Source organism: Vitis vinifera, chromosome 2 (genome assembly GCF_030704535.1).
Source record: "Vitis vinifera cultivar Pinot Noir 40024 chromosome 2, ASM3070453v1".
Classification (NCBI taxonomy): domain Eukaryota; kingdom Viridiplantae; phylum Streptophyta; class Magnoliopsida; order Vitales; family Vitaceae; genus Vitis; species Vitis vinifera.
Window position 1 is genome coordinate 19,341,336 of NC_081806.1, and position 288,358 is coordinate 19,629,693.

Genomic DNA, 288,358 nt, shown 5'->3' on the forward strand with positions numbered 1-288,358 from the left:
ACGGAAAAATAATTTTTTTTAATATATTTTTTATTTCGTAATTTTTGAGAACTTTGAGAAGCTCGAAAAGTCAGATTGGGATGAACTTGGGTCAGACTTTTAGCATCAACCAATGACCCTGCTTGCAGCATCAGCCCAGTTAGAGCCCAATAGTTAAAACATTGGGCCGGCCCAGTTTAGGCCCAATATGACCTTCAATTGCTAGACTTACGTTGGACACTCGACAGTTGAGGCTTGCGTCCCAGATCTCCATTTACACCAAACTCATTCAATCATTTCTTCCTCCAGACGCTGCGTTTCGATCGGATATCTGGACTCTGAGATCAAGGTACTGCTCCAATCTCTAGTCCCAATTGAATCAAGGTTAGATACAATTGGATGCTGAGAACATGAAGGAAAATTTTGAACAGTAAATATGGACTCTTTGGCTGAGTCGATCAGAGATTTTTTTTTCTTTTTTTTTTTTGGATTTTGGATTCTTGTTAGCAAAGAAGCTGAGAGAGATAACACTGGAAACAAAATATGGATTTTCTTTTATTTTTCTTCATTTTCTTGGTAACCAAAGGGAGGGCTCGGGTTTTAGTCTTGAGTGCTTAATAACTTGGGAATGCTATTGCTGTAGGTTCTAAATTGTAGTGTTTCTCTTTGAACAGCTGTGGAACTATTGCAGGTTTGGATTAGAGCTCAGAATGAAATTTTTGTTAGATTGATGGTCTTTGCTATTTGGGATTTTCTGGTATGAAAAGACTTTTGGTTTAGAATCTCTAGGTGCGAAATTTTCACCACTGAGGATTCTGGAATATAGAAAAGTGCCACTTTGCTCACTGATTATTTGGCTCATGGTTGGAAGCAAAATTTGAGAGATCACATAGGCACGACAATGTTTTTTCTTTTATTTCTCAATTCTCGGTAAGCAAAGAGAGGGCTGGGGTTTCTCTTTGAATGCTTCTAAATTTCCAATGATATTGCTAAAAACTTTGAACTCTATTTTTCTGGAAGCATAAAATAGAGATGATTTAGAAATGAAAATGCACTTATCAAAAAAAAATTTAGGAATGAAAATGTTAGTTTCTTGTTTTGCTCTATTTTCTTAGTAACCAGATAGATCACTAGGAAGAGGGTAATTTAAGGCAAATTTGGAGAAATAGATTGGGGATGACGAATGGTGCGTGCATGAGGTGAGAGAGGCTTTTGGAATGGGTTTGTGGAAAGACATCAAAAAGGGAGTGATGATTCAGTGTTAGAACCTTCATCTAAGTCGGAAATGGTTTGAGGACTAAGTTTGTTTAGATAGGTGGGTAGGGGAGTGCTCTTTCAAAGTAGATTTTTCCTACTCTTTTTTGGAATTGCCTTTGCCAAAGATATGGCAGTCAGTGATTTTTGGGAGACTGGAGTTAGAGGTGGTAAGTGGTGTTTTAGCTTGCAGTGGCATATGCATGATTGGGAGTTAGAGGCCTGCATTCATGAGGTGAGTTTATATGGTGAAGGGGAGGACAAACTTTGGTGGAAGGTAAGGAACAGGGACAGGTTACAGGTGAAGTCTAAATAGAGACCCTTCTTTGAGAAAGAGGTTTGGGGCACTTGTGAGAGTGGTTTTCTTTGCCTAGGATGTGGTATCAGTTAAGATTTTAACCCTTGACAACCTGATGAGGGAAGGATCACTTTCGGTGAATATATGTATTCTTTGTAAATCTAGCAATGAACCAGTAAATTATCCTTCAATGTGGTAAAACTTGGTTGCTATGGATTTTTTATTGGCTATTTTCAGGATGCAATGGGTATTTCCAGAGTCAGTTAAGAAGCTTTTTATGGGAAAGCTGCAGGCATAGGTAGACAGCGGAGAAATGTCTGGTGGATAGCCCTCTCTGTTTGTTCTAGTGTATTTGGAAAGAACGCACTGGTAGAGCCTTCAAGAAGGAGGAGCTTTCAGATCAAAATCTGAAGTTCTTTATCAAGTCCTTCATGGAGTGGTCAAGGGCACCTTTGGGAATCCCAAATGGCACATTACTATATTTCATTGATAGTATAAACTGGGGCTAGTTGGCTTTGTGCAGCTGTTTGCTCTGTGTCTCTGTGTGTGTTTTTCCTTTTTTCTTTTTTCTTTTTTCTTTTTTCTTTTTTACATCTTCTATACTCCTTATCTACATAAGTTGACCTTTTGTTATGTGCTTTCTATCTCTATCTTGGCTTGCCTATTAAAAAGGAATAAAAAATTCTTATAGAAGATTGGCAAAACTGTGCTAGTTATCAAGATAGAAGAAACAAAAATAGCTTTTGAATCCTTGAGTGCACACCAAATAGGCCAATAATAAGGCCAACAACGAATGTGCACCCAATTGGCCAATACTAAGGCAGACAGCAAACTTTTTAGGCATTAACACTCTGACCAGAAGGAACATTGTGAAGGCAATAAAGGCAAAGAAAACCCCATCAACAGGGAGCAATGAAAAGTACATGAGAGATTTTCAAGAGCAGCACTGCTAGTTGCAAAAAATAATAAAAATTATAACAATCAAAGTTACATAATATAGAAAAAAACGTTTACAAACACTTCATAGTTTTATATATAGTATAGATATCCGTATAGTATTGATATATAGATATGAATTATTTATATATGGGATGATTCTTAGGGCTATCGTTAGCATACTTTTGTTTGAGAGTTTTAACTTGTTGACTATGATGTTTATACCTTGTTCAAGGACTTTTATTCTGGTCTTTTTATGTTAAAGTCATTGGAAGTAAGTATTCATGCTAACCACATTTTTGATATTGGTCTTTTTTGTATTAGGTCTTGGGCAATGACTATGATTCCATTGGACCCAATTTATCAAGTTAATGACATCATATATGCACCAATGCAGTGTTTTAACCTTTAATCACATTTTTCACAGTTGTCTTTTATTTATTGAAAAATCGCAAAAAGGAACTTCCCTATCCCATCCTGATAACTCTTTAAGACCTACCTGGATTGGCTTTTGATAAACCAAAACCTTTATTTCAAGCAGAACTGTGTTTATTTTTTTGATAATTTTAATAAAAGATTTCTTGACTTAAAAAGAAAAACTTAAGCTTTGTTTGGGTTCCTTTTTTGTTTTTTGGCTTTAGCAGGGAGTTAAAGCTGAAGTTGAAGTCATAATCTTAAGGGGACAATAATGGTATTATGAAAGTTTCATTGAAAATAAAATAGTTTCCTGAATAAGCCTTAAAGGGCTTTTTATGAGAAGTAATATTTTCCTGCCTTCCATATTACGTTATTTTTATGCCAATGGCTCTTTAAATAAAATTACGTTGGGTAGGTATATAAACCTTTATTGAGCCTAAAGAAGAGTTTATGATGTCTAAGAAGCCTATTCAAACAGGGTCTTAATATAAAAGTAAGAACAATGTCATTTTTTTTTAACGCAAATCAATTTTCTGCTTATGTGAAATTTTTTTCATGTTTAATGAAAGTTGCATGGTATCAATGTGAAGAAAATGCTGCTTTCTAGTGCAAAGTAATTTTAACCTTGGCTTATATTTAACATCTAAATAAAGGCAGAAATAAAAAGTTACCCATAAAGACCAGGACTTTTCTTAATTTCAAAATTTGGGAGTCTCATGAACCCTTCATAGAAGGTTGTTGTGTAGACTTTTTATTATCTATTCTACAATCATGTAATGAAAGGATAAAAAACTAAAACGTCCAAGAAATTGCACTATTAAAATACAAGATAGAGGAAAATAAAAAATTCATTATAACAATTAGAATTGCTTTCTTAAAATTGTTAATCAAAGCACAACCAAAATTGCTTTTGATATCTTTACTTAATTTGTTTCCAAAAGTGTTTCCATCATTTAATCCATCTTGTAATCCATCTTAATTTGAATGCCATAGAATCACATCACAAGGATAATCTTTAATAATCCTAGATTAAATAGTGGAATGCATCCATTAATAAAAACAGCAACAAAATCTTCTTTGTTGTGTAATTCTTTTGAAGAATGATCATTAAAAGACCAAATAGGATGGCTAGGGGGCAAGTAAGAAATATGAAAAGTAAAAGTATTTTCATGTAATAAAATAGATTTGATTAAATCTAAGAAAGTGGGTTGTTTCACTGTTGTCAAAGCAAAGCAAAGAATTGTTGGTGTGCCTCTCTGCTAGATAGCCCTAATCCTAATTCTTCTTCTTCTTCTTGTTTTAGGACCCTAATTGATACATAACATGAATCACAAAGAAAAGAAAATAAAAGAAAATTTTCATTTTGATTCTTGTAGATCACATGATCAAGCACGGTACATAATGAAAGTTAAGGTAGTAGGAAGGAGGTTGAATGAGCTAGAGTGTCGGTCATTGGAGTTTTAGCTGATTGAGACTCACTGAACTCAAGTAGTCATCTTTTTTTTTTTTTTTCATATTCGTATTTTGGAAATCTGATAGCATTGTACTTTGTGTAAATTGGTGACAATTTTGATAGGAAAGTATGTGCTTTTGTGCTTTCAGATGGTTTTGGGGCTAAAATCATGGGAATTATGGTTAGAGATGTTCAAAGTATTTGATGGGTTGATTTGGGTTTAGTTTTGGATCCAAATTTGGATGGAATTTGTAAGGGGCATTTGGAGAATTTTTAGGTATTTTAAAAATATTTTATTGGAGTGTTGAAGGATGAAAGAGAAGACTAGTAGGGTGACATTGACGAAAGGATTTGGGAAATTTTAAGATTTAGAAGGGGTTTTGGGAGAGAGAACCTAAGGATGGGAATATCTTACTTATATTAGACCTAGTGCCTAGGTGGTTTGTCCAATAATGGGTGGGATGGGGATTGCAATTCTTTCTAATTTTTGAGGTATTATGTATATCAGAGGCTCAACTAGAAAGCATAAGAATAGGAATAGGAATTTTGTGTTATATAGGGCAATCCTTGATACCTTCTGATTTTCAAATTGAAATCAATCCTTGGTAAAAAGAATTGAACCTTTTATTTGCTTTCAATAGAAATTAAAAGAATTGTATGAAATGTTTTGCATTGGTGTTCTAGCCAAGCATGAGTAGAAAAATGATGTGGTTTTGGCTTCTATTTTATATTACATAGTGGATGCCTCTCAGTATTTTTTTTTTTTTTATAGGAAACGACAAAGAGATATATTGATAGAAAAAAGAAGTACAAGAGAAGGATAAGAAATCCTCCCACCAAAGAAAACTAAACTACAAGAATACAAAAACAAGAAAGTACACAGTAAAACAAGCTAACACTCTAAATTAGACCAATCCTTAGGAATTACACACCGCTAACCAATCAAGTTGTAACACATTAAGGGGAGTCCCCTTAAAAACCTTGGAACAGAAAGCCCAAAGAGAAGCAAGGAAAAAAATAGAATCCCAAAGATACTTTGAATTCCTTGCTTTATCCTAAAAAATCATCGCGTTTCTTTCCCGCCACACAACCCAAATTAAAGCGATGCTCGCAGCTTGCCACAAAACTATCCCCCTCTTAGATGAACCAAAACCATTAAATTTGATGGACATCATGTCAAAAATGCTCCTCGGGGGGACCCAATCCATCTTGGCTAACTGAAATAATCTGTGCCACAACCCCATCGTCAAAGAGCAATGTAGGAAAAGATGATCTGTTGATTCCTCATGCTTCATGCACAAAATACAAATATTAGGACTAAGAGCTTTGTAGGGTCTTCTCAATTGTAGCATGTCATTAGTATTTACCTTCTTGTGTGCCACTAACCAGACAAAAGACTTCACTTTGAAAGGGACTTGAGAATTTCAAACGAACTTAGAAGGAAAAACCGGAGGAGAACCAGAAAATTGGGATAAGGCTAGAAAAAAAGATTTGACTGAAAAAAGCCCTGAAGAAGATAAAGGTCAGGATCTGGCATCTGAAATTGAAGGTGATAGATGCAAACCATCAAGTGTCCGCATGAGGCCTTCTAAATCTTCTATCTGAGAATCTGAAAAGTTACGACGAAAATTAAAGTTCCAAGAGAAAGGACGAGTAGAACCGAGAATTGAAGAAATAGAAATATTTTTATCCAAGACTACTCTAAATAGTCTTGGATATTGGGATCCCAAAGATTGGTCCCCCCACCACAAATCTTCCCAGAATCGAATTCTTTCCTCATTTCCTACCACAAACTGAGTAAACATGGAAAACTCCTGAAAGACTTGTGCAATAGCCTTCCAAGGACAACGATGTGACCATTTGACTAAAGTGTTAGCATCCCAACCATTAGAGTGTGATCCATAAATGCTTAAGATGACTTGATGCCATAGAGCTGAACCCTCTCTAGGGTACTTCCACAACCATTTCCCTAAGAGAGTGAGATTCCTTAGAGAAATCTTCCCAAATCCCAATCCTCCTTTTGCCTTCGGATTACACATTACATCCCAACTAACTAAATGATCTCTTTTACCTTCCCCAATCTCTAACCATAAAAAATCCCTTTGCAACCTCTCAATTTTTGCAGCCACTGAAGCGGGTATCTTAAAAAAGGAGAGGAAGTAATAGGGCATGTGGGTGAGGCAAGATTGGATAAGAGTTATCCTTCCTCCAAAAGATAAATAAGCCTTTTGCCACCCATCTTATCTTCTTGAGATTCTCTCAATCACTGGATTCCAAAAGCCACAAGCCTTGGGATTCCCTCCCAAAGGAAGACCTAGATAGAGTATAGGTCAACTAAAAGCCTTGCAATCAAGCAACTCAGCCAAACAAGAAAGATGATTTTGATCAAGATTGATGCCATAAATATTACTCTTGTCAAGGTTAACATTGAGCCCAGAAATATGCCTAAACACTAGCAAAAGACTCTTGAGAGTCTGCAGTTCTTCCTCCCTAGTGTTAGAAAAGAAAATGGTATCATTTGCGAATTGCAAATGGGACACCCTAATTCTGTTTCTACCCACCCTGAAACCCTTCAACAAATTTCTTTCCTCTGCTCTCAATAACATCCTGCTCTGTACATCTGCGACTAAATTAAACAAAAAAGAGGATAAAGGGTCGCCTTGTCTTAAGCCTCTAGATGCCTTAACCACCCTTTAGCGTTTCCATTTACCAAGACTGCATAAGATACCGAGGACAAACAACCACTCATCCATTTCCTCCAACTAGGACTGAGGGTTCTTCTCCAACATGTGATCCAAAAAATCCCAACTCACAAGATCGTAAGCCTTTTCAAAGTCAATTTTGAAGACGATTCCTTCCTGCCCTGATCGTCTTTTCTCATCCACTATCTCATTGGCTATGAGAATCGCATCCAATATTTGTCTTCCTTGAACAAAAGCGCCTTGAGTAGAATGGATGGTTTCATGTAGTACCCCTCTTAGACGCCCTAAAAGCACTTTGGCTATTATCTTGTAGAGGCTAGTGATCAAACTAATGGGTCTAAAGTTTGAGATTTTCTTTGTTAAACTTTTTTTGGGTAACAAAACTATGAAGGAGGCATTAGTGCTTTGATTGATAATCCCGCTTCTGTGAAAACACTCTCACTAAATCCTCCTTGATCACATCCCAAAAATCTTAAAATGCTGCAATGGTAAAGCCATCAGGCCCCGGTGCCTTATCCCTATCCAACTGAAAAATGGCCTTAGAAATCTCTTCTTCAGTGAAAAGGGAGTCCTACCTAGACGCACTTTCTTTCGATATAGGGAACCAATCTAAACCTTCAACACTCCAGGACTCTCCAGTAGGACTCGCGTAGAGCTTTTCAAAGTAAAGTAAAATCTCCTCTGTGATACTCTTAGCATTATTCAACACTAAGCCACTTTCATTCTCCAACACCTTGATAAATTTCCTATTTCGTCTGCCATTAGCCACTTTATGAAAAATTTTTTGAGTTACAATCCTCTTCCTTAACCCATTTCACCTTGGCTTTTTGTCTCCAATGAATTTCTTTCCTCAAAATTAATTCTTCTAGCTCCCATTTTCTTAAGGCTCTTTGAACTAAAAGATCAGAAGTGAGACCCCCTACTTGCTCAATGGCATCAAAGTTGGCTAAATCGTTGAGGATGCTTTTTTTCCTTTCATTTAGCTCTCCAAAAGAAACCTTTTCCACTCTTTCAAATTGGCTTTAACAAATTGTAGTCTCCTCATGAACTTGTGACCTTCCCACCCATTTCCTTGAAAACCTCTCCACCAATTTCTAAAGTTCTCCTTGAAACTAGGATGTTGCAACCACATATTCTCAAACCTAAAAGGTGTTGGGCCCCACTTGAACGGGTTGGTATCCAAAACAATCGGCCAATGATCCGATGTCCTTCTAGGAAGAGCTTCTTGAAGGCCTTGGGGAAAGAGATGCCCCCGCTCATTTGAGTAAAGAAAATGATCCAAAAATGTCCAAAAGCTCCACCCAAAAATCCTTCCTAAATGATGGGTTGTTTGGGCCATAAACTGCAGATATCCAAAGAGGTCCGCATCCGTCCAAAGCAAACTTGACTGAGACCGAGAAGGATCCTATTACTTCCTCACTACGCGGTTTTTTAGAGTCCCAAATAATCAAAATCCCACCTGAAGCCCCGCTCGCCAGAAAAGCAGCTCATTCCTTATTTCTGACTGTCCAGACACTACCCACAAACCTTCTGTCATACTTCACCTTTTTTGTTTCCTGAATCATCACAACATCCGGATTCTTTGACCTCATAAAATCTTTAACCACCCTTCTCTTATTCCTTGATCCCAAGCCCCTGACATTCCAATTGATAATTTTCATGGAGAAACTCACAGACCCTAAACCACCAAACTAGTTCCAACAGGTCTCAAATACCTGTGGACCATCTGTTCTTCCTCCTAGAATAAACCTTAATATCTAGAGAACTTAAAACCTCACACTTTAGCCATTTTCCTGGGGGACATGCCATCTATTTGAAACTCACCCGATGGAGAGACCACAATATCACCCTGGCTATCTGTAACCAGGTTGGAAACCTCCTTGGGCAAGCTGGGTTTAGACTTACTAGGGTTAAACCTCTTGGACATCTAGTTTGATAAAGCAAACTGGGTCTCTTCCTCATCACGGACAGGAATGCCAACATATTTTTGATAAAAAGTGCCAACAACGTCTTTTTTAGAAAAAATTTCAGAAATTACTCGATTTTCCATGGGAGACTGAGAAAGAGAGACTAAACTAGGAAGATTTGGACCAGAGGGACTTAACAAAGGAAGTGCAAACCACAAGAAGGGAAAGAAGAAGACTCGGGTGGTTGAGAAGGTGAATACATGCATACCTCCAAGTTTTCCACTCCCGGCATTTCACAAATCCCCTCAAAGCTGAGCCTTTTACCTCTGATTTCTGGACTAGAAGGTGAATCCGTGACTGATGAACCACGAAGATCGGACCTCACTCGGCCCAAAAAACCTTCTTTGTCTTCTTCGAAATGGGGATTGCGCAAAGCCGCTTCGCCTCTTGACGACGAGGCCCCTTCCCCCGAACACCGCTTTTGATTCCTTGATGATTGACAGTGAAAGAGAGGACTAGCTTTGAATCCTCATTCCAACTGAGATCCTGTCCCGAAATTCTCTTCCAATAGACAAACTTCGCTAACTGATGATGTCTTCCCGAGGAAAAAAGGCTCGCTGCAACTCCGAAGTCCTTGTCGGTGATCGAAACTTGGAGGAAAAAGGGTAGTCCATAGCTTCTTTGAAACGACCTTCTCTTCCTTCTGCTTAGAGCCTCTCATCTGAACCTCAGAAGCTTTCTCCTTTCTCACTGCAGCATCTTCTTCCCTTCGAAACAAACCCGTCTTAACAGAGGTCTTCGTTTCTCCTATTCTTTGGCCCAACCACGACGGCCTTTTAAATTACAGCCCACGATTGCGGCTGAAGGTGGGCTAGGGTTGGGAAGAGATTGGGCCTTTCTCTCGAAGGCCCGACCATCCTCTTCAGAGAAAGCCTCGTCCCTGCCGGCCCTAACTTCGATTAGACCTTGAGAGTGTGCAAACAGCGGGACCACCTTTGCTGAAGATCTTGCGCGCTGGAACGTTGAAGACGACAGTGCTACAGTCTCGTGGGCTTGAATAACAACTAGACCAGCAGGAAGCCCACAATTTTTCGTCCCAATTTGGGCCCTAACAGGTTGGGCTTTAAACAAGGTCTTAGGCATAGTGGGCCCACTAATGTTTCCTTCCGCTGGGCCCAGAAGACTCCCTTCCCAGCCATTCTCCCTTTTGGACGCCAAGTTTGAACTTGAAAAACGATAACGTGACCGGGGAAGAAGCCTCCTATTCTTTGACCATTGAGAGACGCAACCTCCCACTTTCAACAACTCGTCCCTGCTACAGGTTGACTCAGACCTGAAAATGTCGTCTTCTTCATCTTCTCCGGTGATTGTAACTGTGATTGTGAATGTCCAGGCCCCATCTTCCACCTCTAGCAACGCTGGTAGCACGACATTTGGAAGCATCTCCACCCATAGCTTCACCTTTGACAAGTCTACAAGCTTTAAAGATTCCTATGCCACCTTCGTTACCCTCCCCCACTTCTTCATAATGAATTTCAACTGATCTTCATCCCACAAGTGAAAAGGAAGACCTTTTAGTTCTAACCAGCCCTTTTTGAATTTTCCAACAACAACCATATTTTCTCTTGGCGACCATCTCCTCAGGAGAATAGACCTTCCTCTCACTAATAATCTTCCTTGCTCTTGGAACCATTCAGCACTCCTTACAGAATCCACAAAGAAACACCCCTTGAAAGCGGAAATAGGGGTTACAGACACCATTCCTTTCGTACCCATCATCCTCGCAATAGCTTTTCCTACGTGAGCCCATCAATATAAATATGACAAACTATATTCAGCTCAGCATTATTGTTTGTCTTTTATTTTCTGAACCAACTTTCTTTTGAGGAATCTGTATTTTAGTTGTGCTTTAATTATTAGTCACTTCTTTGATTTCTTTCTTTGGTTGTAAAATTTGTATTTTGATGGTTGTGGTTTTCTCTATTGCATATGACAAACATCTAGTTGTAAATGATCCTTCACAGTCTCTAGTTCATTGGGCTGGGGGTTATTCTTGTTAGTCCTATTAGTTATAAGTTATGGAAGATTTTACTTCTATGAATTTCTGTACTGACTGTTTTTATTTTGATATTTTAATGGCAATGGTGCATGTTCACGCATCAGTTAACTTCATCTTTTTTATCATAATTTTACATATCCAACATCTCAATTATAAGACATCTTTTATAATTTTGCAGACATTACTTTTGGTGTGAAAATGAATTTTTTGATGCGACCTTCCCATACTGCACATGTAGACAAGCGACCTGTTCATGAAATTTCGAAGGGTGCACAACATGTGACAGAACCTGCATCAACTTTGGAGGGTCTTATTGCTGAAGAATCATTTTCAAATAATTATATGGATGAGGTTAAAGATGAAGTTGGAGGTGAAAATGGCAGTTTTGCCGGTCTAAGTTCAAAAAGAGACTCTCCTGTCCAGGACAACATCTCAGATGTTACTGAAGAAGAAGGATGGATATCTATTCCATACAGTATTCCCTCACTATTTCAGTTTTCTAATTTACATTGACTTAACTAGCACTATGATTGTCCACCTGCACAAACACATTTATGCATGGGTATACAGTATACTCACATATATGTATCTGCATTGGAGCATGTTTTTCATAAGCTTTAATTTGGCTTATTAGTAGGCTAAGATTTATTTGTTACACTAAATGCTTGAACCTACTAGTTCTGCCTTCTTGTTCTTGTGAGAATTGAGCTTCAAATATGAACAGAACCGTTCCTTGCTATTTGTATTTTATGTTACTATGTACTATACTATAACATCTGTTGTTTTGAAATCGATGGGACGTCTTAAGCTTGAGTCTCGTTGTCATGCTGGCATTCCTGTCTCTCCATTGAGTCAAAGACATGCAAATATACTAATAATGTCTTGTCATTGTCATAATATATCGATTAGACTAGAAAAGATTCAAAGGGACTTACTTTAGGGAGGGGGGCTTTGGTTAATAAGCCTCATCTGGTGAATTGGTTTGTTGTTTGCTTGGAAAAACAGAAAGGGGGCTTGGGTTTTAGAAACCTTTCAATTTTTAATAAGGCTCTTTTGGGAAAATGGTCTAGGAGATTTGTGAGTGAAAGGATTCCTCTTTAGGAATGGGTAATTGCGGGAAAGTACAAGCAAGACGATGGGGGGTGGTACACCAAAGAAGTGAGAGAGAGGTATGGAAGACAACCATAAATGGATGGGAAGCTCAAGATTTTAAGGTTGGCTCTAGGAATAGGTTAAAGTTTTGGAAGGATAAGTGGTGTGGGGATACACCTTTGAGGGATTCTTTCTCGGATCTTTATTCTATAGCCTGTTCAAAAGATGCTTGGATGGTGGATGTTTAGGATGGTGGTAGTTGGGGCCCTAGGTTTATTAGACAATTGAATGATTGGGAGTTGGAGGAGATAAAGGTCTTGTTGAGGAGGTTGCATGATCACTCTATCTCTTTGGGTATTGATAATATTATGGTATGGTTGGAGACAAAGAACGACAGCTTTTTAGTTAAATCTTTCTACTCCCCCTTGGCAAGCAGGAGAGCGGAGCCATTCCCTTATGGCACAGTTTGGAACTCTTGGGTTCCTGTAAGAGGTAGTGTCTTTGCTTGAGAAGCATCTTTGCCCAAGATATTGACTCAGGGTCAGCTTAGAAGGAGGAGTTGGACGATGCCTAATAGATGCTATATATGCAAAGTAGAAGAAGAAATGGGTGATCATATTCTTCTTCATTGTACGAAAGCTTGCATTTTGTGGTAGTTGATTTTTGCTCTATTTGATGTACAGTTGGTGATGCACTCTTTAGTGGGAGGGATGCTCTTGAGTTGGTGCAGCTCCTTTATTGGCAAAATAAGAAAAAAGCTTAGAAGGTTGCTCCTTTATCCCTATTTTGGATCATTTAGAGGGAGAGGAATAGGAGAGCCTTTGTGAATTGTGAAAGCTTAGACCAAACACTTCAAAGTTCTTTTTTGGGATTGGGTTAGAATGTACATTGGGAATGGTTCTTTGCAATTGTTAGATTTTGTGGACTGGTTAGGCTCTTCGTAGGGTGCGGTTGCTGGTTTTTTGGTATTTGTGCCTTTTTGCCCTTTGGTTGCATTGTATACATTGTCTATACTTTTTTATATTAATACAATCTTCATTTACCTATCAAAAATGGGAAAAAAAAAACACCAACCCAGTTTGAGGCTTAAGAAAGCAAGGTTTTGTCAAGGGAACTAGAAGAAATGACATTGTAGATGGAGATGTGTATATTGATTGTTTCTTACTCAAAATTATCAAAAGGATTTTGTGGCATTCCTGCTGATCTTTTGTGGCCTTTGAGCATAGTTATTATTTTTCTTATGATAAAAAAACTAATTTATTGATATTGATTCAATAAATTCAACAAAGATGAGAAATCCTTCCAAAACACACAAAAGTTGATCAAGGGAATGTAAAAGGAAATGTAAAAGAAATCCTTCCAAAACACTTTTTTTTTTGGTTAAGAGACTTTTGTCCTCCAAGTGTATAGGGCTTTGTAGTGTATGTACATTACTTTGTCTGTTTACAGTCTGTATAGATAATTATAGGTTTTGTGGAGAAGTATATGTTTCTGCTTCTTGATCAGCAATTGTACATCTTGGAAGGATTGCTTGTCTTTCTTTGTGTTTACCATTCAATGAAATGAAAATTTTTGTTTTTGATAAAAAAGGACACTTGGCTTGGCCTTCCTGGACATGAGAGCAGCTATGGCAATGGAAGAATTGAGAGGCCAATTTTTTACCTTTTTCTGCAGTTCCTTTGTCTTGGGTTTGGGTTTGAGATAGCTCTTTTTTCTTTTTGCTTTCTGCTCAGTTTTCTTTTACTTCTTATTTTTTGAATTTCTTCTCTCTAAAGGACTCCTTGTCCTTGTTATAAAAATCAATTTCTTGGGGAAAATTGGGGAAGCCTTAAATGGATTGTCTTTTATGCATTTCCTCCGATCATCCATTTCCTTGATTTGCTTCTTTGCAATCAACTCGAACATAAATCACTCCAAAGCTTGATGCTTGTATCGTTTGTGCGGATTACCTATTTAGTACTTAATTATCTATATAGCTAATTCAGATGGACTCAGTGGAATGGGGTGGAGAAAAGGGGAAGTAAATATAAGAGTAATTAAGTGAATGACCAACAAATTATTTTGTTTTCATTATTTTCATAATTCAAAATGTTAACAAACTAGCTGTAGTTCACTCTATCTGAGTGTGTGGAGTTTGGGGAAAATTTAGGTCTTCATTCCATGGGGAATACTCGTACTAGGGACCCAGAAAAAGTCATGTTAAAATTCCGTTATTTTGTTTAATACATTATGGCATTCTTACCAAATATAAGGATATCTAGACATAAGTTTATGATCTGAATATGACCATGTGTTTTTCTGGCTGGAGAAGTTCACATGAATATTAAAGAATACATACATATATATATATATATATATATATATATATATATATATATATATATATATATATATATATATATATATATATATATATATATATATATATATTAAATATATTTGTTCTTCTGCATCCTTCTTACCAGTATCATGTTGTTTTCTGAATTATTGTGCTATACTTCTTTAGTTTGATTTTCATATTTAATTAATGGTTTGCCTTTATATTTCTAAATTTTGCACTCTTTCATTTACTTAATCAATTTTACTTTATTTTATTTTGTGATTTGTACTTAAAACATAATTTTACTACATTTGTTTCTTAGCTTGTGTATTGTATTTAATGTGCTAAGGGAGAAAGTTTATATAATCAATGGGATATTCTCTTTGGTTTATATGTTCTTGTAGAGGGGCTTCCTGATAATTGGAGAGATGCACCAGACATATGTTCCTTTCGCTCTCTAGATCGCCCCTTTGTTTTTCCTGGTAGCTGTATCTTCCTTGAAACTCTTGTTTCTTTCAGTTTTGACTTGCATCGATGGTTTCCGATTTGAAGGGTGCTGTACTTGTTCTGTGGGACCTGAACTCTATTTATACTCCAGGTGAACAAGTTCATATACTGGCATGCCTGTCATCCTCTAAGCAGGAGACAGAAATTATAACTCCATTTAAGGTTGCTGCCATGATGAGTAAAAATGGAATAGGGCAAAGCACAAAGAACCATAGTGGAGAGATTGGAGATGCAAGCAATTCGATATTAGGAAAACTGGAAGTGAATCCTGTTGGTGAAGCTACTTATCGGAATGGTGAAAACCTGTTAAAAGAGAAGCTTGATTCTCAAAAGGATATTTCTGCTAGTGAATCTCTTCTTAGAATGGAAGATCACAAAAGACAAACTGAAATACTCTTGCAAAAATTTAAGTCGTCTCATTTTTTTGTTCGGATTGCTGAGTCAGGTGAGCCTCTCTGGTCAAAGAAAGGTGCTTCAGAAACATCTCTACAATTTTCTGGAGTGGCTGCTCCGAAGTCTACTGTGACAAAAACCAGAAAGACTGCAAAAGGCATGACTCCTCTCTCAGCTGTTATTGATAGAGGAAATTTTAATGCCAGTGTCTCTGGTGGAGTGGCAAGAAATATTGTTGATTGTTGCTCTCTTTCTAATGGAGATGTAGTGGTATGTTTTATAAAACATCTTGGTTCATGCAACTGGTTTTTTATGCTCTGATGAAAAAAAGAATTTCCATGAATATAATGTGTTATTGATCTTTTATCTGCTAAACAAATGAAGGCATGGTATTTGATGGTTTTTGTTTCAGTTCTCTTTTATATCAATTCAAATTGTTATTCTTGACTAAATAAATGAAAACATGCTGTGGGGATCATGCCTCTATTCTTCCTTGTTGAATATTTGTTGGGCCTTTTTGTCAGCACAACAGGATGGGGGTCTGTTGTTCTGGTGCTTGGTGGATATGGTCTTGGGTAGATGCTTGGCACTAAGTAGGCTTATTTGAAAATTCATGAAAGTAATTTTATTTGGTTTTTTTCCTTTTACCTTTTATTTGCTCTTTTTTTCTTCTGCTTCTCTCTCTCTCTCTCTCTCTCTCTCTCTCTCTCTCTCTCTCTTGGTTCAAGTTCTTATTCCTAACTGAGGACTATTGAATCCATATTTTAGATATATGAGGCAGCACTATGGCTTTCTGTTAGCTTTAGCTAAAGGAGATAAGTTGGGTAAGTTTGTTAAGATTAGGGAGAACTATTGGAAAACGTCCTTATTTTTTTATAAGGAAATAGCATACAACTGTATTGGGTTAGAAGTATATTTAGGAGATTTGGGTAGCTTGTATATTCCTGATTTATAGGAATTTGGTTTAGGGTAGTTACTTATTTTTTTGGCTTCCTTATTTTGTAATTAGCCATATATGTTTTTTAGCCCTGTACTCTTGTTATATTCAAAATTAGTAATATATTAGAAAAAGGGCTCTCCTAGTTGACATGGTATCAGAGCTTGGTTAGAAAGTTATGGATCGAAGTGCACTTCCAAGCAGATCTTTTACCAGCTTCGAGCAACATTGAGCCCAATTGAAGCCTGTGATTTATCAACAGGTTCTGATTGGAACTACAAGCCCAAGAATTGAGAAGCTTCTCAAAGGAGAGGTGGAGAGAGAGTGCAGAAGAATTGGAAAGTTTGAGAAATGCCTCCCATAGACACTCTCGGTTTAGAAACCCTAGGGTTTATGCAATAGTGTGAGTGGAGAAGAACAGTGAGAAGCTTCCTGTTGTCGTTTTTCTGCTTGAACCTTGTTTTTTGTTTTGTTATTTGATTGGCCTGTGTTGCCCTAGAAATCGATCTGTGTTCTTTGATTCCACTTCTTCTTCCTCGGTTTCATTCCCTTCATTGAAAATATGTCAGAAACCACCGAAGTCACCAGTGTCTCTGAGACGTATCTAACAGAACAAACATCCAACCATTCTACGGGAGATCTACCAAACATCCAGGTTGCCTATCAATTGAATGGTAAGAATTATCTAAAGTAGTCTCAATTGATCCGTACGTTCTTAAAAGGAGGAGGCAAGTTGAGCCATCTAAATGGTACTGGACCAAGTTGAAAAGATCCTAAATTCGAGGCATGGGATGAAGAAGATTCAATAGTGATGTCTTGGTTGTGGAACAACATGGGGTTGGAGATCAGTGACATCTGTATGTTTCTTGACACGGCTAAGGAAGTCTGGGATTTTGTTCAAGAGACATATTCGAAAGTAAACGATGTCGTGCAAATTTATGAGATCAAAATGAAGATGTTAGGCATAAAATAGGGTACTCATGTTGTCACAGAATACTCGAATTATTTGAAGGGACTCTGGCAGGAGATGAATCTCTATCAAAACATACAAATGAAATGCAGTGATGATGCGTCTCTCTTAAAGAGATTTTCCAAGAAGGATAGAATCTATGATTTTCTTGTTGGGCTGTATATGGAATTTGCTGTTCTAGTACAGATATTGTGAAAAGGAGACCTTTCATTAGATGAGACTGTTGCTCTAATAAGGGCAGAAGAAGGTAGACGTGGAGTAATGATTAAGACTCCAGGGACTGAGAGCTCGACCTTTATGACAAAGAATGCAAACTTGAAGATAATGACACCCGATCAATAGCCTGGCGGAGAAAATGGTCAATTAGACCTGTCCAAAGCCATTAATAAGGACTTCCTATGGCGCAAGTACTGCAAAAAGCCTTGACATACTAGAGAAAAGTGTTGGAAGCTTCATGGAAGGCCACAACAGTATCAGAGTAATAGAAATTGGTCCATGAGGGGTGGATCATCAAAGAGACAGGCTCATGTGTCTCAAACACAACTCGATAGTGAAGGCAATCCTCACGAATGAACTGAGTTGCACAGGGAGGGAGTAAGAAAGCTGAGGAACTTCTTAGGGACATTGGAGAATCTTGGAGCTACAGGTACTTGTTCTTTGGCACTCTCAGGTAAGACTTTATCTTTTGCACTAAGTGTCTTAGATAAAATCCACCTGGTTCCTGAGTCATTGATTCAGGGGCTACCAACCACATGACCTGCAACTCCCAAAAGTTTCTCTCCTACACCCCAAGTCCTGGTAACCTAAAAATCATCATAGTCAATGGAACTTCAACAACCGTAGCTGGCCAAAGTGATATTCATGTTAATCAATATCTCGCCCTCAAAAATGTCCTCCACATGCCTAAGTTGTATACAAATCTTGTGTTAGTACAGAAACTTACAAAGAATTTGAATTGCTTTGTGGTACTCTACCCTTTATATTGTGTATTGCAGGACCAGGATATGGGGAAGAGGATTGGATGTGCTAGGGAGAAAGATGTATTTTACTATCTTGAAGAGTCGAGTGGACAATTTGAGAAAGAGAATAGTTTATCTTTGTCCTTACTTTTTGAGTCTTCCATGCCATATAAAGAAAAGATTTGGCTTTATCACCATCGTCTTGGTCATCCTTCGTTTAGTGTTCTTAAAGTCATGTTTCCTATATCGTTCAAAGAAATAAGTGTCGAACATTTTCATTGTGCTGTTTGTGAATTGGCAAAACACAAACATGCTTCTCTTAAATAAGCAATAAAAAAACCATTGTTCCTTTCTCTTTAATTCATAGTGACATTTGGGGTTCTTCAACAATTCCAAATATTTCTGGGGTTTGTTGGTTTGTTTCTTTTATTGATGATTGTATTTGTGTGACATGGATTTATCCTTAAAAAAAAAAAACAGATTTATGTTCAGTCTTTCCTATCTTTTTCAATATGGTTAAAAATCATTTTGGGGTTGAAATCAAAAGGTTTCAGTTGGATAATGCAAGTGATTACTTTAATTAATTTGTCTTCATTCTTCCAAAAGGAAGGCATAATCCATGAATCTTGTGTTAGAACACCCCAACAAAATGGGGTTGCAGAGACGAAAAATGGTCATCTTTTAGCAACCACGAGAGCCTTTCTTTTTTAAAAAAATGTTCCTAAAAATTATTGGGGAGAGGCTGCTTTAAATGTTGCCCATATTATAAACAGATTGCCTTCTCGAGTGCTTGACTTTAAAAGTCCCATGCAAGTCTTGTCTACATTCTTTCCAGATTTCAACACTTAAAATAATCTTGTCCCTAGAATCTTTGGTTGTGTTGCCTTTGGCCACATTCATTCTCAAAATAGGGGTAAATTAGACCTAAGAGCTCTTAGGTGTGTCTTTGTGGGGTATTCTTCTACTAAAAAAGTGTACAAGTGTTATCATCCTTCCACAGGAAAATTCTATATCTGTAGATGCCACTTTTGCTGAGAAAGATAACTATTCTTTGAGCCTTATTTTCAGGGGCAAAAATCATTTGGGGAGGATTAGGACAGGGACTCATTCTTACTCGATCTCATTATGTGTGCTAGACATCATTCTTCGCTTGTTTGTGAGTCAAGTATTGTGACAAATCTGCCCCCGAGTCAAGTTCTGGTTTGTGAGTCAAGGACCTTGACAAATCTGCCCTTGAGTCAAATTTTGGTCACCGAACTGGTTTTTCTGAACCTCCTGGCCTTGTTCTAAATGAGTCTGAACCGTGTACACCTCCTAATTTAAGAGTAATGGCAAAGGAAAAACTAGTTCAAGGTTCTACTCGTCCACTTCAGGTTTACTCAAGAAGGAAAGTTCCCATCTTTCAACCTATTTGCGTTCAAGAGTTTGAACCGGTTTCTGTTAATGAAGTGCCGTTTCTCCCCTTGCTGTTTCTAACTCTGAATTACCACACAAAGGCGTACCTGACACAAATGACCATGATTTAGTCATAGCTTTCCAAAAAGGAACTAGGACACACACCCAACACCCCATATCCCTATTTATGTCCTATAGTAAAGTGTCTACTGCCCATAAAGCCTTCCTCACTCACCTGAACACAATGTCTATTACCAAATCATTATCTAAGGCACTTGGTCATGAGAAATGGAGGGAAGCTATGAGAGTTGACATGGATGCTCTTGAGAAGAATGCAACATGGGATATGGTGGAATTGCCAAGAGGCAAGACTCCAGTGGGTTGTAGATGGGTCTACACAGTCAAATACAAGGAGGATGAATCACTTGAAAGGTACAAGGCGAGATTAGTAGCAAAGGTTTGTACTTAGATTTATAGGCTTGAGTCGCTTGACTACCTTTAGACATTTGCTCCTGTTATGAAAATGAATACAGTCCGGATGTTGTTGTCATTGGTGGTTAATCTTGATTGGAGTTTACAATAATTTGATGTTAAAAATGCCTTCTTGCACGGTGATCTTGAAGAGGAGATATATATGAAATTCCTCCTGGTTTCGACTTACAACTGGGAAATGGAAAAGCGTGTAAATTGAAGAAGACTTTATATGGTTTGAAACAGTGACCACGGTTACCAAGGTTATGCTCTCTATGGGATACAAGCAAAGCCAAGGTGACCATACCTTAGTTATCAAACACTTGGGTTCAAGGAAAGTGACAACATTGCTTGTGTATGTGGACAACATAATTGTGACTGGAAACAATATAGAAGGGAGAGAAGCCTTGAAGAAGTGCCTTGTGAAAGAATTTGAAATTAAGGATCCTGGCAGATTGAAGTATTTCCTCGGCATTGAATTTTTATCTTTCAACAAAAATATGTGTTGGACTTGTTAAAGGAGATGGGCAAACTGGGATGCAAGCTAGTTGAGACACTGATAGAGCAGAATCATAGACTTGAAGAGGCATTGGAAGACACACCAATAGACAGAGGTACTTATAAGAGGCTTGTAGGAAGGCTCATTTACTTGCTCCACACTAGACTTGACATAGCCTATGTGCTTACCATGGTGAGCCATTTTATGCATGATCCTAAGGAAATTCATCTCTAGGTCGTGTACTGGTTCCTACAGTAGTTGAAAGGAACTCCAAGAAAGGGAATTTTATTTGAGAAGGGAGAGAAGTTGGCCCTTGAAGCTTATACCGGCGCAGACCATGTCAGGTTTGTGGTGGATAGGAGATCAACATTAGGCTATTGCATGTACTTCGGTGGTAATCTAGTGACATGGAGAAGTAAAAAACAAAATGTTGTGGCTAGATCAAGTGTGGAAGTTGAGTTTATGTCCATGGCGCTTGGAATTTGTGAATTATTGTGGCTGAGACAATTGTAGAAGACTTGAAGATCACGTGAGAGACACCTATGAGGCTTTATTGCGATAACAAGTCTGCTATCAATATTTCACATAACTTCATACATCATGATTGTACCAAACACATTGAGATTGATAGACACTTCATAAAAGAAAAGTTGGACAGTGGACTATTTGCACTTCATTTGTGCCTACTGGAGGATAGTCGGCTGATGTTCTAACAAAGGGACTGTCTACTACAACATTTAAGACGATAGTTGGCAAGTTGGGAATGGAAAACATCCATTTGTCAGCTTGAGGGAAGTGTTGGAAAACACCCTTATTTTTTATAAGGGAACAGTGTATATTGGGTTAGAAGTATATTTAGGAGATTTGGGTAGCTTGTATTTTTCTGATCTATGGGAATTTGATTTAGGGTGGTTACCTCCTTTTTTGGCTTCCTTATTTTATAATTAGCCATTTATATTTTTTAGCATTGTACTCTTGTTACATTTGGAATTAATAATGTATTAGAAAAAGGGCTCTCCTAGTTGATAGGGAACCATGTGAGCCAACTTGATCTTGGCATTTCAGTTGGCATGTGATATCATAGGTTCTATATTGGGTTGGCAATTTTGGCTTGGGCTTGGCTTGCTAGACTAAATTGAGGGTTCTTAAGGAGACTGGTTAGCATTGGTTTAGTTATTAGTTCCTTAAAATTTCATGTAACCATGCATATGTGCAATGCAATTTTCATGAAAGCAATATGCATTCCTATTTGTTTGCCTATTTTTTTTATTACACTAAATGGAGCCTAATTGTTTTTCCTTCTTTGAATGTTTAGAGGTCCATGAAGAATACCTTATAGAAGTGGAATTTCTAAATAGAAATTCAGAATCTTGATGCTGCATATGTGGAATTTGAAAAAAAATAAAATCATGAACTTGAAACAGATGGGATTTGAAAACCTGTGACTAAAATCTGTAGAATATTCATTTTATTGTTTGAATGAATATTTTGAGGTTTTTTTTTTTTTTTTTTGATAAGTAAAAGCAATTGTATTAGAAAGCCTGAAGTACACCTGATAGTATACACGGAGTATACAAGGCAACTAGGCCAAAGGGAGAGAAAAAACAAAAAAACCCTTACTTACAACCCAACCAATCAATGAAATCGAAAATGGACCATGAAGCACAAATTACATGCACCCTGACCCAATCTGAGAACATGTACAAAAAAGACCGTAAAATAGGTTGATCCGGTAATTCAGAATCTTCAAAGATTCTTCTTTGAGTTTTAATTGATTGGTGTGGTGTGAAAGTGATGACCGGACAATATTAGAAGCAAAACTGCAACCTCAGGGTTGGAGCTGGTGGTAGTATCAATACTAGTAGAGGCAATGGTGGTGGAATGTTTAGTTGCTGCGGGGAAGTGTGGTTGCCATAGCGGGGGTGGGATGTAGGTGGTGGTGGTCGGATGGCTATGTTGGAATAGAGTTCTTGAAATGTAACCAATCTGAAGAAAGGATTTAACCTTTTCACAGCCTCGTTCGGCTAGCCAGATGGATGTCCATAGTGGGGGTGGGATGTAGGTGGTGGTGGTCGGAAGGCTATGCTTGAATAGAGTTCTTGAAATGTAACCAATCTGAAGAAAGAATTTAACCTTTTCAAATCCTCTCTAGATTTTGGAAATTTCCTCTCCTGATGTTCCAAACAATACCATTTGCTTCGAGAGGATTTGAAATCCTTTTGGGAAGTCAAATACTATGTGAAATCTTTTATTCAAATGCACTGTAATGATATATTGACACATCATACTTATCAAAAAAAATATATTGACACATCATGCTTGCTATATTTCATACTTAAAGAGTGGAAGTTCTACATACTCGTGTAACTATTTGCAACATTGAAAAGCTTCATAGTTGATGAAATTATAAATTTTTGTCTGCAATGTTGATCAATTTAATGAAGTATGATATTTTGAGGTTGTCTTATCTAAACCTTTCAAGGCTATATACATCAAGAACTAAATATTTGATCCTAAATTATTAGAAACCTAGTTGGGATATCTACATATCTGTAGAACCTATTAAAGGAAAAATATATTTAACGCATCTGTAGAATAAGAAGCTCACTAAAGTTCAGGATATCATTTATGGATTGCTTGTGAGATAATCTAAGCCACATTCCCCACATCCCAAGTCAAGATACCCAGATAAAATTACTTTCCGCTTATTGCAAATGAATCTATTCAATGTTACCAGAGACAATAGTGACCAAGAACTGGAGTAGGATCTCCTGGTCTCTTGTGCTGCCAACAAAACTCATCAAGTCTATAATAATGCATGATGAAAGTTCAATCATCAAAATACGATGCTTTCATTTATGAATATTACTAAAACCATTTGATATAGTCATTTAGAACTCTGACATGACAGTTTGGTTATGAAGCCAATGGATGGCAGTAGTGGAAGAATATGGACAACACTTTTGGTAGAAAGAAGAAAACTATGATATTAGGGTTTGGATATGAGTACGATCCCCTTATTTTCTGTTGTTTATTATGCATTTTAACTCTTAAAAACTTTTTAGTCCTGGTTGCTACATTCAATACATCTTATGCTGCCTAATAAAAAAAAGGGTATTTACATATATGGCTGAGTAAATCAGTTCTTCCTACTGCTACCTAATGCTGATTCTCATTCCATTTTCTTGTTTGGAAGGATGCAGGTACTTTTACAAGTGAATGTTGCTGTTGATTTTTTGAAAGATCCTGTCCTTGAGATTCTTCAATTTGAGAAATTTAATAATAGAAAATTTTCTTCTGAGAACCAAGACAGCTTAGTCCATGCAAACCAGGATCCATGTGGAGACCTATTAAAATGGTTGCTTCCTTTGGATAATACTCTTCCCCCTCCCACCTGTGCATTATCTCCTCCTTTGAGTTCCGGTTCTGGCATTGGTAACACATCTCAAAGATCCACTCCTGCATCATCTGGCTCTCAACTCTTCTCTTTTGGCCACTTTAGAAGTTACTCCATGTCAGCACTTCCTCAAAATACTACATCAGCACCTCCACCCATTGCAAATCCAAGCACTAAACCAAACTTTGAACTTGAGGATTGGGATCGGTTCTCACCTCAGAAGTTTGTGAAGAGCGAAAAAACTGGAAGTGAAGAGCTTCTTTCTTTTCGAGGTGTATCACTGGAGCCAGAAAGGTTTTCTGTTTGTTGTGGGTTGGAAGGCATCTATATACCGGGAAGAAGGTGGAGGAGGAAACTTGAAATTATTCAACCTGTAGAGATCCATTCTTTTGCTGCAGACTGCAACACAGATGACCTTCTATGTGTTCAGATAAAGGTGTGAGTCATAAATTTTACTGAATTGTATTTATGTCATCCTTTTTCTTTTCTTTTTTCTGTTTGGAGGACAATGGCAAAAGATTATTCATGTAGCCAAGCCAATTAGTTGGGTCAATGCTTTGTTAAGTTAAACTTTTGTTTTGTTTGTTTGTTTGTTTTTTTTTTTTTTTTTTTTTTTTTTTTTGTGGAATTTCTTGATGAAATAGTTAATCTGGATATGTAGAAATCACATAGCTATCAGGTTTATTTGTGCAAATGATATTATTAAGTTGTAATTTTTATTTTATTTTATTCTTTTTGCAGAATGTTTCTCCAGCACATATTCCTGATATTGTGGTATACTTAGATGCCATAACAGTTGTTTTTGAGGAGGCTTCAGTAGGTGGATCACCTCGTTCATTACCGATGGCATGTATAGAAGCTGGAAATGACCACTGTTTGCCAAATCTAGCCCTCAGGTCTTTGTCCACCCTAATTATCTTAATTTTTGTTATTCAGTAGTTAAATGCTGACTGGCAATTTTAATATTGATAATTGTCATTATTTCTATGAAAAGCAATGACTGGAAAGGAAAAGCCAAGGTTTGAAAGAGGTTTCTCTACCTTTTTTTCCTCTCATCCAAGGGGTGCATTAGAAGTATTACATTTTATTTTGTAGGCATATCTTAGTTGTTGAATTAAGGCTATGCTGAAAACTAGTTCCTGCACAATTCATGTTTACTTGGGGGCAATTCTTAGTTAAATGCATGAGATTATGACCCAATTTACTCTTCAATGTTTCATGTAATGTAGTGAAGCTTTACTGTGCAATACAAATCAATATCAGTTTCCATATTTATACATGCAATAGTCCCACTTAGCAATGGACTAAACTTTGTTCTTGATCCATGGGTGGGCACTTTGACAGTGGATTTACTGCCAGTCTCAGGTTAATATTTTTAGATTGAGTCCTGTAAAAAAGTCACTTTTAGTCTGTGGGCTTAATATATATTAAACATGGTTTTCATCTTTATAACCTCTATAGACAACAAGAAGTAGAGATTTGTCAGTGTTAGCTCCATGTAAAGCATAGATATTAGACAGAGAAAAGGAAAGATACGTCCCTATACTGTTTCATTATCTTCCCATGAAATTTTATTCTTTCATATTTTTTTATCAAAACTAGAAACAGTAGTGAAGTAAAAATTTTCTTCCTTTCTTTTTTCTTTCCTATCGACCTATTTCTTTCCAGCCAAACTGATCCTGAGATCCAAAGACTCCCCATAAGTGTAGCTTTTGCATGTCTAGTGGCTCACAAGAAAGTGAATGCCAATGATAAGCTTCAAACCTAGAGATGTTTTGGAGCTGTCAGTCCTTGTATATGTGTTCTATGCAAGAGCATAGGGTGACTATTAATTATTTGCTTTTCCAAAGTCCTCTTGGTTGTGATCTTTGACATTTCCTCTTCACTATGACAGGCATCTAGTGGTTGGCATTGGAAGAGATGCTGGTTATAATTGTTTTAGTTTTCAATGTTTCAACATGAGTGCTATAAGTTAAGTTTTATGGTGCCCTGCACTGCTAATCATTCTTTAGATAATGAGAAAAATTAGACCCTATTTGTATTGATTTTTGAGAAACCAAAAGCTCTTTTAAAGCTCAATAAGAGCATCTATGCTTATTTGGTTAATTTTGTCCAAAGAGCTTATGACTTGAAGAAGAGCTTAATATAAAAGTCAGGAAAATGTTGCTTCTTGTAGAAGCTCTAGTTTGGTTTATGCAAGAAGTTTTCATGTTTAATAAAAAATTTATAATACCAATATTGTCCTTTAAAAATTTTGACTTTGGCTGGAGCTTCCAACCAAATCCAAAAATAGGAAGCTATTCTAAACAGATTAGTATCTTTGGCGAAAGACTAAGTTTTGTGTTGGAATAGTTGACTTATTATTCTTTCTATAAAGAGGTTTAATAGGTATGATCGTAATCTAGATCTTATATTTTAGCTCTTAATTTACAGGAGTTAGCATGTTTCCTAGCTTAGCCTAACGGAGGTCAACTCTTGTATTTTTATATAGCTATGTAAATATTTTAGATCAACAAGAATCAATTTTTCATTCTTCACAAACTTACATTTTGATATGCCAACAACATGCTAACACAAGGCGTAGTGCTTCTCAATTCACACTGGTGTGTGGTAATCACCCAACAACACATGGCAACTGAAAACTAACTAGGAGCTTGTTCCAGATGTCATATTTGAACTACCCTTGACATGTTCCAGATGCTTATTGTTGGTTGGCTTGATCATCTGTAGTTTAAAGGAACCTTGTGGGGATATTCTCTCTTTATTTTCTGTATAAATAGGTCTCCCTTTAAAGAGGAAAGAGTTTTTGGTAAAACAGGTTTGAGAGCTTTAGAAAATTTCCTTTGAGAGACTTGAAAAACATTATAGCACAAGTCAGGGATACTAGGATATAGAATTTCCTTGAAGAGCTTCACAAGGATCATTTGAGGGAACTCATAAAATAGCCACAAGGATATCCTCAGTTAATAAACTTGAAAGACATTCTAGCACTAGTCAACCTATTCTCAGTCAGCACTTTGAATGGTGGTTCTTAACTATCCTCAAGCCTCAAATCCAGATAGGTAGAGACTTGAGAGAGAGTCCAAAGCTCTCCTCATAATCCTTAATCCTTCCTTGATTTATGCTCCCCTTAATTGCTTTGTTATCTCCTTAAGCTTAGCATCCTCATCCATCCTCACTACTGAAGGGCTGTTTCAATATTGCAAAGCCAAGTCATCAACTAAACAAAGCACCTCAATGTTGACTGTGAAAGCCTCCCCAGTCCCCAATAAAAGAACCAAAAACACAAAATTCTCCTATGACCAAGCAATTTGCTGGCACTTCCTGTTAGTTTGTTTTGTTGACCAAGAGCTGGTTGCCAGGCTTTTCTATGATGCTTCTCTCAGGATATGATTTTTATTTATTTTCTAGTGTATGACACATCTGGGTTTCTGTTGTTCTTGTGGAGAGGATCAGGCCCTTCTTTGTTTATACTTCTTTTTTCTTTTGATAATTTAAAGTTTACTATGAAATCACTCCAAGCTTGTATTGTGTACTAGTGGAAGGAAAGTATGAGGACTATTATCCATATTCAAGATGGTTTGTTGGTCATGCGTTACAGTACACTTAGAAAAGGGGAAACCAAATTCTTTTAATGAGTAAATTAGCAATGTTGGCTAACTTAGTTTTAAATTATGTCTATATACTTTTATTTTTGAGTTCTGATTGAAAAATATATTTTCACTTTTGAGTTGCTATAATATATGCATGCACTTATGTGTGTGACTTTGGTGGCTTTTTGCCTCTGAGAGCATTGTATGAATCTCCTATCCCTTCTCTCTAGTCATTTGTGCTTAACTTTGCATTTATTTAGTTTATACTGAAAGAAATTGTGTACTTAAGCTATATAAGCTATATTCTGGCTGGGAACTTTGTGGCAAAATTGATAAAACATGGTTGCCAAAGTGCTCAGTTCCCTCAAGCTGTTGGTGCGTACAGGCCTGAGAACATAGCAGTTTGTAATATAGCTACATCAAATTCTGTGCTTTTTTTCTTTGCTTTATTTTACCTTCTCCTAGTAGTGTGGAAGCCATTACCATCATGTTAATTTCCATGTTTCCAGTATGATGTTTAAAATTCTGCTCAATTTACTCAACTTTCATATACTTGTCCCTTCAAGGTCATTTTTTAACCTATTTCCCTCTCTCTAGTCATATGAACAAGAATTATCATTCTTTGTTGGATGTATGAAGTCTCTGTTAATTTCTCTGTAGAAGAATAAGTTTATGTGGTACAGCATGTTGATGTTGACGTAATTGTAACTCAAGAGTGGAACTGATTGAATGCCTCTAGATTCTTGCCCCATATTAAGAGGTTTTTTTGTTTCTCATTTATTCAATACTTTCAATGAGCTTTCAAGGCTCTGCAAATGTAGCTTTGGATTTATGGATGACATGAATGCTTTTCTTGAACTTTTTCATAAAATCGAGGGCTTCAGAACTAGGTAAAAAAGGGATTTAGTAGATTTTTCTTGTTTCCCTGGGCTTATTTTGAATACTCTAATGGCAGGAGAGGTGAAGAACACTCTTTTATTCTCAAACCAGCAACTTCAACATGGAAGCTTCTTATGGCTCCGGGCCAGAGTTCTCAATCAGCACATTTACCTGCTGGAAATGCAGCCATTGAAGGGAAAAGGAGCACACTAACTTCTGATCAGTATGCCGTTTTGGTCTCATGTCGGTGCAACTACACTGGTATATATACTTGCTCTTAGTTAGCTGTATTATCTCAATACCTTCAGGAGTTTGTGGTTTATGCTTGCCACATTTTTATCCTAAGATTTATGTATCAAATGTAGAATCGAGATTATTTTTCAAGCAGCCAACAAGCTGGCGACCACGCATCTCAAGGGATCTTATGATTTCTGTTGCATCTGAAATGTCAAGACAACCTCTTGGATCCAATGGAAGAGTCTCTGAATTTCCTGTTCAGGTTTTTGTTTTTATCTATGTTTATATATCTGTGTGTGTGTGTGAGAGAGAGAGAATCTGATTAGCTAGTTGTTTTCTACTTCTGATAAAATAATAAATTTTTATCTAACTAGTTCAAATCATCAGGTGTTAACACTTCAGGCTTCAAATTTAACACCCGAGGATCTAACCTTAACAGTTCTTGCTCCAGCATCATTTACTTCACCTCCTTCATTGATGACCTTGAATTCTGCACCATCTTCTCCAATGAGCCCATGTCTTGGGTTTTCTGAGTTTTGTGGAAAAATAGGTGGTGAGAGACAAGCTACTGCACTGCCAAGGCTGAGTTCGGCACCTGTGCCATTGGAGAATCAGAAAGCGAATGGTGATACTGGAGCTCTTTCTGTTTCTTCTAATGAGAAAGCTGTTCCTATATCCGATGTCATTCCAAATACTGGTTTGGGTTGTACGCATCTATGGCTGCAGAGTAGAGTTCCATTAGGGTAATAACACTATTCACCACTCTCCTTTTGTTCCTCTTCAATTTGAAAATTTAGGCACAGAGACTATAACCCATTATGGTCAAATCAGATCTGTTCCTTCTCAATCTACTGCTACCATCAAACTCGAGCTGCTTCCATTAACGGATGGCATAATCACACTTGATACTTTGCAGATTGATGTTAAGGAGAAAGGTATTCTTCTGCTCATTGCCTTATTTGATTTCTTATCACCCATATGGTTTAAGTACTTTCAAATTGACTATTATTCATGCCCTAGACTATAATTTGTTGATTGGTTGAAAGTTCCAAGTTTTTACAATTTGCACCAACCAGTGATTCCTTGCTTAGGAAATTCTATGCTTCTTATCTAGGAAGCTTCTGGAATGTTTAGAATTGTGTTAAATATGATGAATGTCTTCCTCAAAAGTGCTTACGCTTAAATCTCTTAAAATGTCTTTGTTACATTGACTTCATAGCTTGGGGAAGGGGTGAGGTTCATAGAAAAGCCAAAATTTCTTATTGAAAATATTTTTGGCATTAACAGGTCATACTTATATCCCTGAGCACTCTCTGAAGATCAATGCAACTTCCAGCATTTCGACTGGGATTGTTTAGAATGGATTGGTTCCAATTCATGTTTCTTACCAAACTTTCTCTTCAAATTGGGAAACATTCCAACCGTTGACTCATCCTGTTGCAAGCACCGGCTGTTCCATCGCTCCGTTCAGGTGAGTAGCACCACCAAGGTATTTGTTCTTTCTTCAATGGTGTGGGAATTTTCATGTCATTTTGTTTATAAAATACAGTCTTAGGTTTCATACTGTAAACCAATATTTGAAAATATCATTTGTTATAGAACCTTCAATGGAATGAATGAAAATTTATACTTATCTCTAGATGAATTGGAATCCCAACTCAACTTGGGTTGGATTTGCATTGAGTTTTCATTGAAGTTGTATGTCACACACCAACAACCTTAAGTGGTTTGAGTTGTCTAAATGCGAGTTGTTTAAGCCCATGAAAGGACTATGCTATCATTTTAATTATTTAATATTTTATGTTTTCTGGTGTTGTTTTCAAAATTCAATGTAATATTTGACATTTTAACAAAGGAGACTTCCATCACATCTATCTATTACATAATAAAAAAGGAGCAAATAATGGTGCATTATTTTTAAAATACTTAAATATTAACTAGAAGTTGGAAAAATTTTGGGATTAGAATGGCTTGTTGAAGTTATTGTATTTTTCATTTCCTTCCTTTCCACTTCAGAAAATGACTGGTGTCAGAGATTGTTGATTAATATGTAATTTTTTTTTAACCCTTTTAAATATTACATTTTTAATGTGTTTGAATACAGACTTACCAACATTGTCAAGCACTTAATGGTTAGGGCAAGATTATTAGTGATTTGACCATGTGTATATAGAACTTGTAATGCTAGATAACAACTCTGAATTGATGAGTCTCTTTTTGATTTGTTTAATAATTTTTTAATACAAATAATGGAATTTAAAATAATTAAATTAATTAAAACTTAAAAGAAGAGAAAATGCAAACAAATGATTTTAATCCATGGCGACTCTCAACAACTTCTTCGGAAGCTTTGAGATTTTTCATTAATTCAACAACTTTTGTGTTTTTCTTTATATTAAGACCATGTTTGGTTGATCGGATATAGCAAGAAATAGAATAAAAAAGATGATATTATATTTTATCCCATATTTGGTTGGTGATGAGATATAATAGGTTATTTCATTACTTATCATATTTTATACTTAATCATGGTTTAAAATAAATGGTAAGATATATTATCTTATCCCGGTGATGAGATAGAATAAGTTATTTCATCATTTATTATATTTTATGTTCAATCAAGTATGAGATAAAATAAATTGTAAGACATATTATCCATTTTTATTTATTTATCCTTTTTACATGAATATGCTAATTCCTTATTAAAATATGGGATATGTATGTCCCATGTTTCATCAATTTATTTTTTTTGTTAATTTTTTAGATGTTCATTTTACAAAATAAAATAAAATAAATTTATGATTAAAAAAGAAAAACTAAAAAAATATTTATGAACTAAGATTAATATATGATATATATATATATATATATATATATATTAAATGGTATAATATAAAAAATCTTTGTTTGTGAAGTTAAATATTTTAATCATGAATAATGTTAACTTAGCTAGCTAAACTAAGTATGCACACAACTTGGAAGCTATAAGGTACAAGTAGGCAACACTTAAAGAATGAAAGTTTTATTGCTCTCAAAGGATGTTTTACAAAGCTTTGGAAGCTTAGGGCCTGTTTGGTTGCTGTTTTTGAAAACTATTCTGGAAAACAATTTTTGAGAACAGTTTTTAAGAACAGTTTTTGGTGTTTTTTTAAAAAAAATTGTGTTTGGGAACTGAATTTTGAAAAACAGTTTTTGTTCTCAAAAACAAAAAAACATGTTTGGTTGAGTTAATAAAAAAAAAATTAGAGCAAATAAAACAAAAAACATGTTTGAAAGATTTTTTTTTTCTTTTCTAATTAATAAAATATTTTTTTCAAGTAATTTTATATTATAAATTTATAAATAATTTTTAGATATATAGTTCATTTAAATTAAAAAAATTATTTATTTTATTAATTTAAAAATAAAAATATTTTTTATATTTTTTTAAAATAAATCAAACATAATAAAATTATTTTTATTAATATTTTTTTATTTAATCTTTAACTTTATTAAAAATTATAGCATATTTTATTAAGTTGAGATAAAATTGTTCTCATGATGTTAATTTTTTTTTATCTCTACTAAATCTAAAATTCAAAATGCCACCCACTTCTCCACCCACTTCTCTCATCGGGCATCAAAAAGCCCTTTTCTAAGTTGCCCTCCAGCCGAGAGAATCCGTAAAAGGCCCTATTTTCCTCTGCCACTCTCAATCCTCACAGGTACTAATCTAATCATGTTATTATTATTATTATTTTTTTTGCAACCCCCGTTTGATTCCCAAGAAAATCCATCCCCCATTCGATTTCCGGGAAAATTCATCCTCGTTTGATTTTCGAGAAAATCCAAGCAAAAACCCTGCAACCCCTGTTTGATTCCCAAGAAAATCCATCCCCCATTCGATTTCCGGGAAAATTCATCCTCGTTTGATTTCCGAGAAAATCCAAGCAAAAACCCTGCAACCCCCGTTTGATTCCCAAGAAAACCCATCCCCCATTCGATTTCCGGGAAAATTCATCCTCGTTTGATTTCCGAGAAAATCCAAGCAAAAACCCCAAGGAAAACCAAAAAAATGGATTTTCTTTTGCTCCCTGCGTTTTCTGGATCCGTTTTAGGGGTCTCTTTGCTATTGTGCGATTGGATTTAAATTTCACGAACCTTGAATCAAAACTGAGAAACGGGAAAAATCAAGAAGAGGCGAGCCACTGTGCTGGAGAAGAGATGAAAACGGGAAGAAAAAAAAAACACGGAAACAGATTGTTTTTTTTGTTTAATTTTGTTCTGTGAACAGTAAAAAAAATGGGGAAAACAAGATTTTGTTGTTCTCTAAACAGTGTCATTTTGAGAACACGGGAAACAACAAAAACAAAAATCACTCTCTCAACCAAACGAGTTTTTGGTGTTTTTTGTTTTCAAGAACAGAAAACAGTTCTTGAAAACACTAAACAAACAGGCCCTTACTTGCTTTGTACTTTAGCCAAATGAGATCCTCATCTATTTATGGGCACCTTATGAACTCTCTAGAACCTTGGATAGTTCCTTACAAATTAAGAACTCTTTAGAAGTTCCTACACAAATCTATGTACAAGGTTATATGCAAGCATTTACAAGAGACCTTTGGAACTCAGTATTCAATTTTTTAAATAGAAAATATTGGAATATGATATAATTTTTATTTTAAACATTGAAAATAATATATATTTCATATTTTTTTTATTCATTTAACAAATTAAATATAAACATAATATAATATAATATATTTCAGTAGATATACTGTTTTAAAATATCATGTTCATGAGACATATATTTAAGAATATCATATTTCATTAGAAATCATATTTTAGGATATGTGTTTTTTGTCCGATGGGATATGATAGGTAAGGATATACATATCATATCATATCTCGTCAACCAAAAGTAACCTAAATTTATTAGGCCCAATATTAGTTTTGTAGCTAATTCTGCTAGTGTAATGGACATTTAAGTAAGACTTATTACTTATCAGGATTCTCACAAGCTTACATGGAGAAAAAAATGAAAGAAAATATTTACAAACTCAACATTGAAGGTCCTTTAAAGTACTTTTAGGGGATTCAAATAGACTTTTAATGAAATATAATTAGCTTGTAGGTATTAGGTGAAGGGTAAATGACCTTTAAAGTCATGCATTTATACCTTTTGCAATCAAATTTGTTGATAGATATAACTTGTACCAATAGCTATTGATCATTAATAACCTTTTTAAGTGTGCATTTTCTACTCTTTGAGGGTCAAACTCACCATTCAAGACAACTTCCTCTTGCAGTAAAATCTTAATAAATAAATGTTCCAAAAATTAATAACCTTTTTTTTATGATTTTTTAATGTTAGCCAAAACAGTGGACGTGATCAAGTTATACATTTTGTTCTTTTATGCCTTGGGCGTCTAATGCTCTTTTTGATAATCTTAATCATTCTAAAAACTCTCCATGATATATAACCACCTTTCAATAATTTTAACATTTTTTTTCTTTTATAATGATTTCCAATAATATATTTTCATATAAAATTTAGCACTAAAAGCATTTTGTAAGAGCGTGTTTAACAGTATTTATACTTAAAGTGTATTTATGTAGAAGTGTTTTAAAGAGAATTACAAATCAAGTGTTTCTCCAAAAATGGCATAAGCGATTTTTCAAAATTTTACGGCTAAACATGCTTATATTTTTCTTTTATTTTTTAAAATTAGTGGAAACAATTGATGAAAATAATTTTTACTTATTTTCTAAAAATTATTTTTTATTTCATTTTATAATAGAAAACTGTTTTTAAATCACACGGGTCATCTAGTCAAAATCGCCACTCTCAACAACTTCTTCACAAGCTTTGAAAATTTTCAATAATTCATGAACTTTTGTGTTTTTCTTTATATTAAGGTTATATTTGATTGGTTAGAAATAATATGAGATAAGATAAGAGAGATGATATTATATATCTTATCCCATGTTTGGTTGATGATGAGATAAGATAAGTTATTACATTACCTATCATATATTCAACCAACTATAAGATAGGATAAGTGGTGATATATATATATATATCCCTTCTATATGGGACATGTTTGTTGGGATTGAACTCCAAAAAGCAAAACATGATATAATAAAGTTAGACTCAACTATCTCCTTATTATCCCTTTGGTATATTGACATTGGTTTGAGCATTCAACTCATGTCTCTTACATTATACATGACTTATGTGCATTAGGAGTTATATAAAAAATATAAGTCATGGGTTCTTTGTGAATAGATAAGTTGTCCACAGTTGGTTCATAAATTTGGACAATTTAGTAGAGACTCTAGTGCACCACCTTCTAATTGGAAGGATGACTTGTCTTGGCAGTCAGGATGAGTTTCCCATGATAAGTGCACTAGTGTATGTGATGCACATTGGACAAGACTCATAGTGAATCATGATACAAGACTATCAATTGTCATGATTCACCAAGTTACTATACTACATGGACTTTCAACCTTAAGAGAATATTTAATCCATGTCAAAATCAACATGAGACTTTGATCTATGGGTGAGACCCTAAAATGATCATATATCCCTATAGATTGGGTTACTATTGATGGAGGTTAGTGGCAACATGTATTCTCAATAGAGGCATCATGATATCTCATGGGATTGGGATAGTGTGTCTCATTGGGTGATCCAAAGGACATGTGATTATGAAATTTGTGGTTATAGTAATTCCTTTAGTGGAATTTGACATATGCTTCTTGGAGTTAGAGTATGTCATTTGATCACATAATAAGTGAGATATGTAACTCAAGGATTTGAGAGGTAATTTTAATAGGTGATAACACTACCTTGTTAGATGATGAACTAGTTCATGGAGAGCTTGTATGCATGGATAGTAGGTCACAGACCTAAACACTTGGTGTCTCGTTGTAATATACATAGGGTATTGGAGTGCAATTGACTCTCTATAGTGAGATGTTGAGTCAATTTTAAAATTTGATGTTGAGGGAATCGGTACTCCTATGGGTCTTAGTGGTCCTCACTTTAAGCTCATATTCCTTGTTGGCACAACTTATGAGGGTTAGATGGATTTTTAGTTCACTTTTGTGCACAAGGGTGTTTTCGTAATTACGTAATATTGCACAAGGATAAGTGAGTGGTATGTCTGTACTAGGCTAATTGATTATTAATTAGGGACTTATATTATTAATTAATCAATTAACAATTTTTTTTTTAGTTAGATTAAGTGACTCAAGCCCATGGTGGGCTTAGGTCACTTAAGCCTATAAACACCTTGTTAGGGGTTAGGGTTTCTAAGTCTTGTCATTTTTCCTTTTTAGTCCAAAAAGAAAACCCTATTCTCCACCCTTGAGATTTCCACCATCTCAATGCCCAAGATACAAGGAAGAGTCATAGGGCAAAAGATCTTGGATGTACGAGAAGTGCATTAGAATCACACAGGCCGCGTGCACAAGAATCGCATGCGATGTGCACAGGCCATGTGCACAGTAATCACATGGGATGTGCATGTGGGTAGCAACATAAAGAGAGATCCTCCAATTTTTTCTAGGCATGTTCTTCACCATAAGGAGAACATCCAGATCCAGGTATAAAGACTTTATTCTCTAGATCTATATTTTATATGGTATCCATATTGTTTTTTAATGTCTGCTTATCTATTGTGATAGATTTAGAGAGCTTAGGATAGATTTGCACGCATCCTACACAATCCAAGGCATAAGAACAGAGTAATCCACATTCCTAACAATTTTTATTTTTTTTATATACTCATTTTACAAAATAATTTTTTATTATAAATTAATTTTATGATTAAAAAAGAAAAACTAAAAAAATATTTATAAAATAAGATTAATATATGATATATAAATTATTTTTATATATTAAATAACAAAACATATAAAAAAATTATTTGTAAAATTTAGATATTTTAATTATGAATATTATTAAACATAAGAGAAATTTCATTTTTTAAATAAAAAATATTAGAATGTGATATATTTTTATTTTAAACATTGAAAATAATGTGTATTTCATATTATTTTTTTATTATTATTTCACAAATTAAATATAAACATAATATAATATGTATTATAACATGTCCCATTGAATATATATATATATATATATATATATACTATCATATCCTAATGTTAGTTTTGCAGTCTACTCGTATAATGGACATTTAAGTAAGGCTTAATACAATTCTCACGGGTTTACATTGAATAAAGCCCAGTGTTAGAGGATTCAAACAGACTTTTAATGAAATATAATTAGTTTGTTGGTATTAGGTGAAGGGTAAATGATCTTTAAAGTCATGCATTTATACCATTGGAATCAAATTAGTTGATAGACACAACTTGTTACAAAAGCTATTCAGCATTAATAACCTTTAAGCTAATGCATTTTCTACTCTTTTAGGTGTACAGAGCATGATATATATACTGAATTCATTTCCTATAAGTTTAATTTTCTTGGAAAATTAATAGTTTAACATGATATCAAATTTGGGTTTGGCATATAAAGAAAAGTGTTAAGAAGCATGATATGCATAATAAACCCAAATCTTGCGAGCTTAGAAAAATTTCCTCGTAAAATAAAATTTTGATAAATGAATATTTGATAAATTAATTATCTTAATTAAATAATAAAAAAATTTTAACCTAAATGAGATAATAAAATTAATAACATCATTAAATGTATAAGATAATGTTTTTTCTTTTTCTAGCTTTTAATGGGCCAACAAAATATAAATTAATAATTAATAAAGTACATAAAACATGACAAACCACCGTATACATCAAATCTCTTTATTTTTTAGACCACTAAGTTTTGATAGTACATATCCTCATTTTAGGAATCTTTATATTTTCTACAATTAATAATCATTTCATCTTTATTAAACTCTTTTAGACTTCTATGTAATAACTTTAAACCATATCTATTATTATTTTTATTTATAATTCAATATAAATATTACATAATCGAAATATAATATGCTTTGTAAAATATAAATATTTATTTATCGATAAATCAATAATTCCTCATAGACAAACCAAAAGGATTATCTTATATGTGTTTTACTTAGTCATTCATCTAGTTTATTAATTATCATCAATTATTTGACCATTAACTATATAGTAAGTAGGCATTATGATCCAAAATCGACTAATCTATCATCCACTTAGACAAGAGGTGGATAACTTTGTGCGCAATAACCTTTTGGGAGAATTATCTTTTGAGGGTAAATGGACCCTCAAATTAACAAAAGGCCCATATAAGTCTTCAAATTGAGTTGAAGGATATGAAATAGTAACGGACAAATATACCCTTTAAGAACACATATAAAATATTTTATAAAATTAAGTTAAATAATTTGTTTTCAATAATTTTTTTTCAAAAATATTAAATTAAATTAAAGTATTTTAAAAATATTAAATTAAATTTTTTTTAAATATTAAATTAAATAAATTTATTTTAAAAAAATATTAAATTAAATAAAAGTATTTTAAAAAATATTAAATTACATAAAAGTATTTTTTAAAAAAATATTAAATTAAATAAAAAATATTAAATTAAATAAAAGTATTTTTCAAAAATATTAATTTTTTTCTCAAAATCAACAAAGGGCATTTTTGGAAATACTGAAGGGTGATATCCTTCAACTCAATTTCCATACTTTCATTGGGTCTTAGGCTCAATTTGAAGAGTTACATGACCCTTTTGTTAATTTGGAGGCCCATCTACCCCCAAAACATAATTCTCCCTAACCTTTTTCTATGATTTTTTAATGTTAGCCAAAAAGAGGATGTGATCAAGCTATACATTTTGTTCTTTTATGCCTTAGGCATCTAATGCTCTTTTTTATAATCTTAATCATTCTAAAAACTCTCCGTGATATATGAACACCTTGAAATGATTTTAACATTTTTTTTCTTTTATAATGATTTTTTATTATGGATTTTCATATAAAATTTGACATTAGAAATATTTTTTTAAGAGTGTGTTTAATAGTATTTCTACTCGAAGTTTGTTTATCTAAAAATATTTTTAAGAGAATTACATAGAGTATTTCTCAAAAAAATATATATATTATAAATGATTTTTCAAAATTTTAAAAAAAATGTTTTTTAAAAAGGTCATAAGAATCTAACTTAGGTAGGCGCATGTAATGTGCTTTATATCAGTGTGAATACAAGAAAAAGACTAAATGGTAGTGGCGAGGATTGAATATGGGATAGTGACATTTTTGCTATTTTATTTGTATTTTTTATGTATGAAAATTTGATAAAATGAATAGTTTTTTTTTATTTGAAAATGTAAAATATAAGAATCTATTTTGAAATTTCATCACTTGTTGCATTGCTTTACAGTTTTCTTATGAAGAAAAAAAAATGGTTGGTTTATTCATGTATTTTAAAATTTGTTTTTAAAAGTTTTTTTTTATTATTTAACCTAAAAACAATTTTTAAAAATGAGTAACATAGTCAAACGGGTCTATATTTTCTTTTTATTTTTAAAAATCAGTGAAAACAACTTTTACTTATTATCTAAAAATTGTTTTCTATTTTATTTTATTTTTAAAAATTATTTGTATAGAATAACGGTAAAATAATATTAAAAAAATTTAAAAAGAGTTTTCTGTATTTAAAAATAAAAAGCTGTTTTTAAATCACACTCTCAAACATGAACCTATCATTTTTATATTATGAGGGCCCATCTAGTCAAATTTCATAAATAAGATTAAATTATTTTCTTGAGTTTTTTCTTCTTTATTTGGAGAATAAAGCAAGCATGCATTGTTAAAAAAAATGCTTTTAAGAATTGTAAGAGTGTGATTGAGAGTATATCTACTTGAAGTGTTTTACCTAATAATATTTTCCATATATATATATATATATATATATATATATATATAAAATAAGTGATTCTTCAACATTTAAGTGATTTTCAAAACTTTAAAAAAATATTTTTTAAATTTTGTTAAATATCTTAGGATATGTTTGGAACCGTTTTTTAGAACAGTTTTCTATTCTTTAAAACAAAAAAATACAGAAAATACGTTCAATAACCAAAAACTATTTTTTATTTCTTATTCTCAAGAATAGAAATCGAGGTGTTTTCAGATAACACCTTTTGGTTGTTTTCATTTATTTTATAAGAATTGTTTTAAAAAATAATTATATAAACGTACAGAATGATTGAAAGTAAAACACTAAATATAAAAAAAAAAATTTAAATGCATTTAAAAAATATTAAAAATAAGTTAAAAAGATTTTAGGTTTTCAAATAGATTTTTGTTTTATAAAAATTAGAGAACACTTTTTAAAAATTATTCTTAAAATCTATTTTTCAAAATTATTTTTGAAAATCCCTTTTTTTTTTTTTTTTAAACACATTTTAGGCTATAAAATGTTTTTAAAAAAATATCGGCGCAATCAAAGTTAGGTAGACCCTATCTATCGTCATCGTGTAATGTGCTTTATTACAGCAGTGTGAACAGAAGAAAAAGACTAAATGGGAGTAGTGAGGATTGAAAATGGGATAGTGACATTTTTGCTATTTTATTTGTATTTTTTATATTTGAAAATTTAATAAAATCAATATTTTTTTTATCTGAAATTTGAAAATATAAGAATTTATTTTGAAATTTCATCCCTCGTTGCATTGCTTTACAGTTGTCTTATAAATTGAAGAAAAAAAAATGGCTCAAATTTATGCCTCTTTAAAATTTGTTTTTATTTTTTAATTTAAAAATAATTTTTAAAAATAAATTTCAAAAAATATGATGGATTTTCCTATTTGGTTTTAAAAATGAGTGAAAACAACTTTTATTTATTCTTCAAAAATTATTTTTTATTTTATTTTATTTTTAATAAATAATGTTAAAAAAATTTAAAAAGTAGTTTTATATATATTTAAAAATAAAAAACTATTTTTAAATCACATGACCTAATAAACGCTATAATTTTGACATTATGATGACCCATCTAATTAAATATCAAATATCAAATATCAAATATCAAATATCATAAATAAGAATAAATTATTTTCATGCTTTTTATTTTTTTATTTTTTTTGGAGAATCATGCAATCATATACTATTAAAAAAAAACAAAAATTCTAGGATTTGCTTTTCATAACAAACACGTTGAGATGAAGTAATCACTCTAACATGCATCCTAATGGTAATCTCCCTACAATTCCTGGATTGCCCATGAAGTCAACCCTACAAATGTGAAATGACCATTACCTTAGGAAAAAAAATAAAATATTGGGTTTTTCATTTTTTTTAATTAAAGTAATATTCTAAAAATATTATTATTATTATTAATAAATAAATCAAAATCTCTTTTAAATTTATTCGAAAAATGTTTTTTTAAATCTCCTTGGATCTTTATGAAAAAATATAAATTATTCTACAATATTTATAATTTTATTAAATGCTTAGAAATAAATTTTAGCTATAATAAAAGATAAAATGCTATTTTTATCACTTTTTTTTGTTATTTTCTCATCATGTGATTAATTGATAATTGAAAAACAAAAGGCGAATATGAAAATTATAAATTTAAAATAAAAATAAAGGGGAGAATCTTTTATTTATAGTAAAATAATGTTATATAAATTATAAATTTATATAACATTTTTTTTTTTGGAAACTATGTATGCTTGCATGATTCTCCCTTTTCTTTCTTACAATTTTGGTCAAATGATGGTAAAAAAATAAATGAAAATTTTTATTTAAAATAAATTATTTTTTGAACATATTTGAGATGTTTTAATATATATTTTTAGATTTATTATTAAAAACATGAAGAATGTTTTGAAACTTAGAGTATGACTGTTATTCTAAGAAATATTTTTAATATAAAAAGCTTTTTTGAAAAAGAAAAAAAAAAGTGTTTGATAAATTTTAGGTAATATATACTTAACAAAATATGAAAAATCACTTGTAATGTTTTTTTGGAAAAACACTCGATAAGCGATTATCTTAAAAATGTTTTTAGAGAAACATTTTTGTTAGAAACACTACCAAAGGCATCTTAGAGCTCATTTGCTAGTAATTTTAGGAAACATTTTTAACTTTTTTAACATTTGAAAATTTTTAACGTTAAAAAGTTTAGAAATATTTTCTAAAATAAGTAGTATTAGAAGTTTAGAAATGTTTCATAAAATCAGTACCAATTGACAATCTTTCTACTTGAAATGTTTTTAAGAGAATTATTTATTAAGAGTGCATTTGAAAGTAATTTTAGAAAATGTTTTTAACATTTCTAACACTTGAATGATAAAAAATTTCAAGTATTAAAAATATGAAAAACGACTCTAAATGTTTTTCTAAAAAGCACTATAAGTGATTTTTCAAAATTTTAAAAGTGTTTTCTAAAATTTTTTAAACACCTAATTTTTTTTCAAAAATATCTTTTAAATTAAAACTGCTTCTTAAAATCACTACCAACGGACTTTTACTATTTTTGTAAATAATAAATGAATAAAATATGGTTTTTTTATATATAGTTGAGTTGAATATGTTGTTGGAACAATTTAAAAAAAATATCACCTTACCTAAAAGAAAAAGAAAGGTAAAAGAAAAGTGAAAAGTGAAATACGCATACAATTAAGTCAAAATTTAGCATCCCATTAGTCAAAAAGATGATCATAAATAAAACCATAAAAGCGAATAAAAAAATGAAAAAGGGAAAAAATAATAATAAAAGTGAAGAGAAATAGTCCACATATATGACTTTCTCTAAGCATGAAAAGCACTTATGGAGATGGCCAAAGTCAGAAAGGCTGAACTGAATCGTACTCAAGAAGCCATAACCCTAATTCTCTGAAAATCCATGCTCGGAGAACAACAAGGAGAAGGAGAGGAGGTGGAAACAACCCTAGGCGGTGGTGGCGGCGGTAGTGGTGGTGGTTTTGCTGCAAATATGAACATCAACATGAATATAGGGAATTTGAAGATGAAGGAGGAGAGAGTGCCGCAGTGGAGTCACCAGGAAACCAAAGACTTCATCGCCATCCGGGCGGAGCTGGAGAGAGACTTCGCGCTCACCAAGCGGAACAAGACTCTGTGGGAAGCTGTGGCGTCCAAGATGAAGGAGATGGGGTATAAGAGAACTCCTGATCAGTGCAAATGCAAGTGGAAGAATCTTGTTAACCGCTATAAGGTTTGCATTATCCCTCTTTGAATGCCAATTTCTCGGTTCAAAATTTAAAATAATTGTAATTTCACCGGCCTTGTTGACAACATTCGCTGAGATTCAGTACTTTGTCATTCCTGATGGAAGAAAAATTGTAGATTTAAATTTTTTTTTTTTTTCTGATTTCTATTTTTCACTGAAATTCTAATATATTTGCCCGAGTTTCATCGGTCTTGTTGCCTCGATTCATTGAGATTTAGTGCTAGGTCAGTGATAGGAGAAAATTTTTAGACCTAAAGTGTCATTTGTTTATTGTTTTTTTTTTTTTTTAACTGATTTCTAAACTGAAATTCTGCTGTCTGAAACTTTTGTTTTGAGGAATCTTGGGTGGAGAAATGATTTCGGAGTTTGTTATAGCTTTACTCTTTGTTTGGCACAAAGGAATTTGGAAAAAGAAAGGAAATGAATCTATGGAAGGGTGTTTCTCCTGTTGGCAAGGGAAAAAACTAAAATTTGAGGGGTTCGGTTCTTGTAAAGAATTAAAATTGTAAAAGAAGAATTGGTAATTGACAATTCTTTTTAAGAATTATGATGATGGAGGGTTTTGGGAAAGGAAAAGAATTGAATTGAAGGTTACAAATATGGGAGTTTTTTTTTTTATTGAAATCGACTGGGTTTAACCGATAAAAAATCTTGCTCTATTTTTAGATTTTCATTTCCATGTCTCTGGTATTGTAAGTGGCATAATGGTGTTGTGGTGGATTCATTCCTGTTAAGCTATAAATGTTGAAGGCTGATAAAAGAAATAGTGAGTTTTGTGTATTTTCTAGGAAACCAAACAGGAGATAAAGTTGCTTGATGTGGGATTTTTTGGTTATAGCTTTGGAAAAGAAACCAGAAGGAATCAGGCGAAGTGACCTTTCTACTGTTTGGATTTTTGAAGAATTGAAATTGGTTCCAGTGTAATAACAGACACCGATTTGGCTTAGGGGGTTGTGATTTACTAGCAATGGGTGGTAAATTAGCTTTGTTTCCTTTTCCATTAGGAATTGCAGGCATTTTGGTTCATCACATTCATTCCTTTATGATCCAGGTGATGGTACATAATACCCCTGAAAGGTGTTTATTTGCTTGCAGCTCTCGTTTGATACTGGATAAAGCAAGCCTTGGTTTTCATTTCCCTTGTGGAAATGGGGTTACCTGTCAACTATTAGCTTGGGATTGGATCTTCTTAGGGCTGGTTTGGATGTACAATTCAATTTCAATATGAGAATAGGATTGACTTTGACATTTTTGGAATTTAATAGGAATTTAAAAGAATATGAGAATTGGTAGTGAGAAGCAATTGGAGGAGGGTTTGAATGCATATTCCTTTATTTTTTATGCTGTTAAAAGAAATTTGGGACAAACTAGAAAGGTAAGGAATCTTGGGTTTAAATGCATTGTTTTTCTTCAAATTCTCTGAATTTTTAGCTAAACTAGAATTGTTGGGATTTCATTTCAATTTGGGCTTTGCCTAATCTATGGCTTCAAAGATTATAGAGTTGGTGTTCTTTTTGTTTTCTCTTCCATATGACTCAAAGAAATAGTTTAGGGCATTTTTCTTGTGCAATGTTTTGGTGAAAACCTACCAAATTTGGCACTTAAGGTTTCATGATTTAGTGGATTGACAACTTGACCCTTTGGTACAGGGAAAGGAGACATCTGATCCAGAGAATGGTCGACAATGCCCATTCTTTGAGGAGCTCCATGCAATATTTGAAGAGCGAGCAAAGAACATGCAGCGACGACTGCTTGAGTCCGAGGCAGGTTCCATGCAGTCAAGGAAGAGGGCAAGGAGAATCAGTGCAGGAGATCATTCCTCAGATGAGTTCTCAGAAGATGAAGACGATGATGAAGATGACAGTGAAGAGGAGAGACTCCCAAGAAGCAGCAATCCCCGGAAAAGGAAGGCTGAGAGGGAAAGGCCGTTGAGGGCAACGGCATCAGATGTAAAGTCAGTAAGACCACCCAATGCTGCAAATATCAGTAGTGCTAGTAGTATCCCGGAAATGCTTAAGGAATTTTTCCAGCAGCAGCAGAGGATGGAGATGCAGTGGAGGGAGGCCATGGAGAGGCGTGCTCAAGAGAGGCAGATGTTTGAGCAGGAATGGCGACAGTCCATGGAGAAGCTTGAGCGGGAGAGGCTGATGGTTGAACAGGCGTGGAGGGAGAGGGAAGAGCAGAGGAGAGCGAGGGAAGAGAGCCGGGCTGAGAAGCGAGATGTCCTCCTCACCACCCTTCTCAACAAGCTCATCCATGAGAATCATCTTTGACATAGCTGGGTTTGTATCCTAACTCTCACTCTCTTATATATATATATAACATCTATACAAGAAGCAGTCGTATACTTGATTGTACGAACAGATAAGACAGTGAATGCGCATACCCAAAAAAGGAAAAAAAAAAGGAAGAAGAAAGGGTAGAGGCATGAAGGTATACAAGTAATTAGGGTTTACAAAATGTAGGAAGAAATCTTCAAATTCTTTGAATTGGAATCCCTAGAAGAAGGATATAAGTTTGGAGTTGATGTTGGTAGTGGTTGTAATTTTTTACTTTGGCTTGAAAACAAACATTGTTTCAATTCATGTGAAGTTTGTGATGTATTCTTTTATCAATGTATTGAAAGCAAAAATTGATACTGAATTATGGTTATTATTTCCTATATTTGCATGATTTTGATGTCTCATTTTTAACCTAGTTGCTTGAATCAATTAATTTTCTTCTTCTTCTTGTTTAAAAAAATAAAAATAAAATTATTGTAAGTTGAATAAAGTTATTAGTTGAAATATGTAAACAAAGAAAATAATGGTCCTTTTGGAAATGTTTTTTTAAACAATTTTCAAAAAATAATTTTTGAGAATAGTTTTCAAGAACAGTTCTTTAGGTCTTGTTTGGTAACTATTTTTTAAAACAATTCTAAAAAAATAGTTTTTAAGAACAATTTTTGAAAACTGTCATATGATGTTTTATAAAATAAAAGTTTGTTTATGAACCTAAATTATTTTTAATATTTTTAAATATATTTTAAAAATAATTTTTATAATCCTAACTTTATTTTTAATCATTATATATATTTGTATAATTATTCTTTAAAACAACTCTCAAAAAATAACTGAAAACAACTAAAAAAAGTTCTTTAAAAACACCTTATTTTTTGTTTTCTGATAATAAAAAAAAATTAGAAAACTGTTTTTATTGTCAAACGTATTTTTCAGTTTTTTTAAAAAAAATACAGAAAATTGTTCTTATAAGCAGTTGCCAAACAGGACTTTAATATTTTCTAAAATAAAAACTTGTTTTGAGAACTTGCATGTTCTCAATCTCCTTTTTATGTTTCCACATATTTTTAAAAATAATTTTTATATGTAATATTTTATTTTCAATCATTCTTCATATCTATATAATTATTTTTTAAACCAACGTTATAAAACAAGTGAAGATAATTTAAAATAATTGAAATATGTGCTTAAAAAATAAGATAGTATTTTTAAAACAATTCTCAAAAACCTCTTTGGGAAATAATAGACTTAAGAAGACTCTTTCCAATTCATATGGGTTATATTATGGTTCAAAATATACATTTAAAACATTTTCTAGTTATGGTGTCTCATTTGTCAAGATATGGGTCCCATTGAAGGACAAGCCTTGTCTACTTTATTTTTCTTTTTAAAACATTTTTATTTTTGAAAATTTTAAATATATATTGAAATTTATATAATACATTATTTTTTTGTTAAATGCTTCTTTTCGAGTATTTGAAATCTTAAATTTTTTATTGATTAGTACAGATTTTGGATCGTATTTTATAAAATTGATATGCATCCTAAATCACATTTTGTAAAAGACTCAAGACTCTTATGCTTCAATCTCTCTTGTGCCATTTAAACCATGAATTATACACATCGACTCTTTTTGTCTAAAAGACATCTTATAGACTTCTTACTTCCTAAATAAATTCTTAGAATAGATCATCTATCTATGATGATATGTAAATATTGGTTTATTGAGAATGAGTAAGAAAAACACTTCAAATTATTTTTTAAACAAATTTGTCAAGTGATTGGTTGTGAGTTAACATTTACTTCCATATCATGTGATTATATTTTTTAATGAAGTATTTAGTAAAAGTCTATATGCTAAGCCAAGCCTCCTCGTTTTGGGTCAAACTTGATTTCCAAACCATTCTTTAACAATTTTATTTTCTAGAATTTATTGCATCATTTGAATTTTGAGAATAAATTCAAATATAAAATTTTAATTAATTTTAATTATATTTATTTTTTGAAAATTTTCATTATAAATCAAATATAAAAATAATATTTTTTTTAAAAAAAAAATTTCCTCAGATAAATAGCATTTTTACTAGAAGTGTTCTTAGTCAAAGTGTTTTCTTTAAAAATATTTTTATAATAATTACTTTTATAAAATTTTTCTCTAGAAACTCTTAACACTACGGCTTTTCAAATTTTTAAAAGTTTTTACTAAATTTTATTAAACACCTATTTTTTTTAAAAAAGAAAAACATTTTCACACTAAAAACTCTTCCTAAAATCATTGTTAAATAGATTTGAATTAAATGGTTGGATCAATCTTAAATGAAATTAAGATGGAATAAAAGAGTTCAAAAGGTAGAATCAAAGACAAATGCGAAATACAAATATTTTAATAATTTATATTACCGATTTCTTATGAAATTAAAGCCTTGTTTGGATTGATTTTTGGGAGCAAAAAAGTTTTTTTTTTTCAAAATTAATAACACTTGAGTATGGATAGTTTTTTATTTTTAACTTAAACTAAAATTCAAAGTTTAAGTAATGTTTTTTTTTGTTAAATAAAAAAAATTAAAATACTTGATTTTTTCTATTTAACTAAAAGTAACCTACTGATATCAACCGGTTACATTTAACTTAATAAAAAAGACAATATTTTAACTTTTTTATTCATATAAAAAAATAATAATAATAATAATAAAAAACACAAACACCTCTGGTTTTAACTAACCATATCTTTAAAAGGATGAGCCCAATATCATGAAATTTTCAAATAAATATAAAATGAAAATTTCTATATATCAAGGAAAAAAGGCAAGGCTGATGTGATAAGTAATTTGCTTTTGTGTGAAGCGACATCTTGTTGGCTTCCTTGTTAAGCTTAATAACAAATAAAATAAAATAAAAAATCATTCAGAAAAGGACATCAAGTTTTGATTGAGCTTCTAAAACAGATTTTGCAAAGCCGATTCAAATGGTGCCTAAGAATTTCTGGTAAGTTACAAAATTTACCAAAAGAGCTTATGGCATAAAAGAAGCCTTCCCCTTTAAAGAAGTTGACTTTTAAAATTATGCTTTTCATTTCAACTTCATTTTCCACTTGGAGTCAAAGTAAAAACCATCATTTTGAAAATTGGGACTGGCCAGTCCAACCGGTCGAACTGCCGACCAACGGCCTCTCCGATTCAGTCCGGGGAATTGGACTGTTCAAGGTCAGACCGGCTTTGAACCGCTTGAGCCGATGATCCAGAACGAACCAATCAACTGTTGGTTGACCAAAATTCTGGTGGGCTTTGGCCCAACACCCTTCCTTGCAAGCCCACCACATTATCCTAGCAAACCCACTACGTTTTTCAGAATATGGCAAAAAAGTCTTGGGTATTTATACTACATTTGAAACTGTTAGCTTCTGATATGGGGAGCTGTGGCTATCAAAATGACTAAGAGACCACTCAGCTACTTACCTACTTTGCTACATGTATATATATATATATATATATATATATATATATATATATATATATATATATATATATATATATATTATATCCTTGTTCTAATTTTTTATCATATAAACCATTTAAACAAATATAAATATTTATATTTACATTTATTTTATAATAATTATTAATAATTGAGAAAATAAAAGGCTAATCTAAAATGATAAAAACACCCAAGAGAGGGGGGTGGTGAATTGGAGTTAAATGTTTTTTTAAAACACAATAAAATTAAGCACAAGAAGCACAAATATAAAGAGATAAGGATATAGAAAGCACACTCAGATTTATAGTGATTCGACATTTCCTTGCCTACATCCACTCTTCTCAAGCTCCTAACCGAGTGAGGGTTCCACTTATACTTGAAGCTTCAATCAAGTTTCTAATCACTTTTTACACTTGGATTCCGGCTTCAATGGGCTCTTACACAATCTCTTTAAGTCTCTACTCTCTTAAAGGCTTTAACACTCAATTAACAAATATGAATATCTCAACCTAGCTTAACAATAGCTCAAATACAACTCAAAGACTAGGATGAATCACAAAGGTGCACTAAAGAACATGCAAATGATGATTTGATGCACCAAGAAAAGAATGAGCTTTTATGACAAGAACAAGTAGATAAACAAATAAATACATGTGTTCTCTTACTCATAAATGAAGTAAAGCTCGATATTTATAGGTTTCTAACATCGAGAGCCAAAAAACCAAAAAGCAGCCTCGACTGGTCGAGTTGGGGGTTGACTGGTTCACTAGCCGTTGGAGCATTTAATGCTTAGCATTTGACCGTTACCCTCAATCGAGAAAGAAGGAAGAGAGAATTTTTTTTGTATCTCTTGACCGGACCTCGATCGACTAGTCCCCTAGTCAGTTGAGCCGATTTGGCTAGTGTCTTGACCGGTTCACCATTTTTGGTCTGAAAACCTATCTTTTTCTGGTCTTTTTGCTTCAACCACTTAGGCAAGGTCTTTAAGTAAAATAATATACCAATTTTGAAATGTTTTGCCTAAGATTCATTTAATAGATCTCGAATTTTGATGGAAATGTAGTTTTAAAACATAAACCGAGTTTTTGAAAGATGCATGAAATGATATGTAAATCCTAAGTGCACCCATGCATTCATCTTACATATGTTTCATATGATTATAAGGTCTTTCAAAAGTCTTGATTTTGCATCAATTAGGTCCTTTAATGAATTTCCAAACTAATACCTAAAATTATTTATAATTCAAACCAATTAGTAACTTAACCATGGTTTGTTATCGTCAAAACATGATTAGGAGAACCCTTGGGCTAACAATAATAAATATGAAATTAATATTATAATTTTTAAAATTTTAAAATAACAAAATATATAGATATGTAATTAAATTAAATATTATAATTTTCTTTTCATTTTCATACTTAAATATTATGCCTATTCCGTTTAATAAAATTTAGTATATTAATACATTTATATTTATCTTTATCATTTAATTTGATATATCAAATATAAAAAAAAAATTATTAAAAATTTTAATTATATATATATATATATATATATTAATTTCTTATAATAATTTTTAATTCTAATAAAATATAAAATATATATTTATGATATCATCGGTTTGACCATGGTTCAACCAATGACTTGTAAATTGGTAACTTTTTCAGTTCAATATCTAGTTTAATTCTAAAAACATTGGTAAAAACTAAAAATTAGTCAAAACGAGGGGAATAAACAACCTCAAGTATATGACAAGGACAAGGAAAAGGCAAAACTATAATTAAGAAAATATTTCTGAGACCAGTTTTGTGTTCTCCCAAAAAAAAAAAACCATTAGAAATTGTTTTTTGTTTTCTCATGGCAAGAACAAAAAAAGGTATGTTAAGAAAATATCATGTTGTTTCTAAGGACTGTTTTAGAAAATAATTGTGCAATGATTAAAAATAAAGTATTGGATATAAAAATTATTTTTAGAACATATTTAAAAATATCTCAAGTTCCAAACATATTTTTATTCTATAATTTCAGAGCTATTTTCTAAAATATTTACCAAATAGTGAAATATTAGGTTATGTTTAGATACTGTTTTTGAAATCATTTGTAAGAAATAGTTTTTGGAAACTGTTTTTCAATATTTTATAGAACAAAAATTTATTTAAAAACTAGAAATATCTTTAACCTGTTTTTTTATGTTTTCTAATATATTTTAAAAATAACTTTTTTTTAATCTATAGTGCTTTATTTTTAATCATTTTTTGTATTTATATGGTTATTTTTTAAAATAATATTAAAAAAATAGTTGAAAAAAAACCAAAAACATTATAAATACTATATTTTCTACTTTTAAGAATCAAAAACTGTTTTCTATTTTCAATAATAAAATTTATTTTCAATTTTTTAGTTATCAAATATGTTTTTTATTTTAGAGAAAAGAAAATTTGTTTTAAAAAACAATTGTTATATATTGTCTTAATACTATAAATTTTTAAAAATAATATGAATATATACAAATTTTATCAAACATGAAATAAATAACTTTCTCCATAAGACATTGTAGAATTTTTTCATAAAAAGTTACAACCTGTTTGATAGTTTTCTTTGAAAACAGTTCTGAAAAATAATTTTTAAAAACAATTTTTGAAAGTCGTTCTTATGTTTTGTAGAATAAAAGTCTGTTTGAGAATTTGAAATGTTTTTAATATTTTTAAATATGCTTTAAAAATAATTTTTATATTTAAAGCTTTATTTTTAATCATTATACATATTTGTATAATATTTTTTTAAAACAACTATCACAAAACAAGTAAAAAATTTTGAAAACAATTAAAAGACATTTTCATTTTTGAAAGTCGTTCTTATATTTTGTAGAATAAAAGTCTGTTTGAGAATTTGAAATGTTTTTAATATTTTTAAATATGTTTTAAAAATAATTTTTATATTTAAAGCTTTATTTTTAATCATTATACATATTTGTATAATATTTTTTTAAAACAAGTAAAAAAATTTGAAAACAATTAAAAGACATTTTCCAAAAAAAAATTTCATTTCTATTATTGAAAACAAAAAAATAGAATTTTAATTGTCAAACGTGTTTTTCGGTTATTTTGTTTTCAATAATAGAAAGCTATTTTTGAAAACAGTTGATAAACACACCATAATAGTCAAGTGGTTCTTGGTAAGTGAAACCTCAAGTATATAGTTTTGCCCTGCTAATTTTAAAATAAAAATAAATATTCACACATATTGTGTTGGCAATCGAAAATTACTGTGTGTTTCTCTAGTGGTTCAATCTGAATTATATTCACACATATTGGTTGGTTGGAGGATTCAATTTTCCAAGAAATATTGTTGGGGCAACTATAGAGACGCTTGGCAAGAGTTCCGTCTCAAGGAGATTGAGCACATAGCTTCCATACATTATTGTAACCTGTGAACATTCAATACCAATTTCTGCAGTTTTCATGTGGTAATCGTAAATGAAATCATACCAAGAAAGTACAGACAGAAGCAAGTCAAGAGGCTTTTGATTCAGATATGTAGCAGTTGACATATGAATTTCTATAAGTTCAGAAAACACACATGGATAGCTCGTTATTTTGATAAGTGAAAAAATCAACCCGAATCAGAAGGCGGCTTTTCCTTTGGATGTTTGGACGAGTAGTGATCACCAAGCTGGTTCTGATTTGCTAGCTGCACCTGAAATCCAGATCAGGTCAACAAATACTGAGTTAGGAACTAAAGGCAAAATATTAAATTCAACATAAGTATCATCATCATATCTTCACAACTCACAGAACTTGCAAAAATGTTGCTAAAGAATTGTATTAATCTGTTCTTTTTTCCTGGGCAATTGATCATTTCATGGTATAAAAGAATCTTTATAATTGGTTGATTAGCAAACCACATTGTGGGGTATCACTATAACAGCACAGAATTTTCAAGGAATATGCTTTATGGAATGTTCCACATTGGATTGGCTGAACGCTGACAGTTAAGCCAAATGTCTGAAAAAAGAAAAATAGGGAAAAAAAAAACCACCAATAAGTACATCAAAAAGTGAACCACAACTCTAATAGGCATGATTTACGGTAACCAAATGGTGTCAAATAATGCATTTAGTGAGTTCTATCCAAACTTTATGGTGAATCTCCCCTTTCTTTCTCTCCCTCCCCCACAAACCCATCTTTCTCTCTCTCTCCCACAAACCCATCCTTCTTGTAACCAATCCCCACAACCCACTCTTTACATTAAGGCATTCCAATCATAGAATTGATGAAGCAAAGACAACAACACTTCTATACGAGGTAGACATAGATTGTTTACTCTCTCATCATTTTCGTCTCTGGTATGTCCACACCATGAAATGATTCTGCTGATCAGGAGTTGCTTTTCTGCTTACTGATATCAAATTTCAGGCATTCCTTTTTCTGAATCCTTCACCAAATTTGTTTTGTAACTAGGACCTCCAACCAAACACCAGGTCCGCCTCACCGTAATAAATTCAATAAGAGTCATGGCTCTAAATATTGGATACTACTAATATATAATAACCAATGCATTTAACTATCAGAAGGGCCAATCTCATAACGAACAATTACACTAAGCAAAATTTGGCAGATATGTTTGAAAGGGTGATTGGTGAGAGTTTTGTCATCATAATGACCTAAATTTGTCTTCTCCATTAGTTCTACGGATAACATACTATTTAATCAGCCACATCACATGATAAGTAAGCTAACCAATTCTCATTATCTTGTCCAACATAACAACAGAACATGTTCTGGACTTGCATGGATGCGTTCAAACCAAATCACATGGATAATGTCCATTACTCTCAAAGTGGCCTTCCCTTTTGAGAGAGAAAAAAGGACAACAAAGAAGGAAAGTACCAGTTGTTGGCTGATAACCAACCTTTTTTTTTTTTTTTGTTTGATAGGCAATTATTCATCGCAGCTGGTAACCAGCTATAAGACACCATAACAGGCACCCAGATTTCTCCCTTCTTTTTTTGTCGGCCGAACATCGTCCTTTCCGAGTGAAATTTTGAGGAAGTGTTCTACTCGACGCGAGGAATATTTCTACGGTGACTGATTTTATTTTCAACGGTCCGATTTGTAGATCTGTGGTAGAGAAACCTAACCCTAAAACTTTAATTAAATGCTTTTTTTTCTTGAAAAAAATTATAGATCTTGTTATTAAGAGTTAAATAGGTAATATTTGTAGTATAGGAAATTTGATCGGATGATTTGGGAATATTTTTGGAATTTTGGTGATTACGGGAAATTTTTTTGGTTGATAAATGATTGTTGTTAAAATTATTGGAATTGTTGGAAAATTATGAAATTGTGATATAAATTATAAATTTATGATATGTGGATTTTTGAGAATTTATTGGAATATTTTTGGTAATTTTATTGTGGAAAAATAATTATATTTTATTATTGAAAATTATTGGAGTTGTTGGAAAATTATGAAATTGTGGTATAAATTATAATTTATTAAAATGTGGATTTTTGAGAATTTATTGGAATATTTTTGGTAATTTTATTGTGGAAAAATAATTATATTTGGTTATTGGAATTGTTGGGAAATTATGGAATTGTGGTATGATTGTAATTTCAATGATATTTAGACTAGTTGGAAATTTATGTGATATTATTGGTGATACTTGTGAATGAGGGTAATTAACCTCATGACATTTTATTTGCATCATGGTTGTGTGAAGGAAGGATAAAAACTGTGGAAAGTGCATGAAATGGAAAAAGAAAGAAAAAAATAAAATAGTAATAAAAAGTAAAGGCCCGTGTGAGGCGAATTAAGAAGGAAGAAAGATCCCTACGGTAAAAGACCCAAAAATCTACCCCGAAAAGACTCCGAATGGGGAGTGTATTTGGATGTGGACGCGTATCCTTCGGTGAAAGCCCGAGAACGACAATGCATTGTATGATTGTGTGTCACATGTTCATATGCATTTTATTTAATTATTGAAAATTGTGGAATTGTTATAATTATAGAGATTAAAAATGTGGGTGATCAATGTTGATAATATGATTCTTTTATGTTCATTTGAAACTTGGTAATCCCCATTAACCCCTTGGGTGTTAGGCACCCTACTGAACAATGTGGAATGCTCACCCCTTCCTTTTCACATCTTTTTAGATGCAGATCATTCTTGAGGATCCACAGGTGGGGCAGGGAGGACTTTAGGATGCCCCGGGAGGTTTTGAAGCGGCCTAGTGGAGTGTGGTGTATTTGTTATGTTGGTTGTATTGGAACTTGTATTAGCAAACTGTGAATTTTTATTTCTAGACTTTAATGATAATTGTGATATCTTGTTGCTCTTGAGTAGTAATTGGTATATTGATTGGATTGTTGTTGGTGGGAACTCTAGTGTGATTTATGCATAGAAAAAAAAAAATCAGAGCGTTTTGGTTGACTGTCAGTGTGGATTAGGAGGAACCCTTAGGGTCAAACCTTTGACCTGGGGTCATGGGCCAAATTTTAGGTCGCCCGGAATTTGGGTCGTGACAAAAGTTCTCCCCAAGGCTACTTCCCAAGCAAAGAATCCTACTTTCATTGGCACCTAAGGGTTCTATAGCACTTTTACTGGAAAGGTTGCTTCTCTTTCTAGCTCCAAGCAAGAGTAAAAGGTTTTGACCGAGAAGTATCCACCCTTTGTTCCCTTCCATACTGCTCTGTCTTTCGTACCTTTCTTGACTAAATTCTTTTAAGAAACATGGACTCCATTGCCCTCCCTCCTCTATCTCCTCTCAAATATCCGCTACCCATACATCCTTTGAGCTAGCAAAGGAGAACAATGATGGAGAATAGATGCTCAGTGTTGTGTCACCAAGTATCCTTCCAAAACTTCACTCTCTTTCCATTTCCCATCTAAAAAAATGTTCTACTTTCAATGTCCCCCCACCCTCTCCTTATTGCTTTCCATAATCCAACTCCATAACCATCCATTACCTCATGGGTGTACCATTCTCCCTTTGCTTCCCCATATTTCCCACTAGTGACCCACTTCTAAAGGAGTTCCCTTTCTAGAGTGTATCTCCAATCCCACTTCCCAAGTAATGCCTTGTTTAGATTGCCTAAATCATTGATGCAAAAACTACTTTTTTTCTTATTCATACACGCAATCAACCATTTTATCAAATAAAGTTTTTTTCTCTAAAGGAAGTCTCTTTCAATCATCTCAAGACACAAGCACAAGCAATATCCTAGCAAACTAAACAAGGTACTTTTAAATCAATGTTAGTTTTCCACCCTTTGATAGATATTTTCTCTTCTACATAGCAAGCCCCTTAATGAATCTTTCTTCCATTACCTCCTAACTGTTTGCAACTTAAAAAAGAAGCACCTAGCAGAGAACTCAAATATGAAGTAGGAAGCTCCCCCTTTTATGCCCCAATAAAGAAGCTAAATCCTCCCCATCAAGAACCTCTCCTACTCGAGTGAGCTCACTTTTTGATTGATCAAGTTTTAATCTCGAAACTGTCTCAAACCACATAAGGGTCCTACTTAAATACAACATTTGGCCTTCACAAGCATCATAGAAAATGATTGTATCATTTGCAAACACATGACTGTCATAGAAAATCTCTAGCCATTACTTTTATATCATCTTCCTCTTATCCCACCAACAAGTTTAAGGCTTGTTAGGGAATGTTTTGAAAAAAATTGGAAATGTTTTCAAAAAACAATTCTCAAAAAAAAAAAAAACAAATTGAGAACAGTAAAAACCGTTCTCAATTGTTTTCAAGAACAAAATTTTATTTGGAAACCGAAATATGAAAAACAGTTTTTTTGACTTATACTCCATGAAGATTGTATACCTGGGCGCTTATATACAATACAAAAGTTTTCAAAGTATTTTCCATCTTTTTAGTTGTTGCTTAAAACACTTTAAAAAAAAAAAACTGAAAACATCTCAAATTTGTTCTCTAAAATAATCTGTTTTTAGAACAAATTCTGAAAAAGCTCTTTTCTTTCAAATATTTGCCAAAACATGTTTTCTAAGTTAGAAATTTATTTTATGATCTAAAAATAGAAAATTATTTTTAGGAACAATTACCTAATATGTCCTTAGGCATTGTTTAGGAAGTGTTTTTGCAAAAAATTATGAAAAATACTTTTTGAGAACTATTTTTGAAAACTATGTTTTGATATTTTCTAGAACAAACTATTTGAGAACTTGAAATGTTCTTAACCCATTTTCTATATTTCTAAATATATTTTAAAAATAATTTCTATCTATAATACTTTATTTTTAATCATTCTCTATATTTGTATAATTATTTTTTAAAATAACACTAAGAAAACAAGTAAAAACAATTTAAAACAATTAAAGGAGGTTTTCAAAAACACCCTATTTTCTGTTTTCTAGTTGGCAAACATGTTTCCTTATTTTTTTGTTCTAAAAAATAATTCTGTTTTTGAGAACAGTTAACAAACAAACCCTTAACCTTTTGTTTTCTTATACTATACCATTCTTTAAGTCAAACCGATGGCATTAGTAGAATTATGACGTACTTGTGACAAAGTTATACTTTTATACGTTGCATGATTATTAGATCTATTTATTTGTTTTTCAGCAGCCTAATACCATGATTGATGCTAAACTTATCAAAAAGTAAAAATATGAAGCCTGATGTTAGAAATTGTTTAAGGTTACCACTTTGCCTATTAAAAAAAATGTTTAAGGTTACTACTTTGCCTACTAAAAGAAGTGTTAAGGTTACTACAACAAGAATGAGGATAGGCCTTCCTATAAAGAAAAGGATGATGCTAGGCCTTTTAATGTTTTGCTACAAAAAGGACTGAACAGTATAAGTTGCATATTGGGGTTGGATAGTCTATCAAACATGGCAGTTCTACAACCATGGGAGCCTTGGAGGAAAAGTTTTCAAAAGAGGCTAGGCCTATTAAATTCTCTAAATCATCTCGACCATGAGATATGCTAAGGATTTAATGTTCCTAAAAGTCAAATTGATTTGGGCTTGGCTTGGTTTGCTAATGGTACGAAAAATTCAACTTAATTTGGAGGATAAGTCCTTTAGGGCATAGTATATGAAATTTTGCTGAATGACAAGTGGGATGCAAAGGATGAGGTTCTCCTTATACTTGAGCTCTTTCAACCTGATTCATTTTATCTCTAAACATTTAAATTTCAGTTTGTTCATTTACCTAGTTTCCTCAACCTAACTTACTCAAAATACAGATTTTCTCAATGCTCTTAGGAAAATCCTTTTTAATATATAAGGTTCAAGAGTTAAAGAGTAATTTCAATATTATCCTATAGCAAACTCATAAAAAAGCCACCAGAAATCCTTATTGGATTCATATATGTATTAGCAGAACTTCAATCCAATAGAGTGAAGACATGAACTAATAATGATAGTAATTTTAAGAAACTTTCTACAAGCGGGGAGACAACTCTCTTGTTGATTTCTTGGGTGAAAAATAATTTGGGCAACACACAGGCCATAACTCATTGCAAGCCATGTTTGAAGATTCTGCCCCTTTTGGGAGGGTTGAACTACTAACACACCAAACTTTCAGCACTTCTAAATGAAGTCACAACAAGCAGGTATGAACCTGCATTATCATGCTTGGCAACCTGAGAAGTTACCATCGTGCCACAATAGACATAACCATTAAATAACCTTCCATATAATAAGAAAAATGCCACATGGTAGACTATGCATTACCTAAGTATCAAGAAAAGAAAGTAGAAATAAACTTTCTTAGTTGATATAAAAGAGACCCAACACAGCTTTTATTTTTCCGAAACAGGGCAATCAGGAAGCTTTTGTTAGAGATGGTAAATCGTTTCTTCATTTGACAATCCCAAGAGACAACACAATTATGACCAACATCCTCCAACAATAAAGTTGGTTTTTGAAGATAAATTTCTCAAAATGACCCAGAAATTGTGAAGAGGACATCTTTTGGATATTCACTTGAAATCTAAAGAAGTTGCTTAAAGGAGTCAAATTTGAGGCAAAGTCATTGATTTTCTCCTAATTTTTCCAGGACTGGAGTTGATATTTTGCTTCCAATATATAGTTGAGATACTTGTCACAATTAAAATATCACTCTAATCTTCAATTTTTTTTCTTATCAACAAGATTGTTTTTTAGGTGTCCAACAATCTCAATCAATTTTTGTGTCTAGATAAAAGATAACCAAGTCTTTTTCTGTTTTTTTTTAATAAATTAAGGTGCCATATAGCAGTAACCTTCTTAGTCTTCTGGACCCTTTCAGGTCTATGAAATCTAAATGTTGCTTTTCTCAGTAGCTCTTTATACCTGGGTGCCTCTATCTGTTTTTGTACAGAGGTCAAATTTGATCTTCTCAGTCAATAATTGCATCAGGGTGCCTTGGTATGTACCTTGATCTTCTTGGTCAACCTTTACACTGAGGTACCGTCACAGTTATATTCGTACTAAGAACTTTTATCTCGTTTGTTTCTAGGCTTACAAAAATGCTTTTTCATTCATTTCTCACCAATAGTGACAATTCTAGGTGCAAAAAACTCTTTGGCTAGCTTTAGCTAAACTAGTAAACCATCTTTTTGTTTAAAAAAACTATATTTGGACTGGCAATAAAAATGATACTGATGAGCAGCTAGCACTGGTTCTCCAACAATAGGATACCTTCAGAGGATAAAATTTTGTGGAACAACTCTCTCATGGAACAGAGGAAACCTCCCTTTTTTGGTATTAGTCTAACTTCTTCATAGGTTGGTAGGTAAGGTCATTTGAGGTCAAGTCATTATTTTTCCTTCTAATTTTTGGAACTAACAATGATCTCTGTCCTTTTTGCTGTCAATTTATAATAATAAAAAAAATTGTCTTAAATAGGGGATAAATTCTTCCAATTTCAAATTTACATCTACATAACAAACAAAACTTTTGGATGGTTGATAGGTCATAATCCATCCAAGAAGCTTGTTTTATATCCATCTTTGTTTAAATTAAAAATTGAAAGAAGTATATCTTCTAGATCAAAATAACTAATATTGACTACAAATTGAAAGCAAAAAAGAAAGAGATCACTTTCTTCCCTTAAAGAGAAAGGAACCCAAAAATCAAAAGAAAACCAATGATCTGGACCCGTATACAACTTCATAAAGCAACTACTGAAGAAGACAAAGTAACACCAAAAAAGGGACCTTCCATGCTCTCTTTTAGGCTGGTTCTCATAAATTTCTTTTCAAAAACTAACTTGACAGTCAGAGGACCAGTGCTTGGCCCCACTCAAGTGTCTCTCTATTGTAGACCTAAAAGCAAGATTGCTTCAACAGAAACAAAACTCATCAGCTTGGATAAAGGTAGCCCCAAATCTTTTTTGCACCTACAAATGGCGTTATCTATGAGAAATCAATCAAGTGTCTTGCAGCTACCACCCTAAGAGCAAAACTGATAAACATGAAGACCTCAATACAAAAATTACCAAAGAACTCTTTACAACAAGTCGTCAGTTTTATATATATATATATATATATACACATATCAAAATTGCTAATACAAGCTGAATAGATCAAAATTGCTAATACAATCTGAACAGATCAAAATTGCTAATTCGGAGTAAAATTAGATCAGAAAAAACTTTTGATCAGGAATCCTCAATAAATTGCAAGTAAGAAAATACAAAAAAAAATCAAAATTTCAAGCACTAAAAAAAGAAATCATCTAGAACAATTGGTTGAGACATCATTTTTCTTCTTTTACGAAACTACTAATATACAAAATTTTCAATATTTCACCAACATTTATATCCGCTTATCATCAAGATTTCAATCCAAGGTTATACTGTTACATCACTTCACAACCAAAAACATCGTAAAATAATAATTTCAAATAATTCAAACTGTCCCGATCTCATCAATGAAAACAAGAACCTAAAAATAGCAACGAATAAGCAGAAACATCAGAATCTAAGTCACAGATCTAACAGAATTGAATGAAAAAAAAAAAAAAACTATTGATAATGAAATATAGAATGAGATTGAATAAAAAGGAAGAAGAAAATTGAGAAAAAATGAAAATTTGAAAATGAAGAGATTAGAGGGCGAAGGAGAGGATACTTTGCAGATAGGACAAGTGATTTTGAGGGCAACAGCACGAGCCTCAAACTGAGATCCCTTGGGCTTCTGGTTCCTCTCTGCGTTCCGCCTCTGCGCTTCGATCTTCTGCTTCCCTCGCGTCATCCCTCTCAATCTCTCTCTCTTCTTCCCCTTTCTCTGTCTCACCGAGAAGCTGTGAGGAGAGCCAGGATGATTAAGAGAGAGAGGGGGGAAGGGGGGGAGTCCGTTCGTTTGTACGTGAGGTGGAGATTGTGGGCCCTTTCGACGTCACTCATCCTCCCCCGAGTTTAAGTCCAAAATAATACGAAAAAAATGGTAAGAACATTATTCATCTCAAAATATTTTTCAAAGTAATCTTTTATATACAGGTAAGCATCCATATAAATTTTATTTTTTTTTAGCGTAGAAAATCACCGTGATAACCGTAGTTTTAAAAATTTTAAGAAAATATCTTTAAAATCACAGTCACAGACTGATTTTACAATTTTCCCTAGAACCACAGTTAGTAATTATGGTTTCAAAATTATTTTTAATATACCCCATTTTAATGGTAATATGATTTTAATATTATTTTTAAAATATTCTTTATCATTATAAATATAAAACCACAATTAATAAGGAATAGCCTAAAATCATAATCATTGACATATTCATTTTTAAATAAGATTGAATATATCTCTAAAGGAAGATTTTTAAGAAAATTTATTATTATATCATAATTTGAGTTTGTTATTCCTAAGGAAATTTACTATAATATTATAATTTGAGTTGAAAAGGGTAAAATTGTTTCTAAAATATTATTTTGCTAGATAAAATAAATATTAAAATAATATATAAAATTTGCATTTTTTAATCTAGTAAAAAAAAAATGGGAAACATTATTACTTACAATAATAGATTGTACAATATAATTTATTGTGGAATTGAAAATGAAATAATAAATATGATTAAAGAATTTCCTAAAAATTTGTTCTATGATTTGATGTACTTTTCTAAAAACATAATTAGGAATATGTTAGTTCTAACTAGTTAGATTTCTGTTTATTTTTTTGTTATTCCCCCTTGATTAGGTTAATATTTCACATTATTTTTCAATGTTATATATGCAATAGAGTCGTAAGTCATCGTATCTTTTTCATAAACGAGTTGATTGTATCTATAAATATGATTTATGCAATCTTGACACACCTAGAGAAATTTTCTCGTTCACACAATCATGTGACAAATTTTTTGAACATTGATTGTATACAAGTTATAGAAATTTGGTGGTACTACATACTTTGTGATAATGTCTATAAGTGGTCCTACTAATGCTCTTCTTGAACTTGTAGAAAATTATAGTCTCGTTATATTGTTGGAAAAGTAGAACACATGCTTATATGTGAAAAATTGACATAAATATATAAAATAAGGAAAATAATTGTTCTATTAATGAATAATAATCTCAACGGGAATGGCAAGCAAGCTAGATTCAAAATCAACGAAGAAGATAGATTAATTCTTTGAGTAAGTTACCTTCGGAGGTATTTTTTTGTTACAGTTTGAATTTGATTCTTATTTTAAGTAATACCAATAATACCAAGTTTATCTGATCTAAATTTTATTTCTTTTAACATTATTTTTGTTGGTGTAACAAGTTGTATATTTGATTTTGTAGCGTTCATAGGAATAATAAAAGATTGATCTAAAGACTTAGCATAATATGATGATGATGATAAAGTTGAAGAAAAAGTTGATTTTGATTAAGAAAAAGTTGATTTTGATGTTTCTCTTATCTTCTCTCCCGGGACAAAATAAAACAAAAATTAAGAAATTTTTGTTGCTTATTGATTTAAATGTTGGAGATAATGATTTATATAATTTAATTGTTGTTGAACTTATCTAACATTTTTGTAAATTATGATACTTTGTTTATCTTCGGTTCTTGGAATTTTGAAAGGTGAAGCATAAATTGAATTATTATCAAAATTAATAGATGATTATTTAGGGGTGGTTGAGAACTGAATTATGAAGTTATTGTTGAAATTCTTTTTTGGACAATTTAGGCGTGTTTTATTGCTAATTGATGTTCTTTTTCACATTTTAAAGTTATACTTGTTTTCTTTGTTTTCTAAGTTTGAAAAATCAATGGAAAAAAAGGAATGACCATTTTCTTTTGATTTATGTAATTTTCATATTATTTTCTTAATGCATTTCTAGCTTGAGAAGGAAGTGTTTGAAAATAAGCTCTTTTAGGACTATTGTAAGGGGAAAAATAATCTAATTTTATTCATTCTACATTATGAGTAAAATAAGTCTTTTTATAATTTTTCTTATGAATAATATTAACTTGATTAAGATACATGTCATAATGAGTATGTGACACAGGAGGAGATTCTTGTTGTTAATAGACAAGAAAATAAATTTTTGGAGTAAAATCAACACTATTTAAATTTGTATTTGAAGTAGAAGGTCTCGCATAAATAAAATCTTGAGTAAATAAATATTTTGAAGTTAGACTAAATTCTATTTGAACATCACCATCTGTATGTTATATAATTTTTGAAGGAATTGTTAAAAGTTTAATTGGTTTTAGATTTGTTAAATCTTTTAATTCCCATTGACCTCCTTGAGTAATTTCATTCCATTTTAGTTTTTTAGGAACAAAGGCTTGAGTATTGTTAGGATTATATTGTAATAATAATGTTTCATCTTTAATAGATTGACACACAACTTTAAGATTTAATTGAGTAATTATGACTTTATAATATATCCTATAAATTATTGCTATAGTTTGAATTTCTTCTACAAAATTCATATTTTTGTTTTTAATGTTTAAAGTTAAACTTGAGATAATGCTTGAATCATTTATGTTCATGGAGAAGTTGGGGAAACAGTTAAAATAAACATGACCATTTGCAAGCTTCGAATCAATCATGCTAAGGACATAATCAATAAATTTTGTTGACCTAGTGTCTCTTAGGCAAACAAACATAGAAATATCTAAACCTAAGCGAAACAATGGTTTTATTGTAACTTGAACTAATCTTATATGAATATAATTAATTTTCTTTCTATAATGATTAATAGTGTTTTGACTTAATAATTGAAGACTTTTTAAATTTTGATTAAGAGAAATAGTTTTTTCTTCAGTTTTAATTGAACAATTTTGACTAAATTCAAAATTTTCTTGTTGATATATTGAATTAATTTTTATGTGTGGAATTGACCAATTATGTAATTAATTTTCTATTTGTACTATATTTATTTATTGACTATTAACAATGTTTCGAGTAAGTGATGTGTGTGCAGAATTATCAGATGAAGATGTAGAATTATCATAGGACCTAAGAAATCTCAAATAATTAAATCTACTTAATCTTTTTATAATATTACTCATTGTCACATAAAATAATCATAATTGTATTCTTAATCAATTCAAATAATTTCATGAACAGGATCACCATAAGCGGATCAACAGGGGACTTACACTCTCCTTCTATCCTTAAACACCGCTATCTAGGCTCACCAAACCCTTCACAGTAGATGAATACAAAAGAAGAGATTTTTGAAAGGAGATAATACAAAAGTTAAGAAGAGAATTTTGGAGAACACTCTCTGACTACTTGGTTGCTCGCTCTTGTGCCTTTGTCTTGAATTGATCTTGAAGTATCTATTTATAGGAGAAATTGACGGGCTTGAATTTGGTTGAAATTCGTGGACGTGAAGTGAGATTGAATCCAAAAATAATTGCAGAAGACTATTGGCCTCTTTCTTCCCATCTTCAGATGAAAACATTAGATCTTTGTAGGGATGTTACAGGTAAGAAGGCCACATATCCGCACGTTTTCTTTTGAGATCAAAGTTGCCGGTTTAAAAGACAACTTTTGCTATTTGAATATTATTTAAGTACTATTCAACACTATTTACCACAAATTATACAATTCTCAAGTCTCCTTATAAAAGTATCTTCCTCTATTGGAGCAGGAAAAAAGAACATTTTTTATTTTATTGTTTTATTCTTTTCTTTCAACAATTTAGATAATTTAATTAGCATTTTTTACGAACGTAATCATACTGTTGTGAGCCATTGAAGATAACTATTGACAATTTGCACTTGTTCGTAGGAAAATGATAACAACTTTAGAACAACATGTTTACATGTGCCTTTAAAAAATGGGTCAACTTTTCTTAAACAATATGTTAATGATATAAAACAAGTCTTACTCTAAGCTAGTGTTTAGTAAAATTTAATATTTATTATTTAATGATTTAAATTTAATTTAAGTTAAAATTATATTAAAGTTATTGACTTAAAACTTGTTCTTACTTTAATTTTTAAGGTTATTTTATAAATTAACTTAAAATTTATTTTAAATCATCAAATTAATATATTTATTATCATAAATTATAACTAGGGCAAAAAAATCTATTAACGATGGAGATCGTGGAGTAGTAAAAAAAATTATGAAGGCAACTAGAGGTAAAAAGATAAAATGAAGATGTGATTTAAGAATAAGTTAATTATTTTTAATTATTATTTTCAGTTGTTTTTCATTTAAATCATTCTATTAAATTGTTTTAACAAATATACTGAATAACTTAAATTAAGTTATTTAATCACTTTAAATTATTAAATTAATTTACTAAACACGACTGATTAATAATGTTTATTTAGCTTAAAGTGTTGAACATTGATAATTTTATTTTTAATTAGAGTATTAATTATCTAAATTTTTTTTATAATAACTTATTTTAATATCGGGGAAAAATATAAAATTATTATTTTTCTTTAATAGATTGTAGCTCCGAGTCTTCAAAAATATAGGACTCCAGGACGGGAATAAGAATTTTAACATCACTCTTTTTAGTAGGGTCTACCATAATGAGGTGAGTAGGCTTGTAGAGGAATGTCTCCAATTAAATTATTAGAAGAAAACAACAAAAAATAAAAATAAAAAGGAATAAAGTACATGCGCGTGAGCTGGCAATGAATGGAGACCAGTCAGTGGCACCCAAAAATATCAACCCGGTCTCCGTTCTCAAGTGCTGTCATGCACAACGTAACAACAGTATACCTACCTCCTCCATCACCGTCTAAAACCCATTGGTCCCACGAGACACCAACTCACGTCCCTCGATCATCCTTGCCACACCCATTCTTGGTGTAAGTAAAATGAAACCGACGCAGGGAATTCTGGTGGGGTCCACCAGTTTGATTGGTATTCATCTATTTGATTTTAATACCCATAGGTGCCGTTGAGATTACTAAGACGGATTTGTCCTTATCTTATATGATGAGATAGACAATTTCAATATTGAGGAGATGTCCAGCTGGAGGGTATTATGGTCTTTTTAATGATTTGTGTCCAAAAAGTCAAATAAAAAACTTTTATTTAATAATCAGTGGCATGGGGCCCACATGGAATGGGCATGAGAGAAGGATTTTGTCATTCCTGAAAAAATACATACATAATGAAGATTGTGGAAATTTATTTTTTAAGAATAAAAATATAATAAATCTTAAATACATGTTTTATTCAAAAATTTTGACTGATTAATTTTATTTTAAAATAAATATAATGGTAAGGGCGTCGGTCCGCACGTGTGGAGGGTCGCGGTCCCACGTGCGAATGCCAGCATTCCCATTGCCTCAGCTGATGGCTCTTTAATTCGAGCATCTATTCCACTCACCACTCTCTCTCTCTCTCTCCTCAGTCCTTAAAATCAAATCTAACCCAAAACCCAAATCGAAAAAATAAATAAAAATAAATAAACAAATTTGGGAATTTTACGACCACATCTCTCTTCCTTTTCCGTTCCATTTCTCTCCAGCTGCGTCATAGATCCAGTCCAGGTTGGTGCATTTCTTCTTTTCGTCTTTTGTTTCACAAATTTTGGAGTAATTTTACTTCTAAATTTGTACCTTTTTTCCCTTTTTTATTGAGGTTTTCTGTTTGGGGTTCACATTGGCCTTTTCAATGTTGAATTTCAGTGATTCTGGAACTATGCTGAAGTTCTATGTTTTATTATTTATTTTTGAATTTTTGTTTGGTGTAGAAAGGTAAATAGTTGGATTATTGGGGGCTGTTTATTTATTTATTCAATTACTTTTTTGGTGAATTTAGGCTTTGATTGGGAGGCTTCTTGCAGTAGGATTTTGATAATTTTGGAGTAATTTAAGTTCAATAAATCATCATAATTGCAGTATGAAGGATTTTTTTTCTTCTTCTTTCTGGGGAGCACATTATTTATTTTTTGTTTTTATTTATATTTATTTTTTCTGAATGCTGAATTTTAGTGATTCTTTAGCTGTTCAGTGGCTGAAGTTCGGGTTATTTTATTTTATTTTTATTTTATTTTCTATTATTGTTATTTTTATTTATTTTATTTGGTGTGAAAATGTAAATAATTGGATCTTTGGGGGATAATCATCATCATTTTATGGGTTTTTTTTTTGGTGGTCGGTTGAGGTTTGATTTGGAAGCTACTTCTAGTAGGGTTTTAGAATTCTAGAGCAATTTTAATTTAATAAATCACTAAACTTCCAATTATCAGTATTTTTATTCTCTTTTGTTTGGTAATGACATTATTGTTGTTGTTGTTTTATTTTTTATTTTTTAAAATATTTTTAATGTTTCTGAATGTTGAATTTCATCTTTATGGGGATGTACAGTGACTGCTTTTTTTTTTTTTTTAAATTTGGTGTAGAAATGTAATTAATTGAACTTCTGAAGGCTAATTACTATTATTTTAAAGGATTTGATAGGGAAGCAACTTCTAGTATGGATCGCTTCTGCATAAGAATGTTTGGGATTCTTTAAAATCTTACCTTTTTTTTTTTGGGTGTGATTTTAGCGCAATAAATAGTCAGAATTATGTTATGAGGATCTGTTTTTCTTTTGGTTGGGAATCACATTTTCTGTATTTGTTTTGAGAGTTGAATTTTAGTATTTCTGCTAGTGCATTGAAGCTCTAATTATTATTTGGTCGAGACATGTAAAGAATTGCGCCTATGAGTGCGAATTGTTTATTTTGGTTTGTTTTACTTGATTGAGGTCCGATCATGAAGCTACCTCTGCTAGGTTTTTTCAAAATCCCAAAGTAATTTTAGCTCTATTAATCACCATCATTACTATATCAGGATTTTCATTTATCTTGTTTGGGGATCACATTGCTTGTTTTTTTCTTCTTGTTGCTAACTCTTCTTGAAAACCTCTTTCTTCTTTATAACAGAAACCGATTTTCTAACTTAGAAAATACATTTAGCAAACTTTTGATCAAAAATTTTCAAAATTTATGCTGAAAATAGTTATTTTGAGAACAAATTTGAGATGTTTTTTGGTTGTTTTGAGTAATAATTGAAAAGAGGGAATATAAGCGTACAGTATCTTCATGGAAAATAAGCCAAGAAAACTGTTTTTGATATTTGAATTCCTAAACAGAATTTAGTTTCTAAAACAATTGAGAAATGTTTTTAAAAATTGTCATTAAAAACTGGTTTTTTGGAAACCGTTTTTGAAAACATTTCCAAACAGACCCCTAGTGTTTCTGGAGCTCTACAGTTTTGTTAAAATTTGTTTGTTTTTGTTCTTTTAGTTGGTTGGGCTTTTCAGAGATTTTAATTTTTTTTTTTTGAAATTTGGGAATCAGATTGCCTTTTTTGTTTTTAGTTTTTTTTGGTTGAATTTAGTGTTGTGGAGCTTTACATTGCCCAAGTTCTGTTTTTATTTTTTATATTTGGTATGAAAATATAAATAAATTGACTGTCAGAGTTAATTGTTTATTATTATTATTATTTTGCATTTTTAGTCTATTGAGGCTTGATTGTGTACCTACTTCCAGCAGGAATGACCCTGCGAAGGAATATTTGGGAATTATTTTGCATAATATTTTTTTTTCCCTTCTTTCTATTCTTTTTTGGTGTAGAAATACAAGGAGTTGGATTTTTGAGGGAAAAATTATTTTTAGCTTCATTTCGTTTGGTTGAGCTTTTGATGGGAAATTACTTCTAGAAGGGAAAGGCTTCTGCATAGGCATGCTTTGGGCATTATGTGGCTTGAATTTGTTATCTAATACTGGGCTTTTTAGTTAATGTTTTAATTGTGAAGTTATACTGGATGCTTTCTTCTTTCAATTTTTTTTTTTTCCATTTGGGGATCACTATGCTTGTTTTTTCCCCTGCTTTCTTTAATACCTTGAATGTCGAATTTAGGGTTTGTTGAGCTCTATGGTGGCTCAAGGTTCTAACCTTTTATTTTATGTTATTTTCTTTAGAAATGCAAATAATTGAACAATTCACTCTGTTTTAATTGGTTGAGCATTTTGGTGGTTGATCATTGGACTTTTATGGAAAACTACTTTTATCACTTGCTTTGTTTTAGTTGACTGAGCTTTGTATTGAGAAGCTGTGGGTTTTCTTAGGCTGTGTCTGGAAGTTATGTCTTGTAAGAATAGCTTATACATGCATAACTTTCTTAGTAAACTAGTGGGGTAGTTTAATTGATGTTGAGTTTTGAAATCTATTGGATTTGATCTAATCATGAGTTTTTTTCCCCTTGAACTTTCATTCCAAACAGACCCTAAGAAGATTCGAGAGTGTAGTTTTGGTTTGAGGGAAAGGTTGCTCTGAAGAAGCATGGTTCTTTGAAATAAAAAATAAACAAAACCATAGAGCTTCCAATTCAGTTGATGCACTGACATTATCTTATCTATCAAAGGAGTAGACAATATTTAACTTCCACAGCTGTCCTTTTCTTATCTGCTTTCACTTTACGCCCTCAATGCCCTCAGTGTGAGTGTTAGCAGTAACAGTTTCCAGATTTATCATTCATGCATGCACATTTCACTCTTTTTTCAATGCCCTCTCCTAGATGTGCTGTTGGGTATGAAGTGGTGGCAGTGTTGTATAAAAGGCCTGTTTGATTGTGAAAATAAATATTTTATTTTTTATTTTTATAATTTTTAGAAATAATTTCATTTTTGAAAATGCAAACAAAAAAAATGTTAGTCTATAGATGATTTTAATTATTAAAGGGCTCCTATTTTAAAAATATAAAACAACATTTTGGCATTTCTTCACTCTTTTTTCAGGAAATGTTAACAGTTTTGAAAATGTGTTAAGAAACATGTTTTTTTTTTTTAATGTCATTTTCATTTCCTTTGTTTTCCAAAGATAGAAGCAGTTCTCACTTCCACTACCAAACAAGTCCTTAGTTCCTATGTGGACATAACCTCCTTCCTTTACCATCTCTGTATATATTTTTTTTGCCCCTTTACCATTTCTGTATAGCCATTGAAGATGTAAAAAATTTCAATTTTTTCTTTAAATTGGAATAACTAGATTTGTCATTGAATCAGAAGACCTAGGAGCGAATCTAGAAATTTTTGGGTAATAGAGTGTTCTTAGCATAAGAACTGGATCTTAGAGTTCCTTGTTTGAAGAGGAAACTAGTGACTACTTGATCCTATTTTGTAAGAAGGCTACAATGCTATGGAGCTTGCTTTTTTCTCTTTTTGATGTGCAGTGGGTCCTGCACTCTTCAATCAAAAGGAATTTGATTGGTTGGCATGGTGCTTTTGTGAGTAAGAGAAAGGAAAAGGCTTGGAGGGCTGGCCCCCTTTGTTTAATGTGGACCTTATAGAAGGAAAGAAATGAAAGAGTGTTCAATGACTCTGAACGATCCGACCAAGCTTTAAAACTTTCTTTTTTGTACACTTTTGTGAATTGGGGTAGGGTGTATTTAGAGGATCATTCTTTGTCCATGATTGATTTTATAGAGTAGCTTTTGTCTAAATAGGAGAAAGGTTTTCTTCTTTCTTTTTGCCTAGCTTCTTGGGCGTTGCTTGTATACTTCGTGTGTACTCTTTTCGCCGCTTCTAAGCTTTTCTAATACAATCTCTTATTTACCTATCAAAAAAAAAAAAAAAAAAACTGGATCTCAGAGTTCCAATCGTTCTTTGAATCTGATGTTACAAGATGTTTCCCTTGTAAGCTGAAGGCCATGTATACTGTAATATGCATCTATCTATGATCATAGCAAATTGTACTGGATGACAGATGATTAAAACTGATCAAAAACCATGAATACACATGAGGTTGATAATATTGCATGTCAAGTTCCTTGAATCATGGTTGTTATTGTTGATACTATTATTTTGACCATGTTTTATTTATTTATTTATTTTTTTTCTCCAGTTCCAGGCAAGGAAGTTTCTTTCTTTTTTGGTTGCTGCATGACATGGTCACCCATATAACATATATTCAAGGGAGCATTCTCGAATTTGGTGTATCTGATGATTCATAATAGTGCTATTGTGCTTGGCCTGCACCATAATGAGCACCTTTCTGATCAGATGTCTGGTGCCGTTGCCCTTTTACCTTCTACTGCTGTACATTCTAATGAATCAAAGCAAAGCTCTAAGTCCTGATGGTATGGTGGCATCTTTTGTTTGTCTTAATTTCTCATTTTTGTTTTCCTGGTCATTAATAGATTGAAGTATTGAAAAAGATTATGAACCCATGTCTTATCCTGATATTTCAAGATGAGGCCTGGTTCTTCCAAGTTTGAAACCTTATGTCAAGTTTGGTTGGAAGTCACTATTCTACTAATCCAAAGTTTCCATTGCAAGGATTTGATTTTTTCAAACTTGGTTAGAAGTCATCTTTCAACTAATCTTTCTTAAAAGATCTTATATTTTGGTGCTCAACCTTATGATATACGTCTACTTGTCTTATGGTTTCCTTCTATTTTGAACCATTCTTCATTTTCTTGTTGTTTAAAAATAAGTAGCTCCAGATGGCATTGCTTGCTTAGCCTGATGGAAATCAAGCAAGAGGATTTGACATGACTATTATTTGGATATTGTGTGTTTGTGTGTGTGCTATTTTAAGAAATGATGATATGTAAAATTTTGCTTAATGGCATGCAGGTGAGGCGCTTTTAAGCTTTAGGAATTCAATTGTTAGTTCAGATGGCGTCCTTCGTCAATGGAGACCAGAGGATCCTGACCCATGTGGTTGGAAAGGAGTGACATGTGATTTAGAAACCAAGAGAGTAATATACTTGTGAGTTTTTTAAGCAACCTCAAGATTTGTTTTGGAATGCTTGTGGCAGGAGCCTAGTAATTCCTTACTTTCATAATTGCTTCTATTGTTAGCCTATGGTTTTTGTGCTGAAAAGAGATTCTTACCATTATTATTACATGGCATATGAACATAATCATATGGATTACCTCATTATTGAATGAGATGGGCTATTTGTTAAGAGTTTTTTGATGTATTGCTGGTTTACTCTCCTCTTCTTAGGTTAGGAGCTTTAGTAACATATAGCATGTTTCTTAGTAGTGAGAGAGGAGTTTTGATGCTTGAGGACTTCAGAGGTCATTTTACCCTTTTAATGTCCATGTTGCATACTTCTGTTTTCTTTATTAGATGCTTTTGTTTATTTATAAGGATCCTTGCTCATCCTTGTACTATTCTTTTCTTTTTATTTTTTCTAATTTCTTAGTTTCTTATTGAAAAAGAAAAAAATTGTTGTACATTTGCTACTATCATATGCTTCTGATCATTATTACTTTTTCATGTTTAAGAAACTTTTTTTTTTTTTTTTTTCTTTTGATCAGATAAAAAACTTTTTTTTTTTGGTTAGACACTTGGTAGCATTATTGTTCAACTACCAATTTTTTTAAAAGATTAAGCTTATAGAATTTAGGCTCACAATGTATATCATACCCTCTAATACCCTCCTTGTCGTGTAACCTCTTTTTTCTGGGCTTACACGTGGAGGTACTAAATTGGGAAATAAATGTATGGTGGTTAGCTCGAACACAAGACTTCCCACAAAACTAGACTTTGATACCATGTTGAACTACCAACTTTCCTAAAAGTTTAGATGGTATGATAGAGCCCAAATCTTATAAGCTTAAACTTTTAGAAAAATTGATAGTTTAACAATTATATATAAGAGAAGTCAACTAAAGGACTAAGAAACTAAGGTCAAGAAGAAAGTGCTTCTTTTTTATCCTATTTTTTTCTTATCAGAAACAAAAGATGTATTAATTATTGTAAAGAGGTCATGAAAAGGATGAGGAATCCTCCCCATAAAATGCAAACCTGATCAAAACACCAGAAAACCTTTGCTTTACAAGGAGATTTGTACAAAAAGAATAGAAAAGACTATACAAATATTACATCTCCTCAAGCTCATTTAGGCTCCTCACGATGTAGGTCCAACCCTAAGGTGTACGTATCAAAAGCTAACTTAGCTGAATGTCATTCAAGGGAATGACTTTAAAAACATTGGTACAAGAGGCCTAAAAAGAAACAAAGAAATATAGCAAGTCCCATATCATCTTAGACATCTCCCAATTATCGTAAAAAATCCTAGTATTCCTCTCTCTCCATACAATTCAAATCAAAGTGAGACAAACGATCTTTCAAAGAGTCTTGCCTTTAGTGGGGTTCCCAAAACACAAAAGAAATAATCATCATATCACAAAAACTCCTTGGCTAAACCTGCACCATCCTGACTTGTGTGAATAGCTTGTGCCATAATTCCAAAGTGATTGGATAATGTTAGAAGAGACGATCAATTGTCTTTCCACTCCCCTTACATAGAATGCACCAATTAGGACTAAGGGCTTTGAAAGTCTTTTCAATTATAGCATGTCATTGCTATTTACTTTCTTATGTGCCACTAACCAAGCAAAGGCCTTGATCTTAGATGGAACTCTTCATTTCCACAAAAATTTGGTTGGATGGAAAGAAACTGAATTTGATAAATTGTACAAAAATATCAAAGAGTTTTGTGATGACCATCAATTATAAGGGTTTTGGAAAATCCAAGAGAGACATAGTTTTGTGGCAAACTGCGTGTATTGCTTTAATTTGGGTTGTGTGGCGGGAAAGAAATGCTAGGATATTTGAGGATAAAGCTAGGAATTCAGAGAATCTATGGGATACCATTCACTTCCTTGCTTCTTTTTAGGCTTTTTGCTCCATGGTTTTTAAGGGCATTCCCCTTAATGTGATGCAACTAGATTGGCTAGCAGTGTGTAGCTCCAATGGGGTGGTCTAGCAAAGAGAGTTTGCTTTTTGCAATTACCAATTAGCTTATTGTTTTTGTATTCTTGTTGTTTAGTTTTCTTTTGTGGGAGGATTCCTCATCCTTCTTTTGTACTTCTTATTTCTATCAATATATTTCTTTGTTGTTTCCTATCAAAAAAATAAAATAAAATTATACAAGGTTAGAAAAACGATTTTACAGAGAATACACTTGAAGAAGAAAGTACCCAAGCTTTCGCATTTGGAACATATGGAGATAATTGTACGTGGGTAAGAGAAGTCATTAGTCTTTTGAGATCCTCGATCTCCAAATCAATTAGGTTACGATGGAAAATAAGATTCCAAAAAAAGGAGGTGATGTTACCAATATAGCTGAAATAGAGAGGTTTCTAACCGTGATGACTTTGAAAAGTCTTGAAAATTGTAAACACAAAGGTTTAATCCCCTCACCACATATCTTCCAAACACAAGTTCTCTCACAAAATGGCACATGGTTGGAGAAGAAGGTATTTTTTGGGCTCAACTAAAGTGAAGGGGAGAAGACTTTCTGATGAAGCAAAGATAAAGGAAGGAGTGCTTAGTGCTTTTCATAGTATTTTGATCGAGTTAGGGGATTTGAGATTGAGCATTAGTGGGTTGTCTTTCTCTTCTTTAGGTAGTGAAGATTCGAGATCCCTTGAGGATCCTTCTTTGAGCAAGAGGTTCTCTTAGCTCTTTCCACCCCTGAGTGGGGATAAAACTCAATCCAAATGACTTTTCCCTGACATTTTGGTAGTTTTGTTGTGACTTTGTTAAGAATGAGGTAATGAGATTTTTTTTTTTTGTGAAGTTTAGGTTTGTTGATTTTAGTGTAGTAGATATGGTTATGGTAAGGATAAAGCTTGAACAACATCATATGGATAAATATAAGAAACTTTACTCAAAGAATGTTGGTCCATATAAATTGCTGAAGAAAATTAGCTTCGGTCCATATGTTCTTGATTTGCTAGAAAGTAAAGGCATTAGTAAGATCTTCAACATTGAGGATCTCAGCATATGTTCTAATCCTAAAGATTTTACAATTGATGGTGGCCCAAATGCTCACTTACCACCAACTCCTCAATTAAAGGATGAAGTTGAAGATATTATTGATCACCAAATTGCTTCAACTAGAGGAGGGGGTTATCAAAAGTATCTTGTAAAATAGAGAGGGAGGGCACTTTCAAATTACACATGGATCACAAATAGAGAATTCCAACACTTGAATCGATGCCTTTATGAGAGGTTTCATGCCTTTAACTCGTCAAGGTTGAGTTTTCTTAAGTCAGGGGGAGTTGATGGAGACAAGTGGTAGCCACCTATAAAAGTTTACTAAAGGCACAAAGGAGTGGGCTTCAAGGACCAGACTTTAATTTGACACTCTTTGGACGATAATGGGCTTAGTTGGGATCTTATATAATTCAATATGGGTTCAGCCTAAAAAGTACTTTTCAGAAATCAAATTATGGGTCTAGTCAATGGTCATAAGTTACTATTTTTAGTTATTAATATTGTCATTTTCCAAGAGTCTTTAATATGGTTTAGTAGTTTGTCCAAGCTTTTGTAATTTTCAAGTTGCATTAATACTATGTGACTAGTTCCAAGGAGTTACAAGTCCCTAGAAAAGTTCTATATAGTAGTTGATTTGTTTTTTGAAAATAATCAATGAATGAATAATAGAATTTCCAGCAAGGTTTGGGGAAGAAGAGGTTTAGGATAGCCTTGTGGGAAGTATCAAGAAGAAGAGGGTGGGTGGAGTTCAAGTGAAGTGAGAGAAAGGTTTGAGGTAGGCTTGTGGAAAGCCATCAAGGGAGAATGGGATGTGATGGGCAGCAACATGGCTTCTACTGTGGGGAATGGGAGGAGGGTTAGATTTTGGAATGACATGTGGTGTGACGATGCTCCTTTATGCATCTTTTTTCCCTCCTTATTTGCTATATCCTTGTTTAAGGAGGCTTGGTTGGAGGATGTTTGGAACCATTTTGGAGGGGGGGTTTAGGATCCCCGTTTCTCTAGGTGGCTCGATGATTAGGAGGTTGATATGGGGCGTTTTTTCCAGAGTTTGCAAGGAAGAAGGGTGTGTAGGGATGTGGAAGATTAGGTGGGATGGACAAAGTCAAAGGATGGTAAATTTACTATCAAATCTCTCTATAAGGCTTTGGAGCCAGAAAGACTAGGGGATTTTCCTGCAAGTGTAATTTGGAACTCATGGGTGTTGCCGAGGGTGGGCTTCTTTGCTTGTGAGGCTACTTGAAACCAAGGATGAAAATATCGGTAATCACGGATATATTAGTATTTCGATTTTATGGATATATCAAATATATCAGAGATATATTGATGAATGTTTTAACATAAAATATCGGTGGGCCTAAAATTGATTACAACTCTTAAAAATGTTGAGAAAAACCCCAAAAATGATATAATGAGCAATAATAGACATTTGAAAGTCATTTTATAAAAAAAATGAAATATGTATATGATATAATTTATCATATTTGATAATAATATCGTATGTGTCAATAAAAAATATGAATTTTATAAGTATACATTATTATTAAATATTATTCAACAATAATATTGTGATATTTGATAATAATATATTTAATATTAAAATTATAATCCATTTAATTCAATTGTATTAAATGATATAAAATAAATGATGATATATGTATAATTTTTTTTTATCTAATTTGGATATATTAAAAAACATAAAAAAAAGGAAGTGATGATACATGTATAAGTATTTTTAATTTTAAAATATTGATAATTTCATTAATTTTATATTTAATCATTATAAAAAATACGTAACAATTAAAATTAATTTACTTACTATAATCGATATTTTAATTAAATATTAATATATATATAAAATATATATTAATTTATGTATATATAATATATTCATATATATAGATAATATTTATAATATAAATACATAAATGATATTTATTTTATGAATATTATAGATAATGTTTGTTTATAACTTAAATATATATAATGCGTATTAAATATTTTATAAGCAGTAGTGTCAGCCTGGTGGCAAAGTGGGCTTATTTTGAACCTAAGATCATCGGTTCAATCCCACGCCTCTACACCAACACCCAATTATTTTTCATTGCATCTTGAGATGTAGTCCCACATCAGTCAGGAACAAAATCTAAAACCGGTATTTAAAGCAAAGGCAGTGCAATAGCGAAGGAGTGGAGTGGGCTAGGCTGCTCTTCTAAGGGCTCGAAATATGAGTCAGGATTTGGAATTCAAAATTTTGAAAGTCAAAATATCGGTGATGTGGCATTAAAATCGCCGAAAAATTGGCAATATCTCGAAATATCGGCGATAAATATGAAAATAAGAGGAAATGTCGGTTGTCGATATTTCGAAGGGTATTATCGTATCGGTACCCTCCGATACATGATATGTTAATCCCTGCTTGGAATAAGGTTTTAACCTTGGATCAAATTTAGAGGAGAGGGTGGCCTTTGGCTAACAAATGTTACTTGTGTCATTCATAGGAACAGTCTCTTGATCACATCCTCTTACATTGTGATGTGGCAAGGAGTCTTTGGCCCTTGTTGTATTCTCTGTTTGGGGTGTCGTGGGTGCTTCCTTTATCAGTGAGAGAGAAGTTGTTAGGTTGGCATGGTTCTTTTGTGGGTATGTAGAGGAAAAAAGTGTGGCGGGCTACTCCCTAATGCCTTTTCTGGATAGTTTGGAAGGAAAGAAACAACAAGGTATTTGAAGATGAGGGTCATTTGGTATAAGGGTGTGAATTTTATTTTCTTTGTAACCTTTGGCCTGGTCTAATGGGTTTTTAGTTTTCAAACCTTATTCCCTTGTTGATTTTGTAGATTGGATGGGCTCTGTTTGCGGGGGTGCTACTTTTGTTGTTATCTTGCTTTTTTTTTGAGGCACTTTTACGCATCCTCTGTATACTTCTTATGTACTTTGGGGTGCTTTTTTAGTATGCCTTGTTTTAATAAATTGCTTTTTATCCATAAAAAAAAAAAATTCAAGTAACCATTATTTTTTGTGTGATACGAAGAGCACTTGGGTGTGGTCTAAAGGTTTTTAGCACTTGGGTGTGGTCTAAAGGTTTTTAGGAGTGATTCCTAGAGTTCTTTCAATTACTCCACTACTCTTGTTGCATTTTAGTTCCTGTCCTGCATCACTTAGTGATGATGGAATCTCACCCTAAAGTTGTGCAAGGATGGGGTATCTTGTCTGGAAGCTGGAATGATGAACTGGGAAATATGGAAAGTTCAAATGGAATCAGATTGCATGAAGGTTTGTAAATTGATTTCAAATTGATTTGGTACCAAGAAGTCAATTTGGTTGTTGGTGAAATTAGGTTCAAACTTGATTTCATGAAGCAATGCAATTTCAAGCCAACTTGGGCTTTTGGATTGCAAGGATGACCAAACTGATTTTTGTGAAGATGAAATTGAAAATTTTGCTTTAGGTGAAGTGAAATAAATCAATTTGACCAAATGGAGCAAGATTGCTTTAGAAAAAACCTTTCAATTCAATAATTACAAACAGCCTAAAAGGAGCCATTTTTTTTTAATCATGTCTATTGTTTCCATTTCCAAACAATTACAAACAACCGAAACATCCTTTCAAATCCCAACACCCTGAGTAATTTTTCTTGCATCTTCTCGACAACCAACCATATTCGATGATGCATTTTCATGGAGATCTGCCTCACAATGTTTAACTCAGAAACCATTTCCTTGGTGGGAAAGGAAAAAAAAGGCTTTTCCAATAAATATACCTGAAGATGGCGAGCCTAGATCTGAGCTTCACCCACAGTATGCCGAAGCAAAGGGTGTTTATTTTTTTTTTTTTTTGGTGTTGTTTTTTTCTTTTTTCTTTTTAGATCATAATGATACCAAAAAACATGGGAAAACAACTTAAAGGAGTTTTGGGAACAATTTCAGAAAAACTGTTTCACACTCTTCTGGCATCCAAATTTGTCTTCCACTTAAAAAATTTGTTTTCTATTCTCAAAAATAGAAATCTGTTTTTGAGAGCAATTAACAAACAAGGCCTTAATTTTACTCAACCATTCTCCTATTAGTAAGAAGCTTCCTGCTAGCTGACATACCCCCAACACCCTTCTGCCCCTGGTGCAAATAACCCATTTTCTTGTAGTATAATGGCTGATGCCTATGCTGCAGAGAGGCTTCCTACTGCTGCCTCCTTTGCTTCAGACTTTCTCACCTTCCAAGGGATATGACCAATCTCCTTTCCTTAATTCTGGCACTATGCTTACTCTCTGTGAATGACCTATTTGCTTCTAGTATTGTGGTCAAAGTCTATGCTGCTTCTTAGGGGTCCTGTTGGCCACCAACCTATGCTTACACAATCCTGTAAGTTGCCTCCTTGCCTACTTCTTGGACAGATGTCCTAGAAAAAAAGGTTATCCTGAACAAGATTCAAAGGGTCAGGTTTTTTTTTTTTTTGGCTACTACGAGTATAAGACCTGAAAGCCCTAGGAGGTGGTACCTATATCTAGCTAAGGAATTGAATGATCTAAGTCTAGGTTAAAATTGCATTATAGGAGGTTCAAAAGCTCCAGACTTTAAAGAATGTGCAATGTGGTGAGAGTTTAGGTGTGTCTCATCCTTCCCTTGAACTTTACTTGTTTTTTGGGTTTTTAAGTTTTCTGAAGATAATGAGTTGGAATATAAGTTTTCCTAGCCAAGTACATAATGTTGTTACCTCACCATTAACAGATGGTTTAATACTATTCTATAGCCAAGTGTAACTATACTTGTCTACATCTATTTTTGACTCATTTTTCTTTATTTTTTCTTTTTGGTCAATTTTAATCTTGTAATTTATGTGCATAAAGAACTTATATTTTTAAAATTATGGTTTTAAATTTGTTGTATTTCTTAACTTCCAGGAATCTTCCTCATCACAAGTTGAGTGGATCAATTTCACCTGATATTGGGAAGCTAGAGCTCTTGAAGCTTTTGTATGTATTTTTATGACTTTCTTTTTTCTTTGATGCATGTTTGCCTTTTTTCTGAATGTTGTGCTGCTGTGACTGATGGCATGTATACTAATGTGTCATTTGTTGTAGGGCTCTTCAAAACAACAACTTTTATGGAACGATTCCTTCAGAATTGGGAAATTGCACAGAGTTGCAAGCATTGTAAGTACAACTATGTGTCATTTAGTAACGCCTACATGCTAGTATTAATCTGAATATATTTTTCTTATTTCCTGAAAATGAAGATAATGTTAAATTTGTGGAAATTTTCATTACTATTTTCTAAATATTTCCTAATTTTGTGTCAATTCAAGTGCTGTATAGCTGAACATATGATATAATATACAGATAACAGAGATACATTTTGGTTTTTTGCCAATAAAAAAAATGATGTATGTAGAACTAAGCACACATCTGTGTGAGAAATTTTTTTTTCAACTCTTAAATTTGCTGTTTTATACTAAACAAATGGAATAAAAGTTGTTTCAATGACTAATATAGGATTCTGTATTCTTTCCAAGATAGATTATGCTGGTGCTTAAACATGCATTTTGGTTTGTGCAGTCTAAATATAAAAAAAAAAGTCTACAAAAGGTACCTCATTAGAGGACAGTTCTTAAATTTCATAATTAGGAACTCCAAATGGAGTCCTATCTCATCAGATATCATGTATATGTTGTTCTGTGGAAAAGGTCTATTCTAGAAGGAGGAACAAAATCTCTTCTGCTGTCCCTAGGCCTCTTAAGATTCTGGTTTCTTTGGTGCGTATTGGGCTTTCTTGTAATTATGAAAATCATCAGTTGGAATATTAGAGGTCTTGGTTCCAGAAAGAAAAGAAGGGTGGTGAAGGATTTTTTGTTTCATGAAAATCTGGATGTTGTTTTGTTGCAGGAAATAAAAAGGGAGTCATGTGATAGGAGGTTTGTGGGTACTGCATGGAAGGTTAGAAACAAAAGAATGGGCTGTTCTCCTAGCTATCGGGGCTTTGGGAATGGTAGCAATCTTTTGGGATGCTTTGAAGTTTAAGTGCTTAGAGGTTGTCCTAGGGTTTTTCTCAGTGACAGTCAAGTTGGAATCAGAGGAAGAAGGTTTTTTCTAGCTCACTTTGGTTTATAGTCCTAGTACTTCCCACCTTAGAAAGGATTTTTGGGCAAAGCTTCAAGATCTTTCTGGTTTAACTTTTCTGAAATGGTGTGTTGGTGGGGATTTTAATGTTCTAAGATAAGAAGATTTTCAGAAAAGTTAGGAGGTTCCAGGTTAATCCTAAGCATGAGAGATTTTGATGATTTTATAAGAGAAAATGAGTTAATTGATCCTCTTAGAAATGCTTCTTTCACTTGGTCAAATTTGCAAAAAAACCCCGTTTGCAAGAGGTTGGATAGATTTTTGTATTCAAGTGAGTGGGTGCAAGGATTCCCTCAAAGTATCCAAGAAGCACTCCCTAGATTGACATCAGATCATTGTCCGATTGTTTTAGACACCAATCCTTTTAATTGGGGCCCAACCTTTTAGATATGAAAACGCATGGTTGCTTTATTCAGATTTCAAGGAAAATTTCAATTGTTGGTGAAATGAGTGTCGGTTTGAAGGATGGGAAGGTCACAAGTTCATAAAAAAGCTATAGTTTGTCAAGTCAAAATTAAAAGAGTGGAATAGGGTGTCTTTTGGTGACTTAAAGGAGAAAAAGAAAACTATTCTCACAGACATTGTTGGTTTGGATGCGAAGGTATAGGAAGGGATTCTGACTCTTGAACTTGCTGCAAGAAGGACCTTAAGGAAAGGGTAATTAGAACAGGTATTGTTAAAGGAAGTGGTGTTTTGGAGACAAAAAACAAGGGTCAAATAGATAAAAGAAGGGATTGTAATTCTAAATTTTTTCACAAGGTGATCAATGGTAGGTGGAATAGGAAGTTCATTAAGTCCTTGGTGTTAGAAGATGGGATAGTTTTAGATAACATTGAAAGCATTGAAAGCATTTAAGAGGAGATCAAACTCATTCCGGGAAGTTATTCTCAAAGCCTTAAAGTGACTCATGGAGGATAGAAGGCATGGATTGGTTTTCCTTTTCAACAGAGAATGCTCTTTGGTTGGATCATCCTTTTTCGGAAGAGGAGATTCACAATGTTGTGTTGCATTTAAACAAGGCAAAGGGCCCCGACCAAAGGTTTAAAATATCCGGATATATTCTCGATATATCTCTAATATATCCAATATCTGTGGATCCCAATACAAAATTTGGGAAGATATATCCATCAACCAATATTTTTGAATATTTTATCGATATTTTTTCAATTTTTTGATTTTTCAATTATTAAATAAATTAATTCTAATTATTTTATTTTTCCATTTGATTTAATTTATTATATAAAAACGTAATTTTCTTAATAGGTCTTTTTTATATAATCTATATATTTATTGTCTATAAAAAAAAATGATCTATATATTTATTAAATATAAAAATATAAATATTTAAAAAATTATGCATATATTATTATTTATTTGATATCATTGAATGCATTTAAATTAAATTGGATCATAATTTTAATATTTAAAATATTTTAAAATTAGACATGTTATTATATTATTGTAAAATAATATGTAATGCAACTTAATAATAAATATACACTTATAAAATTTATATTTTTTTATCAATGTAGAGGATATTATTATTAAATATGATAAATTATATATATCAAGTTTTTTAAATAACTTTAAAATGTCTATTTTTACTTCTTATATAATGTTTTAGAGTTTTTCTTAATATTTTTAGAATTTTCATTAATTTTTATGTCATCAATATTTTGTATTAAAATATCTGTCGATATATCTCCGATATAATTAATATATCTGTAAAATCAAAGTACCAATATATCCGTTATTATTGATATTTTCATTCTTGCTATGGCCCAGATGACTTTACCATTGCGCTATACCAGGAGTGTTGGGAGATGATTAAGGGCGGTCTTTTAAGGGTGTTCCCAAAGTTTCATAAAAATGAGATAATTAATCAAAACACTAATGTGACCTTCGTTGCTCTGGTGCCAAAAACGAGTCAAACTAGCAAAATCTCATATTTTAGACCTATCAATTTGGTTACCGATTTGTACAAGATCATAGCTAAGGTACTTTTAGGGTGGTTGCGTAAGGTTTTGCTGGATACCATTTTCATGTCTCAAGGTGTTTTTGTTGAGGAGAGGCAAATTTTGGATGTTGTTTTGATTACTAATGCGTTGGTGGATGAGAAAAGGAGGTCAAGAGAGGTATGGGTAGTCTTTAAAATTGATTTGGAAAAGATCTATGATCATGTTGATTGGGGTTTTTTGGACCATGTACTTGAAAGAACAGGGTTTGGTTCAAGATGGAGGTCCTGGATGAGGGGATTTACAATTTTGTAGTCTTAGTGAATGGAATTGCCACAGGTTGGATTAAGGCACATAGAGGCTTAAGACAAGGAGATCGTCTTTCCCCTTTTCTTTTCACCATTGTGGCTGATATTTTAAGTAGGTTGATGGTGAGAGTGGAGGAGAGAGGCCTTTTTGAGGGGTTTCTAGCGGGTAGAAATAGGATTAGAGTGTCTCATTTACAATTTGTTGATGACACTATCTTTTTTTCTAGAGCCTCCTTAGAAGAGCTGCATTCTCTCAAGCTATTTTTTTTGGTTTTTGGGCGACTTTCGGGGCTAAGGATCAATCTAAATAAGAGCATTCTTTTTGGAATCAACATTAGTTGAGAGAAAACTACCAGGATCACTTCAATGCTTGATCGTGTAGTCTCTGATTGACCTTTAACTTATTTCTTCCTTTAGGGGGGAATCCAAAATCAATCTCATTTTGGGATCTAGTGATTGAATAGAGTCTCTAGGAGGTTGGATGGGAGCTTTTTGGTCCCTGGGAGGTAGAATTACGCTAATCCAATCTTGTTTAATGCACATCCTGATTTTTTTCTTATCCCTTTTCAAAATTCCTGCATCAATAGCTTCAAGGATTGAAAAGATGAAAAAAGATTTTTTATGGTTGGGTTTTGGGGTGGATAAAAAGGATCATCTGGTCAGTTGAGATCTAGTGTGTAGGCCTAAGGAGTTTGTTGGGTTAGGGTTTGGGAAAATTGCTTTGAGGAATCAAGGTTAAGTAGGGAAGTGACTAAAGAGGTATCTTAAGGAGAGTTCCTACTCTTTGGCATCAAGTCATCTTAAGTATCTATGGGACACCAATAATATAGTTAGATGGTCAGACCGTTGCTCCTAGAAGACCATTGCACTTATTCTCTAGGTTTTTTTTACACACACTCGCTTTGTGGTGGGTGATGGGACCATAATTCAATTTTAGGAAGGTTTTGTGGTGAAGGGATCAACCTTTGCATTCACAATTTCCTAGGCTTTTCAGAGTTACCACGTCTAGAAACCCATCCATCTCAACTATCTTGGGTAATGACACCTCTTTGTCTTGGGATCTTTATTTCTGTCGGAACCTAATTGATGTGGAGATTGAAGATATCGAAAGACTAATGACCTTATTCTCTCGTGTACATTTGTCTCCTTTTATTTTAGATGCGAAAACTTGGGTAATTTTTTCTTCTGAAGTATTTTTAGTAAAATCTTTTTTCTTAACTTTGTCAAAATTTTCAGATTCAGTTCCTTTTTACCTAACAATTTTATTTTTATTTATTTTATTTATTTTTATTTTTATTTTCTGTGAAAATTAAGAGTCCCTTCTAAGATCAGGACCTTTGCTTGGTTAGTGACACATAAGAAGGTAAATACCAATGATATGTTATAGTGTAAAAGGCCATCCAAAGCCCGTAGTCTTGATTGGTGCACCCTTTGTAGGAGTGGAGAGACGGTTGGTTATCTCTTTCTACATTGTTTGATTACGTTTGGGTTATAGCACAGGATATTCTCATAGGCTAGGATGGTGTGGGTTCACCCATACAATATTCGTGATATGATGATTATTTCTTTCAAGTGTTTTGGTAACTCTACCAGAGGCAAAACTCTTCGGAAGATTGTTTGTCTCACTTTGTTGTGGATTGTGTGAAGAGAGAGGAATGTTAAGATTTTTAAGGATACTTGGAAGATGCCTGAGATGATGTGAGACTTGCTTCATTTACATGTTTCTTTTTGGGTCTATTGTACTAACATTTTTAAACAATTTCCTTTGAGTGTGATTTAGCTTATCCTTTGAGTGTAATTCAACTTAATTGGCTTTCAGTATGTCCACCCTAAGGGTGGGTTTACTAGGTGAGGTCCTTAGTTGAGCTTCAGGAGTTGTTATACTTGTATAGTCTTTTTTGGTTCCTTTTGTATAGTCCTCCTTGTATAGTGGAGGTTTCTTTGGGCCTTTTGATCAAGTTTGTATTTCATGGGGAGGATTTTTCATCCTTCTCCTGTTTTTATTCACTTTAATTAATACATATTTTCTTTCTGATGAAAAAAAAAAAAATGTTGTCCTCATCTGATCATTACAAAAAATGCAAATTAATTTAAAACATTTTTGATGGAAAATTAAGATAAGTCTCAAGGGCTTGATGCTTTTGATGGCGTTTTAATATTTCCACTGAAATATTGACAAATTAGTTGAGTGCTGAATGTATCATTGCTTTTTTGTCACCTTTGTATACTTTCTATGTCTTTTGGTGTGCCTCTTTTTGATTAGGTACTGTTAATAATATTCTTATTTGCCTATCAAAAAGAAAACAGAAAGTGCTGAATGTGGTTTTTGGCTCTTAATAAGAAAAATGACGAGACGCTTAAGGAGTCCACTAAGTTGTCTTTGCCTTCTCGAGGGAGAAATTGTGGTGGTTCTAGAAAAGAGGGGAGTGCCAATTATATAGATCAAGGTAAAACCAGTTGAAAGAAATGCTCTATCTACTTGGTCAAATTTGCAGGATTTACCTGTTTGCAAGAGATTATATAGATTTCTATTTTCACATGCGTGGGAGCACATCTTCCCCATTGTCTCCAAGAAGCCTTACCTAGGTTCACATCTGACTATTGATTGATTGTCTTTGATAACAACCTATTCAAGTGAGGTTCAACTCCTTGTAGATTTGAAAACATGTGGTTGTTGCACCTAGATTTCAAGGCTAGCCTTTAGTTCATGGTGGAAAGAGTTTCGAGTGGGATGGTTAGAGATTCATGAAAAGGCTACAATATGTCAAATCAAAATTGAAGGAATGGAACAATGTATCATTTGGTGTCTTAAAGGAAAAGAAAAAGAATATTCTTAAAGACCTAAAAAGCATTGATGCTTGTGAGTAGAAAGGGAGTATGACTCCAAAGCTTTTAGCTCTAAGGACCTTAAGGAAAGGGGGGATGGAGAAATTATTGTTAAGGCAAGAAGTGCTTTGGAGGCAAAAGGCTAGGGTTAGATGGGTTAAAGAAGGGGACTGCAATTCAAAGTTCTTCCATAGGATGGCTAACAAGAAGCTCACCAGTCTTTAGAGAATGAAGAAGGGGAAACTTTATATAACATGGAAAACATCTTAGAGGAGATAAAGAATTTTTTTGAGAAATTATATGCTAAGCCCCTTGGAATTTCGTGGAGATTAGTGAGGTTAGACTGGTCTCTAATTTTAGAAGTGAGTGCAAATTGGTTGGAACGTCCTTTTCTGAAGAGGAAATCCATAAAGTTGTCTTTCTATTAGGCAAGGAAAAGGCTCTTGGTCAGATGGATTCTCCTTAACCGTGTTTCAGGAATGTTGGGAAGTGATAACTGAGGGTTTATTAAACTTTCTTACATAGTTCCATAACAACGGGGTAATCAACCAAAGTACTAATGCTTACTTTATCACACTTGTGCCAAAAACCAATTAGGCCTTTAAGATATTAGACTTTGGATCAATCAATTTGGTCACAAGTCTGTATAAGATCATAGCCAAAGTGCTACCATGTCGTCTTTAGGGAGTCCTTCATGAAACCATCCATATTTCCTAGGGAGCTTTTGTTAAGGGGAGATAAATTTTGGACACGGTATTGATAGCCAATGAAATGGTGGATGGGAAAAGAAGTTCAGAGAAGGAAGTTGTGGTCTTCAAAATTGATTTTGAAAAGACCTATGGTCATATAGATTTGGCATGTCTTGACCATGCATTGGAAGGAAGGGGTTTATTACTAGATGGAGATTATAGATTACAGGATTTTTATATTCAATGAATTTTGATGTATTAGTGAATGGAAATGCCAAAGGGTGATTTAAAGCAACTAGAAGTCTAAGGCAAGAAGATCCTCTTTTCCCCTTCCTTTTCATCATTGTAATAGATGTCTTAAGTAGGATGCCTAGAAGAGCAAAGTGGTATTCTTGAAGGGATTCAAGTAGGGAGGAGTAGGAGTAAGGTGTCACATTTGGTATTTACTGATGACACTATCTTCTTCTCTAGTGTCAGTGAGGTGAAGTTGCAAAATCTAAAGCTAATCTTGTTGATTTTTGGGCACATTTCAGGGCTCAAGATCAATTTAGACAAAAACACTCTATTAGGAATCAATACTAGTCAAAGATAAGATCTCTAAACTGGCTTCATTGCTAGAATGTAAAAACTTATGAGTGGTCCTTATCCTATCATAGTCTCTTTCTTAGGGGAAACCCTAAGACTAACGTCTATTGGGACTCGGTTATTGACAAAATCTCAAGGAGATTGGATGGATTGAAGAACCCATTTTTGTCCTTAGGTGAAAGAATAAACTTAATCCAATCTTGTTTCTCTCATATCCCTAGTTACTTCCTTTCTTTGTACAAAATCCCTTCATTAGTGGTGAATAGGATTAACAAAATACAAAGGGATTTTCTTTGGCCAAGTTTTGGGGAGGGATCACCCTATAAGTTGGAACCAAGTTTGAAAGTCTAAGGAGGAAGGAGAGTTGGGGTTAAGGAGAATTTCTTTGAGGGCCCCCCCCATTAGGGAAGTGGCTTTGGAGGTTTCTTAGGAAAAGTTTAGCCCTTTAGCATAAGGTTATATTGAGCATCTATGGGATACTTCCCAAAGGTTGGATGCTAACATTTCATTCAGGTGATCATATTGTTGCCCTTGAAGGCCATTGCTTAGGTCTTTTAGGATATCTCCATTCATATCCAGTTTTTGGTCGGCAATGGGCAAAGATTTGCTTATAGGAAGATTTGTGGTGGGGGAACGTCCTTTGATTTATCAATTTCTTAATCTATATAAAATTGTGTTGGAGATAAGTTTAAAAATCTGTTAAATGCACATGTTTTCAAGATAATTATTTTGAATGTAATATTTATAAATAGTTATGCTTAAATTACTTTCATTAATTTTCGTAGTCTTTGATATATAGCATAGATAAATAATCTTTTAAAAAATTATTAGCACACATGAGTTTTCTCTACTATTGAAGATTAGTTTGAAAAGTTATTAAATACATGTATTTTAAATTACTTGCAATAATTTTCATAGTTTTTGATATGTAGCATAGATAAATAATAGTTTTATGTTTTACCATGCTATAGCCTAACAATGAAAAATGATGTAAGATAAAATAAAATTATTTATAAGAGTAATTTATTTTTGGTTTGAGTCAGATTTTTCATAATTTACTTTTAATTTAGTTTTCTAATATGGTTAATTAAATAAATAAATTATTTGTAACATTAGAGCTATTTTATAAATGTAATTTATTATGTTTTTTAACTATTGAACTGTAGTCTATTGTGTTTTCAAGTATTCAAATTCAATAAAATAAAATTTTTATTTTCAAAGTCATATTCCTTATCAATGCATGTTGTATTATTGACTAATGTCACAAATTTTATCATGCATATGGTATTTTCTTAAAAAAAACCTAATTTAATTTGTGCATCACTTTTACTTTTATTACATTCCTCATTTTTTTTTTCAAAATTTTCTTATTTTTGGTCAACTTTCATTTTTTTTTTCAATCCTTTAGCAGTATTTTAATTGATTTCGTTATTGTTGTAAAATTGAACCATCGATATTTTGTTGATATTGACATTTTCATCATTGATTAGTCATGATAGATGCATTATTAGTGGGAAGTGTGTGAACCACTTGTTTCATCATTCTCTTGGCTCATAAGACTTATGACAACTATTTTCTCTTTCATGAGCATTCTCTAGGTGGTCTTAAAAAGACTCTAGACACATTAACTATTTTGTTTCAAGGGTTCATCGAAGGTGATAGGAGTGGAGTCCTTTAGGAATGTTGGATGTTTGGGGATTGTCAAAGACATTTAACTAAGTTGACAGATAAGATTTTATCTTGGAGTTCTCTTTATGTCTCAGTGGTTCTATTCAACCAGGGTTTGATTGTTTATCCTAATTTAGGGGCAACCTTTCTAGTGCTAGTTACTTTTAGTCAACTTCATGGAATGTTTTGATTGAAAAATGGACCTTCCAAAAACCTTTCATATCAATAAATAGTTTATTTCTGATTAAAAAAAGTGGATGTTGCTTTTGCCTTTGATTGTGTCCTTTTTTTGTTTTCTCCTATGTGTACGTGAATGTGTGATAAGATTCATGTTTTGTCAAATCATTTATTCCTAAATTTTAATGCATTTTATATGTTAAAATGTATTTGTAGTGTATTGCAATAATTTGTTTAACTTATTTTCTTTTATGTAAGGAGTATTTCATTTATCAGTCTTCTTTTGCAGATATTTGCAGGCCAATATTTGTAGTGTATTGAAATAATTTGTTTATCTTATTTTCTTTTATGTTAAGAGTATTTCATTTATCAATCTTCTTTTGCAGATATTTGCAGGGCAACTACTTAAGTGGATTAATTCCTAGTGAGTTGGGTAGCCTTTTAGAGCTTAAAGATCTGTGAGTTGTTTCTCTTATGCTAGCTATTGTTTGTTTGTTAAAATGGTTTAATTTTTACAGATTGGACAACAAATTATAAAGTAAAGGTTCTATAGAAACTTGAACTCCCTATCTTAATGAGAGTTTATGATATGTAGGTTTCAAACACCTATCAACTTGACATCTGTGTCCACTTGTTTACTAACTTTTTTGGGCACCTATAAAAGACTAAAATTGTAAGCCTTTGGTTACAAAAGGGAGATAACAGTTAATTGATCATGATAATTAAGGCTTTTTTATGGTGGTTTTAGAGAAGATGGGATTCATGCAGAGATAGATCAAATGGATTAGATGGTGTATCTCCACTGCAAAATTCTTAGTGCTTGTAAATGGGACTCTGACTGACTTCTTCCAAAGTTCTCGGGGTTGAGGCAATTGTTCATTTTGGCCATGGAGGCACTTGGTCGGATTTTGTTGAGTATGGGGTTTGAAGTTGGGTGGTAGAGGTGGCAAAGGGCAAGAAATGACCCACTTGTTGTGTTGATGACCCTCTTGTTTTCTATGATGCTAGGTAAGATCATGTGGAATATCTAAGTTGGTCATTCATGTGGTTTGAGGCAATTTTGGGTTTTACAATTAATATGAAGAAGAGCAAGCTGATTTTGGTTGGAGGTGATGACTATGTGGAGATGTTAATTGCTTTCCTGTGTTGGAGGGTGGGGCAACTCCCTTCTACTTACCTAGGCTCTTTGTTGGGTGTTTCGTTTAAATCAGCTAGGACATGGAACTTGGTGGAGGAGAGGTTTTAAAAGAGGCTTGCTTTGTAGAAGGGGCAATATTTGTCTAAAGGAGGGAGACTCACTTTGATTTTCTAGTTTTCCAATTTACTTTATGTCTATGTTCGTTATCCTAAAAAAGGTGGACCGAAGGTTAGAGCAGGTCAAAAGAAACTTCCTTTAAGGTGGGGTAGAGCTTGCAAAAAAAACCACACTTTGTTAGGTGGCCTATTGTTTGCTTGGACAAAAGAGCAGAGGTGTAGATATTAGAAACCTCTATGTTTGGAAGGAGGCTCTTCTCAGTAAGTGGTGTTGGAGATTTGCGATTGAGAGGAATTCTCTTTGGAAGCGAGTTATTTCTTAAAAATTTGGGGAAGACAAAGAGGGATGGTGCTCAGGGACAGTGAGAAATGGTTATGTGGTGGGTGTGTGGAAAGTGATCAGAAAAGAATGAGATTTTGTGAAGGGTAGAGTTCGCTTGTCTATTGGCAATTGAAGAAGGGCCAAGTTTTAGAAAGGTAGATGGAATGGTGATTTATCTTTGGAAGAATCTTTTCTGTTGTTGTTCTCTTTTGCCACAAACAAAGATGCATGGGTTGTGGATGTATGGGAGCAATATGAGGAAAGTGGCTGGTGGAGCCCTCAATTTTCTAGGCAATTTCATGATTGGGAACTTAAAGTAGCGATTGACTTTTTTCAGAAACTCCAAGCTTTCTCAGTTAGGAGAGAGGAGGATGATAGTTTGGAGTAGAAGGAATCCAAGGATGGCAAATTCTCCATTAAATCCTTCTATCTCTCTTTAGTCCAAGGAAGAAGTCAGCCTTTCTCTGCAAGTTGATTGTGGAATTCCTAGGCTTCGACGAAGGTGAGTTTTTTTTGCTTGGGAAGCATCATGGAGCAAAATTTTGATGATCGAGCCACTCAAAAGGAGGGGATGGAGTATTCTGACTTGGTGTTACATTTGTAAAAAGGATGAGGAGTTGACTAATCATTGCTCCTCTATTGCTATATGACTAGTATTTTGTGGCAGTTGATTTTTCTATGTTTGGTGTAGTTTAGGTGATGCATTCCTTGGTAAGGGGAACTTTGTTAAGCTGACATGACTCCTTCATGGGCAAGACATAGAAGGGCCTTTGAAAATTCAGAAAAATTAGAACAAGTAATTAAACTACTGTTTATGAATACTCTTGCAGAATGGGTTAAATTGTATGGTGATGTTAATCCCATGTCCGTCATAGACTTTGTAGATTAGATTGGTTCTAAGGAGTGGGGTAGAGGGGATATTGTTTTTTGTTCCTTCCTTTATCTTCTTCTTGCCCGTCCTTCTGTGCCATTTCTATACTTTACATGTACTTTGCTACACCTATAGTGCAGGCATTGTACTTATTTCTTTATATATATTTGTAGTCTTTCTTGTTACTGTTGAAATAATGCCAAAGTTAGGACTTTAATTTAGGAATAAAAAAGGAGAGATCATTTAGGATATTTCCTTATGATTTAGTTTCCTAATTTTAGGAGAGAATTAAGCTAGATTGATTTTTTCTTATTCAGTCATTTGTGTATATATATGTGTATGGTGTGTACCGATTAACATCAATAAAGGAGTTCAGAAATTCTTCATGGTATCAGAGCCAGTTTTCTGAAACCCTAATCCCTTCTGGTCACCTCTTATTCAGGCCATCACTCATTCCGGCCAAATCTCTCTGGCCATATCTCAATCCGATCATCTCTCTCTCTCTCTCTCTGTCTCTCATTCCGGTCATCAGTCCCTGTTCTCAGAGCCAAGGGAGAAAACGCTTTCCGGTCAATCGAATCGTCGTCAGAAAACACTCACCGCCAGAAACTTTTCCGGCGAACTTTTCCGGCGAACTTTCCGGCGACGGTTTTTTCTACACCGCAAGGAGCGCCTGGAGGAGATCTCCAATTTGTCCCAAAGCACCGGAACCAGAAACCCATCCACGCGCCGCCCACGCGCGTTTTTCCGGCCGGCGACTGCATCTCACGCGCCGGCGCGTGAGGGCGCGTGAGCCACTTTCCGGCGACGCGCTTCCTCCTCCAGGCTCGCCTGACGCCGACCAGCCACCCTTCCTACCTGCTTGTGCAATCCGAGCCCTGCACGTGCCTCTTTTGGGGTTCTTTTGCTTCCGCGGGCCCTCTAATCAGATTTTCCGGCGTCCTCCGGCTATTTTTTCTCAACTCCAGTCCCTGCACGTGCCTTGAAAAGTGTTCTTCTACCTTTCCGGTCCATGACAAAATACGGAATGGCATCATCACAAGTATCCAGCGTCACGTCACCAGAATCAGGGGGCAGATCTGAAATTCCAAACCTTGGTGGCAATGATTCCTCTCCTATTCTCATCACAGGACACAAATTAAATGGCCATAACTATTTACAGTGGTCACAATCTGTGTTGCTGTTCATTTGCGGTAAAGGAAAGGATGAGTACCTCACTGGAGAAGCAGTCATGCCGGAAACTACAGAACCGGGTTTCAGGAAGTGGAAGATTGAAAACAGCATGATCATGTCATGGCTTATCAATTCCATGAACAATGACATAGGCGAAAATTTCTTGTTGTTTGGGACTGCAAAGGACATATGGGATGCAGCCAAAGAAACTTACTCAAGTTCTGAAAATACTTCAGAACTGTTTCAGGTTGAATCAGCTCTACATGACTTCCGTCAAGGAGAGCAGTCAGTTACTCAGTATTACAACACACTCACAAGGTATTGGCAGCAACTTGACTTATTTGAGACTCACTCATGGAAATGTTCGGATGATGCAGCAACATACAGGCAAATTGTGGAACAAAAGAGACTGTTCAAGTTCTTCCTAGGACTAAACAGGGAATTGGATGATGTTAGAGGCCGAATCATGGGCATTAAACCCCTGCCAAGTCTCAGGGAGGCTTTTTCAGAGGTTAGGCGTGAAGAAAGTAGAAAGAAAGTGATGATGGGATCAAAAGAGCAACCTGCCCCAACATTGGATGCCTCTGCCCTTGCTGCTCGGTCATTTAATAGTAGTGGTGGAGATCGTCAGAAACGGGATAGGCCTTGGTGTGATTATTGTAAGAAACCAGGTCATTATAAGGAGACTTGCTGGAAGCTTCATGGCAAACCTGCTGATTGGAAACCAAAGCCACGGTTTGACAGAGATGGCAGAGCACACGTGGCTGCCAACTCTGAGAGCACATCTGTTCCCGAGCCGAGTCCATTCAACAAAGAGCAGATGGAGATGCTACAGAAATTATTAAGCCAAGTTGGCAGTGGCAGTACTACCGGTGTAGCCTTCACTGCTAATCGAGGAGGAATGAGGCCGTGGATAGTAGACACAGGTGCTTCTGATCACATGACAGGAGATGCTGCCATTCTTCAAAATTACAAGCCAAGTAATGGTCATTCATCCGTCCATATTGCTGATGGTTCAAAGTCAAAAATTGCCGGGACAGGTTCTATAAAACTTACTAAAGACTTATATCTTGACTCTGTCCTCCATGTTCCAAACTTGGATTGTAATCTTTTGTCCATTAGCAAATTGGCTCATGATCTCCAATGTGTTACTAAATTCTATCCAAACTTGTGTGTTTTTCAGGACTTGAAATCGGGGAAGATGATTGGCAGTGCTGAACTGTGTTCCGGGCTCTACCTCCTTTCATGTGGCCAATTCTCAAACCAAGTCTCTCAAGCAAGTTGCGTACAGTCTCAGAGTATGTCAGAGTCTTTCAATTCTGTGTCAAATTCTAAGGTCAATAAAGATAGTGAGATTATAATGTTACACTATCGCCTTGGTCATCCTAGCTTTGTTTACCTTGCAAAATTGTTTCCCAGATTATTTATCAATAAAAATCCAGCATCTTATCACTGTGAAATTTGTCAGTTTGCAAAGCATACTCGAACAGTATATCCTCAAATCCCATACAAACCTTCGACTGTTTTCTCTCTAGTACATAGTGATGTGTGGGGTCCCTCCCGGATAAAAAATATTTCTGGCACTCGATGGTTTGTGACATTCGTTGATGATCATACTCGGGTAACATGGGTTTTCCTTATGAAAGAAAAGTCAGAGGTCGGGCACATTTTTCAAACCTTCAATCTTATGGTTCAAAATCAATTCAATTCCAAAATACAAGTCCTCAAGTCAGATAATGCAAAGGAATACTTTACTAGTAGTCTCAGTACTTATCTTCAAAATCATGGCATTATCCACATAAGTTCTTGCGTTGACACCCCACAACAAAATGGGGTGGCCGAACGCAAGAATAGACATCTCTTGGAAGTTGCCCGGTGCCTTATGTTTTCCTCTAATGTTCCAAACTATTTCTGGGGGGAAGCTATTCTCACAGCTACCTATTTGATTAACCGTATGCCATCCAGAGTGCTTACCTTTCAATCCCCACGTCAACTTTTCTTAAAACAGTTTCCTCACACCCATGCCGCCTCTTCTGATTTACCACTCAAAGTATTTGGTTGTACGGCATTCGTTCATGTGTATCCTCAAAATCGTAGCAAATTTGCTCCTCGAGCAAATAAGTGCATTTTTCTAGGGTATTCTCCAACCCAAAAAGGGTACAAATGCTATTCTCCAACCAACAAAAGATTTTACACCACCATGGACGTCTCTTTCTTTGAACATGTCTTCTTCTATCCCAAATCTCATGTTCAGGGGGAGAGCATGAATGAACATCAAGTTTGGGAGTCTTTTCTTGAGGGTGTACCTTCTTTTCACTCAGAGTCACCAAATCCTTCCCAATTCGCGCCCACTGAGTTGTCCACACCCATGCCGCCATCAGTTCAGCCAGCCCAGCACACAAATGTTCCTTCTCCCGTGACCATCCAGTCTCCCATGCCTATTCAACCTATAGCCCCACAACTTGCTAATGAGAACTTACAAGTTTACATCAGGAGGAGGAAAAGACAGGAATTAGAGCACGGATCACAGTCAACATATGACCAATATATTGACTCCAATTCAAGTCTTCCTGAAGAGAACATAGGTGAGGATAGGGCTGGAGAGGTGTTAATTCCCAGCATTGATGATTCTACTTTGCCAATTGCATTGAGGAAGGGTGTTAGGAGATGTACAGATCATCCAATTGGGAATTATGTTACGTATGAAGGGTTATCACCATCTTACAGAGCATTTGCTACTTCTCTTGATGATACTCAGGTTCCCAACACAATACAAGAGGCATTAAAAATTTCAGAATGGAAGAAGGCAGTACAAGATGAGATTGATGCACTTGAGAAGAATGGGACGTGGACTATCACAGATTTGCCGGTTGGGAAGAGGCCTGTGGGGTGCAAGTGGATTTTCACCATAAAATACAAAGCAGATGGATCAGTCGAAAGATTCAAGGCTCGTTTGGTAGCTAGAGGGTTTACACAATCCTATGGGATAGACTATCAGGAGACTTTTGCTCCTGTTGCAAAACTAAACACTATCAGGATCCTTCTCTCATTGGCTGTCAATCAAGATTGGTGCTTGCAACAACTGGACATAAAAAATGCGTTTCTAAATGGGGACCTAGAAGAGGAAGTCTACATGGAAATACCACCTGGTTTCGAAGAAAGTATGGCAAAGAATCAGGTTTGCAAACTCCAAAAATCATTGTACGGCCTTAAACAATCTCCTCGAGCCTGGTTTGATAGATTCACAAAAGCAGTCCTAAAGCTGGGCTACAAACAAGGTCAGGCTGATCATACTCTATTTGTCAAGAAGTCTCATGCCGGGAAATTGGCCATATTGATAGTCTATGTCGATGATATTATTCTATCTGGAAATGATATGGGGGAGTTACAGAATTTGAAGAAGTATTTGTCAGAAGAGTTTGAAGTTAAAGACCTTGGAAATTTGAAATATTTCCTTGGTATGGAAGTGGCTAGATCAAGGAAGGGAATCGTAGTCTCTCAAAGAAAATACATACTCGATCTTCTTAAGGAGACCGGTATGCTTGGATGCAAACCAATTGATACTCCTATGGATAGTCAGAAGAAACTTGGTATCGAGAAAGAAAGTACACCGGTAGACAGGGGGAGATATCAGCGGCTTGTCGGGCGCTTGATTTATCTCTCACACACTCGGCCAGATATTGGCTTTGCAGTGAGTGCTGTAAGTCAATTCATGCACAGCCCCACTGAGGAACACATGGAAGCAGTCTACAGGATTCTTAGATATTTAAAAATGACACCAGGGAAAGGCCTATTCTTCAGAAAGACAGAGAACCGTGACACTGAAGTATACTCAGATGCGGATTGGGCAGGAAACATCATTGACAGGCGGTCCACTTCCGGATATTGTTCTTTTGTCTGGGGAAATCTTGTTACCTGGAGGAGTAAGAAGCAATCAGTTGTAGCCAGAAGTAGTGCAGAAGCTGAGTACAGAGCTCTTGCACAGGGAATCTGTGAAGGGATTTGGATAAAAAGGGTTCTTAGTGAACTGGGACAAACGAGTTCATCTCCAATTCTGATGATGTGTGATAATCAGGCAGCTATAAGCATAGCAAAGAACCCCGTGCATCATGACAGGACCAAGCATGTTGAGATTGACAGACACTTTATCACAGAGAAGGTGACTAGTGAGACGGTCAAATTAAACTATGTTCCTACCAAGCACCAAACCGCAGACATCCTCACCAAAGCTTTACCTAGGCCTAACTTCGAAGACTTAACTTGCAAGCTGGGATTATATGATATATATTCTCCAGCTTGAGGGGGAGTGTTGAAATAATGCCAAAGTTAGGACTTTAATTTAGGAATAAAAAAGGAGAGATCATTTAGGATATTTCCTTATGATTTAGTTTCCTAATTTTAGGAGAGAATTAAGCTAGATTGATTTTTTCTTATTCAGTCATTTGTGTATATATATGTGTATGGTGTGTACCGATTAACATCAATAAAGGAGTTCAGAAATTCTTCAGTTACCTATAAAAAAAAAGACCACTGTGGATCCTATATTTGTTGCCTCAAGCATAACAGGCCTATTAACTTCTCTAGGAATTTTTTTTTCACTGATAAGTAAAATATGTTGAAAACATAAGAGCGCAGGTTCAACAATTGCAATGTAGAAAGGAAAAAGATACATGAGCCTTGTTTGGGAGAGCTTCCTGAACATTAAAAGCAGTATTTGAAAGTCAAACATAATTTTGAAGAGTGTTTTGATAAAACTCTCAACTAGGGTACCCACACTTTTCAATATGATTTATTCATGTATTGAACAATAGCAACTAGGGTCTTCAAGCATAACAAGCCTATTAACTTCTCTTGGAAATATTTTTTTCACTGATAAGAAAAATATATTGAAAACATAAGAGCACAGGTTCAACAATAGCAATGTAGAAAGGAAAAAGATATATAAGCCTTGTTTGGGAGAGCTTCTCGAACACTAAAAGCAGTACTTGAAAGTCAAACATAATTTTGAGGAGTGTTTGGATAAAACTCTCAACTAGGGTCTCCACGCTTTTCAATATGATTTATTAATGTTTTGAAGAAGTAGTGAGATCCATTCTTTTCCTCAACCATGATGCTGGGAGCAATTTTCACTTAATTAAAAATTTTAAAATGTTATAATTATCCTTATATCTAATAAAAACATTAGGTTGTTTGGTTCAGTTTATTATGGCAAGAAAAAATATGATTTGGTGTTATATGTCACAAACTCATTCACTTAAGTGTTTCCTGATCTCACAGGGATATTTCAAGCAACTCTCTCAGTGGATATATTCCTCCATCACTTGGGAAGTTAGACAAGCTCTCAACTTTGTAAGTGTGCTTGCTTTCTTCCAGTTAATCTAATGCTAGACAATATTTCTGAGTTTATAATATTTCATTGAAGTCAATATTCATTATTATATTCCTATGTTTTGAAGCAATGTGTCAACCAATTTTCTGGTTGGACCAATACCATCTGATGGTGTACTCACCAATTTTTCTGGGAACTCGTAAGTACAATCTTTCTTAACCTAATTTCATTCTAACATGTTTCAATAAGTATCAAGCAATATAGTTCCTTGAATTTCTTTTTACGTTTTTGAGGATTGCTTCATCTGGCTTGCAAGAATTGGGTTCAGGCTCTTTATGTAACTGCTTATGAAATTGTACTTTTATATGTTTTCTGTCCTGGTTAACTATTAGAACTTGTGAAGTAGCTAATATCATGTGGAGAAACATTCTTATTGTGAATCGTCTTTGTAATCCTGAAGTTAATACCTAGTTTTTGTGTTATATTTTTGAATTTGACATATTGTGAGATTCTATGTTTCTGAAGGGGATTCTGGCAAGCTGAAAAATGAAACTAATGGGACTGAATATTAGCTTCAGTGCTTTCTTTCTTTCTTTTTAATTATTTTTTTGTTGGTATCAATTCCATACAGAATACTAATTTAAGGATGAGCCATCCTTCAAGAATAAAAAGAAGGATACACGCACTAGAAAAGGAGGCACAGCAGTAGTTAGAATTGCTTGCAGTTCTCCCAGTAGACACTGAAGGTAAAAACACCTTAAGGAGGCATGAAATCCCCACAAAGCTGTCTATTGAAGATCTGTTTGGCTAATTAGTTAGCTACTTGACTGTAGGATCCATTTGAAATATCATCCTAAAAGCCTCACTGTATTGATGATCTTGCTTGGATGTGTTTTCACGCCCATATGATTGATAATAAGGTTTTATTGTCACTTGTGGTAGTCTATGAGAGTTGAAGTTTGGAATGAGTAATTGACACATTCTACATCTATATATATATATATATATATATTGTATGTGTGTATGTATAAAGACAATATAAAAAAAGATTTCTTATCTTTCCAACAGAAAATACAATAAGCAAAACTAGGAAGAATAAAACTCAATCTCAGATCAAGTGGAAAAATGCTAGGACACCTGAGAATTCCTAGTAATACATACCTAAAGAGTTGTAAAATTGTATATCTATCCTAGCATCTTACATCAATATCCACCTAGCCTAAAAATTCTGGTATAGCAAAGATAGCTCCTCTCAATAAGGCTACCTTGTAAAGAGGTCTTTGGTAAGGTTGAAACTCAGAAGCAGCATGCTTTGATTTTGGTGGATTTTTGGGACAAGGAAGAGAGTGCTCGTTCATTGTCTATGGAAGAGGAGGAAGCTAGGAAGGAGGCAAGAGAGACTTATAAAAAGTGGGTCCTTTTAGAAAAGGCGTTGTGGAGGCAGAAGTCTAGAGAAATTTGGCTGAAGGAGGGGGATAGAAATACAAGGTTCTTTCATCAGATGGCTAATGCTTGTAGAAGGAGGAATCAACTAACTAGAGTAAAAGTCAATGGGAGGTGGTTCACTGAGGAAAATGAAATTAAAGAGGAAGTGAGCAGAGCTTTCCAGGGTCTGTTGTCAGATCCTGGAGGATGGAAGCCCAATATAGATGGGTTGATTTTTGAGAGGTTGGAAGGATTAGATGTGGAAGGGTTGGAGAAGCCTTTTTTGGGGGAGGAGGTCTTTGGTGTGTTGTCAGGTTTCTGCGGGGAGAAAGCGCCAGGCCCTAAGGGTTTCCCAATGGCTTTCTAGTAGTATTCTTGGGACTTTGTAAAGGTGGAGGTGATGAACTTCTTCAGACAGTTCCATGATTTCGGGAGCTTTGTACGGAGTCTGAATGCAACCTATCTAGTGCTGATTCCTAAGAAAGGGGGGGTTGAGGACTTGAAGGATTTTAGGCTAATTAACTTGGTGGGAGGGTTGTACAAGTGGTTAACCAAGGTGCTGACTAATAGGTTGAAGGGGGTGTTAGCTATGGTGATCTCAACGTCTCAAAATGCGTTTGTGGAGGGGCGGCAGATTATGGATGCAGTGCTTATTTCTAATGAAGCAATAGACTCGATTTTGAAAAGCAATAGAGGGGTGATTCTATGCAAATTGGACATTGAGAAAGCCTATGATCATGTGGAGTGGTCTTTTCTTTTGGCGGTGTTGGAGAAGATGGGGTTTGGGGAAAAGTGGTGTAGATGGATAAAGTGGTGTTTATCCATTGCTAGATTCTCTGTTTTGGTGAATGGAACCCTTATTAGATTTTTTTAGAGCTCAAGGGGTTTAAGGCAAGGAGATCCCCTTTCGCCTTATTTGTTCGTAATTGTGATGGAGGCTTTCAGCTGTCTGCTGAAGAGAGCAGTTTCTGGAGGCTTTTTATCTCCTTGCTCGGTTCAAGGAAGAAGGGGTGAAGGGGTCCAGGTCTCTCACTTGCTGTTTGCTGACGATACTTTGATTTTTTGTGAGGTGAGGGAGGAATAGTTGACGTGTTTGTGCTGGCTGTTAATGTGGTTTGAGACAATTTTGGGGTTAAGAGTGAATCTGGACAAAAGTGAGCTGATTCTGGTTGGTAGGGTAGAGAATGTGGAAGAGCCGACCGAAGAGTTCGGTTATAAGGTGGGAAGATTGCCTTCCACTTACTTAGGAATGCCGTTGGGTGCTCCTTTTAAATCTACAGCCGCTTGGTATGGAATTGAAGAAAGATTCCGCAAGAGATTGACTATGTGGAAACGTCAATACATTTCTAAGGGAGGGAGGACCACCTTAATTTGCAGTACTTTGTCTAATCTGCTGATCTATTTCATGTCTATTTTTCAGTTGCCTAGGGCGGTTAGAATGAGATTGGAGCATATTCAAAGGGATTTTTTGTGGGGTGGTGGGCTCTTGAGCAAAAACCTTACTTAGTAAGGTGGCCAATTGTTTGTTTAGATAAAAGAAAAGGAGGGCTGGGGGTTAAGAGTCTTGGGACATTCAATAGGGCTCTCTTTGGCAAGTGGAGTTGGCGCTTTGCAAATGAAAGAAAGGCCCTTTGGAACCAAGTGATTAGAAGGAAATATGAGGAGGAAAGAGGGTGGAGCTCTTGTGAGGCTAGGGAGGCTTATGGAGTTGGGTTGTGGAAAGCAATTAGAAAGTTAGGACACTTAGTGACCCCTTCTTTTGACTTTGTGGTGGGTGATGGAAGGAAGGTGAGATTTTGGAAAGACAAGTGGTGTGGAACCACCCCTTTGTGCGAGTCTTTCCCTTGTTTATTTGCTCTAGCAACTTCCAAAGAGGCTTGGGTAAATGAAGTTTGGATAGCTGCGGGGGAAAGGGGGGGAAGTTGGAGCCCTTGTTTCCCTAGATGTTTCAATGATTGGGAGATGGAAGAGGTGGAAAGGTTGTTTTGTTGCTTGGATGGGAAGAAGGTTAATGTGGGTGAGGAGGATAGGGTGAGGTGGATGGACTCAAAGGATGGCTTGTTTTCGGTAAAGTCTTTGTATAGAGCCTTGCAGCCAGTTTCTCTTGTTTCTTTCCCTTTGAAGATTATATGGAACTCTTGTGTGCAACCTAAATTAAGTTTCTTTGCTTGGGAGGCTTCGTGGGGAAAAGCTCTAACCTTGGATCGTTTGCAAAAGAGGGGTTGGGCTTTGGCTAATAGATGCTTTCTGTGCTAAATGTTTGAGGATTGACTGATCACCTCCTTCTTCATTGTGAAAAAACAAGGGAAGTGTGGATGTTGCTCCTTTCTTTGTTTGGAGTGTCTTGGGTGTTTCTCTTTTCGGTAAAAGGAAACCCTCTTATGGTGGAGGGGTTCTTTTGTGGGTAAAAAGAGGAAGACAATGTGGCAAGCAGGACCGTTATGCTTGTTTTGGGCCATTTGGAAGGCAAGGAATAAAATTGCCTTTGAAGATAGTGTGTTGTCCATCCAAAGGCTAAAAGCTTCTTTTGTGTATTTATTGTGGTTGGAGACCAAATTGTGGATAAAAGGTGGTCCTTCGACTTTAATAAATTTTATAGATTGGGTGGGTTCGTGGTGAGGGAGAAGGTTTTTTGTTTTCCTTGTTGTTTTTGGGTCCAGCTGTAAGGGGGTGAGTGTCTCTATGCTGTACTTCTGTGGGTCGCTATTTTAGCGCCTCTTCGTAATACAATTCTTTTGCTTATTGATAAAAAAAAGAAAAAAAAGAAAAGGCTACCCTGTAAGGATCTTTTTTCTGTTTGATTTGCAATGCCTCTCAGGAACCAAAACTGCTATGCAAAGTGTTGCCAATAAAGGAGGAGATGGTCAGATGACTCACCACATGTTATACATAGAATGTGACAATCAGGGCTATTGCAGAAGCAAAATCATTATTTTGACCTTTTATTAACCACTAACCGTACAAAAACCCTGATTTGCATGAGTGTTTTTTGACTTCAGATTAACTTCACTAGGGCGATAGAACTGGGGTTCAGACTTCAAAAGAGCAGAGAAGAAGGATTTAATTCAGAAGAATACCAGGAACCAGGGTCCAACATATCTAGTCTGTGGTTAACATAGAAAGAAAAACATTTTACAAAGATAGGGGAGAGAAGGGACAGTGGTCATTAATTAGTAGGTCCCTTGAGTTTGTACAAAAATCAAAATTTCAGGCTGAGGAATTATAAGATATAGAGAAGATAGATATGGAAAAACTCTGAATCGGGATAGGAGATGAAGGTGGGGTTGGTGGCAAAAGAGCTGAACCCCACTTCACTGCTCTTCCCAAAACCAGTGAACAAGCTATTTCCACTGCTTGAAAAATGTACAACAAATGGAGTCCTGAGAGCCATGTCCTATTGCTTTCTAAGAATACTGAAGTTACCACAAAATTGGCATCTGATCAATTAACTATATAAACCATGAATACTTTTAATCCTGATGCTATAAAGCAAGCTCCCAAGTAACCACCATAACCACTTTACCAATAAAGACTATTCCTTGCAGAAATACCCCAGGCCTACCCCTCCATAAGGATGCTGTATGACAACAAATCTGAGCAAATAGAACTTTATGAATATTGTGGATACATTTGCAAATAATATGCCCATACAGTTTATTTCAGTTCAAGAATGGATATAAACGACCTTTAGATCCATTGTAAGATGTGTGCACTCACAACCCAAATTAGGGTTAACCTTATCTCTTGTGGGACACACAACCCCAAGGGTAGGGATCAACTCCGTGTCTTTATGGACTAAACCTGGTGGCAAAACCAATCCCACACACTTGCATCAAAGTGTCTTCCTGAACGATTTTTAGGATATTCACCCAAGGACCCATGGTCCTATATATATATATATATATATTCAACCATTTCTCAAGGTTTTTTTTTTTTTTAATAGGTAATCAAAATCAATTTATAAAAAGTAACACCGGAGAAAGTGTTACAAAGTATACAAGAAGTATACAAAGAAACTCCTCAAAGCAACACAAAAACAAGGAGAAACATCAACAACCCCCTTAGCCCAAACCCAAGCACTCCACAAAAACTAAGGAATGAGGCCTAGGAACTAGGTGCATCTTGCACCAAGCCCAAAGATTACAAGCAAGGAAGGATTTCAACCCTTGAATTGATCGTCCCTCATTATCAAATGCCCTACTATTTCTTTCCTTCCAAACAGTACAAAAAAGGCATGAAGCTCGATGAATACATGCTTCAAGATAACTCTACCTTATATCATGTTTTTCCCTCCTAATCAAGATTATACATATATATATATATATATATGTGTGTGTGTGTGTATGTATGTATGTATATGGAAGCATACATCATGCTTCAGTACAATAAACAACATGATACCATAAGACAATGGTTCATATTCAATCCATCTTATCCCACATGGGCACTTCATGTGAACTTCCATAGTATTCCGTACCATGCAGTGCTATAAGCATATGCATATCCTTTTTTTATTCCTTTCTCAACTATAAATGTGAGCTTTTCTTGGTTATTGCATCCCAATAATAATGAGCAATTGTTAGTTTTGCAGTTTAGTAAATCCAACCTATCTTAATGCCTATTTAAAGATTAAATTCTGGACAATAAGATCTTCCAAGTTTGAAGTTATAATCTCTAGTCAAATGTCTAAAAATTGAGGTGGCTTTTTTTCATGCAATGCTAGTCTCAAGAAAGAAGATTGGAAACCAAAATGTTTGAATTATATACTTAATATTACTCAATAGTTATCAATATTATACTGTTGTTTCATGCCAAAACTTGTTGAATCCATACAATTGTACTTTGGATGTGATCTATGACTTTAAGCCTCAAGGAACCCATTTTACAATGAAGCAAAACAATTCTCATTTGATTGGGAGTTTTTACAGGGAGTTACTGTTTATTAACTAGGATGTGTTCAAATTAACCATATATGTTTCTTAGCAGCACCATAACTTTTTTCCACATTCCATATGCGTTTCTTTTTTCCTTTTCTTTTTTCTTTTTCTTTTTCCCCATAACTTTAGAAGTCATAAGTTGTAGCAATACCCTACAGATTCTATGTCATATAACTTAATGTACAAACTCAAGCTCTAAAATCAAACCCCACAGGTAAGGTTCATAAATAAAATTTGGAGTAATATTCACACATTTTTTTGATGGAGTAATATTCACACATCATAGCCATATGTCAAGAACTTCAATTTGATTATCTAACCATCAATGAAATCAGATTACAACTTAAACAAATCATAAGAATGACCTACCTCACACCATAAATTCAACTCCCAACATCAAAGGACTCCTTTCTTTTTCTCTCTTCTCTTTCTTTCTTCCTTTGTGCATGACTTCAATTGGCCACTTTAAAGGATATGACCTAATTAATCAAGCTAAATTCAATTAAACAATACCCAAACTTAATCACTTTAAATTAGTTTTGGAAGAAAATTGTTCGTTTATTTGCTTCAAATGAAAGCTTGAAACACAATATTAGCAAAAGCTCCAACTTCTTCCTTTTTTCCTCATGCTTCATTTACCATTTCTATCTTTCTAACTCAGCCATTTCTGGCAGATTTTTTTAGAGCTGAAAATGAGGCCGAACACCCCTTACGTTTAGGTGCAGAGAAAGTCTGAGGTGGCATGTGCTAGTTTGCCACCCATTACCTCTTTTTCTATTTGCACCTAAGCCCTTTTGCTTTTAACTCTTCCCAGTTTCAATTTCAATTTCCTCTTTTGATGGATTGCAATTTCAATCTCCTTATAGTAGTAATTTTTAGTAGGTGCTAATCCATGAATGTTTGGCCTCATTAAATGCATTTAGCATTAAACTGGGTTTAATATATAATTAAAATGATTAGTTTTAATGATGTTTAACTCATAACTAAACCTGGTTAGCCTTAAAAATAATTTTAACCTGTAATTAATAACAATTAATCTTTATGCAAAGATGTAGGGTTTTAACAATACTTCCAGGTATTACAGTTGTTTTAGGGAAGTTGGTGAAAGGCTAGTGGTGGTGTTTTTAAGAGGGTGGGGTGTTTTTCCGACTTGGTGTTTGAATAGCCATTAAAAGAGGTTAGATCACGTTAGTTTATGAAATAACATCTTTGTAGGGAATGACAATAGAACGAAGTTGGTCTGGCAGTTGTTGTGGGGATTTTGCTTTGAAGGATCATTCCTGGACTTGTTTAATGTTGCTGCAACAGGGAAGCTGCAGTAGCCTATTATTGGTTGTGGAGGGTGGTCAGGGTCACTTGTGTCCTGGTCTGATCCCAGACCAAGGGTACATATGTCCTTTGCTGACAGTATTTTCTGTGATGCTTTTATCATGTTATGTTGAGGGTTGCTCTTGACTTCATTCTGGACATATGCAAAACTCAGCTTAGAGAAGAATATGACTCTTCGGTTCCCTTTATTGGTACTTTATCTCTATTTGTGTTTGTTTTTAATTTTTAGGGACTGTTATTCTCTTTTTTCATATCAGAACAAACCATTTAATTTCATTTAAATAGTAAATATAAAGTAGGATAAAAAATCCTCCCAAGGTTTACAAAAAACTGATCAAGAATGGAAAAATATGCCTATATTACTCCCAGGTAAAGAAAAACAATTAGCACATCTTATAAAAAGGAATCCAAAATCAAGCACAATCCAAAAATGAGCCTTTTGCTAAAGGATCTGCTGAGTGATTGGTTAGCGTGGTTCCTGAGTTAAGGAACACCTCAGGTTTCTAGCAACATCAATAAGCTGGAGGGTCTATCCATCATACTTCCATGGATCTTTCTCATTTTGGAATGACATTGACAGAGTTACCCTCAACCTACAAATCTAAAAGACTCAAAGCTTTGGCCTGCAACAGACTTGCCAAACCAAAAGAGCTTGTATCACTCACTATAACACAATGATCTGCATGCACTCCAATCCCCAGTTGTTTTATGTTACCGAAGGAACATCATCGAAGTTTAATTTTGTTGATTATAGTTCAGTTAGTAGTCTTTTTAAGGTTTTCTTCTCAAGTTTGCTAGAAGGATGGCTAATCCTCTTATACTATATTCTCTTTATATGATAAACCTCATTCTCTTATACTATATTCTCTTTATCTGATAAACCTTATTATCTTATACTATATTATATTGTTGTTTCTCATGAGAAAAAAAAAAAATTCTCTTTATCTAATAAACCATTCTTTTCTCCTACACAAGAAGACTTCGTTAGTGTTTAACTATTGCTCCTCTTCCACTTCTAGGGTGCCAAATATGCTCTCCATCCTTAAGGTAGATTCAAGCTTAACTTTGATGGATTCTCAAAAGAGAGCCTCAAAACAATTGGCATTGGAAGCATTTTTATGGATGATTTGGGGAAGATCAAGAATGTGCCTCCTATGCTAAATGAGAGGGGTAGTTGTATAGAGCCACCCATTTTCTCTAAGATTCTCCATATGACATTGAAGTCCCCTCATACACACCAAATTGGGAAAGTTAGACCAAAAAGGTCTTAAAGCTCCAACTAGAAATCCTTCCTCAAGTTAGAATTATTGGGACCATAAACTGATGTGAACTAAAAGGTCCCCTCTTCATTAGAACTCAACTTAATAGTTACTAAAAAAGACCTAAAACCATCTCTAAACAATTGAACTTGTTTGAGTCCCATATTAGTATGATTCCTCTGATGCCCCACAAGCCGGAAGAACCTAATCCTTATTTCTACCTTTCCAGACATTGCCCACAAGCATTCTATCACAAGTCTCATTCTTTTTTTCCTAAAGCATCACAATGTCTAGGTTTTCAAAGCTAAGAAAATCCTTTACAATCCTTCTTTTCTCTCTGGAACCCAACCCTCTAATATTCCAATTAATGATCTTCATGTGGACACTTAAGAGCCCTTCAAACTACCAAATCAAACCTAAGAATCCCTAAGAACTCCAGATAAAGTCCTATACTTTCTTCTAAAATAAACCTTAACCAATGGTTGTGCGTTGCTATTGTCCACTGGGAAGACAGTCTCACTGCCTTTGACTAGCTTGATGTTCATAGTTTCCAAAACCTACTCTACATTGGCCATTTTATTGGGTGTGGGACCCTGTATGTGAAATCCTCCTAGTGAGGAAGAGACTGGTTCTAGGGATTGATCACTGACTATGAAAAGGTGCTCAGTAGGGCTGCTAAATTGTGCCCTGAGAAAAGAAAAGCCTTACAGTCAAACATGGTTCCAAAATTGTCTTTTTTCTCCATGTTGTATGGGCAACCTTGTATAGTGGAGGAGTTTAGTCTTTTTGTTAAGGGTTTTGTATTCGTGGGAAGGATTTCGCATCCTTCTTTTATACTTTTTATTAACAATTAATACATCTTTGGTTTTTTAATCAAATTGCAAAAAATGTTTTTTTTTTTTTAGTGATTGGAAGCAATAAAATTCTGTAATTACTGTGTTCTCATTGAGACATAATGAGATTTTTTTTTTCTTTTTTTTTTCTCATTTTCTCAATTATTTTGTTGAACTCCTAGGGGGAATACGGCTAGAATGAACTTTTTTCATGTATTTGGTTATCCCTATTTCTCAATATGCTTTAACTTTATTATTTATTTATGATGATTCCCACCCGAGTAAAATTTTGACTTCATGCATTTCTTTCTCTCTTGGGATATGGGTTCACTTTGTGTATATAACATGTGATGGATGTATTTCACTTTTAGCTGTTGAAATAAATGGGCAATATAAAATCTTTGCTACAAGGAGAAAACTTAGTTGCAGTCAAAACAAGTGAGAGTGGTAAGAAATGCAACTGTAGAAATAAATTAATAATATAAGTGTGTATAATAAGAAGGGAAAATTAGCTTCCCATCAAATAAAGCACAATGACAAAGAAATTGCATACTGATGAAAAATAGTAAGCCACTCCAATAAAAAGGAAAAAAAAAAAGTGAAAAATAGCAGGCAGCAAGTGCTTGTGGGTATCAGAGGGAAACCTCCTTCATTTCTGTTCAGTACCATTGTCCTACTATTTGAAATGTAACTAAGTATTAATATTTAACTATTGAATGATTCATGTTGTCTTAAAGTGATTTCTTGGCATATACACTTCATTGAGGAGGATGTAGTGCATGCTGTTTTAATATATCATACTTCCTGGTCCAGCAAATTTTCCCAAATTATTGGCAACTAAATTGTTGTTACATTAGAGTATTGTAAAAGGAGTATGTTAGAAAGCCAAACAATATTGTTATGTCCTGCAATGTTGATTTAATGCATTATTTTGCAGCTTTGTCGGAAATCGCGGTTTGTGTGGGAAGCAGATTAATATCACCTGCAAAGACGACAGTGGAGGGGCTGGAACAAAATCACAACCTCCCATTTTAGGTAGATCTGCTTGATCTAGGGTTATTCATTGGTTGTAAAATGTTACATTGCTCTAGCATTTTTTAAATTGAATGCTTGCATTTCTTGTCTGCAAAGGGTTTAGTTTCCATGACAAAGGAACTGAATCTTTTGCTGTTTATGTCTACAATATGGGTCCAGAAGATTGATATACTCCTTGTTTATCTCAATAATTTTCCTCAGGCAATTCTGTTATTTTGTTGAGTATTATTACATTCACTACTTGATCAATAGTGCTTATTTACGGTGATATCTTACTTTGTTGGTGTTTTGTACTTTTAGACCAAAACCAAGTTGGGAAGAAGAAATACTCTGGCCGACTACTTATAAGTGCATCAGCAACAGTGGGTGCACTGCTTTTGGTGGCACTTATGTGCTTTTGGGGCTGCTTTCTTTATAAAAAATGTGGTAAAAATGATGGCAGGAGTCTTGCAATGGATGTTAGTGGAGGTGCTGTTCTCATAACTATTCTATAACCTACTGTCTGAATGTTTATTGGGCTAATATTTATTATATCCTTGTCCTTTTGGGATCCTAGAATTCAATCATATCTATTGACAAGTTATATAACTTCAGGTGCATCAATTGTTATGTTTCATGGAGACCTGCCATACTCTTCAAAAGATATCATCAAAAAGCTGGAGACATTGAATGAGGAACACATAATTGGTTCAGGCGGCTTTGGAACAGTGTACAAGCTTGCCATGGATGATGGCAATGTGTTTGCTTTGAAAAGAATTGTAAAGATGAATGAGTGCTTTGATCGTTTTTTTGAGAGGGAGCTTGAAATTCTTGGAAGCATAAAACACAGATACCTGGTGAATTTGCGAGGATATTGCAATTCTCCCACCTCCAAATTGTTAATTTATGATTACTTACCTGGCGGTAGCCTGGATGAGGCTCTTCATGGTGAGATCCCTTTCTCTCTTCTATTTATATGCTTTGAATGTGTTTTATGTGTATGATAAACATGCATGATGTTGAAAAATGTTGCATAAGCATGATGCCGCAGGGGGGACATGTGGCACTTACAACCGGATGTTTGTTCAAATGTTAGCCTTCTACTTGACCACCCCCAGCACAACATCAACCTTAAACTTATGATAGTGATGGTTACCTATATTCATTGGCATGGTCACCTGCTCCTTCATCACCCCTGATGCAATATCATCCTTGAAACATATCATGTCATTGATCTGAATCTTGTGCCTAGATTACTCACAATATGTAGTGATGTCATTATGTTATGAGGATACCAAAAGAAAGAAAAAAGATTGTTACAAGTTTTTGTGGTTTATTTATACCCTGTTTCACATAAGCTCCTAGTGGAAATGAGTTACTGTTAGCTTAGGGTTAGCTGGTAAAATTTGGCAATATAATAAGGACTAAAAGATTACAGTAGATTGAGAAGCCAAAACTGCTCTTGGTTTTATATGGGTGGACAAAAATCCTGTTTTCTATGCTTCTTGAATTGGAGCAACAATTCACCATGCGCAACTCATGGATGACCTCTGACACCAAGCTATAAATAGGTTCTTTTGTAAGAACATGAACCAATCTTTAAGAGATACAACTTTAACCTGTTATATGTTGCTGATGCATGGCCTGCTTACAATATGGTTGTATAGTCAGGTTGTATGAAGTTGTGAGCAACACTGATGGGCCTTTTTTTTTTTTTATCATAAGATATGCCCATTGAGCTCTTCCTCTGATTAAACAGAGTTGACATTTTCAGTAGATTTTCACAGGCCTTCAACTGTAATCTGTCTGCATGTTCCACACAAGGCTGATGGCTAAGAGAGGCAAAATATATGATGAATGAAAGAAATAGTTATAAAATTCTTAGGATTTTCCTGCAGCTCAATTATGACACCAATGGGGTTGATCCTTTCAAATCAAAGCAGAAGTAAGACAATTGAAAGATAATGCATCCAGATCACAGTTTGCACCCATCTTGATCAGACAACAAGGTGTTCTTGAAGATTTTTAAGACATGTTCATCACATGATTTCCTACATTGAATTTGAACACATAGTTCTTTATATTTTTGTTAATGGAGTTCAAGAAGTCAGTTCTAAAGATAGATGATTGTTTCATTCATTTATTAATGATCACAAAAAATTCATTTTATAAAGAATCTGGGATGGCAAAAAGACATCTTACAGTTTACTGATGTAGTCCAATTCGACTTTCTTCTGGTGAGAAGCACCATATAGTTTTTGTTTTTTGGAGCATTAACTTCTTGTGCAATATGTTTTCCCTTTATAATTTTGGAATGACGTAATCTATAAGTTTTTTGTTTTAGAATAGATCCTATATTCTTTGTATAATAATGACTTCTTATGTGTGACACAGAGAGATCAGAGCAACTAGACTGGGATGCACGCTTGAATATTATCATGGGAGCTGCAAAAGGACTAGCCTACCTGCATCATGATTGTTCCCCTCGGATTATACACCGTGACATAAAGTCGAGCAACATCTTGCTTGATGGCAATTTGGAGGCTCGAGTATCTGACTTTGGACTTGCTAAATTGTTGGAGGATGAGGAATCTCATATTACAACCATTGTAGCAGGAACTTTTGGTTATTTGGCTCCAGGTGAGTAATGTAGTAAACTGTTCATCTCACATATTATATTTAAGAATGTTCCAATTGGCACTTGGCTTTTGATAGACTTGATGGAATGGTAGAAAATGATTCTCTTTCACTTGTTGAAGACTTTTGTCAGGCTTTCATCTTCTCCTGAAAATTTCTTAAACATGCAAAATGGTATATTATGGCCCTGCCTAGGTTCTCCTAGGCAGAATTTCATGCAATAAGATGAGTGTATCGATCCCTTTTGTTGCATTCTTTTAGAGGATCAAGACGATACGATGAATGTTTTGAGGAAGAAAATAAAAGGACTAGTCCTTGCGGCCCAGCTCAAGTAGCAAGGGGTTTGGGTGGGGGATATGGGAGGTTTCAGGAACAAGTCCCAATAGGGATGAGGAAAATAGAAAAAATTCACATACAAAAATTAAATAAACCAACAGGCAAGAAAAGTAAACTGAAGTGAAAATTTCAGAGTTTGTCATGGTAAGGCATTGGTTGAGGCATCCCTCTTGGGAAAGTGTAAAGCATTATTAAGTTGAATTTACCTTTATTATACAAGACAAAATTCCAGCAGCTAATACTTTTGATTTATAATGCCTTGTATAAAAAGTATCTTCCAAGTATGGTGTCTGAATCAGCTGCTTAGAATACTTGGACAGTGTTGATATTTAGCTTATAATCCAAGTATCATATTAAAGCAGAGGACAGGAATCTGGATATACTTGCAGAATTGGACCCTATTGTTTTTCTTTTGATAAAACTGTAGCATAGAAATTGTGTTGATTTGAATCTTTGATCCTGAGTTCCTCTGTCACTCCATCTGCAGAGTATATGCAAAGCGGTAGAGCAACAGAGAAAACCGACATTTATAGTTTTGGGGTTCTGATGCTTGAAGTATTGGCTGGGAAGCGACCCACTGATGCTTCGTTCATTGAAAAGGGCCTCAACATTGTTGGCTGGGTATGTCTCCTTGCTATGCTTGTTAAGATTGTTTTAAGCTTATTTACCTTATATCTTCTTTCATCAGGATCATTTCCGGTAACCAATTATCATAATTCACTTTTCTCTGAAGGTATTTGAGATTAAACTATCACACTAGAAAAGTACAAAACTAGCTAATAGCATGGTGCATTTGCTATTGTACCTAATTCAGCAAGGAATGAAAAACTATCCTTTGTTCTTCATGATGTCAAATCAGTTTTTGTTCATATGACAATTGCATATTTAGTTTCTTTTTTTCTTTTTTCCCTGCTGTTCATTTTCTTCTGTCCTGCAATATCTTTCCATGCCATCTATCTAAGGGTTCTGTATTTTTGAATGCCATGAGGAACTAGCCTGCACAAAATGCATGGATTTAGAGTCAGGTGACAAAGAGAATAAGAGAGGATATTATATTCTAAATGCTATGTGAATTGGGAAATGAACTTCCAGAAAAATTTTAGTTAAGGTAATGCTTCCAAAACATTGGACTCTGTCCGTCCACACAGATATCAATGAACTTTTATGAATTGGTTTCAAAGGATTCAGCCAATTGTCTTCATTGTGGGATATTGTTGAGATAGGAATCCATGTTGCCATAGTCTGCATACTTGGAATTCATGTCTGTTCCAATTACGGTGGGAGACAAACTGTCCATTAATCTGGCTCATCTTTCTTCCTGCTATTTTATTTTTTATTTTTTATTTTTTTTGATAGATTAAATTTTCTTTGGTCCCCATTGAGACTCTAATCCATAACAAGAGCAAATCTATTGTTATCCCCAATAATAGAATCTTCAACATGTTGACATAGAATAGAATAGAAAAGAAAAATACACCACAGTGTCTGTTTCAGATATGCCCTGTGAGTTAATAGAATAGAGCACCATCACAATGCCATGCAGTCCTAGAATCCAAAAATTACAAATGGATGTTGGTTTGAGTTCACTTACCAAAATCAAACCTACTTCATGGATTATATAAGCGATTAAGTGAGTAGAAGCTGACTGTTTCTCCGAACTATCTTAAAAGCCAAGTAGTCTATAAATAAGGAAGAAATGAAGATCTCAAGAGACAGAAAGATGTCATTATGGGGTATGCTGTTCAAAACTCCTTTTAGTCAAAGGATTGTCCTCAGGGTTACAATTTCCAGGAACCATTGTCCTTTGAAAGTTTAGTTAGTAAAAGATTGACAAGATGTTGATGATGATCGATTATGAAACAATGTTTCCATATATGTGCCTGATGCAAGAAGCATAATATAATCATTGGTTATGGTGGTTGCACTAACATGTCAAAAATGTGGTGAAGGAATGAGGTCAGGAAATTGAGCCACATCAAGGGGTATACAAATAATACAACTCTCTAGGCTGATTAAGGATTCTTGTTTTCTGTGTAGCTGAATTTTGATGGCTTATGTGATGTGCTTCCTCTAATGTAATGTCATAATTAACTAGAAAGCTCATGTTAGATGAATAATTATACATATTGACCTGGAATAATGAAGATTACTGGATCTTTCTGCTGTCATATTGAGGAGTGTTGGTTTTTAAAAGTTTGTAGATTTTAGTTATGGAATATCTAGAGGGGGATAAATAGTTATTAATTCCCTTTTAGCCCAAATTTTTGTTTTATAATTTCTCTTTAAGGATCATAGAAGAAGTAGAGAAATCAATTGCATAGGACACAACAATTTTTACGTGGAAAATCACCCATAAAGTATCAAAGACTTCATGGATGTAAAACGATGGGGTTTAGAGAAATTAATTGCACGATATACAACAATTTTTACGTGGAAAACCATCCATAAAGTCTACTGGAGACTTTATGGATGTAAAAACCATGGGGTTTAGAGACCATAAAGCTAATTCACTATTGAAAGAAAAGTACATAGATTTACTTGGTGGATGCTATCCATAAGTCTTACTCCACAATATACATACTAGTCTTTATATCCATGATGCAATATCATATGTGCACCCAGTGAACTACCTTAACACTTGAGAGGATGCAGATCTCTCTCATGAAACCAAGAACGAGAATAATGAACAGTTTGAGAGTTTTCGGATGCGGGAAAAACTAATAATTGGCTTCTCTAAAACTTGCATCATGACTAAAAGACATTTATGGCATGACATTTATAGGGGTGGTTCCCAGTGGATGAATTCCAGAATTTTCCAAAGAGAATCTATTAAAAAATGGAAAGAATTAACTCTGAAATTCTAGAGAATTTTGCCTTGAGCGCTTAAACATTTATAAGGAATGCTTGAGCGCCAAGTTTGTGCACTTGAGCACTCAACTAACTTCTTAATTCAATAATTAAAAACATTTTTTGCTCAATCCAAAAACCTAAAATCCATTATTTTTTATTTATTTATTTATTTATTTAATCGAGGAACTCTCCATGGCCAAGTCCTTAGAACTCTCCTTGGGGACCCAAACCTCGGGTGTTGATTGCCCTGCAACAATCAGCATCGGCTAAAATCCACTTTATGCCATAATTTAACCAAATTAGCATTTTCTGAACCTTTCTATACTTGTGTCATCCCGGGTCAATCATGCAGCAACCTTGAGTCTTCAAAGAAGAGAGAGGCACAGTAGACTAGAAAAGTCTTAAGCCAAGATGAATGGTATAAAATTGCTAACTTAAACTAAGCAACCTAATGCACCAACAGTTTTTATCTTAATTGTGTATCTTCAGGGAAGGGAGCCTTCTTGACCACCCTCAAGCTCTACGGGGTTAAGTTTTTCACAACTAGAGAGAATTTAGCATAATGAGAAACTAGATATTGCAGTTCAAGATATGAGGCTCTATGCTTCAATGGCGGAGAAAGGGAAATGAAGAAAATGAATATGCACAGAAAATTTGTGGTAAATAATTACAATCAAATGATGTCAAGAAGATGGCAGTCTTTTCTATCTCTTAGTGTCTCTGTTTAAGAGATTTTGAATAAGAATGGGGCTCTGGTATCAAACTGTGCAAGACTAAAGGAGATATGCTTCTGTTGCCACTGGATGGATGGGAATTTGTGTAATGTATGTTCAGTTCACGAGTTTCATCAGGAGTTATGAATAAAAGTAAATCAATTCAACTTAGAAAATGACTGAACTAGCAATTGAAAGTACCTAGTGTTCGTTAATTGATTACACTCACTAGTAGGAGTTTAATGGTAAGCCTTTGACGAAGTTGAACTGAGTGTCTCTAGCATGTAATGCCACACTCCTCATGGCAACTCTCTATCCAACTGCTATCACTAAAAAATGGTTTGAAGGTGAGCCCTTGAAGCACTTGAAATTGGCTTCTCAAGCGGGTAACAACCACCCTCCTAGTTGTCCCTCCCTGTCTGACAAATTTTGATAAATGTGTTGCTTGAGATTGAGATTTGATGCTGGATTCCTCTGAGATCCCCTGCAGAGAGGGGAGCTGTGTATGACTCCTTCCATGCAGAGATGAACCAGGGTGTCTATAAATTAGCTTCTCTGCTTGTACAGCTGTTGATGCCACCATGCATATGGGAAGTTCCACTGGAGTAGCATCTTGTAGGCCTTGAGCATTGCAACCTGAAGTAAACTTCCTGGCTTCTGATGCCAAGTTGTGGTCTAGGGGAAAGGTTCTAATATTAAGAGGAGCTGAAGAAGATTACACTTATTGTCTATCTCCCGCATTACATACAATTATCAATGAGGCAAAATGGGAAAAATGTCCCTATACAACAGATATTTCTCCAACTGCTTACAGTCTGTTACCTTCTTCCTCCAGACAATCATGCTCATGCTTCATATCTAGACATGTGCACATGTATTCATATAAAAGTGGGACATTTTGGTTAATACTAGATGTTCTTGTCTATCCAATTGGTTGATCCATCTCTTTTGTTTTGCCTTGCAGTTGAATTTTCTGGTTACAGAAAATAGGCAACGGGAGATTGTTGATCCACAATGTGAAGGGGTCCAGTCAGAAAGTCTTGATGCCCTGCTCTCGGTTGCCATCCAGTGTGTATCTCCAGGACCTGAGGATCGCCCAACGATGCACAGGGTGGTCCAGATACTTGAATCTGAAGTCATGACTCCATGCCCTAGTGACTTTTATGATTCCAACTCAGACTGAGAGCCCTCTGGGAGACAAAGAAGACATGCTTTTGTTCATATTCCATGTTATTACAGCTTCTCCCAACAAACTAGGAAGGTTATGCATGCCGTGAGGGACTCAAAATCTGCAAGGTTTCATCCTCCACTTCATTTATTCATTTCTTTTGCAGATGTATGACAACTAGAAGATGCCTTATTCCATCCATCCATTCATTTATATGCCTTGTTCCATCCATCCATTCATTTATCACCAAAATCCAAGCACCTGATCAGCCACCAATGGGATTCAAGGTAAAACGGCCTACTTTTGTTATCCTCATTTTGCATGGATTGCATGCAGACTTTCCTTTATCAACCTGAATGAATTTTCCACTTGTGGTATGCTTTATCCGTTTCTCCTTATATTTATTTTCCCCTCTTTGGTAATCTTCTCTAGCAATTGTTCTCTCAAATTAAATGTATAAAAACATGTACAAATTGAAACCTCCATTTTAGACCAATCCTTGTTTATGCCATTTTTGTAAAATATGTTTCCTTTGCTATAGTCAATTCCTTGAATCACTCTACGAGGCTCAAAACTCCTATATGATTATTTGACTTGGGGTTGTAACTATTACATTTGCCTTCAATTCTGTCTAGTTTTCCACAGGGATTTTGCGAGATATTGTTCCATTTGATCCATCTACATCCATGTCTTTTCTGTTCTATCAACTGTGTAAATCTTTAATGTGGATAGGTTTGATTTATATCATCTTCATAGCATGTGGGTATGTTGAGGGCAGAGCAGAGCAATGTACTATTTTCTATTCCTGAGAACTGAAAATATGCCCAGAAAACATGTTTGGTACCGCATTTTTTCATGCTTTTATTTTCAGTCTCTTTAAGAAAATTTAAGTTCTGGAATCTTCGTAATGTTTTGAGGATTGGGAATCAGGTGATGGTATCTATTTTCGCAGGATGACTGAATTGATTTGTTGTCATAGCAGGTAGGGTTTTTTCTCTGTTCAGTCTAGTTGAAGATGACTTTTGATGGTGGGGGGTAACGGGAATTATAGGGCCTCTTTGGTAACAGTTTTTGAGAACGGTTCTCAAAGAACAATTATTAGAAGCAGTTTTCAACTGTTTTCAAGAACAAAATTTGTTTAAAAGCTCAAATTGTTTTTTCTTTGTACTAAAGAACATGCAACTGTTTTCAAGATCACTTACCAAACAGACCCCAAGACTTTGTCTTTGAGGTTGAAACAAAATGTGATGACAGTAAAGGGTGAGAGTATTGTAACGTTGTACTCGGTGATACGTGTAAATGGGTGGATTTGATTGTATAATAAGGGTGTGTTTGGGAGGCTTTTTATTTGAAGCATTTTCTTTAGAAACGTTTTTAGTCTTGTCGAGAGCTATAAATGATTTTTAATTTTTAAAAATACCTAATTTTTTTTCTTTCAAAAACCTTTTTGTACGTTAGAAATATTTTAAAAAATAATTATGTTAATATTTTCTAGGAATTTGTCCCTTGTTACTATTATCATGGATTCGATGGGGAAAAAGTTGATGTGTGAAGGAAAACGATTTGGATGAGAGTGCTCTTGATAAACACGTTCATTTGAGAGTGATTTTAAGATGGAGCAAAAGCATTTCATAATGTTTAGAAACGCTTTCTTAGGTGTTTGATAAATTTTTAAAAATTCAAAGAATGATTTGAAATGATATTCATAAACAACGATTTAGATCATTTTTACAAAAATCACCTTTGATTATATACAAAGTATTAAAAAATATATTATCCTAACATTGATTCCTCAACTGTTTTTAATGGAAGCATTGATAACAAAAATACATTAGATCACTAAATCTTTCGACTGGACTGTAGAGTAAAAATGTTTTTATCCTTTCTACTATTTGAAAATTTTTATGTAATAGAAAATTTTTATTTTAGAAATATTAAAAATACTTTTTAAAATCAACGGCAAACATGCTCTTCTGTTTGGTAATTTAAAAAACACTTTTTAGTACAAAAGTGTCTTTGAAGAAAAATAAGCATTTCGCAATTTAAAAAAGGTTAAAAAAGATAGTGTTTTTTTAAGAACATTGGATAAATAATTCTTTTAAAAATATCTATAAAAAATGTTTTCACTATTCAAATATAAATACTCTTAAGGCACGTTTATTTTCTCTAGAAACATTTTTTTCAAAAGAATTGCTTACCAAATACTACTACAAAAAGCACTCTATAAATGATTTTTTTAACTTTTTAGAAGTGTTTAATAAATTTTATTGATTTTTTTTCCAAAAAAAACCTTTTTATACTGAGGGTGTTCTCTAAAAGCATCGTTAAACAAACTCTTATAAGGTTGCAGAAAGCTTCTAATCAAAATTCAAAGTTTCAACCATTTAAAGAAGCATTCAACAAAAAAATCAATCGCAAGTTTCGATCCAACAAGGCGACCCGCAAAAGCGAAAACGACTATGTTGTTGCTTTTCTGGATTTGCATTAGGTTTTTGAAGTTAATTGTTCAAGGGTTAACATAAATGCGATTCTAATAAACAAAGACCTATTCCATATTTCAGTGATAAGCTTAATCATACAAATAAGAGCTCAATAATCAGCCTACCGCCATGAGTTCCAAGTAGTATTATTTCATTTGTAATATCACAAGAATGCAGCAAGAATCTATTTGTATAAGGAGTTTTAGGTTACCTCTTCAAGTAGCTTTGCTGAAAGAATTCTTTCAATGACAAGATGTAGCGATGTAGTCCATGGATCAGACCATGACTTGGTTTCTGAATACCAGCTATCAGCCCCCGATAATCTGACAATGTGGCATCAGACAATGGCTCCAAGAACTCGCAGTGAGCCAAAATTTCAGGTGGGGGCATTCCAGCAATGAGGTTGGTTTCCAGTTTTGGTTTCCCCTTGGTGAGCTCTCTAGGGGCTTCAACTGAGGCACATTCAATTGCAGAGGGGGATGCACCGGGGATTACTTCCTCTGTGAAAGGAAAAGCTCTTGCAGCTTGCAAGCAGAACTCTATCCATTGATGGATTACTGGAGATGGCCCTCTGACTCGGCCCCCGATTTGGCGGCTTCTTTCAAGTTTTGAAGTAGATGGGATTGCCTGCAGAAAGGATACAGCAGAATATCCTAGTAAATACACTAGTACACCATGGAACATAGACCAGCATAGGATATCCAAATCAGCTGAAATATCAAAACAGATTCCAATTCTCATTATATTTATCATTAACCTGGTTCTTTCCTCAATTTTTTTTTTCTTTTTCTTTTTAGAGCATTATTGATATATTAGGGTTTTTGTTTTTCTTTTTTATAGGCGAAGATCAACACACTGTGAAGAAAGAAAGTAAATGCATAGTATTATGAGATGAAATCAGGACATACCCAAAGATCTGCCCATAAGCTAGCTCCAGACTTAGGAACAATTACTGCAACATTAGACATGCGTTTGGCTGCAGGAAGGACATCACTACTCCACCCAACAGCCACCCATACATCTCCCACACTAAGTGCTTTTATATAGTGTGTGCTGTCAAAGCATCGTACCTATATAAAGCCATTTGAATGCGTAAGTCCCATTATTGATATAAAAAATAACAACCATTGTACCACTCCAAATGCAAAATAGCTTTTATGGAATTCAATTTCTTTTTGTTTTTCCTTTTTGACAGCACAAAAATGGTAAGTTACCCTTACATAAGCCATAACTCACAAGTTGTATCAGACTGATTACCGTAGTTTACAAAATCCGGTAGAATTGACTCAGAGACTCAAAGTTAATACATAACATATCAAGTCCCAGAGCAATACCATCCAGTTATTTTTGGTTAATCACATGATATTTATTTCTTCTATTTTATGTTTTTTTTCCTTTTTCCTTTCTTTTCTCCATTTCTTTGATGAACTCACGGCTCTCATCCTGGATGTAAGAAATATCTAGCCAATGAACAATACTTATTATTGCATGAGCGTCAGATAAAACAACCGACATAATCTCAATACCTGTTTCGCAAGCAACATAAGATTCTGCTGTACAGCATTCCTCCCACCATTAACTTGCAATTCAATGTTGTCTGTGTTGTAGGATGCTCCCATGTACTTTAAAACAGCACCAACAACCTCTCGTGGAGAATCAATCATTGAAATCCTCCCTGCAAGTTCAGGTCGCCATAAATCTGCCCAGTCCTGCAACCATCAACTACTTAGTCCCAGAATAATTTTTTATAGAAAACAAAGTTTTTGAAAAATCCATAGCAATAGCTAGAAGTTTTTATAATGAGATGAGTTGAAGCCATGGCAATGACAAGCAATTATACGAATTCATGCCTTCCCAAATAATCGGACGAACAAATGCAGTGGTTGTGGGGGTTCTATAGGAGACACAATTTGCTGTGGCATTATTGAAAATATTTATTTATTTATTTTTTGATACTTAATATTGTTGCTACTCTTATTCCTTTGACTTGAAGAAATTCAAACCTGGAATTTCCCAAATCCCAGTCCAACCAATTGCCCCTTGAGCCAGGCATTATTGGAAGCATTTATGGACTGAAACAACAATCACTTAGCTAACTTTGTGGGTACGTGATCACATGTTGTCCTAAGAATTGTCCTAAGAAAGACATCTCTTAATGTCACCAAAATTGTGCTTCCTATGTTCAACTCATTATTGATGTTGGATTGAAAATTGGTTTCTTGGAGAATTGACATTGGGAGGATCTACCCCTTTGCCTTCTTTTGATCCTTGTCAATTTCCTTCCTCAGAACAGAGATTTCCCAATACCCACAATTCTCCATTCTGAAACTCAAACTTTCAGCTTCACCAAACTAATCAAGAAGTTAATGGCCTGTATATTCTAATCCTTTCCTTAAACCACATTTATCTATCTTCATCCTTTCCAAATGAAAGAATAGGATCCATGGCCTTCAGTTTTTTCTAAGCTAAGCCCTACTTTTCTAGCCTTTCTAAAAGTGGCAACCCAACACTCCTTTGTCATCACCAACTTTATTTGAAGTCCATGGCTATTCCAAAAATTGGGCCTTGGCATAGTTTATCTGAGATTGAAGCTCAAGAATGTAAATTGTATTTTCCAGAAATAGATTCCAAAAGAGGAACAGATAAGAGATTCTTGTTCAAATGTTTAGTTATCATTAGGAATTTGAGATTCCCCTCTATCTTAATATTTTAGTTGTAGGTTTTCTCAATATTATGAGAGAAATAGAATTGATAGAAAAATTATGAACACCCCTTCAAAACATATTTATTAATAACAAAAAGATTTATTTATAGGGGAATAAAAATGGGGTTGTCTCTTTGATTTTTTCCATTTTCTAAAATCAAGAATAAAATATCATGGGTGGAGTGGGTAGGAGATCCAACCTTGTTTGGGATGAACTCATACCTAAGGGAATTGAATTAAAATTTTCCAAGCAATGTGTATCCCAAATAGGATAAATTTTATATTCGGCAATACACATCCATTTTCCAGTTAAAATGCCTATGAAGCAAACCAGTTATCAAGGTCTTTAATGTGTTAATGGCCCTCTAGGGGGTTGGTTGTATTTGGATAGCAACAACTTTTTGTTACCGTTTTGACTGCCCAAAGGATTTCTGATCTCATCCCTCTTTATATCACATCCTTTCATGATAAATAATATGGGTCTCCTATCAAAGAAAAAAAATCAAATTATTAAACAAAGTTTCCTCTAGCCATAGATCATTATGAAGTGAAATCAATTCTTTTTTTAATAGGTAACGTTCTTTTCTTTTGTTGCCAATGGAACCTGGAACTTAGAACCTCCCACATCTCCGCTTCAACCCTTTGCCCCTTTGAGCCATGCCTCAAAGGTCATAATTTATCAATTATGAATTGAAGTGAGAATACAGATCATTTCATAATCTGTTACATTAACAGAACATCTTATGTTTTGATATTAAATTTTGGTTACTTTTTTATTCTAGAATTAGATTTTCTTTTATAGAAGGGGATTGGTCCATACATTGAGGTGGATTTTTTTATTTTTCATTTGAATTAAAAAGATAAAGCATTTTCTTTTTAAAATTTTCTGCAATTGAATATATACTTTATACATTAAATATTCAATTTAGGCCACAACTGAAATCAGTCTCCTTTTGTACTACATATAAATTTTTATAATAGCATCCTTTGTTCTTGTTAGCTGTTACTTGAAAGTAGAACTCACAAAAGCATTGGAAGGAAAGGCAAGGCTAAATCTAGACTGTACTAAATTATGAGGACAAACGAAAAAATGAAGGAAGAAATAATTGCAGAAGAGAAAACTGTGTTTATTGCAATTGCAATTGCAAAAGAGAAAATTGTTTTGATTTCAAAAATAGATATTTCAATTAGGTTCAGGTGAAATAACCAGAACACTCATCCAGATTAAAACAAAGTAAAAAAAGAGTAGAATACTTTTACAATATAACAATTACAAAATTATGAAATAACTTTGTATAGATTATATACATATCCAACAAATAGGACAGACAACCATCTTGATATTGATTTCAAGACAATAAAGATACGATAAAACTATCAAAATTCTAAAAATAATTTACCTCTATAGGAGCCAATTTATGCTTTTCAAATTTGCTTTTCTTGTATGCTATCACCATGCTTCCCCATCGATATGGAGCAGCCCATATTTTACCTTCAGCATCTAATTCTCCTTTGCTGTTCCTGCGTAAATATACCTGAGACTATCTTAGTAGAAGTTAAATTGCAAAATAGAACTGAAAAATATTAGTAACTTGCTAAGGTACTTGCAGTTTTTCTCAATATTATCATTTAATTTTATATCCTTCAATATAACCAAACTAAAATATATTATAATTTTAATAATATTATGCTTTTAAATTCTATATATTATCACAAAATGTCATAAAATATTACATATATTATTTCTTCAAAGAATTCTTATTTTATCATTTCTTGAAGTTTTTCTCAATATTTCTATAAGTTTTTATCAAATTTCCTCTCACCAATATTTTTTTTCAAAATTTCCACTAATATTTCCTGATATGTACCAATATATTCGTAAAATCCAACTACCGATAAATCTATGAAAACCAATATTTTTATCCTTGAATATAAAGAGGTTTGATGAAAGCTAATTTGGTTAAAATATGACATAAAGTAGACTTTAAGTTTTTAATTGAGCTAAAATATTTTTATTTAATTAAATTAAAAACTAGTCAAGCTCTTAAGCACTTAGACTTGGCGCTGGAGCAATCAATCTCTTCTTAAGAGCATCGAGCGCTTGTGCATTGGAGGCAGAATTCTCTTGATTTAAAGTTTCAATTTCTCCATTTTTAAAACAAGTTTTTTTGGAGAATTCTAGATCTTGTTCACTAAGGATCTCCCCTTCTGAATACCATGCCATAAAGGTTTTTTAGTTAGATGCAAATTTTGGAAACATCAACTATTAGCCTTCCCTCATCCCAAAACTCTCTAATGGTATGTGATTCTCATTCTTGGGTTCATGAGAGAGATTCATATCCTCTCAGGAGTTGAGATAGTCCACTGGATGCATGTGTGGTGTTGCGTCGTGAACATGAAGACTAGTATAGATATTGGGAGTAAGATTTAGGAAGAGCATCTATCAAGTAAATCTATGTGCTTTTCTTTCAATTGTGGATTTGTGCTCTATGGCCTCTAAACACTGTGGTTTTTACATCCACAAAGTCTCTAATAGACTTTGTGGGTAGTTTTCCATGCAAAAATCATTGTTTCTTATGCGATTGATTTACCTTCTTCTTCCTTTTAAAGAGAAATTAAAATTAAACATTTAGAGTAAAAAAGTGCTAAATAATTATTCACCCTCCTCTTAGTATTTCATAATCAATCTCTACAAACTTTCAAATGGCTCTCTTGGACTAGCCTATAGATAATTGAAATTTAAAAAAAAAAAGCATCATATAGATATTAACAATTCATATTCAAGTGATTCCTTTTTTATATCTTGGGGGGTTATATCAACTGTCATTGATCTTTCTCCCTATCCGTTGGATATTTGAAAACCGGTAGAAATATACCTTTTAAAGATAACATAGAAGCTTCTAAACCAATCTGTGTCAAATTTGAAGTAACCCTAAGTTTGTAAGAAGGCAACTCAGCCAAATGATGACTATGATGAGGGAATGATGAATGGTGACTATGATGAAGGAATTATTATTATTATTATTTTGAAGTAGCCCTAAGATTTTAGGAAGGCAACTCGACTAAATGATGACTATGATGAGGGAATTATTATTATTATTATTATTATTATAAAAAACAACACTTTCATTGCATTGAAATATTAAGTACAAAGGAGGATGGAAAATCCTTCTAAGAAGTACACAATCCTCTATACAAAGAAGGATTAAAGAGGCAGGTAAGTGTATATTAGTTCAAAAGTTCAAATCTAACTATAATTCACATAGGTATAAAATCTCCTACAAAAGAAATCATATGTCTAGCTCCACATTTTGCTAATGCATCTACCATATGATTGCCTAAGCAAGAAGCCCGAGAGAAGGAATTTTTATTAAGCTATATATGATGAGGTAACTATTTGTCAAGCTACTTAAGTATATTGAACATGAGTAAGACATATGACCTGCAATGCACACACAGATTATGGGGCAAGCACATACATAGAAGACCCCAATGAAAGGTACCTGATCTTTTAATATTTAAATTTAAAGGTTAGAGCATTCTTTTAAACAAAAGTACAAAACTCAAACTACAGTCATTACAACATCATGTCCTCTGATATCTCTATTCAACTCAAACTTTCCTAGTCCCTTTGGTACACCTCATGAAAAGACTAATATCACAGACGTGCATTACATACTATTTAAGAAACATATGCATATAAATTATGAACTTATCGGCTAACCAGAGAGACCAATAGAGGAACCTATACTCCCATTAAGTTTGTATTTTTCTCCTTCCAGTGACTATTCAGTCTTGTAGAGGAAGTTTCTTTTGTGGAATTTGATTTCTTTTGAAGGGTTTCTTATTTTCCTTTTTCTATGTATGCGTCTAATGAAGTATCTCTTATTCTACTTCGCATGTCACCTCGTCTTTTAATAAATATTTGCACCCTAAAAAATAGCTATACATATATTAAGAATTTTTGAAGGGTTTCTTACTTTCTTTATCAAATTAAAGGAAAACTATAATTGATTGGGCAGTGTAGATATAAACAATAATACTTAAATTATACCATGAGCATAGTTAAAATGATGGTGCCAAGATAAGAAAGCATTAGTGAACAAGAGCATTCATAGGCTGTGAGAGGTAGCTCTAAATGTAAAAAAGATGATAAAAATTGAGACGGTTGTTTGATAAAAGAAGTTGGGATGGTTCCTTTATTTATACAAAGACAAGAAACTAGTTCAGTAAGGAGCAATATGTTTCTGTATTCTTACCTTCCATTTATAGCTTAACCCTCTAAACCAATCTTGGTCTTCCACCCCTTGTATGGGCTCAATTATACCCTTATTAATGGCTAAGTCAAGCCAGGAGTCACCAACAGTGACAATATCAGCTGCTAGGGCAGATTTAGGCTCAATTTTGCCTTTGCTCAAGGGCCGACATAGTTCAGAGAATATGTCCTGAAGACTTCCACGGAAATTTGACAGTAACCTTAATCTCCTTCCTTGTGATTGCATAAAATCCTACATGTAAGAAAGCAAATTAAATAACAAATCTACAAGGGATTGGCATAAATTTGACCCAAATAATAATATCAATAGTAACAAAAAATATCATATATGACACAATTTATGATGGGAAAATCCTTCTTTGATTCTGTAGCAAGATATTTGTGCAATAAAATACTTTATCAACTGAAGAAATAGTGTTCACAGGCAAGCCTAAATGAGCCCAATACAAGGCCAATCATACAATTCCTTGAAAAAAAAAAAGAAAGAAAAAAGGGATGAATAGAGATCAAATTCCAAAATTTTTTTATAATTTCTTTAGCAACCTAGACATATAGATATGGATTATGCTGCAAACCTTAACCCATGAAGGAGGTAAAGAGCCACGTAGAGTGACAATTCTCAGAGGGACTGTCAAAGCATATGGTTTAGACTTCCATCTTTTGAAAGCTTCTTTCAACTCCTTATCTTCCAAGTTTTCTGTATCCTCACTTTTTCCAACACCATCACTATCTATGTTCAGAAAAATACATTGCACAATTAGAAGCAACCAGGAGCTTAAATTCAGTTTTTTCCATGGGAATAAAAATACATATCAGTGCAATTGTTTTTTTTTTTTTGATAGACCATATCAATGCAATTGTAATTCAAACAAACCATCCAGACCAATAGTAAAATCACAATCATGTTCCAACTGGTATTGTCTCCTCCCAAACCACAAAAAACTAATTCAAACACAATAAGCCAATTTAGCTTACCATATAATATGGTCACACAGTCCATGAATAACACCATGCTTGGCTCCAGTTTGCTAAAATCAGGTCCAGGAAGTTCAAGAACTTGCTTTGACCCACCACTTAGTGTCCCAAAAGGGGCCAGATCTTACCATCTGATGAATCCCAATTACACTAAAACCCTTATAAAATAATGCTCCTGGGACCAAGAGAAATTATTATGAATTTTTGTTTGCTATAGCCATGTACTTCATCAATTATTAATTTATATTTTTTTGTACCTTTCAAAGGATTTCTAAAAATATTATTATCTTATGCATTTAGTGACATTATTAATTTAGTACTCTGGGTCGAGTTGGGACTGGAAGATTTTATTATTTAAACAAAGTTATTAATTTATCAAACTTTCATTTATTGAGCTTTAATTGTAAATGAGTAAGTAAATCACATGCATTTGATTTTCAAATTTCGCAAGCATATATGCTTTTACATTGTACACAATGAAGCACGGATACTCTTGTAGAGTTGCCAAGACATATTTGAAATGTCCCAACATAGGTATGCCTTAGACCTCCCAAATACTCTTAAGTTTATTTGACTTCATTATAATGGGATACAATGAATACAACTAGGATATGGTAGGATATCTTATATTTTTCAACATTTTTACACTATGAAGCATAGATACTTTTGTAGAGTTGCCAAAGAATATGTGATATGTTCCAAGATAGATATGCCTCAAACCTGCCAAATACTTTTAAGTTCATTGGCTTCAATTTTTTTATTAGAAAAAACAGTTTATTACCATGAGGTAGATATGAAGAAGGATGAGAAATTCTTCCCCCAAACAAAACCACTACATAACTCTGATAAAATCCATGAAGAACTATCTATTCTAGATATCAATGAAAATTGATACAACCAGGATCTGACAGGATATCCTGTACAATGCAATAATGGCCCAAAATTCTAAAAGGGGAAGATGATGCCCAACAAAAATAAAGTATGCTATACCTTGCAGCCAATGGTCATACATTCATGGTCCTTTCCTACTCTAAGGCACCCAAGAACGAGCTGTTGCTACATTTGCTCAACCAACAGGCTTGAGATGCCTAAATATTTGGCCTCCATCATTAGTGCTAGAATTGATGCATTGATAGCCACTCTAAGCCCATACTTGTGATCCCCAATTAGGTTACTCAGTGTTTGCCCAGCATTACTCTCTTGAATGTATTCAAGTGATGACGAAATTGAAAGAAAACAAACGAAAGTATAAGGGGGTTTCCTTCAGTTTTCATTTTTTGGGATAGTTTTTATAGATTTCTGAAGGCCCTAAAGTCGTACTTACAAGACTGCTATTCAAAAACAGAAATGAAATTACAATGAAAGATTCTTATAATTATTTCACATTTAACATAGTGTCTATGAGCACACACAAGGCATCCACCTAGATCTATAACTTCATAGAAAATGACCTGTCAAAAAAAAAAATCACTTCATAGAAAATGATTCATGTTATTAACATACTGGAGCATGAAACATAATTTTGTGCAAGATCAAGAACATTTGTGTAAAATCAAGTACATTTGTGCACTATATCCGTTCAAACAAGCACAATGAAGATCTCATTCCAAGCAAAAGACACCACTCAATTTTAAATTGTAATAGCGAGAAAGCTGCAATTCCTCTGAATTGCTGCTTCCGAACAGACACGTGATACAAATGATCGATATTTTGAGATCACATACCATCGAAAGCAAATCGAAATCGGTAAGCCCACTCTGTAGACGAAGCATTTTTTTGTTTTTCCTGGTAAAAATGCTGGTATACAACAAATTTTGAATATCTTTTCTGATTTGCTTCTCGAAGCAGACAAGGTAAACACATATCCTTCATTTCTAAGCAACATTTTACAGGACATGCCCATTAAATTTAGAAACTTTCAAACAAAATTGTTTTTCGCACTACCTTGAATCCTCTGCTCCTGAACAGTTCGACACTCGGCGGCTACAACCGCCGGAAAACGTCCTGAAGTGGCAGAGCAGGCGCGGACACTGAACCCGAGGAAGAGAATAGCAGAGACGGACGCAATCTGAAGCAAGTCGGGAGGCAGTCTGGAGGGCTGCTCCGGTGGTGGCGGAGACACACCGGAGGTGGGCAACGCCGGCAAACATGGAGGCCGGTACCGTGGACCGGAAACGCAGGAGAAGTTGAGGGAGAATCTGAGACTACGATGCTGTAGGAATGGAAGGTTAGGGTTTGGTTTAAGGTCTTGGGAACGGTGAAGTGGGTGTGAGAGAAAGGAGGAGGAGGAAGAAGAAGCCATTAAGCGAGGAGAATGGAGACCGGATAACACTTCATAGTTAAGAGGATATATTTGTCTTTTCATATTTATGTCAATGGCCTTTTAGTAATTATGATATTTCAACGTCCAACTAAAAAAAATATTTTAAAGCTTATATATTATTTTAATTTTGTTTAAAATTAAAATTTAAAATTAAAGCTTATTTAATATGAAATTTTTTTTATTGAATTTAAACATACAAACCATAACTACAAATCATCTTTGTTTGAGACTATTTGATATTAGAAGACTATTGTATGTATATTCATAGCTTATGAATATCTTTTAAGGCTTATTCATATATAATTTTTTTAAAAAAAAAAAACATTTGTAAAAATAATTGAAAAACAATTAGGAAAAATTTTAAAAGTGAAAAATCGTGAAAGGGTGCAATGTAAGATGTACATTTTCGAACATAATTGAAATGTTCTTTCTGGTGATTTAAAAAAGTTCATCCTTGGAATTTCGAACAATAATCGTCAAACCTCCAAACTAGCACATAACTCATTTAAGTTTCTCCAAAATCTTGTTGGACCAAACAAGACAGACATATAAAAAAACCCGATCCATTACCATCCCAACAAACATAGATATGTTGCTAATCTCTCTTTTTTTGAAAATAATAATATATTTCATTGAATAATCAAAGCAATCATGTTATTACACTACTTACAAAGCGTGTCATATTATGACATTACACACAAATTTGATCCGGATAATTGAGAAGGAAAATACAAATAGTAAAGAGAAAAATTACATACAAAAATTACACAATAAAATAGGAGAAAGTGCATTTACATTAAGTATTATACAAACTTCCACAAGGATGATTTCAGTTTGGAATCATGGCGAGACTTGCTTCTTCATTTATCACGCTGGCCGGAGCTTTGTCACGCCTTTCTACATAAGCAGAGGGAAACCATCCGGCCGTGCCCTTGCATTCACCCTCCGACCATCCGTTGGGAGCCACCTGATGATATTATGGCCAGAAATGAGATTTTGAAAATTCAATGAACTTTGATAAACTTGGTAACTTTTTTTATAGGTAAATAAGAGTATAAATTAAGAAAAAGGCCTCAAAAGGCACAACAAATTACATTCGATGTATATAATCGCCTTCTAGGCTAAACAAGGAAAGAATAAACCGAAAAGATTCTCTCCTTACTTGAAGCTCAGGTTGACTCTACATGAATATTCGGCTTTGAATGCCAAGAACACTATGAATGGTTCAAAGTATAGTACGTATTGGTCGAGTCATATCTGTCTTTGATCATGATTGTGATGAGTTTGATACCGGAGTTAGTATTGTGTGATTCGATAATAAACTATTTTCAACTTAAGTATAGATCATTTGACCAACTCATGGTAAACCTCGAAGTTGCAACACAAAAAATTCAACCTGATTTATTTTTTATCAATCACTTTTTATCATTCTTATTTTTTATTTTCAAGATAAACCATTATTAAGAATTGGCACTTGTTTTTTTTTTTTGTAGGCATTTAAATTTTTTTAATTCTTAACATGGAAATACAAAACATTGAAAGTTCCAATAAGCTGTTAAAAGGTCTCAAACATTCCTCTTATTGCTAGATGGATTTGCAATAGAGGCAGGTGGTACCTGGCGAACGACAACATAATCATCAACAGAAAGACCGAGCTCTCCATCTGCTTGAGCATCAAATGGGTGTATAACCTGCACGATGAAAGAACAAGAAGATAATACTTAAAAATGAGAAGTCCACTAAGAAAATATTAAATGACGTTGACACAAACTTCTCATGATAGTTCAGCTACCACAGACAAAAACAAGGGTTGCAGACAGAAGATACATAGTGAAGCCAATTATTCATTGTTAGGAACCCCAAGGTATACACAAAGGTCATCAGTTTGTTTAGAAAGTTATATTTTTCTATTTCCTTGAACAATCCTATTCTGCAGATTTAATTCAAAATTACACAGCCATCTAGGTTTTTATAAACATATTTATGAAAATTTTCATTTTTTTTTTTTTTTTTGGCATTAGAAATAAAACAAGGAAAGAATAAATTTTGTCCTTTAACATTCTAGAACCAACTGAAGCTCTGAAATGCGCTCCACCAAAACTTACTCTAGACCCCAAGAAAAGTTCCCCTAGATCTTAACCAAAAACTCTTTTAAACTGTGAATTTGTGGTTCTCCCATTATCAAACACTTCCTAGAACAAGCCCAAGAGTAAACTTGTAACGAAGGATGAAATAATTCCTCGGATGTGGATAAAAAGGTTATTTGACCTCTACACAACATTATGGTCATTGCCTACAGAAATTGAATAATATATTCCCATTCATTTAAGAATAGTGTACAAAAGATACTTTATTCTGTGACACAACACCTAGCATGAGAGGATGATGAGCTGCAAAATATAATTTGATGTGGTGAAATAGTCGCCAATAGTGCAATGAAACAGATTACGAAAGAAAAAAAGAATGGAGTAAGTGAAGCAAGAACTGGGAAATTTAATAAAACAGGGAGTAATCCATAGGCAGTAATTAATGGATGGTCTAGGCGATCAAAGACTTTACTTTTGCAATAAAGTATGAACCATTTTGATTTGCATGTCCATGATTGTCAAAGCCATTTGAATTTGCATCCTTGGATGTGGTAGGAACGCAAACATCTTTCTCCATAGTTATTGGCTGAGATGAAGACTCGTTTTGTTTCTTCTCCATAATCATCTAATTCCAATAATAAACATGTGGAGAAAGTATTCCAGTCATAATCTTTGTTATACTGAAAAGAAATATGTAAAAAGTAATGAGAATAGTATCAGCTCCTGATGAAGGTATTTGATACTCATGAAGAACAGTACATAATTTGTCTCAGTATGAAAACAAAGCAGGATGTATAATTACAAACCTCATCGTATAGTTTCTCTAAAGTAGCAAGTACAGTTTGATGATAAGATCTCTCAGCTTCCACCTGTAAGTTGAGTTCACTTGAGTTCCCACAACCAAACAACATCTATTAAAAGTCAATAATGCCTAACATGAATTTGTTTAGCAAAAATGGAAATAAAGAGGCTTGTCTGAGTCAAATGTGCAAAACAAGTTCACCATCATAAGTTTCACACATATACCAGGACCTTTATAATGAAAAGTAGAATGAGAATGTGCTGAAGCATTCTAGGTTTTATTTTTTCTTATGAGTGATGTACATTTTTTCCCCTACTGGGACTTGAACTTGAAGCCTCCCACATCCCCATCCCAGTCCCTGCCATAAGCCTTGCAACAACCAACACTGGGCAACGCGGCAGGATTCAAACCTAGGACCTCAAACATCCCAACATTCGCCCTAACCAAATGGGTCACCCCGACAAGCTTTTCTAGAACTCGTAACAACTCTTTTGATAAAAAATTTCAAGTGCTGGAAAGGTTAAAAGTGCTTCCTAGAATAACTACCAAACAGATTCTAAAAGTAATATCTTTGCTTATATAAATTTTTTTTTTTTTAAAAAGAAGACTCGAGATGGTTTTTGGATTGCTAGGAAAAGCAAACATTTTTTAGGAACCAAAATGTATTATCACTACAAACAAAAAATGTGTTACTGAACTTGAAAGTGGGGAATCCTCTTTTTGGGTACAATCTTACTTTCAAGGACATATGTCCTCATAAAAAGGCAAAATGGTTCAGTTCCCTTCATATCTCTTATTCCATCTGCTCCTGATCAAACAGAAAGGTTAACCCCAAATCATAAAAGAATCCAGGACACTGGGAAAACATGAAGTTCATCTTTTCTCTTAGAAAAGGGTGATTAAAATATGAAAGAGAAGTGCTCCTGTTGCATTCTTCTTCTTCCTCTTCTTCCTTTTCTTCTTTTTCCTTTTCAGTGATTCATTTATGTAACCCCATGGACCATGTCCATTTTATTTTATTTTATTTTTGGACACATAATTCATTAAAGGGATAGCTAAACCTGACATACTTGCAAAGTATATACAGATAAGCAAGTGCAAAAAGGCTCTAATGCAAAATAAATGGCCATGGAAATCAAGAACACCCTGTCTACCACCCATCCATAAACAAGCGTTAAAAAAATTGAAACAATAATTGAAAAGGTATTTGTGTATGTTGGTGGGTCCCCAAATTTTCTGCATTGATATTTCTTTGTCATTCTATCATAGAAAAATAGTACAAATACTTTGGCATATCAAAATTTCAACATCATCTCCCTTGGAAGCCATTTTCATGGGGAGATACTGGGTATCAATGATATTGTTGTAGTCATTCATGCTCAACGACATTGAAGAGAGAGATATAGAAGAAAAAAAAAAAGATGTGACAAAGCATGAACAAGAATTGTAGAGAAAAGATTGGAAATTAAGTCGTAATATATGGGAAATTGAATGTGTATGGAGGCCCATACCACCCCCTTGAGCCATGAACAAGTCAATTTGATTCAAGCACTTAGCTAATTAGCCAAGGATTTTGAACTTAAGATGTGTGCACTTGTTTGGTATTCCACTCTAAGAAGCAATAATCTTCAAGTTGAATTTATGTAGCAATACAAGTTCATGAACCCTCGATTAAATATGCTCAAGTAAAAGGAGGGTAATAAAGAGCACCCTTCTTGGTTAATCTTGTTTGTCTATGAGCAGATTTCAGATCTTAAGATCAAATTAGACAACATGAATTGGGATTAAATCTCTAGTCTGGCTTTGATGCTTAAATGCAAAGTCTCTTATTAGCCCTTATCCTACCTGTGTTTTCCATTAGGGGGGAATCTAAAGGCAAACACTTTTTGGGATCTTGTGATTGACAGAATTTCACTGAGATTGGGTAGGATGGAAAAGAGCTTTTTTGTCATTGGGCAGTAGAATTACTATAGCGCAGTCCTGTTTGTCTCACATTCCTCACTATTTCCTCTCTTTTCAAGATCCCAACTCTAGTGGCTTTTAAGATTGAGAAATTGTAAAGAGATTTTCTTTGGTCAAGGGTGGGGGAGAGTAAGAGGGATCACAATGTTAGTTGGGATCTAGTATACAAGTCAAAGGTGGGAGGGGGTTTAAGCTTTGGGAGGATTTTTATGAGGAATGGAGCCCTTCTAGGGAAGTGACTTTGGAGGTTTCCTAAGGAAAGTTTCCCTCTTTGGCATCAAGTTATTTTGAGCATCTATAGAACACACCCCAATGGGTGAGGCACTAACATTATAGTTAGGTGGTCACACCATTCCCCTTGGAAGGCCATTGCATAAGTTTTTCAGAACTTTTTTTAGATATGCTTGTTTTTTGCAGGTGATGGGACAAGAATGCATTTTTAAGAAGATTTGTGGTGGGTCAACCATTGTGTTCTAAATTTCCACACCTCTTCAAAATTGTTACAAATAAAAATCTTTCTATCCCAACTACTTTAAACATTTCTCCTCTTTTTTCTTGGAACTTTAATTGTAGTTGTAACCTTAATGATTTGGAGATAGAGGTCCTTGAAACACTCATGTCTCTCACACTAGGGTGCACTTGACTCCATCCGTTCTAGATATAAGAGCTTGGTCCTTATCTTTTTGGGGCTTAGTTTTGAGAAAGTCTTTTTTCTTAGCCTTATCTAATTCGATAGACACAACTCCTTTCACTACAACTAAATTTCTATAGAAACCTAAAGTCTCATCTAAGGTAAAAGCTTTTGCTTGGTTACTGGCTCACAAGAGGGTAAACACCAACACCATGCTACAGTTGAAAAGACCTTACAAAACCCTTAACCCTAATTGGTTACATTACCTGTTGACTTTAGGCCTCTGGCACAGGCCATTCAAATTAGTTAGCTTGGATTTAGTTCCTCCTAAGAGCATATGTGATATGATGTCCATCTCATATAAAAGTTTGGGGAGCTCCATCAAAGGCAAAGTCCTGAGGCAAATCGCTTATCTCACCTTGATATGGATTGTGTGGAGGGGAAGAAATGGTGGGATTTTTTAGGACAAGTAGAGGACTATGGGATCTAATTTATTTCTATTCATTCTTCTAGGCCTCTTGTTTCATGATGTTTAAGGGAATTCCTCTTAGTGTTGTTCAACTTGATTAACACTCATTGTATAAGTCATAAGGGTGGTTAGTTTAGAGAGGATTCCTCATCCTTCTCATGTACTTGCTTTACCCAATTCTAATACACTTTGTTTCCAATCAAAAAATGAAAAAAAGAAAAAAGGAAGGTGATAAAATATACAAGATTCTTCCACAGGTTAGCTAATGTGCATAGAGGACTTAACCATATTGGGAAGTTAAATATTGAAGGTGTTCTCATATCCAATGGGGAGGTGATCAGTTCAGAGATCATCTCAGCATTTTTATAGGCTCTTTAAAGAAAAGTATGGTTGGAGAGTGAGGTTTGATGGGTTGAACTTTACTTCTATTGACAAACAGGACAGGGTTTCATTAGAGATAAGGTCCTTATTAAGTTGAAGGGAGATAAGGCCCTTGGTCCACATAGTTGCTGCTATGGCTTTTTGTCAGTGTAACTAAGAAGATATGAAGAAGCCTTGCCGGATTTGATGGCAATATTCTATTAATTTTTTTAACATTTGTAGTGTTGATACTGAAGAAAAGGGGTGTAAAGGAGCTTAAGGATTTTAGACCTATTAGTGCAGTGGGAATGTGTATAAAGTAATTGCAGAAGGCCTAACCCTAAGAATGAGAAAGGCAACTAGCAAAGTGATTTTGACTATCAGAAAGCTTATGTAGAAGGCCGACAGATCTTACACGTGGCAACTGGCCATGGTAGGTGATGAGGCTACGATTCACAGTATGATATTTTAGGGGTTGTTTGCAAACTAGATATTGAAAATCCTATGACCGTGGAACTCCCTTTTTTTTTTCTTTTTCTGTCTCGTTTTTTTTTTTTTTTTTTTTGGTATCTGCTCTATCTTGTGGGATTTCATGGAAAAGTGGATTAGATGGATAGGAGCTTGCACTTCAATCCACTTTTCTGTTCTCATCAATGGAACCATCCGGCTTATTTGATAGCTCTAGGAGGTTATGCCAAGGGACTCTCTCCTTTCTTATTCATTGGAGTTATGGAAACTCCCAAGCCATTGATCAAAAGGGCTGTGGAAGGTCACTATTTTTGAACTGCTTGTTGCTGATAGCTCCCTTCTTGTGTGGAATAACTTAGGACAGCTGGAATACCTTAGACATGTATTGCTTTCTTTTAATGTTATTTTTGGCTGAAGGTAAATTAGATATTAGATAAAGAGTCAGCTCAATCCTGTGGGTCATGTGGGAGATAATACTCTGGTGGCTGCCGATGCAGGGTCTATAAGCTACCTAGTTCCTTGGACTTTCTCTATAAGGCTAAGTTAGTGTAGGATTCAGTAGTGGAGAGGTTTGAGCAGGGATATTAACCACTTGAAAGCATTGGCACCTCTTTAAATGAGGTCACCTACTATGATCAAGTGGTTACTGGTGTATCCTTCTCCACTTTTGTCATGTCAATCTTGGTTTTTACAATTTGAAGAAACTACAACAAAATTATTTTATGTTGGGTGGCTTAGAGGGAGGGAGGAAGATGCACCTTGTTTATTGGAATGTGGTGTGCCCCCCCAAACAAAAAGAGGGCTTAGGAATTATAAAGTTGGACAAAGTAAGTTGAAGCACTTACCATCAAAATGGATAGCCTTTGGAGAAGTATGAGATTGAGATTGAGATATAAGGATGCCTAACATGGTGAGGGATTTGAATGGGAAAGGTTTCTTAAAGGCTGTGGGGGGTTATGGATGTGTTCACCAAGTTCACATGCCCTTTTTATGGGAAATGGGCAAAGAAAGAGGTTTTGGCATAGTGCTTGGTAATGCAACTTCTGCTCAAACTGAGGTTTCCAGAGTTTTTATTAAGGCTAGATATGAAGAAACATCAATATCTAATTTCTTCAGTTATTAGTGCTGATGCTTCTTAGCATCCAAGATTTGTGAGAGATTTTTCAAGATTGGGAAGTAGAGATGGTAAGAGAATTCTTGGATATGATTACCAAAAAGGTTGGATAAGGGAGGATGGGTTGAAGGGATGATTCAATAGCCAATGTGTTTCACTGAAAGTTTTTTACTTATTGATTTTTGGGGGGCTGTTTCCTGGCTAAAAACATTTGGAACTTGGTCACACTGTAAAAAATAGAGTTATTTTGCTTACATATTTATTTACATATACAGTTTAGGAGGGAATCCTGACCTTGGATCATTGTAAGGTGAGAGGTTGGAGCATGACAATCATTGTTGCTTATGTAAAAGGAAAGAAGAATCAGTACACTATCTTCTGAGTCATTGCACACTTGCCTGGGAGCCTCAGACTATGGTGTTTATGTTATTTCAGATTACTTTGATGCTACACTGATACTGGAAAGAGGTTCTCAGTAGTTGAAGTGAATACTTTAGTGCATTTGGAAAGAAGAGAATAAAAAGATTTTTGAGGGAATGAATCCACAATGCACAAAGTTAAAGAAATCTTCTTTACAGTCTTGGACTGCAGGTGATTCTGGTAGCATGAGACAATCACAGATAATTTCACTGGTAGCTTGGATAGCATTACTGGATAAGGAGATTGGTCACTTTCTCTTAGCATTCTTTGTAATAACACAACAGCCACAATCTGAGTATACTTCCTGTGTAAATTGATTAGGGGCCCTTTGATGCTCTTTCAATCTAATTCTGTTATCTATCAAAAAGAAATAATAGAATAAATATGGTTTAATCTGCCCAAAACATCTTGCGATGCTACTACAGTCTGCTATGAGAAGCAAAAAAATAATGAGAATCTCACGGAAAATAAGGATCAACTAATGAATAAATACACTACCATAGTAAGAAGCCGTTGGAATGTTATTCGCTGCTGCTGAGCCTCAACTGACAGCATAGCAGCAGTTGCTTCTCTGCCAAGTGCCATCATAGCAGATTTAAGCTCACTCAATTTTGCTTCTGCACTTTGAAGCTTTATGGAACTCTCTGCAGAAGTAGCAGGGTCCCTGAACTTTGCTTGGCGCCTTAACACATCAGCTGCCTATGAGAAAATATTAACCACATATTTACTATGTCTCCTGTACCACATGAACCATACACAACTAGATGGTATATTAAAAAGTACCTGGGACTCCACCTCTTGGCGAAGTCTTTCATAGCGGTGAGTCAAGTGGCGAGCATCCTCCAAAGGAGCTCCTGTTATTAATACTCGTAGTGGCTCAGAAACCTACAGATGCATAACCAAGCTATAACACAAATATAATATATAAAAAAGGGCATATTCGAAGACCAAATTCAAAAAATGGAGCATTAGATTATGGTAACATATCCCAAAATAAGCATTGTGATTACTAGGTAATACAAAGAACTGGTAAGCTATAATATCATCTGATATTTTTCTTGTTGGAACCAAAAAGAAAAAGCACAACACGCATGGGGTATGCTTGTATACCTTTTCTTCTGTTGCTTTTTGTTGTTTACCTTCTTTCTCTCAATGAAACATCCCACATCTGACACCTATTCATTTATGTTAGTAAAAGGTTCAGGAAAGTACGTTCATTTGCTAACATGGTTCTAGAATGATATGAAACTTGTGACATGATTTTATGCATGAATATTGATATCTGTGCAGATATATACGTATCTGTTAATGTATCAAAACTCAACTATTATCTAAGGTAGACAAATTTATTTCTTTTCAAACCTCATAGGAGCCTATAAGGCCATAACAACCAACCTTACTTCTCTTGGGTTCTAGTCGTCTAACCTGGCAGCTGGACAAGCAAGGAGCCTTAGAGTCAGTCAGAGACACTTGATCGTGATTTTATGCCTCCTTTGGCTATACCAATAATTGGATCCAATGATAGATGCATCTTAGGTCTTGGTTCTTATAGTCCTTTTTTCCCAGGTTATACTTGTATTTGTAGTTTTGGCTTACTAGCCCATTCTTCCTTGCATTTTTAATTTATTATTAAATGAATTGTTTTTTTCTAATAAAAAAACACAATAAGATTAAAGAAACAACATGTCAATATTTTATAAGGTTCTAACAAAATGCCCTCAATATTTGAAATTTGTAATGCTACATCTCTGCATGTTATTTTAGGTAACACTTAGCATTGCACATGTTTTTCATGCTATTGAGTGCAACAAGCACTTCAAAATGCTACTGAACTATCAAAATGTTGGCATATACCTGATCACAGAAGACCCCAAGCAAAGTCTCCCTCTCTTTTTCCATTGAACTATGTGAGTTGCCAAAGTAAAGAGCAGCTCTTGCAAGAGGAGAACCAGTGCTTTGATTCTCAGTTCCATATTTGCAACAATCTTCAGCCATCCTTCTTACTAGAAATTTTGGGATGAAAAATTTTGCACATTAGCCTTGTAATGGAAGCAACATGCTACAAAGAAGCAAACCATAGTACCTATCTCCATTTGCTTTGAGCTTGTAGAAACAAAACCTTCAATACCACGAACAATGTCCTTCTGAAAATGCTGTTCAAAATAATGAAATTTAAAACTTTGATCAATTAAAAGCTTTGTCTACGAGCTAGCGGAAGTTGCATGAGAGGATCATTCATCAGACAAATAAGCCAGCTTGTTAATTCCAAGAGTACTAGATAAAGGTTCGATGATTGTACCTTAGCCGTCCTTGTAGAATTGTACAAGTTCTGTAATTGCCTCTGTTCAGCTTCATCAACCACAACAGTTTCAATACCAAAATGTCCCAATTGTTTCAGAACTGCCTGAAAAATAACAAACAGTTAAACATTACAACATGACAAAAGACACAAATTATAAAAATAAATAAATAAATAAGCATACAAGAAAAAAATGTCATTTCTATACTTAATAAATTTGAGAATAATGCAATTTGGTTTCTTTTTCCATTGAATTGCTAGTGGCAAACATAACAGTAGTAGTAATTACCAAAAATATCAGATATGACTGTAGATAATCCAAAGGATATTAAATTAATGACAAGAATCTCTGGATTTTGAATGTATGATACCAATCTCCAGAGATCAACACGCTGGGCAGATGGTCATCATGTCCAGTTTGATGACTTATTTTTTGTCATCTAGCTCTACCTAAAACCATATCCTCATCCTTGGTCATATATTGTTTCTTGGGTTTTTAGTTTTATTTAAAAACAAAATACATTTGATAGGCCTTTTTTTAAATTTAAATATGGATATAAATAGAATATTGCATTAATTATTACATATATGCATTGCATGTGACATTATTTCTAGTAGTTTTGAATGAGAAAATATATTCTTAGTTAACATTATATAGCATGAGAAGAATAAGGTTCAATCGAGTGGAGTTCTTTGTTCAGCATCTAAAAATTTTGACTCAAACAAGAAAAATATAAAATATCTCATTAAAATTATTTAAATTTTTCCACTCCTCTCCACATCTTCTTACTCCACTTCTGAACTTTTCTTTTCCTTTTTTAGGTAGTTTCATTCATTTTCTTCCCTTCCTCTACATCTTCACATCACAAAATTTTATCAATCAAATTGATTCAACAAATAAAACCATTAAATGAAATTAATATAAAATATCTCATGATTTTCTTGTACCAGCTTAAAAATTGTTTTTAACAATTAAAGACATTAAAACATAAGCATCTCATCATTTCATTTTTGCAATTTTTTCATCCATCTTCTGCCTCTACATATTCTTCATCTGTTCCCCCTATATTTTCTCACCATAAAATTCTAACGAATTCTCATCAGTTTTTTCCTGTTTAAAAATTGAGTTTCATAGCACATAAAATATTGAACTGCTTTAAATACTTATGATTCTAATATAGTTTTTAAACCACATGTATCCCATGCAATTTTACTAGTACTTATAGAAACTAGATACATTTCATATAGAGGTTGCCAAAAATGATTTGTCATATAAAATCACCATCACCATACTATTATAAAATTTAACAATTAATATCCAAAATTCATATATATATATTTTTTTAAAAAGTGCTATAACATCAATAGTCTGAAAACCCACATCTTATTTGCTATAAGATTTTGTTAGGTAGCCAAGAAAATAGAAGGAAAGAGAGAAATGAAAAGAAAATACAAACTGAAAAACAAAAAATCAATATTCTTTCTGTTTCTTTTCTTTTTTCAGCAGCCAGAGGGAGCAAAAGTAGTTTTAAGATCAAAATTACAAAGTTCATTCTCATTTCTTTCCTTTTCTCAGTAGTCAAATGGAGCATAAAAATTAAGATAAAAAAAAAAAAGGTACCATGGGAAAAATAAGGGCCAATTAACCAAAGCTATTAGTTATAAGATTGAAATTATCAATTTTCTTTCTTTTCTTTTCTTTTCTTGACAGCCAAATGGAGCATTAGAAAAAATAAAAATAAAAAATCAGTAAAATAATGCTATAACATCGAAAGTCCCAAAATAGAACCCATGCCTTGATTACAAGAAGTTGAAAAATTTTCTGTTTCGGTTGCAGAGAAGACAGAAGGGAAAAGAGAAGAAAAGAATAGAAACAGAGACTAAAAATAATATCATATAAAGGAACATCAATCTTGTTTTGCGTGAGAACTTGTATCACTGTTGTCACAATTGTACCATGAGGAGAACAAGCCCCAATTGGAAAAAATCATTCTGAAAATTTTAATTTAATTTTTAATTCACATGCATCATATGGGCAATTTTACTAGTAATTACACAAGCTATATATGCTTCAGTCATAAACAATAACTACTGATACTCAAAGAAAGTTATCCAAGCTGTCTAAAGATTCTTATACAATACAACAATTAATACCCAATTTCAGGGGGTTGGGAAATCTTATTCAATGTAACTATAAAGACTCTGTTTGCTAGCTGAGAAACCTGAAGGAGAAAGAGAAAAGGATAAAAACGAGAGACTGAAAACAGAAAGCAAAACAACTATATGTTATGGTTTCAAATCAGACAGTATAGCATTATCGTCAGAATTGCAAAAAGCTTCAATCCATCAGAGCTATTAGTTTTAAGATCGAGATTATCAATTTTATTTCCCTTGCTTTTCTTTCTTAATAGCAAAGCAGTACATAAAAGAAAAAAAGAAAGAGATCATTTAAGACTGAATTTATCACTTCTACTTTTATTTCTTTTTCTTTCTCAGCAGCCAAACTGAGCATAGAAGGAAAATTGAGGATAAATTATCAATTTTCTTCTAGTCTCTCATCCTTTCATATTACCAAATAGGAGCATAAAAAAAAAAAGAAAAAAAAGAAGGGGGAGAAAAACAAATGGTACCATGAGAAGAAGAACACCCAATCGAGCATCTATTAGCTTAAAGATTGAGATTATCAAATTTTCCTCTCATTTCCTTCCTTTTCCTTAACAGCCAAAAAAAAAAATGGAGTACAAGAACAACGTCCAATCGAGTTAATATTTTAGGTTTAAGATTGGAAACATCAATTCTCTTGTCTCCTTTATTTTCTCAGCAGTCAAACGGAGTATATAAGAGAGAAAAAAAACACTAATTTTTAAAGTGAGGGATTATCAATTTTCTTCTCCTTTCTTCTCTGTTCTCGGCAGTCAAACGGTGCATTAAAACAAAAAAAAATCATAATTTTAAGGAAGAGCTAATCAATTTTCTTCTCGTCCCATGGGAGCATAAAAAAAAATGGTGACATGAAATGAACAAAGTCCATCCAGGCAGAGCAACAAGTCTTAAAGATCAAAATTATCAAGTTCCTTTTCGTTTCATTCTTCTCTCTTTCTCAGCAGCCAAACCAAAACACCACAACATCAGCCGTCCCACAATAGAGCCCACACCTTATTCGCCACAATTCAACTTGGTTGCCGACCATCGAACAGAGCTATTACTTTCAACATTGAAGTTAACATTTTTTTTTCCTTTCCGTTTCCATTCTTCTTCTCACCATCCAAACAACAAAAACAACAAAAAACTCAGAATACCTGTTGCTGCCTGGCTACTTGCTCCCTCAGCTTGCTTGCCTGCTTGCGAATGGCCTCCATATTCAAAGTGAAGAAACCAGTTGTATCTTGCAAGAAACGAGAGAAAATGATCGAGAAAAACCCTAGATCTGCTAACAAAATATGATGGAGACAGAGAGATACTGACAGAGAGGGCGGTGGGGTGAGGACAAGGGTCACTCCCCAGTGTGGAAAACGCTGGAAAGTACCTAACCCACCACTGGGATAACTGTTAGGAAAGTCGAAAGCGATGGGATTTTGGGGGATAGCGCGTTGCGCCTTGGCATCTGGTGATAACACCTGGCCAGACCATGGAGGGTCGGAGTATTGGACCAAGATAATATTTTTTTATATTAAAAATAAAGCATATCCTACAAATCCAGTGCCTCTTAATACACGTGGATAGCATATGTATAAAATTTTATTATTATTATTAGGGTTAAATAAATTTTATTCCTTGACCTTTGACTTGTTTCATATTTTGTTCCCTCCTATTTAAACCTTAACACTTTGCTCCCCAAAATGATTAAAATGCAATACTTTATCGCCTAAGCTTATTAAAAAGTTAATAAATGGTTTCTTAAGTTTAAAAAAAAAAAAAAACCCAATGCTAAAATAAATAAAAAAGTTGAAATAAAGAAGAACTTTTGTTACCCAAATTCTACATTGACATACTTTATAGTTACATATGAGAATCACAAATAGTCATCGAACATCTCTTGAAAATAAAAAATAAAAATTGGTAGCTATTATATTTTGAAATCATTCGAGAAATTTTATTTTAAAGTTGTTAGTTCAAAGTTGGTTATTATTATTATTATTATTATTCCTTTAGAATTTGAAAGAAAAAAAATTCTCATCTTTTTCTTCTACTTCATTCTCATCTTCTTCTACTTCATTTTCTTCTTTTCAGGTGCATTGGACGAAAAACTCATATTTCCTTCACAAACCCTACAAAATTTCTCATCTATCATTCCCAAACTCTAGAAAATTTCAACTCTCATCCTCTGTTTCATTTTCAATTCCTAAAAAAATTCTTATTATATTTTTGTCAAGTTATCTCATATTATATCTTCAAGCATGAAAGAAAAAAAAAATGAGTTCATCGAATAGTGATAAGAGAAAGAGCTTTAAAATGATGGTGAAAAAGCAAAAATCCTAATTACAAATGGACAAAGAGAGTGAAGCTATTTAGCAAAAATCCCTATTACCAACAAAAGAGAAAAGTGAATATGCTAAACTAGTGAGTGTAGTCTTTACATTTTATAAATTTTTGGAATTTTTAAAGATGTTATACAAAAATTTAGGAACTTTGAAGTGCATTCAAAATATAAAATTGTATATATATAGTTCTCCATTGTTATCAATTTTGTATTTGGAGTGCATAAATTTAGATTTGTTGGTTGATGTTTAAAAATATTTGGAAACAATTAAAGTGTGTTGAAAAATAATAGCTTGCATATTAATATTATTTTAGTTTTCTGTATTATTATCAATCATGTGTTTAGAGTGAATTAGATATATTCAATGTAAAAGCATCTAATTAGGGATAAGTTTATAAAGAATTTATGAAATTTTAGGGATTTTTAGAAAATTTAGGGGTATTTTATAAGAGTGTTTGAGTAGGTTTGTGTTTGTTTCTTGATGCTTTTAAAATTTTGGGAACTATTGAAATGTATTTAAAATAATAAATTGTATATTTATAATTTTTGTAGTTCTATATTATTGTCAATTATGTATGTAGAGTGAATAAAAAATATAAAATGATTTCATGCAATGACATGTGATTAAGGATAAGTTTTTAGAGGATTAATGAAATTTTAGGGATTTTTGAACTTTTTAGTGATGTTATGCTATGGTGTTTGACTAGGGTTAGATTTCTTAGTTAATGTCTTTAAAATTTTGGGAACTATTGGAGTGCTATTAGGTTAATAAGTAATTGTATAATATTTATAATTTTGTATTAAATCTTTACTAACTTTATTTTATTTAATTTACAAACTTCTACTCCCTCAACATGTCTTATAGTTAAAATACTTATAGAAGAACATTTTCCATCATAGGTTGCATGTCTATCACACTTGATTGTTATAATGAATATTAAAAAGAAGCTCAATAAGGAACAATTAGAGATGTTCAAGAATTCTTGCTTTGGACATTTTTTGTTTATGCCAAAACTTAAATTTTCAGCTCAAATTGTGCATCACATGTTATTACATCAATGTCTTATAAAAATGGATGATGAAACGTGGATTTTAGTATGCTCAAAGGGATTAAGATTTGATCAAGATGAGTTTGGATTGATCATTGGTTTAAGTTACGGCCCCATCCCTCAACATAATCAAATATCACAGAAAATAAGATATTTACTTTATTGGTGAAAACAAAGTGCATAATGATCATTTGGAGAAAGTTTTTTTTTCTTTTGGTGAAGTGAAAAGCAAAAAAGAAAAAGAAAAAAGCAAAAGATAAAGTTCGATAATCTTAAAGATGAAGACATGGTGAAGTTAGCCTTACTGTACTTTCTTGAGCATGTTTTACTTGGGCAAGAAGAGAAAAATTTAAAAGATATGCAATGGGTTAGTCTTGTTGATTGTTTTGAAGTTTTTAATAAGTATCCATGGAGTAAGATTTGTTATGAAATAACACTTTTTGGGTTGTGTTAGAACATTGAGTCTTGTTTATATGTTGACAATTTTATTCTAATCAATGTTTGGCCATAAAAGTCATTTTAGATAGTGATTTACTCTTTATTAAAGATTAAGTGTTGTTGTTCATCAAACCAGGAAGTCACAAGTACGTTTAAAAAAGTTTGGTTTATGGCATATAAGGCTTATTTGAGGTATAAAAATGTTAAATATCATTTTTGGACTTAAAATGTTTTAAAATGATTTTTTTAAAAAAGCAAGGTTGTTCAAGCGGTTAATCCTGCTCAAGCGGAGCGCTCAAGCTATCTAAGTTTGTTCAACTAGTCATAACAGTCCCGTCATGTTTAGAAACAGATTTTGGATGAATTTTACTTAAACTCTAATTTGAAAACTAAAAATACCGAAACTCTTCAGACTTTTGCCTATAAATACCTCCTTAATAACCCCTTGAGGGTTAAAGATCGGAGATCGTAGAGATCTTAGAGTTTAAAGACCTCTCATTCTTAAGAGAGTGACTCATTGAGAGAAAGCCTAATTGTCACACCCTTCTCAATCTCTCATTCAAGGATTTGAATATTTGAATTATGGGTTGAAGAACTTAATCCTTTCGAAGTGGTCGAAGAATCTACTAGGGAGTAATAGGGAGTTACTACGTCGCAGATATGGATCAAGTTATAGGTGCTAGAGAGTAAGTTTTTAGGGTAAAACGATTAGATAAATATGTGTAACTTAATTTCTAATAGTGGATTTAGATTGGTAAGTTTTAGACCTCATGATTTTTTATCTTTACAGTTTGTGGGGGTTCTCCACATAAAAATCTTATGCCTTATTGCATATATTTTTTTATTACTGCTTATTTTCTGGTTGATGATATTGATAAACATCTTGATCAATTGGTTAGTTTGTTATTGAGGTTATTGAGTTGGTTATCTTGAAAGCTGTGGTTGTTATTATTTTCCCTAACATTTTAGGTATAATTTAGATAATAATAATTGTGAAACTAAGGTTTGGTTAATCTCGATTTTGATGATAACAAAACAAAGTTTAGAACTAATTATTATATTTCAAGTGTGATTAGGTAAGACGATTTCCAAAGTGGCAATCACAAAGACAAATTAAGCCAAAGAGAAATCATGAAGAATAAGAAGACCTCAAAGAGAAGTGTTTTTCAAGACCCAAACTTCATAAAATCTTTTTGTAAGGTTGTTGGTGCACTAGGATTTTCATGCATTACATTATTACTTATGCACCAAAATCATTCAAGAGTTATTTTGTTTAAAATTTTTAAAATCAGATGATTTCATGTTTTAAACGAAAACCTTGTGTCAAATGTTTTCCAACTTGTTTAAAAGGTTTTAAGTTGAAAAAGTAGGTTGTTGAGCCAAAAACGACTAAACCAGTTGAACCGGATGAGGAACCAGTCGAGGGGTGCAAAAAACCTTCTCTCTCTTCCAAAATGGTTGTTCAACCGGTCAAGGTGTGAACAGTAATTGGTTAGTTTGATGATATTGGGGTTCTTTTTATTATTGCTTATTTTCTGGTTGATGATATTGATAAGATTCTTGATTAATTGGTTAGTTTGTTATTGAGGTTGTTGAGTTGGTTATCTTGAAGGTTGTAGTTGTTATACTTATAACTAATTATTATTTTCCCTAACATTTTGGGTATGATTTAGATAATAATAATTGTGAAACTAAGGTTTGGCTAATCTCGATTTTAATGGTAACAAAACAAGGTTTAGAACTAATTATTATATTTCAAGTGTGATTAGGTAAGACGATTTCCAAAGTGGCAATCACAAAGACAAATTAAGCCAAAGAGAAATCATGAAGATAAGAAGACCTCAAAGAGAAGTATTTTTTAAGACCCAAACTTCATAAGATCTCTTTATAAGGTTGTTGGTGCACTAGGATTTTCATGTATTACATTTTTTACTTATGCACCAAAATCATCCAAGAGTTATTTTGTTTAAAATTTTTAAAATAGGATGATTTCATGTTTTAAACTAAAACCTTATGTCAAATGTTTTCCAACTTGTTTAAAAGGTTTTAAGTTGAAAAAGTTGGTTGTTGAGCAAAAAACGACTAAACCGATTGAACCGGATGAGGAACTGGTCGAGCCCTCAACTCAACCGATTAAGGGGTGCAAAAAACCTTCTCTTCTTTTCAAAACGGTTGTTCAATCGATCAAGGTGTGAACAGTAACCAATTGACCTCAACTGATCAAGGTATAAATAGTAACTGGTCAAGGTCCAATGGTCACCTACCAAGCATTTAATGCTAACTGCTAGACTAGTCAATTGGTCGACCCCCAACTCGACCGGTCGTACCCCTAACAACTAGTTTAACCTTTTTTCCTCTATAAAAAGACTGCAAATCTTCATTGTTTATGAGCTTAACCTTTCCAAACCTTTCTTGAATATATTTGAGCCTTAGAAGAGTGTTTTGAGTGCACCATTGTTCTAAAACTTGCATATTATTGGTGCACTATTCAATCATAGTTTACTTGTATCATTTGAGCCTAAAGTTTTGTACTAGGATTTTATGAAACTATTTGTATATCTTTGAGAGGAAGAATCTAACTGTAAGGTATCACTTAGGGATTCTCAAGTGTGGGGTATCACTTGAGAGGTTGTTCAAGAGTAGGGTATTTCTTGAGAAGTGTAAAAGGTGCTTGGAGCCAAAAGTCCAAGAGGGTGGATTGGAACCATAATCTAATTGTATTACTTGAAGACTTGGTTTGGAAGTCTTGAAGTAGTGGAACCTCAAGCTTGGGATTGAAATTAGAGAAAAGTGGATATAGGCCGGGTTGTGCCGAACCATTATAAAATATTGTGTTTGCAGTTTCTCTTCCCTACTCTTTTACTTTATATACAATTGTCTTTATATTGTTTTATTATATATTTGCATATAATTATCTCTTACATTCACATATTTTAAATTTACAAAAAGAGACCATCACCCTATTCACCCCCTTTCTAGGATGATTACCATAGGTTGAATTAGCCTAATTTTTCTAACAATAATTATATTATTTTTTATTCCTCACCAATTGTAGGGTATCTCTAAAAGTTTTTTTAAAAAAAATCATGTTTTTATATATAGCTAAAGATTCTAGGTATAACCATTTATTTATTTATTTATTTATTTGAGACATCCCTGATTTCTCTTGAGATAAAGTTTTGATATGACATATAAATTTTTATTAAAATTTTTTAAATCACCTAGTCACCCCTCCTCTGGGTGTTCCTTATTGGACTTTCGGTAGTTTTTTAAGTGGTTCAAGTGCAATACCATTTTTCAGGTTGCAATGGGCCTTGGAGAACCGAGTGTTAAAATATTAAGGTAAGAAGCAACAAAAAGGGCAATATAGCAAAAGAGGCATATAGTCTAGTTGGATTTCCATGTCTTTCAAGTTTGAGTGTACGAGGTTATTTCGATTATTGGAATTAAATATACTAATCATGTTGGTAAGGGTTGCATATGGATATTAAATTGGAGTGCTACTTCCATATCGAGGTTCAGTGAGCTCCAACAAAGTTTTTTGGACTCTAATGTGAGTAATTTTTTTACCTTATATTTTGATAGTGTTGTCACTTACATACTTGTATATGTTTATGTTTGTTGATTAAATTATTTAACTTGAATTCGATAGTTATCCTTGTGTTCGTTGCTTAAACTTTCTTCGGAGGAATGTCAACAAAATTATTACAAGTATTTGAATAAGTTAGAGTCAGTGGATGGTATTCCTCCAAAAGTTTTAAGTCACCCAAGAACCCCAAAACATGATTCTATGGGTAGCCTAAAAGATGACAATGACTCGACCGAAGCCAATGCATATGTTGTTGCTGCTGTTGCAATGGAAAACAAGAAGAAAAAGGATTAATATATATATATATATATATATATATATATATATATATATATATATATATATATATATATATATATATATATATATATATATATATACATAAAATAAAATTATTATAAATTAATTAATTTTAATTTTTATGTATTTTGTATAATAATTAAATATAAAATAAATATAAATTTATAAATAAAATTATCAACATTTTAAAATAAAAAATATTTATACATTTATTATCATTTTTTTATGTTATTGAATACATTGAGATTAGATAAATCTCTATAAAATGTGTTTTAAAATTTTAAATATTATTATTGAATGTCTCAAATTATATTATATATATACCAATTTCTTTAATAAAACAATCTCAAATTTTTTATGATTACTTTTTATATCATTTATTTAGAATTTTTCTTGACACTTTTATAAATTTTCACTGGCTAACTCATATTTATCATACAATTATGGTGAAAAGATTTCACATTCATAAGACAACAATTACTTTTGGAATAAATTATGTGGTATTATTATCCATTATAATAACACTTTTAGTGAGTGGTAATTTCAATAGAAAAAATTGCTTATGAACGTTAACTTTTTTTCTACAGGTAAAATGCTTTTTTGACTAAGTATATTAGTTGAACATTTACAATGGTTTAAATCCATTGTAATAATATTTTTGCCAATAAGTATTTGTTGTTGCAATTATTGTTGGTAAATAGTTATATATAAGCAACAGACAATTCAATTTACGACGAAATAAGTGTGTTTGGAATTTATAATAGTTTAAATTCATCACAAAAGTAAATATAAGTGGATCGACAATACTTAGATTTTTGGTAGTGAGAATTGACTAAGCGAGTTATTTAGTTTATGTGGAATTCATCCCCAAGTTACTGAATGTCCCTTGGCATGTTACTACCTGAAAGAGGTAAAAAAACTACATATAAAAACGAACTTTACTGTATAATAGAAGTAATTTAACTATATATTTGGAATAAATATGATAATCAACATTGCAATCTAACATCAAAATATGGGCGGTATCACGTGACATTAATATGTACATTTTTTTTGTATAGCTGGCAATGGAGCAAGTGAGGTTGTTTTTAATTTAATTGCATTCGTGATGATAAATAGACAATTTGTCTTACACCCCTTTGTCAGATGAATTTGACAAGCAAATCAAGCTAACCCAATTTGGAATGAGTTATCTACTTTCATACATTTTTGATATCTATTATTAAATACATAAAAAATTGTTTAAAATAAATTGTAGAATCCATAAGTTATTTGGCCTGCAACATAACTTATCAATAAAAATCTTTTCAAACTTACCCTATAAAAAACATAATAACATTTCACCAACATAACTAGATTGTTTGGGCGAGCTTCACAACAAATTCTAGAAATTATATTTTTCAAAATTTGTATTGTATAGAACTTTCATATTGTAGGTTATCCGTAGCTATATATATATATATATATATATATATATATATATTCATCTACTTTGTTGATTTTTCATTTGTAATTTTTTAGTTCTATAATTTTAAATTACATTAAAAATAAATATATTTATGAATATATAAATATTTATAATTTTATATTTATGAAAAGATATTTTATTTTATATATGTTAAAAAATTAAAAAAATGAAAAGAAATCAATAAAATAAATTATTATTTAATATTATATATAATTGGGGTGGGGTTGGAGAAAGTTAAAGGCTACCTAGGCTTAAAAAAAATTTACAAACTTATTCGATATTTGTTTATCTTCATCCCAAACTAGTATTATCAGGGATGGGACAGGGTGGGTAACAAAAAAGGCACCGGATTGCCATACCTGGCATCTCATTTCCATTTTTATTATTATAAACTTTTGTTTTTTATTTCCATTTTCACCACAATTATGAACTTGCAGCCTTCCTCCCTTTGTCTTCGGAAGGAATTAATCCTTATTCTCTTGGTAACAGATCTGTACTTTTGAGCTATAATTTTGAGGGGGAGTAGGAGGGAGAGGTTTAGGAATTATTAAATCTTGTAGCCAAAACTACATATGGACAATACCAGAGAGGAAAGTTGGAAGAATGAATATGCATTTGATGGTAAAAACCAACACATGCACGTACATTATTTCATCATACAACTCCAACTTGCATCAGATCAAATCCAAACGATACTAGAGACAGAGTCCAACTACTACTCAGTGCAATCAGTCTGTTTGAAGGAAACCTTATTGTTCTTGAGATCATACCCTACCAGGAAGTTGATCTGAGCCAGGTTGCCAAAGATGGCCAAATTGGAAGACGGAATCATGGAGAAGCAAACCAAATCTTCCTGCACTTGGACAAATGTGTTCAATGGCGGCAACTGCACGTCTGCGCCGGTGAAATGAGCGGTAATGGTGGGGATTTCTAAGTTGTTTACGCTACTGTAACAAAGACTGAAAATCCCGTTCGGGTCAGTAGTAGTTTGGCCGCCGATGGCGTTTGTTAGGGCTGATTCGACATCAGTGTAGAAGTCTTGGGGGAGAAGGGTTAGGGTCGTCCCTGAATCAATGATAATGTTGCCCTCCTCTACAGCTGCAGGCGAAGACTTGTTCTCTGAAAAACCTTTGAATGCCACCGTTTCGCTTCCCACACTCAAGCCTTCCAATGTAAGGTAGTAGAAGGTATCAGGGGTTCCTTTAATCAAAGGAGTCGAGACCGTCCCAGAGCCCGAAACAACTCCACTTTTACCGAAATTTATCTTGCTTGACACAGTTGAATCGCTTGATAGTGGCACCAAGCAGTAGGAGAACTGTCCCCCCACTTCGGAACTCAATTGCATAACTAGTGAAAGAGGGCCACCCCCAAGGCCTATTAAGCCACCGTCCTTTTCATTGAAGGTTCCTCCATTGTCGTGTCCGCACCCAAACGCAATGCCTGGAAACGAAGCCGGATCACCTTCGGTAGACCCGATTGTGAGGGTATCAGAAGAGAGATCTCCCCTGGTGTATGATCGATCTCCATAGGAGTAACTATAGGTGCAGGTGTTGTCATCATCGCAAGAGCCTTGTTGTCCCAAATCTTGACAGAACTCATTGTCACAGTCTAAAGTTTTGTAGGTTTCCGACTCTTTGGGATCGAAGAGAGGTTCTACTTGCTCGTAACAATTAGGACATGGGAGACACTGCCTCCATATGAGATCACTTCCAGTATCAGCAATGCCAAGCATTGGAACCGGTGGGGTTCCGAGTGATATATTCATGAGATAGGCTCCACCCCCGGAGATTACATCGGATTGGATATCATTTGGAGACGCCCTCATAGCCCTGAAATGGTTGCCACGCAAAATGGAGCGACGGAAGGCTTTTTGCAAGCGCTGGTACTTGGTTTCAGATGGATTATAAAAGGGGGAGTGAGGCGAATCACGGGAGATGAAATCAGTGGTGAAGCCATCTATTTTGGCTTCTGCATGAGAATGCTCAGAGAAATGAATAAGGATGATGATTGCTAAGGTGCAGAAGACAAACTTCAGGTTGAAACCTTCCATTTCTCATAGGGAAATTAAGCAGAAGATGTGATGAAATAAGGCTTGGAATTGGAGAATTTATAGTGTGAGAAAAAGAGATGTATCAGGTAAAAATTCAGTCAAGTTATTCCTGGATTCTCCTGATGTGTTTCACTGCATACACTTGATTCTCTTATATTAGAAAGATGTAATATGGTAAAATTCTCTACCAAAAAGGAAAATTTGTTTCATATATTCATCTAAAAGAAGTATCTAGTGTCATGTCTACGCATGATTTTTATTAAAAGAAAAAATAAATAAATTCTCTTTCAATGACTTCAAAGGCAATCAATTTTTGTTTTTAATTGTTTTAGGTTATATTTAGTTTTATTATAAAAATATAAAAGGAAATAAAAATCTATTTAAAGTTAGTTAAAAATTTATGTATTTTCAAATTATTTAATCTTTATATTAAAATAATAAAAATAAGTCAAATTTGTTTGAAATAGTATATAAAAATAATTTATTAACTTAAAAACTATTTTTTTTCTATTATCTTCATTTATCATTTCCTTTCATTTTATTTTCCTTGTATTTTCCTTCATATTTTTTAAAACCAAACATAGCCGTAGTGATTTTTTGGTATGTGTCTCCTTTGATATTATCATTCTGAATTACCGTATATCTAAGTGATTAAATCAATGTCTTATGTTGAGTGTACTTTCCTTTCCTTCTTAGTACATGGGTTTCTTGATCTTTTGACCAATGATTGCTATATCTTAATTCTTATTTTAGATTATGGAATACTTATATAGACATTTTTGGTGCTTGAGGATTTGTCTCTAAACCAATGTCTTATGTTGAGTGTACTTAATTTCCTTCTTAGTACATTGGTTTCTTGATCTCTTGACCAATATTCCCTATATCTTAATTCTTATTTTAGATTATGGAATCTTATAGACACTTTTGGTGCTTGAGGTTTTGTCTCTAAACCAATGTCTTATGTTGAGTGTACTTTTGTTTCCTTCTTAATGCATTTGTTTCTTGATCTCTTGACCAATGGTTCGATATATCTTAATTCTTATTTTAAATTATGGAATACTTATTGATACTTTTGGTGCTTGAGGTTTTGTCTTGTAACTTATATTTTTCATGATTTGATCATAAATTTAGAATAAGAGTTAAAGGATTGTAAACATTGTGTATGTTTGTGAGAGTTAATACCAAGTAATTTCAAAGCTAAATCTTCTAAGTTGAATTGCTTCTTTTGTAATATCTTTGTTCCTGTGAATCAATCTATGCCTTATGCTTGGGGTAAAAGAGATCAATAGTGGTAGAGCTATAAATTTTTGCCAGGGCCCAAAGTAGAATATTGGTTGATTATAATAAATATAATTAAATTTTCATATTTTTGAAATGGGTCTTCAACATTATTCCATTCAATAAAATAAGTACTATCATTCAATAAAATAAGAAATTATTAACATTAGTTATAGAAGAAAAGAAGAATTTATAATCTATCAAATTAAATCACAAAATATTTAAGAGTTTTAAATTTTAATAAAAGTTTATTAAAAAGCTCAAATAATATTTTCGAAAGAATCTTAAAATATGGCAAGAAATATGATTAAAACATTTTAAAAAAAATTTTACAAATATTTTGCTATAGAACTTTTTAGAAAAATTCAATAATTTCACTAATAATTTTTCTTTGATTTTTTAAAATAATTAAATATAAATTACTTGATAGTAATAAGATTTTTATTTAAATGTTATTTATAATATAAATATAATGTTATCATTAAAATCATAAACACTTAGATAATTAGTTGCAAATCAATAAATGTGTGGTTAAACCTACAAAGTTAAACAATTACAAGAATCTCAAAATTAAACAAAAAATGACCTACTAAAAGATATTTGATAAAATATCAGATATTTAAATAAAATTAAATTTATCAACCATTAAATAACATATAATTTAAATAATTTTATAGTTATTCATAAATTGGCAAGTATTTGACTAAACCTAAAAGTCCAAAACTTTTAATTAAAAATCTCAAAATCAAATAAAGATAACTCACCACTAAAAAATGTTTAATAAAATATTAAATACAAAATTATAAATTAAAAAAAAGTTTTTATTATATTGTATTATATATATTAGGTTTATAATAAATTTAGTTTTATAATTATTAACTAAAGTTAAAAATGATTTTTCTTTTATTTTTATAAATCTATTTACTATCCATACACCCTATTTATCAAGTTTTTTTTCACAACAAAATTAATTTCTTATGGGGGGCAAACTTGCATTTCTATGTTTTTAACTTTCCAAAATTCTTAAATAAGTAAATCAAAATTTTTATTTTTAAAATTTGAGGGGGCATCTGCCCCCCCCATAAGCCAATGCTGGCTCCGCCCCTGAAAGAGATTATCATTTGAATATGTTAAGGCACAAGTGTAGGGAGAGCTAAATATGGCTTGATTGTTTTCTTTTCTCTTTATTTTTTTAGTGGGAGTTGCAATGCATTCCATTTATCTTTTGACCCATGTATCAAGTATTAAGGTTCGTAACTCTCACCTAATGACACCATAGTTTAAAAACCATCGTACAGACTCTTACTAGAGTACATTCCAACTAAACACTAGTTTTTCTTGAGGAAAATCATGCTTTCATACATCAATAAAAAAAAAAAAAAACCTTTTAAAATCTCCAACTTTTATCTCTCATACCCATTACAAAATGGGAAAAATTATTTTTTCAACATGCACTTAAATAATAACCAAAATAAGAGTTTCATAATTGCCTTTCTTTAAAGTTTTGATGCAATAAAACACTAAAGAAGGTATACCATCTTTTTAATTAAAAATCAAAGAAATTAGAACTACTTTGACATACCCCTTTTTTTTTTAATTATTATTTTATTATTTTTATTTTTTTAATATCTTGAAGCAACTACAATTTCCTTTTAAAACCTTTTTAATTTCAAAATTTTAATATTTTATTTTTTCATATATGAAAAGGCCTCAAATTCATTTTAACCCTTCCATAAATGAATATTTAGGCCCAAATAAGGCCTAGTAAGGCACCGTCTACCTAAAACAATGTACATATTTTTCTTAAGAATGCATTTATCTTAAGAATGTGTGCATTTTTAAGAAATTGACCATGGAGGTAGCGACAAGGCCTAAAAAAATGACACCTCCTTGGTCGATTTTTAAGTCCATGTAAAATCTTTAAAAAAATACTTACATTCTTAAGAAAAATGCGTACATTCTTAAAAAAATACATGCATTTTTAAGGCCCAAGGAGGCCCATTCAACCTTATTAGGATCTAATTATTCATTTGTTGAACCCCAAGAATGGATTTGTTGCCTTCCTCCACCTCCATGGTCAATTTCTAAGCCCACATACATTATTAAGAAAAATACGTATATTTTTTTAAGACTGACCAAGATTCCACTTGTTCATATTGGAGTCTAAGAATTCATTTTTGGAACCTCAGAATGGATTTGAGGTCTTCCCTCAACCTCCATAGTCGATTTCTAAGTCATGTACATTCTTAAGAAAATCATGTATATATTTATTAAGGCCAATTGAGACACCATTCGAACCTTATTGGGTTGTAACCATTCATTTGTTGAACTTTAGGAGGTTTGAGACCTTCCTCCACCCCCATGGTTGATTTTTAAGTCCACGTACATTTCTAAGAAAAATACGTACACTTTTTTAAGGTTGACTAGGACCCTACTTGGCCTTATTAGGGTCTAAGTATACATCTATGGAGCCTAAAGAATGGGTTTGAAGCCTTTTCCACTTCCATGGTTGATTTCTAAGCCCATGTACGTCCTTAAGAAAATATGTACATTGTTAATAAGAATAAGTACATTTTTTTAAGGTCGACCGGGACCCCACTTGACCTTAATTGGTTTAAGTATACATTTATGAAGCCTTGGAAATGAGTTTGAGGCATTCCCATACTGCCATGGTTGATTTTTGAGCCTACGTATATCCTTAAGAAGAATATAGGCATTCTTCACAAAAATATGTACATTTTTCTTAAGGCTAATCGAGACCTTGTTAGGCCTTATTATGTTTTAAATATTCATTTAGGGAACCTTGGGAAGTGATTTGAGGTATTCTCTCACCTTGAATTCTAATTTGGGACCCCACATACATCCTTAAAAAAATATGTACATTTTTCACAAAAATACGTACATTTTATAAGGCTAACCTGGACCCTCATTAAGCCCTATTATGGTCTAAATATTCATTTGGAGAACATTGGGAATGCATTTGAGGCTTCCCCCGAATTCCAATTTGGAACCTATGTACATTGATCCTTAAGAAACATACATCATTTTTCACAAAAATATGAACCTTTTTTTTAATACAACTGGGGACCATATTAGGTCCTATTAGGTTATAAATATTCATTTGATCAGGAATGCTTTTGAGGCCTCCCTCCACCCTGAATTAAAATTTGGAACCTCATTTACATCCTTAAGAAAAATAAGTACATTCTTAAGAAAAGTACGAACATTTGAGGCCTTCTCCCACCCAAAACTCCAATTTGGAACCACATGTATATCTTTTAAAAAAAATATGTACATTCTTCACAAAATACATACATTTTCACAAAAATATGTACATTTTTTCTAAGGCTAACTAAGACCCTATTAGGCCTTATTATGTCTTAATTAGGGAACCATTTCAATTTGGAACCCCTCATACATCCTTGAGGAAAATATGTACATTCTTAAGAAAAATACGTATATTCTTCATAAAAATACATACATTATTTTAAAGGCCAACCAGGTGCCCATTTTACGCTAATAGGGTCTAAATATTCATTTGAGGAACATCAAGAATGAATTTCAGGCCTTCCCCTATCTTGAATTCCAATTTGGAATGTCATGTATATTTTTAAGAAAAATAAGTACATTCTTTACAAAAATACGCATATTTTTTAAAAAGCCAATCGAGACCCCATTAGGCCTTATTATGTACTAAATTTTCATTTAGGGAACTTTGAGAAGTGATTTAAGGCCTTCTCCAACCCTAAAGTCCAATTATACATCCTTAAGAAAAATATGTATATTCTTCACAAAAACAAATACATTTTTAAAGCTAATTGAGACCCCATTAAGCCCTATTAAGGTCTAAATATTCATTTGGGGAATATCGAGAATGGATTTGAGACCTTCCCCTACCTCCATGATCGATTTCTTAGCCCATGTACATCCTTAAAAAAATACATACATTCTTAAGAAAAACACATACATTTTTTGGGCTATCAAAGACATGATTTAGCCTTAAGAAAAAAACAAAATTAAAATATATGAAAGATAAAAAATGTATACATTATTTTTAAGAATGTATGTAGTTTTCTAAAGGATGTACATGGGCTTAGAAATCAACCATGGAGGTGGGGGAAGTTTAAAACCCATTTTCGAGGTTCCACAAATAAATACTGAGACCCTAATAAGTCTGAATAGGGTCCCGATTGGCCATATAAAAAATGTACATATTTTTGCGAAGAATATATGTATTTTTTTTAAAGATGTATGTGGGATTTATAATTGGAATTCAAGGTGGGGGAAGGCCTCAAATCCATTCTTGATGATCCCTAAATGAATATTTAAGACATAATAAGGCCTAATGGGGTCCTTAACAATTATAAGTTTCTAAATTAGAATTCAGTTGTGAGAAGACCCCAAATCACTTCTTGAGGTTTCTCAAATGAATATTTTAGAAATAATAAGGCCTAATGGGGTCCTTGTTGGCCTTTAAAAATGTGTATATATTTTTGTGAAAGAATGTACTTATTTTTCTTAAGGATATACATGAGGTTCAAAATTGGAATTCGGGATGGGAGAAGGCCTCAAATCACTTCCTAAGGTTCTCTAAATGAATATTTAAAACATAATAAGGCCTAATGGTGTCCTAATTGGCTTATATATATATATATATATATTTATGTGAAGAATGTACATATTTTTCTCAAGGGTGTAGGTGGGGTCCCAAATTAGAAATCAAGGTGGAGGAAGGCCACAAGTCACTTCTTGAGGTTTCCCAAATGAATATCTAAGACATGATAAGGCCTAATGGGGTCTTGGTTGACCTTTAAGAAAATATAGGTATTTTCTTAAGAATGTACGTATTTTTCTTAGATGTGTAAATATTTAGACCCTAATAGGGTGTAATGGGGTCATGATTAGCCTTTAAATAAATGTAAATATTTTTATGAGGAATGCATGTTTTTTCTTAAAAATGAATTTTTTTTAAAGGATGTACAAAGATTCAAATTGGACTTTGGGGTATGGAAAAACCTCCAATCAATTCCCAAGGTTCCCTAAATGAATATTTAACACATAGTAAGGTCTAATGGGGTAACGATTGACCTTTAAAAATATGAATGTATTTTTCTGAAGACTGTATGTATTTTTCTTAGGAATGTTCATGCATTTCCAAATTGGAATTTAGGGTAAGAGAAGGCCTCAAATCACTTCTTGAAGATCCCCAAATTAATATTTAAGACATAATAAGGCTTAATAGGATCTTGGTTGGGTTTTAAAAGTATATATATATATAGTAAGAATGTATGTACTTTTCTTAAGGATATACATGGGATTCCAAATTGAAATTCAGGGTGGGGGAAGATCTCAAATCACTTGTTGAAGTTCCTTAAATGAATATCTAAGACATAATAAGGCTTAATGGGGTCTTGGTGGACGTTAAAAAAAATGTATGTATTTTTCTTAGGAATGTACATATTTTTCTTAAAGATGTATGTGGACTTAGAATTGACCATGACGTTGAGGTAAGGCCTTAAACCCATTCTTGATATTCACGAAATCAATATTTAGATCTTAACAAGGTCAAATGGGTCTGGGTTGGCCTTTAAAAATTGTATATATTTTTGCAAAGAATGTATGTATTTTTCTTAAGGATGTATGTGGTGTTTCAAATATGAATTCAAGGTGGAAGAGACATCAAATCACTTCCCAAGGTTCCCAAAATGAATACTGAAGGCATAATAAAACCTAATAGGGTCCTAGTTGGCTTTTAAAAAATGCATTTGTTTTTGTGATGAATGTATGTATGTTATATGTTTTAAAGATTGTACGTGGGGTTTCAAATTGGAATTCAAGGAGTGGGAAGGCCTAAAATCACTTCCTGAGGTTCCCCAAATGAATATTTAAGATATAATAAGGCTTAATGGGGTCTCAATTGTCCTCTAAAAATATGTATGTATTTTTCTTAAGGATGTACATGGGGTTCCAAATTGAAATTTAGGGTGGAAGAAGACCTCAAATCATTTCCTAAGTTTTATTAAATGAACTTTTAAGACATAGAAATTAAACAAATTTACGTATTTTTGTGATAAATGTACAATGCATTTTTCATTTATGGATATATATTGGGTTCCAAATTGGAATTTGAGATGGAGAAAGGCCTAAAATCACTTCTCGAGGTTCCCCAAATGAGTATTTAAGACATAATAAGGCCTAACAGGGTTTTGGTTGGTCTTTAAAAAAAAAATATACATATTTTTCTCAAGAATGTATGTATTTTTCTTAAGAATGTATATGAGCTTAGAAATTGACCATGGAGCTAAGGGAAGGCCTCAAAACCATTCTTGATATTCTCCGAATGAATATATAGACCTTAAGGGTTTAGTGGCCTTTTAAAAAATGTATGTTTTTTTGTGAAGAATGTACATATTTTTCTTAAGAATATACGTATTTTTCTTAAGGGTATACATGGTGTTCCAAATTGGAAATCAGGATGGGAGAGGCTCAAATCACTTCTCGAGGTTCCCAAACTGAATATTTAAGACATAATAAAGTCTAATGGGTGCTTAGTTGGCCTTTAAACAAAAGTGTGTAGTTTTGTGATAAATGTAAGTATTTTTGTTAAGAATATATGTAATTTGTTTAAGGATATACATGGGATCCAAATTGGAATTCATGCGGAGGAAGGGCCTAAAATCACTTCCCAAGGTTCCCAAAATGGGTATTTAAGACATAATAAGACCTAATGGGGTCCTAGTCAGCCTTTAAAAAATTATACGCATTATTCTTAAGAATATAACTATTTTTTTTAAGAATGTATGTGAGCTTAAAAATTGACCATGGAGTTGGGGGAAGGCCTCAAACCCATTCTTGATATTCCCCAAAAATGAATATTTAGACCCTAATAGGGTCCCAGTTGGCCTTTAGGAAAATGTACATATTTCTTTTAGAATGTACGTTTTTTTTTTTTTAAAGAATGTGCGTATTTTTCTTAAAGATATATGTGGGGTTCCAAATTGGACTTTTAGGCTATGAGAAGACCTCAAATCACTTCCTGAAGTTCCCTAAAGGAATATTTAAGACATAATAAGACCGAATGGTCCCGGTTGGCCTTTAAAAACATGTACATATTTTTCTTAAGAACATATGTATTTTTCTTAAGAATCTATATGGGGTTCCAAATTGAAATTCAAGGTGGGAGAAAGTCACAAATCACTTCCTAAGGTTCCTCAAATTAATATTTAAGACATAGTAAGGTCTAATGGAAGGTCCCACTTGGTGTTTTTAAAAAAAATACATATTTTTGTGATGAATGTATGTATTTTTCTTAAGGATGTACGTGAGGTTCCAAATTGGAATTTTGGATGGGGCAAGGGCTCAAATCACTTCCTGATGTTTCCCAAATGAATATTGAAGATATAATATAGTCTAATGGGGTCTTGATTGACTTTTAAAAAACTGTATGTATTTTTCTTAAGAATGTATGTATGTATGTTTCTTAAGGATGTTTGTGAGCTTAAAAATCAACCACGATGATGGGGGAAGTCTTGAAACCCATTTTTGATATCCCCCAAATGAATATTTAAGCCCTCATAAGGTCCTATCGTGTCCCGGTTGGACTTTGAAAAAATGTACACATTTTAGAGTAGAATGTACATTTTTCTTATAAATGTACTTATTTTTGTTAAGGATTTACATGGGGTTCCAAATTGGAATTTGAGGTTGGAAAAGGCTTCAAATCACTTTCCAAGGTTCCCTAAATGATTATTTATGACATAATAAGGTCTGATGGAGTCTCAGTTAACTTTTAAAAAATTATACAATTATATATTTTTTTAAAGAATGTAGGCATTTTTCTTTAGGATGTATATAGGGTTCCAAATTGGAATTTGGGGTGGGGAAAGACCTCAAATCACTTCCCCAGGTTCCCCAAATGAATATTTAAGATATAATAAGTCCCACTAGGGTCCTGGGTTTCCTTTTAAAAATATGTACCTATTTTTTTCTTAAGAATATAAGTATTTTTCCTAAGGATGTACACAGGGCTCCAAATTGGAATTAAGGGTGGGGAAGGCCTCAAATCACTTCCCGAGGTTCCCAAAATGAATATTTAAGACATAATAAGGTCTAATGGAGTCCCAATTGGGCTTTAAAAAAATGTACAAATTTTTGTGAAGAATGTAGGTATTTTTCTTTGGAATGAACATATTTTTCTTACAGATGTACAAGAGGTTCCAAATTTGAGTTCAAGGTGGGAGATACCTCAAATCATTTCCTAGGAACCCCTCAAATCATTTCCAAATTAAGCGTTCCCAAACATCACCCTTCTCACCTTTGTTCCTTTTCTTTACATTTGATCATATTTAACATACCTCATATATGTGTCCATACTATTAGATTATTAATTACCCCGTTTTCTCCTTGCTTGAGGTATCTCTCGACTCTTGACGAGATAGAAAATTCCCCCTCCTTTTCTTTGGCTATTGAAAAAAAAAAAAAAAAAACCCTATTTAGAGGTTTTGTTTTTTAACATGCTACCATAAAATAGAGTTTTAATAATAAAATATTTTAATAAAATAATCTTAGGTGTCTTTTATTATTTTTATCATTATTTATATGAAACAATACAAATAAAATATTAGAATATAAATATTAATTACTAAAATAATATATTATATTATTTTATAGTAATACTACCATGATATAAAAATTAAGAACATATAATCAATAATTAAATAAATCATCTAGCTATTTATCAATATTGCATACCACTATTATAGTTTAAAAATATTATTTAGCTCAAAATTACTCAATTCATTTGGAAATAATACAATCATGGATGAAAAAACTTTGTTAGCAAATATAAACAAAAAGGTTTTTATTCCAAAAAAAAAATTATATTAGTGATACAAGAATTTGTTTTGGCATATTGTCTATTTTCATGACAAAAGTGTTTGTGCAAAAGAAAAAAAATGCAATAATAATAATAATAATAATAAAAGAAAAGAAAATGTCGGGTTTCTTACTATGAACACTTTTGAAAAAAAGATAAGACACTATTAGAGTTTAAATAAACCTAATAAAAGGAAATAATATAGAGACTTATTATTACTCCTAAAAAGAAAACAAATAATTATAATATAGTAATTGAATAAGAAAGAGAAATAGTAACTAAATAAGTAACTAACTATGACATCCCCACAAACTCACAATATGGTTATAAGAAGTATCGAGAGTTTTCCAACTAAAAACTGAAAAAAAGAAAGTTGTGACTTGGTAAACAAATCTACAATCTATAAGGAAGGATAAAAAAACAAAGTGAAAGCGTCATATTGAAGGTGATGACGAGGAAAGTGACAATTAATCTCAATATGTTTGGTCCTTTCATGAAGACGAAGTTGTAATAAATTTGAATAGCACTCTTATTGTCACAATACATCGGAGTGAGATAAGAAAGAGAAAACACCCACATAAACAAGTAACTAACTTAACCAAACTATCTCATCGGTGGTAGCCGCCATAGCATGATACTCAGCTTTTGTGGAAAATCAAGAAATAATAGTATGTTTCTTGCTCTTCCAAGAAATAAGAGAATCTCCCAAAAATAATATAAAATCCAATGGTAGACTTGTGATCTTTGGGACCACTTGCATGGTCAACAATAGAATAAGCTCGCAACTCTAAAGAGGAAGCGGATGAAAATAACAGACCTTGAAATATAGTACCTTGAAGATACCGTAGAATATGAAGAACAACATAGCCCAATGAAATCCAATAAGAGAAGTAACAAACTAACTAATAATGTGAACAACATAAGACAAATAGTGGCTTTGTATGAGTTGGTGATGGCTTATACCAAGGTTTTTTGATGCTATTTAGTATTACCATGCATTGGAAAACATTTAAGCTATGTTTGGTTCTTGAAAATTTTGAAGAAAAATGCATGGGGGAGAAAATAGAGAGGAAAAGTAGAAGGGAAAAAAAAAGTGAAGAAAAACTAAAAAATATATTTAAATTGAATAAATTACTTTTATACATTACTTCAACTTATTTTTAAATATGTTAACTCTTCTGGATAAAGATTAACTAATTTTAAAATATATAAGTTTCTTTTTAATTTAATTACATTTAATTTTCTTTCTTATTATTCAAAGTAAACCCAAATAGAAGAAAATAAGAGCATGTTTGAAAAGTAGAAGGGAAAGAAAAAGTGAAGAAAAAATAAAAATATATATTTAAATTGAATAAATTACTTTTATGCATTACTTCAACTCATTTTTACTTATTTTAACTCTTCTTGATAAAGATTAACTAATTTTAAAATATATAATTTTATTTTTAATTTAATTATATTAAATTTTCTTTCTTATTATTCAAAGTAAACCCAAATAGGAGAAAATAAGAGCATGTTTGACTTTGTGGTTATTATTATTATATATTTCAAGTTTTTAAAAACAAAGTGAAATAGAGAATACTTTTTAGAGAAAAATCAAAAGTTGTTTTCATCGATTTTTAAAAATAATATATATATATATATATATATATATATATATATATATATAAATTAAAAAAACAAATAAAACTAAATATGATATTATTATTCTTCTCTCAATAATCCAATACCAATACCAAAAATCTTTAAATATGATATTTATTCAAATTACATGTGTGTTTTTTAAAATTTCTTCTAAGTTTTCTAAAAAAATTTATTAAAAAAATAAATTTCAAATCAAACTATACTTAATATATAAAATTTATTAATTTCTAAAGTAATATGAAACTCAAAAATCAATTTAATTAGTATTAAAAAATCATGGAACTCAATAACATCCGAAAGTCCTAGACCAAAATTTATTTAAATGAGTTGGTTAGTTTCTTTTTTACATATATCATCTTTTTATAAATTTTTTTATTAGGCAAATAAACTCCAAGTTAAGCAAAACTTAATGTGTTATATTCATTAACAAGTTTAATAATTTTTAAAAATAACTTAAAACTCAAATAATGATTCAATCAATAGCATAAGTTTATAGATAAAAATTGATTTGGATCAACTCTATTGTTTCTCCTTTACATAAAATCATATATATATATATTAGAAATTTAATATCAATACTAGAAATTTATAGATAAAAATTAGTTTACAATGACTTTATTATTTTAAAGTTGTTTAAAAAATTATAAGTATTAACAAATTTTACCATATCAAAATTTAAAAATTTTAATATCAATATTTAAGAATATTATTCAATGAGTGTGTGCTTTATGTGTATGAGTTCTTACATTTTATAAGGAGTTATTAACATTTTTCTCTTTCACAAGTTAAAAACAAAAATTAAGTATATCCACAATGCCAACTTTGTATCTCATCCCCCTTCCCTTTCTTTTCTCAATTTTTTTTCTCTCTTGAGTGTATTGCATATTCCTTTCCTTTACATTTGATCATATTTAACATATCTTAAATCTTTGTCCAATATTCTATTAGATTATGAATTATCCCATTTTCTTCCTATGTGAGGTATCTCTTAAGTCTTGACAAGACAGAAAATTCCCCTTCGTTTTCTTTGGCAATTGAAAAAACCCTATTAAGATATTTTAATTCACTCCCCCTAAATTTTTGTTAGGAAAAGTATTTTTTTCTTCCGGTAACATTATAAATATCAAGATATGAGTTTACATAATTCTATGAGATAAGCTTGAAATTACCTTTAGGTAAGTCTAACTTAAAGATGGCCGGCCACGGGTTGGGTTTAGGATAGTCACTCTCATTCTAACCTTGTACTATTTATTTATATTTATATAATTGAGATGAGTTAACCTATTTAGGTTTAAAAAGATTCTTAAATTTATTTCAAACTTGTGTATCCATATTTGAAACTAATCTTATTAGGGGTAAGATAGGATGGATATCTGAAAAAACTCATCTTATTATCATCCATAGTCTCGTTAATTTCCAATTTAGTCTCATTAATTTCCAATTTAATCTTTTTAATACACAAAGACCCATCTCAAATACTTGACAAGGAGTTAATCCTTATTCTCTTGGTTACAGATTTGTACTTTTGAGCTATAATTTGGAGTGTGAGAGAGAGGATTAGCGTTTAAGTCATATACCCAGAACTATATATGGACACGAGAAAAGAAAGTAGTGGGAAGAATAAATATGCATATAATAAAAACCATATAACACATGCACGTACATTATTTCATCGATCGCCATACAACTTCCTACTTGCAACAGAAATCCAAGCAATACGAGGAACTAGCTAGAGTCCAACTACACTACTGCTTAGTGCAATCAGTAGGCTTGAAGGAAACCTTATTGTTCTTGAGATCATACCCTACCAAGAAGTTCATTTGAGACAGGTTGCCAAAGATGGCCAAATTGGAAGACGGAATCATGGAGAAGCAAACCAAATCTTCCTGCGCTTGGACAAATGTGTTCAATGGCGGCAACTGCACGTCTGCCCCGATGAAATGAGCAGTAATGGTGGGGATTTCTAATTTTTTTACGCCACTGTAACAAAGGCTGAAAGTCCCTCTCGGGTCAGTAGTAGTTTGGCCGCCGATGACCTTTGTTAGGGCTGATTCCATATCAGTGTAGAAGTCTCGGGGGAGAAGGGTTAGGGTCGTCCCTGAATCAATGATAATGTTGCTCTCCTCCGCAGCTGCAGGCGAAGACTTGTTCTTTGAAAAACCTTTGAATGCCACCTTTTCGCTTCCCAAACTCATGCCTTCCAATGTAAGGTAGTAGAAGGTATCAGGGGTTCCTTTAATCAAAGGAGTCGAGACCGTCCCAGAACCCGAAACAACTGCGCTTTTACCGAAATTTATCTTGCTTGAAGCAGTTGAATCGCTTGATAGTGGCACCAGGCAGTAGGAGAACTGTCCGCCCACTTTGGAACTCAATTGCATAACTAGTGAAAGAGGGCCACCCCCAAGGCCTATTAAGCCACTATCCTTTTCATTGAAGGTTCCTCCATTGCTGTGCCCGCACCCAAACGCAAGGCCTGGAAACGAAGCTGGATCACCTTCAGTAGACCCAATTGTGAAGGTTTCAGAGGAGAGATCTCTCCTGGTGTATGATTGATCTCCATAGGAGTAACTAGAGGTGCAGGTGTTGTCATCACCGCAAGAGCCTTGTTGTCCCAAATCTTGACAGAAGTCATTGTTACAGCCTAAAGTTTTGTAGGTTTTCGACTTTTTGGGATCGAAGAGAGGTTCTACTTGCTTGTAACAATCATCACAAGGCAGACACTGCCTCCATATGAGATCACTTCCAGTATCAGCAATGCCAAGCATTGAAACTGGTGGGGTTCCGAGTGATATATTCATGAGATAGGATCCACCCCCGGAGATTACATTGGATTGAATATCATTTGGAGACGCCCTTATAGCCCTAAAATGGTTGCCACGCAGAATGGAGCGGCGAAAGGCTTTCTGCAAGCGTTGGTACTTGGTTTCAGATGGATTATAAAAGGGGGAGCGAGGCGAATCACGGGAGATGAAATCAGTGGTGAAGCCATCTACTTTGGCTTCCGCTTGAGAATGCTTAGCGAAATAAATGAGGAAGATGATTGCTAAGAGGCAGAAGACAAACTTGAGGTTGAAACCTTCCATTTCTCATAAGGAAAGAAGAAGATGTGATTTAAAATAAGGCTTGGAATTGGAGAATTTATAGTGTGAGATAAACAGTGCAGATTCTAATAAATGTTTTTAGTTTTTTTAAATTTAAAAACTTTTATTTTTCACGTATTAAAAATATTGTAAACACTTCTCAAAATCACTACCAAATTACCAACGTATTCAAAGAGATGTATGATAAAAATTCAGTTAAGGTACTCCTAAATTATCCTAATTTGTTTCACTAGGTACAATTGATTCTCTTCTATAAGAAAGACAACCATGCAGGACATAAAATGGGAAAATTTCTCTACCAAATAAGAAATTCCGTTTCATATATTCATCTAAAAAAAAGTATGAAGTGTCATGTCTATGCATGTTTTTTTATTAAAAGAAAACATTTAAAAAAAAATTATTTCAATGATTTCAAAGTCTAAATTTTTATTTAAAAAAAAACTTTATAAGAAAATAAAAGCCATAAAATAAAATTCTTTAATCCATAAAAGCTAGCTCATTTGTCCCTTTATTTTTTTCTCTTTTAGTGTCTTCGGTTATATTTGATTCTCTGAAAGTATTAAGGAAAGAAAAGCAATGTTAAAAAAAAAAAAAAAAATCATATGTTGTTGTACTATGAAAAATATAAAAGAAAATCAAAATTAATTAGAACTTTATGTTTTTTCAAATTATTTAATCTTTATATATGTGAGAATTATAATAAATTAAATAAGTTTGATGTAGCATATAGTATAGATTTAACTTGAAATATATGTTTTTTTCTTTTACTTATTCTTTACTTTTAGTTTTTTCTTTGTATTCTCTCTCAATTTTTTTGGAACTAAACACCAGTGTTGTTAGTTTGAATTACCATATGCCTAAGTAATTAAACCAATGTCATATGTTGAGTGTATTTTCCTTTTATCTTACCTACATTGGCTTTTGAAAGATGTGAGGGAAAGGGAAAGAAAAAGGTAAAAAAGAAAAAACACTTCTTCTTGTTTTGATCACAAGGAAAGGAAAGTATTAAGAAAAATGTTAAAATAGTTTTCCCCACATTTTCCTGAAAATGACTTGAAGGGAGTTTGAAATAAGGTGTTGCTTTTGTATTTTAATTTTGCTTTTGTAACTTTGACAGCCAAATTTCCCTCATATTTTCTTTTCTTTTCTTTTTATTTATTTTTATTAAAGTACTTCCTTCAAAATTTTTGAATAAATTTTTTTCTTTAAATTTTGCTTTTATGAATTAAAAATGTCTTAGTCATTATTTGTCTTATTTTCTCCTACAATCTTTCTAAAATGCCCTAGGACAATTATCAAATGATGAGTTTAACATTGAGAATATATCATATTTCACTATTTTAAAATTAAAACACAATATATTTATAAATAAATTTAAATTTTAAAACTTTTTAAAATATTTGTATAAGAAAATATCACTTCAAATTAAAACTATATATATAAAAAATAACTTAAAAGTAAATAACTTTCAAATAATTAAAATTATTCAAAAATTTGTTATCAATCTATATTTATCTAATTTTCTACTAAAAGTATCTTAAAATCATTTAATATGTGTACACTAATTTATTTAAAAAAATTAATAATCATAACATTTTTCATTATATTTTGAATAAAAAATTAATGAAACATTTGTCATTGCATTTTGAATAAAAAATTAAATTATTCAAAATGTTTGAATTAATAAGATTTTATATAAAATATTTATCTTATCAAAATATATTAATGTAAAATTTACATTTTATTTAATATTTTAAAATGTAAAAAATAAATGTAATTAAATGTATAAAAATAAAAAGTGGAGGCTCACATTTTTTGCAATTTAACTTATGCGATTGTTATGGAAAAATTAATATGAGAAATATGCAATTTTTGTAAATTTTTAAAATAAGATTAATTAATAAATACAGAAAAATTAAATAATAGATAATTGATTTTTTTAGCAAAACATCCAATTAGAAAAATTATTATGATAAATATATTATCTTTTGTAATTTTATAAAATAAAATTAATGTGATAAATATGGAAAAAAAAAAACATTAAGTATAAAAAGGATAAATGACTGATTTTTTTTTTCAACTTAAAATGGCTCTTTATTTTATATTCACAATTTTTTGTTTGTTTGTTTTTTTTTTAGAAAAGTTGGTTTTCACTCACTAATTTTAAAAAATATAAAAAAAAATGAACCTCAATTTTTATAAATTAGTTTTATCTTCATCTATTTTAAAATACATGCATTTTTTCATAAGTTAAATAATTACCCTTTTACATGATAATATTAAATAAAATTATCAAAAAAATTTATCATTTTAATTTAATAAAATTGTTTTACAAATAAAGATATTATAAATTCAATTTTATTAAAAAAGATGAGAAGATGAATGGATTTATATAATATAAGATATAAACTCATTATTATTAGAGAATTAGAAAGATTTTATTTATAAGATTGTGGATAATTTTTTCCACAAAGATTTGTATATCATATTATATAATAAAAAATTTATAATATATTTATTTTCAAGATACTTTTATTAAATTAAAATAATAAATTAATTTTTGGTAATCTTATTTAATATTATCAAGCGAAAGGGTAATTATCTAACTTATGAAAAAATGCATTTATTTTAAAATATTTTTAAATAGATGTAGATAAAACTAATTTATAAAATTTAGGTTCATTTTTTATATTTTTTAAAATTAGTAAATAAAAACCAACTTTTCCTTCTTTTGTGAAGAATAAATCATTGAAAATGTAAATAATCAGAAATAAATAATTCTCTAATTATCTTTAACATAGCCATGGAAGGAGGGTTGAAACTTCATGATTAGTAAAAGATTGAAAGGAAAAACCATAAGCCTAAAAAATTATCATAGTAACCAAAGTGGATAAGTATTCATGGATAAAAGAAAGCCCCATTGGCTTCTCCTTCTAGCCTTTCAATTGCATGCACAAGCACTAATGAAGATCTGGGGTCCATTGAAATTTAGGAATTTTCTTTCAGACTAGACATAACCATTTGTAATTTCAAGCTTGTCCTGACTTTTGTCAACTCATGACTTGCTCTTATTCTCATGTTAAAAAACTGTAAAGGTATGTTTGGTTTTTGGAAACTACTAAAAAAAGAAAAAAAAAATTGTTAAGAAAAATAATTTTCTTCATATTTTCCTATAAAAAAATATAAAATAAAATTAAATATAATTAAAACTAATTAGAAACTTATGTATTTTTAAATTATTTAATCTTTATATGAATAAATCAAAATAAGTGAAAGAAGTTTGAAGTAACAAATAAAAATAATTTATTAACTTAAAATATTTTTTTTTTCCTTTGACTAAATTAGTTAAGGAAATAGATGCCAAATAAATTAATAATTGGTAAAATAAATAAAGATGGGATTAAAACTCTAGAGGATGAATGTTGAAGAACCAAGATACTAGAAAAAAAATGAGGATAGAAAAGAAAACAGAGCTATCATGGATATATATATATATATATTCATTTACCTGTCAAGTAGCCTAGTTCATCAAAGCGAAGATTAGGTGGTATATATATATGTATATATATGCGTTCACTTACTTATTAGGGTAGCTCAGTTGATTAGAGTGAACATTAAGAAGTGTGATCCAAGTGAAACATATATATATGTTCACTTATTCACTAGGGTAGCTCAGTTGATCAAAACGAACACTAAGAAGTGTGATCTTAATAAGTAGCATATGATCTTGAATTTGAATTTTGTCACTAATAATACCCTAAATTCATCTTGTATAGGTATATATATATATATATATATATATATATATATATATATATATATATATATATATATATATATTCTTGATAGGATTATCATTTTGGCATTTAGAAAAAGAAAAAATTGGTATTCATTCATTTATAATCTAAATAGTAAAGGTAATTAAAAATATATATATATTCCAAAGGGTAGCTCAGTTGATTAGAGCGAACATTAGGAAGCGTGATCCCAATAAGTGGCACATATATGCACGTTCACTTATTCGATCAACAGGGTAGCTTAGTTGATCAAAATGAACACTAGGAAGTATGGTCCCAATAAGTAGCATACGATCATAGGTTTGAATCTTGTCACTAATAATATTCTAAATTGATCCGGTGTTGACTATATATATAGTATTTAGAAAAAGCAAAAATGGGTATTCATTCATTTATGATCTAAATAGTAAAGATAATTAAAAAAAAATATTCGAGAGGGGAATATGCAGTTGGAGATAGGAGTATCACCTAGGTAAATACCAAGAAAGATAGATCATACCAAAGAGAGAGGAATACAAAGAGAGAATTGTGTAATGTGAATGGAAAGTGGTACTGTCACTGATATCATGCCATAAAGGCACTCGATTCTTTCTTTGTTTGTCAGAGGAACATTCCCATATTTCATCTTGTATGGTTGTCTTCCTTCCTTATTTGAGAGAGGAAGCGTTACCATATTCATGTGTATGCAGAACGAATTGAGAAAATTAATATTTATGATACTGTATCTTACCTTGTATTTCTCCTTTCCTCACACCATAAATTCTGCAATTGCAAGGAGCTTGTTTCTCCAGGCTTCTTTCTTACCCTTTCTTTGAGAAATGGAGGGTTTCAGCCTGAAGTTTCTCTTCTACACCTTAGCAGTCATCTTCTTCATTCATTTCTCTGGACTTTCTCACACAGAAGCCAGCAATAAGGGCGGTTTCAGTACTGATCTCATCTCCCGTGATTCGCCTCTCTCCCCCTTCTACAATCCATCCGAAACCCAGTTTGATCGCCTGCAGAAAGCCTTCCATAGGTCCATTTCGCGTGCCAACCATTTTAGGGCTAATGGAGTGTCTACAAACAGCATCCAATCTCCTGTAATATCCAATAATGGAGAGTATCTCATGAACATATCACTTGGAACCCCACCAGTTTCAATGCATGGCATTGCTGACACAGGAAGTGATCTCTTATGGAGGCAGTGCAAGCCTTGTGATAGTTGTTACGAACAAATTGAACCTATTTTCGATCCCGCAAAGTCCAAAACTTACCAAATTTTATCGTGTGAGGGCAAATCCTGCAGCAACCTGGGAGGTCAAGGTGGTTGCAGTGACGACAACACCTGCATTTACAGTTACTCTTATGGAGATGGTTCACACACCTCTGGAGATCTCGCTGTTGACACCCTCACAATTGGATCCACTACAGGTAGACCGGTTTCGGTTCCAAAGGTTGTTTTTGGGTGTGGGCATAACAATGGTGGAACCTTTGAACTTCATGGTTCTGGCCTTGTAGGCCTTGGAGGTGGCCCTCTGTCAATGATTTCCCAATTGCGTCCGCTGATCGGCGGACGATTCTCCTACTGCTTGGTTCCGTTAGGAAATGATCCAAGTGTGTCAAGCAAAATGCATTTTGGTAGTCGGGGAATTGTCTCCGGTGCCGGAGCAGTTTCAACTCCTTTGGCTAGCAGACAACCTGATACATTCTACTATCTTACATTAGAAAGCATGAGTGTTGGAAGCAAGAAGCTGGCATACAAGGGTTTTTCCAAGGTGGGATCTCCTCTTGCAGATGCAGATGAGGGCAACATTATCATTGATTCTGGGACAACATTAACCCTTCTCCCCCAAGATTTCTATGGTACCTTGGAATCAAATGTAGTCAGCGCCATTGGCGGTAAGCCTGTTAGGGATCCGAATAATGTTTTTAGTCTTTGTTACAGTAATCTATCAGGCTTACGCATCCCTACTATCACTGCTCATTTCGTGGGAGCAGACCTTGAGTTGAAGCCATTGAACACATTTGTCCAAGTCCAGGAAGATTTGTTTTGCTTCGCCATGATACCGGTATCTGACTTGGCCATCTTTGGGAACTTGGCACAGATGAACTTCTTGGTAGGGTATGATCTCAAGAGCAGGACGGTCTCCTTCAAGCCTACTGATTGCACCAAGATTGATTGAATTTAGGTATTGTTTGAATTTCTGATGCAACTATGAAGCCGAATGGTAAAATAATGTATTTCCATGGTTTAGTATTACATATGGTATTGTATTTAGTCATTTTCCCAACTTTTATTAATATTGGTTTCAAGTATATATCTCTGTTAAAGGCTAAACCCTAAATCCTAAATCCTAACCCACCCGCCATATTATTACACTTGAAAGGTAATCTATAAGGGAATAGTTGTTTCTTTAACGGTTTAACCTATCATGGCTTATTGTATGATATTTGCATAATTTCTTCACATCCATGGAATATGAATTATTAGAAAAAGGAAATTATGTGATCTTCCCAATATTCAGCTACTTGAGCATTGAAGTAAAAATGGAAAAAAAAAAAAAACTTTACAAATAAAGTGATCTTACCGGTTGTCAAAGATCAGAGAGAATTTTCCATATGTCAAGGGATACATACAAAAGGGAGAATATTAATGAGGTAGAGTGGAAAAAGTGAAACTGTTTTTAAGAACAATTTTACGTAGGAAAACACATTTGAAAAAAGAGTCCAGTAGTGATTTTAGGAAACATTCACTCTAAAAACAGTGTGGGAAAACGCATTTGACAAACTAAAAACTCTTTTATGATTTATATTCTTAGGAAAAAATAGGATGTTTTCAAATAACATCTTTTAATTGTTTGTTTGTATTTGTTTTGATTTATATGAATAATTAAAAATAAAACATTTTAAAAATATTTTAAGTTTCCAAATAAACTTTTGTTCTATAAAACATTAATTAGATAACAGTTTCCAAAAAAATAAAATTAAAAACTATTTTCTAAAACTTTGTTCGAAAACATTACCAAATAGGCCCTAATTTAATTAATAAGATAGATCAAGATATCTTAATAGAGTTTACAAAATAAGAGGAGAATTTGAAAAAAAAAAACTATTTTTATTAAATATATTTTTAGTGAAAATATTTTTTTAAGAAGTGTATTTAAGAGAATCACTTATGAAGTATTTATTAAAAAAACACTATAAGTGATTTTTAAATATAGGTCGATTTTTAATATAAATATGATATGTTTTAGGAAAAATTTTGTTAAATATTTTGAGAAACAATTAAAAATATGAAAAATAATTTTTCCATTTTCTAGTTTCATCACGAATAAGTTGAAAAAACATATTTTTATATTTAAATTCCAAAATAAAAGTTTTTCAAAAAATAAATAAGAATATTGTGAAATAGCCCCTAATTTCTATTTTAACCAACAATAAATAGGAATAAATAAATAAATTTCTAATTCTCATTAATTTTCTCTTTAAACAAACACATCATTATAGAATGGTGATAGATATGAAGAATACATGCATAGAATGATGGAGAGATTGACCAACCCCATTAAATTAAGAAAGTAATTAAAACCCATGACTCAAATTATTAGAAAATAAAATTAAATCAAATGTGATTATCTTCCAAACAACCCGTCCAATACTTTACACAGTTCTAATGCAGGGTGCAATCAGCAGCCTTGAAAGAGACCCTCTTCTTCCTGAGATCAAACCCTACCAGGAAATTCACCTGAGCCAAGTTCCCCAAGATCCCAATATCAGAAGTGGGCAACACTGTAAAGCAAACCAGATCTTCCTGCATTCTCAGGAATGTGTTCCATGGCTGCAACTCCACATTTGCATCCTTGAAATGAGCTGTAATAATGGGAGCATCTATCTGATCAACTGTAGTGTTATAGCACAGACTGGAAATCCCATTCGGGTCTCTGACTCGTTTCCCTTTAATGGAGTGTGCTACAGATTCCTCCAACTTGACGTAAAACTCCAGGGGGAGATAGGTATATGTTGTCCCCGAATCAACGATAATGTTTCCCTCTTCAACTTCAGCCTTCTTCGAAAAACCCTTGTATGACAGCCTCTTCTTCCCCACACTGAAGCCTTCTAACGTGATCAGGTAGTAGTAGGTATCTGGGCCTTTCATGACAAGCGGAGTGGAGACGGTGCCGGCGCCGGAGACGATGCCTGATCTGCCAAAATTTATCCGGCTGGACATGCTGGAATCGGTGAAAACAGGCAGCAAACAGTATGAAAAGCGGCCGTTTATGGTGGATTTCAACTGAGAAATCATGGACAACTCCGCGACTCCAAGGCCTACAATCCCAGAGCTGTGCTCATCGAATATGCCACCACTTCTGTGCACACAGCCGAACGCGAACCCCGGAAAGCTTACTGGTTTTCCGGCGGTGGACGCGACAGTGAGCGTTTCGACTGCTAGGTTTCCGCCAGTAAAGGATCCATCGGCGTAGCTGTACATGAATGTGCATTTTTTTCCATTGCGACATGAGCGATCATTCCCCAAAGCCAGACAAAAGCTTGTTCCACAGGAAGAATCTCTGTAAGTTGATGAATTTTTGGGGTCAAAGAATGGGACAACCTGCTTGTAACAGTGGGTACAGGGCCGGCACTGCGTCCAGGTGAGATCACTGCCGGTATCAACAATGGCGATGACAGGAACTGGTGGAGTTCCGATAGACAAATTCATGATATATTCCCCGGCCGACGGGACTAACCTAGATTGAATTCCATCTGAGGTCATGGCACTTTGCCTGAAGCGGCCGACACGAGAAGCAGACCGGTGGAAAGCGTCCGTCAGCCGCTCAGTCCGAGTCTTTGAAGGATCAAAGAACGGAGAATGAGGGGAATCGCGGTGGATGAGGTCGACACTGAACCCTCCGCCGCTAGCCAGACCCACCTCCAAGAGGTGGAACAAGAACCCTACTACTACAACATTGAAGAAAATCTTCACCCCGAAGACTTCCATGGATGAAATCTAGAGAAAACCAGAGAGTTCTGATTTGGAGAATAGGCCTGAATCATCAGATTATATAGAGGGTGAGGAATGGAGGAGGGAAAGATTGATTCACTTTTCGGAAATAGGAAAGTCCATGAATTACGGAACATAAATTAATTAATTTGATTTTTTTTTTCTTTTTGGTAATTGGAAAGTGGAAACTAAATTTTCTATTTTCCTTTCTTTCAATTCTTGTTATTATTATTATTATTATTAGGTTTGAATCATAATTAAAAATAGATATAAAAATCCAGTACTTGAAACTAAAATCTAACTAAATATAAAACCGAATTAGCTAATTAGATCATTTGGGTTTATTATTTCTCATTTTAAACATCAATAATAAATTGAATCCAATTCCGAGATATTTATACTTTAGGGCATTGATCAAACTAATAAGGGGATAAGGTCATCAAAAGGTATAAAATTCAATTCAAAGGTTGAGAACCACTTATAATTATTTTTTAAATGATTTCAAGATGATTTTTATTTCGTATAGTAACAATATATATTGAATGAAAATTCTAAAATATATGCAGAAAAAATATAAAAAATAAAGGCATTGTTGTCTTTCAAATATATAAAATTTACATTTTAAAAATGTTATTATTTCAATTTAATTTTTATTAATTATTCTAAAATGTTATATTAATAATAATAAAATAAAATAGGAAAATAAAAATAAATTTAAATTATAGAAAATATTTGTTTTTACTTCAAATTTAACTTGTTCAATTATAAAATTCAATTCAAAGGTCAACAAAAGGAATAAAATTCAATTCAAAGGTTAAGAACCACTTATAATTATTTTTTAATGATTTCAAGATGATTTTTTATTTCGTATAGTAACAATATATATAGAATGAAAATTCTAAAATATATGCAGAAAAAATATAAAAAATAAAGGCATTGTTGTCTTTCAAATATATAAAAATTACATTTTAAAAATGTTATTATTAATATTAAATTTTAATTAAAGTTTTATTAATTATTCTAAAATGTTATATTATTAATAATAAAATAAAATAGGAAAATAAAAATAAATTTAAATTATAGAAAATATTTTTTTTTACTTCAATTTAACTTGTTCAATTATAAAATATAAAGTTTAAATTAAATTATAAAAATAAAAAATAAAAAAATAAACTAAAAGTCTATTGTAATAGATAAAATAAATAATTTAGATGTTTATCCTTAATTTAACTATTAACATTTATCTATTTATTATTAATTTGATTTAGAGTAAAATATAGAGTTTGAATAAAAGTTTACTATTAGTTTGAATTATAGTAGAATATAGAATTTGAATTAAAGTAGAAATTTACCATTGGTTTGAATTAAAGTAGGAAATAGAGTTTGAATTATAATATAACAATTGTATGTATTTGTATATAAATATTCATCATCGTTGATAAAAATAATATGTCATATTTTCTCATATGTTTTCTTTTTTCAATTTTTTTTAATAGAAAAGAAATGGAAAAATATTGAAATATTTTTGGAAAAGAAATTAAAAAGGTCAAATACATGTGACACTTAGTAATCGAAAGGGGAGAATAAAATAGTAAAAGTTAAGGAAAAGGTAATGAATGTATAAAACTCAAATAATCATGTGAATAAAACCCACAAACACATTTATTTTTTTTAATTTTCTTCAAGGGAATTTTTGTCTTTCAAATTTCATATCCTTAATATCAGTTATACTAAATATGTGGACCTTAAATCAATTACCCTAGCCTAAACCATAATTATCTCAATTTCTTAATTCCCTAAAGTCAACTTTATGATTGTAAAAATCATTACCTTTTTTGTAACTCTATATACTTACATGTGCTATTATGGGTTGAATCTATAATAATCTTGAATTCAATGCAGTATAGACTATAAGATTAATGAACTAATATAGCCTATAATTATATGATATATGTTTATTATTATTATTATTATAAACATATTTAAAAGGAAGGGAAACATTGATGACATGGTAAGTAAAATTAGCATAATTATATGATTCATTAAAAAGTATATATATTTCAAATTATTTTTAAATAGACAATGATTTTTAAAATTTGGGGAGTCAAAACCCACTTTTCCTTCTAAAATAAGTTGTAAAGTTGTTATTTGCTATAATATTATTATTTAAGCTTTTTAACACAATGTCTAATTATGAGATTTTTGTTTTTGTAAACCTTATTAAAACAAATTAGTTTGATTAAAACAAATTAAACCAATTTAGATTAAACCAAAAAAGATTATCATTAGATTAAAAAAAAATTAAACCAATTTAGATTAATTATTATGATTAAACTTAAATAGACCAAACCAATCGGTTACTCTTTAAATCCAATTAGTTTGATTCTTAATCGTGAAAACTAAATAGATCAATTCTTTTTTCTTCTAATACTTAAAACAAAACTAACTAAATCGCACACATCCCTCTTGAAAACAATTTTTTGTTATGTTATTCTAAAAATAGAATGAATTTTTATAATAAATTTCAAATGTTTTCAATTGTTTTCAATTGTTTCTGGGTGTAAATAAAGTCAATTCGATTCATTTTTTATTAGTTGATTTAATTCATTTTTTATTCAAAAACTAATCGAATCGTATAGTCGATTTTTTATATAAAAAAACTAAACCAAACTAAACCTTTTAATAATAATAATTATTATTAAACCTAATCAGTGTTTGAAACTCGCAAAAGCGATTTTTCGCTTATTAGCACTCTCCACCAAAACATTCATGACCGTGGTCAACGGATATATAGAACCGTATTTTACAATGCTCGAGGGATTCAAACCCAAGCCCAGACCCAAAAAGATTAGATTGATTCCTTGGTACCAAAAGGTTACCATGTCATTTGTAACCATATACTCAATTTAAATATGTTAAGACTAATTTATAAAATAATAAAAATAAAAATAAATTCTAATTATTTTATTTTAAATTTTATTTAATTGATTAATAAAAATATAAAAACCAAACGTTAGAATTTTTTAACAAGTCTTTTTTATATCATTTATATGATAATTAAATATAAATATATAAATATTAAAAAAATCATATATGCATCATCATTTATTTTACATTATTGAATATATTTAAATTAAATAAACTATACTTTTAATATTAAATGTATCATCATTTATCTCATTAATCATATTTTAAAAAATAATTATCATTTTAAATTTTAAATTTTTTATATTTATCCTTTTAATTTTGAATATCTTTATTTTAAAATATTAAAAATAAAAATTTATTTAAAAAGACTAAAATATAAAAAAAATTAATAATAAAGTTATCATATTTTATAAATTAAAATTAATTTAATAAGATAAATAATAAATTATATATTTAGATATATATTTACTTACTGATATTTTTCTCTTTAACCATATTTATATCGATTACACTTACAAAATAAATTTAACATGTGTATTTTTATTTATTTTATTATTATTTAGAGTTTTTTATAAATATTTTCATGAATTTTGAATAATTTTCACCTCATCGAAATTTTTGTTACAATATCCACCGATATTTATTTGACATATCGTAAAATTCAAGTACCAATATATCCATATTTACTGATATTTCAAACCTTGAACCTAATGGACTCAACCAATCAAATTTCTCTTTAAGTTCATTTAATTGATAATTCTTAATGCATGAAAACTAATTATAACGGTTTATTTTAATTCCTAATACTACAAAAACCATAATACTATAAAAACCATATAGGTGAATAAATTTTTAGAACAAATTCTAAATCTTTTCTAAAGAGAATTGCAAGTGTATTGACTTGAAGAACTTGAATCACAATGAGGAGTTACTACGGAAGAAATTGAAACAAAAACTCATTGATATTCCTTATCATATTTATCACTAAAATCTTTATTAGTTCAAACTATTAAATCCTTATCAATTCAAACCGATAATTTTTATCACTTGAATCCTTATCACCAGAAGGAGAAAGTGAGAAAACAACAATGAAAAACAAGAGAATGGAAGGTGTATATTGTTAGCCACATGTGATAACGGTAATATTTTGATTATTTTCATAAAAAAATTAAAAGAACAATATTATTTAAGAAAAATAATAATTTTTATAAAAAATTGGTCATTTTTTAGATTGCAAACTTTGGAGGATTAGATTTACAAATTTGAAATTATTTAAACTCTTTTAATCAAATAACCCACAAATTAATTCCCTTGAAAAGAAAACCTTTGTGATTTAGGTAGTGTTTGTTTTTTGGTTAAATAGAAAAAGTTAATTTAAGCTAAAAACTTAAAATATTTGACTTTTTCTATTCAGTTAAAAGTAACATGTCCACATTATTCAATATAACTAAACTGAACATATTGATAATAAGTCCACTTTAATTATATTGAACGATGTCAACAGATTACTTTTAGCTGAATAGAAAAAATCAAATATTTTAATTTTTTTCTATTCAGTAAAAAAAACAAACATCGTCTTAGTTATGAGAAAAAAGGGAGGAAAACAGCATTGGTAGAGCCGACATTTACTCTGAGCCCTCTAAAAGCCAAATTTCCAAGAAAAAAACTTAACATGAGCCAACATGAACTTCGAGGGGATCAGATGCCTTCCCATCCAAGAAAAACCAAATTTTCAAGGAAAAAAAAAACTTAATATTAAATCAAAATTACATTTTGATACCCGTCCTATATTTTTAGCGCCGCGAGTGGAAACAGTATCCTTGGTAGACCGTTTGGAGTAGGAATGGCAATGGGGTGGGTTCCGGACGGATCGCCCCCATCCCAACCCTACCCCATTTATTAAAAACAATTCTCATCCCCGTCCCATTTAAAAAATTAAACGAGGCGGGGCGGGTACGGGAAATTTCCCATACCCGCCCCGCCCGACTCCCTTTAGCCTTTTTTTTTTAAAAAAAAAATTAAAATTACTTTTAAATTTTTTAATTACATTAAAATAAATATATTTTATAAATAATAAAATTATTATATTTTTTATAACTTATTTTATTAAATTTTTTATTATTATCTATATATTAAAAATAGTAAAATTAAATTTTAAATTAAATTAATTTTAAATTTTAAATTTAATTTAATTTTAAAATTAATTTTATATGTAAACGGGGCAGGGAGGGATGGGATAATAATACCTGAACCTGCCCCGGGTTTAAAAAAAAATCCAATACCCGTCCCAAATCCGTTTATTAAATTTAAACCCCGTTCCATTAGGTACGAGGTGGGGCGGGGCGGGATGGGTACCTGAAAAAACCCGTCCCGTTGCCATCCCTAGTTTGGAGCCATTGTTTGTACATAGGTCGATTTAGTTATGCAGTTTTTCACCTAAACCTGCTAGCTAGCATTTGTCATAACTCAGAAGAATAGCCTCCAACCAACTTCCAACAGTTGTTGTTGTCTGTATGGGAATTCATTCTTAGTTGAAAATGGTGTCGGACTCAAAATCTTGGCCAAATTTAGTAGGTTGGTTTCAACTTACGAGGTTAATGAAATTGAATAATGAATTTTTAGGATTTGATTAATAATAATTTTAAAAAGCATATTTCTACCTTTTACAAAGCATAGTATTTTAGCTTAAAAAAACATTTTTGACATATTTGGTTTTATAATGTCATTGATTCCTTATAGGTTTAAAAGAAAAAACTAAAATATCCAACTTTTTCTATTCATTTAAAAGTAAATTGACCGTATCAATCAATATAATCAAAGTAAGTGAACTTGTCAGGATTAAGTTCAGTGTAATTATGGTTGATATTTGAAAAAAATTAAATATTTTGATATTTAAAATAAATCCAACATATTTTAGGAAAAAATATTTTGAAAAAAAGATTAATACTATGAAAAATAATTTTTCCATTATACATAAAAGTAGTTTCATCAGGGATAAATTAAATTTTTTATATTTAAATTATGAAATAAAACTTTATTTCTAAAAATAAGTAAGAACATTGTGAAATAGCCCCTAATTTCTATTTTAACCAACAATGAATAGGAAAAAAAATAAATTTGTAATTCTCATTCATTTTCTCTTTAAACAAACACATCATAATAGAATGGTAATAGATATGAAGAATACATGCATAGAATGATGGAGAGATTGACCAACCCCATTAAATTAAGAAAGTAATTAAAACTCATGACTCAAATTATTAGAAAATAAAATCAAATCAAATCAAATGTGATGATCTTCCAAACAACCCGTCCAATACTTTACACAGTTCTAATGCTGGGTGCAATCAGCAGCCTTGAAAGAGACCCTCTTCTTCCTGAGATCAAACCCTACCAAGAAATTCACCTGAGCCAAGTTCCCCAAGACCCCAATATCAGAAGTAGGCGCCACTGTAAAGCAAACCAGATCCTCCTGCATTCTCATGAATGTGTTCAATGGCTGCAACTCCACATTTGCATCCTTGAAATGAGCTGTAATAATAGGAGCATTTATCTCAGCTGTAGTGTTATAGCACAGACTGAAAATCCCATTTGGGTCTCTGACTCGTTTCCCTTTAATGGAATTTGCTACAGATTTCTCCAACTTGCTGTAAAACTCCTGGGGGAGAAAGGTATAGGTTGTCCCGGAATCAACGATGATGTTTCCCTCTTCAACTTCAGTCTTCTTCGAATAGCCCTTGTATGGCAGCCTCTTCTTCCCCACACTGATGCCTTCTAACGTGAGGTAGTAGAAGGTATCTGGGCTTTTCTGAACTAGCGGAGTGGAGACGGTGCCGTAACCGGAGACTCTGCCGGATGCGCCAAAATTTATCCTGCTGGAGATGCTGGAATCGGTGGAAACAGGCAGCAAACAGTATGAAAAAAGTCCGTTTATGGTGGATTTCAACTGGGAAATCAGGGACAACTCCCCACCTCCAAGGCCTACTATCCCAGAGCTGCTTTTATCGAATATGCCACCACTGCTGTGCCCACAACCGAACGCGAATCCCGGAAAGCTTACTGGTTTTCCGGCGGTGGAATCGACAGTGAGCGTCTCCGATGCTAGGTTTCCCCCGGTAAAGGAGCCATCGGCGTAGGAATACCTGAATGTGCATTTTTTTTCTTTGCTACATGAGCGGTCCTTCCCCAGAGCCAGACAAAAGCTTGTTCCACAGGAAGAATCTCTGTAAGTTGATGAATTTTTGGGGTCAAATAATGGGACAACCTGCTTGTAACAGTGAGTACAGGGCCGGCACTGCGTCCAGGTGAGATCACTGCCGGTATCAACAATGGCGATGACCGGAACTGGTGGAGTTCCGATATACAAATTCATGAGATATTCCCCGGCCGACGGGACTATCCTGGATTGAATTCCATCCGAGGTCATGGCAGTAGGCCTGAAGCGGCCGACACGAGAAACAGACCGGCGGAACGCGTCCGTCAGCCGCTCCGCCTGAGTCTTTGAAGGATCAAAGAACGGAGAATGAGGGGAATCACGGTGGATGAGGTCGACACTGAAGCCGCCGCCTCTGGCCAGAGCCACCTCGAGGAGTTGGAACAAGAACCCTACTACTACAACATTGAAGAAAATCTTCACCCCGAAGCCTTCCATGGGAAAAAAAATCTAGAGAAAACCAGAGAGATTTGATACGGAAAATAGGCCTGAATCATCAGATTATATTGAGGGTGAGGAATGGAGAATATGGAAAGACTGATTCACGCATCGTATTATCTGGTTCACTGTTTAGGAAAGAAAATTTTATCTTCCACTTTTCTCGAATAGGAAAGTTCATGAATTGCAGCATAAATTAATTAATTTGAATGTTTTTTTTTTCAATTTGATTCTTTAATATTAATAAGATTTAAGGTATAATAGAAAGATACAAAATATTAGATAAAAAATAATAATGCGAATTTTATTTTATTTTTTATTATTTATTATTAGGTTTGAATCATAATTAGAAATAGAATTAAAAATAGAAATAAAAATTCAGTGCTAGAAACTAAAATCTAATATGGTAAGAATTTTGGATATGCTCGAGAACAGTTTTATTTTCTTGAAATAAAAAAGAGTTTTGTAATAGTAGACAAAGATCGGATAAATCTTTAACTACATGAATGGTAATGCCAACCAAATATGACTAAATATAAGGATTACAACAGGAGTTTAGGATCGTGCAGCTTCCATCCCAACGTCATATCGTTTATTCAAAATAATTCTTATACCCGTCCCATTAAAAAAAATTAAATGGGATAGGGCCGGCGACGTACATAAGTATGCGAATTTTCCATACCTGTTCAATTTAACATTTTATAAATAAATAAAAAATTAAAATTAATTATATTATAAATAATTAAAATGTTATAATTTTTTATAACTTATTTTCTTGAAAAGTATTATTATTATTATTATTATTATATTAAAAATAGGGAAATAAAAATTAAATTAAATTAATTTTTAAAATTAATTCTGTATATAATTGGGGCGGGGTGGGATGAGACAAGACACTTAAACCTATTCCAACCAAGTTTAAAAAATTTTAAAAATTCTCAAAGTCCCAAATTCGTTTATTTAAATTTCAAATACATCCCATTAGGGGCATGGAGGATGGATACCCAAAAAACATGTCGATTGTCATCCCTAACTAAACTAACTTAGTTCATTATTTTTAGAAATAAATAATAATAATTTTATTTTTTAAAATATAAAATTGAATTAGCTAGCTAAAGAGTTTCATAGACATTTTCTAACTTTAAAAATAGTTTGGATACAGTTTTAATTGAAAAGTAGTTGTATGAATTAATAACACACACTCCATTTAAAAATAAATATTTTATTTTTCTAATATAAAATATAATTAGCTAGCTAGATCGTTTAGCTTAAATAATCAATAATAAGTCGAATCTAACCATGCAATCAAATATATAGGCTATAATAATGGTCATTTATGTAAATTAAATTGAACATTCAAGATATCAGTCATGAAAGTGCCTTTAGGATTGCGAAAAGATAATATTTTAACCGATTAGCCTAAAGTTATGTTTGGTTCTCAGAAATTATTAATGAAAGAAAAAAAATGTTAAGGAAAATATTTTTTTCATATTTGATTTTTATATAAAAAAAATTCTAAAGAAAATCAAATATAATTAAAGTTAGTTTGAAACTAATGTATTTTTAAACTATTTAATCTTTATATTGACAAGTTAAAATAAATAAAATGAGTTTGAAATAGAAAATAAAAATAATTTATGGATTTCATCTCTATTTTTTATTTTTCTTTATACTTCATGGTAAGAATTTTGGATATGTTCGAGAACAGTTTTATTTTCTTCAAATAAAAAAGAGTTTTGTCACCGTAAACAAAGATTGGATAATTCTTTAACTACATGAATGGTAATGCCAATCAAACATAACTAAACAAAAGGATTACAACATGGTGGGTTTAGGACGTGTCTTCCATCCTAACCTCATCTCGTTTATTCAAAATAATTCTTATAACCGTCCCATTAAAAAAAGTTAAATGGGATAGAGCGAGGCACATAAGTAAGCGAATTTCCCATACTCTTACAGTTTAACATTTTATAAAAAAAAATTATTTTAAATTTTTTAAATTATATTATAAATAATTAAAATGTTATAATTTTTTAGAACTTATTTTCTTGAAAAGTATTATTATTATTATTATTATTATTATTACTATTATTATTATTATTATTATATTAAAAATAGGGAAATAAAAATTAAATTAATCGGGGTGGGATGGGACGAGACAAGACACTCAAACCCGCTCCAAACTCGTCTCAAGTTTAAAAAATTCTCAAACCTGCCTAAAACCTATTTATTTAAATTTCAAATACATCCCATTAGGGGGCAGGACGATGGATACTAAAAAATCTAGTCGATTGTCATCCCTAACTAAACTAACTCAATTCATTATTTTTAGAAATAAAAATAATAATAATTTTATTCTTCTAAATATAAAATTGAATTAGCTAGCTAGCTAGAGAGTTTCATAGACATTTTCTAACTTTAAAAATAGATTGGATACATTTTTAACCGAAAAGTAGTTGTATGAATCAATAACACACACTCCATTTAAAAATAAATAAATAAATAAATAAATATTTTAATTTTCTAATATAAAATCTAATTAGCTAGCTAGATCGTTTCGCTTGAATAATCAATGATAAGTCGAATATAACCATGAAAGCAAATATATAGGCTATAATAATGGTCATTTATGTAAATTAAATTGAACATTCAAGATATCAGTCATGAAGGTGCCTTTCAGGGTTGTGAAAAGATAATATTTTAACCGATTAGCCTAAGGTTATGTTTGGTTGTTAAAAACTACTAATGAAAGAAAAAAAATGTTAAAAAAAATATTTTTCTTATGTTTGATTGTTATATGGAAAATTTTAAAGAAAATCAAATATAATTAATGTTAGTTTGAAACTTATGTATTTTTAAATTATTTAATTTTTATATTGATAAGTTAAAATAAATAAAATGAGTTTGAAATAGAAAATAAAAATCATTTATAGATTTCAACTCTATTTTTTATTTTTCTTTATACTTTTCCTTTCTATTTTCTCTCCCACTCATTTTTCCTCAAATTTTCAGAAAACCAAACTTAAGTTCCAAATTTTTACCTTTTAAGAATTCTTCAATTAATCATATGGTTAATCAATAATTCCAATACAACCATCCATAAAAGCCTCTTAAAAACTTTGCAAATTGTGCATCTGAATTCTTAATTTCACAAAATTGAGTTTCCCAAAATATGAAAAAAAAAAAAAAAACAAAACAAAAAAAACCTTCACAAACCATGAAAATCTCATTTCTAATTAAAAAGAATGTTTGATTTCTTTATTCTCGAAAGTCCACTTTATATCATTTATAAAAGTCATTATCTTTATTGTTACGCCATATACCTACATGTATTATTTCTATTTGAATCTATATCAATCTTGAATCTTCAAAGGAGTCTAAGTCATGGAAAAAATATGAAGTATTAAATTAGAATAAATGGAACAAAATCATCTTAATATAATAAGATCAATGCACTAATATAGATTACAATCATATGATTTCAAATAAGTTGTAAAGATGATATTTGCTTTAAAAGTATTATTTAAACTTTTTAAGCCCAATGTCTTAAACTAAAACAAATTAAACCAAGTTCGATCAATTATTATCATTAAACTTGAACCCATCGGCTTTCTTTTTAAATTCAATTAGTTCGATTCTTAATCCATGAAAGCTAATTAGATGGATTCGTTTTAATTCTAATACTCGAAACAAAACCAACTAAGTCGTACCATTCCTCTTAAAAACAATTTTTGACAATTTATTCTAAAAATAGAATGAATTTTTAGAACAAATTTCAAATGTTTTCAGTTATTTCTTATAAAATGCTCTAAAAACTAATGGAAAACATGAAAAATAGGTCCAAAAATTTTTGCACTATAGATAAGTATATAATGCTTTCATAAAATACAAGCTAAAAAATTATTTTTCATATTTAAGTTTTCAACATAATTCCATGTTTTAAAATAATTGAAAATTATTTTTAAGAAATTTTATCAAAAGCCTAGAGTTTGTTTGGTCTGTGATTTAAAACAGTTTTCTGTCTTTAAAAATAGGAAATTGTTTTTAAAATTTTCTAACATTGTTTTGTCATTGTTTTTTGAAAATAATTTTTAAAAATAAAATGAAATAAAAAAACAAATTTTAAAGAACAAGTATGAATTGTTTTCACTGATTTTTAAAAACAAAATGAAAATATGGGTATGTTTAATCATGTTTTCTTAAACTTGTTTTTAAGTTAAAAAAAATAAAAAAACAGTTTCTAAAAACAAAGTTTTGGAAAACATGGTGGAATAGACACTTATTTTTCAAAAATATATTCTAAAAGTGTTTTGATTCCTCTTTGCACAATGATATTGTAATTTATCTTATTTTCATGTATATTCCATTTCCATTCTTGCACTCCTTGAAAAAGAAAATTCTAGGTGCAATTGCAGCATTGAAACAGGAATTTTTATTATTTGTATCACTTTACCCATATTATTATGTGTTGTAATACAAAAGTCATTCCAGGTCACATAATTGAATAATTGAATGTAGGGTAAAATAAATTTGATTTTTTAATTATTTGTCCATCCAAAAATGGTTGAAACTCACCTAAAAATCATAAATAAATAAAAAATTTAAGTTTTTTTTCTACTAAGTGTGTTCAGTAAACCAACTTAATAAATTAAAATAATTTAATAACTTAATTTAAGTTATTAATTAAATTAAGTATATTTGATAAAATAATTTAATGGTGTAATTTGAAGTTAAAAACAACTTTAAATAATAAGTAAAAATAATTAATTTATTTTTAGGTCCACATCTTCTTTTAAACTTTTTGCCCCAATTTGTCCTAATTACCCCACAATTTCCTTTGCTATTGTATAGGTAGTTGATCTCCTTTGTTTTAATAATAATTTATGAAGATAAATGTTTCAATTGGATGATTTATAATAAGTTAATTTTATTAAACAACCTTAATATTTAAAGTAAAAATTAAGTAATAAGTTTTAAGTCAATAATTTAAATATAATTTAATTTAAAATCAACTTAAATAATTAAATAATGAGTATTAAGTTTTACCAAACACCTCCTAAGTTTTTATTTACTTTAAATCTTTTGAAAAGAAATAAAAAATAAAAATATTAAACATATTTATTTAATATTTATAGAAATTCAAAATATAGTTGAAAAAATGACTTATAATTCGTTTTAAATTAGACTATGGTGAAACCATGAGATCTTAATTTTCCAAAATGAGTTTGGCACAATATGAAAAAAACAAAAATGGAACTTTATAAATTGTGAAATATGGTAGTCTAGGCTTTAAAAGCTTGAGCTCTTAAGTGTGCTTAAGCGCTCCAGGCCTTGATAGATCTAAAACCTCATTTTTAATTAAAAGGAACGCTTAATTTCATTTAATTCCACTTTATATCACTTGTAAAGTTAATACTGATTTTATAACTCTCTATAATTACATGTGTTGTCTCCTTGAATCTATAGCAATCTTGAATCTTGAAGAGAGTCACAAAAAACTATAAAGCCCTGAATCAAGATAAATGAAACAAAATTTGTCAACTTAATCTAATCAAGTTAATGAACTAGCATAGCCTATAATAATATGATATAAAATAAATTATAAATATTTTATTTGCTATAGGATTAAAATGAAAAGTATAGAGAATGCATTTGATGGAAGTTCAAACTAATCGAGAGAAAGTATGTATTTAATTAAAATCTTAGAAAAAGTAAATGAAATTAACTATTTACTATAATAGCATCTTTTAGGCCTTTTAACCAAAATGTCTAATTATGAGATTTTTTGTTTTCATCCAACTTTAAGAAAAAAAAAATGTTTTGTCACTAACTAAAATGAACTTGTTCGGACATTATATTTTGTTTTTTGTTGTCGATAATTTTTTTTTTTAATTCTGGTATAGAATTTTTTTGGATAGTGATTTACTTTATTTATTTATTTTTTCTCATAGGTTTAAATTAGAAATTTAAAATTAAGCTAAAATATATTAATTAATTTTAAACTAATTTAAATTAAGAATTTTAAAATAGAAAAGTGTAGACCCCAAAATTTCTCCCAATTTTATTTTTACATTGATTTTGATCCCAATTTTGTTCTTAGATTTTAAATCTCAATTACATATGATATTTTTGATCCACTCACTATTTAATTCTTAGTTTTTATTATTTTCTATATTTTTATTTTTTAATTATTATTATTATTATTATTATTATTATTATTATATTTTTATTTATTTTCTTATTTTTATTTTTATTTTTTTCATTTTCTTTCTTTCTTTTCTCTCTTCTCTCTCCTCTCTTTTCCTACCTTCCTCCAACTACCCCACCTACTCTCTCTCTCCCTCCTCCCATACCCCTCATTCCCACGGCCATACCCTATGTCCTCTAATAGGGATGGCAACGGGACGGGTTTGGGACGGGCTCCCCCTATCCCATTCCCGTCCCAAAATATATAATTATTTTCCATCCTCGTCCCAAACCCGGTGCGGGGCAAGGTTCATGGTCCCGTTCCCATTTTCAAATAACCATTAAAATCCCATTCCCGGCCCGTCCCGACCTGTGTATGTCTTTTCCCACACTTTCTCGGAAATCAAACAGAACATAGAGAAAAAATTTAAAAAAAAATTGATTACAGATTGTGGAGTTGTTAAATTCTAAATAGCACATAAACGAAATCTATGTGAAATGAAAATTTTGAAAATAAATATGAAAATAAAAATTATAAAAAAAAATGATTACGGATTTCAAACTAGGGTTAAAGCAAATAATTTTTTTTTAGAATTAATGAGTTGATAAAAGGGAAATAAAAATCATAAAATCATTCATTGTTTTCATGCATGTGAAACCACTAAATCAAATCGGTTTGGCTTTGACAATAACAAATTACATGGAGATTTCAGGCAAGAACAAGAAAAAGGAATTCGAGCAAATAAAACCTAGAAAATTTGGGTTTTTTTAACCTGAAAACAAGAAATCCAAACAAAGACAAAGCCTTTAGACCTCAGATTTTGGTACTCTAGGTGAGCTTCGACTTCATTTTTTTCGTGTTTCAAGAAGGCAGAAAATGAAGCTAGAGGGGTTGTCTTCTCCACAAGCTATGAGTCCTATCTTCTCTCTCTCCTAACTATTCAAAATCTAAGATAGAAATTTTTTGAGTTGGAAAAATGATTCGTTCCCAATTGGTGTCTCAGCTGATTCATGTCCTCTCAATGGTCCCTAACAGTGGTGCCATTTGATTCATGTCCAGCTGGTGTCCCTTGATTGTGGTCCTCAAAATGGAGTAATCAACAAAATTTATAACTTATTACACCATGTACTAGGATAGTCTTAGCTAGCATAGCATAGTGGCTCTAGGGTCGTTCACTGGGATAGGTTTTCACTTCACAATTGATATTAATTCAAGAGTTGAATTGGTGTCTTTTCATTTCAAGGTTAGCTTTAAAAGAAAACATAATCTTTGGTGGAAAAAAGGTTTGGTTTTAAACTAACCAAAAATAGTAACTGATTTTACTTACAAAGAAAAGTGTTTCTTGGAGTTTAGATCACTAGGCTCAGATTCCTCATACAAAAAGGGAGTTCTAGTCACTTGTTTCTTTTCCTCGCATTAGAGAATTAACATATAGTTAATTCTCTAACCGGTGTGGTACAGATACTTCCCCTTAATGGGTTCAAACACTAAATCTCTTTCACTGATGCATCTTGCAATGACTCATGCCTCTCACCTAGCATTTACCATTCAAGGTGATCTTTAACTTTGGACTTCCCTTCTCAAGCTCACTAGAGATAACTAATGGATGTCTCCTTAGAGTCCAAAAGCTTACCAAGTGTTGGCTATTCTAGAAAATCGTACCTTCAAACCACCTCCTAAAGGCTCGCAAGAGATAAACTAGTGTATCTCAATGGACGGAGACTACTTGCCTTATCAAGTGTTGGCCTAGGTGAATTGAAAGCGTTTTAAGTTAACTAAAAAGATAAAAACCATTAACAGGTTACACTTTCTCTTCATTAAACACTAAAACAACATAACTTCCAATTTATGCATATGGAAACTTACCCGGCTTTCTTCACTCCAAGAGACGAAGAGCCTAGCCACTCATCATCTGAGGAAAAATCCTCAGAGTTTGATTGGCTAGAAAGAAAACTAACAAGAAAACAAAAATATATATGAAAAGCAGAGCAAGTGCTCTGTAAAATATATTTCTTAGTATTACAAAAGGTTGTCTCTTAGAACAAGCTCCCGAGAGATTCATTTTTTTTCAAAAAAAATTACAAACTATATATAAGAGGTTATTCACCCCTTTTGTTCTTGCTTAACGACTAAGGAATCCTATGATAGGTGGGTTATAAGGAGAGTTTGGGGATTTAGACAACAAATATCTAAAACAAAATATCTCAAAAAGTCGGTCGGAAATATCGGGAAGCTTCGGGAGAACACTGTAGTTGTGCATGTCTGAATGGGTAAGCGCTACCAGAGGATCCGGACATGTCTGACCGAGGAAGTTGAAATGCCCTCCTCTTCCATCCGGCGTCAGGCGCCGGATGTGAGATATCCGATCAAAGGATCCGGACATGTCTGACCGAGGAAGTTGAAACGTTGGCCAGACAAAATTCTTCCCCGGGTGGAATGAGCTATGTCGCGCGTCGCTATCCGGAGCAACTCCATCCGGATTCCCCAAGAGGACACGTGGCGCGCTCCTCTATCCGGACTCCCTCAGGGAGAAGCACACGGCACTCGCGAACATCACACCCCGAACGATAGCATATCCTATCCGGATATGTTGTTCGGATCATTAACTAAAGTGAGCAAGTCTTGCTACGTCATTCCGACAGCCTGCCATAGCCTATGTTCCGCCGCCCTCCAATGGTGTGTCCGGACGCCCCGTCCGGACATCTTTTGCCATGGATTCCAAAGAACTCTCCTCAATCTCGGATTGCTTTGGTGATAAAAAAACTATCAAAACACCAAAACTTAACATAATTTGATTAGAATTGATTGCAAGGGTCCTTAATATGTTAATTGGGTTAAAAGGTGATAACTACTACTCAAAAGTGTTTAAAAGAGTTAATTACAAGCTATCAAATAACACTTTTTGAGTAGTAATCAGAAAATCAATTCGAGAGCTAGGTGTTTGAGAATAGTGAGAAATGGAGATTTTTGTGTTGAAGAGGAGCTAAACGTCTAAGTACAGTGAGAAGGGAAGATTTTTGTGTTGAAGGGGAGTAACTGTAAGGAAGAGTCAGGAAACAAATATTTATAGGTGGAGTTTTTTGGTATTTTGTAAGATATAAAGGGTAAACTTGTAATTTTATATTCGAGGTGAGGCAGATTATTACAAAACCCGAACCCGCCTCGAACCCGATTCGGGTTTTAAAAATTAAGCACAAACCCGTCCCATCCCCGATTACTATGCTCTCATACCTGTTCTAATCGGGGCGGGTGACCCGTCAAACCCGTGAAATTGCTATCCTTATCCTATGATTATTATTATTATTATTATTATTTCCTTTGACCTTCTTCTTCTTCTTCCTCATTCTTCTTCGTCTTTTTCTTTCCCCGAACACCATAACCCGTTGGCCACACACCCACTCTCTCTTCCCATTTATTTTTTTTCCTTTTTCTTTTTTCCTTTTAGTTTTTTTTCTTCCCATTTTTTTAGGTGACCGACCCTTTTTTTTTTCCTTTCCCATTTTTTCTCCATCTTCTTCCTCCCCCTCAACACACACTCTGCGACAGCCCTTCCCACACACTGCCACTCGCCACTCCCACCCTCACGACTATATTTTTTTTCTTTCTCTCTTCCAACACACTCCACAACTCCCAACACCCACATCCCCGCCCGACTCCATTGCCATTGTCGATAGCATGCCGACGCCATTTCTGGTGCCCTTCCATCCTCCATTTTATCTCATTTTCTTATTATCTTCATTTTTTATTTTATTATTATTATTATTATTATTATTATTATTATTTATTTATTTTTTCAAAATGATATCAATCTCTCACCCCCGCTAGCAAGATCATGGGCCAGTCACAGCTGACGACTCCTTTCCTTCTTCTCTCATTCTCTCATTCTCTCATTCCCTCATTTTCCTATCACACACATTTTCTATTATTATTATTGTTGTTGTTGTTATTATTATTATTATTATTAGTATTTTTCTTTATTTTTCTTGATTTGATTTTAATAGTAATTGTTATTTCATATTTGAATTATTGAATTAATATGAAATTTGAATTTTGTTAATTAATATGAAATTTGGGCCAATTTATTGTTGGTGGATTAATTTGGAATTCGTTAATTTGGGTTAGATTAGTTGATAATTTATATGGTTGTACTCATTTTGAATTATTTAATTTAGATATGATATAATATTGTCGTATATTTTGGATGTGTTTTGCATATTAAATTGAGTTGATTTTGGTTGTGAATTTAGGTTTGCATATTAAATTAGGCTTGGATTATGGGATATTAAATTTAGGTCTAATGAGATTTATTTTAATTTATTATGTTTTGGGTTTGATTGATTGAGCTAATATTTTGACTATTAATTTGGAAATTTAGATTAAGGTCTATGACATGTGAAATATTTTTGTTGGGTTATATTTACTAATTTGGGCCCATTTTTAATTGGTGAAATTTGTTAGACTAATTTGAAATTTGAATTTGGGCTTGAATGTCTATTGCAAATTTTATACATTTCTAGATATTTGCATTTGAGCTATTTTTGTTTTTGCATGGGCCTATTCTATACTTTTGTTGGTTGAATACAAATTTATGACACGTGGAACATAGAATTTCATGGAAGAAAGTGAGACTCAAAAAGCCATAGGAAGACATTGAACTTGTTGTAAGCTTGTTTAGGTACACATTTTATTTCCCATTACTATTTGATTTTATTTTTATTTGGTTTCTGTAAATATTTGTTTGTATATATTTATTGAGTGTGTATAGAATTGGACATCGAACAAACCAGAAATTTTGTTTAAACAAGAGGAATAATTAAATAAATATGTTTTAACAAAATAATAATTTTAAAATATTCTTCTTAATAAAAGAAAGTTTTTTTTAATTAATAAAAATTCAAAAAAATTCTTTTAATAGAATTTGAAAAATCAATTTTTAATAATAATTGTCCAAAAATTGTTTTGTAAATAAAGTTGTCCCAAAAATTATTTTTTAATAAAATTTTCCAAAAAATGTTTTTTTTAAGTGAATTCTTTTTCCTTAATTAAAATGAGATTAAAAGTATTTTTTTTTTTAGAAATAGAGGACTTAAATATTTTTCTTTTTAATTAAAAATTCTTTTACGAATAAAATTATGTTTTTTTAAATAATTTGTGTAAATCACTTTTCTTAAATGAAAACAAATTGAAATATTTTTGTAAATAAAATTGTAAAAATTCATTCTTTTTTTTTTTTGTGTGTAAAAGCAAGTAAAAATAATTTTTGTTGCCAAATTGAAATTTTGTAATAAATTCTTTTGATACAATAAGTGTGAATAACTTTTTTTGAAAATTAAATACAAATGAAATTAAATCAAATCACTTGAAGAAAATATTTTGTAAATAAATAAATTGAAATCACTCATTCAAAATTGTTTTTAATAAAATCCTTTGAAATTTCTTGAAAACTAATTTTTTTTTATTTAATATTTTTTTTAATTAGCTCAATAAATCAATTTGCATAATTCTATTGTAATTTATTTTGTACATTCTTGTAATTTTATTTTGTCATCATCTTTGTGTATATTGTTTTGTTCTTTTAATCTTGGTATTTATGATTAATTAATTAATTGTCATAATTCTCTTAATTTGTTTAGTAGAAACCTATGTATACAGGCTTAAAGGGGTGTTATGGCTCATCGTTGTACCTTCCCAATAGGTAACCTAACCCCCAAATTCAAATTCTGTTTTTACAAACATGTCTTTTCTAAATAAGGAGTCACATAGGGTTTTATTTCTTATTTTGTTTTCCCTTTTAAAAAAAATTAAAAGAAGTGGCGACTTCAAGTCTTTTTCTAAAAATCAAATTTTCACAAATAGATGAAAAACGAGTCTCACCATTCGAGTAGGGATGCACATGCAAAATGCAGGGTCCACAAAATGGTGACTTCATTGGGAATGTTTAAAGGGTCAAACTTGAACTCAAGTTGAGGGGAATGTGGCATTTGATTGGTCAATTGATGGATACCTTGCCTTTGTGCTTGTCTATGCTTGAGTGATCATAGCACATTGAGGATTTTGATGTGGCGATTTTATATACTTGATTGCTCTATCCATTTGTGACATTGACATGGTGATGATATTGATTGATTCGCCTACTTGTCTTAGCATATTGATTTTGCTCTTGCCATGATTATCCTGCTTACTTTGGCATGTATGTTCACATTGTTGTATATCTTGTTTGTCTTACTGTTGATTATCTTGCTTGTATATTAACTTGATCATCTTTGAGCATACTATGTTCGTTGCTATTCATCTTGATTGTTGTGTTCTTGTTTAGCTTGTGTGTGTGCATGGATGATATACTTGCGCTTTACTTGACTGCCTGTTGCATGACTGCTCTTTTCCTATGTGATTGCATGTTGCTTGTCTATGTGGGTCGCACACCTATCCCCTTACCTTCTCTAGTTTCGATAATTCCTTTCCTTTTAGTTCTTACATTTGCAAGTGTGAGGCCTTGTGTGTGCTTGTTTCTCTAACCGAGTTAGTGGTTAGAAGTAGGGTCTAGCAATGAGTTATATCGATGTTTGAGAGCATTCTAGAGGAGGTGAACATACTGATGCTGATTGGAGACTGATCTTTGAAGACCTGTATAGCCTAAAGCTAGATTTCATGGATATTTGTGTGACTAGTGTGTTTCTTTTTCTGCTTTCGCTTCATAGGTTTGTTGGATGCACCCACACCGCACACTGTGCACTTTAGTTGACTACTGAGTGTTGGGAGTTGCGAGAGCTTTCACTATAGGAAACCCCCTAGGATGTCGAGGTAGTGCATGTATGGAGATGATGACCACTTTGCATGGAAGCGCCCCGTCTCTTCAGAGACGTGTAGGAGGTTGTGTACCATCGGAGGGTATGATTACTTATGTTAAGGCTCCTTTAAAGTCCATTTTTTATTTTTAGAGCCGCGTTAACCTTGTAAGTTGAGCCTTATATATTTTGATTAGGATTTCCTTTCCTACACGTGGGTGCATCTGAGAGCCTTCAGGGCCACTTTAGTCACAACATGGATCTAGTACTCCATCTTTTAGCCTCCAACGAGACTGCTTAGATATCGGTATGAGTTTGAGTATCAGTTGGACTATCTCTTGCTATATGGTTTTGGTTTCTTCTTGTCACTCATTGAGTTTAGCACATTTTCTCCATAGGGCTTTAGATAGTCTTCTTTTCTTGAGTTGATACATTCTTTTGGTTTGTTGTTACCTCTGCTTGATGTTTTGAGATATGCTCATTGATCATGCTCACCTTTTTACATTCTTTACTTGTCATGGACCCGATACTCCATTATTTAGTTGATTTGTCTATTTCTATTTTCAAGCAGATATTTTCATTACAAAAAGGTGAAAGACATGTTTTCACATTCAACCATTTTTTAGAGGCTCGCTTTTATCACCCTATAATTTTTCTTTATGGGGCTTGGGAATCAGAGATATTTTGTTATAGATAAAGTATCGATCTCATGACAGTGTTGTTTTTCACACCTCGTTCTTTTTTTGGATTATTGATATAAAAAAAATTAGTCACATCTGTAGTCATCTCACAGTGGACACTTTTATGACCTTAGAGTTTCTATCATTTATCTAATTTTAGATTGCCATTACAAGACCATATAACATTTGATGTGTTGTACTTTTGACTTGAGGCATCTATTCACTTGCACATTGTAGTCTTGAGGCCTGACCTATCATGGAGGATATTGAACTTATTAGCATAGGATAAGATATTTAACCTAAGGAGTTTGAGATTGTAACCCATCTTCTTATGATCAGAGCAGTACCTTACTCACTCCCACACCTGGACTTTGCTTTGGTTTACATTTACCTATTGTGAGTTTTACACAACATCACCCTTGACGCCATTACATGACCTTTCCATTACCGGTTGTTCTAGTTTTGCATATCATTTCTTTAATTTGACCAGGTAGAGTGTGAGGAGTTTGAGCCTAGGGTTGATATTGCATGGCAAGGGATGACTTATGATCTTTGGGTGGTTTACGATGTGAGAATTGGTCGATTGCCTGATGGGACTACCACTTATTCTGCCATGAGTATAGAGATTGATCTGTATGGTGAGAATTGGCTTGTGATGAGCAGTTATGTTTGATGAGATCGTCATTTACTTTGCTTTGAGATGATTACCTTTCAGATTATTATGGAGCATTTGGAGTATGGTTTGGCACACAATTCCAGAGGGTTGACATGGTTATATTAGATAGACATCAATCTTCAGTATCGATCATTTAAGGGTTTGAGAGCACAATGTTTGAGACCGTGGTTGCAAGATGGGTGACCTTTATTTCGATTAACTCACACCTTATTACCTTCATTGTCATCTAGACCATTGTTAGCCCTTTGAGCCTCTCATGAGCATCATAGTTTTTTCTTTCTTATGGCCTTGCTTACCTTTTGCACTGGGATAGGGGCCCTCCGGTGTATATATGCTTTATTCAGGAGTCTCATGAGCCATGGACTTATTGACTCATCTTCTTCATTATTTTTTTGGTGTCCTACCAACATTTTTCATCATACCTCTTTGTTTATATTATTTGTTCTATCATTTTTCTTTGTTATCACGTTTCTTTCCATGCCAGGAGTGATGATCTTTCACATTTCAATGCATGGAAGACGGTCATGTCCCCTTCCACTCCTATTTCATGGACATTGGTTCAGAGATCCTTAGTTGAGAAGGTCATCTTGTTAGAGAGAGTTCATATATGTTATTGTTTGAGAGTATATCCATTTCATTATGTATTCTCAGTGGAGCTTGTTTGTTGATATTTAGAGTATGTGCAAATAAAAGAAAAAAAGTAAAAACAAAAAAACAAAAAAAATATGCATGTATGTATGTATTCAGTTATTGAGTTAGCTGCTTATGAAAGTTCGTATGTGAACTTTCAGGAGACTCTCATCTTCTTGTGTCTATCTCGTTATGTATTTTACGAGTGAGAGACAAGTAACCTTTTCCTATGGATTCCGAATCATTGTCTTTTCCATCATTACATACATTGGTGATTTGACTGTTCTTTATGACTTGATTTGAGTGGATTAGTGCTCATTCATTTTCCTTCAATCTATTTGTTCATCTCATGGTATTTCATTCGTCTTGCCTACATTGTTTTTTGTTCATATCGATTTACATTCCCTATTCAATATTTTCCACACATCATTCTTATATATCCCATCAACAGTTCGATGTTCTTCATTTCTTCTCTTCCATCATTGATATATTTATCTTGGATTATTTCTTCCTCATCGATATGAATATATTGGATGTTCTAAGATCCATGGTTTATGAGACTCTTTGCACATATTGCATTTTATACATGAGGGTATGATATTTTATCATTGGGTATTTGAGCCTAGTTTTCCTTCATTTCTTCACCTTATTACCCTAGCCTACATTATGTCCCGAGTCTTAAGACCACATTGAGGTCATGACATCACACACTATGTTTAATAGCTCTCACGTGGGCGATACTTGGGATCAGCTAGAGAGCATTTTGATTATGATGGACCAAGAGTTGTGGTATGACCCTACACTGGGGCACAACCACTTTAGAGAGTTTTTATCGAGTATGCATCCATTCTGCTTGATACATCACATTGGGACGCACACCTTTCTCGATTGAGGATTGATTTTGAGATGACCATTACATAGAGACATACTTCTCTCAATTGATGATGGATTTTTAGGACATAGTCGTTCATAGGAGGTGATCAAATTCTTCTTTACATTGGAGCCTAAAGATTAGAAGTCCATGGGTCGTGTGGAGATGTTTTCATTTTCAACAGTGGGATGAATTGAGATTGATTGATTTGTTGACATACACAAGGGCATGGTCTCTCTCGACAGTTGTTGATTTGGATACACTAATTTATACTAGGGCATACCCTTCTTATCGGTGATGGATATTTAGGATGATGTGATATACACTGGGGCATATCCATCTTTTAGAGAGTGATCAGATTCATTCATTATGTTGGAGCATCTGATGCGTGATATTGAGATCTTTGGATCGTTTCATGTTATCATCATTTCATACTGGGGCATAGCTACCTTGTTCGATGTGTTGGAATTGAGGTATAGCCATTCGATTGAGGATTTTGACAGATCATGGGTTTGGTGACACCTTGGGTTTAGTCTTCTCAGCATACTTGGATGATCTCGGATACCTACCTCCCTTCTATTTCACACCCAGACATTCCACTCTCGATACCTTCAGGCTTATATCTATCCTATTAGAGTTTGAACAATATTTTCCTTCTTTTGGCCCACACATTTCGCTATGACACATGACCTCACACCTTACTCTCTAGATCAAGGAAGGATGTAGACCAATCCTCGACTTCCCTAATCGAGCTTTCATGTACCTTTTGGACTTTGAGTTCAAATTTTTCCATGATAGTACAATTTGACAGATTACCATTTTTTTATTTTTTATTTTTACGATGCTTTCTTTTTTACAATTGACATGTTAAGTTTTAACTTTCTTTCATTTTACATTCTATGTAATGGACATCATTGTTTTTATCCATCATTCATTTTTTATTTTGTCAACATAGTCTTATGATACATGGTCCTGTTTGGAATTCGCATTTGAGGTTAGACATCTTCATTACATGGTTGATGAGCATATCTCAGAGTACAGTTGTTCTTGTGATAGTCTACATCTCAGTCTTTTCAATAGCACATAATGGGACATACCCCTTTCTTTGAGATTATCGGACCTTCAACAAACTTCACTCACCTTTCAGCTTAGTTATCGACCCTCGTGATTTGCATACTAAGGCATATTCCTTTCTATGTTGAGTCTGTTTGCATCACTATCTTCGAAATTCTTTAGCTTTGAGCCATTTGTTCAAATCATCCTCATGTCAGTTCAATCTTATCTTTAGCGTAGACCGCACCTTGTACGATCAGTCATCTTTGTCATTTTCTTTGGTTTTAAGTGATTTCGGTCATTGTGATCACATCCCATTCATTCCTATATGTTTTAGGTGATTTCGGTCATGGCGACCGCATCTTGTTCTTTCATTTAGTTTGGTGATTTCAGTCATAGAGATCGTGTCTCGTTCTTTCCTTCAATTTGGTGATTTCAGTCATAGTGGTTGCATCCCGTTCTTTCCTTTAATTTGGTGATTTCAGTCATTGCAACCGCGTCCCATCTGTTTTAGCTGATTCTAGTCATGACAACCACATCTCGTATGATTTAAGTGATTTTGGTCATGACGACCACGTCCTATCTATTTTTAGGTGATTTCGATCATTGCGACCGCGTACCGTTCCTTCCTTCAGTCTGGTGATTTCGGTGATGGTGATCGCGTCCTGTTTCTTTCTTTAGTTTGGTGATTTCGGTCATGGCGACTGCATCCTGTTTGTTTTAGGTGATTTCGGTCATTGTGACCGCATCCCGTTCCTTCCTTTAGTTTGGTGATTTCGGTCATGGAGACCGCGTCCTGTTCATTCCTTTATGTTTTGGGTGATTTCGGTCACGTCTTGTCTGTTTTTAGTTGATTTCAGTCATTACGACCGCGTTCTGTTCCTTTCTTCAATCTGGTGATTTTGGTCATGGTGACCGTGTCCCGTTTCTTCCTTTAGTTTTGTGATTTTGGTCATGGTGACCATCTCCCATCTATTTTAGGTGATTTCGGTCATTGTGACCACATCCCGTTCATTCCTTTAGTTTAGGTGATTTCGGTCATGGCGACTGTGTCCCATTTCTTTCTTTAGTTTGGCGATTTCGGTTATGGCGATCGCGTCCTGTCTATTTTAGGTGATTTCGGTCATTGCGACCGCATCCTGATTCTCTCTTTAGTTTAGGTGATTTTGGTCATGGCGACTGCGTCTCATTCCTTTCTTTAGTTTGGTGATTCCGGTTATGGTAATAGTGTCCCATTTGTTTTAGGTGATTTCGGTCATTGCGATCACGTCCCGTTTCTTCCTTTAGTTTAGGTGATTTCAATCATTGCGATCGCATCCCGTTCCTTACTTTAGTTTAGTGATTTCGGTCATGGTGACCGTGTCCCGTCTGTTTTAGGTGATTTCGATCATTGCGACCGCGTCCTGTTTCTTCCTTTAGTTTAGGTGATTTCAGTCATTGCGATCGTGTCCCGTTCATTTCTTTAGTTTGGTGATTTCGGTCATGGCAATCCCATCCTGTTTGTTTTAGGTGATTTCAGTCATTGCGATTGCGTCCTGTTTCTTCGTTTAGGTGATTTTGGTCATTGCGATCACATCTTGTTCCTTTTTTTAGTTTGGTGATTTTGGTCATGACAATGACGTCTCGTTTGTTTTAGGTGATTTCGGTCATTGCGACCGCGTCTCGTTCTTTTCTTTAGTTTGGTGATTTCGGTCATGGCGACCGTGTCCCGTTTTTTCCTTTAGTTTGGTGATTTCATTCATTGCGACCGCGTCTCATTCATTCCGTTATGTTTTAAGTGATTTCGATCATGGCGACCGTGTCCCATCTATTTTAGGTGATTTCAGTCATTGCGATCGCATCCCGTTTCTTCCTTCAGTCTGGTGATTTCGGTCATGGCGATCGCATCCCATTCATTCCTTTAGTTTAGTGATTTCGGTCATGACGACCGAATTCCATTTTTTCCTTGGTTTTAGGTGATTTCGGTCATTGTGACCGCATCCCATTCTTTTTTTATGTTTCACGTGATTTCGATCATTATGAGCCCGTCCCATTCATTCCTTTAGTTTGGTGATTTTGATTATGGCGACCACGTCCCATTTGTTTCAAGTGATTTCAATCATTATGATCGCATCCCGATTGCTTTAGGTGATTTTGATCATGACAACCACATCATGTATGTTTTTAGATGATTTCGGTCATTGCGACCGTGTCTCATCATTTTCTTCAATTTTGTGATTTTGGTCATTGTGACCGTGTCTCATCATTCCTTGATTTTAGCTTTTTTCGATCACAGCGACCGCGTCTGATCTTTCCTTTGGTTTTGGTGATTTTGGTCATTACGGGCGTGTCCCATCCTTGCCATTAGATTTAGGTGACTTTAGTCTTTGCAAATCTTGTCATCAGCTTCATATTTCATCCTACTTTCGTATAGCAGATGTGTGGTTTCTTCCTTTGTACACATTTATTCTTGTGCTCCTTGGTGGTTCAGCTGCTATTTGACTTCGACATCTATTTTCGAGTCACTTTTAGAGACTTTTCTGAGGAAGTTCTAGATCCATAGTGTAACTTTAGAGGCACCTTAGGAGTTTTTTTTTTTTTTTTTTTCTTGCTTGATTCGTTCTTACTCGTTTTTTTGGGGTTTTAGAGCTTCTTTGTTCTTGTTTTGGTTTAAGAGCTCGTGTCATATTAGGACAAATTTGGTGGTCTTTCTTTTTCTTCGGTAGAGCCCATTTCGTTTTGTTTGTGTATACACTCACTTTACTCGTGGACTCTATCGAAGAAAGGCATATTTGTAACCCTCAAATTTGTCCCAATTTTATTTTTCTGTTGATTTTGAGCTCAATTTTGTCATTAGATTTTAAATCTCAATTACATCTGATATTTTTTGCTCACTCACAATTTAATTTTTAGTTTTTATTATTTTGTATATTGTATTATTATTATTATTATATATATATATATATATATATATATATATATTTTCTTTTCTCTCTCATCTCTCCTCTCTCTTCCTACTTTCCCCTAACTACCCCACCCACTCTCTCTCTCTTTCCATACCCCTCATTCCCACGACCATACCTTATGTCCTCTAATTTTTATTTATTTTTATTTTTTTTCAATTTGGCTTTCTGCTTCTTCTTCCCCATTCTTCTTCATCTTTTTCTCTCCCCGAACACCATACCCTACCGACCACATGCCCACTCTCTCTTCCCTCCCACACTCTCTTCCATTTAAATTTAAAAATCTAGTATTACTTCAATAAACATAAATTGATAAATAGAAGATATTATAAATGAATATTTTATTTATTAATAAATTAATAAACTTATATAACATATAAATAATATATAAAATTGTATAATTTATTAATTTAAGATATTTAATTTGTTGTTTTTTAAGATATTAATTTATTTGTATTGTGATAAATTTATCTTTATCGAAATAATAGTATACTTTTAAGCTGCAATTGATAACTGAAATTTCAATTATAATTTTTTTTACTTTCAAATTTAATTTAAAAATATTAAATTACAATTTATGATTGAAAATTTAAAAATATACTTAAATAATAAATTATTTATATTTAAACTTAAAAATCTAGTATTATTACTTTAACAAACATAAATTGATAAATAGAAGATATTATAAATGAATATTTTATTTATTAATAAATTAATAATCTTAAAATAATAAACTTATATAACATATAAATAATATATAAAATTGTATAATTTATTAATTTAAGATATTTAATTTTTTATTTTTTAAGATATTAATTTATTTGTATTATGATAAATTTATCTTTATCGAAATAATAGTATACTTTTAAGCCGTAGTTGATAATTGAGATTTCAATTTTTTTTTTTTTTACTTTTAAACTTAATTTAAAACTATTAAATTACAATTTATGATTGAAATTTAAAAAATATACTTAAATAATAAATTATTTTTATTTAAACTTAAAAATCTAGTATTACTTCAACAAATATAAATTGATAAATAGAAAATATTATAAATGAATATTTTATTTATTAATAAATTTATATAACATATAAATAATATATAAAATTGTATAATTTATTAATTTAAGATATTTAATATGTTGTTTTTTAAGATATTAATTTATTTGTATTATGATAAATTTATCTTTATCGAAATAATAGTATATTTTTAAGCCGTAGTTGGTAACTGAGATTTTAATTATAATTTTTTTTTACTTTTAAATTTAATTAAAAACTATTAAATTACAATTTATTATTGAAATTAAAAATATAAACTTTAATAATAAATTATTTATATTTAAACTTAAATATTTAGTAGTAGTTCAACAAACATAAATTAATAAATAGAAGATATTATAAATGAATGTTTTATTTATTAATAAATTAATAATCTTAACATAATAAACTTATATAACATATAAATAATATATAAAATTGTATAATTTATTAATTTAAAATATTTAATTTGTTGTTTTTTAAGATATTAATTTATTTGTATTATGACAAATTTATCTTTATCAAAATAATAGTATACTCTTAAGCCGTAGTTGTCATTAAAAAATATTTTTTTTCATCATTTTAGTTAAAGCTGCAGTTGCCAATTGCAACTTTAGTTCAAAACTGAAGCCCTAGTTGCCAACTACGGCTTCAACTAAAATGACGAAAAAAAAATATTTTTTAATGACATGGCGTCTACGTGGCACCAAAGAGGTCAATTTGAACATAAGTTTCAAAAAGTGGTTAGATGTTACAATTTTTTTTAAAAAATGAGCCATTTTGACCCAAAACTCATGTTTTGTACCTAGTTGGGCCTAAAAATTAATATTTGACCCATAAAAGTTGTATAATTGATGGAAATGATATAAAATGTGAAAAGACCAATATATCCTTTAAAACTATTTTAATTATTTTCTACCACAATATTTGATAAAATTTTTTATCTTAATTTTTTTTAATAATTATTCTGAAAATTTATTATTTTTAGAAAACTAATTTTTTTAAAATATATTAAAAAAATATATCATTTAAAAAAAATAATTTTGACATATGTTTAGTTATTTTTTACATACATAATTTTAAATATATATATTTTTCAAGATATTTGATTTTTAAATAATAATAATAATAATTTATTTTTATTTTTTTGGAAAAGGGTGTATTTTTTTCCAAATCACTAAATTAAATTAAATTTTATTGAGGTTTACAAAAAAAATATAATTTAAATTAATATTTTTTTACTTTTTTTTTTCATAATCAATAAATATCATTTTTGGAAAGATAAAAAATTCATATCATTCTTCTCAATTTTTCACACTTCCTCTAGATTTTGGGCTTAAACAAGTGAATTCATATGGACCAAAACTTAATTTTTGGATTAAATTTGGTCCAAAATACAATTTTCTAAATGAATTAATTTATCAATTGATTGTTAGTTAAGATAGTTTGTGACATGTTCAATAGTCAAATAGTTTAAAAGAAAGGATTGGACCGGGAAGACCATCAATCGATGATTGGACCGATCAAGTCGATCAATTGATCCTATTTTCAAAACATTGTTTTTTATTTAATTCTATTTATTTATAAATTATCATTTTTTAATATGGTCAAAGAAAACATCTAGGTTGCAATTGTTTCTATGGTGAATATAGTGGCTAGGTAGGTTTAGAGCATCTCTTAGCATGTGAAGAAAGTCATCCATCCATTCACTCTCTCATATTCAAAATAGAATAATTTTTAAAAAGAAAAATGGAAAATAAAAAATTGTTTTTTTTTTTAATTTTAATTTTAATTTTTAATTTTTTTCTTTTAGGGGAGGATCTCCGTAACGTTCCAACAACACAAAATCCCAAAGGGGTCCCACCCCTGTTGAAAATCAAAGCAAAAATGCCATAAAGCAAGGCTCTAGCCGTTGCACACAATCTTGAAGAAGAAGACAAGAAATAAAGCCCTAAAGGCAACAGGCTCCACTCTGCCATCTCTCCAAACCTTCTTTTCTCTTCCAATGGCGCATTTTTCTTTTCTCTCTGACACTGACGACTCGGCCGTGGAAGAGATCATCTCCCAAGCCAATGATCTCTTAATTCTCGAACAAGTTGCTGCCATCAACTGCTCTGCCTTCTCTGATTCCGTTCTCCCCACTGAGCTAGAGACCCGCTTCAGCAAACTTAAATCCTTCCCATCCTCCAAAAATTCCGGTTTGAGGACTGAGCTGAGGACCCGCTCGGCCAAGGGTGGAACTGGGTCGGAGTGTGATGATGAAGCCGCAGTTTTCCCGCCTTCCAAACAGAACCCATGTGGCAGACTGAAGGGAGGTTTCGGGTTTTCGCCTGGGGAAGGGGATCCAGATGGGAAAAGTGTGGTTTTCTCGCCTTCCAAAAAAAATGGGGGAGCCGACGAAAATGCCATGTTCTCGCCTGGGAAGGAAAACCCAGAGGGGAACTTTTCTGGGTCGAAGAGAAATGTGATTTTTTCGCCTTCCAAACAATACCCAGATGAGAATTTCACAGGGTCAAAGAAAAATATGATGTTCTCGCCATCCAAACAGACTCCAACTGAGAAAAAGAGCGGTCTGAGAAACCCAAATTCAGGCTCTCTCTCTTCCCCCTCTTCTGATTCCTCCGACTTCTCTATGGATTCTCGACCGCCCCCTCAGAAAACTGGTTGCTTCTTGTGCTCCCTTAAAAGCCCTTCCAAGAAGAAGAGCAAGAAAAATCAGAGCTGGAGCAAAAAGGATGAACTTGTATCAGATTTGAGCATTTTCACAGAGAAATCACAGAGGAAAATTCTGAAGAAGGCCATGAAAGAGGAAGAGAAAATCAACAGAGAAGCTGAGAAAATTGTGAAGTGGGCCAAGCAGGCTTCAGCAAGAATGAATATTTCAGACATTGAAGATGGGCTGAGTGATGATGACAAGTTCAAATGAGCTCTCTGAGTCAGCTCATTGATGCATTAATAAGTAAATTAAATTTTTTTTTTTGGGTATAAAAATTATGGTATACAATTTGGTTCATATCGAAAGAGGATTGGAAAATTTTATGTAGTTTGGATGCTTTGTAAAAGAGTTTTCATTTGTATCTCATATTAAGGCTTTTTCTTTTTTCTTTTTCTTTTTTGTAATATCTTTGTGTGGATTAATTACGAGAAGTGAAAAAATAAAAAATAATAAATCAAGAGCCTCTCATTTGGTTAACTGGACTGAAACATCTTATTACTTAAAATAGAGTTTTTGAAAAAATAATAAATTGATCCAAATTAAGTCCAAAATCAATCATATTGGTTCGATTTTTAATAATAAAAATGATCGATTCGATTTGAGAAGAATTTTAAAAACCGATTTTATCTATTCGATTTTAAAACTTATATATAATAATTTGACATTTGATAAAAAAATTTATTTTAGATTCTATTAAAATAATTCATGGTCAAATTAATTTTAAATACATTCAATACGCTTTAACATCAAATCCAAGTTAATTTCAATTAATTTTAAAAACAAATTAGACTTAAAACTTAATATAAACACAAAATTAATAAGTTTTGGATTTAAAGCAAACACAAATTGACAATTGGGTTGGGGGCTAAAAAAAACATTAAATTGGATCGAAACCGATCTACGAAAACTGAACCAAATCGATCTTAAAATGTTTGGTTTGGTTTGGTTTTTTACTTCAAATTTGAGTAATTCAATTTCTTTCACATATAAAACCAATTATATCAATTCAATGCATTTTTTTACTCAAAAAATGATCGATCCAACCTTATTTACATTCCAAATTATTACTTCCTTTCAAATCCATTAACATGGCTCTATATTTATGTGAATTCTATAATGAAATTTTAAATTTTAGAAAAAATAATGATAAAAATAAAAATAAAAAGATAACTGTAGACCCAATCCAGCCAAAAGTGTACCCTATTTCAATTGGCATGATGTTACCTGCCACCCAACTCTTCCCCAATTGCACAGTCCCCTCCATCTCCATTTCTTTTCAAACCTGTCAAAAGAAAAATGGGTCCAAACACCTCATCATCAAGCAATTTGAGAGACTTAAAAAAAACGCTAACTATTGTGGAGATTATGACCTTACCACCAATCAACATACCTCTAGTCTTCTTCAATATTGGATGCTTCTCGTCACTAGTCAATACTGCTAAAACCCCCTGTTTTCTCCATAGCTGAGTACCCAGAAGAATCATCCATCATATGCCAAGCACACCCTTTCAGAATTCAGCAAAAATCAAAGAGGGATTCCGAATATGAAGCCTCAGTCTCCACCAAGACAAGTGTGCTGTTTCTGGTACTCTTCCAAGAGAAGCGGGCACAGAAAAAAGAGCAAGAGGAGTCCTGAGGTTTCGGTATCAAACATGGAGGATGTGAACTTGTTTTCGGTTGAAGAACAAGAGCAGATGCTGAAGGCAGCGATGCAGGAGGAGGAGAGGATTACTAAGGAGGCTCAGAGGGTTGTGACCTGGGTCAAGCAAGAATCAGCTAGAATGGATGTTTCTGCAGTCAAAGCGGTTATAAATGATGGTTGAGACATCTCAGATCATTGTTTTCCGTTTTCATTTTCTGGGTTTTGATTTGTAATCTTGAACCGTCAATAAGATAAAAGTTTGAAGAAAAAAAGACAGGTCTTAGATGACTTTGGATCATTTTTCCTTGATACACTTTTGTTTGACCAATCTCAGTCTATGTTAATATGAACAGTTGTTACAATTGGCAAGAAACTGAGAAAGAAAACCAAACAAAGATTATTCTAGGATGTGAAATCGCAAACTTAGTACCCTTTTTTATGCATGTATTCACGATGGGTCCAGCCAACTGCAGCATTCAGTTGGAAGATAAAAAAATGCCTGTGGTGTTTCCTGAGCAGTGAAATAAGATGCAAAATTCAAAGAGAAAAGCACACATGGGAATCAAGATATCTGGCATGAATTAACAATAATCTAAGCATCCAGAGTAAAGGCAAAATAACCAAGGGACAGGTATGTTGTACTAATTTCTCAAGAATAACTTGGGTTTTATGCCTGCTCTCTCACATACCACATCAGTCAGGGAATGGGGGAAAAAGAACGATGTCTCGGAAAGTATACTCAATTTCCAGGAAGGTGATATGACAATTCATCATGACAGAACAGGAGGCAAGAATGAAGCGTGACAAACCTTTGTGGGATAAAACTCTTTTCTGACAGTGCCTTTTCTAACCTCTCAAGTAATTTGAACGCCAAATAACTTTTGATCCTGCAAACAGAACCAGTGTTTATAGAATCAAGTTAGATTGTGCCAACCATGAAAGAAGGGAAAAAAAGGATAATACAAGAAATACTTTTTTCTATTTATTAATTGAATTTGGGATCCCACAACCATCTCACAACTTGTGTGGTAGGCTCATCTTCTTTTCAACAAGCAGCAACAGCCCAAGGATGTGCCTATCCCTTGGGGTTCTGTCTAAATGATAATTTTGCACAGCATCGGCTCCATACCTTTGATGACTAGTTTATATATGAGTTGAATGGATTTTCAGCCTCGACTTCCATGTTTTATGATTATTTATATGTTTGTGTGCAGTCAGATTCTAAGCTGCTAGCTCTATGTTCTGCTTTGTAATTATGAGCTTTTGTCATCACAAAGCTAAAAGCTCTGATTCTTGAAGTAGGTACAAAGAAGATGATGATTTATTGAAATTCATGCAGTCAACACCAAGACAAGTAATAAATGAATCAATGCTTAGTACATATAACAGGCAACACTCAAAACACATGCACCACTACAAACCACCACTCTCTGAAGATCATTTCAATAGAACAGTCCCACAGAGAATACACGGTACCAATTTGAATTTGTGAAGAACTAACTCAGAAAATCAAATCAGAACCCATGGCTGCTTGAATACTTAACAATGGTCAAGGGGCAAGCTCCATGGATCATTACATATTTGGTCACACTCCCAGCAGTGCCCTGTTTTAAATCTATCCATTCATAAAACTTTGTTGTTGTGAGTGACCCAAGTTCATTGATTCTAGCATGCTAACAATATGAACAGAGCATGCAATTGCTCAAAATTATTAGTGGAACAGGTAGACCAATCAAGTAATAAATAAAGTTTGCCTTGCTGGTGAATGTATTTATGAATCTAATAAGCGTGGAATGTTGTACAGTTATTAATGATTATACTTTGGAATGCAATGGGAAACTATGACCTGTTAGCTGCCCCAGATAAAACTGGAGTCCATCCCAAAAGCAAAATCCCTTGTCATGCCAAGATCACTAATTCCCCTGTATGCCATCTGCCAAGCTCACACACTGGATATTGAGAGCAACATGAAAGAATCACAATCTGATAAATAAGTCTCCACAAGGATTTTACCAGCTTTAAGTATTATATGGGATTAAGAAAAGAGATTATTACCTCACATATAGCGATTCCCAAAGCCATTGGGGTCATTGAACGCTGTTGAACTACCAATTTTCCTCACGTGGAGAGACATGCAGATTCTTAGGCAAACAACCACAATCAACCTCTTTTTGGCTTATTTAATAAATCAGGGATATAAATATAAAATAGTGAGGTTTGAACATATGATCTCCCATCAAACGAGGCTCTAATACCATGTTGAACTACCAATTTCCTAAAAAACTAAAGCTTGTAGGATTTGAGTCTGCAATGTATATCATGTACTCTAACAAACTCTAATCTTAATTTAAGCAGATTAGCCATAAAAAATGTGATAATAGCATCAAATAAGAAATCTAAATGGTAGAGAAAGAGTTCACATTAGGCACCAGTTTTTATGTATATCATATTTACAATCTGTTATGTATGTTATCCAAAATATATCAAGGGGGATCAGCCAATGTGGGCTGATATAATATCAAATTATTCAATCTAAAATACATTTTTCTATTTCACTAGCCACGAAAGAAAAAAAAAAGTTATTGAGAAGGAAAACTCATAATGAAAAAATAAATGAATATATTGTAATCAATCATTAAGCGCAACAAACAAGTTTATATTAGTTCCTTCATTATAAAAGGTCTTAAAGCATCCTATTAAAAAAACACAAATATCTAAATATTATGAAGGTTATCAACCATATTTTTAAAATTTGGTTTATTGAAGTACTTTCAATCTTCAACTCGCAAACTCTACTGAACAACCTAGTTTCAGTACAACTAGATTCAAGATCATAATATGATGTAGATGAAGCCTCCATTCATATTAGAAAAAAAAAGGCTTTTCAAATCATGATGTAGAAAGGACTTAGACAAAGGTAAACTGGATGATAGAAGCCAAAAGAATGGTGGAAACAATACATAGAATAACCCATTTTGCCCTGTGATCAACTTACATTCAGGTTATTCATAGAAAAAGTTCTGCGTATGATTCTTTTCTGCTCTCCTACCTAAGCTTTTGAAGCTTCAGATGACTTAAGGATTACCCAGTATACTGTCACAGGGCTGAATGGAATACTATCAATTTGAACTTACCAGAATAATCACCTCATATAGACTCTGGTCATAAAGACTAGATCTCATGGGTATTAAAAGCTACTTTGTAAATACTGAACTTAGAACCAGAAGCCAGGCAATGGAATATTCTGAAATTCAAACTAGAACTCAGGCCCAAGAAAGGAACAATACTGCTTCAGTGGGAGAAGACTTTCTATCACAAAGAAGCCTCCTTTTTTCCATGAATATTGCCAATGCAAGCAGAACCTTTTCTTCAACACTTTTGCTTTATATTCTTTGACATTTGTACATAGTAGCAGTGAGTCATGAGGATCACGATGTTAAAAAGAAAATGTAAACACATAAGAAAGGAGAAAGAAGAGCATAGCACAGAGACCCAGAAAAGCACAGAAAGAATATGTATGGCACATCTTCCTGCATTATTTTTCCTTCCATAAAAAGAAGAGCAAGGCTGATTTTGCAAAGACAGCAATCAAAATAAAAAGAAAGTGCCATTCATTCTTTACCTGAACCATCATACTTGTATGGCACATCTTCCTGCATTATTTTTCCTTCCATACTCATCAAATTTTATCAAGGAATAGCCCAAATGATTCAATGTTTTAAGATAAGAAATTCACCTCGGTAGTTTTAGTCAGTTTCCCATGCAGCAAAGCATCTAGGCTTGTACCGAACTGTTAAGAGTATGAATCTATTCAATTAAAAGAGAAAACTTAAATGGGTAATGGAAACTTTACCAGATTTTGTTGCCTTTGACACCAAAAAGAACAGAGCCAACAAAACCCTCAGCATGTCAATTGGCATTGTTTCTCTCTGCCAGAGAAAGTGATAGAGATGGAGATATACCAGAATGGCTTTCTACATGTCAGTGTAGCCTCATTGCCACATCAAGCTGTTCTATTGTAATTAGAATATTAAATCTTCCTTGGCATTCTCAAAAAATTGATCACCATAAACTAGAGTAAGGATCCTTAACAGTTGGTAGATGAAAAATGAGCAGGTAGTTTGGACTTCTTAATAAGCCCAGATTCCACCCAATGAAAAAGCAGTGTCAAGGATAAATTTTACCCTCTACATTTTTTTGATAGGTAAATTTTACCCTCTACATGGTGCACATGTTAAGGATTTTTCCTCTTCAGCAACAAATTCCATGAGTATTTAGTCCTGTGTCTCCTGTTCCTTATAAGTGGACATTATGTGAATTGGCCATTGTAATTTTTTGTTCTTGTTATGTTGCATTATGGTTGAAGTTTTCTCTCTATTCAAAGTTCTTCTGAGGTTTGAAATGTGTCCATAAGGAGCTCATAATGACAAATTGAGTTGGTCAAGCTACCATTGATACATTATACCATATTTTTACAATCGAGTTCAGGGTGAAACCACACCTGGTTTCCAAGAAAAACACCTTATTCACATAATTGAACATTATGGGCTATATCAATGTCCATTTCCTTGTGCCCATCTACAACTGAATAGAACAATTTGCAATGAATATAAAATCTTGTAAGAAAGCGTACAAAGATATTGACCTATTGTCAATCAAATTTCACCAGAAACAGGTCTTCTGTGTTTTACACATACTCCCTTGAGTTTCACCTTGCTTCCAATCATAACCTCTGTTTGCTATGTTGCTCAACCCACGCCATAATGGGTAAACTTGAGCTTGAATGATATGGTCTCACAACAATCATATTCAACTGTAATGATATGAAATATAAGGAGAAGGGAATTCCAGTGTGTTTAGAATCATAGCAAGTATGTATCCAATAACACCACTACTTGGAAGCATCTCTGTTTCTATAATGAACATTACTGAATCACAATATTATGTAACAATATGAGATGAAGAAATTCCATTGCACAATGTGCTCTCTCTCCTACCACTAAGTGCTACAAATTTATTATTAAATCCGAGCAGAGGAGATTTTTCTATCAAATTTGATCCATCATAAGCTTCTTTAAGAAATACGGTACTCCTTGCACCTTTGTTTGTGATATAAAAGATACCATGATGCTTAATCAAACAAAGCAGCAATCTAGCGGGCAACAGAAACTCAGAATGAAATGCATCCAATTGTGCAGATGTCATCCTCTTCTCCATAGTCAAACTGAGGAGCTCATGAAGCACTGCCACAACTCGTTTCCGAGCTTTTGGATCTGCAGCTTCAAATCTCCTCGCATTCAAGTATGGAGAAGGGAACTCCATTTTCTGCCACCTTTGGACTTCTTCCAGATAACTCATGTTTGGTCTAAACCCGGCAGGATAACTCATGAGAAAGGCATACGGACCAGAGAAGTTACCATCCTTCGAGACTCTAGCCTTTCTGGCATGCCCAACAGAGTCTAGAACTCTTTCACGTGCAAACCTTTTCTCGCGGGCAGTGACTGCCAGCGAAGAATCCCAATTTTCCAATTGAAGATAGGCCCTCCCATTGAAATCCTTCACTGAAAAAAATTCCGGGTACTTTGGAATCAACGTCTCCTTGAAATCTTGAGGCAAACCCAGTTCAGATTCGATAAATTCAATATTTTCAAGCGGCACACGGCAATCAACAGACATCATCAAAAGCTTCCTAAGATTCTCAACCAAAATGGGCTCCATTTGCTTTCTAGCTTCAGTTTCTTCATCAGCAATCCTTTTGGCCTTTTCAGTGAGCTCAACAGAAGGGGGCGTTCTATTACCTCCATTGACACGGAATATTGAAGGATACTTCTCAATGACAGCCATGAAATTCCATTTATGAACAAAACCCACTTGTTTTTCGAGGTCCCTCAGAAGCAGAGACTGGTGCTTTTGGCTCTGGATGATGGACTTGAGCTGCAGAATCAAGCATGGCTTCTTCTTCAAGTCCATCACTCTATCAAGTTCATGGACTCTGTGGTAGATTTTCTTCTTGGGTCTTCTTCCTCCACTTGATATATGCATGATCTGCACCCACACCGAACCCAATCTCTGAACTGAGTTTCTCCCCATCAATGCAAAAACACCATTTTTACTATGACATGATTCAAGAGATTGATGTAATCCCAAGAACATGGTGCAGAGAGACTTCATTGAGACAAAAGGTCGAACAGCCAGAGTGCAGATTCTGCAACAGTCACCACCCTGAATGATCTTGGAATTTGAGGAGAATTTGATTACTTTTGCTTTTCTTCTTCACCATCTAAAATGTTACATAGGCAAACTGAGGTAGCCGGCGGCGACAGTCGGCAGGAGAAGGTTGCTGCGGCTAAGGTTTTGGGATCCACGTCTGCGGCGGTGTACTTTCCTTCTGCCTTGGTGTAATGGGGCTGGGTTGGGGCGGGAGTGAAATGGGCCTACTTTTTGGGCTAAAGTGAGTGAAGCTCGTAATAAGTAATAGATATTATAAAACAAAGAACAACTATTTTATTTATTTATTTATTTATAAAATACAATTATAGTAATTATATAATATATGATACCCCCTTTTTAATCATGTATTCCAAGTAGAGAATAACTATTTCTTAATTAATGGAGAGGAGCATACTCTAGATTATAATCATGGGAGTATTGTCTAATCATTTCTACTAATTTGAAGCCCCAATTAGTTTTTTTTTTTTTTTTTAATGTAGAAATGTCATTTGGATAACTTACATAATCTCTATTACTACTTCTTTATGTAGCTTGTTGTTCTTAGCTATCCACTTATTTTTGCTCAATCCCCGTTGTGGTACTGCATATATGTTAATATATAGGGCAGACAGTGAAAACAAAAAACTTCATACAATTGGTGTTTTGAAACCCACTTCAAGCTATGATTGATGCGTAATCAATCAATCAAATGAGAGTTAAATGCCATTTTTTTTGGGAAAAATGTGTTTTCATACACTCATATAAAAAAAACACTAAATAGAAACTCAAGTTTAAAAAATACAAATTTTAGTTATTTAAAAATAATTAGTATTTTATATATTTTTTTGGTCAAACATATTATTTTTTATCATTAAAGTATTACCTTTTAATGATATAAGTACTATTATTTTTAGAGGATTCTTATTTTGTAATTATTTTTATATGAATATATGAAAAACCATTTTTCCCATATATATATATAATACAATATAATATAATATTTAAAACAAAAGGGTTTACCTTAAATGAATGATTCTCTATATTAATAAATTAATACATGTATATTCATATACAATAATAATAATAATAATAACAATAATATATTTATATTTATATGTCTTTGAATGCTCTTATGATAGATATTGAAAAGTAAAAGAATATAAGTGTAGACCCCCTTTTTTTTTACAAACCAAGCGTCTTTAGTTTATTATTATTATTATTATTTATTTATTTTATGTGCTTTCATTAAGGAGTCAGGGAGCATTTCAGTGGGGGTGGGGGACATCTCCTAGGAGGCTCTATGCATGGACGTGTGGTGAACGTTGGTAGCTCGCCCATGATGGTGGTTGGAGAGGGTGACGCATTGGCTAAAGGGTGCATAGTGGAGCTACTGTGGCTTGCGGGGGAAGACAAAAACAAGGGTTTTGAGAAATATGGGAGGGAAGAAGATTCGTCAAGCTGTAGGAGAGAGGCTGGAGGTTTTTCAGAGATATTTCAGGAGGGCATGAGGGAGTTTTGAATAGGAGAAAAAAGGGTCTTTACAGAGGAAACGAAGAGCAAAGGAAAGGGGGGGGGGGGGGGGTGTGGATCATCAGGTAATACCACCTTGAGCTTGAATGCTTTCGTTTCTGAATGTTCTACTTCACTCTTTGTTGATTTCTGAGCTTTGTTTGTTGTTTGTTTGGTTGAACATGTTAATTTATATATGTTGCTCTGTTTAAGTCCTCATTGATACTTTCGTTTTTCTCTTGTAAATGATTGGATTCCTTTTTTTTCTTTGGTTTTTGGTTTTGGGTTTGATGTTTGATGGGTATATTAAGACCTTTCAGTTTTGTCCCCCATTTGTATGGCCACACATGGCCACACTAACCTCCACTGCCCATCCCACCGACCCCATGCTCATATTCATCCTCGCCATCCACCCTTGCTCTACCACTCCTCTTTCACACTTGTCAACCTCACCACCTCTTCGCACCCATTACCAATAAAACCCATTTTATAATACCCATCCAACCCGTTTCTCTCATCAACTCTTGTGCGCATGGTCCCCCCTCACCTTTCTGCTTCTCTCATGCTCATCAACCCCCAATCTATCCCATATGAGCTCACCAACTTCACGTATCCGTTTCCCACTCATGCATGCAAGGATTATGCGCCCATAGCTGCTACCCATGCCCATTTCCATGCCCATTCTTCAACCTCCTCATACCCACTACCCTTTCATACCCATGCATTTTGCTACTTGATTTCCACACCTTCCATACACACCACATGCATGCATGAACTCCTCCCCTTTACTACTCACTTCCCGTTTCATCTCTCTACACCACATACCATCCTCCAACTACCCATCATAAAACCTATGTTTTCCCACCTATTGCTTGCATTCTCATCAATGTCTATTTATTGGCGAATTTTGGACCTACTGCATGAACCCAAGTTTCTATATGGCTGATGGCAGAGACGCTCGTTTATGGATTCTATGGGCGAAGACACAACTCATTGCATGATGCAATTTATGCACCAGCAGTTAGACCACTCGCAGGTAGAACTTCATGCTCACGATGGAGGGGTGGTTGGAGTTGCTGGTGATTCAAATAAACGCCTCAATGATGAGTGCAGGTTATCATGGGGGTATAAAGGTTTGGTGGTAAGGCCAATGGAAAATGGGTTTGATGTCTCCATGCATGGCTCTTAATAGTTATGGTGGTGGAAAAGAATATATAAAATGGGTTTATAGCCACTATACTAGAGACGTGCACATGATGATCACCACAATCCATATTTCTTTTTATTATTTCTTCACATTTTGATATCAAAACAAAATTTTCAAAATTTGACTTTTCGAAATTCCATTCTCAAAATGATTTTTTTTTTAATTCCAATTTTCAAAATTTAATTTTCTAACATTCCATCCTTAAAATAATTTTTCGAGTTTCCAGTTTTCGAAATTTAATTTTCCGACATTCCATCCTTAAAATTAATTTTTCGGGTTTCTAGTTTTCGAAATTTAATTTTTCGACATTCCATCCTCAAAATAATTTTTCGGGTTTCCAGCTTTTGAAATTTAATTTTCCGATATTCCATCTCTAAATAATTCTTCAATTTTCCAATTTCTAAATTCTATCTTTAAACAATTTTTCAAAATTCCATCTTCCAAATTTAATTTCTAATTTTGAAAATTCCACTATTCAAGTTCATTCATTTAAGTATTATTTTCGTTATTATTATCATTATTCCATTTATTTATTTTAACTAAAAATTTCATCTTTAAACAATTTTTCAAATTTAAAAAATTCCACTATTCATGTCCATTCATTTAAGTATTATTTTCGTTATTATTATCATTATTCCATTTATTTATTTTAACTAAAAAATCCATCTTTAAACAATTTTTCAAATTTCAAAAATTCCACTATTCACGTTCATTCGTTTAAATATTACTTTCGTTATTATTATTATTATTCCATTTATTAATTTATTTCTTTTAAAAATTCCAATTATTAAAGTTCAATTTTTCAAAATTCTATTTTCCAAATTTAATTTCCAATCTAAAAAATTCCACTATTTATATCCAGTTGTTTAATGATTATTTTCGTTATTATTATTATCCCATTCATTTATTTATTCACTTATTCATATATTTAAAATCTCATCTCTAAATAATTTCTCAAAATTTCAATCTCTAAATTCAATCTCCAATCTCTAAATTATATTTTTCGCAATTATTTACCTAATCTTTATTATTCCATTAATTTATTTATTTCCTCATCCATTTATTTAAAATCCCCTCTCTAAATAATTCTTCAAATTTCCAATCTCTAAATTCAATTTCTAATTTCCAAAATTCTCATCTTCGTAATTATTTATCCAATCATTATTATTTTCGTTATTCTATTCATTTATTTATTCACTTGTTCATTTATTTAAAATTTCATTCCTAAATAATTCTTTAAATTTCCAATCCCTAAGTTCAATTTCCAATTTTCAAAATCCTAACTTCCGCAATTATTTATCTAATCATTATTATTATTCCATTCATTTATTTATTCACTTATTCATTTATTTAAAATTTCATCTTTAAATAATTTTTCAAAATTTCGATTTCCAAATTTAGTTATCTGAAATTCCAATTTTCCAATTTCCGAACTTAATTTTCAGTTTCCAATATTCTAATTCTCGCATTTATTCCGTTATTTATTTATTATTATCATTTTATTCATTTATTTCTAAAAATTTTACCTTCGAATGATTTCCAAGATTTCCAATTTTTATAATTCAATTTTCATAGTTTCTACTTCTCAAACACTTTTTAATTCTGATTTCTTTCAAAACTTAATTTCCAAAGTTCCAATTTTCGTAATTTAATTTTTTAAAATCCCAAACTCTCAAATAATTTTCAAAATTCCAATTTCTTTCAAATTTAATTTCTAAAATTCTCATTCTTACATTTAATTTCTAAAGATCCAATTTTCAAATAATCTCTAAAACTCCAATTTTCAAATAATCTCTAAGACTCCAATTTTCAAATAAATTTCAAGAATCCAGTTTTCCATCGAATGGTTTTAATTTTTGTTTGGTGATGCATGTGATATGTTTTATGCTCTTTATTGTACACTGACCCCATTTTTATGATAGCGTATTGCTCGTTCGTGGCCCAGGTACGCATCCACTCCCATTCTGGTCATTCTCTATGCATGTTTTGATTCCCATATGTGCATGATCGATTTGAGTATCCATTGATTTTCCTATTGATTGCCACGTCAGCTTCATTTTATTAGTATAGACCTGACTTTAGGGACTTAGAGGTGTGTTATCGTCTTTACTGTACCTTCTTGATAAGTAACCTGACCCCCGAGCCCGATCCTATTTTTCACATACCATATTTTCCAAAATAAGGAGTCATACTTAGGGTTTTTTTTTCTTATTTTGTTTACCCTTTTAAAAATAAAACAAAAATAAGTGGTGACTCCAAGTCATTTTTTTAATAAATAAAATCATTTTCAAATAAAAATTGAGCTCGCCATCGAGTGGAAGCGCATGGGCCAAAATACGGGGTCTACAAAATGGCGACTCCGTTGGGAAAGTTTAGAGGGTCAAACTTGAACTTAAGATGAAGCAAGTGTGGCGTTTGACGAGTCAATCAGTGGGTACTCGCCTTTTGATTGCACATTGAGAGTTCCTGAGTTTTCACTTGGGACATTGACATGTTGATCGTGTTGGTTGATCATCTTGATTGAGGATTCTAATATAGCGATTCTTTTTGCACTTCATTGATATATTTGTTTGAAATATTTGACATGTTAGTTGTGATGATTGATTTGTCTTGATTGAGGATTCCGAGATAGCTATTTCTTCTGTACTTCATTGCTATATTTTTTTGGGATATTGGCATGCTGATTACATTGATTGCTTATCTTGCTTTGCTTAGCATAGTGATTCTCATTTTTTCCCATGATTGTTCTGACTACCTTGCATGTATGGATACATTGTTATATACCGTTTGATTCGACATATTGATTCACTTGCTTGTATATTATCTTGATCGCCTTCGAGCATGATGTCTATATCACTTTTCATTTGATTTTCATAGTTTGTATGTGGACCTGAGTGATATATCATGTACTCTGCTTGACTGCATGTTGCGTGACTGCCCTCCTTCTGCGTGATTGCATGTCGCTTGTCCATGTGGGCAGCACATCTATCCCTTTACCTCTAACTCTCTTGGTCTCGGTCATTCCCTTCATTCCGGTTCTCACTATTGCAAGTGTGAGGCATTCTGTGTGTTTTTTATTCTGACTGAGCCAAAGATTAGGAGTAGGATCTAGCGACGAGCTATATTGATGTTTGGGAGCATTCTGGAGGTGACCAACACTTTGATGTCAATTAGAGTCCGATCATTGAAGACCTGTATAACCCTGAGCTAGGTTTCATGGATATTTATGCGGCCAGTGTGTTTCCTATTCTATTTTAGCTTCCTAGAGTTTTTCGGATGCACCCACACCATTCATTGTTCACTCTAGTTGACCATTGAGCGTTGAGAGTTTGAGAGGTTTCACCATAGGAAACGTTGAGGTAGTGCATGTGTAGACCCTCAATTTTGTCCCTTTAGCACATGTCTTTAAATTCACTTTCAGTGCTCCAAGGTAGTTCCTTGGTTGCCCATTACTACTCATATAACTTACCTTTTTCTGAGTCACCTTGGAGATTTTGGTCGAGGGATTATCTGACCCCTTGTTGTGATCCTTGGCAGCCCTATTTTAGACTTAGGCACTTTCCTAAATGCCTTAGGCCCACTTAGACACTTCATTAGGCTTAGTTCACTTAGGCCCATTTAAGCACTTTTAAACCCACTTTTTATATGACTTACATGATTGCATGACCTACATGACTTGTGTGGCTTATATGGATTTCTTTATCATTTTTATTCTATTTTATTTTATCTTATTACAAGTTTTCTAAATCATATTTCTTGGCTTTTTGGGCATGAGGAAACGGGCCGTCATCTATTTGGAAGGAGAATCAACAGAATTTTGAAAAAAAGAGGAGATTTTGTTTTTAGAAGGATAGCACGTATATTATTTCCATGGGAGAATCGGTTATAAAAGGGAAGAAAATAAGAAAGGAAAGTAGATTACAAAAGGAAGAAATGAGGGGATTTTCTTCCAGCAGATTTGGGGGGTTCTTTTGGGGAATGCTGACATATATACGTGAGAGAAGAAAGGGAGAGAGAGAAAAAATTCTTTTGATTAGGAAAGAGGATTCTTTTGATTGTGAGGGGTGAAAAGGTGCAGCAGCCTGGAACCAAGCAATTGGAGAGGAGAACGTGCAGGTATGTTTCTAGATTTTTGCTATAACACCATTTAGTTTCAATCTTTCCTGACTTCTTAGTTTTCTGAAGATTCATTCTTGTCGTTTGGTGTGGACGCAAGGGCCACAATTTGATTAGTTGGGACTGGTTTGCTTGCATATTTATGCTATTTTAATATTCTTTTTTATGTCTTTGGTTCCATCCGAAAGCAATCTGAATATAAGTTTACCTTTGAATTTGATGTTATGGGTCTTGCCCCCATTTATGTCCCAATCTGGCTTTAAAATACCCACCGACTGTCATCTTTTCCCCTATTTTCTTTTCTTTTCTTTCTTGGTCTTTTTGCGTGCTTCTGTTTCTACGTTTCTTCCCTTTCTTTACCTTGGTATTCTCAAATATGGAGACCATGAGCATTCCGAGAAAGTTGAGAACTTGATAAAGGCTGTGTAAAACGAGTTTTCTTGGAGTTAAATAGATGCAGAGGTTACCTTAGTTCTTGGGGGTTCTTAGTTTATGGCATCACTCATTCCACCCGGACAGAAATTCCCACTCTCTCCGGATGTCTCACAGCCGCAATTCTATTCGGCCGACATCCCATTTTCTCCGGATGTCTCACAGCCGCAATTCTATCCGACCAACATCCCATTTTCTCCGGATGTCTCACAACCTCCATTCTATCCGGCCAACATCCCATTTTCTCCGGTGTCTCACAACCGCCATTCTATCCGGTCGACATCCCTCTCTCTCCGGATGTCTCACAGCCACAATTCTATTCGACTAACATCCCACTTTCTCCGGATGTCTCACAGTCGTCATTCTATTCGACCGACATCCCATTTTCTCCGGATGTCTCACAGCCGCCATTCTATCCAGCCGACATCCCTTATCTCCGGATGTCTCACAACCACAATTCTATTCGGCCAACATCCCACTTTCTCCGGATGTCTCACAACCGCCATTCTATCCGGCCGACATCCCACTCTCTCCGGATATCTCACAACCGCAATTCTATCCGGCCGACATTCCACTTTCTCCTCTATTTGCTTCTTTGATTGGGAACTTATTGTTTTAAATTGAATTTTTGAACCATTGTTCAACTAAACATTCTCAACTTTGAAAAATCCATCTTTAGATCTTCTCTAGGCAATAAAATCCAGACTTCAACACCCTTTTGCTGCCATTTTCCTTCCGGCACACGTTTTCACTATTTTATTTGATTTTCAACTGATTTTCTTGATTTTCTCAAGCATGAACAAACTTCATGATTCCAAAAAATGGAATTCATTGAATCAATTCGTGCAAAAGTAATATGGACTTTGGTGGGTGGTCCTACATTCTTGATATCTTCACTAATATTGATTTTAAAGATGATTGTTTGGTATTTAATTGATTTTGATTCCTCTTGGAGATATACATGAATTTGTTTCGTATTTATTGTTGAGATGCTCTTGATTCCCATAGAGGAGTACTAGCTTGCTATCCAGGTATGCTCTCTTCTCATCTATTTTTAGAACTATATGGACTTGTATGCCATTGATGACCATATCCATATTTGACGTGATTCTTGGACGTTTAAATATATACTTGATTTGCTCGGATAAGACACATGTTGTGTGATAGATTTCTACACTGACTTTTATGTTTTATGATAGCGCTTGAAGAACGGTTCAGGTACGCACCCTAACTCTCCTTTATTGTAATTTGATTGTGTTTGGCATGCCACTCTTTAAAATCACCTAGCCTATTTTGGTATCTATAATTAACTAATTGCCACACTTCCCTTAACTTTGTCAATAGAGACCTTTAGAGGGCTCAGAGGGGTGCTACCTTTTAAAAGGTACCTTCCCAATAAGTGACCTGATCCCCGGACCTAGACTTGGGTTTTCAAAGACATGCTTTTCCAAAAATTATGGAGTCACATTTTAAGGTTTTTCTTTCTTGTTTTATTTTCCCTTTAAAATAAAAATAAAATAAGTGGCGACTCCAACTTTTTCCAAAAATTAATTTTTCATAAATAAAAAGCGAGTCTCGCCGATTGAGTGGGGGCGCACGTGAAAAATGCGGGTCCACAGCATGTGTGGAGGTGATGACCACCTTGCATGGAAGCGTCTCATCTCTTCGGAGGCGTGTAGAAGGTTGTGTACCTCTAGAAGGTATGATCGCTTCTGCTAGGGATATTTTAAAGTCCACTCATATCCATTAGAGTCACCCCGACTTTGTAGGTTGAATTGTAGATCCTTCGATTAGGGCTCCTTCCCTACATATGGGTGCATCTGAGGTCCTTTAGAGCCTTTGTAGTCATAGTTTAGATTCCGATATTCCTTCTTTAGTCTCCAGTTGAGAGTGCACAAAGATCAGTATGAGTTTGAGTAAGATCGGACAGTCTGTCTTAGCTTGGATACCTTGTTTGTTTCCGTTCAGATTATCATTTTTTCCGTGCTTTCTACGGGCCATATCCTTATTCATTTTTTGATGTTTCAAAGGATCGGATCTTTGTTCTCAGTCTGGACTTACCTTCTTAGATTAGAGTAGAGGGGAGATTGGTTCGATTTTCAAAGAGATTGGTATGGATCAACAGGTCGTTACAATTGATCAATTTACGATCGCCATGACTTCTATCTAGGAGGCTTTGGCTAGTCTCAGGCAGAAGATTGGGAGCCAATAGAGTAGACCGCCCGTAGTTCAGAATGAGACACTCCATGTATCGAGGAGAGAGCTTGAGGCTCTGAGATAGAGGTCAAAGGAGTTTGTTTCATCGTTCATTTCCCGTTGGCGTAGGAAAATTGCCGAGATTATTGATAGGCCATTAAAGAGGGATCAGATACAGATGGTTCTGAGGAGTTTACAACCCAGGATTGCCAGACATGTAGTCGGGGTACCATTCACAGATTTTGGATCTCTGGTTTTAGCTCTGTATGATGTTGAAGACGGTATTTCCAAAGGTTTGTGGACTGATTCTTCCCCTAGTGATGTTAAGGGGAAGAAACCCTTCGGATGACAGAGATCGGTTGATGTGAGCACCATCAGTTCTACTAGTCAAAGGCCTCATAAGCGTCATCAGCCGGCTCCACAGCTTCCCAGGACTCATCCTTCTTATGCGCCTCATTAGTACAGGCCTCGGGCACCTCGTCTGACTTATGATCAAACTTACATGCCTTAGACACTAGCTTTGCCTTACTATGCCACCCAGGGCACAGAGAGACCTCCTGTTTCATATTCAGCCACAAGATAGCCATGTTATGCGGCACAGTTCCCCGCGAGACCTACATATTCCCATCCTAGGCCTAGAGCCCAGCAGACATCTACTCCTTTTGCTTTGAGGACGTAGAGACAATTTTCACAGTTAGGCATTTTGTTGAGCTAGGCTCTTCGGAAGCTTACAGAGGTCGGGTTATTGACCACTCTCACTTCTAGGCTGCCACCTCAGCTTATTCCACCTCAATTCAGGATGGATATGCACTGTGCATACCATCAGGGGCTTGGACATGAGATCGATCGCTATACCGCTCTCAAGATCTGATCGACCAGGGTTTGGTTCACTTGGGTCAGCCAAGTGTAACCATGAACCCATTACCGGCTCACACTACACACGTGACTTACCCTCCGACCGATAGCATGCACTCCATCGATTTTGTTGAGTTTGATGACCACATCTATATGCTTAGCTGGGATGATTCTGAGCCAGAGCCCATAGTGTCAGATGAGATTTATGAGATGAGTGAGGTGACTTTGGGACCTCGGATGCCCGTTCCTTTCAGACTAGTTCCCGAGGCGGCATCAGTATAGATGGCCACTGTCGAGCCACTGACTTTCCCGGATTATAGTGTTCAGACACCTTTTGTTTTGATTCCAGATGTCGATGAGGTTCAGGCTCCATATGTTGATGATGTTCACACTTCTGATGTACAATATATTATCTGCGGGGGTAGAGTGGTACGACAGTAGCCCCCCGCAGCCATTAGACCATTGGAGGAGAAGTCATCCAAGAAGGAGGTCAGGATGGAGGATGATGAGATTTTGAGGCAGTTACAGAGCACTCAGACTCACATTTCTATTTGGAGCTTGTTAGCATTTTCTTGACTCATCGAGATGCATTGATTTGAGCCCTAAGCTATATCAGAGTCGAGACCACTACTACTCTTGAGGGATTGATTCATATGGTGATGGCTGGTAGAGCCACATGCTTCGTATTCTCTGATGACGACTTGTCATCGGAGGGCTTGAGCCACACGCGTCCCTTTTATATATTTGTTGGTTTTTTTAGGCCGCCGAGTCTCATTTGTCCTTCTAGACAATGGCTCGACCTCGAACGTTTGCCCTCTGGCCACTACCATCGCCCTTGGCTATGCACCTTCTGATTTTGGTCCCTCCACTCAGACAGTTCGAGCATACGATAGTACATGGAGGGAGGTTATGAGCACCTTGGAGATTGAGCTACTGATAGGTTCAACTGCATTTGTTGTTGTATTCCAAGTTTTGAGGATTCCCGCATCCTTTAACCTGCTTTTAGGCCGACCTTGCATCCACAAAGCCAGGGCCATTATTTCTTCCCTTCATCAGAAGGTGAAGTTCATTCACGATGGCTAGGTCGTCACAGTGTATTCCGTGGGAGACATGTTTATTTCCGTCGAGACGGTACTTCAGATCAGTCACAGTGATAACGACCTACTCCTGACCAGATTCACATTTGATGAGGTGCAGACCATGGAAATAGAGGATTTCTGCTGAGACTTTGTGGCCATGTCGTTTGACCAACACAATAGCATGGTGGTGCTCGACATGATGAGGGGCATGTCTTATCTTCCCGGCATGGGTTTGGGGCGATGTCAGCACGGGCCCAGTGAGTTCATGGCTTTCCCGGATCACGATGTACCATTCGGGTTCGAATTCATTCCCATTGAGGTCGATTGTCGATATATGGCGCGATTGCGCAAGGAAAGGGTGAGGGCTCGATTGGCTCACACGCCGTTTGATTATCCTGTTCACTCATACACCTTAAGCTTGACAGGTTACTTCGTGAGGGCATCGAAGCCACATGCACCATCGGACGGTATCATTGGGGGACTCAGCACTACTCAAGAGGCCGAGCTTCAACGCCTCGTCCAGTAGTTGCGATTAACTGACGGAGCCCTTGGCACTTTGACTTCTGCATTGACCGCCCCTCCATCTCTAGATCGCCTGAGCCTTATGACAATTTGTTTCCCAGATGAAATTGATGAACACGGGACATTTGCCGAGATCGGAGACATAATGGACATAGTTGTTCCATGTGATGAGTACATTGATGAAATGTTCACGATGAACTTAATCCAGATCGAGGAGATAGCCTAGCCTGAGCTTGCTTCACCATTTGATCTTTTCGGGGTGTCTGCCATCGAGATTGTTGAGGAGATCTAGACTGCCCCTACTCCAGAGATTGTCGAGGATGTTATAGTTGTTGATGGTTTATTTGATGACCCTATTGTCTTAGTTGAGGGAGTGTTCGACTTTGTGGACCCACCTATTTCCTTTGATGGTTTGTCAGGATTTATCTCTTGTCATGACGATGTTTATGACTCTTCATTTATGGATTTGAACATTTTCGAGTATTTGCCCGTCTCTCGTGATATTGCTTTATTTACACCCTCTTCACCCACATCACAGATATTTGACATAGATGATGAGATTGCACAACATGATTTAGATGATGCCTCGTTGTCTACTTCTAATTCGGACCCCATTGATCAAAGAGTTTCACCTGCTATAGAGGACACGGAGGTTGTTGATTTCGACACAGCAGATCAACCTAGGGAGTTGAGGATCGTATCAGATTTATCTACGGATGAGAGAGATAGCCTCATCCAGTTGCTTAGATCTTACTTAGACGTCTTTGCATGGTCTTATGAGGACATGTCGAGCCTCGATCCATCTATCATCCAGCATCGTTTGCCACTTCTGTCCCATGACAGACCGGTTAAACAGAAGTTGAGACGATTGCACCCTCGTTGGAGTTTGCAAGTGAAGGAGAAGATCCAGAAGCAGCTTAGTGTGGGATTTCTATTAGTGGTCGAGTACCCGGAGTAGCTGGCCAATGTCGGCCCTGTTCCCAAAAAGGACGACAAGGTGAGAGTTTGTGTTGATTTCCGAGATCTCAATAAGGCCAGTCCTAAGGATGATTTTTCTCTCCCACACATCGATATTCTAGTTGACAGTATAACAGATCATTCGATGTTGTCCTTTATGGATGAATTTTTCGGGTATAGTAAGATCTTGATGGCTCTACAGGATATGGAGAAAACGTCATTCATTACCGAGTGGGGTACTTATTGCTATAGAGTCATGCCATTCGGATTGAAGAACGCAGGAGCCACCTATTAGAGAGCAGTGACAACACTCTTCCATGACATGATGCATCGGGATGTCGAGGTTTATGTAGACGACATGATAGTGAAATCCTGAGACAGATCAGATGACCTAGCAGCTTTGGAGAGGTTCTTTGAGAGGATCCGATAGTTCAGATTGAGACTGAATCCCAAGAATTGCACTTTCGGAGTGACTTCTGAGAAACTCTTTGGATATATAGTCAGTGAGAGAGGTATAGAGGTAGATCCAGATAAGATCAGAGCCATCCTTGAAATGTTTGCACCGATGATAGAGAGAGAGGTCAGAGGTTTCTTGGGTAGACTTCAATACATCAGCAGATTCATTACCAGATTGACAAACATCTGCGAGCCCATTTTTCGACTCTTGAGGAAGAGTCAACCTACTGTTTGGGATGATCAGTGTCAATGCGCATATGAGAGGATCAGAGAGTATTTGTTGTCACCACCAGTTTTAGTACCTTCTACACCAGGCCGTCCTTTACTCCTATACTTGTCAGTCTCAGACGTGGCTTCGGGTTGCATGTTAGCTCAGCTTGATGATTCAGGCAAGGAGTAATCCATTTATTATTTGAGTAAGAGGATGCTAGACTATGAGATGAGATATGTCATGATTAAGCGCTATTGTTTGGCATTGGTTTGGGCCACTCGTCGATTTAGACATTACATGACCGAGTATTCAGTGCACTTGATATCCCGTCTAGATCCTCTGAGATATTTGTTTGACAAACCCGCTTTGGTCGATCGTCTCATGAGATGGTTGGTACTTCTGACTGAGTTTGACATCCATTATGTCACTCAGAAGTCCATAAGAGGGAGCATTGTTGCAGATCACTTAGCCTCATTACCAATTTTCGATGGTAGAACCATTGATGATGACTTCTTAGACTAGGATGTCGCTGCTATGACTAGTATGTTAGGTTAGCGTATGCACTTTGATGGTGCAGCCGACCATTCTGGATACGGGATAGGCATCTTGTTGATATCCCCTCATGGTGATCACATCCTTATATCTGTTCGTTTGGCATTCTCGAATCGACATCCTTCCACAAACAACATTGTCGAGTATGAGGCTTGTATCTTGGGATTAGAGATGACCCTTGAGCTCGGGATTAGACAGATGGAGGTGTTTGGTGACTCCAATCTGGTATTGAGACAGATTCAGGGTGAGTGGAAGACTAGAGATGTGAAGCTTAGGCCTTACCATGCATATTAAGAGCTACTGGTTGGGAGATTTGATGACTTAAGATATACACATCTGCCTAGAGCGCAGAACCAGTTTGCTGATGCCTTAGCTACTCTAGCTTCCATGATTGACATTCCTACTGATGCCACTGTTCGCCTTTTATTGATCGAGTCAAGATCTGCTCTTGCCTATTGCTGTTTGATCGACGATACAGAGCCAAATGATGGTTTTCCATGGTATCATGACATATATCACTTTTTGAGACTTGGGGTATATCCTGAGGTCGCTAAGGCCAAGGATAAGAGAGCATTGAGACAGTTGGCCACCCGATTCGTGATTTGTGGTGAGACATTGTACAGACGATCAGCTGATGAGATGTTGCTATTATGATTGGATCGTGCCTCTGCCGATCGAGTAATGAGAGAGGTTCATATGAGAGTTTGCGAACCACATATGGGAGGACATATGTTGGCTTGTAAGATCATGAGGATTGACTATTTCTGGTTGACCATGGAGATGGATTGTTGCCAATTTGTTCAGAGATGCCCAGAGTGTTAGATACACGGGGACCTCATTCACATGTTGTCCTCGGAGTTACATGCACTGACTTCTCCATGGCCATTTTTAGTATGGGGTATCGACATCATTGGGAACATTTCTCCGAAGTCTACTAGTGGTCATGAGTTCATCCTAGTCGCCATCGATTATTTCACTAAGTGGGTGGAAGCCGTTTCATATACGAGATTGACATCAGCTGGAGTTGCTAGTTTCATCAAATCACACATTATATGTCGTTATGGAGTCCCTCACGAGTTAATCTTAGATAGAGGAGTACATTTCAGAGTAGAGGTTGACACCTTAGTACAGAGATACGACATCCGACATCATAGGTCGTCTGCGTACAGGCCATAGACGAATGGGGCAGTAGAGACCGCGAATAAGAATATTAAGAGGATTTATGGAGGATGGTTGAGATTTCTCAGGATTGGTCAGAGAAGCTTCCTTTCGCATTGTGGGCTTACTGGACTTCTTTTCAAATCTCTGTAGGAGCCACACCCTACTCATTGGTGTATGGTATGGAGGCAGTGCTACCAGTTGAGATTGAGATGGGTTCATTAAGAGTAGCCTTAGAGCAGCAGATTCCCAAGGCAGATTGGGCTCATACTTGATTTGATCAACTCAATCTCCTAGATGAGAGGAGATTGAGGGCAGCAGACCATGTTCGTGCCTACCAAAGGAAGATGGCCCGTGCTTTTAAGAAGCGGGTCAAGTCCCGACACCTATCCGCGGATAGGTGACTTGGTTCTGAAGGTCATCAGGGGATTAATCAAAGATCCTAGAGGGAAGTTCAGACCTAATTGGAGAGGACCCTATTTCATCAGGGAGTTGACCCTAGAGAGTGCCACATGGTTGATGGATTTAGATGAAAACCAATTCTTAGAGCCAACCAATGGATCAACTAAAGAGGTAGTACTATGTTTGAGACCATGGTCGTAGGATGGGTGGCCATCATTTCGGTTAGCCATATACCTTGTTATTCCCTTTTGATGTTTAGATCGTTGCTAGCCCATTGAGCCTCACATGTGCATTATAGTCTTTCTTTCTTATTGCCTTGCTCGCTTTTTACGCCGGGATAGGGACCTTTTAGTGTATGCATACATTGTTTGCGAGTCTCATGAGCCCTAGACCTACATGTGCATCTTTCTCTCATTATTTTTCCTACCATCACATTACTGCATTCCATCGTATCTTATTGGTCATGTTCTTCATCTTTTCTTCCTTATCCTATCCACTGCTTGTTTTGTTTCATATTCTCTCCACCCTGAGTGGTGATCCTCTTCAGTTCATTACATGGAGGATAGTCACATCATTCCCACTATCTATCCCACGGACACTAGTTTAGAGATCTTTAGTTTGAGAAGGTCATCTTGTCAGAGAGAGTTTTTGTTACCTTAGCGCTCGAGAACGTGTCTATCCATTATTGATATCATCTTTGGGGCTTATTTTGTTCATGTTAAGGGTGCGTACATTTGTATATATGTAAAAAAAAAAATGATGAAATTGAAAATGAAAAGAAAGATGAGCACATGTGTGTATGTGCATAGTATTCTTGATCATTGAGTGTGTATATTGAAATCTGAGGGTCATTTTTATCGAGTATGTTTGTTGTTGAGAGTTCATATGTGAGCTTTGTAGGATCCTATGTTATTTGTATTCGCTTTGTCTTATCTCTTTGAGAGTGAGATGAGTGATCTTCTCCTAAGGACTCCGGGTCATTGTCATTTCCATTATTACATTCATTATTGATGTGACTTCACTTCATGTTTGATTTGAGTTGATCACCACCTTTCTTCGTATATTCATTGTTTCGTTGTCATCTTCGTCATTGCTTGTGATTCATCCCATTCGCTTCACCCCCCTTGTTCTTTTCTTACACTGACCTATTCCAGATTTGATATTTCCCTTTCATTGTTCCCGCATATCTCATTATCAGTTTGATTTGCCTCATTGTCTCATTATCGACATCATATTCATGTTTGGCATCCTCAGGTCCATGGCTCACAGGATTTACTATACATGTGGCATTTCATATATGAGGGCATGGGTTTATGATCATTAGGTATTTGAGCCTAGTTTTCCTTCATTTCTATCACCCTATCACCTTGGCCTACGTTACGTCTCGTGTCTTAAGACCACCTTGAGGCCATGGGATCAGATGTCGTCTTCGATAGCCTCTACTTGGACAGGTGTTTTAGATCTAGTTGATATTTAGATATCATCATGCTTCTTCTTCTAGGAGTCTTCTCTTTGATGTTTAGATCTGATTTAGCTGTGTTTGGATCATGCGTTTGATGATGGATGATTTGATGTCACCTGATTTTCTGATCTATCACATATTCGATGTCATACTAGGGCATATTCTGTTTCGGGCGAGATTTACAGATCTTCACGGAGTTGCATGCTTATCCCCACTTACGAGATGTACGCTGAGGTGATTGACTAGTTCGTTATTTTATGATGGTCCCTCAATGGAGCCTCTGTGGAGCCATTCAACCAGGCCCACATTTCTCGGCATTTGATTGTTGTCATGCTTCTTATTCCGAGAGACGTTCCCTAGATGCTTGGATTTGATTTGGATCACGGAGATCACATGTTCGATGATAGATGACTCCATGTCACCTGATTTCTGACCTACCGTACATTCGATGCCATACTCGGGCATATTTCCGTCCTAGATGAGATTTACAGATCTTGGTGGAGTTGCACGCTTATCCCTACTTGCGAGATGTATGCTGAGACGATGATCTATTTGCTATTTTTACGGTGATTCCTTGGTGGAGCCTCTTGGGAGCCCTCCAGTTAGGCCTATACTTCTCGACACTTAGATGTCATCATGCTTCTCCTTCCGAGAGATGCCTTTTGGATCTGTGGGTATGATTCAGTTATGGACGTGGATGACTAGGATTGCATGTTTGATGATGGATGACTTGAGGTCACCTGATTTTTTCAACCTATCACACATTTGATGCCGTATTGGGGCATATTTCTGTTTTCGGTTGAGATTTGTAGATCCCCACTGATTTTCATGATCATCCCCAGTTATGAGATACACGCCAGGTTGTTGATTCAGTTTTATTTTATCCTAATTCTCCATTGGAGCCTTTCTTGGGTCATTTCGTCAGGCTCATACTTTCTGATGTAGTCGTGATTCTCGGGTGGAGTTACTCCAAGCGCATCAGTTCCACATCGCCATCTCAGTGGAGTACATGTAAGATCTTTTATGCATTCCCTTGGGGTTATTCTTGAGTTATCAGGACCAATCGAGTACACCTGATGCCATACTAGGGCATATTCCCTCCTTTAGCTATGGAGATGATCGTTCTCTCATAGATCTATTACAGTTTTCATCACTCGACTAGGAGATATTGTATTTGCTTTACGGGTCACTATTCCTGTGATTTTCATTGAGGTGGCCTTTCTGTGGAGCATAACATTCAAGTTGTGATTGTCCCATTATATATGACCCTGTAGTAGATTGTTTTGATGAGATCGTGGTAGTTATCCTAGTGGATTATTCTCTTGAGACTCTCTATTGGATTATTCATTTGAGATGATGATGGATTCTCCCAGTAGAGGAGTTCGACTTATTGTGACCCTTCGTTAAACCTCATGATTTAGTCGGGAGGGTTGTGAGACTATGTTTATAGTCGATTCGATCATTCTGACTCGTTAGCAAAGCATCTTTTGAGACTCATGGAGTCTCTTTTAGACCTTCTCAGAGGATGGAGAGTTGTGGTGGCACGCTACACTAGGGCATATTTCCCCCCCTCATCATTTCCTTGCAGTTCGACGTTCAGAGCCGCCATCCATTCTCAGTTATGATGTTTAGAGTCGTCCATTTTCAGCTTGGCGTTCAGAGCCACCATGTCCTCTCGATTACGATGTTCAAAGTCATCTTTCTCAGTTTGACGTTCATAGTTATCAGTTTGGTTTGATGTTCAGAGTCGTTGTTCTCGCTTGGAATTCATGGCTATTACTTTTAGTTTGGCGTTCAGAGCTATTGTATGCCTTTAGTTTGATATCGTCACATTTTTCATTTCGGCGTTCAGAGCCATCATTCATTTTCCGTTCAGTGTTCAGAACCACACATTCATTTCAGACATCTAGAGACATCTTCCGTTTGGCGTTCAGAGCCGTAGTTCGTCTTCCGTTTAACGTTCAGAGCTGCGTCTTCAGTTTGGCATTAAGAGCTGTTGATCATTTTTCGTTTGGAATTCAGAGCCATATGTTCATTCTGAAGTTCAGAGTCGTTATTCATTTTAATCTTGGCGTTCAGAGCCGCATTTTCCTTTCGATATCAGAGCTATCATATTTTTCATTTGGTGCTCAGAGTCGTCATTCATTTTCCGTTTGGCGTTCAAAGCCACATTTTCATTTCGATATCCAGATCCTTGTTTTTTGTTCGGCGTTCAGATCCACACCTTTATTTTGGCGTTCAAAGCCACACCTTTAGTTCGGCTTTCAGAGCCGCATTGTCATTTTGGCGTTTAGAGTCATATATTCAGTTTAGTGTTCAGAGCCACACTTTTAGTTCGACATTTAGAGCCGCATTGTCATCTTGGCGTTCAGAGTCGTACCCTTGCAGTTTGGCATTCAGAGCTGTTGTTTGTCTTTAGTTTGATGTCTAAAGTCATTTTCTGTTTGGCATTCAGAGCCACTTTTTCATTTTGACATTCAAAGCCATTACTTGTCTTCTAGTTTGGCGTTCGGAGTCACATTCTCAATTCAACACTCAGAGTCCTCATGTCTATCTTCGTTCGATCCATCACCATTTCCCTCCATTCTGGCATTCAGAGCCATTGGGCATATTCATTTAGGCACCTAAAGTCACCATCTTTCTCTAGTTTGATGTTCAGAGCCACCATCTGTCTCTAGTTTTGGGGGGTCTTCTTTGTTCTTCGGGAGAGTTCACTTTATTCCACTCATTATTCACACTTTTCTTTCACTCTAGTGTTCACATTCCTTATACTCGTGAGCTCTACCAAAGAGGGGCATAAACCCCATTTTTTTTTACAAATCAAGTGTCTTTAGTTTATTATTATTTATTTATTTATTTATTTATTTATTTTATGTGCTTTCATTAAGGAGTTGGGGAGCATTTCAGTGGAGGTGGGGGACATCTCCCAAGAGGCTCCATTTATGGACGCGTGGTGAACGTCAGCAGCTCGCCCATGATGGTGGTTGGAGAAGGTGACACATTGGCTAAAGGGTGCACAGTGGAGCTAGCGTGGCTTGTGGGAGAAGACAAAAACAGGGGTTTTGAGAGATATGGGGGGGGAGGGGGGAGGATTCGTCAAGCTGTAGGAGAAAGGTTGGAGTTTTTTCAGAGATATTTCAGGAGGGCATGAGGGAGTTTTGAACGGGAGGGAAAAAAGGGTCTTTATAGAGGAAACGAAGAGCAGAGGAAGGGGGGGGGGGGGTGTGGATCATCAAGTAATACCACCTTGAGCTTGAATGCTTTCGTTTCTGAATGTTATGCTTCACTCTTTGTTGATTTATGAGCTTTGTTTGTTGTTTGTTTGGTTGAACATGTTTATTTATATATGTTGCTCTATTTAAATCCTCATTGGTACTTTCGTTTTTCTCCTGTAAATGGTTGGATTCATTTTTTTTCTTTGATTTTTGGTTTTGGGTTTGATGTTTGATGGGTATATTGAGACCTTTCAGTTTTGTTCCCCCTTTGTATGGACACACATGGCCATACTAACCTCCACTGCCCATCCCACCGACCCTATGCTCATATTCACCCTCGCCATCCACCCTTGCTCCACCATTCCTCTTTCACACTCGTCAACCTCACTACCTCTTTGCACCCATTACCAATAAAACCCATTTTATAATACCCATCTAGCTCGTTTCTCTCATCAACTCTTGTACGCATGGTCCCTCCTCACCTTTCTGCTTTTCTCATGCTCATCAACCCCCAATCTATCCCATATGAGCTCACCAACTTCACGTATCCGTTTCCCACTTATGCATGCAAGGATTATGCGTCCATAGCTGCTACCCACACTCATTTCCATGCCCATTCTTCAACCTCCTCATGCCCACTACCCTTTCATACCCATGCATTTTGCTACTTGATTTCCACACCTTCCATACACACCACATGCATGCATGAACTCGTCCTCTTTACTACTCACTTCCCATTTCATCTCTCTACACCACATACCATCCTCCAACTACCTATCATAAAACCCATGTTTTCCCACCTATTGCTTGCATTCTCATCAACGTCTATTTATTAGCGAATCTTGGACCTGCTGCATGAACCCAAGTTTCTATATGGCTGATGGTAGAGATGCTCGTTTATGGATTCTATGGGCGAAGACACAACTCATTGCATGATGCAATTTATGCACCAGCAGTTAGACCACTTGCAGGCAGAACTTCATGCACACGATGGAGGGGTGGTTGGAGTTGCTGGTGATTCAAATAAATGCCTAAATGATGAGTGTAGGTTATCATGGGGGTATAAAGGTTTGGTGGTAAGGCCAATGGAAAATGGGTTTGATGTCTCCATGCATGGCTCTTAATGGTTATGGTGGTGGAAAAGAATATATAAAATGGGTTTATAGCCACTATACTGGAGACGTCCACATGATGATCACCACAATCCATATTTCTTTTTATCATTTTTTCACATTTTGATATTAAAACAAAATTTTCAAGATTTGACTTTTCGAAATTCCATTCTCAAAATGATTTTTTTTTATATTCCAATTTCCAAAATTTAATTTTTCGACATTCCATCCTTAAAATAATTTTTTGGGTTTCCAATTTTCGAAATTTAATTTTCCAACATTCCATCCTTAAAATCAATTTTTTGGGTTTCCAATTTTCGAAATTTAATTTTCCAAAATTCCATCCTCAAAAGAATTTTTTGAGTTTCCAATTTTCGAAATTTAATTTTCCGATATTCCATCTCTAAATAATTCTTCAATTTTCCAATTTTTAAATTCACTTTCCAATTTTCACAATTATTTATCTAATCATTATTATTCTTGTTATTACTATTATTCCATTTATTTTAAAAATTCTATCTTTAAACAAATTTTCAAAATTCCGTCTTCCAAATTTAATTTCCAATGTTGAAAATTCCACTATTCATGTTCATTCATTTGAGTATTATTTTTGTTATTATTATCATTATTGCATTTATCTATTTATTTATTTTAACTAAAAATTCCATCTTTAAACAATTTTTCAAATTTCAAAAATTTCACTATTCACATTCATTCATTTAAGTATTATTTTCGTTATTATTATCTTTATTCCATTTAGTTATTTATTTATTTTAACTAAAAATTCCAGTTTTAAACAATTTTTCAAATTTCAAAATTCCACTATTTACGTTCATTCGTTTAAATATTACTTTCGTTGTTATTATTATTATTCCATTTATTTATTTATTTTAAAAATTCCAATAATTAAAGTTCAATTTTTCAAAATTCCGTTTTCCAAATTAAATTTCCAATATAAAAAATTCCACTATTCACATTCAGTTGTTTAATGAATATTTTCGTTATTATTATTATCTCATTTATTTATTTATTCATTCACTTATTCATATATTTAAAATCTCATCTCTAAATAATTTCTCAAATTTTCAATCTCTAAATTCAATCTCCAATCTCTAAAATTATATTTTTCGCAATCATTTACCTAATCTTTATTATTTCATCATCATTATTATTCCATTCATTTATTTATTCACTCATCCATTTATTTAAAATCCCCTCTCTAAATAATTATTCAAATTTTCAATCTCTAAATTCAATTTCCAATTTCCAAAATTCCCATCTTCCTAATTATTTATCTAATCATTATTATTTTCGTTATTCTATTCATTTATTTATTCACTTGTTCATTTATTTAAAATTTCATCCCTAAATAATTCTTTAAATTTCCAATCCCTAAGTTCAATTTCCAATTTTCGAAATCCTAACTTCCCCAAATATTTATCCAATCATTATTATTATTCTATTCATTTTTTTATTCACTTATTCATTTATTTAAAATTTCGTCTTTAAATAATTCTTCAAAATTTCGATTTCCAAATTTAGTTATCTGAAATTCCAATTTTCCAATTTCCGAACTTAATTTTCAGTTTTCAATATTCCAATTCTCGCATTTATTCCGTTACTTATTTATTATTATCATTTTATTCATTTATTTCTAAAAATTCTGCCTTCAAATGATTTCCAATTTTTATAATTCAATTTTCATAGTTTCTACTTCTCAAATAATTTTTAATTCTGATTTCTTTCAAAACTTAATTTCCAAAGTCCCAATTTTCATAATTTAATTTTTTAAAATCTCAAACTCTCAAACAATTTTCAAAATTCCAATTTCTTTTAAATTTAATTTATAAAATTCTCATTCTTACATTTAATTTCTAAAAATCCAATTTTCAAATAATCTCTAAGACTCCAATTTTCAAATAAATTTCAAGAATCTAGTTTTCCATCGAACAGTTTTAATTTCTCTTTGGTAATGCATGTGATATGTTTTGTGCTCTTTATTGTACACTGACCCCATTTTTTTATGATAGTGCATTGCTCGTTTGTGGCCCAGGTACGCATCCACTTCCATTTTGGTCATTCTCTATGCATGTTTTGATTCCCATATGTGCATGATCGATTTGAGTATCCATTGATTTTCCTATTGATTGCCACGTTAGCTTCATTTTATTAATATAGACCCGACTTTAGGGACTTAGAGGGGTGCTACCGTCTTTACCGTACCTTCCTGATAAATAACCTGACCCTCGAGCCTGATCCGGTTTTTCACAGACCACCTTTTCCAAAATAAGGAGTCACACTTAGAGTTTTCTTTCTTATTTTGTTTACCCTTTTAAAAATAAAACAAAAACAAGTGGCGACTCCAAGTCATTTTTTTAATAAATAAAATCATTTTCAAATAAAAATCGAGCTCGCCATCGAGTGGAAGCGCATGGGCCGAAATGCAGGGTCCACAATAAGTTATATTTTAAATTTATAATCTTCATTTATTTACATAATATTAATATTTATTATCTTCTTATATAAATAAATCTTTCATGATACATAATTGATTGTATTCTCTCATTAGATTATATAATATTTGAAAAATTGTTTGTTCGATAGGATAACACCCGAGGTGAATTGGTGTTTTTAAAGATTATAATATAAGCAATGAAAAATTAACCCAAATTAAAACTTTGAGATATTAGGGATAATCATAGATCAAACAAGAGACAACAATTTTTATGTGAAAAACCCTATACTAATTGGGAAAATAAAAAAACTATCGAGTTTGAAACCTTTAATTTACAATCTACTATTTGAACTCAAATTATATAGCTTTACTTGACCATTTTTTTCTAAAAACTTACTCTCCAACACCTATACCTTGGTCCATGTCTACGATGCACCACCTCCAATGCTCGAGTGGATTCTTCTCAACCTTTGAGGAAATGCAAGTCTTTCTAATAACCTAGAATTCAATCATATGAATTATTTCTTAAGAGATTGGGAATGATGGCAAGTTGGTTGATTCTCTCAAAGTGTCTGACCTAAAAATATATTTAGGTAAGGTATATGTAGGCCTAAGAGCTTGAAGGGTTGGAAACGAAATTTTCTTAAAACCTAAAATATCAATTTTCCAAAAATTAATAAAGAAAAGAATTTTCTTAAAAACTAAAATATGAACTTTCCATAAATTAATTCAAAAAAAAAAATTTCTCAAAAAAAAATAAATATATATCAACTTTCTAAAAATTAATTAAGAAAATAATTTTCTTAAAAAATAAAACCTTAAAGTTGTCAAAAATTAATTAAGAAGTTTTAGCTTTATTTTAAACTTCCAATTCATCCCTATTTTATTAAAGAAACGAATTTACCTTTAACAAACCTTTTTAGATTTACTTGTGACAATTTAGTTATATGAACAATAATTTCAAATAAGTTACTATTTAAAAAGGTTCCTATGCTAAAATGAAAAGAATGAATAAAATTGCTAGCAAACATAGTATAGGAACTCACAATCCTAACAATGTCCTCCCTTTGATAATTTTATGACAAAATACGGTTATATAAACTCCCAAAACTCTCAAATGGAGTTTGTATAATTCTTTAGCATACTCGTCTAAACCTAATTATCCAATCACATGATAAGAATAAAAAAATGCATAAAGATATAGTAGAATATCTCAATACCTAAAATCTACTCACACTCAAACACAAATGCCCAAGGTAAAGTAGTGTGTGGAAAAAAAAATCCATATAATCAAAGTATGGTAATAGGCAAAAGAAGTAGAAACAATCACAATCAAAATGCATCTCATGCATGCGAACATGGATCAATCCATGGAAAAATAATGCTATTAAAAATATCAATGTTATCCAATCTAGTTAGCCAACAAGTCTCCCCATCCTCAAGTCTTCCTTTTTTTGTCACAAACTAGGCAAAGAGCAATAAAGTGCAAAGATAGAGAGAAACATGATATCCATATAATAAATAGAGAAAAAGGGTATTAGATACAACGAATAAGACAAGAAAAACATATCAAACACATATACTTAGGGCAAATTAAAACCAAATAAACTTGAAACATTAGGAAAAACAATAATAAATCAAGTAAAAATGCCCAAAGAATATAGTTCAACCAATGCAAGATCAATATTTCGAATATAAAGAACAAGGTTAATCACAATCTTAGTTTGTAAATGAAATGAATAACAATAAGAGTATATTAGGATCCAAAAAGAATTCAATGACATTGATTTTTAAGGGATAATAACTTACTATCTAATTTCATATTTCAAATTTGAATTCTTAGAAGTTAGTAAACAATGCCTAAATTCAATAAATTCATATCCAATTAATTTGTTTTAAGTTCTCCAAATTTCTATTTAACATGACATTTATTGATCTACATACAAGATAACTTTTACTCCTCAATCATAGCATGATTTTTCTTTTCTTTTTTATTTAATTTTTAATTTTTAATTTTGGAGAAGTAGAAATATTTTACACTATTTATGGAAATCATATTTTCATTATGGTTACCTTATTCCACTTAGGAGGATGTTTCCAAATTTTTCAAGTAGTGAAGGTATGTAAATTTGGAAAAAATCTTGGAACTAAAATTTGAGTTTATTTTAGCTAAGAATCCAACAATGCCTTAATACATTTTGTGAAACATGAATATTGAACTTAGACAAACAAGGCAAGTGAATGAAAAAGAATTAGGCATGACATTAGTTCCTTATGAAGAAAAAAAATTCTACTATATTAGTTAAACTTAAGAAGATTCTTTATGGATCACTTATCAACTATTTCTTTTTACATATTCCATTATACAAATATTTTTATATACCTTTATTCTTTACCTCAAAAGCGATTAACAAAATCCTAGGAAAAATAAAATCAACTTTTGTATGTTTAGTATATTTCTCTTAGACCTAAAACTTAAGAAATTGAAATTCTTACTAATAAGGTAAGTAAAAAAGTGATATATAAAGAAATGTCCTAAGAAAAAATGGGATAGAACAAAGTAGAAGCTAATAAACAAAAGAAGCTCAAATCCTTAGGTTTATACTTGTATTGAATTTTAGTCCATTAGACATATACCTAAGGATTTCTTAAGGAATTCAAACCTAAGAGAATCCAAGGGTTTGGTGAAAATGTTTGCCAATTGATGTTTTGTTGGGACAAACCTTATCTTCAACTAAATCCCTAATAAAATGATGATGAATTTCTATGTATTTAGTTTGAGAATGAAAAATAAGATTTTGAGAAATATTACTAACACTAGAGTTGTCATAATGAATACTCGTAATACCTTGCTCAATGTCATAATCTTTGAGCATCTGTTTCATCTAAAGGAGTTGGGTACAACAATTCCCTATAGCAATGTGTTCTGCTTCTACAATGGAAAAAAAATTGAATTTTGCTTCTTACATAACAAGACAACTAACCAGTTCCCAACAAAAAAACAAACACTAGAAATGTTTTTCCTATCCTCAATATTTTTAGCTAATAATCATCAAAATATCTAAATGCATAACTTGATTAGGTTAGGAGGTGGATTTTTGGAAAAGATCCAATTCCATCATTAAAAGAGGTTACAATGCCACCGGAAGAGAGGAAATGAGGTTGCATATGATGATTTACTGAAAACTTTGCTCTTGTTGCAACTAAACTTAAGACTAAGCAAAAAATAAAAATTAATTTAGTGAACAAGAGACATGGGAGAATAAACAATGAAAATGATAAACTTTTATATGACCATTGCAATAAGCCTCATTACACAAAGGCAACACGATAAAAAATACATCAGAAACCACAAGGTTAAGGGAAAGGAGATAAGATAAATGACAAAAATAATTAGGACCTTTAAGTTGCTAGTGATCAACAAAAAACTCATAATGCAATACATACATGTTGTCTTGAATCGACAACTTTGACCAAAGAGTAACTAGAGCATTTTTATTGGTTTATGAGGAAAAATACATAATCTCTTTCGATTCTTTGTTTTCAACAAATCTGACCTAAGGAAGTTGTCTTGAACAAACAAAATGTTGAATTGAATTGCACCAATTTTTATTAAGGGTTATTACTAATGTCTTATATTCTATGTTTAAGTTATCAAAAGTTTAAAATTATTAATGAACCCATTTTTTTTTCATTGCAAGAAAGAGTGCAATTTCTATTTCAAGAACCTCAACATTAAATGTAGTTTTACATGTTATAAACTTATCATGGAATTTGATCTCCATTAGCAAAATTAATTGGGATCTAAATCATGTGACAATTTTTTTTTTTTTTTTGAAAAACTCATTGTATGCTTCAAAAACTATGTGAGAAAATAAAGGCTAATGTTAAATGAGAAAACACCCAAGAAGGGGTGAATTGGGTTTTTAAAAATTATTTTTAAACACAACAAATTTAAGCACAAGAGAAGTAAATATAAAGAGATAGAGTTAGAGAAATCAAACTCAGAATATATTGTGGTTTGACACTTCCTTGCCTACGTTCACTCTCCTTAAGCTCCTAACCAAGTGAGGGTTCCACGAACTTGAAGCTTCAACCAAGCTTCTAATCAGCTTTACTCTTGGATTCCAGCTCCAATAGACTCTTACACAATCTTTTCAAGTTTCGACTCACTAGAAGGCTTTAACACTCAATAACAAGAATAAATATCTCAACCTAGCCCAACAATAGCTCAAATACAACTTAAGGCTAGGATGAATCACAAAGGTGCACTAAAGGATATGCAAATGAGATTTAATGTACTAAGAAAAGAAACGAGAGCTTTTAAGGCAAGAACAAGTGGGTAGAAAAATAAATGCAAGTGTTCTCTTGCTCATAAATGAAGTAGAGCTCTCTATTTATAAGTTTATAACCTCGGGAGTCAAGAAAATAAAAAAGCAACCTCAATCGGTCGAGTTGGGGGTCGACCAATTCACTAGCCGTTGGAGCATTTAATGCTTTGGCAGGTTACCAAAACTTCAACTGGACTTTGACCGAACCTCGACTGGAGGTCGATCAGGAAGGTAAATACCTTGACCGAGAAGAGAAGGCTACTGGAAGAGAGACAATGCTTTTTGCACTTCTCGATCGGACCTCGATCGGGAAAGGGTAACTGGTTGACCGGTACCCTGGTCGGTTGGTCAGTGCCTTGACTAGTTCACCATTTTTTGCCTGAAAAACAATATTTTTCTGATCTTTTCTCTTCTAACACTTAGGCAAGGTTTTTAGGTAAATCAATATGTCAATTTTGAAACGTTTTGCCTAAGGTTCATTTGACAAAACTCAGGTTTTGATGAAACTATAACTTTGAAGAATAAATCGAGTTTTTCAAAGATGCATGAAATGATATGTAAAACCTAAGTGCACCCATGCATTCATCTAACATTTGTTTCCTATGATTAAAGGTCTTCCAAACATCTTGATCTTGCATCCATTAGGTCATTTGATGAGTTTTCAAATTAATACTTGAAATTCTTTATAATTCAAACCAATTAGTAATTTAACCATGGTTTGTTATCATCAAAACCTGATTAGGAGAACCCTTGGGCTAACAATATGTAATTGGAAGATGATTGACAATGCTAAAGAAGTGGATGGTTTATTTATCTTTGATGAGAAACCTAAGGAAAGAGAAATGTCATCTTAAGCTCTTCAATATGAAAACTCTATAAAATGTGTGGAAGAAATAAAATTATGGAATCTTAAATTAGGACATCCTAGTTTTCATTATCTAAAAATGTTATTTCCTTCTTAATTTAGCAACAAAAAAGTTTGTGAATTTCAATGTGAAACATGTAAATTTTTCAAAAATTATCATATCTATTTTCTAGTTAAAGTTTATACTAAATCAAAATTTTCTTCCTTAATCACAAGACTAGGTTTTGAACAAAGTTTCCCAATTAAGGTCTCTTTTGCAAATGTGTCACCATTGCTATTTCAAGGATTAAAAAGTTATGAAAATATTGATGGTTGGATTTTATGAAAATATTAATAAATATAAGAAACATTGGATGAAAATTCAAACTAAGAATATTGGTGAAATGAAAATTAGTCAAAACTCATAAATAATGAAAAAAACTCTAAGAAAATGATAAAAAAATAATAATAATATGCACATTGAAATTGTTATATTTGAGAAAATAAAGTGATCCGACACATAATATATATATATATATATATATATATATATATATATATATATATATATATATATATGTATATATATGTATGTATGATTAGTGCTGCCAAAAACAATCACACCACTAGGTAAGATAAGAAAAATAAAATTCATCGCTTGAAGACCTAAGCGATGAGACACATGAGTGGTGGTCTTGGGATAAAGCTTAAGACATAACCATGATTGCCTTCTTTCACAAGGCTAAAAAATTTAGAAAAAATAAAATAAAATATTTAAGATAAAATTATGTAAAGGTGAGCTATGAGAATTTGAAAGGTTGAAAACAAAACTTTGATAAAAGAAAAAAAAAAGGAAAAAAGAATAAGAGGAGTTAAAGACTTAAGAAAAAGACAAGGCGAAGAAAAAGAGAAGAAAGTTTTCAACGTTTGCCTTTTGACAAAAGGAAAATGAAGTGGAGGAAAGAAGATTTTAACAATAGTGTGATTAACTTTGATAGTGTAATTCACTTTGGCAAATTTTTTTTCTATTTACTCTTTTACACTTTTTCTTTATTAATTTATTTTTTACGGTTTTAGGTTTGTTTTTATTATAATTTTACTTTGTTTATGTTGTCATTACTGGTTTTTTTTTTTTTTGTTTAATTTTATTATCTATTTGTGCTATCACTACAAAGTATTTTTTAAACTTATATATGGCCCATCTATTCAATAGGTCTCGCCACTTTCCACCACTTCTTTCACTCTTATCTGAAGTTCATTTGATAACAATAAAAACTTGAGTTTTTCTCACCACTATATTGTCTTGCATGGCCTACCCAACCCCTCACAATTAAAAAAAGAAATCATAAAATATTTAGTTCTTCTTCCATTTAGTATCTCCAATTCTCCATTACACCATGGATCTCATGGACCACTTTCCTCTTATTTCAAGTGCAATAGGTACCATTCAACTACAATCCGCTCCCTATTGACCCTATTCATTTACATTTTTCATTTTACCCCTTTTTATTCTACCTCAAACTCTCAAAATTCTTTTTCTTTTTCTTTTTCTTTTTCTTTTTTAATTGCATTGTCATATTCCCCGGCCCTTGTATTTAAATTCTTTCTTATTTTTTATAACTAAATTTTAGATTTTGTGAATGGAATTAGATGATGGCACCTCACCGAGAGGTTCTTAAAAGACCCTAACATATTTATTTTATACCAAAGTAACATCAAATAGAATATATATATATATATATATATATTTCAAGGTGTTTAAAATGTTTGAAAGAAGAGAAGAGCTTGAACATCACATGATTGATAAATCTTTGATTCTTTTTTACTAATTTTATTAGTAATAACTTAGTTGAGTGTGTGATTAAATAATATTTTACATATTAATAAGTCGATAATCACATCATAAGTATGCATTTTTGCACTAAATGCACTTTCTAAGGCCCAATTTTGAGCTACCCGAGCAAAAGTGTTTTCAAGCTCTTTAGAGTAATAAGCAAGTAAAAATAAGGGACTAAAAATTACAGCTAGGATGGGGTTCTAGTCGAGCATTATGACCCATGCACCCCTATTATGACAGTCTATCTAAGTTCCTCTCCTCACCTACTACCACCTTTGAGCACCACCATTATGTCATGGCCAATGTCACCCTGACTGTGCTACCTTTCCACCAATTCCTCGTATTTCTATTGATATATTTAGGTAACACTAGGGTGTAATGGCCCATTAGGTTTAAGGCTACAACATTTCTTTATGTTTGGGGATTAACTCATGTCGCCTCTAAAGGAATGGACACCTTCTTTCCTTGAATATAATAAATTGAAATTGCTAGTAAGGATAGATTAAGATGAGTTTTATATTACAACTTCTTTGTTTTTTTCATTGGTTTTTACCTTTTAAATAGCATGTATTTTCTTAAGGTTTTGTCTTGAAATTGGGAAGAAGAGAGAACATTAAAAATTTGAACCTCTAAGGTCTTAACAAACATGACATTGGTAGTTAGGTCTCCAACATCCCACATTTATAAAAGTAAAGATTGCTTTGAGGACAACCATGAGGCATACATTTTTAGGAAGAATGATTTGTCCTATGAAGCTCAGTTGAGAAACCTCTTCCAAGTTTACTTCAAAGTTTTTTCTACTTTAACATGATTTTATGTTCATTTAAATGTTAACTTATTAGGGTTCATTATAACTAGAGAACGTTATTAAAGTGGGCTTTGGGCTGATTTTTCAATGCCTAGGAGCAATGGACCCAAATTCAACATGAACTTAGTTGTAACATGTTATATCGGTCTTTAATTAATTTATTTCTAATAATTAATTACTTTAAAGGCTTAAAACTTATTTATATAATTAAGAATGCGTTTGAAAGTTTTTTATTCGAAATCTTTTTAGAAAACGTTTGGAAGTAATTTTTAAAAATGTTTTTAATATATCTAACACTTAAATGATAAAAAATTTGAAGTGTTAAAAAAATAAAAAAATATTTTTTAAAATCATTACTAAACGGGCTCTTAGTAAAAATGTTTTTTTAGGAAACATTTTTAAAATAATTATTTATGAAGTATTTATTTAAAAAACAATACAAACGACTTTCTAACATTATAAGTCAGTTTTTGAATTTTTTAAAAGTGTTTCTTAAATTTTGTCAAAATAGTAAATATTTTTTTTTAAATTATTATTTTTATAATAGAAATGTTTTTTAAAATCATTATTAAATAAAATTTAAAATTTAAAAATAGAATTGTAAAGTGAAATAAGATTGAAAAGAAATTCAATAATTTTGTAGAACAAGCAAACAATATTTTTCAACAAACTATATACCAAGCCTTATCATCATCAAGAACAACCCTCTTTTAAATGAAAATCAGAATGTATAAATAAGATTGAAAAGAAATTCAATAATTTTGTAGAACAAGCAAACAATATTTTTCAACAAACTATATACCAAGCCTTATCATCATCAAGAACAACCCTCTTTTAAATGAAAATCAGAATGTATATGGGTATCCCCATGTCAACTAATATTCCATTGCCAATTATATATCACATTAATACTTAATTAAAGAAAATAAAATTAATTATTTTCACAAAAAATCCTAGTAACTTTGGTTGGCCGACATCTAAACTTCAGAATTTTAAAAAAATATTTTTATAAATAAATTGCTAAAATGGAATGAGTATGAGATTTCTATTTTAATGATTGGCTAAAGTAGAATTTTTCTTAAATTTACCTAAAAATTAATATAAATTTACATAATAAATTTTCAAATTATACTTTTAGAAGTAAACCTAATAACAAATAAAGGAAAAAAAAAAACCAAATAGTCTATCTTCCTTTTATCTTATTTTTTCCATGATATTTCATATCAAGCAAAACTAAAATATCTCAAGTAGTAAGGATTGCATCATGACAGAGAGAAGTTACTGAAAACCATATACTAATGGTATTAAAGCAAAGAGCCTATGACAATATTGGAGGGTCCAAAGTGGACATAAATGGTTGTTGTAGTGGAGCAGAGAGAGGGAGATATCCATATAGAAAGAGAAGTGTTATTGAGTCATTGCTCACCTCATTCTTGGAACTGCCCCCACTTATGTTATGTAGGCAAGACCAAGACATTTAACTGCCTGCTTTCATCTCTTCAGTCCTGGGGTTTTCTTGTGGGCTATACCTATATATATATATTCTCATGATTTATTTATTTTTGGATATTTTGTGAAGTTTGATATTGATAGTTTTATCTTTTTCCTCACAATAATTTTTTGAAAAGAAATTTAATGAGAAGGAGCAAAAAAAATTAAAAATAAAAATAAAAGTTATCATGGGTTTCTATTGTTTAGTTGTGATTATAAAAAAAAAATTAATTTTTTTTAAAAGTGAGAAAATTGATAAAAGTTAAAGAGTCAAATTTATTATATATATTTTTTTTTCTTTTTTTTTTTCCTTTCCTAGATATGGGTGGATGGGGTTTGTACCATGTAATTTCTCTCAAGAAAGGTTTGATTGAAGCAAAACATTATGGTATATGCTCAAAATTAAATTTCATATTTACATGATAAATAAATAAATAAAGGCTACAAGCCTACAATTGCTTTCTGTCAAAGCTAACTGCCTACATTTTTTTTTTTAATGTACCATTAACCTAATCAATGTACTTGTAGTGCTGCAAGGTCCCTAATCAATGTACCATTAACCTAATCAATGTACTTGGATAATGACCCAATAATTATAAAATTATCCACATATTTATTCAAAAGTAAATCTTCAAGATTGCATAGAAGATGCAACATCATTCTCATTTTTTTATTCTAATTTGTTTCACTTGCATAAAGGATGCAGAATTTAAAATTACAAAATTTTTTAAGTTGTATTATATTTAATATTTTTTTTTGTATTTTATATAATAAAAAAAGATAAGATTTTAGATTATTTTATTTTATTTTTCCTTTTTTCCATACTTTCTCTATCCAAACGGGTAATTATTTTTGCCAATTAAGAGTATCTTATATAGTTAATTTTGTAGGCACATTTTCAAGTTTATTATCAAAGTAACATTTTTTCAAAAAGTAATTCTGAATCTAAAATTGTGTTATAAATATTTGTTAAATTAATGTGTCTTTATAATATCAAGTTGCATTTTATTATTTTTTCGATTTAAGACCATAATTACCAACAGTAGTTTTTATCAATTATGGTTTTTTATACTTTAAAAAAAAAGTCACGTGAATGAGTAGATGATTACAAAGTCTAGATTGATAAATATTTTGGGAGGGGATCTGTTTTCATAATTTTTTTCTTCAAAAACACTTATTTTACCTTTAACTCCACGTTTTCAGTAATTTAAACTAAAAAGATAAAAAAAATTATTTTTTTATATAACTTTTAAATAAATAATACATCCTTTTATTTTGACTAAAGTATAGGTGGGAATGTTGAAAAACATCTCCATAGTTGGTATCACTCTTGCACTTTAAGGTAGACAAAATAATAAATCTCTTATGATTGTATCACATGAATGTATCACTTTGAAATACCCTTACATTATTATCTTATCCTAGGTTTCTCTAGTTATTGAGAACCAATTACAATGTGCCACATCATACAAAATATCTTGAATTATTAATATATTTTTCATTTTTTTAATGCCCAATTGTTCACACTCTTCAAATGGGTTATGGTGGTTGGGATGGAGCCATGATCTAGTGCATTTGATATGGTTTTTGTTTTTGGAATTGCCCAATTGAAACTCTAAAACATTACAAGGGGTAGAAATTTTTATCAAGTCCATCAAATTGCATTTCAATGAAATAGGGCCTATTTGAAATTTCTAAAGAATTTTGATAAATATTTTTTCTTTTTTTCATGTAAGGCATTAAAATTTTGAAACAAAGATCTAATGATGATAATGGAAAAATTAATATTGAATATATAAAAGAAAATATTTTTACTTGGCAATAAAGTTGTAAAACAAGCAATTACATCTATGCTAAAATCATTTTTGGAAACCCATTTAGGGGGAGAATTATTTTCAAAATAAGAAAAACATTTTTGGAAAACATATTTTGAGAAAGTAATATTGGTTTCCAATACAAAAAGAGGATAAGGTTGTAGCAATTGTTTTCCATTTGTGTTGCATGGGAGCCTAGACTCCCTCAGTGGTGGCCTATATAAATATTGGAAGCTCTTGCATGAAGACATCTACGTAGGTGAAGAAACAATTCAAAAAAATTAGTAGAGTGGTTAGAGCAGTTAAACCGAGCAACTCTCTCTCTCTCTCTCTCTCTCTCTCTCTCTCTCCTTCGTATAAACGAATGCACCTTCAGTATCCAAATTCCTTAGTCTAATATTTTCTTTCTCCTTCATTCTCTCTCCCATGCACCTTCATTATCCAATTCCTTAAGACTGTCTCCCCCTTCATCCTAAATCTCTCTCTCGCTCTCATGCATGGACCTTCATTATCCAATTCCCTAGATTCTCTTCTTTCTCACCTGCTTTAGCAATGAAAGAGAGCAAGCCATGGAGGCCATTCACAGCAAACTGCTGTTCAGCAGAAGACCACACAGTTCTGGGAAACTTCAGCCGCTGCAGGCCATCTAGATCGGAATTCTCCAAGAACATAGCTCCATTACCATCTTTTCGCCGCTTGTCGTTCTCCGATCTCAGCCGCTCTTCATCAACCCGAGTTAATGAAGACTTGGCACAATCTTTCGGTCCTGAATTGCATGATTTTCAGCTGAGTGAGCTGCGTGCGATTACGCAGAATTTTTCAAGTAATTTCTTTCTGGGAGAAGGAGGGTTTGGGACAGTGCATAAGGGTTATATTGATGAGAACTTAAGGCAAGGGTTGAAGGCTCAGGCTGTAGCTGTTAAGCTCTTGGATATTGAAGGCCTACAGGGGCATAGAGAATGGCTTGTAAGCATCAATACATCTTTTCTTTTAATTTTATATATAAATTATTTTTGTTTTGGTCTTCATGTGAAAGAGTAGGTCTCTTTGTTTGGAATTAGGGAGAAAAAAAAGAATTTAATCATAAATTATTATCATTATTATTATTGTTATTGTTATTGTTGTTGTTTTTTCATAGTTATTATTAATTTAAAATTTTTATTTTAATTTTTTTCTTTTTTTTTTGGGCGTTGGAAAATGGTAAATCTATATGATTTTTGTGATGAAAATTTTGAAATAGTCACTATAATAATAATAATAATATATATATATATATATATATATATATATATATATATTGGAGTTTGAAGGAAATATCAGGTGTTACTATATAGGATGAAGTTATGGGCCTAACCAGCCTGGTCCTAGCCACAACAAAGATATTAGGCTCACCTGCATGAACTTGGGCCCAAGGTGATCCCTTATGTCTAGAGGTTTGGCCCAGTCAAGGCATGATATTTAATAATTATATAAAATTTAACTATTCATAAATTTTTGTAAGTTTGATAAAAATTATCACAAAATGTTCCAGAAACTTATGATATATATGGATAAAATATGTATCTTAGTTCAATGATTGAAATTAATATGAAATATAAATTCATAAATTTTAAAATGTCTTGGGCTTGGGAAAAGGCCCAAGAAGGTTTTCCTTCTCAACCTAAGCCCAGCATAGCCCAATCAACTTTTCACTGCCCTGGATATTATTGAATTTTTAACCGGTCCCTCAAAAGTGACAATTTGACGCAAATTTAGAGTGCGTTTGATAGTATTTCTATTACTTGAAAGGTAACAAATTTCAAGTATTAAAAAGGTTAAAAACGTTTCCTAAAATTACTGCAATGCAAGATCATTTGATGAATTTAGGAATAGCTCCTCTTAGGCATACAGTTTTAGGCCTCCAATTTCCATTTTGTTACTGATAAAAAAAGGTATCTTATACATGTTTTCATTCACTGTGAGACTAGGTCAAGCTTACTAAATATTCATCTTCTTCCCTTGGTTGCAGGCTGAAGTAATATTTCTTGGGCAGCTTAGGCATCCAAATCTGGTAAAATTAATCGGGTATTGTTGTGAAGACGATGAGCGTCTCCTTGTGTATGAGTTCATGCCTAGAGGCAGCCTAGAGAATCACTTGTTCAAGAGTGAGTCTCATGTAGAATACTGCTCTAGCTAGGGCAATATTATCAATAGAGACTATATAAAATCTTATAAAGATGATGATCATCTGTGTTTGTTTCTATAGGTTTCTTTATTTTGCTCACCATTAGTGTACATTTATTGGTGCTATGATTTTAGGGTTATCAGTGTCATTGCCATGGGGCACCAGGCTGAAGATCGCAGTAGGAGCAGCAAAAGGGCTCGCGTTCTTGCATGGTGCTGAGCAGCCTGTTATATATCGCGACTTCAAGACTTCCAATGTGTTGCTAGATTCTGTGTGTGATATCCTGATTTGGACTTCATTTTTTTTTTAGTTGAATTGTAGTTTGGCAAATTCTGTATGCTCACACCATTGAACGTACTTCTGTTTTTGTATATTAGGATTTTACTGCAAAATTGTCGGATTTTGGACTTGCAAAGATGGGGCCTGAAGGATCAAAATCTCACGTTACTACCCGGGTAATGGGCACATTTGGATACGCTGCCCCGGAATATGTCTCAACAGGTAGTGCTTTAGGGCTTTTTGGACTTAGCTTCTTGCTTGATGTCTTTAATATTACTAAGCTTTTATTAAACATGAAATACTTTTTCTTATAACAACCTTATGTGACTGCTTTTTAGGTCATTTAACAACTAAAAGCGATGTTTATAGCTTTGGAGTCGTGCTACTAGAAATGCTAACAGGAAGAAGATCAATGGATAAATCAAGACCCAAAAATGAGCAAAACCTTGTGGATTGGACAAAACCCTACTTGACTAGTAGCCGGAGGTTGCGCTACATAATGGACCCAAGACTTGCTGGTCAGTACTCGGTGAAAGGAGCGAAGGAGATCGCCCTCTTGGCATTACAATGCATAAGTTCAAACCCTAAAGACAGGCCGAGGATGCCCGGTGTAGTCGAAACCCTAGAAGGTCTGCAACATTTGAGGGACATGGCTGTCACTTGTGGGCAATGGCCAGCAACACCAAAATCTACAAGAAATGGAGCTGCTGTCAAAGGAAGGAGGGAGAATAATAGAGTTGGGACTCAATGTAAATCCACTCCTATTGCTCCCAAACCAGAAAAGCTAAGTAAGGGGACCTAAATGTAAAGAGGTGTATATGCTTGTATGTTAAGGAGATAAGACAAGTTCCTAAGGCATGTCTAGTACTAAACCATGTAAATATTGGAGTGGTATATATATGCAATACATATGGAAATACTTTTGAGTGTGTATGATGATAAAATTTAAGCTTTTTCAACACAACGTTGATTAATACTTGAGATTTTTTTGGACTACGTATAAAATATGTGTATGAAGGGGAACAACATAATCCATCACTTAAGCAATTTTGAGAAGCAAATTTTGATGGGAAGAAAGGAAACGTGAATGGGCCCTTAATTCAATACTCAATTATTTTCGAGAATTTGGCGTATTATTTTGAGTTGATTGTGTTAAAAAATTCTTGCGGTTAATGAAAACATCTCTGATTGCAAGCGAAGTTTAAAAATTCTTTTTCTAACTAGTAGGCAACCTTGGCATCATCTCTTGTAATTGCTTATGTCTGTTGTGTCTTATTATACATATCAAAATCCAACGATTTTTAGCATTTCCAAGATGGAGGTCGACATCGATGAATACAACAAAGTCGGTACCTAATCAATTGTATAATCAATGGGCTTTATATATAGTTAATCAAATGGTAATCATTAATTCACAAACATATATTTGAAGCTAATGTTTGGCATCATGATATAATTTGTTTCTTACTTAAACATGTACATGATTCCCCCATATGATCCACAACTTTGGTTATAAATTTTATGCCTTGATAAAACTCTAGACTTGGCATATAGTATATATATATATATGCCCTTTTTAATTTGGTATTTGTCAAAATGTAAATAATAAGTTTGGTCATTAAAGTAGAAAATGTAGACAACTTGTGTGCATATATATAATTTTGGGAAACAAAAATTCCATGTACTTGTGTGATTGCTGAAAATATAAATCTACAAATTGATCAAATAGAAACAAGGGGTAGTGATAAAAGGGAATGATTCCAAGCAATATGTATTCCAATTAAAATGAAATTTATAAAAATAATAATAATAATTGTGTTCCGTCCCTATAGCCTAAGGGTACATACAAAATATTTCATTTTTGATACAAAGAAATAACCTCTCATATGCTAAGGCCATCTTGGTTGCAGAAAACATAGAGACTGCATATCTCCTACATGCCTTTCCCCTTTGTGCTAACCTACTTCTCCCTTCTTTCGCAACTTGTTCCATTGCTTCCAACAGTGACTCCGCATTTGGAGAAAACATGAACCCATACTCATCATCAACCACAACATTGCGTTTGATGCTTGGCAACCTTGATGCCAGTATAGCTTTCCCACTCAACATGGCCTCCACTTGAGTCTGATCGACCCCCTGAGGCCTAAGAGTTGGGTTCGCAAAGATGTCGATCGAGTTGTAGAAGGCGCGAAGTTGGGAAGCATTCATGGACCCCAAGACTAATACCTGGCGCCCCAAGTCCTTGTACCTGTTCTCCCATGGCCCTGAGCCTGCAACAATCAAGTAGGCATCTGGGTGCCGTTTCATGAACCTAGAGAAGGCAGCATGGAGTATGGGATGCCCTTTGTCCTTCACTAGCCTCCCTGCAACTCCTAGTACTAAACTAGCGTTTTGTGGGATCCCGATTCTGGACCGGAACTGGTGACCTAGCTGCCAGTCCTGCTGGTAATCTTCCTCATCGACTCCATTCAGAATCACATGGACTCTTTGGGTGGGGATTTGGTATACATCCCTTATTATTTCCCCAGAGCTATCGCTTGTGGCTACATGGTGGGCATAGTCGTGGAAGAACCTTATTTCATTCAGAACTTTTAGGACCGCCCGTTGGCCGTTGAAGCCTGGAGAGATGGGCTCACCGGGGCGACGCAGGGCCAATTCTTGGTAGATGTCTGACATCAAGTTCTCAAGGGCAATACCGTGCCATGAGACCGCAAGGTTGGGGAGAGTTTTCGCCAGCGAGTGAGGCAGCGCGACGCTTTCTGAGTGGACTACGTCGAAGGGGTCCAGGCTGTTCTCCTCCAGAAACTGCTCCCACGCCTTGTTGTAGACCCACCGCCCTGGTTCCCCTTCATGGAAGTGAATTCTCGGGGACGAGGACGTTGGGCTGCCGTTAGACTGCATATTCATTGCTTGCAAAGCAGCTGGTCCTCTCTGGTCTCCAGGCGGGGAGGTGAAGACGTGGACGCGGTGGCCGCGGCAGGATAGGGCTGTGTGCAGCCTGTTGGCGTGGCGCTCCATGCCACCTGGGGTTGTGCCAATAGGCCATTTCCTTGAGAAGACCGCGATCTTGAGGACGACGGGTGGGGCACGGCTCCCGTCCATCTCCAGGCGGTTCCAGGCGAATTCAGCTCCACGGAGGTCACCGGTCCAGGGACTGACATGGGAGGAGAAGGTGTTGGAGATGGAGGTGGAAGGGGCATGGAGGAGAAGAAGAGCTGGAATGGTGAAGAGAGCAATGAAGAAAAGGGTTCTTGTGAGGCTTGTTTGGGGTGGGAGAAAGCCCCTTTTGGGCTTGGTACTGGAAGCCATATTGGTGTTGGAATCGTCCATTGCGATATATAAAGGCTCGATTGATGCTTTAGAAAAAACAAAATTTTCTAGGGTTTGAATCCCAATTATTTTTGCATAAGATTTATATTCTATTTCTAATTTGCTTGTAAGATGTTGCTACTTGATCAAGCTTCAGCCTTATGATTGATTTTTTTTTCATTTATTCCTCTATTCTTATCATTATAAATTAGAATTTTTTTTATAATATGCCGAAAAAGTCATTTTCAGAATCATATTAAAAAATAACAACTAATAAAAAATAGCTATATTGTGACATATAAGTCTTATTTATTTTTATTTTAATAATAATTTTTTCTATTTTATAGATAATTAGTTCTCATTTATTTACAACCTTCTTCAAAGTAAAACCTTAATCATACACATGAATATCCATACACAAAACATGTCACAATATATTTTTTTATTTTTTATTTTTAAAAATTAAAGAGAGCGTGGCGATGATTCTAAGTAGGGGTTGACAAGGTTTGATTTAGGCATATTTTTAATCAACTCTAAGGATCAAATCAAGTTGATCATTTTAATTAAATCAGACTTTACTCGGTTTAATTTATTTATTCACGCAAATTAACCCCGTTTAATAATATTAATTTGATTAAGTTGATTTGAAGTAAAGTTGGGTTTATATATTTTCTTCCCTCATTTTTCATGAAACTTAAATGGTTAATATTATAAGTTAATTTGTGGGAGTGGGCTTATAACATCTCAAAAGGTAATTAGTAGGTGAATTATCTTTTAACATAGATACAATAATTTAAATTTATTTGTTTTAAATAATTATAAATAATTGTATATTAATTAAAATAATATATAAAATGATGTAACCTACCTATAATTTAATTAATCCATAAATAATAATTATAAATAGATATATCAAATATATTATCATATAATTATAGTAATAGATAATATATGGTAATATATTATTTTAATATAAGATGATGTTTTAGCTTTTGTGGGGGGTTTCCCTCCATATATCCTCCCTCAAATTCAAAACCCTTTGGTTCGTCCAAGGATAGTAAATGATCTGTTTGGGATCATCTTGTCTAGACCAAAATAAACTCTATTTGGTGCAAGATGAGAAAGATTTCATTTTTTCCTAATGCTAGACGGAATGAACAAACCAACCCAACCAAAAATTACAGGCATTAAACAAATGGTTAGTCATACCTAGAGCTTGAGTGACAATCTAGATGACATTTACACCTAAAAATCAGTGTCAATCAATTGTTACACGCAATCACTGACATTGACAAGCATAAATGCATAGTCAACTACATGGTTTGACACTTTTTCACGATTGCCAGCAAATGGCACCAGTTAGTTGCTCTTGCTTGGTATGATTGCCCAATTTGCACAGAGATGATAACGCTGACTATCTTGCTAATGCTTGATTTCCGCCCTGATGGCAAACATCATCACAGGAAAGGCATGAACGCATAATCAATGCTATGACGATGGTACCATTTCTTTTATAAAAACCCCTTGAGAAACATGAAAAAGGTACGTGTGTACTTAGTCATTCAAAATAGTTGGACTCATCCTCATTGATTTTTTACTTAAGCTTCGGAGGGTCATGCCCGAACCACCTGTCCAGACATCCTTTTGTGCAAGGAAGAAGTTTGTCTGACTCCAGTGAAGTTAGACGGAGCTAAATCTGGTTGGCACTACACCAACATTGACGCCGTCTATGGGAAAAATCTAAGGATGTCAACACCTTCCAAAAGTCAATCATCAGCTATGGGTGGCAAAGACTATTTTGTTTGGCGTGAAAGAATGGAGAAACGTTAACGAGAAAATGATTGGCAAATGCAAACTTTGTTCTGCCAAACAAAATGACTTAGAGAAAAGAATGAAGAGTTTCAAGTTCAAATGTCAATAGCGGGCCCCTCTCAAAGCCGACACACTCAAAGTTGACAAACAACCTCAAGACAAACTGTTGAGGCATCTTATCCCGAGGGCACAGAGTTTTCCTTTTGTAGTTACTCGAGACAATCCGAGGAGGAATCCCCGCTAGCTCACCAACTACAACAATCATGTCAAAATGACTCTTTCAGCTATCAAGATAGCAGATGGAAGTATCGTTGACATGAGTTCCCGCTCGACTCTAAGCCAACGATTGGATGACATGCTTTCCATATCATTCGACCCCCATTTTATTAACTACTAGCCACCTAAAGGGTTTGTAGTGCCAAAATTCACAATCTATGAAGAACGAGCGACCCGTTCGATCCCATCATGCACTTCAGGCAACTCATGACCCTTGCCATAAGGAATGATGCACTAATGTGCAAGGTCTTTCCGGCTAGCTTACACAACCAAGCTCTCTCTTGGTTCCACCATTTCTTGTAGAATTTTGTGAACACTTTTCGGGATATCTTGGAAGCCTTTGTGGGCCACTACCTATGTTCCACTTGCCAAAAACAGAACATAAGCACCTTGCAGAAATTCAAACTGCACGAGAACGAATCACTCAGAGACTTCATGAAGCGGTTTGGCCAAGCAATGCTCAAAGTAGAGTCTTGTAGTATGGATGCCATTATGCAGATCTTCAAGCAAAGCATTAGCCTGGGCACACCATTTTTTTGAGTCTCTCACAAAGAAGTCATTTGTAACGATGGATGACTTGTTCTGACGAGCGAACAAATATTCTATACTTGAAGATGATGTCCAAATAGCTTCTCAATAGGTCTTGGTCAACAATCGTCCGACTAAGAACAATGAGACGGGGAGTTCTAAGCCCTCGAACCAATCAAGGCAAGCTAACAAAGGGCGAAATAGCCAGCAACAATAACAAATGAGACTCAACCCCCTTCGCATCTCTTATGGGAGACTCCTCCTGCAGATCTGTGATATGTCAAACTTCAGATGGTTAAAGCCAATCTAGATAAATTCAAATAGACAAGTCAAAACAGAAGGTGCTCCTATCATAAGGATCACGACCACACCATCGAGCAATGCAAGAGTCTACATGACTTGGTGGAGAAACTTATCAAGGTCGGGCACCTAAAACAGTATGTCCATACAACTAGTGGGCAAAGAGAGACGGTGCAAGAGGCAGCCATCCAAACCCCTGCATCTCCGGCAACTCCCAGAGCCGTCATTAACTACATACACAGAGACCTAGTAGATGATAAACACAACTCAAAATAGCAAAGGCGAAGATTGATCCACGCGGCCTTTTAAGAAGGAAGTGTGCACCCCATTGACAACACAATCACTTTCCTTCCAATAGATGTTAATCGGGTGTTGCAACCGCATGAAAATGCCCTAATCCTAACATTGGGGGTAGGGAGATTTGATCTAAAAAGAATCCTAGTTGACCCAGGTAACTCAACTAACCTTTTGCAAGTATTGGCCTATATGCAAATGGGTTACTCGCCATCCACCTTAGAGAACCCATGACATTTGTTGTCCTGTTTCAACGGAGCTACAACTTCATTGGGCAATGTTGTGCTACCCGTCTAAGTTGGTCCATTCACACTGGACGTACAGTTCTCAATGGTGGACGATTTGTCCTCGTATAGTGCCATTATGGGATGTTGTGCTACTCGTCCAAGCTGGTCCATTCACACTGGATGTACAGTTCTCAATGTTATCAAGTGATGTTAGAGTCCAGACATTCTATAGTTGATGAGGCATGTCCGAAGCCATTAAACACAAGGGAGCAATAGCAATTACTGAGCTTGATGGAAAGATCTATTTGTAGTTGATCTGCTCCAATCATTGTGTCTTTCACACGACATAGGCCAAATCACCTATACTAGCTCCCTGCTTATGCAAGATGAACTGGAACTACTAGGGAGTATGCTTCAATGAAACAAAGACATCTTTGCCCAGACTTACTCGAATATACAAGGAATTCATCAAACCGTGGCCTTCCACATGCTCAACGTTTCACCCTTCTCATGGTCTATCTGGCAAAAGGTTCGACGTTTTCATTCGAATAGACATAAAATCATTCAAGCGAAAATTGACAAATTATTCGTAGTTGGATTTATCAGAGAAGTCAAATATCTGGACTGGTTGACGAATGTGGTGGTAGTCCCAAAGAAGGATGGAGGGTGGCAAGTTTGTGTTGATTACACCAACTTGAATGATGTCTGCCCAAAGGATTGCTTTCCCTTACCCAAGATAGATTAAATAGTCGATGCTATTGCCGAGCATGGGATGTTTTCCTTTCTAGACGCATTTTCCAGATACCACTAGATCCTTATGTTCTAGACAGATGAGGACAAGACAACCTTTGTTACACCACAAGGGTTGTACTGTTACAGAGTCATGCCATTTGGACTTAAGAACGTTGGCACTACCTACCAGAAACTAATGACAAAGATCTTTAAGCCTCTGATCGGCCGAACTGTAGAAGTTTACATTGATGACATTGTTGTAAAGAGCGAAATGTGAGCTGAGCACGTCCAATACCTAGAAGAAGCATTCTGTTTGATATGGGCATACAACATGAAGCTAGCTAAGTGTGCATTTGGCATTAGTGTAGGAAAGTTCCTAGGGTTTATGGTAACCTAAAGAGGAATTGAAGTTAATCTGGCTCAAGTGAAAGTCGTCCTTGAAATACCCGCTCCAAACAAAAAAAGAAGAATAATTGCAACGCCTCACTAACCGTCTCACAGCTTTAGGTCGTTTCATAGTTCGTTTCACAAATAAGCTAAGATCTTTCTTCCTCACATTCAATAGAGCAAGCACGTTTGGCTGGATAGACGAGTGTGAGCAAGCATTTGAAGTAGTCAAGCACTACCTCACTAAACCACCTATTCTAAGCAACCCCAAGTCTAATGAAGAGCTCTACATGTATTTGGTTGTGTCTAAATATGTTGTCAATGTTGTCTTGTTTCGACATATATGAGACAAAAAGCAAAGACCCGTTTATTATATGAGCAAAGAAATGGTAGGCGTTGAGACTCAGTATTCCCAAACAAAGTAGATTGCTCTAGCACTAAAGAATGTCGCTCGAAAGCTCTGCCCATACTTCCAAGCTCATTAAGTGATCGTACTTACGAATCAGCCACTCTGAGTTACCTTGCACAAGTCAGATCTATTTGGACGAATGTTGAAATGGGCAATCGAGTTGATTGAATATTGAATCAAGTATCAACCGCGACTATCCTTGAAAAGACAGGTTATGATTGACTTTATAACTGAACTCCTTAAAAAACAAACACATCCAAATGATCACCCTGAAGAACAATGGTGGACATTTCATGTAGATAGAGCATCCAGGGTGTCGAGATTTGGAATAAGGCTGATCCTGCAATCACTAATCAGGGAACCGATGAAACAAGCTCTTCGTCTCAGCTTTTCTACCTCTAACAATGAGGCAGAATATGAAGCTATTCTAGTTGGGCTAGACCTTGCCCTAATGTTAGTTGCAACCAAGTTGGAAATCAGGAGTGACTCTCAACTAATTGTCGGACAGATTCAACGGGAATACGAAGCAAAGAATGAACACATGGCTCGTTACCTCGCCATGGTGGAAGATCAACTAAAAAAACTAGACAAGTGGATCATCAGATGAGTGCCACGAAAGGAGAACGGGAGGGTCGACGCACTAGCCGACATAGTTGTTGTTCTCCCCATAAATGAGACGATAATGCTACCCGTCTACCTCAAAGTCGTGCCTTCAATTACTTCTGAGCTAGTATGCAATGCCAATCAAGCAAACTTAAGATGGATGCTTGACATCAAAAAATACCTTGAGATAGGAGAAGTGCTGGAAGACGAGAAGAAAGTGCACAAATTCCACATATAAGCAGCATGTTTCACTTTAATTAATGATCAACTCTATAGACGATCATTTAGAGGTCCATACCTAAAGTGCTTAAGCGATCCAAAAGCCAAATATGTCTTGGCCAAACTCCATGAAGGCGTATGCGGCAATCACCCAAGTGGGCGAACTTTAGCCCACCGTGCCTACATGCAAGGATAATATTGGTCCACTATGAAGCGGGACGCTAAAAGCTATGTTAAAAGATGTGATCGATGTCAACAACATGCTCCCATTCCCCATGTACCTTTAAAAGCTCTCAACCCAGTCACAAGTCCTTGGTCATTTCCGCAATGGGAAATGGACGTAGTCGACCCCTTACCCATTGTAGTAGCAGAAAAGAAGTTTTTGCTCGTTGCAACCAACTACTTCAGTAAGTGGGTAGAGCCATAAACCTATGCCAACATCAAAGATAAAGATGTCTCCAAGTTTGTTTGGAAAAACATCGTATGACGATTCGAAATTCCATGAGTGATTATTATAAATAATGGGCCAAAATTTGATAGTGTCGTCTTCCAAACATTCTGCTTAGGGTTAAACATCAAGAATTTATACTCAACACCATACTATCCACAAAGCAACAGACAAGTAGAAGCAACAAATAAAACCCTATTGAATGCACTGAAGAGAAAATTGGAAAGAGCAAAAGGAAAATGGGTGGACGAGCTGCCTAGAGTCATATGGGCTTATCGAACAACATCCAGACGACCAATGGGAGTCACTCCTTTCACTCTTGCATATGGGTAAAAGCCATTATTCCAATTGAAATTGGTATGCCTACTGCCAAAACAGTCGTGCAAGATTAAAGGGACAATGATGAAGAACACATAAAACAATTGGATTGGGCAGATGAATGCGAGGAGACGCAACTATTTGGATAACTTCTTACCATCAGATGGCAATCACTCAGTACAACAAAAGGGCATGACCACGATTTTTCCAGCCAGGATTTCTAGTCCTCAGAAGAATCTTCGAGAACATAGCCGAAATAGAAGCTGGAAAGTTATAAGCTAATTGGGAAGAACCTTATGTTATAACTAAGAAGGAGACTCAGGGACATACCATCTTCAAACGCTAGATGGCATACCCCTGTTCTGCCTATGGAATATAACCAACTGAAAGTAATACTATCAATAAAAGTTGCTTATAAAAATAATGTAACAAAGACAAACAACTAAAGCAAACACACTTAAAAGAAATGAGTTTAGTCATATTAAAGAAAAAACTCAAAATGTTATTCAGAGTATTTACAATAATGAAAGTTCAGGCTACAATCGGCCAAAATAAAGAAATACAAAAAAGATCAAACTCACTAGCCAAAGGAACCACTTCCTGAAGCATGTTTGTCACCTTAGGTAGGGCTACCCAAAAGCTTGTCCTTATCATCATTAGAAGGGAAGCTAGAAATATCATTTGCAATCTCATGTTTCTTCATACAACATCAATAGCCATAGAAAAACATGCCATCCATCTATTTCTAATAGTTTGCCTCCAAATCTTTCTTTTAAGTGGCAAACCTTGCCTAGAGATCTTGCAGTTCTTGCCTCAATTGGACAACTTCTTCTTCAATATTCTCATTCTTGGCTACCATGAATGTCTTTTCCTCAATCAGTTGGCGAGCTTTAGCATAAGATGCCTCATTCTCCTCTTCAGCATTTCTCAACAAACCGACACCTTCTTTAGCCAGCTTTCAGGCAACAACAACCTCACTCTTTGCCATCTCCAAGATGGCAAGGAGAACCTCATTCTCGTCCATGACATGGGCAACGCATGCCCTCATGGTTTTGGCCGTTTCTAGTCGCTAGAAAATGTGAGCTCGTTGCTGCATAAGGTTACGAACTCCGACTATCACCTGGGGGTAACAAAGAGATCGTTACAAAATGGGAGACTAAATAAAAAATGAGAAAAATCACAAGTGAAAAAAAGGGAGATGACTTACCATTTCTGCTGTCTCAAAAGTTGTGTAGTCCTACATATGGAGAATACGAGCAATAGCGATGTCTACAGTACTATACGAAAGTTGTGCCATGAATGATCGACTAGGATTTTCTTCTATCTCGATTGGAATTCGTTGAGTAGCTGGAAAGAACACTCCCATGTTTTGAACTGGAGGTTCTCTTTCAATGAAAGAAGAGATACGACTCATTGCTCAGATATCTCCTCCTACTTGGGGGCATAGGCTAACTTTGGATGAAGAAGAGGAAAATTCATGCACATGAATGATTCCTTGCTGAAGTTCTCTAGGATGACAAAAGGTCTTTTCATCTCATGATAAGAAATGTCGTCAGTAGAGGGAGGTTTCTCATTCGGCTCCAAGGTGACGACCGCAACAGTAGTCAGCAGTGCTGGCATGGACAAAGGATCTGAGGCATGTTTTTTAGCAAGATTTCTTCGAAGGAGAAGGGTTGACAACAATGGATTCAGACAAGTGCTTATGCTGGCTCTCGCGGAATCTGAGTCTCAAGTTGGAAGCCATTTCTTTCCCTCACAAATAATAGGGGGCACCAATCGGCCAACTCCTACTTCTGTTTCATCACTAGAAGACGAAAATGAAGAAACTAAGGATGAAGACAAGGAGATAGGAGGCGGAGTCCTTGCCCTCTGGACAGGATGAGCAATAGACTTCTTATTCTTTTGAGTAGGAGGGCGAACAATGAAGCTGGAAGACGGATGACCCGCAATCGAAGCTTGCCTCAATGTTTTCCTTTAGCGTTTTCTCTCCCGTTTCTCTAGATAAGTCTATCGTGTCTCAAAATCCGTTAAACGAGCAACCTCGTAAAAAGACAAATCTTCAACACAAAGTGTTCACCAGACACCATAGACGGATGAGCTAGCCAGGAAAACACGGGGATGATAAATGGCTTGGGATTTTCGATCAACGCCAACAAGTTCTTGTCCGATAAGAGAATCTTGTGAGCTCGTTCGACAACGTCTATTTCTAACAACTTGTTGAGCCGGGTGAATGAAGTCTTTTCTATCCACTCTATAAGGCGTCCTCACCTCTCCTTGTCTGCATTACACGAATATAAAGATCATGAATAAACTCACAACAAGGAGGAAATAATAGCAAGATATAAAGAAAGTGACAGAAGCATGACCTACTCGGAATCTCTAACAAACGTTGTGAAGAAAAAACTCCGTTTGGACCCTCAGATGAACCACTCCAAGGGTCAAACACTAAAACATGCCCCTTGGCCTAGCCTTTGCATGAGTCTAGAAGACCGGCCACCAGTTGGAGAAAAGGAATATGGACAGACAAGCCGAACTTTTCCTTTTGGCTTATTTTGATAGTGTAGATGAACAAGACTTTCAGCAAAAAAAGATCCAGCTAGAAGAGCATGTCTAACACGCTACACCCCATTAATACCCGGACAACATTCGGATGAAGAGAAACTAGAGAGATTTGTGTGAAATGAAGGAATTTCTTGAAAAGAGAAGGAATAGGTAGATGGAGCCTAACAATGAACTACTTCTTGGTAAAATACATCATGTTATTCGAAAGGTCAGTGGAAGATAAAGCCTCGTCCTCTGTTAGTTGAATCGGGATATTGTCCGGAATATGAAAACAAGCTTGGAATTCCCACTCATATAGGACACCAATTGGACGTTTCAGTCTGAGGTGCCCGACTCTAATATTTTTTCATCCACTTTGCCAAGGTCTTCCGCTGGTAGAAGCGATTCCTCCTCTTGCCATTAGACTAAGTAGATTTAGGTCATGTGGAAACCTGCATGAGTCAACATAGTTATTAAAACCAATCACCCGACCCATCCACTATTCAGCATTGCCTCAACAATACAAAAACCTAGATAGACTATAGATTGAACTTAGATGAATTTGGCTACAGAAGCTTGTTCACCCGTCTCTTCCCCAAATGAGAAACATGAACAATCAAGGAAACAAAAATCCAAAATTTGGACATCAGTATGTCCATTTTCTTTCCAAAAAAATAAGAACACAACCCAATGAACAATCGTAAGAACAAAGGAACGAATAGATGGTAGAAAACTTACCAAACCAAAACTAAAGACGCACTTTGGTATAAAAGAAATTCTTCGGCAATGAACCAGTTGACAACGGCAACGAAAGCATAGGAGAGCGACCAATGACAAATGCAATTACAGCGAGTCGAGAAGAGATCCTCTGGCAGAAAATTGGTTGACTGTGGCTTTGAAAGCACATGAGAGCAACCAGTGACAAGTGGAATGGCGGCGAAAGTGTAGCACGGACAGAAGAACTCTAAAGCAGGAGAAAGCCAAAAGGTAACCCAAAAGTGTGGAGCCTCACTATTTATAGAGATTAAAAAACCTAGGCACTCCAAAGGACACACCGTCTAACAATGCTTTCCAAGGCCAAACGAAAAGATACGTCGCCTGGCAGCCAACTTCGATTGATATGACCAATCATTAAAACCCTAAATGAAATGCATTCTTTGGAGCCCAAAAAGTTAAAGAAACAAATAATCCATCCTGCCTCAACTTGTCAGCTACCTGACCGGATATAAGCAAACAGATTAAAGGGGAATTGAGGAGGGGGAGGGAGATAGAGAGAGAGAAAGAAAGAGAGAGGTTTCCCTCCATGTGTCATTCCTCAAACTCAAAACCCCTTGGTTTATCCAAGGAAAGCATATGATCCATTTGGGATCATTTTGTCTAGACCAAAATAAGCTTCGTTTGACATAAGATGAGAAATATTTCCTTTTTTCCCAATGTTAGATGAAATGGACAGACCAAGCCGACTAGGACTTCCATATAGACAAACTAACACAACCGAAAATTATAGGCATTGAACAAATGGTTAGTCATACCCAGCACTTGAGCGACAATCTAAACGACATTTACAATTAAAAATCAGTGTCAATCAATTGTTACACGCAATCACCGACATTGATAAGCATAAATGCACAGTCAACTACATGGTCTGATACTCTTGCATGACTGCCAGCAAATGGCACCAGTTAGCAGATATTGCTTTGTATGATTGCCTAATTCGGGTAGAGATGATGGCGCTGACTATCTTGCTAAGGTTTGATTTCTGCCCTGATGGCAATCATCATTGTAGGAAAGGCATGAATACACAATTAACGTTATGATGATGGTGTCATCTACTCTATAAAAATCCCTTGAGAAGCATGAAAAAGGCACACACGTACTTAGCCATTCAAAATAGTTGGACTCATCCTTATTGATTTTTGACTTAAGCTTCGGAGGAGCGCGCCCAAACCACCTGTCTAGACATTCTTTTGTGCAGGGAAGAAGTCTGTCTGACTAGTGAAGCTAAATAGACCTAAATCCGGCTGGCACTACACCAATAGCTTTCTTTAAATTCTTTATATTTTTTAGAATTTAATGATTAAGTTATATATTAAACCCATCTTAAAGGTTATATATATTTAAATTTTAGTTTCTTGTTCATCACTATTTCAAATAAATTATTTAAATCAAAATTTATTATTGTAACTCTAAGATGATGTACTTGTAGAAAAATAAATAGAATAGAAAAATACAACAAATATATTTGTTTCATAGTTTATAAGTTTTGTAATCCACCATTGTTGTGATGTATCCTTTGAACTAATTAACATAGTTGCTTTCTTCCAAAAGTTACACATTTTTTAAAAGGTATTAGGTGAAATAGAAAAATGATGTTATAATATATATATATATGAGCAAAATATTTTTACATAAATTAAGGGTACATTACCTTATATTGTTTTTTGAATATTTTTTTGGTCTTTCCATTTTTCTCTCGATGTTTAAAAAATTACATAATTTGCATTGAAGAAATAAGTTTTACTTACATAAAATATATAATTTAGATAATCAAATTATTGTGAAGGTTACATTCCTTAATATTGACAACAACATAAATTTACCTCGCTAATATAAAATTCTTATCTTTCATGTTTTTTTTTCCTGAAATGAATTGGTAATAAGATAAGTTTTCTTTATAAAAATTTGAATTTATTATTTGGAAATAAATGGTATAATATATAGGACACACCTGTTAAAAAAAGTCAACATCTCAAGGTCTTTTTTATGGCTTTATTCAATAAGTTTTACCTAACTGAAAATATTATGACAAATAATTTGTGCGTGATTTTATAAATATTGTTATATTATCAACAAGGATAAGGAGATATGTACCATAGTCAAATCAAACTCAAAAGATGTAATAATTGTATTTTTTATTAATGTAAAAATATCAAATTGGAGTTATTATAAATGACATGATGATAAAAATTAATTAGTTTTTAAGTTGAGAAAATAAATCATTATGTAGACCCTTCATTTTGTCATCCTAGCACATGTCTTTAAGTTCTCTTTTAATACTCTACGGTAGTTTCTTGGTGACCCATTGCTCCTCATACAACTTACTCTTTTTTTAGGCCACCTTGGAGACTCTGGTTGAGGGATTTATCTACCCCCATTGTGACCCTTGGTAGTCCCGAATTAGAGTTAGGATTTTCCTTCTAAACATGTGGTCAGGATTCTGATTTTGGCCGGAAGCAAAATGCTGAATCGTGAGGAAGTTATGCATTGAGACTACTGATCAGTCTTCCATCAAAAGTAAAGAGAGTGTTCTGGTTTGCAGATATCAGGATGCAAACTCAGGCTTTGGATCCTCCATGCAAAGATACTTCCAAATTTTAGTTCCTATGATTGTTCTTACAAGATTGTCGAGGGTTTTAGATCATCAAATTCACCAAGTTAAAAGTTTGCTTGTTGATGAATGCGAACATACAAATACGGATGTGGTTTCCTAAGTCTTCAACGCTCTAGAGTCCATTCATGCAGCACTAGCAGTGCTGGTGCATAATGACATGTCGAAACAACTTTTGAAGTGATCATTGAAAGAATGTCGGAGTTTCTCAAGGTGTCAGATAATAGACACCATGTCAACTTGTAATCCTTCATATCGTGCTTTGTATAAACCAAGTGAAAATGGAAACATGTTGCATGATAAGGTCCTCGTCTACGTCCGATTGAATTGCATGCTTATTCTTTCTTGCTACTCTTTTGCCTTCACAAGTGTAAAGAAGTTGTTAAATCCAATTGCATGGGGACTAGTTTCTAATTCTGGCTAGTTTGATAAGTCTGAAGAATAAGAAGTTATTTAGGAAACTGAATATCTGAATATCGATGAAGACATGATCACTTAATTGAAAGAAACTATTTGTGGGCAGGTTGATGATAGAGATAGAGCTCTGATTACGATCTAAGAGAACACCGTTGTGAGACACTACTAGAATAATAACAGTGGTCGTACTTCCTTAGTGTGGTAAATCCAAGTGAGCTCTCATCACTCTCTAAATCAGACTTGGGAAGAATCTTGGAAGACATTAAGTTGGAGTGCACTAGATCATGGCTTGGGTTGTGATGGCATTAGCATGAAAGCAAAAACTTTAAGAGGGGATGGTAGTGAAACTCACTTCTCTATTGATGACTTGAGCGAATCAAGTTTGTTGACAGTGACAAATAACATTAGTGTGCATAATTCTACTCCGCCAATCCATGCATCGAAATCTAGGGGATTTAGAGAATTCTCTGCTTTGTTGATTGATTCTATCTCAATTTGGGCATTGAAAAGGGTTGTAAGTTCACTGCTTCATTGTGAATTTCTAGAATAGTTGAAATGATGGATGAAGATCGCACCATGTCCCTATTACAAGAAAATAAAACTAATGTCTGGACAATAACTTACAACAACTACGACATCTAACGTAGCAAACATTTATACCATCTCCAACAACCACTTCTGCATCGTCACCTTTTGTCCCTTAAAAATGCACCACTCCCAAGCATGCATTTGGCACAATTCTAGAAATGATAATTAGAGGAACAAACTCGTGGATTTTCTTCATGCCTAGAAAACCAATGTTACACGAGAATCAGATCATAAGGTTTCAAACTCTAGCGCACTCTTTTGGGTTCCACTCTACCACATGGAGATTTAAATGAAAAGCTTTCATGGATGGAAAAGTTTATGCAGAACGAAACTGAGATCACTGCTCCTGACGTTTTCATAGAAGAGCCACCTCCAAAAGAAAACAAAGTAGTAAAACATGAGAACGTAATTCCAGGAATTTGTCCAGAAACAATCCTATCCTTGTGGAAAACATCAATTTTTGGAAAACCATGCTTATCTACAAGAACAACAATCAAGGATGAGCAATGAGAAGCTTAGTGCTCTGGAAAACGACACCGAGAAATCAGATATGGAGATGCTAGAAATCAAAGACTACAAGCCTAGAAAGTAGCTCGATCGTAGACGACAAGAGAAAAATCGATAGAGAATGCAATCTAAAGTAAGAGAAGAACTATTCTTGGGTCTACTCATAATATTAAAATGGACGCTAAAGCACATCTACAGAACCTCGTTACATAGTTATTAGAATGTGGCTTTTAGTGGGGTATCACGGATAGGTCCATATTCCAAGTCTTGAGTGGTCAAACTCTGTAAGACCAGTCTCAGTGATATTCATTGATAATCTAGCTTTGGTGATCTTTTGTGAAGAAATGGAGAAGGGCATGCTCATCTTCAGAATGTCCAGGTTACACCGCTATTGGAGAGAGAATTCGGTTGGACTTTCAAACCAAGCTGTCTTAAAAATTGGATCACATATGGCAGTTGTATAGCCAAGCAATGAATTGGGTTCTACTACCTAGAATTCCTAAACTCCAACACGACTAGTTGAGGACAATTGAAGTGCTAGTTTTTGAGGGCTATTATCACGCGTGATTGACAAAGAGGGTGTAACGGAATACAAATATAATGAAGGAAATGTATATACTTGATTAAATGAGGCATGCTAGAACATTGCAGTAGAATGGAATTAAGCAAATCAACTTCGAATTTAGCAATACAATCCCTATTTTCAATACGACCTCTAAAAGGTGAAGTTCCTATACAAAATTCAAAGATGGAAAATGGTATTTTCAATCATGATACACTTGGTGGCAAAAGTTCCATGAATTGTCTTCAACTCCTGTTACTTCTTACTAGGCGCATAATGGACAGTTTGAATGCACCGTGTCTTCACCCAAACTTCAAAAGTTTCTCTAGTGTTTTTATGTCTATTGGGTTTTCTCATTTCTGGAAATGAGAGAACTACTGGTACTTAATGTCCAAAGTTGCAGACTGATTGGGAAAGTTTTAGAATGAGCTTATATAAAAGCAAAATCGATGCATGTTGAGTCTTTGACTTATACCCTTGAAGGGAGATTGAAATAGAAGAGCAGAATGTAGTTAGGGATCAAACACTAGCAAGGAAGTCTCAGTCACACCTCTAGGCTTCATGCATACAGTGCCTACTTTTGACATACCAAAACTAAGGGCTCAACAAGATGAGAAAAGAAATGATCCTTTAATTTGGAAATGGGGTTCCTATGTATTCAATTTTTAGGTTGTCTGATGGGCATAACAAGTCTGAGCAATGAAAGGATAGAAGTTTAGTTTGTCCCATGAGATTGAAAATTGCCACAACTTTTGCCCGAAGGATTGCGTTTTTGCATGACAAGGTGAAACCACATGTTGCCATCGAAAGAAGCTTTTAATGTTGTCATTTTCTGCCCTTTGGTATTGTCATCATCCAAAGTATGAGGTCTTTGCCCCCGTGGAACAGTATGACTATTTATTATGTTGATGTTGTCCACACAACCTTTTTGACACTTGAGAAGGAATTCAAAAGGTAAATCTCCGGAGAAACTTTGAAATTGGGATTAAAGGCAATTCATCCTACAAAAACTGGACCTTGAAATTTTGGGAAAGGGCATCACTATGGAACTTCAACAGTGGAGCGATTTTTTTGAAACTAGAGAATAAAATCAACATCTACAACCATTTGCACTGCAAGTTACAGTTGCGTCCTTGAGTTACACTCCTAAGTGCCTCTTTGGTGAACACTCCCCCCCCCCCTTTTTTTTTTGCACCCCTTTTGTTTTCCTCGTAATCTTACATGTTTTAAATTATGTTTTCAAAATTGTTTTCATCCAAATAACCCTTACTTTAAAGAATAATCCTCAGACCTTCCTTAAGAAGTAAAATTCAATTTTTAATAAATTTGTTGTCATATTCCTTCTATAAACACCTTTCTCAATTTATTTAATAATTTCTTGATTTTTTTAATAAGCATGAATAAACTTCATAGTTCCAAATAATGGAACTCATTGAACCAATTCATGCAAGAATAATTTAGACCTTGATAAGAGGGTCCAGGATTTTTGACATCTTCTTTTATATTGATTCAAGTAAGGTGTTTGTTTGATATTTGATTGATATTGATCTTCTTTGTGATGCATGAGATTGTTTTGAACCTATTATTGAGCTAACCTTGTTTCCCATTGAAGCGTTTAGTTGGCCATCCATGTATGCTCTCTATCGCCTTACTTTCAAAATTCCTTCAATACACATGTTATTGCGAATTATGTCTTTGTTTAATGTCATGTTTGGTCACCTTGATATTTGTTTGATTATCTATGACAAAAATATATGTTGTGTGTCATATTTTTGAGCTAACTTTGATGTCTTATGATAGCGCTTGAGAAGCAGTCCAAGTACACACCCAAACTCTCCTTTATGATTGTGATTTGATTTTTCTATTTGGCATGCTAGTGATAATAGAATTTTGAAACCACCATAGTCTACCTAGGTACCTTCAATCAATCAATTAATTGTTACATTTCCCTCAACTTAGCTAGTAGAGACCTCTTTAGGGTTTAGAGGGGTGCTACCTCTTTGAGGTACATTCCCAATAAGTAACTTGATCCCCGGACCTAGACTCGAGTTTTTCAAAGATACGTCTTTCCAAAACTATGGAGTCACTTCTTTAGGGTTTTTTTTGTTTTATTTTTCATTTTAAAATAAAATAAAATAAATGACGATTCCGACTTTTCCAAAACTAATTTTTCACCATTAGAAAGCGAGTCTTGCTATTGAATGGGGATCCACATGAAAAATGGGGGTCCACACATTATTTCTTATATTTTTTTTCAAAATGTTTTTTTATCATTATGCATAGAGTTGGTGAATCAACTTTGATTGTAGCACCCCATTCTGAACTATAAAGTTGTAGCTTCAGCTATGATTAGTTTAGTTAGGTTAGTAATTGTAGAACAAATTTAAATTTTAATATTATGAATATTATGTTTAACATATGATACCTTATTAGTAGTCATTGAGTATAAATGTTTCTTTATTACCTAAAACCAATTTGAAAATTGGAAATGTTGAAGTGAAGCATAAATAAATAGAAAGATGATAGTAATTTATTATCTTTAAGATAGATGATATGGTGAAAGAAAGCAAATTTTCAAACATTGTTTATTATTAAAAATCTCATGAGGGAAAAAGGATAGAATTTGAGACCATGATAGTTTACTATATCAATATTATTGCAAAAGGAAATTAATTAAGTAAATTGTATAGACTATCGATAAACAGAAAGATAATAGTAATATATTATCTTTAAGATAGATGACATTATTTTCTTTATAATAGATCTCATAGGGCATGTAAAATTAGTGGACTGTTTTATCAGAACAAGTTGAAAAGATGGAAAAGACATCTCTAAACCACCCATTGTCATTTTTTTCTATGATTTTATGTTTTTCATTATTAATATATTGCCCTCAAATATTATCAACCAAAAAGAAGAGGCCACAAAAATAGAATAAAAAATTGCAAAAGTAATCTCACTGATGCATTTAAATCTTCAAAACTAATATTTATCTCCATCTCATAAGAACTTTCTCTACTTTGAGTGATTGTAAAAATTAGGAAAGCTAAAATCCAACATCAATAAATCATAATCAGCACAATTCTTTTCCATACTTTCGAGGAAAAGGTTTAAACTTTTCAATGTGTTCAACATTTGAGATTCAAGTGATTGTGAATCAAGGGCGAGAAAATCGTTTGACACTGCTTCAAAATGAGTATCCCACAATTTTCTTACATCAGTTGATTGACAATACACCAAAATAGTTGAGAAAAGGTGTCACATTGCTAATGACATTTGAAATGTTGTAGCATCATGTAAACACTCAGAAATTAAGTCATCTGATTCTAACAAACCTCATTTTTAGGGGCAACCACTTCAAATGATAGGTATTGATCACCATTATAACCTAATAAATCTTCAAAAGATTTGGGCCCTCTAATGTGATGGAATAAAAGTCTCAAATAATATCTCTCATATTTGGATGGATTAGTTGCATTTACTCAACCAATAACTTTTGTAGTCTTTCTTTTGGTCCATGACTTACTTTTCTTGTTCCATACATAATGCTCTAGAAATTCTTTATATAAAAAATTTATTGTTTCATTGTCCTAAGAGCATAGTGTGAAAAATTCTATAAACATTGTTCTTGATCAAGATCAAAATAAATCACATGTTTTAAATTTTGGTTTTCCCAAAAGCAAATTGATTGCTTATTAGGAAGATGCAATTGCAAATTGATGAAGATAAATCTCATTTTGTTCGAACTCAAAAATTTATACACCTTCTTGTGTTGAAATCCACTAAGCATTTTAAAACTCTTTAATTTCATTAATTATACTACCGTAATTTCTTTCAGCTATGTGAACAACTACTTTCTCATGCCCTTTGAATATGTATTTGTAAAAATACTTAATTGATTTAATGCTAAAGCATATTTTGACATTGATATGATAGTTATATGTTGTCAAAGGATAGGGATTGTAATGACAACCCAACAGTTATCTAAAGTAGCATTATGCACAAGTACTTGATGTTTGTCATCTATTTATTGTTAGATCGGATAAGAATTTTAACTTTGCATTATTTTCAAACAAAATGAACGAGGGTACCTGTTTTTGCATTTCCCATCACGTATATATAAATTATTAATCATTAAAGGTCCACAAGGATCATGCCTCGTATGCTTTACAACCTTGTCATGTAACTTGGAAATCGTATAAGATCTAGGATTTTAGCATTGACAAATTTATCATTATTGGTTGGGAGTTAGAATCTTACATTTCAACTTTAAGATTATTAATATATGAGCATGAGATAAGCCTTTTTTTTTTTTTGGAATTCTTAGGGGGTAATTATTTCATACCCAATAAAAAGTAAAAAATTGTGTTTTATAATTTATTCAAATAAAAAATAAAATAACTAAATAAACAAAAGAACAGAAAAGAGTTACTATTGATAGGGACTAGACCACAACGTGGTCCAACATTGGACCACATATGATTTCAAGAACATGATGAGAGGGTGGTGAGTTTCCTGGTCTCTCCCGTTGGATGCCCTTTGGGATTGATTTGACAGTTGAGAGTTAAAGATGTTGAACTCCAGAAAAGTTCAAAAACAAAAAGAGAGAAAAGAAAATTTAAGGGCTTGTTTGTTTAGTGTTTTCAAGAACTGTTTTCTGTTCTTGAAAACAAAAAACACCAAAAACTTGTTTGATTGAGAGAGTCGTTTTAGTTTTTATTGTTCCCCGTGTTCTCAAAATGGCACTGTTTAGAGAACAACAAAATGTTGTTTTCCCCATTTTTTTACTGTTTACAGAACAAAATTAAACAACAAAAAACCCATCTGTTCTCCCTGTTTTTTTTCTTCCCGTTTTCATCTCTTCTCCAGCACAGTCGTGTCACCTCTTCTCCAACACAGTCACGACATCTCCAGTAGCAAGAAACGAAGGTAATATCAGCATATGTTGAAGTTATTTTTTATAGATCTAGTAAAATAGGCTTTTTTTTGGCAATATTTGTTGAGAAAAATGTTAGATCTGGGTAAAGAGATATCAGTTATGTTATTCAAATGAGATCTGAGCCTTTTTTTTATCACTTGTTGTTAGTTTTTTTTTTCCCCGTTTATATTTTCCTGTTTGGATGCTAAGAAAAGTGGGGAACGAGAATGAAAATAGAAAAAAAAATTCCTGATTTTTTCCCGTTTTGATTTTTCTTGAGTTGTTCTGTTAAAAAAAAAAAAACAAAAACCTTGCTTAAAGACATGGAAATCAAATGGGAAAATCTAGGCTTGACGGGTAAAACACCTCAAGGAAAATGGAAAAAAGGAAGAGAATCGAAAGAAGATGAGGTGTTGAATCACTAAGAACTCTTTATCTCTCTAGATTTGCTCTTCCTCTCTCTCATCCAAACTCCAAAGCTCAGTTAAATCCAGTTGATGACCATGGACCTCCACTCTTTGTTTCTTCCCTTCTTCCCACTTTCTGATCTCATGAAAGCAAAAATAATTAAAAAAATTATAATAAAGTAAAAAATAAATAATAAAAATAAAAAATAAAATCAAAATTATTAAATTATTTTCTATATACTACTTCAAACTTATTTTAATTTTTTCATATGATTATATAATTTAAAATATATAAATTTTAATTAATTTTAATGGTATATTTTTGTAATAAATCAAACATTAAAAAATTAATTTTTTAACATTATTGAAATCAAAATTATTGAAATCAAACGATCAAAGAAGAATATCCATCGACATATTCTGAGGGCTAGGTCAGTCTTGAGAGGAAGAGAGATGTGGGGCTAAGGGTTCCATCCACTTGGGCAGTCTGATTTGAACTCGGACTCTCAGCACTGATTAGCTCTTGGATGTTACTCATCTATTTTCTTAGGGTGGAGGAGAATCAATGAAAAGAGATGTTACCATCTCCTTACTTGCATTTATGTTGATGTCTTATTTATTTTATTTAGAAGCTTGTTAGATGAAAATTAGTTATAAATATTAAATTAATTCTTTTTAAAACATTTTATCTCATCTTAATAGAATATACTATAATTTTTAATAATGTTAAATATTAAATCAATAAAAAATAATAAAAATGATTTTATCATGTTTGATTTATTTTAAAAATATATAAAAAAAACATTTTAATTTTAAAATTAATCAAATATAAAATTAATCAAACTATTATTATTTTTATTTACTTTTCTTTCACTTTTTCCCCAATGCAGGAACATGGAGAGGTAATATAGAGAAAATCTTTATTGACATCATGGTAAATGAAGTTAATAAAGGTAACATGGATAGTGGTACATTTAGTACCAACACATGGAGAAGGATCTTACTTGAGGTCAATAGTCAAGGGAAAAGAAATTTCAACTTGAAGCAACTTAAACAAAAGTTTAATAGACTACGTGCAATGCACCATGAGTTCTCTGATCTTTTAAAGCATACTGGATTTGGCTGGGATGTTGAAACTAACACAGTGCATGCTCTAGAGGAAACCTGGCAAAATTACATTCGGGTAAAAATAACTTTTAAACTAATTACTTTTTAATTTAAATATTTGGTAAACACTAAGAGTGAGTTTTTTTTCCTTCTATTAGGCACACCCGTATGCAAAAAGATTCTGCTCAAAGGGATGCCCACACTACAACTTGCTAGGATTGATCTTTAATCCATCAACAGCAACCGGTGCCCTCCACTACTTTTCCACCCAAGATCCACCAAACACTGATGATGAGGATGAGATGGATGACAATTTGGAACATGGTGGAGTGCATGTGGATGTAGATACTGAGGTCCCTGATAATCCTCCACAACCAGAGATGGTAGGAAGAGTGACCACCCGTTCTGGAAAGCGTGTAACTGATTCTCTATTAGAGCGTAGAGGTAAGAAAGAATCCAGATTAAGTCAAATGGGAGATGCTTTGAAAGCTTGGGTTGAGGCATCAAAGGCTAGAACAGAAACATCTCGAGCTAGAATTGGGGCATTATTGGCTAGAGTGGACAGATATAAGAGTGGAACCAATAGTGAAGCTACTAGTAGAGGTACCACTGATTTTAGCATAACAAGGTGCATGGTAGCCTTACAAACCATTGAAATGTTGGATAATGACAAATATTTAAAAGCTATTGAGAAATTCACAATGCTGGAGTGGAGAGAGATATTTATGAATATGCCTGATGAGAAGAAAATGGCATAGCTTGATAGACTTTAAATGTGAATGTTTGGATGCATAACTATTATGATGACATTGTAATATGTACTATTTATCTTTTGGTTAGAATCTTTTATCATGCTCTTTAGTTTGTCATTGTATGGATGTTATTTATGGTTATGAAACTTATATTATAACTACTTTAATATTCATTTCGTGCTATTTTATATTGTGAGTTCATTTGTTTTGTGTAGTAACCAATGGATGATAATAACACAAGCAGTGGTTCACTATATGAGTCAACTTCATCTTTTGAAGAGGGTGATGACACTACAAGAAATAGGATTTTTGGTGACGGTCGCCAACCGTCACCAAATCGTATATATCCGTGACCATAACCTATTGTCGCGGTCTTATGAAACCGTGACCGAGCGTCACAGTATGAGGCGTAGCTAAAGGTATTGGTCACGGTCAGGTAATAAACCGTGACTATATGTTTAACCTTTAGTCACAGTCAAATAATGAACGTGATTAAATGTACACTTATAGTCACGGGTAAAATTTGTCGACCGTGACTAAATATAAACTTTTGGTCACGGTCTGTACCCTAACCGTGACTACATGTATGTCTATAGTCACGGTTAATAAAAATGACCGTGACTAAATGTCAACTTTTGGTCACGGTCAATGCCCCTAACCGGGACCAAATGTCAACTTTTGGTCACGGTCAATGCCCCTAACCGTGACCAAATGTCAACTTTTGGTCACGGTCAATGCCCCTAACCGTGACCAAATTTCAACTTTTTGTCACGGTCAATGCCCCTAATCGTGACTAAATATAGGTATATGGTCACGGTAATTAAGTGACCGTGACTAAACATTAAGTCTATTATGGCCGCTATCCCTAACTTTTGGTGATGATTCATTTTAAGCGTGACTAAAAGCACACTTGTGGTCACAATTTTTTAGTGGTCGTGACTAAAATATGTTATATTTTGGACATTGGTTTTTTATAAATTAAAATTTCCCAAACTTGTTATAAACCCAAACAAACCCATTTTAGACCTATATATGCAATTAAACAATTAAACCAATTTCAATATATTACAATCAATTATTCCAAGCTAGTTAAAAACTTATATATCAATATAAGTCATTAAATAAAAAAAACCAAACAAACAAAAAACAAAGAGATTCAAATTTAGTTTCACATTCTAACATAATAAAACAAATCAACCAACCAAACATCACATAATAGTCATAGAAAGCAAAAAAAGTTAGGAGAATCTATCATATAAATAAGTAGCATAATCTTCAAAAAAAGTTAAGAGAATCTATCATATAAAGATATAGCAAAATCTTCAAATGTCTACTGCTTTTGCTGAAATTGTTGCATCATTTGCATCATCTGTTCTTGAATTTGTGCTTGCATTTTTCTTTGCATTTCCATCATTTTTTCTTCAAACTCTTCTTTCACTTCTTCACGTGTCTTCTTTTGAACTTCTATCAACCTCTCTTCAAATGTTTCTTTCACATGTGAGAGTTCATCTTTCACATTTGAGAGTTCTTCAGTTGCAGTTGTAAACTTTTGTTCTGCAGCTATTAGCATCTCTTGGGCGTTTTCAAGTTGTGTTGAAAGAATAACTCCTGATTGTCTCCTACTAGTAGAACCAAAGATTGAGGTAGGAGTAGGACCAAATCCATACCCTCGAACACGACCATGCCTCTCTGGACCCATGACTTGAGTATATATCTCATCTACATATGTAGATGCTACAGATGTAGATGATACAGATGTAGATGCTCCAGATGATGCAGAAGTAGAAGAAGATGTCCCCTCAGGTTGAGATAGTAATTGTTGAAATTGATCCTAGAATTATAAAAAATAAAAAATAAAAAATTGTTAGACTTTTAAAATAATTTAGTATGAGGCTATGACTGAAATACAAGTATATAAAATTTATTTACTTCATTACCATAATCTCCTTAGAATGATCATCAACAAGCGTCCCATCTTTTCTTGTGTGTGTCAGGGCAAACATCTCAATTCTATTGGGCTCACTTTGATCCTCCTTCTTTTGTGCCTATTCTTATAAGTAAAACAATTGAGTTATTTATGATGAATTATTTATGTACAAACAAATCATATTAATAATAAATTTCAACCTGTTCATATCGAATTTGAACATAACTTTTTTATCCCGATGTATGCTTTATCACTTGTTTTGCCCTATTTGCCTTGTTTTTTTCTGAGATATCCTACATCAATTAAAAAATAGCAAGTTACCTATATAGGTAATAGAAACATAATAAAAGTTATATACATGAAGTATTAGGTTAGATATAACTAATAAATATCATTTTATGTGAATATGAGTATCATAAGATACATTATCAAGAAAAGATCATTATCTTTACCTTGGCCTCAAGTGTACCCCAAAAGTGGATGAGCCACCTCCAATCATCATCCGATAAGTGTGGAGGTCGATGGCACAATCTCTCCTCATCTGTATTATAAGGGTTATAATACTTGGCCTTCATTTTATTTCTATAGCTTCTAAACAAATTTCCACAACATTGAAGAATGTAGCTCTTACATGTTTCTTCTAGTTCATATTTTTCCTGTATTGCATTAAAATGTCATGTTTAAATAAGAGGTATCATTTTTTAAAAATAACATTACAATTTAGATTGAATATTAACTAACATATACCAATACTAAGGCCCAAATCTTTTCCTTCACATCTTCACTAACATGATTCCAATCTTGAACTTGGATGGGTACATTGTGTTGAGATCGCACCAATGTTCCCATATAGCTTGACAATCTTTCCCCTTTTCCATCATAAACAACTTGTCCTCTGGTATTGAATCGTGTAGTTTTTTTTTCCCCGGGTTTCATACTAAGTAAATCTAAGTTACGTGTTAGGCCACGTGTCCTTTTTTTGCTAGAGGATGAACCTATTAAGAGTAATAATGAAATTAAAAGAAACATAATTTACTTATCTTATATAAAATTAAACATTAAAAACCTATCATTCAAGAAATTAAATATATGTAAACACATTTATCATATGTAAAGTTAAACATAATCTTCTTAATCATACCAACAACAGAAGGATTTGAAGAATCAGAAGGATCTGAAGAATCAAAAGGATTAGAACTACTAGGAGTAGTAGTTGCAGCAGGTTGTATGTCTAAGAGTTGTTGTAGATTGTCCAACTCATCTTCTGGAGACACTATTTGTACTCTTCCTCTTCGATGTGACATTTCCTACATAATAAAGTAAATTAGAAAAAGTAATACAAAATAAGTTACATAAATAATTGAAATAAATTGCAATTTCACTACTACAAAAAACTAATATAATGACGTTTCATATCTTGGCGCTAATAAAAAGTGTCAATATTTAAAGAAAAAAAGGATTAATATTGGCGTTTTAGGAACAATGACACTTTTTAAATATTATAATGACGTTTCTATTACTTGGTGTCTATTCCTTGGCGCTTTTTAAGAGCGTCATGGTAGGAGCTTGTGTTATGTACAACCTTGACACTTATTAGAAGAGTCATTTTATTTTCTCCTATATAAATCCCCTGTTTCTTTGAAACCCTCAAACCCTGATAGCCATAAAAAAAACTTAGGGCACATACCCACGTTGGCAACCCACCATCATTGCCACAGAAGGTGACTCCCCTCCCAATGCCTTACTTTCTGCACCGCTATCTTCCTCTCTCCCGTCCTCCATTCATCATGTCCTTTCTTCAATTCCTCTTTCCAATCCTCCATTCATCACGTCATCTCTTCGATTACCAAAGAAATTGCAAGATCTTGCTAGAGGGGCTGCTTCCAACAAGCTTGATCTCACCAAGGCTACACAATTGTTTTGTGAGAACACTGAAAATGACTTTAATTTGGATGAGCTTTCTTTTTTGCATTTTTATTTTATTTTCTATTTTTTTTAAAGTTTTTGATCTGGAGAAAACATAAATCATTTCTAACTAGTGTTGATTTCTCGTTGCTGTTCAAGGAGGGATTATAATATAATACTGTTGGCCGACCCATTTTCTTTGTCTCTGTTGAAGGCTTGAAGCCTCCACGAAACTAGGGGACTTTTTATTTATTTTTTTCAAATCCAAAGAAATTGGGAATTTCTAAGGTTTGATTTCGAATCTTCTCCAAGACCCTAATTTCGATTCTCTCCATTGATTCCATGGCTTCTAGTAGGCGTATGCTTCTGAAGGTCATCATCCTCTGTGATAGCAGGTGAGTTTTCAAATCTCTGATCTGGTTGGTTTGTTTGCTTGTTCTCAGTTTGATTGGTGAGTATTTAGGAAGAGAAAGTGGAAGGAACTTTTGTGTCTTTTTTATTATGTTGGATTGGTTTGGTTTTGTGAACAATGAGGTGTTTTTTTTTAATGTTATTTATCATTATCGTTATTATTATTATTTTTTCTTGAACTTGAATTTTTCCAAGAAATCATTTTTTTTTCAGATCTATACTAAAGAACAAATCATTTTTTTTTGTTATGGAAAACACAAATCGTTTCATGTTTTTTTAGTTTGCTTGATTTAGGGAAAGCATAAATCATTTTTAAGTGGTGTTGATTTTTTTTTTCCTGTTATTTATCATTATCATTATTTAATTTTTTTTTTTAACTTGAATTTTTCCAAGGATTCATTTTTTGGATCTGTTCTGGAGAATAGTTATTAATAATAATAAGATAACAAAAAAATAATTGAGTTGCATTTGGCATCTTGTAAAGGAATGAGGTGCTTTGCTCTTATAATAAAGAAAAGAGATCCAGTTCTTTGTCCTACTAAGCCACCCATCAGGCCCCTTCCATGGCATCTCTCATAATTTTATTTTTTTTAATTTCTCCTTGCTTGTTTTATTTAATTAGGAAGGGCCCATTTTTAACTAGTTGATTTATAAGCATCTAAAGTAGGTTTTTGATTCAAAATCAGGCCTCGTCTTTTGGAAGCTCAAGCACAGTGGAGATATTTTAGCCTCCCAAATTCAGAAAAGATTGAGAATAATAGTGAGTACCTCATTTGTTAAATAATAACCCTTGGGATACCTTTACTTTTCTAGATCACTTAACAATTTTTGCACAATACAACCTTAAAATTTTTGTTTTATTTGTTATGTTATACAAGATAATTTTAAATTACAAGGTTGCAGGTGAGAATGGTACAACTAACTGGCTCTTAGAGTAGTTTCTCATCTTAAATTGCCTCAACCACCACCAATCGCTACAGTGCCATTAGGAATAGGAAATAAATTCCCATTTTCATTTGGTTAGGTAGGATGCAATGTTTAGTGGTCATTAGTTTGATTATAGCATAAACTAATGCTTGTTATGGTTTAACTTCCTAAAAATACTAAAATGATTTAAAAAATTCCCAAACTATATTTTTGTTTTTCTTCATGCAATTGTGCTATTTGGAGTTGCTTAAGTTTTTTATTGAATCAAGATTTTTCTATCTAGAAATTTATTCATTTCTTTAAATCAGCTATGTATATATTTCAGTAGTCCTTATCTTGAGAAATGACGTCTTATAATGGGAATATGATTGCTACTAGAAGCATTGGTTAAATAAGCATAACATCTAGCTGTCTAATTCACAGGGAAAGAAAAAGCCTGGCTCAAATTGTCAATTTATGGAGTCATTCTTAGATGAAGTGAGAATGGCAAGGGAAATGAATATTGACAGGTATTGTTTTCTTGTCATTTTTAGCTTAGACTTAATGAAATGTAAATGTGGATATAAATGGTTCAGTATCACTAATAGTATATTGCACCTTATAGTCTAGCACTAATTCTTGCAACTCTTTAACTCTTTTGCTTAAGCACTCTTTGTTGGAAGTCTCATTTTTTTTCTTTTTTTGGCTTTTCTTGCTTCATGTATTTTGTGGTTAAATGAGCTAAATAGATAAATTTTGTATAAAATATAACTTAGATCTGACAATATCTTCTAAGATCACGTTTTACACATGATATGAAAATATTTGAGATACTAAAGGAAAATGTATTTGGGTTATCAAAGAACACTTGGTGATAATGTTGTGCTAAAATGACTATATTATCATCTTTAGTAACTAAACTCTTTCGCTAACAGTCCTTCCAGATTGAAAAACCTAAAACAGTGTGCATTTTTAAGACTTTTCAATAGGTTAGAGAGGTTTTTGGATTTTGTGCAAAAAGAAAATTTCTGGTATTTTCTATTATTTTTTAAATGAGACAAGTCCCAACTTGATTCAATACATGAAAATTTAAATCTATTGGTATAAGTGATGACAACTATTCTGAAATTTTTTTTTTTTGAATGAACTCTTTCTGGAATGATTTCTTAACCCTTGTTCTTGCTATATTTCAATCCATATATATATATATATATTATTTAAATCCTTTGGAATATAGTTTCCATATTGGTATTATTTTAAAATTTTCATGGTCAAGTAAAATTTTTGAAAAATCATTCTTTTAGAACTCATCAAATTTTGGTTATTGAATTTCAAGGATATGGTGACTTATGCTTCACTTTTGAGCAATAAAGCCCATTAAACATGTGGACTTAAAAATTTTATCTATTACTGAAAGGGCCTACTTTCTTGGGGATTAAGTTCCAATCTTGGCAGGTTGGGATGCAAATATTTTAAATAAGATAGAATTCTATTTGTACTATAACTTTATGATTTAATTATTTACTTTTATAATTACATAAGATTTTTATGATAACTTAAACAAGCAATGTCATGTTTCTTGGTTTTGTTAAAATAAAATATAAAAATAAGTCTTTACTTCCTATCTTAGGATTTTTATCATACCTCATCTAGTAAATTACAAGCTCTCTTATTATCAAAATAAACAAAAATCAAAGGAACTAGTAAAAAATAAAAACTAGTCAAATAAATAAAAATAATAAAAATATAAGAAATTAAAAATAAAATTTAATAATAACATAGTGATAATGTGATGGTTTTCATCATGTTTGGACCTTGGTATTTGTATTTATTGTGCATTTGTAGGACTTATTCTTGTATTCAATAATGCTTTAAGAGTTCACCATTAAATGTCCATACGGAGCAATCCTAACTCATATATACACTTTATAATAAGTGTTTGATGAATATTTATTCACTTAGAGTCTATGAGTTTATTAAAGATTTAATTTAACTATTAACTTATACTAAAAATACAATATTTTATCCCATAAAAACATAATTTATTTCTTCTATGTTGTTGAATAAAAAATCAAACTTTTAAAAATAATTTAAGTACATTTTTTTCCTTATTTTGGGGAAAGCATAATATGTTAGTTGAAATTGTAGTTCAGGGTATTTTGTTGATAGAGTATGAATTTATTTATTTAGTTTCAACTCATTGGTCTCCTTAATGAAATGTTTTGTATGTCTAGTTTTACTTTGATGAATTCTGTTATGAGGTCTTTCTTGAAGTAATGCCCTAAAGGTGCAACATAGAGATGACAATGGAGAGCTTTTTATTTACATTAGAATAATCTGTTATATTTTATTTGAAAACACTTCATAATGTAATTTTTTTTCTCCGTATAATGAATTGAAAGGAGCACAATCCATGTATGTAAGAGGCTAAGGGGATTATTCATGTAAGCAAACTTGATAACCTTAATTAATTTTGTGAAGGTTATAATTTCATTTATATTTATTATTTATTGTATGTATATATAATTTAGATGTTTTCTACTCTTCCTTATTTTTATTTACAGGTTGTAAAGGAAACTTGTTTTCTAAAAGAAGAGAAACCATTGTGTTAAAGAAGACGAAGTCAAAAACCATGAAGATCACATCAGTGAACTCATTAGGAGGTTGAACTATGCTTTTAAAGATTATGGTTTATTTTAGTAGTCTTGGTACCAATGTTTGTTCTTTATGTTAGAATTAGAAATTCTTATTGAAATATTTTGATATAATTAACAAGTTTATGTGTAATTAATATATATATATATATATATATATATATATATATATATATATATATATAGGTGGTTACATTAATTGTTTAAATTAGGTTCATGTATATCAATATTTAGATATATTTTAATTAATTAAATTCGATTTTATTTTATTGGTTGTAATTGTTTTTTTTAATTTAATTATATAAGAAATCAATTGTTTTAATAACGGAATCAAAATATTATTTTTTAATAGAAATTGTTCAAAGATGACGCTTTTATAAGCATCACTGTTAACATGAAATAAAGAAGACATTTTTAAAAGTGTCATTAATAAGATTAAACCAAAGATGGCGTTCGTAAAAGTGTCAAGAGTGGTAATTTTATAAAATTTATTTCAATAAAAATGTTCAAAGATGATGCTTTCACAAGTGTCAATGTTGACATTATTTAAGGATGACACTTCTTAAAGCGCCATTGAAGGCATTAATAAAAGATGGCGCTTCTTGGGAGTGTCATTGTTAATTGTAACATTTAATGACAGGGGCAGATATGACGTTTCGAGGAAGTGTCATCTTTTACCTTTCTTGACGCTTAAAAAGCGTCATTATTTCGCTTTTTTCTTGTAGTGTTTGTATATCTGGTAAGTATATATTTATGTACTTACCAATACTATTAGCTACACATCATCTATATCATCATCATGAATGAATTCATTATCTATTTCAACAATGTTTTTTTGTTGTGATAGTAGAACATCTGTTTGGATAGTTTCTCCTGCAATATCATTTCTATCCCAATTGATTAAATCATTCTCGATCAACTCATGCACATCACGTTGACTATGAAGTGTTATAAGCTGTTGATATGGCTCTGGATCATTAGTAGATACTTTCTGATTCATATCATAAACCCCTCGAGTTTGTATATCTACAACGGTGTGCCAATTTTCCTCATTTGAATTTTGAAAATAGAAGACTTGTTTTACTTGAGATGCAAGCACAAATGGCTCATCTGTGCATATGGTATGTTCAAAATTCAAACACGTGAACCCATATTCATCCTTCTTCATTCCCCTTCCACTATTGATTACATCCCACCAGTCACACTTGAATAAAATAACTCTATTTCCACCAAGGTAATGTAACTCAATTACATCAGTTAGCACACCATAGTAAGAAACATGACCAGGAATTGGGTTCTTATCTCTTGCACTTGCAAAGCTTGATACCTCTGCGGTCACAACAACTCCACTATTTTGAGTTTTTTTTCCCTTTTCTCGTTCTCTTATGTGAAATCTGAACCCATTAATGATGTATCCTCTATAACATGTAACTGATGTACTTGGTCCACGAGACAATGATAGTATGTGTTCAGAAATTGGACCTTCATGTCGCATTTGTATAATCTATATATTCAAATATAAGATGTTAATACATACATGTGTATTAGATAATAGAACAATTTATGTAGTGCATGAACTTACACGTTCTTCAAACCAACTAATGAATTCTCTTCTGTGAAACAAATCTACATCCCGTGCACGAATACGAGGCTTAACCCTTATAGATTGCTTATGCTCTCTGATAAAAATGAAAAAATTAATTATAATGCTCACAAATACCAAAATTAAATTTTTGTATGAGAATTAATATAAAGTTTTATTCAAATAAGTGTCTTACTCAATAAATGACGTCACTTCCTCACAAGTAGTCAACACATATAAATGTGCTTGGGACCATTCTTCTGTGCTAAGAACACGAGATGTTGACTTTCCTGTTGTACGTCCCATGCATTTGAAAATGGTTAACCCTCCACCATTTGTTATGTTATTTTCAATGACATAATTTCTTTCTTCACGGTCATGCTTCGTTTCAACATCATGCAAATATCTTGAACAAAAGGTTGTACATTCTTCTGCTATGTACCCCTCTGCAATAGAACCTTCTGGACGACTCTTATTACGGACATAAGACT

At 33.5% G+C, this 288,358-nt stretch overlaps 17 protein-coding genes and 2 long non-coding RNA genes across 20 annotated transcripts in view; 7 read left to right on the top strand and 12 right to left on the bottom strand.

Annotated features, from left to right (window-relative positions):
* The first annotated feature begins 221 nt into the window (after positions 1–221).
* On the top strand, positions 222–30,293 carry LOC100254494 (uncharacterized). Its single transcript, XM_019225465.2, has 12 exons — positions 222–328; positions 654–670; positions 11,184–11,480; positions 14,822–14,899; positions 15,016–15,587; positions 23,752–24,381; positions 24,687–24,841; positions 28,494–28,678; positions 28,783–28,916; positions 29,042–29,397; positions 29,486–29,589; positions 29,942–30,293. Exons 3-12 carry the CDS (start codon positions 11,204–11,206, stop codon positions 30,010–30,012), a joined length of 2,562 nt encoding a protein of 853 aa, XP_019081010.1. The 5' UTR covers positions 222–328; positions 654–670; positions 11,184–11,203; the 3' UTR covers positions 30,013–30,293.
* A 12,058-nt stretch (positions 30,294–42,351) lies between these two features.
* LOC100259610 (trihelix transcription factor GT-3b) lies at positions 42,352–45,492 on the top strand. Its single transcript, XM_010646480.3, has 2 exons — positions 42,352–42,834; positions 44,499–45,492. Exons 1-2 carry the CDS (start codon positions 42,505–42,507, stop codon positions 45,120–45,122), a joined length of 954 nt encoding a protein of 317 aa, XP_010644782.1. The 5' UTR covers positions 42,352–42,504; the 3' UTR covers positions 45,123–45,492.
* A 6,606-nt stretch (positions 45,493–52,098) lies between these two features.
* LOC100244227 (uncharacterized) lies at positions 52,099–61,011 on the bottom strand. The gene is made up of 2 exons (XR_784691.3): positions 60,700–61,011; positions 52,099–52,298 (listed from the first exon to the last, which is right to left on the bottom strand). It is a non-coding gene; the product is annotated as an uncharacterized LOC100244227 (long non-coding RNA).
* A 5,342-nt stretch (positions 61,012–66,353) lies between these two features.
* LOC100264793 (LRR receptor-like serine/threonine-protein kinase FEI 1) lies at positions 66,354–117,244 on the top strand. Its single transcript, XM_002266666.5, has 14 exons — positions 66,354–66,535; positions 70,877–71,111; positions 71,611–71,746; positions 79,671–79,742; positions 79,851–79,922; positions 89,480–89,551; positions 97,991–98,062; positions 98,170–98,241; positions 108,763–108,860; positions 109,161–109,328; positions 109,455–109,787; positions 111,234–111,479; positions 112,300–112,433; positions 116,340–117,244. Exons 2-14 carry the CDS (start codon positions 71,015–71,017, stop codon positions 116,556–116,558), a joined length of 1,791 nt encoding a protein of 596 aa, XP_002266702.2. The 5' UTR covers positions 66,354–66,535; positions 70,877–71,014; the 3' UTR covers positions 116,559–117,244.
* A 1,743-nt stretch (positions 117,245–118,987) lies between these two features.
* LOC100242504 (uncharacterized) lies at positions 118,988–129,302 on the bottom strand. Its single transcript, XM_002266626.4, has 7 exons — positions 128,923–129,302; positions 126,579–126,733; positions 125,987–126,235; positions 123,128–123,262; positions 120,550–120,732; positions 119,932–120,093; positions 118,988–119,650 (listed from the first exon to the last, which is right to left on the bottom strand). Exons 1-7 carry the CDS (start codon positions 129,278–129,280, stop codon positions 119,231–119,233), a joined length of 1,662 nt encoding a protein of 553 aa, XP_002266662.1. The 5' UTR covers positions 129,281–129,302; the 3' UTR covers positions 118,988–119,230.
* Positions 129,303–129,963: 661 nt separating this feature from the next.
* LOC100249391 (SH3 domain-containing protein 2) lies at positions 129,964–143,522 on the bottom strand. 2 transcript variants are annotated; one of them, XM_002267552.4, is made up of 10 exons: positions 143,213–143,517; positions 139,914–140,018; positions 139,698–139,767; positions 139,469–139,617; positions 138,398–138,499; positions 138,113–138,313; positions 132,195–132,257; positions 131,861–132,013; positions 130,918–130,992; positions 129,964–130,268 (listed from the first exon to the last, which is right to left on the bottom strand). In XM_002267552.4, exons 1-10 carry the CDS (start codon positions 143,270–143,272, stop codon positions 130,131–130,133), a joined length of 1,116 nt encoding a protein of 371 aa, XP_002267588.1. In that variant the 5' UTR covers positions 143,273–143,517; the 3' UTR covers positions 129,964–130,130. The 2 variants fall into 2 exon arrangements, with proteins under 2 accessions (XP_002267588.1, XP_010644764.1); XM_010646462.3 differs by lacking the exons at positions 129,964–130,268; positions 130,918–130,992 and having other exon boundaries at positions 131,732–132,068; positions 143,213–143,522.
* An 8,293-nt stretch (positions 143,523–151,815) lies between these two features.
* On the bottom strand, positions 151,816–153,287 carry LOC100247636 (aspartic proteinase CDR1). Its single transcript, XM_002266578.4, has one exon. The coding sequence runs from the start codon at positions 153,285–153,287 to the stop codon at positions 151,953–151,955; it is 1,335 nt and encodes a 444-aa protein (XP_002266614.1). The 3' UTR covers positions 151,816–151,952.
* A 13,542-nt stretch (positions 153,288–166,829) lies between these two features.
* Positions 166,830–168,167, bottom strand: LOC100252746 (aspartic proteinase CDR1). Its single transcript, XM_002266539.1, has one exon. The coding sequence runs from the start codon at positions 168,165–168,167 to the stop codon at positions 166,830–166,832; it is 1,338 nt and encodes a 445-aa protein (XP_002266575.1).
* Positions 168,168–172,800: 4,633 nt separating this feature from the next.
* Positions 172,801–174,144, top strand: LOC100257894 (aspartic proteinase CDR1-like). Its single transcript, XM_002266497.4, has one exon. It carries the CDS (start codon positions 172,801–172,803, stop codon positions 174,142–174,144), a length of 1,344 nt encoding a protein of 447 aa, XP_002266533.1.
* A 1,487-nt stretch (positions 174,145–175,631) lies between these two features.
* On the bottom strand, positions 175,632–176,957 carry LOC100263031 (aspartic proteinase CDR1). Its single transcript, XM_002266462.3, has one exon. The coding sequence runs from the start codon at positions 176,955–176,957 to the stop codon at positions 175,632–175,634; it is 1,326 nt and encodes a 441-aa protein (XP_002266498.1).
* A 6,138-nt stretch (positions 176,958–183,095) lies between these two features.
* On the bottom strand, positions 183,096–184,689 carry LOC100240764 (aspartic proteinase CDR1). The gene has a single exon (XM_002266425.3). The coding sequence runs from the start codon at positions 184,537–184,539 to the stop codon at positions 183,220–183,222; it is 1,320 nt and encodes a 439-aa protein (XP_002266461.1). The 5' UTR covers positions 184,540–184,689; the 3' UTR covers positions 183,096–183,219.
* Positions 184,690–207,275: 22,586 nt separating this feature from the next.
* Positions 207,276–208,594, top strand: LOC100251001 (uncharacterized). Its single transcript, XM_019225482.2, has one exon. It carries the CDS (start codon positions 207,407–207,409, stop codon positions 208,325–208,327), a length of 921 nt encoding a protein of 306 aa, XP_019081027.1. The 5' UTR covers positions 207,276–207,406; the 3' UTR covers positions 208,328–208,594.
* Positions 208,595–209,355: 761 nt separating this feature from the next.
* Positions 209,356–210,167, top strand: LOC109124006 (uncharacterized). The gene has a single exon (XM_019225491.2). It carries the CDS (start codon positions 209,662–209,664, stop codon positions 209,938–209,940), a length of 279 nt encoding a protein of 92 aa, XP_019081036.1. The 5' UTR covers positions 209,356–209,661; the 3' UTR covers positions 209,941–210,167.
* A 4,016-nt stretch (positions 210,168–214,183) lies between these two features.
* Positions 214,184–216,197, bottom strand: LOC100256382 (protein WHAT'S THIS FACTOR 1 homolog, chloroplastic). Its single transcript, XM_002266317.4, has one exon. It carries the CDS (start codon positions 215,928–215,930, stop codon positions 214,701–214,703), a length of 1,230 nt encoding a protein of 409 aa, XP_002266353.1. The 5' UTR covers positions 215,931–216,197; the 3' UTR covers positions 214,184–214,700.
* Positions 216,198–251,260: 35,063 nt separating this feature from the next.
* Positions 251,261–254,373, top strand: LOC100252865 (probable serine/threonine-protein kinase PBL15). The gene is made up of 5 exons (XM_002265923.5): positions 251,261–251,956; positions 252,999–253,134; positions 253,289–253,425; positions 253,532–253,655; positions 253,772–254,373. Exons 1-5 carry the CDS (start codon positions 251,543–251,545, stop codon positions 254,233–254,235), a joined length of 1,275 nt encoding a protein of 424 aa, XP_002265959.2. The 5' UTR covers positions 251,261–251,542; the 3' UTR covers positions 254,236–254,373.
* Positions 254,374–255,175: 802 nt separating this feature from the next.
* Positions 255,176–256,821, bottom strand: LOC100258003 (uncharacterized). The gene has a single exon (XM_002265887.4). It carries the CDS (start codon positions 256,761–256,763, stop codon positions 255,267–255,269), a length of 1,497 nt encoding a protein of 498 aa, XP_002265923.1. The 5' UTR covers positions 256,764–256,821; the 3' UTR covers positions 255,176–255,266.
* Positions 256,822–279,635: 22,814 nt separating this feature from the next.
* On the bottom strand, positions 279,636–280,622 carry LOC104877653 (uncharacterized). Its single transcript, XM_010646425.3, has 2 exons — positions 280,420–280,622; positions 279,636–280,313 (listed from the first exon to the last, which is right to left on the bottom strand). The coding sequence occupies exons 1-2, from the start codon at positions 280,483–280,485 to the stop codon at positions 279,813–279,815; spliced, it is 567 nt and encodes a 188-aa protein (XP_010644727.1). The 5' UTR covers positions 280,486–280,622; the 3' UTR covers positions 279,636–279,812.
* On the bottom strand, positions 280,615–281,574 carry LOC132253269 (uncharacterized). The gene is made up of 4 exons (XM_059735011.1): positions 281,551–281,574; positions 281,157–281,404; positions 280,862–281,065; positions 280,615–280,702 (listed from the first exon to the last, which is right to left on the bottom strand). Exons 2-4 carry the CDS (start codon positions 281,343–281,345, stop codon positions 280,640–280,642), a joined length of 456 nt encoding a protein of 151 aa, XP_059590994.1. The 5' UTR covers positions 281,346–281,404; positions 281,551–281,574; the 3' UTR covers positions 280,615–280,639.
* Positions 281,575–281,598: 24 nt separating this feature from the next.
* Positions 281,599–288,358, bottom strand: part of LOC104877665 (uncharacterized) — a 12,756-nt gene continuing 5,996 nt past the window's right edge. The window contains exon 3 of the long non-coding RNA XR_009465116.1: positions 281,599–281,716. This is a non-coding gene — a long non-coding RNA (uncharacterized LOC104877665). The remainder of the gene's footprint in view (positions 281,717–288,358) is intronic.

Coding starts and splice junctions, on each gene's coding strand:
- LOC100264793 (XM_002266666.5), top strand. CDS start 71,015: ATGAGCACCTTTCTGATCAGATGTCTGGTGCCGTTGCCCTTTTACCTT. Junction 108,861..109,160: donor ATCACAACCTCCCATTTTAG/GTAGATCTGCTT, acceptor TTGTACTTTTAG/ACCAAAACCAAGTTGGGAAG. Junction 112,434..116,339: donor GCCTCAACATTGTTGGCTGG/GTATGTCTCCTT, acceptor TTTGCCTTGCAG/TTGAATTTTCTGGTTACAGA.
- LOC100247636 (XM_002266578.4), bottom strand. CDS start 153,287: ATGGAAGGTTTCAACCTGAAGTTTGTCTTCTGCACCTTAGCAATCATC.
- LOC100242504 (XM_002266626.4), bottom strand. CDS start 129,280: ATGGCTTCTTCTTCCTCCTCCTCCTTTCTCTCACACCCACTTCACCGT. Junction 120,733..123,127: donor ATAAATTGGCTCCTATAGAG/GTAAATTATTTT, acceptor TGATGGTTGCAG/GACTGGGCAGATTTATGGCG. Junction 119,651..119,931: donor GCTTATGGGCAGATCTTTGG/GTATGTCCTGAT, acceptor TCCTTTCTGCAG/GCAATCCCATCTACTTCAAA.
- LOC100252865 (XM_002265923.5), top strand. CDS start 251,543: ATGAAAGAGAGCAAGCCATGGAGGCCATTCACAGCAAACTGCTGTTCA. Junction 253,426..253,531: donor CCAATGTGTTGCTAGATTCT/GTGTGTGATATC, acceptor TTTGTATATTAG/GATTTTACTGCAAAATTGTC. Junction 253,656..253,771: donor CCCGGAATATGTCTCAACAG/GTAGTGCTTTAG, acceptor ACTGCTTTTTAG/GTCATTTAACAACTAAAAGC.
- LOC132253269 (XM_059735011.1), bottom strand. CDS start 281,345: ATGAAACCCGGGGAAAAAAAAACTACACGATTCAATACCAGAGGACAA. Junction 281,066..281,156: donor AGATTTGGGCCTTAGTATTG/GTATATGTTAGT, acceptor AATGCAATACAG/GAAAAATATGAACTAGAAGA. Junction 280,703..280,861: donor GGGGTACACTTGAGGCCAAG/GTAAAGATAATG, acceptor TAATTGATGTAG/GATATCTCAGAAAAAAACAA.
- LOC100259610 (XM_010646480.3), top strand. CDS start 42,505: ATGCTCGGAGAACAACAAGGAGAAGGAGAGGAGGTGGAAACAACCCTA. Junction 42,835..44,498: donor ATCTTGTTAACCGCTATAAG/GTTTGCATTATC, acceptor CCTTTGGTACAG/GGAAAGGAGACATCTGATCC.
- LOC100252746 (XM_002266539.1), bottom strand. CDS start 168,167: ATGGAAGGTTTCAACCTCAAGTTTGTCTTCTGCCTCTTAGCAATCATC.
- LOC100254494 (XM_019225465.2), top strand. CDS start 11,204: ATGAATTTTTTGATGCGACCTTCCCATACTGCACATGTAGACAAGCGA. Junction 24,382..24,686: donor TTCTATGTGTTCAGATAAAG/GTGTGAGTCATA, acceptor TTCTTTTTGCAG/AATGTTTCTCCAGCACATAT. Junction 28,917..29,041: donor TCTCTGAATTTCCTGTTCAG/GTTTTTGTTTTT, acceptor TCAAATCATCAG/GTGTTAACACTTCAGGCTTC.
- LOC104877653 (XM_010646425.3), bottom strand. CDS start 280,485: ATGTTTGCCCTGACACACACAAGAAAAGATGGGACGCTTGTTGATGAT. Junction 280,314..280,419: donor ATCATTCTAAGGAGATTATG/GTAATGAAGTAA, acceptor TTATAATTCTAG/GATCAATTTCAACAATTACT.
- LOC100256382 (XM_002266317.4), bottom strand. CDS start 215,930: ATGAAGTCTCTCTGCACCATGTTCTTGGGATTACATCAATCTCTTGAA.
- LOC100240764 (XM_002266425.3), bottom strand. CDS start 184,539: ATGGAAGGCTTCGGGGTGAAGATTTTCTTCAATGTTGTAGTAGTAGGG.
- LOC100258003 (XM_002265887.4), bottom strand. CDS start 256,763: ATGGACGATTCCAACACCAATATGGCTTCCAGTACCAAGCCCAAAAGG.
- LOC109124006 (XM_019225491.2), top strand. CDS start 209,662: ATGAAGCCTCAGTCTCCACCAAGACAAGTGTGCTGTTTCTGGTACTCT.
- LOC100257894 (XM_002266497.4), top strand. CDS start 172,801: ATGGAGGGTTTCAGCCTGAAGTTTCTCTTCTACACCTTAGCAGTCATC.
- LOC100263031 (XM_002266462.3), bottom strand. CDS start 176,957: ATGGAAGTCTTCGGGGTGAAGATTTTCTTCAATGTTGTAGTAGTAGGG.
- LOC100249391 (XM_002267552.4), bottom strand. CDS start 143,272: ATGGAGGCCATTCGCAAGCAGGCAAGCAAGCTGAGGGAGCAAGTAGCC. Junction 138,500..139,468: donor TTGGGGTCTTCTGTGATCAG/GTATATGCCAAC, acceptor ATGCATCTGTAG/GTTTCTGAGCCACTACGAGT. Junction 132,258..138,112: donor TCCAACGGCTTCTTACTATG/GTAGTGTATTTA, acceptor CTCAACTTACAG/GTGGAAGCTGAGAGATCTTA.
- LOC100251001 (XM_019225482.2), top strand. CDS start 207,407: ATGGCGCATTTTTCTTTTCTCTCTGACACTGACGACTCGGCCGTGGAA.